The sequence below is a fragment of the Juglans microcarpa x Juglans regia genome, chromosome 1D (assembly GCF_004785595.1).
Source record: "Juglans microcarpa x Juglans regia isolate MS1-56 chromosome 1D, Jm3101_v1.0, whole genome shotgun sequence".
Lineage (NCBI taxonomy): Eukaryota > Viridiplantae > Streptophyta > Magnoliopsida > Fagales > Juglandaceae > Juglans > Juglans microcarpa x Juglans regia.
Window position 1 is genome coordinate 46,635,074 of NC_054594.1, and position 216,216 is coordinate 46,851,289.

The following is a 216,216-nucleotide window of genomic DNA, read 5'->3' on the forward strand; positions in this document are numbered from 1 at the left end:
CTGATGCCCAGGGATCCGTACATCTTCCCATATCGTAATTGATGTGCCATTCCCAACCCTCCATTGACATCCTTGAAATAACAAAGACTTGGCTTTCCAAATTCATCTCCATGTATATGATGGATTTGTACCCAAAGATGAGTAAAAAAAAAAACACTCATTTGGAAAGTATCTGGCTTTGTAAATCTGATGCAGTAAGGTGTCTTCATGTTGTAAAATCTTCCACCCTTATTTTGCCAAAAGAGCATCATTAAAAGTTCTCAAATCCCTAAAGCCCATTCTTACTTTAGATTTTGATTCACACATATGTTCATTTCTCAGTATCTTTCTGATCCCACTAGAATCTAGCCATCATACTTTCTAACTCAGCACATAGACATTTAGGTAATTTGAAACAACTCATTGGATAAGTTAGAATTGCTAATACCACTGCCTTGATAAGAATTTCTTTACCCCCTTAGACAAAAGCTTTTCTTTTTGAACCAGAGTGAAACTTATTATTAAAAAAATTAAATTTTGATATAAGATTAGTTTTTTTAAAATAAGTATGCGACACTTATGGACTTTATAACTGTAAATTTTTATTTTTATTTTTATTTTATTTTTCTATCTTCCACGTCTTCTTTGCAGAGTCCTTTATAGCGGAAAGATTGGGCCATTGGATTTTACGCATATAAAAGCTCTGTTATAGTGATAATAGCGTCTAATCGGCCCAAGGGACTACTCAAAATTAGTTTGTTTGTTATTTAATGAGTGGATCGATTGGTTACGGCGGAAATCGTGAAGACACTTAAATTTAATTTGTTACTTAATAAGTGGATCGATTAGTTATGGTAGAAGATACAACTTGTAAAAAAACCTTGATCATGTATTCTCGTGCATTTATTAGAGATCTCGATTCTTCACTTTACTATCCTTGCTTTCATTTAGAAAAATATGAAAGCAATGAAATAATTAAAGATGAAAAAAACCCAAACAATGAGCACAAATAAGGAATTAGGGGTGTAAATTGGTCTAGTCCGGGGATGATGGACCCATCATTTTTCCGGACCGGACCAATCACCTTTAATGGACCGGACCATTAGCTATTGGTCCATTCGGTCCGGTAGTTATTTTGTTATTTTATTTATTTTTGTTTTACATGCATGGATAATAAGAGTAATGCTACTCATTATCATTTTTATCATTATCCTCTTATCAGTGATATTAAATTATTGGAGATTGTTTATTATGTTTTACTCGTGAGCTTATTATTTAATATCAAATCAAGGGAGGTTGAGATGGCGATGATAAATAGATTTATCTCTAAAAATATTGTTGATGCCAAACGGGCCTTAGATTTTTTTTTTCTTTCTTCTTCTTCCTTTTTTTTTTCCCGGCAAAAGTAAGGGAATTCTATTCAAATCGGGATCTCATTTCTATATTAAGGGGTCGGTGCCGTATGGAGCATTAGTTTTTTTAAAAAGAAAGGGAAAAAAAAAACCAGGCAAAGATAGAGATAGAGACTGGACAATGCATTAAAGAAGCTCAAAACAGAAACATGGAAAAGATTTACATCTAATGTGATTCCAAGCAAGTGGTGCAAGCAACTACCAATACAAAGCAATTATCCGACTGAAAGATGCGTTCCATCATCAGAGACATCAAGGATATACTCAACAGTTTTGATGAATGACAAAAGATGAAAGTACATCGATCAAAAAAATTGATATGTATAATATTGCGTAATGGGCTGCTTCCAATCATCTATTTGGAAGCATATCCCCTATTAGTATTCTTCAATGTCTGTTAAATTTTCATAATGGGAGGAACCCTCCTTATCATCTACTTAATTTCCTTATGTAACTTTCTATAAGACTCGGTATGTATGTTCATATTTGAATGAATCGGAGAGAGAGAGAGAGAGAGAGGGCCACTTGAGTGCTTTTATTTTTATTTTTCTTAATGGGCTAAAAGTTTGTGACTTCAGTCCAATATATTACCGTTAATAACTTCATACCATCTTTCTTCGCTAGCTACCAAAGCCCACTTCGTCGCCTTAGAGTTAGGAACTTAGGTGATTTGCTGCCTTGGTGGATTTTTCTTTTTCCCTAGAAAGGCCATTCGTAATTTCGTTCGACTGGGCACTAGTTTCCCATGACAAAAACCACAGAAATTCTCTATTCGGGACGTTAAAAAAAAAAACAAATCATATATAAATGTGTTAAAAATATAATATAAATAATTAAATTTATCTTTTTTTATTAGTTTAAAAATTTGGACAAATGATTATTTTATATAGTATTAAAGTTGAGATTTTGAGTTCGAATCCTAACTTTATATTCTATTTCATTTAATTAAACATTTTATATGTTAAACTCATTCATTGAAAATGAGTCTAATCTACGCGTGAGGAAGAATGTTGAAAATATAATATCAATAATTAAATATACATCCTCTCACGAGTTTAACCTCTGTGACAAGTAAAGATCATACTTAATTTACATGGCAAGGACCAATTAGTTGTACTGAAAATAGCAAACATAATGAACCTTTAACCATCAGACGACTGAAAAGATGAAACAGCAGGCATAACTTTGCATGATTCGTGTCAGTTTATATTTTTTTACAAAACACTGGAGGTAGTTTTCACTCTATTTCGAAGAAAACAAGATGATGAAAATTGACAAGATTGACATGAACAGGATGCCAGATGTATGGAAGGCAGAAGAAATTGAAGAACCATCTGTTAAGACCGTGTAAATATAAGTTAGTAATTTATGTCTTAACTAAAATCTTAATAAGGTCGATTAATTCACCTGGTATTGAATTTACTTCGGAAGAGTTGGCTGCTTGAGTATTGTGGGTATTTAATTCTTGTATGCTCTGTGAAACTGAAGCTGATTTTCCCAGATAAGACCTTGTGACCATCTTGACCGCATCTAATCCTTGAGTGCTACAAAAAGGAAAAAAAAAATGATGAACTTAGCTTGCTTAGTTTGCAATATAAGTTTTCACACGACGCAGATTGATATGGGAATCTGGGAAAAAAATAAAACTCATGCCAGACAGCCTAATTTTATACCTCGGGCTAATTTGATGGCTGGCACTAGCTTTTCCTTCATTGGTAACGTTCGTTAATGCTTCCAGGACGAACAATTTCTTTTTGGTTGCGATGGAGTTACCTGCCATAATCATGTTTGCAGGAACACTTCCATATCTAATTGTGACAAACAAAACTATTTCAAAATTATCATCGAGCATAGAAAAAAGACCACAGATGTATACCAAGGCAAAGCAAAGTTGTAAGGATCTGTCTTTGGGGTATGCTTTCAGGTTTAAAGTTCGAATTTTTAGATTCCTATAAGCGAAGGGAGATAGACATAATATGTAGACCTCGTAATTTTTCGAAGTCTCTTTTCATCATAAAATAAAATAAAAAACCCGTTTATGAGGCCAAGGACAGGCTGTTCCTAATGTTGCTACGGACACTAAACCCTTAGGTGACTTAAACCATGAGAAATTGAGAATCACTGTAAAAAGATTAATAATAACATAGTATCAAGCTGAAAAAACTTACGAACAAGCTCCGGGATAACCGTTGATTTCTCTGCAGCCTCCTTGAGGACAGAGATACCTTGCATTGAAGGAAACAAAAGTAGCTTTAATGAGGGAATTAAAAGAAATTATCTTCAAAAAGTAAGCCAATGTTACCCACATGAAGTCTCTAATTGACTTGTTTGACCATGACTGGTTATGAGGTCCCTCCATAGAATAGAGCAAAGCAGTATCCGCTTTGAGAAATGCAATGTCTCCCATTTCCTCCACAAGGCACCTAAATGCTCCCGAGTCACCAAAATACAAACTCTTGGAAGGGCAAAAGCCATTTTCATCACCACATCCATTACAAACACCGGACACCTCAAGCTCAGAAGGAGCACAAACCTCGGAGAAAAAACTCTCCGCAATCTCCCTGTCGTTCAGTTTTTCATAAGCAAGCAATGTTTTGATATGAGTAATGGGGTAGTTCCAACCGGCTGCTGTGGAGTAACCTCCATGGCAAGACTTCTTGCCCTTGAAATCCAATAAGCTGATTCTCTCGTTGTTCTTGCAGGCTTGTCCGCTAACAACTGCAACCGCAAGGTAGCTTTTGGCTTGATCACAGTAAACTTCATTTGCAATGGCTTTCATGGAGTAGTTAAGGAATGCAATATAAGCCAATCCTGCTTCTAAGTTTATCAAATCTGCTTCTCCTCTCTTTATCGATTCCAGACAACCTTGAGTTGTGTCCCTTTTGACACTAAACAGAATAAATAAACAAATATATAAAATTAAGGAAATAAACAATAAATACGCCAATAAAAGCGAGAAGTGAATAAATAATGAATTGCTAATAAAAGGTAGAAATGCACCACATTTGATAATTATAAAATTAAAAAATAAAATAAACAAATTCTGAAGTGACGCAGTATTAGGATAGTATTTTAAAATTATAAAATGTAGTGTACCTCCTAATTTATACCATTCAGTTTTTCTCCACGACGCTCTTAAAAAAATTAAAAATATATATATTTAAAATAAAATAATGAACAAAAGAATAAAAAAATGAAGATTAAAAATTTTAAAATTTTAAATTTTTTAAATTTATATTTTTAGTTTTTTTAATAAATCACGTGACCGTGCATATAAAGATAAATTGAGTAGTATAAATTAGGAGGTTCACTTTTAAATATAAACTTACCATTTCCACGTATAACCTTCAGATTGCTTGAAAAGGCTCACGAAGTACTCGCAATCATCGAACTCGTCCCTCACAGTACACCACCTCACCGTATCTGATCCCGTATCTTCCGTCGGGGCACGACTCGGTGCAATCTCGCCGGAATGCTCACCTCTACTATCATCTCCTCCATGCTCCGGTGCTGGAGTCAGAGATCTATACAATGCGGGAGACGGAGGCAAGAATTCGTCAGAATCAGGTGATGGAGATCCTGTCAACGAGGGTGACAAAGATGGTGGCCAGAAAGCCACGTCGCTGGAATCAGGCACCGGCGATGGCTCCAAACCTGAAACGAAATGAAATTTTGAGAATTTCGAATCTGAAGTTCTTTAATTATATGGATATGCATATCAATGATCAGACTAGTGCACGTACCTTGAATCCGGAATAGTTTGAAGGAGGAGAAGAAGAAGAAGAAGAAGAAGAGTGTAAAAAGAAGAAAAGTTGAGATCTGCATCTGAGAAGGTGGTGTACTGTGATGTCAGTATGGTGAGGAAGAATGGAGAAGTGGGATGAGACGTAGAGGATCGAGTAAACACCGTGAACCATTGTTGGGTTCATTGTATGTCAAAACGGCTAGCGTTAACGCGAAGGAACAACTTTAGGCCAGTGTAATTAATGTAAAGCGACGTTTAAAAACAGAGAGAGAAGAAAAATTGGTGATTTTTTTTACTTTATCTATTTTTCTGTAACTTCATGTTTAGAGAGCTATAATTTCTCTCTCGTTGAAATGACTGATTTCTGCAAAATCAATTAATAATTAATAAAAATAAAATACACACAAATGATATATATATATATATATATATATTTATATAATTTTCATTAGAATTTGGATCAATAGGAACTTTCCATTCCGAATGATTCTAGAGGCCGGGCAATGCAATGCACTTTTTCTTTTGGGAAGATTATTTTAATGTGAACTGCTATATATATATATATATATATAGATTATACAAAATAAATTTATAAGTTAATATAATTTCATGAGATTCGTTAGATTTAATTTATAATAAAAATAACTTTATAATCTGACGTACTACATCAGTTTATAAATTTACTTTTATATAATCTATTTGTATATAAAATATTTCCCTTCCAATTATATTGACTTATTTCCTTCCATGCTCCAATATTATTTATAACCAGCTTGCATGCTGCATGCATCGTGCCACATATATTATATATATATATATATATATATATATTATATATATATATATATTATATAATGATCAGTACGTGCCGCAAACGTTGCCTTTTGTCCCCATTGACTAGCTAAATGATATCTCTTAAAGCATTCTGAACGAATTTTTTATCTTATCTTTTAAAATATATTATTAAAATTCACTTTTTCTATTTTACACATTAACTTTTACAATATATCATCTATCAGTTTATTTATTTATTTTTTATATCATTTAAATATTCCTTTTTTTATTCTTTTTAAATATTTTATTTCTACCAATAAATTTACAATATCTATATATTTTTATATTTACAATTTATTTTTATATACAATGTAAAATAATTCAGTCCTATACACGTAAAACAAAAATATATAAGCTAATAAAAATTAAAAATAAAATCAAATATGAAAAAATTGGTTTAAAAATAATTCCAAGATATTTTTTAGAAGAAAATGAAATATATGTGTTTTAAATGATGAACAATAAAAAGAATTTGCTTACATAATAAAAATCAAAATAAATAAAAATAAGAGAGTAAATGAAATATCAATAACAAAAAAATTTTTACAGGATGAACAGTACTCGCTACATGTAACGGAGTACTGTAGCTAATTGTATTTTATAATTCATTTTACATAATCGGATGAAGTTTCTTTTTAAAATAATTTTTTAAATTATTTACATTTTTTAGATAATACAAAAGCCATTAGGAGTGCTCTGTTTGGTTTGGAGGCAGGGATGCAAGATGGTACGTGTTTTATTTATTTTATAATCTGACTATCTGAGTTGTACACTCACCACTCAGCTAAAATCTAATTTCTTTAATTTTTAAAGTAACCTTCTTCATCTAACCAATGCAATACATTTTAAATAATTTTAATAAACCAAATGGAAATTTGCTTACATGAGTTTGAGATAATACAATTTGAGATGAAAAAAAAAAAACATTAATTTTTCACATATTTTAGAGAAGATTACCTCTCTTGAAGTTTGTTTGTTCAATGTTCAACCGCACACGAGCGATCAGATGATGATCTGTCCCGAGTTCTTGGTCATCGTCCTGAAAGAACAAACACGGTTGACGGCGATCAACGACTGCACCAAGCAGAAAAGCCCGAAGATGCACCACTGCAGCTTGAAGCCCTCAAAGCGTGCAACCGAATGAATCTGTGCATTTATGTCCTCTGCCACGGTTTTTCTCTTTTGGGTCTTCACCAAAACCCTAATTGAGGTAGAGGCCCATGAAAAAGAAGGCCCAGATATCCTCTAATCAGTTTACTTTTAAATAAAAAATAATAAACACGTCATTTTTCTTAACACTTTATACAATAATATTTTAAAATAAGAATATTACTCATAAAAGTATTGGTTTCTTTGGTCCATAAGAAACGTTTCAATCCAAATAACAGTATAGAAACTCTTGATAGGAAAATGATTTTCTTACAATATTTTGTACAATATATTATATAACAATGTGTTAAATAAATGATATTTTTTTAAAATTATAGTACTTTTATAAGATATTTTATAAAAATACTCTTCATTTAATATATTATTATATAATATATTATATAAAATATTATGAATATATCGTTACTCCTCTCGATAATGTACTTTCTACCTCTTGCAATAATAATGCATCAATGCAGACGAAATTACGGCTTCTCATGATGAAATTTGAGCGATCTTCAGTCAAACTACGTAAAAGTAGTGTTTTTCTCCCCTCGAGGAAAAGGAATTTATTTTTTCGAATAAGATAAAAAAGATTTATCATTCATGATCCCCCCACCAGTACGCTGGCAACCAAAGTGCACACTTTAATTTTCAGCATTCTCAGCCATTAGGGATCGAACCACTGTCGGCCGGCCCAATTTAATTTGAGAGATGTGAAATATATACGATTTTTCGTGTAAAATCTTGTACGTTCATCATGTAATCTTGTTTAAAATAAAGGTTACAACGCTTAAAAGAATACAACAATATTAATGTCGAAAACTGCCTAGCTACTGATCGAGGTAAAGTTACGTTAAATCTTTCTATTACCTCTTTTAATCGAAGGAAAATCTGCATTCTCTACGGATTTTTTCTAATTTCACAATCAATAATTGATCTATTCATCATTTTCACACCAAACATTTACTTTTATTTTTTTACTTCTTTTCTCTTAATAAATATGTAGTATAAGAATAAGAGTAGAATAACTCAATTAATTTAACTGAAAAAAAAAACACCAATAATATGCGGTGTACTAGACAAGTGAGTATCATTCCTATTTCACAATATCTGTATATGCATGTAAAGTTGCTCATTTATTTGTGCAATACTACCCCATGCACCCATAGGACATGCATGCATATATTGATACAGACATAATAGAGATTATTCTACAGACTAGTTTCAACAAATAATCAAAACTGAGAAGACGAGAGATTTGCCTTAAACATAGAGAAAACTCTGAATAATATTGATTAATAGTAAAATTCAAAATTAGTTTATGAACCCACAAGCCAGACTTAAATAGTTGCACGATTTAAAATTATGATTATTTTAAAGTGAAAAAATCTAAATTATTGTATGAGAAATAAGTACATAAATAAACAAGGATTCAACAAAAAATTTGGCCAAAATCGAAATCAGAATTACTTCCAAAACTTGAAACCAAATATTTACTAATGAGACAAAAATGAGTATAAATATATGATTTGAGAGAAAATAACTAATATATACAAAAAATATATTAAGCTTTTCCTTCTATATTTATACAGATTTATCTTTTTAAGATAATATTTAATTGCAACCAACGTAAAATTGAGACCTAAATACCCCATATCAATTTGGTTTTGCATCATAATCCAATAGTTAAACCGAAAACAGCTTGGGTTTATCAAAGAGTAAAATACCAAGTAGAAACTTGATTCCTTTGAATCTTTGAGAAAATGGGTTTGCATCTAACTGAAGTATTAATTGCAGGAACTGATCATCGACAACGACACATGAGGCAATCCGAGCCAGCTAGGAAGTGATCATCTCCATCCTAGAGACTGGAGAGCAAATGCATATATATTGTGCCACGACGTCCAAAAGCTCGATCTGGATCCCCAAGCTGATCACTAAGAGAAGCGGCGGACTATATAAATTTTATTGAAAGGGGGTGCAAATTAAAGAACGTGTATAGATGGGAGGCCGTAAAATTAACACTAAATGAAACTATATGCATGCGTGTTGCTTGGGTTAAATTCGAGATTGAAAAAAAGCACTCAATTGGTACGTAGATGTGGATTCATGTGCGCGCAGAGATAAAGATCAAAAAGAGTTTTTGCTGCGCAGCACATGCTCCTCTGTACCAGTTTCATCATCCTCAATTCTAATACCAATAGCTGCGTGCGCCTCTGTGCTTGCGTGCAGTTCGAGGCGTGTGGAAACAGACAAGGTTACAAACTAAGCCAGTCACTCCAGTAACATATATAGCTTGAGAGAGAGAGAGAGAGAGGGGTTGGAGTAGAATCTAACCGCGAGACACTTAGATACAAACACGAAGGGAGCTGGAGAGTGGGGACGCTGGGGGAACAGGACCAAGAGGGTCCAATAAGTCTGACACCAGGATTCCCACACTTGTTGCTTCCAACACTCTACACGATAAAGCATTTTCAATTTTTAAATAAATGGGGTTCGTTCACTTTTTTATTCCCTCTTTCCGATCACTCGACATTTTCTACATACAAGGAAAGGAAAGGTGGAATTTTTTTGCAGCCTTTTCTAGACATGAGAGATCGATCACTCTTTTCATCTCAGACCACCCCCTTCCACTAGTTCTCCCTTTTTTTGACCTGCCATACTACTCTCTCTCTCTCTCTCTCTCTCTCTCTCTCTCTCTCTCACATATGCTATGTTGCATCCCCAGTGGGCAAATGGTGTGCCCTACTAGCTTGAGGATCTTATTTTATATCTCGATCCTCTTACTTGTTTTTTCACTGATCAACATCCTTTTCTTTACTTATGATCTTAAGGAAGGTTAACACTTTTGAATCTATGTGTGTAGGAATTAGACTTTAATTTGCGGCTTTGCCACTTTGTACGTACTCCATTTTGAGTAGCTGCATGCATTCCTAAATATATAATTGTTTCAACTTCCACTATATAAGATGGGTAAGAAATTAATTAGAATGGTATGATCTTTAAAGCCACGATCGATATGCGAGTACTAGTACTGGTGAATGAATATTAATTGGAGTACTAATTATATGCATGCCCATTTGTTTTGATCTGGATTAATTTTTACCCTTTTCTCAGTTCTGGGTGTTCGAATACTAATTAATTAATTAATTAATGTCAAAATATAATTCTGACCAATCGAACTGATCGATCCATGCATTCTTCGGCGCGCGCATGCATGCATGCAGCTTCTTTCTTTTTTGTAGTTCACGTATAATATTGATGAAAAAAAATATTCTTCATTAATATTACACATAACCGCAAGATAATTAATGGTATTTTTAGTGCAAGCTGAATTGGAATATGTATATATACTGCTCGAGAATTCAAGATAAATACTAGTGCGTAGTCACGTGTGCGATCGAAGAGAACACTTGTATTATTAATGTCGCTATTTTGATGTTTTTTTTTTTTTTTTTTTTTCTGTTTTTTATATTTGGATTTCCCTATTTTGGGTAATCGGTACCTAAAGTTACCCCCCAATATTCGCTGTAATTGAAACATCAATTTATTGTCGACGCAGTAGCACCGCATGCAATTGGTCAAGTTGCCTTTTCATGATCATGAGGTAACTTGTCATTTACAACACTCAAAATATCCTGTTGCTAAATTTACCCATAAATGAAAATAACCCTACTTGATGAGTACTTTTACTTCATCTGGCCGTTTCACTAGCTAGCCTGCATGCTTTCCGGCCTTATCCGATCGAATTACAAACTATACTTGTAAGTGAATTTTGTCAAAATTTTGCAGTTTTTTTCAAGTAAAACTTCCAAGATTATTAGATATTTAGACCTAGTTAAAAATTCCTAATTCTTTACTCGTTTACTGCATGGCCCAGGTCAGAAACCATCCTTGCCGTTGTTTGGTTGGAACCGAGAAAAGGCTTTTAACAAAAAGAAATAAAGTCCTTTTAACCAATTAGCTAGAAGATCATAGATGTAGAGATATCGTAAAAGTAAATTTATAAATTGATTTGGTTTGATGTAATTTGTATGTTAGATTGTATATGTATTTTTATTATAAAATAGATTTAACGTATCATATGAAATCATATTAGTCTGTAGATATACTTTTATTTGATATTTTTGTGGTTATAACACTTATCCTCTTAATTATAATTTCGTTGCAAAACCCGTTTTCTAATCAATTCTATATATTTTATGTTTCGTGCATGCATCTTAATCATTAACAGCATGCTCCAGATTAATTAATTACTTTAGAGATACTTTAGCTGAAACTTCCTACTATTATTTTTTATGGGGCTAATTAAAGTACTCCGCCATTTTTGTGATCAATAGACAACCAACATGCAGCTAGCTGGGACAAGACCTGCGCGCTAGCAAGCACTAAGGAGCAATATTATTTTAATATTGTACAAAAGGGACAAGACATGAATAGCAAAAGAAACCCCCCATTACTGCTCTTCTTCTTCTACCCGGCCCCCATGCTTGATCGTTTTTTAAACTGAGAGTCATGTTTTAGCTAGTCTAAATATTAAGGCTGATATTTTAATAACATATATAATCTTGTCTTGATCATTGCCGTCCCCGGCCCCCCTTGCTGATAAAATGAAACGTGTATATATGTCTTTGATCATGATCATCATGTTCTTTTTCAAAAGTAGAACTTTAATGAGTTGAGCCGAGGAGCACTCACTTATTATAATTTCTTATGAAACGTACAACGTACGTACGTAATTAGAACAAACTGATATCAAGTTCAAGCTCCCTTTATATTTAATAGTCTCGTTTATTTTTACAATTTATTTCATCTCATCTATTTATTATATTTTTTTAAAATTTTTACATAAAATAAAATAAACAATTCAATTTTTTCAAATCTCAAGATAAAAATAATATTAAAAAAATATATTCTAATAATAGTTTATTCAATTTTTAATTTTAATTTCAATTCATTTCATCTTATCTACGAAAACAAACAATGCGGTTTGGGTAATGATCGGTTGATCTGCAGAAGGGACTCAAGCTTGTACGTCCATCTGTTCAGTTGAGTTGGTTAAATTAATTCAATACAATTGTTACTAAAACTCATTTTTGAACAACTGATCTTAATCGTTGCATGCACGTACACTCATGCAGAGACTGGTGTGTGTGTATATAGCTCAATAAAAATAATCCTCATCATGAGAGCGGGTCAAAGTCCGGATAAAAAACATATTAAGATAATTGATAAATATAGAAATATATCATTATCCATTCAATATTAACAAATTAAATGAATAAAGACACGACAAATTAAAGATTTTATCTCTCTATAATTTGAATTACATAAAAAAAAAAAAAAAAACTGACTTTGGGCTGTTCAGCCGTTTTACCACGTTTTATATATATGTATCATAGGTACTTAATTATCTTATTTTGATGAAAAATTATTGATTATGTGGCTGGTTAATCGATCTAAAATCATGTAGGGGCGGGGGGCATGCAGCCCGCTGCCCATATATACCTGCAGCTAGCCCTCCTCTGGGTCGGTCTCTGCTCCTAGCTGTCTCGGTATCCATGAAATATAAATATATGAACATCATGAGACCATAAATTACTCCACGAGATTCATTCCAATTGCAGATCATGGTCGTCACTGACTGGACTGAACATTTTTCGACATTAATTAATTAAAGGTGTCTGTTCTTGTGATCAAAATAGGTGCTAGCTAAACTAGCTATGTACATACATAAGCTTTTATATATTATATATATATATATTCCCGTTGCTGTGTCTGTATTTTTTTTTTTTTTTTTAAGGGATGATCTAATTGGGTTTTTTTTTTTTTTTTTTTTTTTAATAACGCATTCATGCCCCTAATTAATTTCACAGTTGCACTAATATATCATATCACGCGTGGAAACTGCCATATATAGTAGTAGAAGCTCTCTCCCACTTTAGGAGTAAGGATATTTTTGAGCATGCAAATTGATCAAGCACGCTCCAATATTTCAGCACTTTAATTATTAATTACTCCTACCACGTTCTCTCTCTATTCATGTCAAGAGGGCTCGTTTGGGTGTTAAAGTGATCTCACCTGAGATAGTTTCGTATGGATGGGTATACTCTCCATCCAAACACACACATACAATTTATTTCATCTAAAATAATCTCATTTTTTTCATCTTAACTAAGCATTGTTTATTGATAAGACTTTTATTATTATTCCATCATTAGATTCACTACAACAATAAATCAATCATTGATGGGCCTTACTACTTTTTCAAATTTTCGTTAAAAAGTTAAACACATCTCAATAAGACTCACAAAACCCACTCAAATATCTTAACTCACTACTATTCACAGATAAACTCATATAATCTAGGATACTCTTAACATCCACATGGAGCCAAAAAGTATATGAGGGTGAGTGATCATCTCATGCTTCGATATGCATGTGTACTTGCACACAAACTTTAACATACAATTACCTCATCTTGGTTAATTAATTTTAGAATAATGTTTTAGTAAAAGATAACTTTATAAAAGTAAACTCATAAGATGATGTGTCTTGATTTGATACATTAGATTATAAAGTAAATCTAACAAATAGAATGAAGTCATGTCAGTAATTTATGAATTTGTTTTTGTGAAATCTCTTTGTAACTATAACACTTATCTTAATTTTATAATGCTAACAATATGATAGAATATCTTGAGATCATTGTTAATTAGAAACTTACAAAAATCAGGCTTATTCCTATCTATGTACTATTTTTATTAGGGATTAAATTGACTGGATCAAATCATCTAGAAATTTATCACTAAGAGAAGAGATAAAGTCAAGATATAAGATAAAGAAGTTGGCTCAGACTCCTAAAAGGAAAATGTATCACAAGTCAAGTTGGACTCTATCACTCCAAAGAAATAACCTCTATATAAGAAGCAGCTCCCCAACAAATCATACAGGCTCACTTCATGCACTCTCAACCAATTCTCTAAAGGGACTCTCCTGAGACTAAATTATCTCATCATATTGAGTGATATGTGAACCAACGAGACATTGTAAAATCATCACCTGATATAATGGATTTTGTCCCCAACAATCCGTGGACATAAACTTTTATGCCGAGCCACGTAAATTCATGTATTTTCCTTTATTTACTTTTATTTATTTATTTATTATTTATTTCATGAATGAACACGAATAGCACCGTATCGAAACCCGAATCACCAATGTGGTTTGAGAATGACTCTTTCTTTCTTCCGGTCTGTTGTGTAATTTTTGACATTAACAATTTTAATAGCTAGGGTTTCTCCCGCTAGTACTGTAGAATTGCATCCAGAATTAGGACAAGCAAGAACTCAAATATGATAACTGTAGAATTTCATATTTTAACTAGCAAACTTGGTTAAATTAATGTAATACAGCCTTTTGTGCCTCGCGCATTTATGATCTCTTTTACGTCAATGGTTGGAGGCAACGATCGAACGCGGTTTTGAAGTACAGTTTCTTAATTACGTTTCTAGCTACTTTCTTTTGTATCCTTATGTTTTTGCACTGAGTTATTTTATTTTCTATATGGTTGAAAGAAAATAAAAATAATTATTTATATAAAGTTAATTATCGAGTAGAATTTTTCTTTTTTTAAAAAAAGGTCTGACAAATACTGTTGAATAAAAAGAGATGGGATCAGAGAGGACAAAGCCAGATCAATATCATCCGCTCATAATATTTTATTTTTCAATGAAATCAAATAATTAATTAGCAGTTATATATATACAACTCTCAATTACTTCTCCAGATTATAACAATTTTTTTCTTTCCAGGGAATTAATCATCAGTTGATTAAAGTCTCTCAATAATTAGCTTTGGATTATAATTTTTACAGATAAACAACTAATTTTTTTATTAATGATTTTTCTCTTAATTAATTATAGACTATGATCGATATATTTTCTTCTCTTTTTTCCCCGTGGGATAATAATAATTTATTTGCCCACTCGAGAATTAGATAAAAAAAAAGTATACATATAGTATTAAACAAAGAGTTTTGCAATTTACAAGCCTCACACACAATACATCATACTTTCATTTATTTTTTTAAAAATTTTTCTGATTTTATTCTTCTTAAAATAATTAAATTTTTATACTCATCATCCATATACCACACATTTGGTAAGAGAAAAAAATAACAAAAAAAATAATATATAATGTATGAGACTTATGAATAAAATTTTTCTTAAACAAATTAAAGAGAGGAAAAAAAGGCCGCATACCAGCAGCCTCTTATATATTACGATGTCAACACTGAATTTTATTATTTGGCGGTCACGTTTTGATTGATCACTACTATTTGTAGAACATTTCCATATGGAAAATGCTTTATCTAAATTCATAAATTGACGTGGTTTGATGTGATACGTTAGATTATAAAATTATTTTTATAATAAATAGATATAACGGATTCTATAAAGTGATTTGTTTTGTATAATCTCTTTGTATTAAGCAATTCTCTTCATATATACATAATATAAGAGCCTAAGGCCAAATCAGAAGGATCGATCATTGCATGCCTATATAATATATATACGAAAAAAAGAGGGAATTTTTAAAATTTTGGCTATAGTTTTTTTTTTTTTTTGAAAATAATTTTGGCTATAGTTGATCATGTGCAAATGAGATCATTCGCGTACGGTGTTAGCAATTAGTTATAAGAGGTCAATTTGATTGAAAATTTCTGCCAAGATGGAAACCAAGGAAGAGGAGAGAGAGAGAGAGAGCAAAACATTATGGGTTAATTTGGAATTCCAGTTTGCTTTATTGAAAGAAAATAATGATGCTGACTAAGCTGCGAACAGCAATAAAGATGAACAAGTTAGGTAGGAAAGTGGCATGGATTATTCTAAGTTCTTAACAAAAATGGTAGAGTACTACTGCTAATCCCCGTCCCAGCTTAAACAACATGGCACAATAAATATTATTATTTAGTATTTTTTTTTTTTTTTATGATAGTAGAAAAAAGAAAAGGGTTGATAAACAGGAAGTGACGGTGGAAAAGAAAAAGATGTTAAATTATGGTAGTATTTCTCCTTTTTCTTTCTTTAACTGATTTATTTATTTATTTAAAGTAAGAAGAGGGGTGAGGAATCCATGTCTTCCAAGCACTCCCAGACAAAATGAGCTTCAGAGGAGAAAAGTAACCACTGCTTTACGACCCAGAAAAGGAGATTTCAAACACCATAAGGTTACTTAGGAAATTGCGTGGTTATTAACCCAACCCATTCTCTCTCTCTCTCTCTCTCTCTCTCTCTCTCTCTCGGTCTCTATATTTAGTGGGGAGCTGGGGTGCAACTCCAACCCCACATCTTCCTTCTTTCCCTCAGAAAACCACACACAAACCCCACAAACATTAGCCAGACCTTAACTCCCCCAAGTTTAGGCGCCCGCTTTGCTTGTGTTTTGCCAATTTCAATAGGGTTTGTGGGGCTTTGAAACCCATTTGATTATGACCTAGTTCCCATCTGCCTCAATATTAATTCCTACATCCTCAATATATACCTCTCGCTTCACCTTCTACTGTCTCCTTAAATTCCTTCTCCGCCCTCACTCCCTCCCAAAACTGCTACATGATATTCATCTTCCTCCTCTTCATGGGGAAGATTAGATATGATTTGAACTCCAGGACTTATCCATAGATATACGGACTTCAAGTCCTCACATCTGTACATATTTCTACATACATGCATATGTATATACATGTTTTCTAAACCTTATATATAGTTCAAGTCGTATATGATGAGGTTGGAGAAAGTCTTGGTTAGAAACTTTTGTAATATAAGGGAATTTTTTTTCTTCTTGACATGATGGCATCACGCATACAAACATGCATATATGTGCCTGGCTCCCTGTATGCCATTTGCAGAGCTCACCGGACAATCGATGGCCTCCGTGGATGGCGTATGAGGAGCCATGCATATTCCATGTATATACATGAAATTAAAATTTCCAGTTCCTTCTCCTTTTTTTTTTCCTCTCTCTCTCTCTCTCTCTCCTCTCTCTCTTCAAGGAAGTGTTGTCATATTCGATCGAGACCTAATTCCACATGTGGTTGTAATTTTTTTTCCTCCGTGTACACGGGCAGCGTTGTAATTTTAGAAAGCTGCAGGCGTTTCTCTCATGTCTGAATAAAAGGTACTACTTCTTCTTCTTCTCCGTCGGGAGTAGTACTACTTAACGGGTTTAAGGGTTTTGATCATGATGGCTTGATGTCTATGTTTTTGCAGAGAATAATAGTAGCTTCCGTGAAGATGTTCGTCTCTCACCGACGGTCTCATGTGGCTTTGCAGGAGACCATAATCATTTTCACTACACATGTAACGAGGTTTCTGTGAAATCTTTAGCCCAAATTATGGTAAATTAGAAGTGTACCTGACAACATGGAAGTCACAACTACCATGTTGCCCTTCCATCTTGCTGAACGCTTGTCCGATGGATGGACATTTCATATGACCCCTATGCTGTCATATAATTAATGTCCTATAAAGAAGCAATTGTTTCACATACCTTTTTTTTTTTTTATCATGGAAAACAAAAACCCAAATCAATCTAGGCCTTTGGTTTGATGGATAGTCAGAATTGAAATTTGAAACCCAGTAGTACTTTTGGTTCTGTTTCTTCTAAGCTTCTACGGCCAGTAAGTTTTTGCCTCCCCAGTCCCTATCATTAATGTTTTGGTTTGACAAGCCTAGCTAGTACTGATGAACTGATTCGCTTTTTCTTCACTAATGCATTTTGGAATAGAGAATGCTTATTTTAATGCATTTGGGCTTGAAGAAAGCATATGTACCAACAACGGATCGATTCTAGACCTTCTGTTGACGGAACCAGCTCTCAGTCATGTGACCTATGTTTTCTATTATATGGGAGGGTAATGATCGAGTTAGTATAGCGGCATAGACATAAAGGACCCCTCAAAGTCCACTAAATGATCTAGCGAGCTGCTTTTAGCGTAAATAATATAGATATAGGGTGTACGTTGTTAATTAAATATTACGTACAAAGTTGGGGAAATAGTATATATTTCATACGTCTAGCTCATCAAAGAGCTGTTCCTACTTTCTGGCCAATGGATCGTATTTATTAATTAATGTTGTGGCCGAGTAGCTCACTGCTAGCTAGAAAGATCCCTGAATGCATGCTTAGGCTTATCTGCATTAAAACCTTATGTCCTTTGTTGGCAATGGACCTCGCCTCGGGATATCTAGCATGCATGCAGCTGTTCCTACTTCCTGGCCAATTGATTGTAATGATCTGAGTAGCTAGTAATTATGCTAGCTGAGCTACCCAACTAGAAAATAGTTCCCCGATTGGATATGCTTTTAGGCTAGCTTATCTGCATTAGAACGCGTACTCCTTAGCAAGGAACCTCCGCAAATATATATCGTGTTTGTAGCTCAGATCGATTTCCCCCCCACCACCCCCCCCCCCCCCCTCTCTCTCTCTCTCTCTCTCTCTCTCTCTCACACACACACACAACACACACACGCACTAGTACTACTACACAAGTCTGGCCAGGCCATCTATCGAGAAAAGAAAAGTATGGATTCTGGGGAAAGTAAAAGTGCTTTGCAGCAGCAGGAGGATTATCATTATGGCAACTGGCCTGGGAATCTCATACAAGCAGTGGACCACCCCCTCTCTCTCTCTCTCTCTCATTGGCTTGGAGGGAATATATTATACGGTCAAAGCAGGTCAAAAAGAAAGAAAGATTGGTCAGGCAAAGAGAGGGGGACCATCTTTGCGAGATCTACTGGGAAGATCAATTATATATATGTGGGGTTTTGGGTGCATATAGTAATATTTTTTAATTTTCGATTTCATAGATCGCTAACATTAATCTCCTGTACGTGTTGATGATCATCATGAGTCTCGTCAGGCCGAGGCTAGTAGCTAGCTAGCGTGGAAAGAAAAATAGTAGGAAAATAAAATCATGTACGGGCTCGCGCTGGGGTGGCTTGCCTGGGGGTCCACGTACTTCGTCAACAATTTGTTGTCCCCTAGTACGTATTTTAGTCCTATATGTCTACTTTCTTAGTAGATTCTGTCCCTTTTTTATTTCTATCTGCCGTCCTTTCTTACCAGTCTCGCACATATTTTCTTCGTCAAATGCTTATCTGGCTTCCATAGTTTACATTTTCTTGGATACCTTATGATTTCCTCTTCTTTTTTCTTTTTCTTTTTTTTTTTTTTTTTTTTTCTGCAGGATCGGTTACTTTATGATTTTGTTTACCTTTATACGATAATGAAATTATCAGACAGATTAATACCAAATATATATAAGTAATGATACAACTCATTTTATAATTATCTTTTAAATAAAATATATTTTTATAAATTGATATTATTTTTATAAGTTATTATTTATAAAAAAAAAATTAAAAAAAAAAAACTAGCCCACGTTCAATGGTTTTGATTGATATCATTCACACCGATCTAAATTAAACGCGATAGATGGCCGTTCTAACTGAATAATTAGGGGACTTGTTTTCTAATTCATTTGATGAACAAGAACTAAGTGATTCTACATGATATCGAGGAAAAAGATCGATGTTTCCGAAACTTCCATCAAGATGGAATTTGAATTACTAGTACTTGATCTGCCATGCTGCATTCACGTCTTTTAATTTTATTTTTTATTTTTTGTGTTTTTAGCCAGAAAAATGAAGATCAGAGCCCAGCTACTAAGGGCCTAGCAAGATATATACCGTTGGTCCGTTGGTAATGGATTGGAAATCCTTGCACGAGCAGAGTACTTAATGTGCAGTACTTTTTTTTTTTTTTTTTTTCCTAGCGAGTAGCGAGTCTGCGCTGCATGAACTAGGGTTTAAGTAGTGAGATGGAGAGGGCGGAGAGACAGTGCTGTCTGTGAGTTTCCTATTTAATCGAGTAGAACATCTGCACAATGTCACAGCTAGCTAAGCTTGCATGGTGTTTAGAAGAGTCGATCGGCACGTACATACATATATATAATATCTATTGATCTCCACCGCGTAAGGCCACGTACGTTTCGTTTTCCGTTCTCGATTGATTTTCTCCGGTCCTTTCAGTAGTACAGCGCTCAACAGTTCAGACTTGAGATCACATGCACCCACGGTACTATTTTCTCTCTTGAGGTTTTTGTTTTCTATTTTCTATTTTCGAGAACATGAATATGCACAGATATTTAGTTAAAATAAAATTTAAGAATATTTGTTACTACGATTGACCATATTTTTTCGGGGAAAAAAAGTAGGCCAATTTAGAACTTTTTTGTTTTCAAAAAACATTTTATCTTATCTTATTTAATTATTATAATTTTTTAACTTTTAATATAAAATATAATAAAAAATTTAACTTTTCAAATCTTAAAATAAAAATAATATTAAAAATATATTTTAATAATATTTTATTTAATTTTTTAATTTTAATTTTAATTCATCTTATTCTATATTTAAAGATAAACGAGACATTAGTATTGAATGACTGCAGTACTTTGTTGTCTGATGATAACTAAAGTTCGTTTCAAAGGCTGATTAGACTAATGAATTTCACGGGCAAATGTTTTGTCTCGTGTGAACTAGTCCTTTCATGAATGGACAGTGCTAGAGGGCCGCCTGGCGTACCACTAGTCTATTTTTTTATTTTTTATTTTTTTAACAGTTTTTTAATGTTCTTAATAATAAATAAATAAATAATTTTATTAATAATCACTTTTTTAATTATTAAGAAAAAATTTTAAAATTAAAAATAAATAAACAGTAATTTTGAAAAGCTCCACTAATATTTTCCTTCATGAATTGCATACATACGTTTTCCAAAATGTTTTTATCAGTACGTACGTTATATAAAGTGATTAACTTTCAAATATATATAGGAAAATGATAGTATGACTATTAAATATGCCCATCAAATATATTCATTCATATATTTTTATTTTTATTTTTTTAATAATTAAGGATGTTTAAAAAATGATTAAAGAAAAAAAAAACTTATTTATACTAGTGTGCACATTTAGTGGGCACATTTGGTAATCCTGCTATTAAGAAAATAACATTGAGCAAAAAATAATTAAAAGAAATGGTCTAATATAAGTTATATATCTCATTATACTTAAAAGTGTCGATCGCCAGATGAATAGTAACTTATTTTACGTTTTCTTCCTCCCCTCACGTCCCTCTGTACTTCACAGTAAAATTATCACTTTCCCTTCGTCCCTCTCTGCAAATTTACCACAAAATCATAACACAAATCACAAATCAACAGATCCGTGAAGAGAGAAGGCAGGAGCTGGGGCTTCGGCTGGAGGAAAGGAGGAAGAGGAGGGGTCGTCGGCAAAGGACGAGGTTGCTGGTGGTGGTGCGGTGGTGTAGGAGTCGCCAACTGCGGCGCTACGGGAAGAAACCCGTGCGTCGAGACCCATTTTGGGTTGGTCGCGTGCGGCTGACGGAGGACTTGCCAAGAGGCTTCGACGGTGGAGTTTGCTCGCCGGCGTGAAGGGAAGCCGATGAGGTGGTCGGTTACACCGCAGGGTGGCGCATGGCGACGTTGGGCTGCTTGAGAGAGGATATCAAGTGAGAGATAGGGAAGACGTGCGGGGGAAGGGAGGAGCTGCCAAGGGACTTTGATGGTGGGGTTTGGTCGTCGGCTTGAAGAGAAGCCGGTGACGTGGTCGGTGACACCACACGGTGGCGCACGCCTGCTTGAGGGAGGAGATCCCATGAGAGAGAGGGAGGACGCGACGCGACTGAGCGAAAAGGGAGAGAGGAAGAAAGTGAAAGTGAGGGAAAAATCAAGGTTTTTGGATTTAAATCCAGCCCTTCGTCATAATCTCCAAATTTGGTCCAATGGTAAAAATTTCAATATTGATTAAATTAATTTAAAATAGATAATTAACATATAAATATCATATCATAAATAAATTATCAAATTTAATTTAAAAAATATTAAAGTTTTTGAGATTTAAATCCAACCCTTTATCATAAGTCTCTAAATTTGATCCAATAATAAAAATTTAAATTAATTTAAAATAGATAATTAACATATAAATATCATATCATAAATAAATTATCAAATTTAATTTATAAAATATTAATCTTTCATCATTAAATAAATGATAAAATTTTGTTAAATAAAATTTAAAAAAATAAAACTATATAAATAATTAGAGTTTTAACATAATTTAAATATGATAATATTCTTAATTAACTAAATTAGGCAAACGTCCCTTGAACGTTACCCTACTTCTAATATATATATATATATATATATATATATATATATATATATATATACACACACACAAACCCTGGATATCCAAAGAACATTCATAACATGTACACAAGCAAAAACACTTTTACTTTACGAGTTTTGCTACACAATCTCCACCACACTCCACACTCCACACTCCATACTCTACATTTTTTTAAAAAATTTTAATATTTTTTTAAAATTTTTGTTGAGATTATTTTTTTAAAAGTATTTCAAATTTTCTATTCATTATTTATATAATAAATATTTGATAAAAGAAAAAAAATAATAAAAATTAAAAAATATATATAAAATGTGGAGTGTGAGGAGATTTTGAAGATTTTGCTTACTAAGACTAAGCATTTACAAAACCATATAGCTAGACATGACTTTGCGTAGGATGCAACATCGGCTTACCCTGTTCAAAAAATTAATAGAGATAGATATGGTACAGTCAAATGGCTCCTTCAAACCCATTATATAGGAGAACAACATACAACATCTATTTCAGCTTGATGCTCTTGTAAGCAACTTAAAATAAGCAACTTAAAAAGAAAGGAACTAAAATTATAGTTTAATCAATCCACACTAAAGTTAGTGAAAGAAGGGGAATAACCCCACAAATAATAAACTTCAACTTTATTCCTTGTAATGTATTCTTGTGCCAACCAGACATGATTAAAAAAAGTCATTCATCTGAAAATAAATGTGTGTGTAGTCAGCAAAATCAAAAAAAAGGAGGAGGACGTAGTAGACAAACTCTAGCTGGAATCTATGCTATCTTTAAACCATACCCTATCATATATTTATATAATAGACTGCAATTGAAACATCACACAAGGCAAAAACTTCGTTAGATAACCAGAGAGCATTTTTACAACATATAGATAGTCTACACATTATGAACCAAAACCTACTCAAGCTATAAACAGACACAAGTGCATGTAGAAGATACATATTCATGGCTTCTACTACCCTTTCCTGCAACCAGATAAAAATGCACTAAAATAAAATCACATCAGTCAAAACTTAAAAAAAAAAAAGGTTCAAAAACCTTCAAGGCTAACCCAATTAAATGGCACAAATAAATGCAATAATAGTTGGTTTTATTTATGTTTTGAACATGACCGAGTGCAAGAATCTCTATCTCTTAAACCACATGCCTATGTTATTGAACTAGAAGAAAAAAAGCAAGAGGAGAAATAATGGTTCACCTGCACAAAGTCAACCTACAAACATCATAATTGATACAAAGCCTGGAATGCAGCTCCAATAGCTGCCACAATCTACATATGCATCAATAGCTTTATCAGTATTTGTAAAGAGTATTATTGCTATAATATGCTACAAATTATCCATATTTCTATTTTTGTTTACACACTAATTACTAAATTCTCAATCACTTCACATGCAAGATCGATGACACCCATCAGTTTTTAAGCAAACATGTCAAAAGTATCATTAACCATCGTTAGCATGGAAAAGATAGTTGGGACATTTGGATCCTGGCAATTCAAAACTGTCTGACATAGATATAGTCTTTCACAATACAGTCGCAAGTAAAAGTTTTCTCACTTAGTTGAACTCCCAGCCTTCTGCACCCCCGATTTGAAGAATCTGAAACCAAAATGAATTGGAAACAAATCATGATCACTTGTTTGATTTCTTCACCTACTAACAGAGAATCATTAGGAAATGAAAAAGAGTCTCTCCAAACAAGAAGCAGGTAAAGTCTAGCAATGCATAGACGTATAAAAAAAACTGTTATTACATATAGATTAAATAAAAAAAGAGCAACCATGTGAAGAAAATATGCTTATTTATGAAAAGCACAATATATAACTCAACATACCTAAATAGTGTGCAAGCATATTAAGTTCTGAAAAATATAAACTATTTCAAACTGTGTAAAAACCAACATGAAAGATAGTAAAAATCTCTTGGTATTGTTGTCCGGTCGATTGTAAATGAAGCCAAACATACAAAAGTTTAACATTTATCGTTGACCTTTGGTGTGCATATATCTATTTAGATATTGACTTATTACTTGAACAAGAAGATGAGTCTTATGCAATTGTCAATTAAGTTTCAAATATGTTTTGTCTAGTCATGACTTTCTCTGGTAGTATTACTTTCTTTTCCTCTATATAATTAATTTTTTCTTAAAAGAAAGGCATAAGTTGAGATGGAGGTAGTGAATGTGAAAATGTGAATAAAAAATGGAGTGCATAAAAGAGTGGAGAAAATTTATAGGAACTCCAAACTGAAAATGGAGTGCAAGAATATTTTCTGGGCCAAAAGTCAACTGTGTTTAATTGGTAGCTCGTCTATGTAACCCTTGCTTGTTTGTTTAATCATCCTCTCATCATATGCTAGACTGATTATTTTATTTTTATTTTTTATTTTTATGAAAGAGTTGGAGCCGTATGTTCAAGAGTGATCACTTTTCATTTTTATTAAAAAAAAAACTCTCACTTATGGAGGAATACAGCGGAACAACCAAACACTTGGAGGTTAGAAGATGAGCATTAAAAACACCCAAAACCCAAGCGTAAAAAGGAAACTCGATTTTTTTTAATACTGGAGGACAGACGTCCTTTTTATTATTCATCCTCAGCCTTGGAGAACTTGTGATAACAAAATACTGGAGGACAGACGCCCTTTTTATTATTCATCCTCAGCCTTGCTGAGGAGAACCTGTGATAACAAATAAAGAATATGAAACCTACCAACCAATACCCGCAGAAAAGGAAAGGACAAAAACCCAAAATAAAACCACAAAGTCCTTAGGACCGAATGCAGAAACATCCCCCCCCCCCCCCCCCCCCCAACATCCAAACGAAACAGACCTCTGAGATTTGAAGGGAATTCCGAGCTGTCATGCCAAACCTTGCAGACCCCTGAAGCAATTTCTATTCTATTATATATGTGTGTCCCTCTTTTCTTCAACTATGATATCAAGGAATATAGAACTAATTTATATTATTATCTTTTATTATTATATTAGTTTTTTTTTTATCTTTTATTATTATATTAATTGAACCAATTTCTGAATTCATTCATTTAGTTTGCCCCTAAGAACTATAGCTATGTATAATAGGGTTGTGCATATTACCCGAAAACCTGTTGGACCTGTTTAAAATGACCCGACCCGACCTGGCTTTTATCGGTTTGTTATCTGATCGGTTTCCAACCCGACTACTTACGCGGGTTGTTTACATTAGTGTCAACCCGTCCGAATACAAATATAAACTTATCAAACCCTAGCCCCCCGCAACTCCAAGTCCCGAGCGTAAAACCCTTCCCTTATCTCTCGTGTCTGTGAGTGAATCACAGCAAAAATGAGTCACGGGGCAACATCGGTGGGACCGAAGGGGAAGAAGAAGCCGGTTGAGGAAAAAATCATGGATCTTGCCTCGCTTGAGAAGTTCCTCCAGGGATCAAGGTCGAAGGCAAGGCCGGCGCTCTCTGTGAATCCATCACCGTCATTCGCGAAAAGAGCAAAATCTCTATCACCTCTGACAACAACTTCTCTAAAAGGTATCTCAAGTACTTGAAGAGCACAATGTGAGGGACTGGCTTTGGGTGATTGCTTCCAACAAAGACAAGAATGTTTACTTCAACATTGTCAAGAATGAGGGTGAGGAGGAAGACTGAATATCTTCTATTCTTATTTGCTACTACCGCTTCTGCAAACGACTGCATCCGAATGACTTCTGCAAAGTCTTTTCATTTTTTGTTTTTTGGGATTTTTTCTTGAGATTGAGAAGAAGCTGAGATCGATGGAGATTGATATTTTTTTAGGCTTAAATCTGAGATAAATCGATGTACAGAAAGTTAGGTGTTTTTCTGTTCAATTCTTACGTTTGGTAAAGGTCGGGTCATACGGGTTCGACCCGAGTCTATTTTAATCGGGTTGGTTCGATTTGGTTTGGCGCCATAAATAGAGCGGGTTGGGTCGGATTGGGTGTAAACTTTGTTGTGACGGGTCGGGTTGCAGCCCTAATGTATAAAAAGAAACTTTAAACATATGAAGGAATATAGAAACTATAATGGTAAGTTGCAAGCATACAAAGAAAAATATACAAGAGAATTACGTGGTTCGATCTTAATGATCTACATCTATGGCAGGAATAACTATGAGCTTTTTTTTATTGCAGAAATCATTCAAGTACAGATCTAAGATATAACACCTCTCATGAAACCTTTATTGACAGAAAGTCTAATCACTTGTGTTTTCTCTCTTTTCCTTCTTTATCTCACTTGTTGCATTACATTGTTCATGAATGAATTATAGAGAACCTCTTATATAGACTTTACACATAATGACCATGCAGCCCTCCACCTCAGAGCAGTCTGTTTACTTGAATTTTACATTCGGTTGCAAGCTTCATTTCATTTGACATGTGTAAGGATCTAACTGGTTGACATCTCATTTAACATTTATATATATATATATATATATTAATGATTACTTGTGTTATTTAGGGTTTTGATTTTAAATATTATACAACTAGAAAACAAAATATTAATTTCATTTATATATTTTTCAAATATAAAACTTAGGTATTGCCCCAAAAAAATATGATCTGCTGTATATCGCCGTTTTTTAAAAGGATTATTGACTGGCTATTGCAAATTAAGTTCGTACGTACATATATATTTCTGGCAACATAGCAAATGTATTTACAATATCGCAATTACTACAAATATACATGAGCAGATGGTATTTAAAAAGTTCGTACATATATATATATATATTAATATGGAGTATAAAATAATATTATTTTTATAAAATATTTTATAAAAATATTTCTCATTTAAAATAAAATTATAAAAAGTACTGTTTATAAATCATTCCATTGGTGACGAGCCCTGCCTGCTTCCCCAATGTCATTAATGTACACTAAGCACAGCGTCTGTAAAGTGAGACTGCAGACTCGAATGACTTCCACCCTTGAGTAGTTCCTGTTAAGCACAGTACTCTTCCGTGCAGGCATGCCTAGATAAGTGTTTACAACTTACACCAGCAAGTATATTCTCTGAAATTAAATTCATAAATTAATATATTTTTATATGATACATTTTTTTTTACAGAACTTTATATTGATTTAATGTGTTTACAACTTTATATTGATATGTTTAGAACTTTATATTGATTTAATGTATCATAAATTTATATGATACATTAAATCATCTTTATAATAAAAATAATTTTATAATTTAACGTACATAACATATCAAATTAAACATGTCAATTTATAAACTCAACTTTGTAATAAAAATAATTTTATAATCTAACGTACGTAACACATCAAATTAAACATGTCAACTTATAAACTTATTTTTATAAGACTCTTTATAGCTAAAGTAAATCTCAATGAATTTATATTTTTTAAAAGAATATGATAACTTAATTTTATTTGTAACCTTATTTTTAACAAAGTATATCCATAATACACAAAAGGATTTCTTAAAGTTACAAAAAAAATAGCTATGGTATATTACGTACTATTTCACATGTTGAGTTCCGTTTGGATTTAAAAAGTGTTTCATCTCAATTTATCATTATAATATTTTTAAATTTTCATATAAAATATAATAAACAATTCAATTTATTTAAATATAAAAATAATAATAATATTAAAAAATAATATTCTAAGAATATTTTTTTTAACTTTAACTTTCATTTCAACTCATCTCATCTTAACTTATTATTCAAATAGCACCTAAATGCAAACTACAAATAAAATCATTTTAACACGTGTCATATAACAAGTACGATGAAGATCGATATTTCTCATCCAAGTTTGGCTACAAAAATGCATATTATTCCCGTTAAGAGCGGCAGGGGAAAAGAATATATAAGCGAGGTTCAAAACACGTACATGAGGGGTGCGCACGAGAAAAGATCGTTTAGATCCTCCCAGCATTCCCAGCTCCTTGGCAAACTTTGGACACTCGGAACCCGAACCAGCATTGATTTCAACGAGGCAGGCCTGTTTGCAATGCTGGGCCAGGCGGTCTGACACTAGTTATATGGATCAGAATCAGCCACCCATCGGAACCCACCAATATGACGTTGGATGCATTCTCTATTACTCGTATATACGAGATAGAGTAATATTAAGTATAGTTTTATAGAATGTATAAGTATTGTATAATTATTTAAAAAAATAAATTTTATTATTAAAATAATAAATTTTTATATAAATTTTATATTTATTTATTTTTAAAAAAAATAATACAATACTTACACACTTTACTACTATAAATATACATTCTATTTAAGCATGTCCCCCTTTATAACGTAGTGCAGCAGGTTGTGATGCAGGTAGCAGTAAATAATAAATTCTAGGGTGTCAGATAAATAATTTTAAAAAATTATGCAGGGCAGCATGGCTGTTTCTCAAAGAATTAATATAAGCGATACATATAACTCTCTTGCAACTATTTTATAATTTATTTTACGAGCAACTAATTAATATAAACATGTCAATTTATTAAAATTAATTTTCAATTTTATAAAACTATCCACTATTTTGTATAGAGTTGTAAAATAATTATAAATTAATTATTTCGTATTAAATTTTATTAGCAAACTAATTCGATCAAGCTTTAAGGGACAGTCAAATTTTATGCTTTCCTTTGTCGTCCTTAAGAATTAATTGATGAGTCGTACTACATAGAAGCTTTACATTCACCACACCACTTAAAAATATATAATTTTACCATTTTACTTTATATGGTCAATATTCTCATCCATCGATTTTAACCATGGGAAATCCCTAATCAAGCATATAAATGCCAAACATCGAAATAATAATCCAAATCATGCATCATGCCGATTGGATCTTAATTTGTTCACAGCATTCTTTAAAACCAACAAAAAAAGGCATTAAGTTACCATTGTCTAACGGTTAACTAGATATATAATAAATAATTTTCACAATAATTGTAGCCAGGTACTAAAATATTGGAAGTGGCAACTCAATTTATACTTCTAAACTTAATTACACAGACCAAAGATAGGAGATGGATCGAGATTCATTAATACAGGCTCATGTTACATGGACTTTTACAGTGAGAAGTATGATTAAAATTTCCATGCTTCAGGGGGAAACTGATCTGGGAATAAGGATATCCCCAATGTTGTTGTGCCATGGATCAGCCAAGTGGGTGGCCAGGTTCTCCAATGGTCCTGTGCCAGGGTAAGCTGATTGTTGAACGCAGAATCCCACAAAAGCCAACAGAGCAAGCCGGCCTGCGCGCACAATATCACTCATACAATCAATATCCCAGAGCCAAGACTAGGTAGATGGTTAATTATAAGAATGTAACAGTTGTTTACAATAAATGAACATGGAAATTATATATTAGGGAGCACGAGATCGATCGGGGCGCTAACCGTTTTTGATCTCCTTGACTTTGTATTCCTTGAACTTTTCGGGGTCCTTAGAGTAGCCCAAGGGATCAAAAGCACCGCCAGGATACTTCTTCTTCTCCGGATCTTTCTCCATGCTGCGTTGGTGCTCCACAAAGGCAATGGCGAGGAATTCAATGACCAAGATGGTAGGGAGAGTGCCCCATGGCACTGGGTATCCCAAGTAGGTGGCTTGACCTCCAGGAACGGCAGCCCACTCCTGAGCCTTCACCCAGTTCCCCAACCCCAATGCCTCTGGTACTAGGATTCCTGGCTACAATTTTGATCAAGAGATGGAAATTAATCACATTATCACATAACTATAAGGTTGTGTTTGGACGTTGAGCTGAATTGAGCTAGATTCTCTATGAATATTAGTGAGTTGAGTAGTCGAGAGAGTTATGTGAAGCCCATCTAAACTGAGTTTAAAGTATGTTTGGATGTTAAGATGAATTTACTACTTTTTATGAGAAATTAAAAAATATTATGGGTCTTATGTATAAAGATATTTTAAGTTGAAAAATATTGTGAGTCTCATGTGTAAGAATGTTTTGAGTTGGGATGAATTTAGTAATTTGAGAATTAGGTATTTGAATGTTAGACTCAACTTAAAGTTAGACTGAACTCAACTAAATTCAACTGAATTTGAGAACCAAACACAGTCTAAAACTTCGACCTGCTAGGAGACGAACAGTTTTGCCTATCATTTTTGCTAATTATGAGAATTAATTTGAAACAAACGTTTAAATAGTACACCTTGTTTAGATTTGAAAAGTATTTTATCTTATCTCATTTCATTTCATTTCATTATTATAATTTTTTTAAATTTCTACACAAAATATAATAAAATAATAATAATATTAAAAAATAATCAACATTCATATTTCATCTAAATGTATCTCATCTAATTCAAGCCAACCTTAGTCTGCTTTAAATTAAAGAAGACTTACAACGGCAAGCATGGCCCATCTACAGTGAATGAGTTCAGACTCCTTGAATCTTTCAAGGTTCTCTGGGACCGTACCGAGCCTGAGTGGGTCAAATCCGAAGTCACTGCATTCCATACAAAAAATATGCATATTCAGAGATGTTAATTATACGAAAGAACATAATAATATTCAGCTGCACTTTTCTCTTCATATATATATACTCTATAGTCCATTATGATTGCGTACCCAGGTGCTGAGCCGTCGAGGTGGGGAGGTCGAGGCTGGCCCGGCATCCACTCGGCCGTCATGGTGAAGCGCGACGAGGCATTGGCGGCCCCAACACCGGGAAGTGGGAGAGCGGTGGCAAATTTGGACTTGGACGAAGAAAGGACAGATGGGAAGGCGGTGGTGGCGATGCCATAGCTCATTGTCAATGTGTTGGAAGCCATGCTCTCGGACGTCTCGGAGTTGAACTGTTGGGGGGGGGGGGGGGGGGGGGGGGGGGGGGGGGGGGGGGGGGGGGGGGGGGGGGGGGGGGGAGAGAGAAATCGGTTGGATATGGCAGGTGGAGGAAGAAGCACTAGTACAAGTATGTGTTTAAGTGGAGATATAGGCGAATCCAGATGTGGATTGCCATTGGGTAATGATGCTTGGATTTTGTTATGTTATTGGACCACGTGTCATCTTTCAATCCATTGGTCTACGTGGCATATCCCGTCGATATCAGATATCCTTGCAATTTTTCCATGGTGGAGGTTTGAGTGCCGTCAGAAAAAATCAACCATGTTTTGGTGGCCTGTATTGAGTGCAAAGATTTTATAGAAATTGACACCTACTGCTGTGAAAGCTAGACAATCCATCTCCAATTAACCATATCCACTGAATTAACAGTTCTTGAATTTCGGGGGTTGTTGACAACAAAAATGGATCCTTGCTTTGGGTTGTGTGATATGGACTCATTTTCTTACCCACGAGGCAAATATCTAGAAAGACTATTTATCATTCTTAGAGATTTATTACACCACGTTAAATTATTGATAACTTATTAAAAATTAATACGTAATTTTTGAAGCATTTGACGCAATGATAATTAAAAAAAGAGCAGTGTTAAATATAATTATAAGTTGTACAAATGCTTTTATTTTTTTTTTAAAGAAAGTAGAGTCTATCATTAAAAATTTAATTTGTTAGTATAGGTCCTATATGTAATTTTTTTTTTTATAGAAAATTAACTTAATTCATTCATGAAAGCGAAGTTACAGCTATGACTTATACATATATGGAAAAACTCAGATTACAAGCCAACTGCTTACGGTTGGGGCTCCACCACTAGGACACAAATTCTTTTGTGACTGGTACGGTCTTAACTTTTAGAACTCTTTACAGATAAACCATCTGAGATACCACAATCTGCCTAAAGTAGAGATTTCAAACCCCACCCACTAAATAAGGATAAGACTTTCACTCTAGGGACAAAATATCCAAGAGATTAGTTTTATTATTATTATTAACCTAAAACAAAGCAAATAACAGAAAATATAAATGATTCATGGAAAAATAGCGAAATACATATTGGAAAGTTGTAGATCCGCATTTTCAACCTTAGAGGAATTAAAAAAAGCGAACACATGGACTGTGGTGGCGCGTGAGAGACATGCACCACCTTGAAAGTACAACGGATAGTCGAGTTTGAAAAAATTGATGGCCCTAGTCCTAGAAATACCGCTCGTGGCGACGGTAAAGCTCCTTGCAGTGGCGTGTGGATATCACACGAGCACTTTGGACCGCGCATGTGGCTAACACGCTGCTCCGTTCGACGAGATTCTTCGCTCATCTGAAGGATCGGTGCCTTGGGAATCTTGCGGTGGGTCACATGGTGGTTGCCGAGCTCCTGAGAACAACATATCAACATTTTGCCCTACTTTGAAAGAAAAACACACAAAACTAGAAAAAAATAAAAGAGAAAACTAGAGAGAAGAGGGAGGAGGGAGGAGCCGAAGCTCCAACCCCCTCCTCTAGTCTAGGTTTTTTGAGAGGGGTTACTCTAGAAAAAAAGGAGAGAGAAAGAGGTGTGCTAGGGTTTTCCCGTAATCACTCTTTTAAAAAAGAATGTATTGTTCTTGCACTTTCCATAACTATAAATATTATTTATCTTAAAAAAAAAAAAACAAAACAAAACACTTTTGTAAAGTATGGGCATCTTTAACTACCAAGTCTAAAAAGCAACGCCACCTTAATTACCTCGCATGAGACATATTCTGATGCTACACCCACCAAGAATGGGTCTCGAACTCTCGATAAGGCCATTTGGTATTTTCTATTTCTTATTTTTTTATTTATTTTTTTATATCTTTACATATATATATATATTAAATTACAAAATTATTAAAAAATATTTCCTTAATCACTAAGTTAAAATATATACATATATTTGTCTGGTGAGGTATAGTATAAATTGATAGAGTAAAAGAGGGGATTAGCTGAAGAGGAAACCTTCTGACCGGTTGGGCTTATAACCCATTAAAAACAACCCGCCAATAATATTATGCCACGTACACATTTCATCTTTGTGATGGTGTGACCTCACCTCACCCGATTAGAAGAACTAAAGCCTTCTGGCTTTTGAATTTCCCTTTCAAACAACAAAGGGAAAGGGATTTTTCCCTTTTTGGACTTTATCGCGGTATTTAATTATGGGTTTTTCCCTGCTCATTTGTGATATATACTGAAATTCTGACGTTGCTTTCGTTAACTTGGTGTTTGGTTGCCCATAAACATTTGCTAGAAACATTGTCGCATAAATAAGAATGGTCCTTTATTTCTCATCAGTTTCCTTTGAACAAAAAAAATAAAGGTCCGTTTAGACTCGGTTTCTATGATTTTTGTTTAAGTGTAGTGATTTCACCAAGTTCTCAAGTGTAGTGCTTTCACCAAGTTCGGTAAAGATTAGGCACGACAAGAACAGAGCAAAAACAAGCTTACTGAGGAGCTTAAGTGTTGCGCTCGGGATTGTATGGGTTTTTGGGTGGCAAAAACCAGACCGATAGCCGTGAGGGAAAATAGCTTCATCAAAGGGATTATTGCGGTTAGCAAATCTTCACCACTGGACTTCATATTATTTTGATAATCAAAGTTTCTCAAGGGCCTTAATCATCATAGATTATCGCTGAAATCCACTCTCCACACCATGCAAAAACCCAAAGCATTCACTCTCTCCAGGAGACACAAATGTGCAAGAGGAAACCACAGCCCAATCTCATCAAAATCAATTTGTGCATGTTTTGTTTTAGGAAATTGGGTACTTTCGCCCCAGAATATATGGGCAATTACTCATGTGGGCATTGTGGACGACAGACTAGTGGGGCGAAATCGGCCTGGGTTAGTGAACGACTGAGATGATGGGCAATTTCTGAGGTGGGTAATAGATACTCGGTGTTGAATTGGTGGTGGTGGACTGATTGAGAAGGACTACTGGCGGTGGAACTCTGCTCAGCGGTGAAATTGGAAGCACAACTCAGTTCCTATCGTGAAGCATAGATCAATTTCCTATCTCTTTTGTTTGCCTTCTTTTTTCCAACGTGAACAAGTGTAAGTTAAGTTTGGTGTAATTTCTGAGGTGACAGCATGTAAGTGGAAGGCTATTATGTGAGGAAAAATAGCCTCATCGCTTAGAAGCGGTTCGTTAACTGAACTAAAGGGTGGGCAATTTTTGTCGGGACAGTTAAAAGACAGATATGACAAATCCATTATGATGGTCACGCTAAACAATCAGAATTTTGTTTTGAGATTTTCCAAAATAATATATTTGATAAATCTTGATTGCATATAAAAACTTAAATAGTTAAAAATCAAATATGAATGATATCATTTACAAATAATGAATAGTTTAGATTTTGAGAATCTCATAGAAATCCACCTGTTTGAACATTGCCAATATATGTTTAGTCCGTTATTGATCAACCACCGAGCAAGCACCTTCATCTCTCACACACAAAACATTTTTATATATAAAAAGAGAAAATCTTCAAAGCGGTCAATCTGCTGAAGCTTAAATAACAGCCCTCCAATGACATGTTGCCACGCCGCTCCTCCATTTCTCATTCCATGGACCTGTCTACAGGTGATAAGTGTAAAATCTCCAAGCAAAAAACCCTTCCTCAAATCAAAGCCTCCTCGTCTCCCCCTTCCACCGAAATCTCTCTAAGTGAAAAATCTCTTCCTCTTCAATCTGCTCACCTTCTCTGGTGTGGCCTTTACGACCACCTTCTCCAAAACGTTTCTATATCGAATCTCGAGGGTGGAAACTCCAGTACACAATACGAAACACTTACCAATGAAAGTGAAGTATCTAGAAATGGATCTTTGGCTTCTTGAGTTTAGGGGGCATGACAGCTTGCAATATAATTACAAATCTATGTCAACAATATATTTTGATTATTGACTGCAATTAAATATTGAGAGTCATCACTCAATGGAAGAGGGAGAAACATAAGGAGAGTTAGCACTGGGTGAAGGGAGGTTTAAGTGATTACTTCCCTTTTTCCTAAGTGTCGAAGAGTTAACATTTTTTACAGAGGAGATGGATCATGAACTGAATATGATTTTGATGGAAGACCTGGAAATTGTTATGCAACAAGCACGATGATTTCCTCCTATATTCTATGTTTCTGATTCGAAAGTCGTTTTTTTCTCTCATTATGTTTCCTTTCTTTATTTATTACTAATAGTGTCGTGCAACGGTGGGCGACAGGGAGATGGTGTTCTTTGAGTGTTGAATGGGGGGCTTAAATCGATTTTTGAATGGGGTTCAAAATTACTGGTAGGTGATGGGCGACTGACTGGTGATGGTGTTGTGCGGCAGTAGGCGATTGGGAGATGGTGTTCTTCGATTTCTGGATGTGGGGGCTCAAATTGATTTATGAATGAGGTGATAGGGAGATGTGTTTCATTATCCAGTGTAATCAGCCTATTATAATTTTTGTGAAGTTGCTGGCGTAACAGAGTATTATTGAAAGTTGTTAAAGCCTTATCTTCAGATGGACCGCTGCAAAGCGACTTTCATATAAAAAAAGATAAATATATCACAAACAGGCGTAAAAGATGTACTTCTATACTGTTTACTTGATATGCTTTAATTAATAATAAAAGTTTGAAATTAAATTATGTTACAGCTCAAATCATGACGTTATCGATAGAGTATTTCTTACCAACTTGTAAGTAGCATGTGTAAGATATTTGGCAAAATTCTTCAAGAATTCGAGAAATTACTTAGGTAATTAACGGTTTTGACGTTATTTCGGTTTAATAGAGATATCATTGGGCCAATGCATAAGATAATGGGCTTGTGTCATTTCTCCTCCTAAATTAGGCTATTTGAAAAAAAGAAAAGAAAAAAAAGAAAAAACGTCATTCCTCTCAATATTTATTTATATAAATAAAAATATAAAGAAGCGACTCCATCAAATTTGTAGACGGTTGATTTTATAGCTAAAAAGAAAAGAAAAAAAAAGATTATTATGATAAAATAAAAGAAAAAAAATTTATACAAATTTTAAATAAATAAACTCCACGTAAATCCTGATAAAAGAGTAGACTACATTTAAAAAAAATGTAAAAAAAACTTTTTATTAGTTAAATCTGTTTTTTTATATAAAATTTATCTGTTTAAAACTTATATTTCAAAAAGAAAAGTGATAAAACGTCTAGTGAACCGGTCCAAATTATATCGGCAATCTCTCAATTTCCTCGCCCAACCCAAAACACCGACAAAACCCAACATCAGCCGCAACCTACTCTGCTTGTACCTCTCGCATGTTACTGTTGCTCCTTCGATCCGACTCCTTTGTCCTTTCTCAGAGAACAGAATCCCCCTTCCTCTTCCGCTTTCCCCACAGATCTCCGAGTCCAACACTCGGATCAACGGCGTTGAACTCCCAATTCCCACATCAACGGCCGCCGTTTGTTCTCTACGGCCATGAGCACTCCAGTCCTTTCAGGAGTAAGCACTATTAGATCTTCAACCCATAATCCACTCTCTCTCTCTCTCTCTCCTCCGCGTCTCTCTTCTCAGATCTCAGCTTTCGATTATTAGCTCCAAATTTCTAAGAATTTAAATTGATTAAAACTTGTAATTTAATTTAATTTTTTGTACGTGTGTATATGCCACTAGGGCACGAGCTTCTATTCTGGGTTTACTCGGCTATGCAAGGGCCTTGCCGTGGTTCTCCTAGGTGGGCACATTGTCGTCCAGCTCTTCCCTTCGGCTATTACTTATCTTGCTCTTATACCCGCCAGGTATCCCTTCTTCTGCACCTCCAATTCTGAAAGCGTTAACTGCACGATTGTTTCAATTTACAGACGCTGCATTTTAGATTTTAGATTTGCTAGCTTGCTTAATGAAAATGATATGCCAAAAGTTGGAGATGGTGGCAAAACGGTAGCGGTTGTGGACTTTGTCGTTGCCAGATATGAATACGACCAGGAGAAGATAGTTTAGACTCGTAGAATTAGTGATAACGTGACAGGGAATTCATGTGTTCCGGATCTTTTCAGATTAGATGACCGTTTCCGCTGTAAAAGCCCTACATTATTGCTATTTTATAGATGGATCTTCCAAAGTCAACTCAGGCCCCTTGTACTTGGTTGGTTATGCGTATTCATGGGCATACGAGCCTTACCTGTTCATAATCTCAGGCGTCCGAAAGAAAGTGATACTAGGGCTAGCTTGGATATGTAGTTTTTATTTCTAGCATTTGAAGGGTGTGGAATTCAATTTACTTAGCTTGCCTGTTATAAAATATCCATGGATGATGGAGGCTTGGCTCCGCCTGGTGACATTTGCAAGATTCAATTCTGCTTATAAGTTTTTCCTAAGAATGGATTTGGTCTAGGCTCAAATGATCAAATCTCTCAGCTTTTGTACATCCATGGATCGAAAAAATTACCTTAGAGATATTTTGCTGAAGGTGATCAATCTGTTGTTTGGCTGAATCTTTTTACTAACTTTGCGTCTTTTGCTGACTTACACAGAGGCATGCTGATTTTGTAAATAAGCTCAGTGCCGCATCCTTAAAAAAAAAAAAAAAAGGAAACATGTTATTAATCATGGTTTTTTGTGTCTAATTACTGTGCGTGTTTGTTATTGTTGCTTATTGGCATCCATTCATTACACAGAATTTGTTAAAGAGTCAGGCCTACCCATTTTTAGAGATGTGCAATTGTTGTTGCCTTGTTTGAAGAAAACATAAACTGGCAGGGAAACTCACTGCCTGTACAATTCAGGTAGTTTTCAGAGAAAAAGGTCTCTGAATGGGGGGGAATCTAATAATGTCTTTTTGATTGAAGGGAACCAAATAATGTCTATGGGGAAACATTCTCTAAAAGAACTTATAAACATTATAAATGGTTCAATGCAATGATTGCTTTGAATACAACCATATTTGATTTCACCATTGTGGATAGTAGCAAATTTAGGTCCCGCACTATAGCGTGTATTGTTTACTTGAATTTCTCGGAGTCTTTGTTCATGTCTGTACTTTTCTTTCACAGGACAATTCCTTTTGGTTGGAACCTCATAACAGCTGGTTACATTGAACAATCAGTGCATGGGGTATGCACTTTTGTTGCTATAAACAGTTTCTTCATGGTGTACTTATCACATTTCCTGAAATGTCTCCTATTACAGATAAAGTAAATAACTTGTTTTGTAGGTGGTTGCCAGCACAGTTGGTCTCCTTTTCATTGGAAAGCTGCTTGAGCCTGTATGGGGTTCTCGAGAATTCTTGAAGTTCATCTTTGTAGTTAACTTTCTGACTTCTGTATGCGTTTTCATTACGGCTATCGCCTTGTACTACATTACAACACAGGAAAATTACCTGTAAGTACTCAATCTTTATGCATCTGCCTGTCTTGACCCTCTTCTTGTTTGGACCACTTTCGCCACTTCTCAGTCCTCACCCTCAATCATTATATAGCACTCCATTTGGTTGATGAGGAATGAAGGAAAAATCATTGGAGATATCAATACCATCTTCTCCTTCCCTATTGACATATTGGCAGCTGAATTGTGATAGTGAATTGCCCTTAGGTTGAATCGGATCAGTTGTTAACTACTTCGATTCATCTATTGGATTTTGTATTATGCTTATCTACATTTTACACCTTTTGATCAATCTTGTCTCATCCTTAGCAATTTCTGATTTTTTATATTTTATTTTTTTTGTCAGTTACATGCCTGTTTCTGGCTTCCATGGAGTTCTTTCCGGGTTTTTGGTTGGCATCAAGCAGATAATACCCGACCAAGAGCTGCCTTTGTTGAAGATAAAAGCTAAGGTATGACCCTTTTTACAAATTTCTCCATTAAAAATACCATACCTTAAGAAATCATTCGATGTAACTTTCTTCCCATTGAGGAATTGTCTCTCAACCTCTATTTGGCGCTGATTCCAATTCTAATTATATGCAGTGGTTGCCATCTCTCACACTGTTGCTTTCTATTGCTGTAAGCTTATTCACTCTTGAGTCAGCAACATATCTTCCAACCTTAATATTTGGCACATATATGAGCTGGATTTACCTCAGATACTGGCAGAGAAAACCGGAAACAAAACTTAAGGGTGATCCAAGTGATGATTTTGCATTCTCTACATTCTTCCCTGAATTTTTAAGGTAGTCGACTGTGATCTCTACAAGTGATGTTTATCAACTTTTTATCCTGTACTACAAAGGTTCTTAAAAATGCTGCCATGACTCTCTCTCTCTCTCTCTCTCTCTCTTCTTGTTGATTGAAATGCAGACCAGTCATTGATCCCATCGCTTCTATATTTCATCGGATGCTCTGTGGGAGAACTGAAGCTTCTGCTGAAGCCCAGGGATACACACTGGGTGGTGCCCCATTGCCTGGTTCTGATCCCATTGAGGCTTCTCGAAGGAGGTAATTATCCTTGTTCTATGCTGCCACTAAAAATGTTTAGATTGCATGTACAAGTATTAAAAATGCTATATAATTTGGTTTGGAAAAAGGATATAAGATTTCTTGCAAAAAGGTTCAAGGCATCAACCACAGAAAACCATGTAAAAACTGGACATAAACAATTTAAGGGTTTTGAAATAACACCGTTTCCATTATATTTGAAGACAATATGCACGTTCTAGAATGGGCCTTTCACTGGATGAGAGGGATTGAATTGGAAGTCATTAATAAAATTGGTAATAGAAAAGTGTCCTTGCATTAAAAAAAAAAAAAAAACTGAACATGAATATCAATACACTCTTTGAAAGCAGTTTAATTGTTAGGTAGAAAGAAAGGATATGCAAGTCTCTGTGTAATCCTACCCTCTGCAGGGAAAGGGGAGCTCGAGCACTTGAAGAAAGATTAGCATCTGAGAGGTTGGCCACTGCAAAGAGCGGAGAAGAGGTGCTAAAAGATGCCGCAGAGAATGTTTGATTGCTTGGAAACGCTACTTTTGGATCCAGTGAACCGGCACAATTGTGTCTTTTCCGTTACATCTTAAAAAGGTTTTGCTGTATTTGGGGAGAAGCTTGGATTCTGGAGGAAAGTTGTATTGTACATTTTAGCCTTGGATTTTAATTCTCACGGTGCAAAAGATCATCCTCCTCTTGTATTTCCTTGGTATGATAATTCATCTGTGTTCGTGCTCAAGATGTAGAATTGGGATACAAAAGAATTGCCCCCATATGTTTTTCCCTTACGCATATGAAGTGGAACATCTTTTTCCAATTGTTTTGGACTGTTTCGCACATACATATACTTGTAAAACATATTTCTGGACAGCATGACAATTTTTCTTACAGAAAAGCTTTACATTCTATATGAGGTATCGGTCTTCATTGAATTCTATTTTTCCGCAGTCTCTGCCTTGAGTTTTCAGGGACTCGCAACAGCATATAGATGCTGATGCTGGTGTGTGTAGTCAGTCATCCAATGTGCAGTTCGAATGGACAGACGACGTAAACTATAGGAACACCCCAACTCCCAAGCTCAATCGATGTACTTTGGAATGCGTAGGGCGATCAACTTCATACACGAAATCGCAGTATGACCCAACTTTTATCGATATTCAATTTGGAGCCCACTTGTTGCGTACGTACCGGTACAGGCTAGCCACCTTTGTTCTTCTTTTCCGCCTTCACTATATCAGCTTTGACACGCCACTGTAGGCTGTAATTGTATTCCCCTACGTAACAATTTTTGGTTTTGGCATATTCCCATGAAAATTTCACAAATGTAATGAGTGGCACAAAATTCCTAAAGCAACTGAGAAAGGAAATATTATTATTACAAGGGTTCAAGTTTCTGTGAAAATATTTCTATTTTATTTATTATTTTAAATTACATCAACTCATTTTTATAATTATAAATAATGGAATATTTTCTAAGAAGTTTTCGGACATCGAAGCGGCGCCTTCAAGAGCTGCCAACGCACGAAAAGTACCTAACAGAACATACCAGCCTATTTTATTTTTTATGTTAATTCTACTATCTTTTAATTGCGTTTAGATGATGAGATATTTTATAAATATTAATAAAAAAATAATGATAAAATATTAAATAATAATAAATAGTAATAAAATGTAGATAAAAATAAGAATAAATTAATAAATAACTGTATTTTTGAGATATTCTGAATTGGTATATTGCGTGGGATTAACTGAGATTCTCTGAGCAATTTTTCCTACGTTTCTTTAGCAAAACTACAGAGCCGCTTGTAATAATAATGATATTCTCCCTCCCCCTCGCGCCGTTAGATTCCTTGACCAACCGGAGACAACCTTAAATCCAACGCATAAGGTATGCTCTCCGGCACACATTCACGGTTTTCCGATCCGGCCCTGCTTGAGAATTGAGATCAGCTTTACTAATTTTCCACACCATCTCGTATTTACTCTTCTTTAATAATTAATCCATCATCTGATGCGGTATCACTAAATTTGTTTAGGTCTTCCTTGTGCACTAATTTGTTCGAATCTTATTTTTCTTTTATATTCTTTGTGGACTAATTATGACGCAGGTCGAGGAGGTTGATTATGTTTTTTTTTTTTTTTAGTGAATTCTGATTTTGTTCTATCTGTCAGTAAGGCTTTTTATTTTTATTTTTGTTTGTGTTTTAAAAATTTGATGTTTGCTTTATGATAGCAACAGTAATAATAAATAGATTTTAAAGTAATTTCTTTATTTATCTATCCATTGCTCTCGTATTCTGTATTTATTAGAGTTATTACCATAACATTTTATCTGAGTTTTTATTTTGGGTTTATGTTCTGCTTGATGGCGGGCGTTTTGTTCTTCATACGACGGGCATGGATATTATAAGATATTTGGTTTAATCTGCTAGTAAGTGGAATTGAATTACATTGGGTGATAGAGGCTGTAGAAACATTTATAAATACTTTTATAGTGTTGTAGTGGATACATATATAATATCTTGTTGATGAAATCGTTCATTGCCAAGATCCTAGTTTGAGAAAATGCTTTTGATGCCATTGATTGTTCGGTATTTACTATCAGTAACTTTTATTGATAGTAAGTAGAGAATTGAAATTTGAAAGGAAAGCGAATCAGCTTCTAAAATTCAAAATTGGAAGGGGCTTAATGAACCAATCCCGCAAGCGGATGAGATTAAGAAATTTTTCGAAGGATTATCTCATTAGTTTGGGAAGGACAACACATTGTGATATCAAAGACCATATATATATGGTGGATAAAAACAAGTATTTGAGGTAAAGATATTAAAAGGATTACACATTTTGTAGTGGCTGATCCTTATCTTCTTTCTTTACAAGTTTTTTCTTGGGTGTTTTCTTTATTAACCTAAGACCTGTTGGAATTGGTGCTGTGTGGAAAAAAACAACAGCTTCGATTGTCTATATTCTACTTAGAAATGCAGGTTTGGTGACCTTTTCATAGTGGGACTTATAGGCATAGAGAGATCGAGGAGTAGAGGCATGATGGGACTTAGGATAAAGGGGATGCAGCAATTTTGATCAGATGATATTAGATCTTCCCAAGGCCTCTTCAGATACTTCCACAAGTTGACGTAAAGTTTTTTTTTTTCCCGAGAATTCTGGGATACCATATTCATTGTATTCTAAACTCTGCAGATGAATATTTTTTCTATATTTTGTGTTGTGGCAAATGGGGCACCGTATTTCTAGAATTCTATGTTGAAAAGCTTGTCCTTGCAGCTTGATGGGCATCCTTGTACAGTTGTACTTGCCTCTTTATCTCTTTTCTCAGGTTGTAGTGGGATTGATATTTTTTGTTCTCAAGGAGTTATACAAATTTTCTGTATTTGTACCCTTTTCTTCTAATAAAAAAATTGGGTTTCTTATAATCTTATTCCTTATAGACTAAATCCATTTACTAAATATCACTAGTTGTGTAAGGCACAAGGATTGTGAAACGTACATGGGATTGTACTAAACACGTCAATTAATAAAATCCCTGGTATCTACCTATCAAAAATGAAATAAAATCCCTGGTATCTAGAAAGGGCAGTTAGAAAACAGAAGAGGGGGGGGGGGGGGGGGGGGGGGGGGGGGGGGACCCCTTCAATAGGACCACAATTTACCATCAAAGTCTCGGAAATTTCGTGAAAGTTTCTCATTGAATTCAAATGCTATTGCCATTAAAGATCAAGCAAGTGCGACAACTTTTATATATATATATATATATGATATGATATCGAAGTATTAATCAAACTTATGGGATTAACTTATTGTGTTTAGCAAGCTATATTAATAGTCCCACTCCCTGGAAAAGGAATTGGGCATGTGAATTCAAGTAATGGCCTCCAAGGTCTACATATTCTACTGCAATTTGAATATGATGGTTTCACCTGTGATATAAACCTCAATACTATTGATAGTGAAACTGGCTTCCTTTCTAGCTTAGATTATGATCTTTTGCTTGTAGTTCCTTGCATAATGTGATACCATATGCATATGTATGGAAGAATCCATCGGGCCAGTTCAGTGATTCTGATGCTGTTCTTTGCTTGCATACGTATGTCTGAAACTGAAACAAAATCATTATTTGGTTGGTGAGTGAGAAGCTTATTTTAAATGCATTCCCTCTCTGCCTGTCTGTCTTTGTACATCCCAAATATTTTTCAGAGCATAATCTGTTCAATTTGAGATTTCTTGTTAGGGACACATTAAGTGGATACTACTTCCTATTTTTTAAGTACTTGATCCTTGACCATCGTGTAGCTTTCTTCATTTGCTTTAGAGGGCAAGTTTCTTAATGCTGCAACAGAGACTTGAAAAGAATCTCAGCCATTGATTTGTTAGTTGTTTTTTTGACAAGTAAGAAAATGAATCAATGGCTTAAAATTCACCAGTATTTTTTAGTATTTATCTGTATATGTTCTGGAGGAAACCAGTTAGTCTGTAGCCAATGAAAGGGAAGCCAAATCTGGTTTGTGCATTCATCTGATGTGTAATTGGTATTGCATTGCAGGCACTTTGGTCTCATTGAGCAACAGAGCTAGGGGCTTTCAATTTTGAGATTTTTGTTCATATCGGGATCTTTTACGCTAGGAGAGGCAATGTGCTATTGCGTGCTGGAGATCACCCTTTGTGCTAGGAGAGCCTTATGATCCTTAAAGATTATATTATTTTCATTTGCTGGAAAGTAATTATTTCTTGATGACATTGCAAAATCAATTGCAATTTAGCCTTGTTGCCGTTAGCTTGGATAACATGGCATTTATTAAAAAGGAAATGAAAGTGTGGTTCTTTCCAAGAAGTATGTTACTTTAGAACTAGTCTTTTTCTCAAGGGGGATTTCGCCGGGTACAAGACAGCATGTAGGATGTAGTATTCTTTTCTAAGAAGTGTATGGGTAAATTCTTGGTTTCAGTAACATGGATGGTAATGAATGGCAGAGATGATTATTCTTTTTGTAATGTAATGTATGTGGACAGCATGTAGGATGTAGTATTCTTTTCTAAAAAGTGTATGGGTAAATTCTTGGTTTCAGTACCATGGATGGTAATGAATGGTAGAGATGATTATTCTTTTTGTAATGTAATGTTTACATGGTCCTTTACCATTTCCTAGGGCAGTTGTCCATCTTCTATCCATAAGCATTTTTAATGGTTTACATTTATCATAATCAGCTTTCTTTTGCTCATTGTTCGTTGGTACTGGTGATGCCTCAAATTCTTGCTGCATTAAGTGGAGATTTTGAAGTCAGGTGTGACTGAATGAATAGGCTGACTGCATCCTTATGTGGCAGTTTAAATTTCCTATGGTTCTGTGTAACAAAAAACTGATTAGTACACCAGGTACACCTAACATGTGAGATGGGTGAAGGCTGTTTTGCTTGGCCTAGAATACAATCATGAAGTTGGAATTACCAGAATTTCATAGAGTTATAGTGTCAGAAACTCCCCAATGGTAATGAAGTTGCCTATTAGTTCTCCTCCATTAATATTGGCAGTATAGTTCGCAATTAGATGTATAGCTGTTACTCATTGGATATAGAGAATCGGCATGTCTTTTAATGTAAAGGGCAACAGTTTGATGCCAATGAGGGTGACGATGGCTAATCAGGATGAAGGGAATGCTGAAGTGTGTGAGATGAGACAGACGAAGAACCTAGGTTGCTTTTAGTGGTTGATTTTTCCTGAAAGCCTTTCATAAAAAACAAGGGACTTTGGTAGCAATGGGACATCTGTTGTTCTGCCGTAACCTCCTCCAGCGAACTACGACCTAAGCCTTTGCATTAGCCACCGTTACAAACTGTTTCAACGGACTCCGGCGACCACATTGTGGGCCTCCAACGTCGGTCATCCTCCGATGACTCTATTTCTCCGTTAACTCGGGTTAGGGGCATCTGTTTTCCCAGCCTCCTTCACGCATTGCTTTTTCTCGACAGAATGAAGACATGCAACTTGGGATGCCCCTGCATCTGAAGTCAAAGGTTTGATATTAGTATGGGTCAATTGGTGCGCTTTTGGGTGGAATCAAAGGCTTTTGAGCTTTTGCCAGAAACATGGAGGTCTTGCTTAAAAATTGTGAAGAGGAGTAGAAGGGTTTGGAGATTTGTAGTGATGGGTCGTAGTGGTATAGAATGGCTGATGGCTACGGTGGAAACAGTATTACATGTGGGGAGAAATTTGGATTTCACAAAACACTTGCGCGAAGGAAACAGAACATTCATGGCTTAACGATGCTCCAACGAGCATGGTAGGTTTCTAACGGTCACCGAATATGGAGGAGGCCAGCGGAGTGCTATAGTCATTCCTGAAGGGTATAAAGGTCTGGGTTGGGAGGAATTTGCTGCAGAATTACGCAGAGCTGCGGATATGCTTTTCGCTGATGGGTCAAAGAAGGAAAACCAAAAGAAGAATGAGAACATCAACTTGGAGGTGAATCATAAAGACCCAAGTACATCCACAGTGGCGAGGTGGTCATATGTGGTAGCTCTGAAGACAGGTCATGCTTCAAGGGTTCATAGTGAGGGGATTGGTGAAAGTGATTTGCAGATCACGCCTCAGAACCAGCTTGTCGCGATGCATAATTCTGTAAAGGAGATGGAAACCCAACTTGTCGAATTGAAGGCAGTGATAGCTTTTGTGTCTACGAAAATAGACCTACTTTCAGTTAGAGGCAATGGGGTTGTAAGAAACAAGACTAAGATAGGCCTGAATCCTTTAAACTCAGATAAAGGAAAACGGAAAATTGGATTCAGCATTGTTCCTATAACTAGATCCAGAAGAGTATGGTGGGTCAAAAGGAAGTCTGGGTTATTTGAAGTGGGTTCTACGTCGGGTATCGGCTTAGAGACATCTGTAATGGATTCGCCTGAGATGACTTTTGTACCCGAAGAAACTATGGCTCCCTCGTTGGAGTTGAAGGAAAATAGTGTCATACCATTGGTGAAGGGACCGGCTAAAGTTGCACATAAAGGGTCACCAGAGGTGAAGGGACTTGATGTCATAACATTGGAGAGAACCAATGGAGTTACTGAGGAGGTACGGGATTTGAATATGGATTTGGCGTTGGTGCCTTGTGTAAAGGAATGCCTAGAGTCCGGAGTGCAGTTGGATACTGTGTCTGGGGATATTGTGGCTCCCCTGGTCTCTTTTCCTTCAATAGCAGATTAGATTCTGCTTAAAGTTAACAAGATTCAGCAGTTCGTGAGAATTTCACATGGAGGATGTGAAGACCAATTTAAAGAACTAATTACTACGATCGAGGCAAGCCGCGCGCTTAAAACCAAATCAAGTTTCAAGAAAAGCAGGGAGTTACAAGTATTTTTTCAGCAATCAACTATGACGCTAAGGGTGGTAGTTCAACTAGAGAGAAGTCTAAAGGGAGGGCATTGTGAAGACGGGAAACAAGGGGTTGGGGTGGGGTTTTTGGGTAGAGTTTTAGTTCTATGGGAAGCAAGGGGTTGGGCTTGGGCTTGGTGTATTTTGGATTTTTTTTTTTCACGGGTTTTTTGGGTTATCATGGGTTTTCTATTATGGGCAAGGTATTCTCTTGTATACATTCAGTATACGTGGTTACTCCTTTTGATATATATATATATATATAATATTTTTACTTATAAAAAAAAAGAAGCAATGGGACATCTGAGAAATTTTTAAGAAGATGAATTAAAGTTTATCCTATTGGCGACTGCTTCACTTAGTTAAAAACAGTCCAGGGTTCGATTCCTAGATTATTTGATACACAACCTGGTAGATGGAGTTGTGCATCCGCATTTTACGCTGGGGTGAGTCTAAAAGACCCTGCCTTGACAAGGTTCCACCTCATAAAAAAATATATTATTTAGTTGAAGCCTTGTACTATTCGCTTTAGGGTGGTCATTGATGATCATGCCTACGTCGATTAGCATGGTCTATCAGATGATACGTCTAATCTATTACTAATCTATTGTGAGAATCCAAATATGTAAATAATTGTTGATCTTGGAAAATGATATATGCATCCATATACACACACCGAACATACATGAAATAATTTGTTTTTGTGAGTGTTTTTGTTTCTGACCCATTTTTTTGTTTATTGAACCTTCAGACTCCTTTTTACTTATATGCAAGTGGTGCTCTTCCCTCCTCTTACTCCATATTTTGATCATCTTGAAGTCTAAGGCGATATGGGACACAGGCCCTTGTCCAACTCAATGGAAATGTCTGAGATAGACCAAGATCTTTACCAAAGTCGTGGAACTGCTGAACAGTCTTACATTCATATGGGTACTCTCCTCTGAATGTTTTATATGCTCAATTAGCCAATCAATATTGCTTTTTTTTGGTGATCGTTTCGTTATTTGATTAAATGGTGCTGCTAGCATTTAATAAATACTCCAGACATGGAGAGTAAGAATTGGGACCGAAAGAAGGTAGCAGTGATGTTTTAACTCTCCTATTTTAGTATAAAAGTTATGATAGTACCTATAAAAAAATAAAAGTTATGATAAATATTACTTCCAGTTTGCAATGACTTTTCCAACATATTTCCCTTCTACTTGACTTTTCAGCTATTTCCTAGATCGAATGTCAAATAATATAACTTCTACCAGTTCTAGAATTCCCGAAGAGAAACTTAGGCACTGCAATGTTCTGCCGTGGAAATTGAAAACTCATACTGTGGATTAACCTTAAGTTTATCTCTTATATTGTAAATTGTATATTGCAGGAAGGGGTGCCACTCCAGAAAATGGTTCTGTTGTTTATCCAATGGAAAATACACTGAGTGGAATATACTGTTCCCCTTACCAGAACTTGGAATACAGGCCTGTTCAACATTCCTTATTAAGTGCAAGAATGGAAGGTCCACAATTTCGAGCGGCTGATTCAGGTGCATCTTATGATCCATTTCTACACTCTCCAGCTCCTGGAAGCTCTTATATGGTCCCAGAGAATAGTGCTGGCCATGCCCATATGAGTTACTATAATAGCCACACTACCCAGGAAGTAGAGAGTGCTTTACTAGATCCTACAATGGGAACTGGAAGAAACCCTTTCAAGAGAAAAAGCCCTGACCTTTCTTTAGGCTGTGAGACAGGCAGCACAAGCAGATTTTATGCCACTGGAAGTTCCTCCAGTTCTTCTGAATCTCAGCCTGAAAAATCAACTTCAGACTATAGACATTTCAGTTCAAGTTCCAATGGCTTACCCCCCTACAGGAGTGGCAATTTCCCATTTGGTAGTGAAGATGCTCTTAGGAATGTGAGAAGCCGATCTAGACTTGATGTGGATCCCATGGGGAGAAGTTATATGTCAAATCAATCTTTTCACCATTACCGTCCGATGACTCATTTGACCAGCCATTCTGGAACAGTGGACATTACTAATATAAATGCAGATATCAACGCTCATGATCAGAACCATGTCATTCCACCTACTGCTGCACATCGAAGGCTTCCGACTTCAGGTCAGTTGAAATATAATCTTTCTTGTTGCCTCTTCTGCCACTATTCTGAGAATTGATATATTCTTATTATAATTCCAGAAACCATTGGCATTAACCATGAGATGAATCAGTTTCTTGTTGGGGGAAGGACTTTAGATACCGATCGTCTCCATCGTGATTCCTTAGCAATTAGAAATCCTGTTTCACCACCACAATATCCTAGTGGTATTCATCCTCAGATCGTGAGTGAAGGTCGTGGAAATTATTCTCGAAGAGCTATGTCTTCATACAGAGCCAGTCCAAGTTGTTCCCAGTTGGGACATGAAGCAGCTCGCTCAGCAAATGGTCCGCTGTTTCTCTCAGAAACTCATTCTTCCAGATATTTAAGGCCATCATCTGCCAGAGGCTGGTGTAACAATCATTTGGATGGAAGGTCGAGGATATCTAGTGAGAGGTTTGAATCAATTTCTAATGCTGGGGAAGCACATGATAGGATGGGACCTGAGGTGCGTAATTTTCATTCTGTAATTTTACCTGTGGAAGCATGGTCCGGAGGTGCTTGATTTTCATTCTCTAGTTTTACCTGTGGAAGCATGGTCCGGTACAACCACTGGATATTGAAACCCATAGAACTGATAGGGCTTCAAGCTTCATTGTTTCTGCTATGGAGATTTCTGAGTCTGACTACTGATTTGATAATGTTCTTAATCCTATATCTACAAATATCATCATGGGGCTTTTTTCATGACCATAATTAAGCACAGATATGCTGATTGGATCAAAACCCATTAAAAAGGATATTTTTATGGGTATAATTTCATGAAAATACTGCAATTATGACCTTGCTAAAAGTGTATGTGCTGTGCCTCTTGATACCAATGCAATTGTGCCTGTGGATACCTGTCAAGATGACAGCACAAAGGGCATAAGGACAAGGGATGCACAGGGAAAGGATTGTAGGGGACTGGGTTTAGGGCTTACTTTTTCAGATTTTGTAATATCTTGATGGCATCTATCGTTGTGACTTCTTGGGTTGTCCTTTTGGTCTGTCTGACAGCTCCATGGATTTACTTTTTCTTTTCATTTGGTAAAGCATGCACTTCACTGATTGTGGGTGTAGCTAAACGTAATTGAGGAATCTTTAAGATGAATTGGAGATGTTTTCATTACCCAATTTTATTGTATCCCAACATTGAAGCAAGCCATTGTGGTTTAGTGAGCTTAGCCTTTTCTTTACCATTCTTGTCGGTGCCAAGCTTTAAAGGTGCTTTGAGACTGTGCCAGTTGCACATTCAATGGCCTTCACCTCTGAAGTCTGAACACATCTCTGCCAAGCGCCCAACTCTCTACAAACCAGATATTTGTTCTGCTTCTTAGTTTCATGCAAACCAGATATATAGTAGCTCTTATACTGAAAATATGATGTCAGAACATATAATTGTTTTATGTGCAGGCTCTAATGATGGTGGATCACCCGCCCATTTATGGCCCCAGAAATTTGTTTGATCAGTATAGGGACATGAGGCTCGACATTGACAACATGAGTTATGAGGTTATTACCATTATTACATCAATCCCCTTGTTGTCTTGGTTTTCCCAGCTCCTGTTGACATCAATTATTGGCTTTGGACAGGAACTACTTGCACTAGGAGAAAGAATAGGGAATGTAAGCACTGGCTTGTCTGAGAATTTCATTTCAAAGTGCTTAGTGGAGACAACATATTCTTCAAAACTTATCCTGGAGGAGGCACGCTGTGCTATTTGCCTTGTAAGTTTTTACTGACCCTGTCTCATTAGTAGTGGTATGCATCTGAGTTGTAGACCTAAAAGGAACGGCTACTCATCAGAGCGTTATGTTTATTTAGTGATGAACCTCATAATTAGAATGACCCATGAAAATTTCCCATGGTTAACAATTTTGAACCATCTTACTTTCTTGTAGTTTTGTTGGCCCTAATGAGGGAGACCAAGGCCCCGTTTGGAACTTGGACTAAATTCAGTCTAATTTTAAGCTGATTCTAACACCTAACTCTCAAATCAGTAAATTCATCTCAACTCAAAACCTTTTTACACATGGGATCCACAACTTTTTTCAACTCAATACCTCTTTACACGCAAGGCCCATAACATTTTTCAACTTCCCATAAATACATCTAAAGTCATCTTAACATCCAAAAACATCTAAACTCATCTTAAGTGGGTCCCACAAAACTTACTCTACCACCTCAACTCATTACTATTCATAAAGAACTCAACTCATCTCAACTCAGCTCAACATTCAAACGGGACCACAACTCGGAGTTGGACAGGATATGGGGCATCTGAGTATGCTTGCCCACAGCTTGGGTTGGTACAGGAAACTGGACATCTGAATATTTTCAATGTTTAGGGGATTGGCAAGAGGAAAGAGAGGGGGAGGGGGAGAGAGCATAGTTTTTAGTTTTAAGTTCAATGCTCTTAATATTGGAATGTGCATTCTCTGTGGTCCAAAATTTTCTAGTCTAGACATGCACTGAGTGAGATGCATACACGGTACATTTTTTTGTTATGCCAAGCGCATGAATCTATATACGTGTATATACGGCACAGTAGATAAAACATATTACTTTGTGTTCATGCTGACTTTTTTTTTCGCTCTAGATAGACGCATGATTTTTTATGGCTTAAGCTTGGGTGCAATTTATCAATATCAGGTCCTGATTTTCTACTAAAGTCACGTTTACAATTATAAAAGTGCTAATAGAGAGCTCATTTTTTCAGGTTCAATAAAATACTGAATAAAAGATATATGGGTTACATTTTCTTCTTGAAAAACAGTCTATATCTCCTCCTTCTGGAGAACCGCACGGGGCCAATTGTGTCACTTTTGTTAGCTAATTATTGTCTCTGTGAATGACTTTATCTTGAAGGCCACTTATCCTAAGAGGTCTAGGAGCATTCTCGTGTGAAAGTTTTAGGCAAAATAAGAAATTTATAATTGAAAATAAAACTGATGCTCTAATGTTTCGTGGGTTTCCAGCTGTTCCCTCCTTAGAGATATAAATATCTAATTTTTCTGCATTTTGTTCAATTGCGATTCACAGGAAGAGTACAAGAACAAGGAGGAAATTGGGACAGTGAACAATTGTGGCCATGACTACCATGCGGTCTGCATAAAGAAATGGCTATTGATGAAGAATGCCTGCCCCATCTGCAAAGTTCCTGCTCTCTCAGATAGTTTGAAGGAGTAATAATTGACATTTAGTTCTCTTATGATTTTTTCGTGTCTCATTCTTGTAAATATACAAAGGCAATTCATAAACGAGAGTTGGAGAAACCTCTCTCATGGTGTATGTACAGAAATCAGAATGCTTGAAAAAACTTAAATTAATATTACTCTACTTTTATCAGCTATAACCAAATCAGACATTGTAGATTGTAGAGATTCAGTCAACTGTGCCAAAAGCCTCTTTCTATATGGGGAAAGATGAAAGGAAACAGACTTTGCATTTCCACAAGTTCTCTTGTGGATTGGGGAATGTAATGATTTGAATTCATCAAAACAAAGCAAATGGCAAGAATCATCGGATGATGTTTTGATTCAAAAAATAAAAAAGTAATGCTAGAAAAAGTAAAGTTTATTATTAAAAAAATAATTTTTTCATGTGTCTCAAATTTACCTACTTTTTTGAAGGGAATGTGTCAGGCTTATATTCCTAAAAATGTGAATATCATTTCTAAAAAGAAAATGCTTAGGCTATCGACACTTTCTACCAAGAAATTATCCCGATTCTTTTTAGGATGTGTTTGTTTACATTTTAGTGTTGTGTTTTTTTATATATATATTTTTGTAAAAAAAATACATTAAAAAATACTTGAAAAAAAAAGTTTTACACAGATGGTAGAAATCCTCAGTAGCTCTAGCGGCTCCCTTCGAAAAAAACAAAACGAAAGATATATCACCTAATTCGCATTAGCACCGCCCATTTAGAGTCAAAACGATCGATGAATTACAATTTACAACCCAATCACTGGGACATGATTTTGACGTAAACCAGTAAGTCAAGCACTAATTATTTTGCAGCAAACCCTATTCTCTGGTGGGTTTACGACTTAACTCGTTCGGACCAATAAGCTGCCTAGTGGGATACGAAAGCAATCCTTCTAAATTTCTAAACGAAAAGGACAACTCGATATACTAATCCCACTCACCAGCCCACGAGAGTCGAGCACTTTTGATAGCGGACAGCATTAAAACGCACAACACCTCAAATACCAGACATATTTATGCGATGCTTATTGCTTAGCTAAGTTTATTGAATAAAAAAATATTATATTTCACTATATTGGCATACTTTGGACCATTATTCAATAAATAATACCTTGAAAATATTGTCAATATTAGCCCCTTGATTATTAAAAATTGGTTGGACATCTTTATCTTCTCTCTCCTTATCCTATGTTAGTAATGAAAAACTTCACATACTTTGTTTGACTAGGCTCCGTTTAGATTGAGAAGTAATCTCAACTCATCTCATCCCATCTCATCATTACAACTTTCTCAAATTTCTACATAAAAAATAATAAACATTTCAACATTTTCAAATCTCAAAATAATATTCTAACAATATTTTATTCAACTCGTTTAAAATTATCTCATCTCATCTCTCAATCCAAACAAGACCTATAAAAAGAGACCAAGAGTTCTTTATATGGTGGGTCAAAATAACCTTGACCATTCAGAGTAATATAACTTGCAGGCTTTTAAACTTCATTTAAGTTTAATGTCCTTTTATGAATTTATTAGTTACAAAATTAAAGATGATCAATGAGTTGAGAAAACAAAAATCTATAATTATTCATCTTATTGATTACTTAATTTTCATTTGAAGTCATGTGACGGGAGAGTGAATGATTTGGATAAACGCTTCCAGAATTTGTCCCAAAAGGAAAAAGTACAAGAAGGGCACACTTTACAAACATTGATGTCTTTGGACTTATTTTGCAACTACGGAATAAATACCAACTCCATTGATTACAGACTGACATAAATAATGATGCTAATTACTATATTAACACATCAATTTTCCATGATAACAAGTTACAAATCTAAATTTGGGAGTTTGAACTGAATCTAAAATTCCATCAGCTTTACAGATTGTGTGGAAACAATCATCGAAATTTGTGGTTTGCGACGAGAGAATTCTACGAATCAGCTTTCAAACGCCTCTCCAGAAAAGTACTGTTTGTGAACCATTTTTTGGTAATCTGCCAAAAGCATTCCATTTGATATTGATTAAAATTACATTATTAATAGTAAACATCGATTACAGACGTCTATACAAATTACATGAGGAATGTTTCGACAGAGAACAGAATATCGGTGGGCATTGCATAAAATTATGCAGGAAATACTATGTTCAGAAATCAAACCATATTTGGTAGTTTATGAGCAGTAGCAACAATCTCATGGAACTTAATACAGAGAAAGTACAAATTCACTGGCTTGAAGCAGTAGATTGGGTGGTTTAACACATACATAACCAGCAAGAAAAATATAGTATCTAAGCCAAAAATTGTAGAAAATACGGCAAGGAGACAATAAATGTATCTAACCTTCCTTATTGTTCCACAAAGCTGCAGCATAGCTGTTGAGAGGACTCTCTGGGTTAGGCTCTGCTTGTGGGAATTCAAAAGTTAGGTACTGAATGAAAGGATAGAGAAGCTTAAATACAGGTTATAGCAACCAGACCTCCCAATAGACTCTGAATGGACAAAAGAATTGTTCTGCAATCATAAGCTGAAGACCATTTATCCTAAAGCAACATACGGAGAGAATTGCATTAGTTCCAACCTCCGTATGAAATTATAAAAACTGAATGTCAGAAAACTGAATAATTGTATGCATAAACCATCAAATAGCTTGTCCAAACCCTTCAAGTATTTAGAAAACAGACCAACAGTGAAAATTTTGTTTCTCATGTTTCATTATTTCTGAGTTTAGTAGCATAAAAATTTGCCCAAAGTAATCAACTGATACCTGAAGTATGTCAAGACATATGTTTCCAAACTGATCAACATTTGGATGGAAGCACATTGTCTCAAACTTGACTTGGGGTGGTTTAAAAGGGTAGTCAAGGGGAAAACGCAAGGAGAGCTTGTAAGATAACCCCTCATACATTGTTTCTTTTCCACCCTCGATTGTGCCAATCCATGTAAAAATGCTCTCGCCTCGGGAAAAGCTGATACTCCAAGATCTCCTCCGCTCATCTGCACAAACAAACACTATTAGAGAACAAAGAACAAAGGCAAAGACAACTAAAGAAAAAGGTATAACATGAATGAGAAAAAGGCAGACAAAATTAATTACGTTTTCAATTAATATATGCTGGCGGAAAATTATACATATAACTATTGCACAACTTTCACAAAATAAATCCATATATTTCTTTTGAAATTCAAACATGTCAAAGTGAAACAAAATTTAAATGAATTAAAAAGAAAATGAATATTTTATTAGATAGTTGTACGCAAGTTGTGAAGAAAGGAACCTAAAGCTACATGTGTGCAACTATTCCCATAGGTTAAAGCTTTAGAGTAAGGTTGAACACCTAAACCCTCATAGCACCTCTAAATGTTTTATTCGCAAAAGTTTTATCACACTGGTTTGGAAAGTTAGAGAAAAATTCGATGCCTAATGAGTAACACACGAATTAATTTAATTTCTACGAGCATTCTCTTCAACCTTTCATGAAATTTTATTCAGCATCATAGAAGTTTCCCAAAAGAAAGAAAAACCTGATGCACTGTCTACACTTGGGCAGTGATATAAAATGCGGAAGAGAGTCGCGTATTTCTAAACAATCACGCATATACAAATATTAAATTATAGAAACACGAATTCTAACCTTAACCCCAATGGCCTTTCTACCAACCGAGCATGGAATAACGCTCTCTTTTTTCTTTTTTCTTTTTATAGGTAGTCAAGAAGTTTTAATCATAATAATAGGCAAAGCCAACTACTTTTCCGCTCTGCAAAAGTTACCAACTTTTACAGCTTCAGCTCCCGTGAGATAAAAATATTGACCCGAAAAAAATTCGAGATTCAAGAAAATTGAAATCAACAAACGGGAGAACAAGCATAGATTTAAAAAAAAAAATGGAAAAATACATACCATAAGAGACATCAATTCCTTTTGAAGCCTGCGAAAGTAATACAAAAATTCAATTTTAAGCCGTGGAAATCGCATTAATGAAGCTTGAAATGCCAAGCATATAATTCAACGACACAAGAAAACCCTATTGCTCCTCGTTGCAGCGAACCAACTGAGAGTAAATAGAACCGACAAGAGTTTGGAATTTCATTTCTTTCCCTCTTCACAAGTTATCGGCAACAAACAGAGTATTTCAAGAAAAATAATCGAGAAAAGAAAGAAACCAACAGAACCAAAGCGTTAATCTTTTGATTGGATGCCGAGCCAGTGTGAGAAAGAAGTCATAAGAAATTCAAATTGGCGAATTTACGTTTCTCCTTTCTTTTTTCCATTTTCCCGAGAACCAGACAGAAAATTCAGGATGAGAGTGAATGGTAACCTGTTACCTATGAGAGACAGAGGCGGTGTCGACAGAGACAGGCGAAGCAGCGGGTTGTTTGAGTGAAGCTGCTGCGGGTGCATGACGGTGGTGATGCTGCTGCGGGATGGAGGAGTTGTCGGCCGTCGGATTGGGGGGTCGGACCTCCATCAGGTCGATGGAGATCGACAGCCCTATACAAATTGGCACGGATGAACGGTCCTGATCCGATCAATCAGGCAAACAACGGAGACGTCGGATTCGCTTTGGTCTGAAACGGGAAGAGAGAGCAAATTAAGCAAATTAAGCTGGGGATAATGTATATAATATGAGTGGGCAATTAACTTTAAATTCTGCTTTTATAAAAAGATAAAATAATAATAATAATTAATTAATTAATTAACTTTAAATTTTGGTTGGTTTTCGGTTATTGACGTACTGTGCTCTGATTATTCTTTATTTAGTATTTATTTTACCACTAATTTCTGGGTGACAACAACTATATATATATATATATATATATATATATATTGGAACGTAGAAAGGATACAAATAAGTAGGTTCGGTCATTTTGTTAATTTCGATTAGAATTAAGAACTCAAGGTACAAATGTATATCTGATTCTTACTTGAAATTAAAATAATTATGAACGCTAATATTATGAACTATATATTAAAAATAAAAATAAAAATATTATAAATTGGTGTGTCATCACACTATTTTTGTGGGAATTATTCAGTTATAAGAAAATCAAAACATCAATAGTTTTGTATATATTCTAGTTAATGTGGAATATTTATAAATAAATAACGTATTAAGTGTGCCAACTATGAGCTTTAGAAAAACACTAAAAATGTTTTGTGGATGTTTAGTTTAATTTTCTCTCTCTCTCTCGTAAAAAAATCAAGAGCTTCAGATTTGATTTTCATTTGAGGGAGAGGAGGCATCGACTTCCTGCTTACCCTCCTCCATCTCATTCCTTTATTCTTCCATTCACCCATCTAATCTATCAATATTTCTTTTACTTAATTTTATTTTGCTTTCTTCAAGGTTAATAAAGACAGATATACAACTTTTCGACAACCCGAGAGATATGTGTGGCACAAACCGTTTACAGGTCGAAAATCGTTCGGAGGAAAGTGGTGTTTTTGCGAAAATCACCATGCGTGGTTCTCACCTTCCGGCAGCTCTTCTTGATACGCATGCCAAATCACTGGACTTGCCACCGCCATACATTTTAGACATGACCTTTGTGACTGAAAAGAAAGAAGTGTGTTGCCTTCACAGGCTATCACAAATTTCAAAATCTACTAGAGTTAGTCCAAACTGTAATCTGTTATTTTTCGTATCTATCTTACTGCTTTTCTTTTTTGTTTCCTTATTGTTAAGTAAAAAAAAAAATCGTCTCTCAGACGTTTTTCTGTAGAGGTTGAGTCCTCTATTTCTATGAAGAGTGATGTTGAATCTCTGTTTAGATAGAGAGTATTGTCTCTTAGACGTTTATCTGTAGAGAGTATCAGCAAATGTGAAGACCAAACCAGTCACAAAAAAGAAATAGTGTATTGGTGGAGCTCCAAATGCATTATTTTGGTTTATGATATCATGTTTGATATGGAAATATCCCAGAATGTATTTGGTCATGAATATAACTTTCTCCGATAAATGAATGATGACAGCTTTCTTTAAAAAAAAATGAGATTTAGAAATATATTTACTCTTTAAAAAATGAATAATTAGCCCCATATATGCCGTACAGCTTAATGGTGTTTATTTTATTTTATTTTTTTCTTCCTCAACACATTAGGTGTGTTGCGGCTACAGACAACAGTAAGCTGATATAAATAATTTTTCATATGTAGAACCTGGAAATAATAGAGATCGTATTATCATTTTAAATCATAAGCATTGCCTTGATAAAATAACAAATAAATTTTACAAAAAAATCATTCATCATCTAATTTGTAAGTAACATTCTTTATTTTTTTTATATCAAATAATTAATAAAGAAGTAAGAAATAATAAATAATTTTATATAATATTAAATCAACGAATTTTCTAGTTGGCAATTAGGGGTGCAACGGGTCTAGTCCGATCCGGTTTTGGATAAAATCTAGGACCGAACCGTTATGTACCGGTTTTTCATTTTTCAAAACCGATTACGTCCCGATTACCCTCCTAAACCGGTACATCCAGTTTTATCGGTTTCTGATCCGATCAGGTCCGATTTTCTGATTTTTTTAAAATATAAAAAATATATAATAAAATATTATTACTAATTTAATATATATATTATGTTTAAAGCATATGATCAATTAAATTTTTATCTTTAAGATTAAACTTTTATTTTATAAATTATAATAAAATTATCTTATATATAATTATATTAATAACATATGATAAAAAAAATTACAAATGTTCATATTTAAGATTAACATTTTATGTTATAATTTATAAATTATAATATGAAATTATTTCATATATGATATATAAAAATTTAATATGTAATTATATATTATATAGAAAACTTAATTTATATATATATATATATTTTCCAACTGGTCTGGTCTGGTTCTGCAAACTACGGAACCAAAACCGGATTGGTTCCGGCCGGTTTTCATAATATAGGAACCGGTTCCGGACCGGACCGGTTTCAAACCGAACAAACCGGTCCGGTCTGGTCCGATTTTCCAGTTTTTCGATTTAAATTTACACCCCTATTGGCAATGCTTCCTGAAAAGAAGTTATAGCATATTGCATGTTTGGGATGGTGGGTGAGAAATATAATTTATAGGTTTGGGGCTTATATTGCGTACTTATATATCAACAAAAAAGGTTCGGGGCTTATATCTTCTAACTTATGATTTAAGTAATAAGTTCTACTATTAAAAAATTATTTATTATTAACAATCTTTTTAAAATTTGAATTACATTCAGAATTATCCAAAAAAATAGAGTTCAGAAAAAACATTAAAATCCGTACTTTTTAACTTCTTTAAGATTAAAAAATACTTTAATATATAACATTCAAAAAATTTAATTTTTTCTTGACAAAATTTTAAGATTATTTAAACACTTTTTAAAACACATAAAAGGTCCATAAAAAAAAAAAAGAACAAAAAAGAAAAAAGAAAAAAAAGGATTTGGCTGCTACGAATTATAACCCTTTAGGACGAGGGGCGAAGTTAGTAAAATACCTTAAAGTTAATAATAGGTTGCATTTGGGACCGTCAATGGATGCTTTTGTTTGTATATATTAATTGGTCGGCCATTTGAATGTAAGATTCGCAGGGAGGGAGGGTTTCCACGTTAGAATTAAGTACTTCAAGAGATATGCATGAGCTGGTTGATTAAATGCCACGAAATGTTCCCCAGCAATATAACATTCAAATCATTGATGGGGTCACTAGAATCCACTAGTTTACTACTTACTCATCAAATGGAATATATAAATTCATCATTTCATATATATGATATTGTTCCAACGATCCTATATATGTAGCCATTAATTGTAGACCAGCTTGGCGCCTTGTACGTACGTGTTCTGGGTTTACAGCCATTATATATTAATCCTTTTCAGATCATGCTTATCCAAATTCATGCCTTAAAAGACCCATGTATGCTACCAAACAGCTAGCTAGCTAGGATATATTAAGATGGATAATAAAATAAGTTGAGATAGTTTTAGATAAAAATTAAATAAAATATTATTATAATATTATTTTTTAATATTATTATTGTTTTGAGATTTAAAAAAAAGTTGAATTGTTAATTTATTATATATATTTTATATAAAAATTTTAAAAAAATTATAATAATAAGATAATGTTAGATAAGATCTGAGATTTCAAAGGAGGTCATGTCCGGTGCTTTCTATTTTATCCTTTATGAGGCACTGTTCAAGGGCTGGCTGATGACAGGCCAAAAAATTATCATAGTTGAAAGCAATCACTAGAGTACTATATAGAGTAGTGTTTCGTATACTTATAATTTTTATTTTTATTTTTACTTACTAGATTTATCTTATCGATTTTGTTTTTAAATTTAAATTTTAAATTTTAAATTTCATAATTTTTAGTATATCAATAACTGACATATTGATAAGTAAATTTTTTATACATTTTTTTAAAGTACAAATAACATTTTTCATATGTATAATAGGCAAGAAGTTTGTTTTTTGTTTTTTGTTTTTTTTAATCTTTCGTGGGTGTGAACGAAAAATATCATACATGATGACTCAAAAAGCAACATTCAAAATAAAATCCTAAAATAGAAATGCTTGAATTAATCAACCTTTTGACATAATTATTGCTGCTCGCGATCATGTACACAAAAAATCATGTACACTTTGGTACAAACATATATAGGAATTATTAGATTCTCGTATGGGGTATTCAAGAATCTCCTTATTAATTTGGCTCATCCTGATTTGCGAAATGAGAAATCAGACAACCATGCCGATTTCATGTTGAGTACGAACGGCTGATTCCGGTGGCGGAGGCGATGATGAGCTTGGCTCCAGATCTGGACGATCATCATCAATTGGCCTGATCATGACATCTTGCTTAGAATGCCTAGTACTCAAGCTGAAATAATGATGAGAGTCACCGAGTACTCTCCTTCGGTTCCCTGGGGATATGGATGGTATTTCTCTCATGTCCCACTGATCGTTTTCATTAGGATCGGACTTTCTGGGAGATGTATGCAAGCTGTCAAGGCTTCTATTGTGATAGTTGTGCAAGAGGTGAACTGGGGACATTCCGTGTGTTGGAGACGCTGGTCTGCTTGAAAATGGTGAATTGCCCTCTGAATGATAATGATCGTGATGGCCATGCTTCTTCTTTTTTGCCGTGTGACTCCATTTTTTTAACCCCTTGGCCACTCGATCATTGAAGATGGTGGGTTTCATGGTAGAGCCCATCTGCAAAACCAGTCCAAACAATAATATTAAATTATTAATTAATACTTGATCGTCATCATTTATCTTAACATGCGGTGAATATATAACATGTAAAATTAATGTTCTTTTTAATTCTAACCTGAGTCACTAGAGCGTAGAGAGGCAAAGTCACATAACTGCACAGAAACTGTATGATGACCCTGATCAAGAAAATGACATTGCCGTTTAGAATACTAATTTATAAGTAGTCATTAATAATGGTTAAACCTAATGAAAATCATCAACATGATATAATCACTAGTAATTATATCATGATGATCCGAATCATGGAGGTATCAAGAATATTATATATAGATGGATGCATGGGCTTCCATGCGCGCATGTATATATACGTGTATTATTTATGGTGAAACGACTCACCCCAATGAGACTCTGATAGCGATACCTTCGGGGCGCTGATGGAAGCAATTAATCACGCCTTTAAATGCATACTGAAAGATTGGGAAATTAAAAAAACATGACACGCAAGTCAATCAACATGTTAAAAATTTGTAGATGATCAGTAATAATTAGCTCGATCGATCGATCGATCGTGAGTGTGAGTCGAAATTAAAGTCACTGGCCTGGAACTTTCGTTATAACTTGATGATGGAATTATAAGTTAATATTAGTGCAAGTGATCCAAGGCTTACCATACTCCACACAAAGAAGGCCAGTTGAAATGCATTCTGCAGTTTATAATTAAAACACATCAAAAAATTAGAGGGCAAAAGCAAAATTAGTTATTGTAAAATAGTTATTTTACAATAACTATTTACATAGTTCAATAGTGTGTGTGAGAGAGAGAGAGAGAGAGAGAGAGAGAGAGTACCTGAAAGAGAACAAGGTGAATGAGAAAGAGAATGAAGCGAGGATGTCCGAACCAGAAAAGGTCGTCACCTGGCTGCACCACAGGTGTGCCCTTAACCACATCCCCTCTCTCTTGTATTCTCAGTCCCATTTTTGTAATGATCATGTGTAGCTTCGCACCTACCAAGAGGATTATCTGTAAAATTCATAACAAATTTATCACCTCTTCCTTCAATTCAAAACGGCCGATCGATGACCCAAATGATGATGAGAATGCAAAAAGAGTAGCTAAAAAAATAAGAATATATATATATATATATATATATATATGTGGAATGTACGTATAAAGTTAATTTGTTTCTGGTTCTGTAACTTACAATCAACGGGATAAATGGCAGCCATAGATAAGAATACCATCCTGTCCATACATAGAAAGAAACATTTCTTAGTTGTATTCATCACTAAACGCGATAAATATGGACTCAAAAATGATAATGTACGTGGAACAACAAGAGTGGACCCTGTCCGTCTTTTAATTAGGGTTAGGCAAAAGTCAAGGTACTTTGCCAATTAAGCTCAAATTTGACTTAAACCCAAATTCGAAACAGGCAAATATATATATATAATATATATATGTTTTGCTTACCATATGTGTTGGACAGTAGGAATAACACCGCAAAGAACCATAGGATAGGACTGCGCATGAGAAGTAAAGGTACTTAATTATAAGGATTAATTCCAAGAAAATTGGATCAGATCATGAATCGAAGAAGAACGCATGAGCACCAACCTGATCCCTACCACAACTACAAAATCCTGTTCAAGTGCTTTGTTGATGTATTTTTGAAAATCAAATCTTGTTAATTCAGTGTCGGGCGCCAGATGTGCCTGAAGGTCAAATAATATAACATTAATTGCATTGTTGCATTGTAGCTCGATCGATCCAATTATCAAAGTGAATTTGGAATCCCTAATTTCCCGGCCTACTTGTTAGGTGTGCAAATTAATAGCAGGCACTTGGTGAATTTGGAATCCTTACCACGATAAATCCATGTCTCAGCGTAAGGTAATCAACCTTGGTAACTGATCCCAAGAATTGTCTGAAGAAACACACCTGATACGTACAAATTTAGGAGGGAAGCGACAAATAGCTTAATTAAACTATTGATCAATTGCATACCTCATATTTAAAAACAAAAAACAAAAACAAAAACAAAAGACGATCTTCCTTGATAAGATCAAAATGAAGTAGTTAGAAGTCCCTATCGGACTTAAAGACAAGGCACTGTCAAAGTTGAATTAGGAGACAAGCAGGCAGATGAGTCACTAGTCATGTGGCCACTGAATTAAATTCTGGGGCCCCTCATCGATATATATATTATTACAGTTGTTAATATATCATTGAAACACCACTAAGGTCTTTGCTAATTATGGCTGAAATTCACATAATGATCTTGATTATTAGACATTATATAATATATATATATATATATATATCATTTGGAAACCTAATGTTTCTGTACTTACTATCCAAAGCGAAATTGGTGATTGGCTCCAAGAGTTCAAATGTCTTCGTCCGAACGATGTATCCCTTGCAAACCTAAATCTATCTGGATCTGCATACGTTAAATTGGAGTTAACAAACAGTTACATGACTTGTCAAAATTAATATAGCTACATGATTTACCCAGTTTGTATAAGTTTAAAGTACTTACCATTGTGGTATTGATATTCAAGTGTCTGTGTTTCGTCCTCCCAAACCTTCCATTTTCTCATCTGCAATCCAAACAAAGCTTTGAGAGAGAGAGAGAGAGAGAGAGATTGCAGTTTTGATCAGTATGTTCAATTAGTACATATACGTACCTTGGTTCTGCCCAAAGCCAAGGTGATGATGCAGTAAAGCACATGAAAAAGGGCCAAGAAAAAGATGAATACATGGAGCTGGTGAATCGCATACGCAGACATAAAGGCAACTTTACCCTGCCAAAATATTCAACCAAAAATTTCTTCAGCCATAAATATTCAGATAAAATATCAGATTTTCAAAAACTATTTCCGTTAGATGAAATATTCAGCCATATATAAATGACGCTTTTAGTACTATTTCCGTTAGAATATTGATGATCAAGTGAGCTGTATAAACTTTATCATATCCTACAAATTTCAACTGACAAATAAGAAGTTATTATCTTCGGCTATATAATTTCTTTAAATTCCAGAATTCCAGTCTTTTTAAAGGAGCTAAACTAAAATATAATTTTTAAAAATAGAACAGAAAGAAAGAAAAAAACTATTCAACAAAGAAAGCGTTTCGATAGAGCTTACGTTTTCTGCGCATTTGTCATATCCTTTTGTCGCTAACCTTCGCCTCTCACCGAAGCCAGATTCCAAAAATTGGAGTAGTTTCCGACCTTTGTTCTCCTTGTTACCTTTCCCAGGTTCGCAAGGATGCCAAGTGTCTCCAACGCTCTTTGATATACATATGCCAGCAACGGGATCTTGCAACACCGTTAGGAGCAAGGATATGAATCCCAATAGCATAAGCTCTGAAAAAAAAAAAAAAACGAAAAATAATTAGCATCTATATGAACATGAGATTTGATATTTAATTTTGAGGATATATAAATGAACGATCAGAATGGTTCACTAGATTACCTGCTTTGATCTTTTCAAGCGCTTCGCCCAAGAGCTCGCTTATTTCTGTGTTCTAGCCACTACAAAGAATGAAAGAATTTCAGTAATCAAGAAAGTCATCTTCGAGAACTACCTATGGATAATTATATGAGGAAGTGAAATTAACGAGTAACATTTGGAATTGTGAGTACTAACTAGCACCTTGAAACTTGAAAGTTGAAACTCAACGTATTTTTCTATTTTTGTGGATTAATACTGAATAAATAAACCGATCGATGACGCTTACATGTTCAACAACATGAATAATATGCTCGATGAGGATTGAAATGACGATCAACACAACGCAAACCACCGCCACAGCCCATGTTGGCGTTTTCTCCATTGTTCGCTCGGGAACGTTGTCCATCGGAGAGTATCCCTAATTCTATGGATGCAAAACTCTGAGAAACTTGACAACAAACGTTGGAGAAACAATATTGGAGGAGATCGATTACAGATCAGATGATGATACAGATGCAGGGGCAGGCAGGCAACCTTTTGCAAAACTCTCCACAGAAAAGATTGCAGCTTCGCTTTTAGTTCATCTCCTGATGTACACGATCTGTGAGGCGATGAGCGTTTCTGCGTTTGCTTTTTTATAGTAGTAATGATGGAAGTCTGAGCTAGACATACCTAGGAGACCGAAGTGGTCAGTCAAGGATTAATATCGTCGTTAGAAGCTTTGACATATTCAACGAGCAGTGATTACTGGGTATATATGTGTGACAGAGAGCGCCTGCGTAAAGGAAATGAAAGAAAAAATGCATGAAGTCTCTCCAATAATAAAGGGCCATTCGTCCCACGCAATTTTGTTGACCAAGCTAAATCATAAATGGATAATTCACGCCCATTCCCAACAAAAAGAAAAAACGAAAAATAAAAAGATATAGAAAAAGCCTAAACGTGTGTAAAATATATAAATAGTGGGGAGTTTGATGTTTTTTTGTACGTTAAGATGAATATTTATAAAAAATGAAAAATGTATTTAAGAAAAATTTAAAAAAAAAAATTACTTCTCTACCAGTTATTGATATATTAAAAATTATAAAATTGAAAATTTATATTTCAAAAATAAATTAACAAAAAAAATTTTATAAATAAAAATAAAAATAAGACTATCATTATATATTACTCTACTCAATATTTATTCACCCTCGTCAAAAGACAAGTTGCAAAAAAAAATTTCTTTTTCTTTCCCTTTTTTGATGCAAGAGGTTGACCATTTTCGGCCTTTCAAAAAAAAAATATACTATTTCGGATTCAGTTAACTACTAACGCAACGTCCAGTCAATTGCTTGGGGGCAAGAAACATCTTCTATTCCGTGTCGTATTTTACCATAAGATATCAATATAATATATATTTAATTATATGCATGTTAAGTTATCTTCTTCGTCAATATTTTCAGTTTACAAAATGATATTTTACCAATACAAAAATCCCATGCATCGAAAAATCGTCGAGATCAGAAATAAATTAACAATATTTATGAGGTTAGATGACGGAAGAGATTCCGTGGCCGTTCCAAACTGTGAAATGGCGTGCCGCATTAATATCCACATATTACAGAAACAGAAAATATATTTGTAACAATTGTGCAAGAACTTGAAAATACTTTTGCTTGACCTAGACGATCACTATAAGAAAATTATTTATTTACGATCAGTTAATTTTAATAAAATAATTATTTACAATTAAAATTGATTGTAAATAATCTTTTAGTCGCAATAAATTAATCACAAAAATTCATTTTTTTTGTAGTAGATCTTCGTCCAAAAGAATGAGTAAGTATGAATTTTAGAAAATTTTTATTCATCATCATATATTATATTTTTTTTTATGTATATTATATGAATGATAAATAAAATAATGTAATTAATTTAAAATTAATAAAATTAATAAAAAAGAAAAAAATATAGTGTGTGAAAATGATGGGTAGCAAAATTCTTGAATTTAATATTATCTAAATCTATCTCAAATAAAATATTATTAATGAGATCTATTATTTTTTTAACTTTTTTTAAAAAAATTAAATTCATTTTAACTTAATTTATATATTCAAATATATATTTTAACCTACTTACATTCAAATTGACATCTCAAAAAATAGGGCTCGTAAAATAATATTATTTATAAATCAATTCACAGATCATATAAAATTATCTCATTATCCAAACTCAGCGTTAGGTATGCAGAATGCGGCATTCTTTCTGGCTATGGATGAATTCGTTGATTTTGGACTTCCATCTTCAAAATGTTAGAGATCAAAAAGGCATTTCAATTTGACTACATCAAGAATATTTAAGAAAATGTCGTACACGCGTATGCATGCAGCAGCTAATCTTTGCATCCAGAAATCTTGATGATCATCAGTTCTGGATACAAATTCATCGTTTGATGATAGAGTAGTACGTAGAGTACACTCCGAAACTTCGGTGCAGGTACGTTGGACCGTCGTTAATATTGCTGCTTTTTACTGATAATCATTTTCTCGGAAATAAAATTTCTGTAAAAACAACTTACAACATTGGAGCGAAAAATTCAAATATCCCGCTGTCAATCTTCCCGCACCCTTTTTTGTTTTGAAAAAACTCTAGAAGCTGAAAATCCAGGACCGCCATAAATATGGAACATCCTCCCAACTTAATGTTCGTAAATATTTATATCAATGATAAGCTGCATGCTTGATTAGATTGATTAAAAAAAACTCAAGGGCTTAACTTTTTATTTTTCTCTCTCCAGGCGCATCTTTTGTTTGCTATATTCTTATGTTTTTGCTTCTCTAACCAACGATCATAGAAAATAGGTTGTGAAAATCTCTTGTAGTTAATCCAAACCAACGAAATGCATCACAAATCATTTCACTGTGACTTCCAATCATGGTATTACAGTCTATTTTTCAGATTGTATCAAAACCGCTTCAAACGACTTTCCGTTGTGAGAAATGGGTCGAGTCAAGTCACTAGGCCCAAATCCCTCTTTTTTTATTTATTTATTGTGCTATATTTGTTAGTTTGAGATGAACAACGTTGGGGCCTCCCGCCTTATTAACTATTATATATATCATGTAACTATTAAATATATCTATAATATGCTTACTTAGAAAAAGAAAAAGCTCTAGAGTGAAAAAGATCAAACACGTGATATTTTTAATTTGAGTCTTTCAAATAGAGTATGTTATATACCACATTCTTAAAAAATTTACTTATTTCTTTCGCATTTGCTTCAAGAGTTATCTTAAAAAGAAATGTTATTTATCATCCTCACACCACACATCAACATGTAATTTATTATTTTTGTCATTCTATTTAAATACACATATTTACATATTAATATGTATATAATTAAATAAAATAATAAAAATAAAAAATTATATATTGGTATGTGGTGTACAAAATGATAAGTGGAATTTTTCTGTCTAAAAACTTTAGATATTAATCTACTGGCCAGATCAAGGTTATAAGGAGACCACATCCACAGAAGCAGCCAATTTGGACAAGATTTTCCACAAGCCTGATCAAATAGCGACTATATATCGACATCAAACCAACAATGCAGGTAGCAACCCGCTAGCTAGCTGCAGCCTGCAAGTTGGCCATCCGAATTTCAACAACAATATTTTACCATACTTGCTTTCGATGGGTAGGATATATAATATAGGCCTCCGCTATCGTAATTATGAATGAAACGTACCATTAATGTTTATCCTGATCTTTGAGTCTTGACGCAGTCAGTCTCACCCACTCCCATGTATGATTTTGGCAATTGGCATGACCCTCTCTCTCTATATATATTGCACTGCAAAGGATCGAGCCATGCATGACTCCACTTGAAATAATGGTATTAAATGTAATTGGTGGAAAGGACCACCAAATTTAAGAGGATAATTTCTATTAAAAAAATCAAATAGACTTGTATGAGAAGTTCTCATCATCTGGAGATTGTATGTAAATTAACTCATTTAAGACTATCAATTGAAAAATTTTATTTATCTTACTTTTTGCTTTCTATATAATAAACTGGATCTTTGAAAATTATACACCCATCATGATGCAATAATTAGCTCCTATTTCAAAGAAAAGACTTAGACTTGTTTGAACAGTGAGATGAGATGAAATAATTTTAGATAAAAGATGCGCTAGGAACCATATGAGTATGCGTGTAAATTCAAATCAAAAAACCGGTCCGGACCGGTTCTTAGAATATGAAAACCGGCCGGTTCCGGTCCGGTTCCGATTTTAGGATTTTTCAGACCGGACCGGTTGATAAAAAAAATATATATATATATATATAAAATAATATTTGTATTATTGTAAATATAAGTTTTATACAAAATATTATATATATTAATATATATTATGTATAATTATACATTTTTATGTGAAATTTTTATATATAATATATATAATTATATATATTCATATATGAAATAATTTCTTATTATAATTTATAAATTATTACATAAAATGTTAATACTAAATCACTAAAAGTTTATAACTAATACTAAGAGTCTAATATAGACAAATGACTATAGTTATACTTATAATTAATACTACAAGTTTTTACTAAAAGTTTATAACTAATACTAATATTAAATATATAGTTTATAACTAATACTAATATATAACTTATAACTATACCAATAGTCTAATATTAATACTATTATATAGTCTAATATATTAATAAAAGTATAAAACAAATTTTTTTAAATCAAATTTTTTTTTATAAACAAATTTTTAATAAAAAATTGTGAAACTTACATTTTAAAAAAACTGAAAAACCAGACCGGAAACTGGTAAAACCGAAAGTACCGGTTTAGGAAGGTAACCGGTGCGTAATCGATTTTGAAAAATACAAAATCGATACATATCGGTTCGGTCTTAGATTTTGTCCAAAACCAGACCGTACCGGACTGGTTACACCCCTACAAATGAGTGAGAATTCTTGTTTTACACCCACTAATAGACACATGACACATTGGGATTATAGCAATATGAGTAATAGAATTGAATGTAGGCTATTTCTCACACAATCATCTTCATCCCTCTCTCTCTCTCTCTCTTCTACCCACCACTCTCTCTCACTCTCTCCTTCGAAGGTGGGTATCTCAACCCCCTCTCTCTCTCTCTCTCTCCCAAAGAAAAAGAAAATAATCGTTGTCAAGTTACAGTCCTCTATTAAGCACAACAATTGAAGAAACATTTTTTTGGTATTATTCCATGTCCAAATTCGAAGCACAACATCCTACTAACTTTTTCCTTTCTCTTCTCAAATATAAAAATATTATCTCTAAAAGGGAGAGGAGAGTAAGAGGAGAAGAGAAAAGAAAGGAAAAAGAGAAATGAGAGAAAAGAGGGAAAGAGCTCGGGGGAGACAGGAAAAACTGAAATAGAAGAAAAGACCTCCTCAACTCACACCCACCATAACACATAAATCTTCTACGTATCTAAATTTTGTTGCAGGGTGTAAAATCTCAAAGGACACCTAATCTGGTATGAAACTTTTCCTATAAATAAAAGTTAAAAGTTAAATAAGATATTGTTAGAATATTATTTTTTAATATTATTATTATTTTAAAATTTGAAATAGTTAAATTATTTATTATATTTTATAGGAGAATTTAAAAAAGTTAATTAAAGCCCCTAAGTCGCAAGGGAAGTCAACTTTGAAAGCATATGCCTCGTCCATATATAAAGAGTAATATTAAGTACAAATTTCAAATATATAAATTTTATATAAATCATTTGTAAAAATTTAGGTCTCATTTAATAAAAAATAATTTTTTTTTTATTTTTTAACTAAAGTCTATTTTTATATAAAAATTTATACAAAATTTATCTATTTAAAATTTATATCAAACCATTCTACTGTATATAAATATCTGATAAATCTGGCGTAAAACGTACGGGGACCTTCGAACATGACTGCCACTGAGCTAGTCAAACTTTAGTCAAATTCTGATTTTTTTTTTTTTTTCTCTACCTGCTTTTCTACCTACAACATCATACTCGTCACTTATTATAAATATATTTGAAATATTTCTACTCCATGGTTTCAATATTGAACTTTCCAAAAATTATAACTAGTACAATAATATTAATTAATATTCTCTGATCTGTACTAGATCGACCAATATTATTGTGTTAATTTGGCGGATAATACGTACGTACCCTTATCAACCAATTAATAAACAGAAACTCAACGTACGTAGACATTTTACTCTAGCATCACTCATATCATTCAAATAAAAATAAAAATAAAAATATGAAAACTATGATCTTAATTTATAATTCAAGAAAAAGTCATAAAATCCAAAAAAAAAAATATATATATATATATATATATATACACATGCACTAAAAAAAGTGAAAATTTTTCATTTTCTTTTAGTTTTTATATATGGGTGCGAAAGGAAAGTACTATATATTAATTTATATCATGTCTCGAAATCAATCAAAATGTACGTCGCCCTAAAGAGAAACGATGCCATCATTGCTGCTTCCTAATCCACCAGGCACCAATTACGACGTATTTCATGCACAAACAAATGTACACTATATATGCTACAAGCTGCGTTGGCGACGTTCAGGCATTCAGCTCCTATATATGTTCCGTTCCAACCTGCTTTGCCTTATTCTTTGCGAAAATCCGACAACTTCATGTTGATTTCATGTTGAGAGAGATCAAGAGCTCCCGGTAGTGCTACTGGAGGCAATTGCGTCGAGTTTGGCTCTTGAACTGGCCTTATCCCCTCAGAATATTCATGATGATCAGCTCCAGTACTTGGGTAATTATTTGGGGATGGTAAGTACTCTTCTAGCTCTAGGTCGCAATCATAAGCTGCAATATTATTTTCAAGAATATTAGACTTTCTTGGAGATGCATGCAAGCTTTGGAGGCTGCTATGGCGATGGTTGCGCAAGAGGTGAACTGGGGACGTCCCGTGTGAGGGAGTCGCTGGCCTACTCGACAATGGTGAATTAGACTGCTGATCATGGGAATGATGGCTATGTTTAGTGTTCTTTTTTGCCGTGCGGTGCCAATTTTTTAACGCTGCTGCCACTCGATCATTGAAAATGGTGGATCTCATGTTAGTGCCCATCTGTACAATCAATAAAAACGGTAAATACAAATATATATATTTGTTAATAAATAACCTCTCATGCATTGGTGATGTTTCCCTCAAAAATTCTTTTTTTTTTTTTTTTTTTTTTTTTTTAAGTACTGCATGTGGCAATTAAGAAAGATAGACCTGAGTCACTAGAGCGTAGAGAGGCAAAGTCACATAGCTGCATAGAACTTGTACGATGACCCTGATCAAGAAAATGACATCCATGAGCGTGTCGTCATTAGACTTGATGAAAATCAATAATCATATATATATATATATATATATATATATAGGTGATCATGATTACTCTTAATCATCCAGTTAAACATGCTGCATGCCAACATGGGTACCAGTGTTAATGATCAATATCATGATGAAACTCACCCCATTGAGATTCTTACGACGATATCTTCGATGCGCTTATGGAAGCAATTACTCTTGCCAAATTCATACTGAATAGATGAAAATTAAAATATATATTAATATATGAGGAAAATTTGAGAAATTAATCATATATCATGTATTTGCTGATCCAGTACTATATATATAAGACAAGTAACAGAGTTACATATATAATGCATGTTTCAGTACTACTCAAAGCCGAATCAAGATTCCCGAAAAATTCTTATATATATATATATATATATGAAAAAGTGTCCAGAAACATTTTCTTTGATCTCACTTTAGGTCCCCTTTAGGAATGATTTTTTAGCACTATGAATGTCACACGAAGCTTTATAGAAAAATACTATTTATTATCTCCACATACCGACATATTATTTTTTTTTTCTTTGACTAAATGTATAGTGTATGGATGATGAGTAGATCAATAATTTAATTAGTTTAAAAAAAATAAAACTAAAAATAAATTAAAATAAATATGATATGGGGGATGATGAATAGTAAAACCCATCTTTCTATAGTACTAATGACACAGCTAGACATCATAATTAACTACTTTATACGTATAAGATGATTGAATAAGTACATGAGAAAAATAGAAGGCGTACCCAACTCCAAGCAAAGAATGCGAGTTGAAATGCATTCTGCAAATTACAAAGAGGCCAGAAGCAAAAGCCCAATGTTAGAATATTCTACAATATACATGGACTAGTGTCATGCATCATGCATGCATATATATATATATATATATATATATATTATATATATGAGGCATTCTATACATCAGCCTACAGCCGCAGCACACCTATGTGATTTTTTTTTTTTTTAACCCGTGTGCTGCGGCTATAGGCTGATGTTTATAGTTTTACTATATATATATATATATATATATATATATATATATATAGTATATATACGCGTTGATTTTTTTGGAGATACGGAAAATACCTGAAAGAGAACAATGTGGATAAGAAAGAGAATGAGCCGAGGGCGTCCAAACCAGAAAAGGTCATCACCTGGACGTACCACAGGCGTACCCTTGACCACATCACCTCTGTCTTGAATTCTTAGCCCCATTTTTGTAATGATCAGTTGTAGCTTTGCTCCCACCATCAGGATTATCTGTAAAATTCACCACAAGTTAAACCACATGACTTCCGGTCCACTGAACATTAAGCACCACAAAGATGAGAATCTAACAGAGAAAGCATGCAATAGGCGGATAGGAATGTAGAAAAGTAGTTTGTTTCTGGTTTTGATCTTACAATCAATGGGAGAAATGGTAGCCATAGATAAGAATACCAGCCTGTCCATACGTAGAAAGAAATATTACTCAGTTTGTAGTCAATATGGCGGCGATCCACGTACGATCATAAATTTCGACAAAAAATGAGAAGGGAACAAAAAGAATGGATCCTATATATAATGAAAAAATTTATTCATTATCCCAACTCCCATCATCCTCTCATCATCCTATTATGTGATATTAGATGATAGATTTATAAGTGAAATATAATAAATAATTTTCAATCACCTAATGTTACATCATAAAATGATAAAAAAATTATAGAAGTTGGGATGATGAGTAGCATTACTCGCATAATCCGTATTTGGGTCGGACAAAAGACAAACATTATGGTATTCATGTCAAGCTCAAATTTGACGAGACTCTAATTCCAAATATGTTAAAAACTGTCCAGATTTGTTGAGAAAAAGTAGTATTTAGCTTACCATATGTGTTCGACAGTAGGAATAGCACCGCAAAGAACCATATGATTGGACTGCGCATGATCAGGAGTAAGTTGAGGAGTTTTAAAGTGAATTTGAAAACGAATCAAAGAAGCATAAACCTGAAAATCATGTATGACCACCAACCTGATCCCAACCACAACTTTAAAATCCTCTTCAAGTGATCTGGTGATGTATTTTCGAAAATCAAATTTTGTTTGACTTTCGGGTGCCAAATGTGCCTGAAATCACCCAACGTAACATTGCATATATCGCGCAGCAGCTCCATTAATTATCAGTGTGAATTTGGATTTTCTCTTTTCAGACGAAGTTTTTTTAAAAAAAAAAACAAAAAACAAAAAACTGGCACTTACCATGATAAATCCGTGTCTCAGTGTGAGGTAATCAACTTTGGCAACTGACCTGAAGAACTGTCTGAAGAAACACACCTGATGAAAGGATCAAGGAAATTAGCTAGGGACTTAATTTAAACAATTGATCTGCATATATACTTGATCAGGACGTTCCATATTATAAAATCCATACATGCAGAGAAAGGTTCTATATACCGATTAACTTCTTTGTTCTTTACCAGTTAATTATGATTGTCAATTCACATAATTTACAATATCTCAGTAACTTACTAGCCAAAGGGAGATTGTTGACTCGCTCCAGAAGTTCAAATGCCTCCGCCCAAATGATGTATCCCTTGCAAATCTAAATCTCTCTGGATCTGCATTAATTATAGGATCAGACTGAAAAACTAAAAGCATTGAAAGAAGCATCTCCACCAATTAGATATATTTGTGGCGGGGAGAGGGAATAAAGATTATATATATCAAGTTATGTCAATTTATATATTTATTTTTATAAGATTTCTTTGTAATTAAATAATTTTTCATCTAAATATACTGTGATCGTGTTGTTTTTTTTAAAAAATTTTTATAATCTACTATGCTGAGCATTGTCAAAGGAAGAGAGAGAGAGGTCTCCCTGATCTTTAGAGCAACTGACCAAGTCCATACAGCTTTATTAATTTTATAAAATGAGAATATTTTTTTTATCATGTGTCAAACATAATTAATTAATTTTACTAGGCCAAGTGGTGTAGTAGGTTTCATTCAAAGATAATGTAAATTAGGCCCACAAATAATATATGGGAAACAATCAATGACCCATTGCGCATGCACTGATCTGAAAGTTGCATGGGACCTACCATTAGAGTATTTATATTCAAGTGTCGTTGTTTCATCCTCCCAGACCTTCCATTTTCTCATCTGCAATCCAAACAAGAATTTAGACATCCATACAATAGAGAGGGCAGAAAGAGGGTGAGGGTTGATATTGTAAATGCACGTTACTAAACTACCTTTGTTCTGCCCAAAGCCAAGGTGGCGATGCAGTTGAGCACATGAGAAACGGCTAAGACAAAGATGAATATATGGAGCTGGTGAATCGCATACGCAGACATAAAGGCAACTTTACCCTGCCAAAATACGAAACCAAAAGCACCTTAACCCCCCTAAATTCAGCTTCCAATTCATATGATCAAAGTCATATTTTTAGAAAGTCGAATCATGTTTTATGAGATCAGAGCATTAAACACCACGTAAAATATTAAATTAATTGGATAATATAGGACTAATATTCACAGCTATATTTTCGCCTACTAGTCTTCCTCCACAAAACCGAAAAATAAATAAATATTAATTGGTGATACGTACTATGTAAAGGAATGATAGAGCTGCATGCTTACCTTTTCTGCGCATTTGTCATATCCTTTTGTAGCTAACCTTCGCCTCTCACCGAAGCCAGATTCCAAAAATTGTAGTAGTTTCCGACCAGTACTGTTCTGATAATTTTTCTTTGTCTGACTCTTCAACTGTTCACAGGGATGCCAAGTGGCTCCAACACTCTTCGATATACATATTCCCGAAATAGGTTGTTGTAACACTGTTAGGAGCAAGGATATGAATCCCAGTAGCATCAGCTCTGACAAAAAACAACCAAAAAAAAAAGGGTTAGGCTATCTATGCATGATAACAGGCAACCATTTTTCAAAAACAGAAAAAAGAAAAGCGCCAATGAGCAGAATCATGTGAACTACCTGCTTTGATCTTTTCAAGTGCTTCGTAAAGAGCTCTCTTGTGTTTATCTTTTAGCCACTATAGAGATGCAACAACTTCAGTAATCAAGAAAGAATTTCAAACAAAAGGGAGGAAAAAAAATCAGGATCGAGGCAGTTCTAATGAGGAAGTTTGATATATAGCTCTGCCCCAAAAATGGGACAGGAATATCATGTTTTGGTTGTGGTTAAAGCTTGAAGTAGTTTAATCGATCCAACCAATTACAAAACTTCAATATCTAAGTCTGCTAGCTGTATGAAGAAAGTTTATTTCTTAAATTCCACCTAGAGCCAACTTATAAAGCTAAACTAAAGCGATCAATGCTAATTACTGGACAGATAGATAATGCTTACATGTCCAATAACATGAATAATATACTCAATGAAGATTGAAACAACAATCAACACGAAGCACACCACCGCAACAGCCCATGTTGGCGTGTCCTCCACTGTACGCTCATATTCCAGTTTGGAGGCCATCCGCTCGATGCAAAACCAATACTAATTAACGATGCTGAAAAAATTATAACGAAGGAGATTGCAGAGTCGATGACGGTGGAGGTAACCAATAGCAACCTCTTGCAAGTTCCCCACAGAATTAAAGATTAATTGCATGCAGTTCCTACATATATACAAGTATATATCGCTCTCTCCCTCTCTCTATATATATATATATATATATATAGTGTCTGTTGTTTATTATACGAAGAGTAATGTTGGAGTCTGATCAGAATAAAACATGGGACTGAAAAAGAAAGTCAACGGAATACAAAAGGACTTGTTGACAAATTCAAAGAGAGGAAGTTAGTCAGTCAGAGAGAGAGAGAGATTCCAATCATAAGACATAAACTATATACTTAAATCCCCCGAGCCTCCCCGAGGGGGGGCGAGTCTAGAAGAGAATTATCCCCAAGCTTTAAATAATTATTCTTCCTACCCAATTTTATTGACCTTTAATTTAATTAATTAATAAATGGATAATACACATTCCCAAAAGAAAACAAAACAAGAATAAAACTAATCATGATGTATACATGGAACAGGCTAGCTAGGGCGATATAAGTCAAATGCTCAAAACATTATAATAGACCTTGTTTAATTAGAAGAACAAGACGAAGTACGTACCTTTTGCCTTGACCGGCGCTAGTTTAGTTATCAGTTTTACCTGGGGGAAAAACTACTGGTACATTAATTGATCACTACCCGACCGATCATGATATGAGCTAGCTAGCTAGCTATACCCTTCCCTGGTTTTTTCTTTGATTAATTTCCTATCGCTAAAACCCGCTGACTAGGTCCCTTTTTCATTTTTAATTTCCAAAATATTACCATTATTAATTGAATATTGAATCACGTTTCTTCAATGACAAACAGTACTGTCAATATTGTTCTGTTCGACAGACATAGTATTCTAATTAATTTTTTAGGTAGGCTAAGAATTATATGCACTCAATAGAACGTGATCGATAGTATACTACTATCTACAAAACTGGCAAAAGACTACGTACTATGATGTTCTTAATTTATATATAATTTGGCATTTTCCATGAGGAAGGGCGAATGATATTCATGTATATGGCGACATCAAGCAGCTAGCCCTTCAAATTCAAACGGATCATGAATTAATGGTTGACTTTCGTATGCATGACGACGGACAAATTGATCCAGCAACTTGGATCGCTTGATGATCTGATTAGGTCAGTGGATCATGAAGATAGTCCAAGAATATGATGGTCATATATATTTCGACGTTATTGTTATAAAAACAGTCATCGTAATCGCGCGCTTGTGAAAGTTGCTTCCAGTGTTCCACGTACCTGACCGTAAACATATTATAATATGGAACTTGACGTACATGCATGCAACAGTTCCCGGCCTCAGAGTCCATGCACCCATCTAATTATATGGCACTTAACATGGGTGATGGGAGAGTACTTAGTTTGGATATACAGTGCGTTGAGATGAGATGAGATGAGATGAGATGAATTAATATTAAAGTTAAAAGTTAAATAAAATATTATTAGAATATTATTTTTTAATATTATTATTATTTTGATATTTGAAAATATTGAATTTTTTATTGTATTTTGTATAAAATTTTGAAAAAATTGTAATGATGAGATGAGATGAAATAAGATGAGTAAAAAGTCCCATAATAATTAGAGCCTTGACATTATATATGTGTAACGAATTGTTTACTATAGAAATGACTAATTTTAATATAAAATATTTATTTTCGTAATAAATAATTTACCACAAATAAGTTTTTTATTTTTTTTTGTAGTATATATGTATAATGAGCTTTAATATGAGCCTCTAGCTGGGATGAAAGTTACCTTTTTGCACAAAAAATTCTTAGAATAGTACTGTATTTATAAAATTTCTCAAATATGATCAACCATTGTTTCATACCAAATTATTAAGATTTTATGACATCAATATTTACAAATTTTAGAATATGGTAGAACCAGCAACCTACATTTATTCATCTGCATTCCACTATATGACATTAATCTGAAGCCGCCGATCTTCCACATATATTTTTTGGGAGACTCATTCAGAATTTAAGAGATAGGATAAGCCAAATATATAGTGAAGATATGAGTTGAAGAGTTTAGAATTATTGCATCATGTGTAGCAGTTAGGGGCATAAATTTCCAAAAAATGTGGGAGACTACTGATCACTCATCGGTTATCCTATCCCATGCATCTCTCTTTAACGCGTGCTGCATGCAAAACTTTAATTTATGCGGTGGTACTCCAAGAGCTTGTGGCTTTGACGTTACTTTTTTATTTTTATACACTACACTGATTTTAATGGTTTTTTTTTTTTTTTTTATCCTTACCGGCCCCTTCTCTTCTTTGGTTTAATTTTAATGCAGTGTTGAACAGGGAAAAAAGTTGCATATTCCAACAATTTTCTTAAGAAAATGAAAAACCAATTCCATGTGTTAAAACGGCCTCCACATCTTTCTTTTTCTTTTCTTTTTATCCTCAGCAAAACCTCCACCAATGTCAAAAGGCAAAGTGAAAGTAAAAAAAAAAAAAAAAAGCAACCGGTATGATCTTTGAAATAAAGGCAAATCCCATCTGGGTTCAAAAGCAGCAAAAGAAGTCTGTAAAAAGAGGACCTTGAGAGCTCTAATGCCCGTGCAGTGTAAAATAAACTGAACTGTCCCGTCTTAATTGCTAGAGCACCCAAGAACACAAACGTGGGAGATACTGAGAGATCAACACAAGATCAACTTCTTCAGCTAATAAAGCTGTTCTCTTTTGTCGTGAAACCATCTCCACCTGTAAAGTAAACCAAAAGCAACGCTTAGCACGGAGAGAGAGAGAGATCATAAAGCTTCGCCTGCAAATCTAAAAGTGAAAAGGGAAATTAAGCCTTTAGAGATACCCTGAACCGAGTTTTAGGGCCACCGGACCATTGCTCTGTTTGAACTTTGGAACTCGAAAAATGAAAAAACTAACGGACTAAGTGTCGTTTGTTTTTATTGATGAGATCAGATGTGATCAGTTGAAATTAAATTTAAAAATTAAATAAAATATTATTAAAATATATTTTTTTATTTTTTATTTTATTTTATGTGAGAATTTAATAAAATTGTAATGATTAGATCATGAGATAAGATAAATTGAGAGAAGTTGTGAAAACAAACAAAGTCAAGAGAGAGAGTGTGTGTGTTGGGGGGGGGGAGAGGGAACGCGTCCAAGTTTCTCGTAAACTATTTCAAATAAGCTTCAAAGTTGTACAACGTGTTAAGATATAAAATAAATAATAAAATATACATCTTCTCATCAGTTTAAATTTTTAGGATAAGTGATAATTCACAACGTTCCCTTTCATTTAGCCCCTAATTTTCTTTCTTTTACCCGACCAAAACAAATGCCATGTGAATTTGAGATTGAATGGTCCACGATTGTCGCTTACCAACGTATCAAAGCGGGAAAAAAAATAATAGAAGTATCTTACTCACCAGTAATAGTCCCATCTGGGTCGGACTTTGGTCATCCGGTTTTGACCGTAGGGGTAATCAGACTCGGCTCGTTTTGTGTTTTGGAAAGCACAGCACCCGACTGAATATATTCCAATGAGAAACACAAGCATGACAATGTTAAGAACAGAGAGCTTGTGCCAATCCCTTCTCACGTCCTCGAGCACCCCGGCCTTGCACGAATCGCACTCGTAGCACAGCAAGTTGGGCGCATTGTTCCACCGGTAGCAGTCAGAGTCTTGGGCAATCGTAGTTGCCATGTTGTAATTGCATGTTGTTGGTGGCTTACAACAACCAGACTGCACACAAAATCATGATCATTTGAATTACCGTAAACTAATTTATCACCAAGCACCCTGAAATTAATTTAAGCATAGATAGAATTATATATGTAGCTCTAATTATTAACCAGTAGGGGTTAATGCAAAAAAAAAAAAAAAAAAAATCAGTAGGGGCTAATTTTGTAATGGTATTTCTTTTCAGTATAGACTCATGAAAATTAGTGATTTGAAAATAATTATTTTTTTCAAAAGAGTAAAATAAGGCTGGAAAATGGAAATATATATATATAGTTACATACAAAAGGAGCCACATGGTAGAAATTTAAGGTTATAAGTACATGATAAAACGTAAATTAGGGCCCACAGATATCTCTAACCGCCAATAGATCAGGAGATCCGATTAATAAAGAAAAATCATTATCTTGAACTTATTTTGTCTTTAAAAAAAAAAAAAAAAAAACTCTTGAAAGAATAAGGATTCGTGTCTATAAAAAACTAATAAAATTTAGCCATTAATTAATCCAGAAAAAAAAAAAAGAAGTTCTTTCTTCTGAACAAAAAATGAACCAAAACAACTCAAATGAGAGAGATTATTTGTTAATGAATCAAATTTGACCCATACCCATGCAGAAATTTATCGGACAGAAAAAAAGAAATGTTGCCGTTAATTAACCGGCCAGCTGAAAACAAAGCGAAAAGATGAGAACTCGTTGAAATTTTTGCAATCAAAATGATGTCTCCCCAAAAAAATAAAAAAATAAATATCAAAGAAACTGCCACGTACGTACACATGAGTACATGTACAGCCATTTAGAAATTAAAAGCCTTGAAGAAAAAATTAGAACAAACTGATAATCGCGCGATCACCTGTATGGGAGACATGTCCCTCTCCAGATAATCAAGAGGTGTCCAAGAGGCAATCTTTTCACAAGCCTTGGAACCCAATATGCAACTCCTAATGGTCATCCAATACTGAGGATCTTTAATCCTATTCCTCAGCCACGGCGAGTAGTCTTCTAGACGATACTCCTTATAAACCCTACCTGGCACTGCAGTACCACCACCTTGGCTCGTCACCACGAACCCGAATACAGTGAAAGCCATTAGGGCTGCAATAATGAACAACATGACCACCAAGTAAACCCAAAGTGCCCATGCCACATGAAAGCATGCCCCAATGAATCCGGCTAGCGAAATAACGAGGACAACGAAACCTATGACAAGAAGTGGGGTCTGGAGGAAACTTTCACAGGTTTTGCTATTCCTCGCCATCCATAGTCCCGCCCCAATTATGGGTATCGACGCTAAGAGCGTAAAAAGGTTCAAGAAGCCGATCACCGTGTTGCTAAACCGATACATGATCTCTTTCAGCTCTCTTTCTCTGGTCTCTCTCTCTCTCTCTCTCTCTCTGGTCGCTTCCTTTTATTATCGTGTGGTACTGTGTTTTTCTTCAGCTTTCTCTCTCTTTAAATGGGTGGCATTGCTTTTGGTTTGTTTTGGATTCTGATCACATCTTGAGAATTCAAAATGTCTCTTACCTTTCCTCTATTTGCTTTCCGCGTATTAGGGTATTCATGAACTTTATTAATAGATCAGATACTTTAAAAGGGATATATGACTATATAATACTTAGTCACTAAGCAAATATATATGTTATAGTACTTAATGAGTTTGGGTACTAAGAATTAATCTTACTATTATTCATTATTTTATTATTACTTTTTACTACTATTCAATATTCTATCATTATTTTTTTATTATTTTTTCACTATTATTCACAAAACACTTGAGAATTATACCTCACTACCCAAATGCAGTCTAAAATAACATTCTTAACATTGTGCGAGCTGTGTCTCTAACTCGGACCATAATTAAGCTTGCATGCTCTCATGTATAGATGATCACTAGCTAGCATGCATCAAATAAATATTGGGATAAAAAAAAATATGAATTAGATCAAATCATGAACTAGCTAGCTCTCGGTGCAAGCCAAGCATATGCCGTTGAATGATGTTGATATTTCAGTTTAATTAAGATAGCTTCGAACCATGTACATGTAAGAATTTAGCTTACGATCGAAAGATGCTTCAATTCGCTGTGCATTCTACAAGGCAAGGAAAGAATATAAGAATAATTGGCTTTTTGGTAATTACAAGTTGGGTATTCATTGAGTTGCTTATGTAGCTATGGTTCATGGGCCCCATTTGGAATTCTTTTTGAAGAATAAACAGAACCAGATCATTCGATCGATCGGACTCTCTATGGGTGGTGGAGATGGAACATATAGAGGTCTTCTTATCCTAGCTCTCTCACATTCTTTGTTTAATATTGTCTTTATACGATTCTCTTTACGGCTCCACTAGACCTTGTTTTTTTTTATTTTAATGGGAAAATATTCCACTAGCTATATACAACTAAAAATAAATAGCAAGTGGTTAATCATGTTAATTGTCTATATATATTTCTTGTCCGTGTTGCTTTTCCTGTTTTTTCTAGTACTTCTGCTTTTCATCTGTACGTACTGCATGTAACTATAGATTTTCTTGCGTACATCTCGATCCATGCCTCTAGATGTTCATGATGTCTGAAACTCTAAAAAATGTTGCACAGAAGTAGTACTGTAAGCTAACATTAATTAGAATTCAAAAGACACTGTATATGTATATATATATATATATAGAGAGATATATCTTCACATATCATTCATTTTCTATGTAACTTTCTCACGTTGTGCTCATCAGGAAACTAACATTGACTAACGCCCTACCGAGACAACATGCATGCGTGTTCACACACGCAGAGTACCTTAAAAGTACAACTTGATGTCTCCAAACAGCTCCAAGGAATCAAACCATCGTTCCACCAATACTCTAATTATATACATACCAATTACATAATTATCATGATATATAATCATCGATACGTTGATGATCATGGCCCAACTGCTCCAAATTTATCCCAAGGAAAATACTTATTTAAAAACAAAAATCTAAAATTCATATTATAAAATAACTTAGGAGAGCAAGGTTAAGTAGTACTATATATCAAAGGCATAAATCATGACCATGCATGCATGCATGGGATTACGAATAGTACTATTTATCTTTCCTAATTAATATAAAATATTATATGTCAAAATTGCAAAAGGGATATATATAAAAGCTAAATAGGTAAAAGCATTTATTACTCTTTTTTTTTATTAAAGTTTGTGCTTTTTGACAAGGGACTGATTTTAAGATGCATCGGAGTAATTTTCATAGATCCGATAACCCTATGAAAATTTTGAAATTAACGACCGGATTCTAATTCCTTTATCATGGGATACTACTTTGTGAAAGCCCAGGAATGTAATGACCTGATGAGCATAGATCGATGTAAAGTTAAGGCAAACGTTCCACTTCAAAAAAAGTTTGAGATCGTGATAAGTCATGACGATGTGTCTGCTAAGGAACGTCCTGCATTGTCTTTCTCTGTACATTCTCTTTAATTTGGGTATTGGTGCTGTTTTGTTCAATTTCTTCATTGGTAGTTGCTGCCGATCAGATCCCGGGAGAGGAATAAACTTGAACTTTTTTTTTTCTCGATATTCTGGCTACATAACTGAGGAAACGCGAGCAGGGCAGAGGGCCCCTCGTCAAGGCCACTCGTTTTGTGACTCAATGGTGGGCCACGGTGCTCCTCCGTGGCTTATGGGGCCCACGAGGATGTGGGCCCTCTGTAAAAGGCCGGGCTGGAAAGAGTGCTCTTTCACAGCATCCCACCGAAGTCCCTACGCTTGGAAGACGGGCACATGTTTTGTACAGTAGTGATTGGTTAATCTTACTCGTCCACAATTTTCTTATGAACGGCCTCGATTGATCAATGAGGCTGTCCTTCAAGAAAAGTTGGACCCAAAACGTGATGGGGTAATGTGAGATGGGTCTTAATCTTGTAGTTAAATTGTTGTTTTGGGTCATTTACTCGTTGAAGGATGGTCTGAGATGGGGCGGGCCAGTATTGCATTTGTCCAGTGAATGGGGGAGCGGCATCTACTACACAAGGCAGGCTTTTGAGCCTAAGTTCCTTAGAGAGACTGCCAAGGTGTTATCAAATGGTTGCAGGAACTCATTCCTATTTTCAAACCCAAAAGGCCGCATCCAATTAGTATTCTCACTTCATTTCTTAAAAAAATAAATAAATAATTGGTATTCTCACTTTGAATTATGTTTCATATGAAATATTTAGGCATGTTTTGTTTTTCTATCTTATCTCATCTTATTTTATCTAATTATTATAATTTTTTAAAAATAAAATATAAAAAATAATTTAATTTTTTTAAATTTTAAAATAAAAATTATATTATAATAATATTTTATTTAACTTTTATCTCATATCATTTGCTTAACCAAATAAGACGATTAGAATATCTTTATTTTAGAGACGATTTACAAAAGAAACACGCCAATGAAACCTGGTGTGGTAAAATTTTTACAGGAGCTTCCCCCAATGAAACATTAAAGACGGTCTGGACTAATAGTTTAGAAATGTTATCATGCCCTCTTCGTTGATACCATTCATTTTACCTTATTGATGTGGCACTATAATATAGTGCCACGTAATTTATTAAAAAATTAAAAATAAGAATATAAAATGGTAGAAAAAATTTATAATTTTAATTTTTTTATATTTTTTAAATATTATTTTATTTAAATATATATTTTTATAATAAATCACGTCACATCACATTTAAAATATCGCGTCAATGAAATAAAGGGAATGACATAAAATAACTGAGAAGTGAGATAATTGCATTTTTTTTTTTTTTCAGTATCATCACTTTCAAAGACTCCCAAGGAATTTGACTAATGGGCATTGGAGAAGCCCACCTTTATCTTTAATTCTTTAATGACTACCGCTTTACTCTGCTTTCAAATTGCTACTGATTCAGGGCTTGGATATAAAACTTATGTCTCCTTATTTCTGGGATTAGCAATAGGCCTCGTTTGGTAAGTAAATTCATTTCAATTTATTATTATAAATTTTTTAAATTTTAATAAAAAATTTAATAAATAATTTAATTTTTTTAAATTTTAAAATAATAATAATATTAAAAAATTATATTTTAATTATATTTTATTATCTTAACTCAATTCAACATCTAAATGCAACTTAACATAATATTCACAGTCTAACACTTTTTTTAATTTCTGTCTAACAAATACTTCTAATTCCTGTTCACAAAAAGTCTGACAAATCAATCACCATTGTAACAAATATGTCAAATACAAAATACATGCTACATAAAATTAACAACACGTGACCAAGTTCATCATCATCACTGTTATTAAGCTTTGGCTTGCTTCCTACGAGTTTTTCGCTGGAGAATTTCTGTTACATGTTTAGATGGGTAAATTCATAAGATTGGAAAGCACAAGATGTACTCATTTTTAACTTCAAATAATATATTTGCAAGTGTTGATGCATTTTTCGATGATCAGTGAATTGCCAACAGTAAGATGACCATATCCTCTCAAGCGGTAGTTTTTTTATAGTGATGTGTTTGGAATGCTCATTTATGACTTATTTAATTATTAATTATTGAAATTACATGAGACAATGATTTACGTGATTTAGCACTAAAGTTGCATCTATCAATTTGGGTGTAAAATTTACTATAAATATAGTTTTCATCAATCTCACTAATGAATGAATTGAAGTTATGTGAAAATTTGTCTTGAACCTCTCTGATTCATTTCTCTCCAGAAGCCGATTACAGCCTAAAGGAAACAGATCATTCTTTTTGTTACCTCTTCCCCTTCTTAAAGTCCCTTATCTTTATTTATATCTTCTTGTTTAGCTTTATGATGTAAAATCAAATTGATATGGAATATCTAGATATAGATTCTACGTTAATTGTATTGAAATACTACTTTAAGAAAATGAATATGTACAAACATAGAATAAAAAACTTAATATCTTCTTTGGATTAAGGGCAATATTAATTATTTTCCCTCAAATCATATATTTATGCTTATTTTTTCATTGTTAGCAAATATTTGATTTCAAGTTTGGAAGTGATTCTGATTTTGATTCTGACCAAATTCTTAGTAGGATTCCTGTTTATTTATGTGTTAATTCTCATTCAATAATTTAGATTTTTTCATTTTTAGAAAAATCTTCATAAATTCAAATTTTGCATGTATTTCAGTCCGACTTGTGGGTTTAATAAAATAATTTCAAATTTTATTATTAATTAATAGGTTTTTAGAGTTTTCTCTATATTTTTAAGCGAATCTCGTATTTTCCATCTTGATCATATAGTAGGTAGTCTGTTTATTGGCATATATTTTTTGTTTATTGACACGCTAAATAGACAACTTAAGTATAAGTTTTTTACGTCAAATAATATGAAAAAATACTCCACTTTACCATAGGTAGAGTGTATACACGTTAACTTATAAATAGAATAATTTTTTACGGTTAACAATCCCAATATTAATGTTTAACAGTCAATATTTAGTTTTTTTTTTTAATATATATTTAAGCTTAGGCGACCCTACAGTGATGATGCAATATGATTGAGTGCAAAACTATAATGATGAAATATGATCAAGAAAAAACAAATTAAAAAAAAAAAAAATCTACAAAACTGGCACCCACTCTAATTATTTCACCAATTGACCCTGAAAATTTAGCGATTATTCATCTTAAAAAGCTCAGGGGTCACCGACTCACCAGTATAATATTGCAAACTTATGGAGTTGAATGTAAATTCCCAAGAAGGAAGGCCTGCAGTGGAAATACGTGAAACTATTATAAGGAAAGTTGGGAAGCGCATATTACGGACGGCGCCGGGGTAAGATTCGCCACGTCAGCCCTAGATTTATTTCACGCGCACATTCGGGCGTGAGGTGGAGTTGGCAGTTTCAAGCAAGGAACTTGAAACTTGAAAGGTGAGCTAGCACTCGGGCACGTGTTTGGTTGGTTGCGTCCCAAGGGGAACGACAAGGGAGTCATACGTGTGCGTCCGCACGTGTCGTGGTCGACGTAAGGCAATTTGTCGTTTCGCGGTTTGACTACTTGACTAGTACTAACGAGGCGGGAAAGTTTCGAGATTCCGAAAATGAGAATTAAAATCTACAATAATATAATATCATATTATTAAATAATAAAAAGATGATGAAAATTAAAATAATAAATAATATCACTCTAAAAATAAATATAATATACAGTATATAGAATAATAAATAACAAAACCTTTTATAAATTATTAATTATTATCAATATGTTCAGGAACTTTTTGAATTCCTATTCATCCTTTTTATCGTCTGTCACAATTAATTGTCTACTGACGCATGTGTGGATGGTCTTCGCCAATGACGTGCATTTATTTAATGCGTAAATAATAAGAAGAAATAAAAAGGAAAAATTAAAAACAATTTGCATCTGTTACTCTTGTATGCTTATCTCAACTTTTGGTATTTTAGCTTGGATTCATTTCACTTAGTTCATTCTTCTTAATTTAGAATTTCCGAATAATGGCTTGAGATAATTTATTAATTCTTGGAATACGTCTCCCTTCCAGATAAATACTCTACGAAGAAGAAGGATATTTATTTTTTCTTTTTTCTCTTATTTCCATGTCCAACAACCTATCTAACCTTTATTTTTAGTTTTTAAAAACTATTCTTTTTCGCAATTATTCCCAGCTCTCTACTTGGTATAAGATGTTAAATTTAGTGTTCGCCACATTCACCATTAACGTTATTTCATCTTACTTTATACAGAATATTTAATACAAGGAGAAAACTACTATGCCGCCCAAATGTTACCGTTCCATTTGACAGTTCAGTGAATTTTATTTTTTCTTTTTCTTTACTTAACGATTAAGAAATTAATTTTTAGTATATTGATGTATTTTTTATATATTTTTTAAAACATTTAAAAATAATAAAAAAATGTGAATAAAAAAAAATATTACTTTTATATTAGTGATCACTTTTAAGGATAAGCTGCAAGAGGCACAATAGTGCTGCTATTATTACAATAGCTTTTAATTTTAATATTATCATTTCACGATCTTTAATATTTTAATCATTGCATTCTTACCAAATACCCAACAATATCCATGATAGACTACTACTACTACTTATGTCAAATGCATCTAGAAGTTATGGATTTCACATGCGAGAATTATTGTTACACATGGTGCAAGCTCAATTTGTCAAGTGCTTCTTAAAATGGCCAAATTGGCACGTCGTGACCATATATGTAAGAAGGCTTTTCTCGCCTTGTCACGTCGTGTCGTTGCAAAGCTTGCGATTCGCCAACTAATATGCATAAAGTTGATTAGGTTATGTATTTAAATAGGAGATGTTTGAATAAAATATTATTATAATTTAATTTTTTAATATTATTTTTATTTTAAAATTTAAAAAAATTAAATTAATTATTATATTTTATCTGATAATTTAAGAAATATGTAATGATTATATGAGATAATATAGTTTAATTTTATATAACCAAATCGGCCATAAAATATTTTGTTAAGAGTATGAGACGTGTAATTTTTTTTAGAACAGTGGCTCTTACAAGTGTTTAATAGATCAATTTTATACAAATTTGTTGTAAAAAAGTAGGCTTTATTAATAAATAATAGTTTTTTCATGTATATTTTTTTATATGTGGTTCACTTTTTTACAAAGACTTACGAGATTTATATATTTGAGACTTATTCAAATCCTTTTTTTTTTTTATGCTCTTTTTCTTTTTGGCTATAAAACTCGAGCTTTCTTTCTACGTTGGGGGAAAAAGGCAACACATCCACCACATGTCCAAATGAATAATAAAGTTGGCAAGGAAGCAGCACACATCATTGTTGGCAATTCAAAATTCTGTAATCAATTTCATATTCTATCTTGCAAACATTTAGTGGAATAAATGTCTAAATATTTATGGTACGTCATTTTTCATTGTTTGGCACGATGATAGTCTATATATTCACAAACATTTAATTTTAATGCTAATAAAATGAAAAATACTGGCCTTTTGTTGAATTAAACTGTCATCCAAAATTGGTGCGACCTCAAAAAAATTACACAAGTTCACAAGAGAGTTGGTGATGGAAACAAAAACCATTTGATCTGAAATAGAAGACCATTTTTGCTATTTTTTTAATGAACAGGTACAAAAATTATTGTATATGTACTATTTTTCAAAAAATAATAGTAATTTATTGTTTACTCGTTATTCAAATTATTAGTAAAACTCAGGTTCAAATTTTAAAGAAAAATGGTAGAGCTATCGAAAAAGTGTACACCTGGTTTAAATCAAATCGGACCGATATATATTTATTAGTTTTTATATTATATTATATATATTATATGTTAAATTGTTAATTAATACAATATAAAATTATAATCTTATTATTCAAATCTATTAATCTTATAATATAAAATTAATATAACATAAAATTTATCTTACAATTCTAATATAACATTTGATATAAAATAAAAATAAAAATTTTATATTATATAGTATAAGATTTTAAATTTAAACATAAACATTAATATAAACTTATTGTTTATATATAAGAGGTAGAGAGTTTTAAATCCAAAATTTTCATTTGGAGAACTGGATCATATGCTATCAGGCCATTAGGCTCTTGACAATATTAACTTACTTTTGATATATAATATATATAAAATACATTTTTGACATGATAAATTATAATATATATTTTTTGTAAATATATTTTTACACATTTGATCATATATACTAATATAAAAAGTCTAGAACTTATATAGACTATGGTTAAATTCAATACTATATTAGTATGTGTTAATTATTATAAAATAATATATAAATACTATAATATAAATATAATAATATTATAGTATATATAAATATTATATTATTACAAACAAAGATAATATGTAAAATTGAAAAATCAGATCGGACCGAAATTGAAAGATCCGGTTTCGACAATGATTGGTCTGGTTTTGCTTCTTAAATTTTGAAAATCGATGTATACTAACTTCATTTTAAAAAATATATAAAACTAGATCAAATCGGATCAGTTATACCTCTAACTTCTAAATTTTAAATTAAAAAGAAAATAATCGTGGCTGGGAGTTGACACGAAGGTGTTGTCTTTTTGAGAAATATCCAAGGCTAAACCCGTCATTAAGAAAAAAAGGGCTGTGGGTGAGGGGTGCGCGTGCAGAACACCGCTACCCCCGAAATAGTCCCAAAAACCAGGGGCATTTTCCCGAGTCTGATTGGGAACACAGGGGGCCAAAGTAAAAAGGAAAAGTTGATTGGAACAATAACAAAAAAAAAAAAAAATTGACACACAACAAACTCAAACAAAAAACTAAATAAAAAAAAAAATTTAATTGCGGACGCGGAATTAGATTGAATATGGTTTAATATTACCGTTGAGATCCGGATGCCAATGCTCTGTCTTTCTCTCTCTGTGTCAAGGCTCGCTTTGTAGTCCGTCCCCTTATCGGCTCACGTTCTCACTCTTCTCGCTCCGAAGGCAGGCTTTCGTTCACCACCAACCAGCCAAGAAATAGAGAAAGGAAGCCGTAGAAAGAACATTATCGAGCGCTAGAGGAAGAATAACCGGAATCCATTAACTTGGACAGTGGGTCTAGATACCTTCTTCGATCGCGTTCTCAACCAAATCAAAACTCCGCGGTTTGGTCTGTTCTTGGGGGAGGTGCCGCATAGGGTTGGCGTTCGATCTGGAATCGACAGGATTCAGCTCTGTGTCTTTGTTTTCATTCTTGCGGTTCAAGCGCTAGATTTGGTGCTTGTAAGGGTGAATACCGTTCCTAGGTGGCTGCCCGTACGATCTGGTTTTAGCAGCCCCGGGTATTCCTTCCCTCGGTGGCTTATTCTTTTGTTTGGTTTTTGCTTTCGTGCGGTGACTTCGGTTTGGTGTTGCGACAGCCCATGCGATTGGGTTGGTTTTCATGCCGCCAGAACCATTGCCTTGGGATCGGAAGGACTTCTTCAAGGAGAGGAAGCACGACAGGTCTTCGGAGTCGCCAGGGTCCATAGCAAGATGGAGGGACTCGTCCATCACGGATCCCGCGAGTTCAATCGCTGGGGATCCGCCGATTATCGCAGGCCACCAGGTGAGTTATTTCGATTCGACTCGTCCTCTTCTTAGCCCTTTGTCTCTTTAAATTTGTTCCGATTTAGAATTGGGTTTCCCTTGATTATGATGATACTCGAGGAAACAAATATTAGTATTTCTATAACCTTGGGTTTTATCAATAAAAATGAGTTCATTCCGAAAGACCTTGTTTTTTGGATTGGTTTGTGTGGTGCCGTTTTTGATATTTCTGTAGGAATTTGTATTTATTTCATGATTATTGCATAGATCTATGATTAACGTACCTCTTTAGTTTATTGAATTTCCTGGGTTGTGATTCTCATCTGGAGAATAACTCACTCTTTTTTTTTTTTTTTTTTTAAATTTTTTTCTGGGAAAAATATATATTTTTTTTTTGCGAGAATATATACGTTACTTGTGTTGATATCTTTGGGTTTTCACTCCTTTTTTATTTGTTTCCCAAATATTCTCTGAAGGTCATGGTAAGCAGGGTGGTTGGCACCTATTTTCCGAAGAATCTGGTCATGGGTATGTGCCTTCTCGGGCTGGTGACAAGATGCTGGAAGATGACAGCTGCCGACCGTATGTTTCGCGTGGAGATGTGAAATATGGCAGGAGCAGTAGGGAAAATAGATTTAGTCAGAGAGGTTGGAAATTTCATTCCTGGGAAACAAGCAACGTGTCTCCAAATACGCCTGCGAGGCTGCTTGATGGGAGTAATAATGATCTGAGGTCAGTGGATGATACCATACCTTGCCCTTCTCATCCTAGTTCTGACTTTGTGAATACATGGGATCAGCTTCACTTGAAAGACCAGCATGATAAGATGGGTGGTGTCAATGGGTTGGGTACAGGCCAGAGATGTGACAGAGAAAACTCACTTGGCTCTACTGATTGGAAACCTCTCAAGTGGAGCCGTTCTGGAAGCTTGTCCTCGCGGGGTTCCAGTTTCAGCCATTCAAGTAGCTCCAAGAGCATGGGAGGTGTGGATTCCAATGAAACGAAGACTGATATACAGCTGAGAAATTCAACTCCTGTCCAGTCCCCTTCAGGGGATGCTGCTGCTTGTGTGACATCTGCTGCCCCATCAGATGAAACTACCTCCAAGAAGAAGCCCCGACTTGGATGGGGTGAGGGACTAGCAAAGTATGAGAAAAAGAAAGTTGAAGGCCCTGATATTAGCATGGAAAAAGATGGAGCTGTCTTTTCTACTAGTATTACAGAACCCATCCATTCTTTCATTTCAAACATGGCCGACAAAAGTCCCAGGGTTGCAGTTTTTTCAGATTGTGCATCCCCTGCAACTCCATCCTCAGTTGCTTGCAGCTCCTCTCCAGGTAGGATCCCTAGTCTTTTGCTTGGTTTTTGTTTTCAATTTTTTCATCTCTGCAAGTTACTCCCAAGTACTCACCTATCTATTTTACTGGTTATATTTGAGGAGGGCTCTACTTTCAGAACCCTTTTTTGATACACCAATCTGTTTACTATCCATTAGTCAAATGGTAGTAATTTGCAACTGGTAACGATTTGATTTTCTTCAGTTAGAATAGTTTTTGAAGTAAATAAATAAAATAAAATGGAGTAAATTTCTATTCAAGGAGCTCAACATTACTTATGACCTTTTGCAGTATCAAGTGAATGAGAATGTAAATAATAACTAGATCTATGAAGTTCAAATAAGCTGTAGCAGTCAGTTGGTGTTATCAGTATTGGTAAAAAGCATGCATAAAGTGCAAAGTGCAAATCGCCAAGCCTAAAGAGCTTTGCTTACAAGTTGGTTTTTTGTAATTTTTTTAACAATATAAAACATCAGTTTGAGACACTAAAATTCTTTAGTATATAGTTGAGATTGGAGATCATTTACGTTCCCTGGTGCCAAAAGTTTTCGTATGTGATGTATATGCTTCGAACCCAATATAATAGTTCAAGTTGGCTTTCTAGATGGATTGATAATTGATTGTTTATTTTAGTGAAGAAGCCAATACCATACAATTCATGAGCTTTTTTGTTATAAATCGATTCTCCATGTACTTCAATTTGGATATGGCTATTAAATCAAATATCATAGATGTGTATATTTAGTAAATCATGAGAATTATATAAAATGCTATGTTTAAATTTTATGTAATTAGATGATTACTTATTTGTCATGTTGCATGGTACTCTTCATAAATTGAGTTAATAGACGAAACATATTGCCATCTAACTTTTTAAAACTTATTTTTATTATATTTTATGAATTTTGTTTTGTTATTATAAGTAAATTTTTAATGAGTAATAAAGCAATAGAAGAGAGACACTAAGCACGATTGACAACCGATAATAGAAAATCATGGACACGTGGTCCATTAAAATTTATTTGCAATTGACCATTGAAAAAAGTGTTAAAGAAGAATGCTCTAAGCTCATCTCTTGTTCACTCGTGATCATTGAAGCTTCTATTATTTCTTTCCCTCCAAAGGCACCACAAAATGCAAATAGGGGCCATTTTTCTGTATTGCTGAAATTTGGGGATAGCCATGTTGGCCCCTCTGATTTTCTAGGGAGTCAACCAACCTTTAAGGACTGGATTTTATTTTGCACAAAAGTAAGATCATGTATCGCTAGGTACTGTGAGATGAGCTTCGTGGTTGAAGTCTTATTGGTCTGGGAACATACTAGCTCGTGGAGATGGTGGCAGATTAATGATCCAAGATGAAATGTTTTCTTATTTAAAAGAAATCTAATTATTATAAAAATTGAACTAATTCTAAAGGCATCATTTTATACTTTGTTTTTTGAAGAAGGTTGTCTCTCTTTCTAAGATTGCAAGATTATTTCTTCTCATTTAAGAATTGAAAAAAAAGAAAAAGAAAATAAAAATTGAATATCTAACGTGTTTGTCACCCAAAGGATCATTTAATGATGGCTTCTTGAAGACTTATTTTATACTTATCTAAACACTGGGGGGAGGGGAACTTATTGACTAGGTGGAGAGCAGTTGGTGACTCGGTGTGATTTTTCTGAGAGAAATGGCACCGTGTATGTGCCTGTTTCTATCTCTCTATGCACCCTCTCTTAATATCTTGCTAATTTGACTGGCTTAAAAATTATATTGCTCTATCTTCCATTTACAAAGAATCATCATGCATCTTGGCTTTTCTTACGTCGTTGAGTAAAAGTAATAGGAAACTTGACTCATGATGAGACTGTTATTCCTTGAGAATCTGAACTATTGTAATACACAATCATACTTGCATGTACAATATATGTGCCAGATAGCATGTATATGTGTACTACACGTGCATGTGTATCTATAAAGAGTAATGCTAGATACAGTCCTAGGGTGTGCAAGCTCTGTGCGTTCCCTTTGAAAAAGGTTGGAGTCCACCATTAAAAAAATAAAATTTTCAGGTGGGTCTCATATTTATTCACTTTTTTTCAAAAAGAGCGCGTGAGACTTGCACATCCTATGACTGCAAATATCATTTCATTTGTAAATAAAATAAAATTGTCCACAATATGTACTTTGAAAGCTATTTAAATATTTCTTTCCCTGTGATGTGGCTGCTATTTTCAGAGCCTTTTGATGGATTTTTTTTGGGTACTTTTCTTTGTATATGAAAAAAAGGGAGCAAATGGTCGGCCAAAGAATACTTGTTTTTTTTTTTTAATTATTATTTTATTATTATTTATCCTTCTTCTAATGAAAGTTCTGGCAATTGACGTAGCAGGTGTGGAAGAGAAGTCATTTGGAAAGGCAGTGAATATGGATATTGATATTAGTAATATATGTGTTTCACCTAGTGCTGGATCTATAAATCATCTTGAAGGATTTCCCTTTGATTTAGAGAAGGTAGATATGACCTTGATGGCTAATTTGGGCTCTTCATTGATTGAGTTGTTGCAATCCGATGACTCAAGCTCAGTGGATTCAAGTTTTGTGAGAGCAACTGCTATTAATAAGTTGCTGATATGTAAAAGTGAGATTTCAAAGCTGCTGGAGGTGACTGAGTCTGAAATTGATTCACTTGAAAATGAACTAAAGTTTTTGAAGTCTGAATCCGAAAGTGGCGATCCCTATCCAGCTGCATCCAGTTCTGTGCTAGCAGAGAAAACGGCAACACCTTGTGTAGAACAAGATATTGCCTTCAATTTGTTCCACAGACCTGAGCCATTGCAAATCGTTTCTTCTGGGGAGGCTGTTATGGAGAAAATGCCTTTCTCTAATGGTGATTTGGAAGATGTTCATGCAGCTATTAAGGATGAGGATATTGATAGTCCTGGAACTGCAACGTCCAAGTTTGTTGAGCCACTTTCTTTAGCGAAGATGGTTCCTTTATCTGATAAGGTGGAACATGGCGATTCTTCTGGTAATTGCAATGCAATTCAAATTAAGTCTCAAAACGAGTATGCGAAATGCTTGGTGCCTGGTTCAGTTGGGGAAAAGACTGTTGCACCTGTTTCCAGTGAGGTGAGTCTATCTACTGATGGACAATATATGTTGTGTGATTCAATAGTGGCTTCGAACAGAGAATGTGCCAACAGAGCATGTGAAGTTTTTGATAAGCTATTACCAAGAGAGCAACATATGACAGATGTCTCTCGCACCGTCAATTTCTCATCCTGTCGGAGTGCCTCTTCAGTCAAGGAAAAATTTGCAAAGAGGAAGCAGTTTTTAAGATTTAAGGGGAGAGTTATAACCCTTAAGTTTAAAGTTTTTCAGCACCTTTGGAAGGAAGATATGCGATTACTTTCTGTGAGAAAACACCGTCCAAAATCTCAGAAAAAATTTGACCTGAGCTTGCGGACAGCTCTTACTGGGAATCAGAAGCCTCGTTCATCCATTCGCTCTCGTTTTTCTACTCCAGGTAAGAAAAACTTGTCATCTACTTATTCATGCTAAGAATTTTTCTCTCTGAATTTGCTTCTCTGGCTGCTTCAGTGCTCAATTCTCTCTAGTCTTTAACTGCAGTTTTCGACATAACAAAATTTGTTATGTTTTGGTGGGATATTGGTGTGGATAGCCTTTGCTTATTTGCTTAAAATTCGCTTCATTTCTTTTCAAATTTTGCTCCTTTTGCTTTGCTTAATGAGTTGTGGTACTAAGGGGATTGCCATAAGAAACTGAGATAGAAGACCCAGAAATTATTCAATAAATTATTTGTGGCATGTTCACAGAAAGTTCTCAATGTCAAAATAGCTTTGTGCAGAAAACTCCTTACCGAGGACTTGTGCCCCCCAATAAAAAAAGGCTTTGTGCAGTTTCCTTTCGGTACAGTGAACAATATTATATTGGTTTAACAGAGCTTTGTGAAGTTTCCTCAATTTGTTGGCATGTTATAGATTTTTATTTGGTTTAGGCCTGGTTTGTTTTCACAGACCATCTCATCTCATCTAATCATTACAACTTTCCCAAACTTCCAAACAAAATACAAGAAACCAATTCAACTTTTTCAAATTTCAAAACAAAAATAATATTAAAAAATGCCTTAAGATTCACAGTTACACCATAGAAACAGGGTTCTAGATTATCAAAGTGTCGTGGTACCTGAGGGACTGCCTGCCTTATAATTGAAAAACAAAACCCAAATGGGCTATGTGAGTGCATTGTAGTACATTTTTGGAACACCATAGCTTGGCTAAGTATTTTTTAAGTTCTTATCTTATTGATCTGAGTGTGTTTTGTATATTGATATGTTAATCTATGCATTTTCTAATTTCCTGCATCTTACTTTGTTTGGAGAACTTCGGGATCATGAGCCTGATTTAGGCAAAGAAGATATCAATCTTAATACTTGGTTTTCCATTGATCAACAATCGATGTTCTGGAAGATTTATGTGCATTGTTGATGGAACATACAACATGGATTGTGCCTGTTTGAAGTAACTAAATTGGCCTACCACGTCTAATGTCAAGAATCTTCTTGAGGATGCAATGGGTTGGAAAGGGTGTAGCATGCTTTATGATGATGATGATGATGATGATAATGTAGTGGTACTTGTATTAGATACGGGATGAACTGGCTATTGTAAACCTGAAGTGATCTGTATATGTGGAAATGGCTATTTAGTATTTATTTTTTTAATATATGATTTGACTTACCATTAGGACATGCATACAAGCATGAACCATAGCAGAAGATACCGAATTGCGTTATTATTAATCACAATGAAAGTTTTACATTTGTGGGGCCGTGCAGAAGTTTATGGGATATGAAAGAGGAATATGGTAGAACTCTTGAAAGTATTTGCATCTCTGTGAGTGAGCTTGCCTGTCTGATATTTTGTATGCATCTTCTAGTGTTTTGCACATGCCTCGACATGGGCAGGCTGTATATAAAGGTGATTGAAACTCTACACCCCTTTTTTGCCCCAAGTACAGTGATTTATGGTTCAAGAGAGATCAGATGCAATCTCTCTCAGTTCTAGTAAGTTGGATCTGATATCAGGGAAGAGTAGAATATCATGATAATGATGTCAAGTGTGATGGTGACCACATCTGAGATCACTTAGATTGTGTTAGAACAGTATTGATTTGGTGCTACTTGGTTCTGGTCAGTCATCTCTGAAGTTGAAAAGGCCTTTTAAGTATGCGGGGTGTTTCTTCTGGCTGATTTGTTTGAATATGCAAGTGAAAAACATGTGATTATCCCTGCCCTGGAGTTACCTCAAAAATTTGTTTGAATGCTAAGTTGTTGGTGATGAAACCTTTAACATTAATCTAGTTATTTCTTGAACTACAATTTATGCTGACGTTCCAAATTTACCATCCCTCTCATCCCTTCAAAAAAAAAAAAAAAATAATAATAATAATAATAAAAACTTAAAAAAGAGCACCTGAAGATGGTTAGTTCCTGTTGCCAAGTATTTTTTTTTTTTTTGATCAGTTCCTGTTGCCAAGTATTTTTCTTTTTCAAAATAAATTTATAATCTGTTTTTGCAGCAGGAAATCTCAGCCTGGTCCCTACCGCAGAGATGATCAATTTCACAAGCAAACTGCTTTCAGATTCCCAAGTCAAGCTTTGCAGGAACGCTTTGAAGATGCCAGCCTTAATTTTGGACAAAAGGGAAAAATTGTTGTCAAGATTTATCTCAAGTAATGGATTAGTTGAAGATCCCTGTGCTGTTGAGAAAGAACGAGCTATGATCAATCCCTGGACGCCTGAAGAGAGAGAGACTTTCAAGGATAAGCTGGCCAAGTTGGGGAAAGATTTCAGGAAGATTGCTTCTTTTCTTGACCACAAGACAACAGCAGATTGTGTGGAGTTTTATTACAAAAATCACAAATCCGATTGTTTTGAAAGAACAAAAGAGAAGGAAGCAAAGGCCTTCTGTACTAATACCTATCTGGTGACTTCAGAGAAAAAGTGGAGTCGTGAGGTTAATGCTGCTTCACTTGATATATTAGGTACAGCTTCAATGATGGCAGCATGTGCTGATGACTGTGAGAGGAACCAGCATTCTAGTGCTGAACAAGTTGTTTTGGGTGGCTATGGTGATTCTAAAACATCATGGGGTGATGATGGTATTTTAGAAAGGTCTAATAATCTTGATATTATCAGGGATGAAAGAGAAACAGTTGCTGCTGATGTTTTAGCTGGTATATGTGGTTCCTTGTCATCAGAGGCTATGATTTCTTGCATCACAAGCTCTGTGGACCCGGGAGAGAGCTATCGGGAGTGGAAGTGCCAAAAATTGGACTCTGGCATAAAGTGGCCTTCGACACCTGATGTTATGCATAATTTTGATGATGAAACTTGTTCTGATGAGAGCTGTGGGGAAATGGATCCTTCTGACTGGACAGATGAGGAGAAATCTATGTTTATACAGGCAGTGTCGTCTTATGGCAAGGACTTTGTAATGATATCACGATGTGTGAGAACAAGATCACGGGACCAATGCAAGGTTTTCTTTAGTAAGGCTCGGAAGTGCCTTGGCCTAGATCTGATTCATCCTGGGGCTAGAAATGTAGGAACACCAGTGACTGATGATGCTAATGGAGGTGGAAGTGATGCAGAAGATGCTTGTGTTGTAGAGGCTGTTGAGACTGGCTCGGTTATCTGCAGCAATAAGTTGGGTTGTAAACTGGATGAGGATTTGCCTTTGATCACCATGAACACAAATGACGACGAATCTGATCCTGCTAAGATTGTGAACTTCGAATCTGACCGGAATAGGTCAGAGGAAAACAATGGGATGGGACATATGGACTATGAAGATTTTGAGGCTGTAGAAACTTTGGTGTCTGATGCATGCCAGGCGGAGAATATACCTGAGCGTATTGTTCATGGTGACAGCAATATTATGAATAGTGTTGAAAAACACTCTGATTCAGTGCATTCTCGGAGAAGCACAGTTGTCTTGGCTGCTACAGAAACTGGAGGAGATCAAGTGATTGAACAGAGTACTTCAATTGCAGAAATGGCATCTGTTAGAGAAGGAATTAAACCTGTTTCATCGAGTCCAGAAGCATTGATGGAGAATAAAGGGCTTGCTTCTGTGGGGTTTGAAAATGAATTAAGGGGGCAAGAATTGCTGTTGCCAAAATGTAGTTTGATTCGTACACATGAAAAATGTGGCCCAAGTGGCTTGCAAAGCTCAGTACAAGATTCAAATACAATAGGAAATTGTTCTCAACCGGCTGCTGAGAGTTCTTGTTCTGGTTTACATCTCAACCCTGAATACCAGCACAAAGTTTCCTTGGAGTTGGATTCTATGGAGAAACCTTGTGTAATCTCCTTGCCACTGCAGAATTCCCCTCCTACTGCAACTTCTCCATCTCAAGATACTGCTTCCATTTTGTGTGATAAAACACTTAATCAAGATAGATTGTCATCAACACTTGATTTTCGTGGGAATGGGCCTAAGCAGTCTCCTAAATCTATTAGTAGAGATGATTTTCACCAGAATTTGTGTAGCCATTCTGTCTTGAGTCACGATGAATCTTCCCAGATTCTCAGGGGCTATCCATTACAGATATCAAACAAGAAAGAGATGAATGGGATGTTAGTAGCAGAAAGCTTTCTGAAGTTCAAACCCTTTCACAATCAGAGAGTAATGTCTCCACTCGATCTGTGGCACAGGATTGCTATCTTCAGAAATGCAACAGTTCAAAGCCTCACAGCTCAGTGGCTGAACTTCCTCTTCTCTCTGAAAAGATAGAGAAAACTATTCTTCATTCAAGAGCTCATTCACGGAGTTTGTCAGATACTGATAAACCATGCAGGAATGGTGATGTGAAGCTTTTTGGCCAGATACTCAGTCATCCATCCTCTACGCAGAAGTCAAATTCTAATACCCATGGGAATGAGGAAAAGGGGATCCATAATTCAAATTTAAGCAGCAAATTATCTAATCTAAAATTTTCTGGCTATCATGATGTGGATGGGAATTCAGCTCTCCTGAAGTTTGACCGTAACAATTACCTGGGCCTTGAAAATGTTGCAATGAGGAGTTATGGCTTCTGGGATGGGAATCGAATACAAACTGGGTTTTCTTCTTTGCCTGATTCTGCTATCTTGCTGGCTAAATATCCTGCTGCTTTTGGCAATTATCCTACACCGTCTTCCAAGATAGAGCCACTGCCATTGCAGACAGTTGTGAAGAGTAATGAACGAAATTTGAATGGTGCATCGGGTTTTCCCAGGGAAATGAGTAGCAGCAATGGCATGGTTGATTGTCAGTTATATAGGAACCGAGAGGGCTCCAAAGTGCAGCCATTCACAGTAGATATGAAACAGAGGCCAGACATATTTTCTGAGATACAAAGGCGAAACCGGTTTGAAGCAGTCTCAAGTTTACAGCCGCAGGGAAGGGGGATGGTTGGAATGAATGTAGTGGGAAGAAAAGTTATTGTTGGGGGACCCTGCACTGTTGTTTCCGATCCTGTGGCTGCCATTAAGATGCACTATGCCAAAAGTGACCAGTATGGTGGGCAGACTGGGAGCATCATTGGAGAGGAGGAATCTTGGAGAGGTAAGGGGGACATAGGCAGGTAGCAGATGTGCTCGGAGGGCCTAGAGGCCCTCGGCGGCAAATTTTCTTTGCCGCTCTGTATAATAGTTTTTGTATTGTTCAATCAAATGATAGGGCAATGGACAGTTCTCAAAGTCCGTCTTTTTGGTAAAGTATTTTAGGTGTTGTAATGTTGTAGCAGCTTTAATTTGTTGTATTTCATGGAAATACAGAAATAATCTGTGAAAGTTGGAGAAGGAAAGTTGGAGAAGGCAGTTCCGATTTCTTATCCAATTCTTTCTCGTGCCATGACCTATCGTGCAATTGACCTTCAATTCTTTATTGGGTGCTGGTTATTTGTTTTTTTTTTGTTTTCTAGGGCTTTTGTGATTCCTTTACAGGTGCTCGCTTTTGGAGAAATTCCTAAAGTCAATACTGTTCCAAGTGCTGGAAATTGCTCTTCCCGTTGTTTTCAATTAGCACTGCAATGAGGTGTTTCTTGATCTTTTGCTCTCATTTCTTTTGGGTTTTTTGCCCTGCCTTAGGCGGTCTGATATAGAAGGTATACTGCTGTGCTCGACTTGAATTTCACTGAGGCGGCATGGCCAATTCAGAGAGTTTATTCTGCTTAAATGCAGGCCTGAGTGATAATTGGACTTTTCTTTGGTTTTGGAATTTGTATTTCAGCTGGTTGGCCACTGGAAGCCGAATTCATTTCTGGTGGGAAGTAGGCTGTCATTTTTTACTCTCTTTAGCAGTGTTGGGGAGTAATATTCTATTTTAACGAGTAGCAGCTAAAAAGTTATGGTGGAGATGTACCATTCGTGTGAGAGGGATCATTTCTCCTTGAATCTTTGGTGCATTGGGACAGTTCTTGTAAACCTAGAAATGGTTTTATATGAATAAAATTAGAACATCAAAGAACTAAGTGATTTACAGTTTACAATCCAGAGCATCCATGCATTCACACAACCTCATGAAATAACTTTCATCCCCAAAAATTTTCCATTAAAGGTGTCTGCTAGCACATGCACCAATGCTGTTCTATTCTGGAAGTATTTACATAACCAATAGCTATGAAAATATGGCCATGTCTTAATACATTAGTCATGATGACGTTATGGCCATTTGAATGGTGCAAGGTCTCTACTTCTGTCACTTAAGTATAAATAAATAAGTAATTCTCCAACCTTTGATAGCAAGGCTGTAAGGTATGCTGTCCTTTGCTCTCAAACTTTGTGCAGTCGCATGTTGAATGGTGTTGCTGCTAATGAATGCTGTTCACTTTGGCCTCCTCCTGCGTAAGGAGTACAGATGGAAGAGGTGCGGTAATTTTGGTTTCCTGCAATGGCAGCAGTTGTAACTGACTTTAATGGATATAGATCAGATTTAAGTAGCAGTTGGATTATGCTGTGCATAGCATCGTGATTCTGATATTGATAACCAGTGAGCCTAAAACCACGAACCATGATATATACACTAGTCAAGTAAAATTTTGAAGGTCCTGTGAGGAAGAAAGAAAAAAGATCCCTCTTCTGAAACCATTTTATGTTTGCGCATAAAATGGCTAATGATGTAGGTCGAGAGGGCGAGAAAATTCCACATGCCTTGCTAGAATAACAAAATTAAGATCACCAAATGGTGAATTGCAAAGTTAGGCACTAATTTCAGATGCAAGACATGAAAGTGAGTTGGCATTTACTTTGTTGTATGAAGAAGCAAAGATGATGTTTCTTCATTTATTCTGTTTTTAACGTTTCGAGATCATGTGACAATTACAGCACAATAGGCAGAAGATCATCGACATTAATGGTTAGTTATATTTAATCTAGCCTTTGACGATATTCAGGATTATAATAAAAACAGGAGTCCTCTACAGGAACTTGTATATTTAAAACATCGAGACCCATGGCCTGATTTTCAACACAATATATTGAGTGGATTAACACCATGCGGATACTTATGTTACTGGAGCGAGGAAAAACAAATCTTTTTACTAACAAAGAGTTCTAAAATGCGTATTCCCTGAATTGACAATTATAAGTTCCCTTCTGAATCCGTAAGCAGCAACTAATTTTGACACACATTCCTAGAATCACCTGATTGGTAGTTGGGTGAGAGAGAACCACTTGATGTGCATGCAAGTAGTAGCCACAGTCTCCTGGAACAGGTTTTGTTGGCCTCTGGTAACCCCTATAAATCAAGAAACGAATAGTCACTTGTGAGTCATTTTTATGAAACTTCTTGTTATACACCCTTTTCTGTTCTCCTCCAATTTCAGTGGCAGCATTCATATTGTCAAACAAAGGAGATCTTTATAGCTGTTTTATGATATGGATTTGACAGAAGGTGAAGAGTTATTGCTATATAGTCGATCCACAATGATCAGAGTAGATCAACAAGACAATACACAACAGGCATCACACCAATCCTTTCCTCACCAAAATCAAAACTTCGAATGGATCACTAATTGCCTTGATAACTCAAACTATTCATATAGTCTCCCAAAATTTAGTGTTGGTGCTAAGAAATTTTCACTAAGGAATGGGACAGGCAATTTTTGCAAACATAACACCAATTATGAGATAGGGCATAGTTAATAACCAATGTAAAAGACGTCATCTTCTGGTAAAATAATGTGCTGAACGAGGCCTAATTAGATCAGGCCACCATCTGATAAGTGACCTAAAAGTTGTGTCCAACTTGTGTAAGCTCTCATCTAAGAAAGTAAAATGTAGTTATGAGAAAAAAAATACAGCAGAAAACAGGTAGTGGGATACATACATCTGCTCAGCGATCTAGCTTCCTACCTGTATGTTTTCTAGTAATTTATCTACTAGCTAGTACGAAAAGATACGATGGAAAAATAGAAAGAAAATTGACCTTGTAGATAAAACATTTGCGTACCCGTCTTTTGCAAAATTCTCATCAATAATTTCAGGATCAAAGCACTTTGGTTGTCCTCCACCAACATAAAGAGGATCACCTGGTAGAGGCAAAATCTCAAGCTCTATACCAACACAATTAATCCGGATTTTGCACTTCATAACCAGGTAAAGCACTTTGGCAGCCAAACAAAAAAATATTATATTATAAATGTACTGGATGTGAGAGATCCAAAACGCTTTTACAAGGGCAATAGTTTGTCTTCTAGATAAAGTGAGGCTTTCTCATGGGAAAGTGCACGAGATCTGCAGTAAAATCTGCTCATGACCTCCCATCGTGTTGGGCATGCAGAAGCTTCATGGTTTACATGTTGACAAAAGGTATGTTCCGGTGTTTCAAAGTCAAAGGCAATATTCATGTTCTTACTAGAAAGTGCCCCACTCTTTAAACCAATGACGCAAAAGTAGAGAGCAGAGCTAAAAAGCAAGACACAATGATGTTGCTACCCAAACTGTCTTCATGCACCATAGAGAGAGAACTTGTGCAAGAAAATGGGATAACTTGGGATGTAAAGCTGAAGATTGAATATACCATCTCCTGAATGGGAAATAGGTCTCAAGTCTTGATCTTTTGGCCCTCACAACAATGCCCTATCTAGGCAATAGTCTCAGCTTCTCTGTAGGTATGACTAGGCTCCCACAAATTAAAATTCACTAAAACAGATTTTTCTGAACAGTGGCAGGGCTAGGAAGTGAACTTCCCGCCCCTGTTCAGAGGGGAAGGGGGAGGGAGTTTGAAAAGTAGTTAGAAAATATTATATGTTTTGAAAAGCTTTACTTTTTTGATAGGTATGATTAAAAGTACATATAGCCGACAATTACAAAAAGCTTAATTCACAAACGAGCATATTGATTGATAACTACACATTAATTGCTTACTACAATATTAAAGAACTGAAATTTTCCTCAAGTCCAATCTTAAGAATTTATACATCCCATATTTACTGAATCTTAGGCAAGTACTATGATAACAAGCAGCAGTTGGAAGGATGAATGTATTGCATAGACAAACTACTTAGTTGCGAGGAGTATTACTTAATGATTATATACTAACGGGAGAAATCAATGCAATAGTCAAAACGTTTTTTAATGTTTTTTGTTGATATAACATAATGCTTTACTATTTTGATCTTTATCGAACTATTGGAGGTTTCTTTCTTTCTTTTTTCAGTAGCTCGCATTTTATATAAGTATGATCACAACATAACAATGAAATGCAAGGGGTTAAAAAGGGAAAAAAGAATTCTACTACATTTTTTTTCTCAAACTTCAAAATGTACCTAGACAATCTCACTCTTATTTTATTGATCCTGATAAGGTCTGAAGGTAGTCTCTTTAAAAAAATGTAATTTTTGTGAGGTTGGAAAATTAAAAAGGAGTTCTTTGTGAAGGTTGAGAGGGGCTTTTGTAAAAGGAAAATGATACTTGGCCCCATGATTTTGCCCCTTCAAAATTATTGCTCGGGTATTTTAATTTTTTTTTTCTTAATGGTTAAAAAAATGACTATTATTGAAGTGATGTATTTTTTTTTAAAATGTTTAAAGATGTTTAAAAAATGTTTGACAGAAAAAAAAAAAAAGGTGCAATTGCACTACTGGTAAGTTTGAGGGGGGCAAAATCATGGGGCTGAGCAGCGGCACCCTTTGTAAAAACTGGTACATATATGTTAAGTTACTGGCCTCTGCAGTGCCCTATAAGGTCATAAGGAAATAAAAGGAAAAAATATGCACCTATCTGGAAACCAAAACACATCATCTCCATGAATTTAATATATTTTTCTGCACCAGGGTGGCACTTGGGAAGAATACGTGCTCAAAATTAATTAAAATATCACAAAGATATTAGCACTTCAGACTTTACCTAACAGAGGATGCCCAATGAAAGAAAGATGGATACGGATTTGATGGGGCCTTCCAGACTGAATCTCGACCTGTTAAATATTGTCAGATTATAGAATGTTATTTGTGCTATAAAAGAAAAGGAAAAGAACATAAATTCTTTTTTTTTTTTAATAGGTGGGAAGGAATATAAATTCTTTCATCAAATAATTGTGTTCCCTATTTTCCTTATCATGAATTCACCAAGTAATTCCTACATACGCAGGTCATCTCCTTATCAGTGCTTGCCAACATTTGAAAATTGGCTTGAAGTTTCCCAGATGGGCCATTGCCTTACATGTGCCAGTGAAGATGATGCAAATTAATGACACCTCATTCAGCTACCTTCTAGAACTTGCTGACATTTGAAACTCAGGTCCATCATTTTACTTGCACAAAGATTACTTCTTCTTTTTTTGTTTTGTTTCTCAATGATTATAGAATTCCCCTTGCACAATAATGTAATTTCTTTCAATAATATCTTGTCACAAATGGAATCAAGATTCTTGTTATGAACCCTAATTTGTTGGGTAAAGTACATTTTTGGTCCTCCAAATTTCTTCCTGTTTTGATCTCCTTCCTGTCTTTCCACTTGCAAAAATTAACCAGAAGACTTTTATCATTGTTTCTATTGTGTTCCTCTGTCCAAATATGTTTGTTGGGTAAAGTAACACCTTTGGTACCCCAACTGTGAGAAAGTTCAGTTCTCCTATCTACCGTTGGTGTTAAAGGGGAAACTGCAAGGAGCCAACCAAGTGGATTAGAACCCCTAATAAGGTTGGAGCCTTGGAGGACCAGGATTCTTTATCTGTTGCTGTTTTAGGAGTCCCTTGATTCTTTTCTTTTTTTTTGGGATACGCCCAAGTTTCACAGAAATGCTTTACTGATAATGTAAGTTTGAATTAGTGAAACAGTATATGATCAGTCAAGATATAACGAATTAAAGCCGGTGATGCATCACCATGCAAATATAAATCATAAACAGGGAGAACCTGCACCAATGTGTTGTTCCCTTGCACATCCCTCTCAACAACAGCAACTTTACTCAGAGCTGGTTTCCCTGTTCAAAATAGAAAGGAAAAGGTTGAATATGATAAGAAAGATGTACGCGATCGAAAAAAAGAACTGATCTGCCAGCAAAAGATGATAGCGAGTACTCTATCAGTATTTTGATAAGCAATACTCTATCAAAAAGATATGGGAAAAACCAAGAATCACTTTTGACATAATACAAACATACATGATATTTGCTTAATAGCAAGCAGATGTTTACTTATTAAAAAAAAAAAAAAAAAAAAGCAACCAGATGTTACATCCAAGAAATTCATTCTTTATGACGTCACATAATAAATGATATTAACCTGAGGCAGAAGCAACATACAGCCCCTTGGCAACACCAGGATACTGCACCATTCCAATGGGCTGTTTTATAATTACCTGTAATACAAAAATAACTTTCAGCTCATAAAACTGCTAAAGCCGAATTATAGCTGAATATAACACTCTCTCTCACTCCCTCTCTCTGTATCCATAATTTACAAATAAACCCAGTCCCCATTGACCTCATTCTTCACCTTATTATTAGAGGGGAGGACATGGCATTTGAGTTGGGTCTCATTGGCAGTGTTCGGAGTTACAAGGGACAATGTTTCCATAAAAAAACAAAAGCCTAAACAGGAAGACCTTCAGAACTCCTCTCCACAAAAAAAAAAAAAAAAATGACAAAGTAAATAAGATGACTGGCAAGAGAAGAAAAGATGCATCAAGTGAGAACATTCATTAAAAATTATGTTAAGCACCAACAAAGGAGAAACTTGATAAAGATGACTCAGTAAGCTAGCACCAACAAGAAGTCAAACAGTTACGCAGAGGATTCAATAGTACACACTCCCACACATAGATGCATAGATAGGATAAATAGGATATATATATATATATATTTGATTGGTAAACAAGAATTTTATTGATATATAAGATATGTACATACAATATTTTTTTTGGAGGGGAGTGGCGGAGCAAAATAGAAATCATTACAATACAGTCCATCATATGTAGAATTCTTTGCGTGAACTGCAGTAAAAAAGAATATATGGTTTTAACAACCATATGTGGAATTCTTTAAAGTTAACTGTGCGGCACTGCCTCAAAAAACAGTGAACATTAATGGCTCTTTGAGTCATTGGTCTTATTCGCTTGTAAACATAACCTAGACATAAGAGATTAAAAGCTGGCAATATTATTGTCAGCAAAGACAGATACATACACTTGCACACAAGAGAAGGAAGAGACAATGTCGTGATAGGGTTTACCTTATCATCACTAAGTATACCAGTTACTAGCGCCCGGTATATCTTCGTAATTTTTCTTACTTCACAGATCTCCAAATTGGCATTTCTGTGTTTGTGAAATTGCATATTTCATCAGCGACACATGGTGTGACAAAAAATGAAAGCCATCCCTAATGCTTAATACATGACAATATAAAACACAATTGGCCTATTTATACTATACTAGGCATTGAAAAAAAAGGTTGAATTCTTTTAATAGCTGTTCCATTCATGAGTTGTGGGTCTTTCAAGTTGTTGAACGCAAGGCAAAGTTAGATACTTGTGCCCATATAGTTCCGACTCAAATGAAGGTAATGACTTTTCAAGTATCTACACAAGCATCATTGATTTAATTTAGACTATATTTACGGTGTTTTTCAAACCAGAGATTCTTGACCTTGTAGTGGGACCAAATATCTGTTCTGCCAAATTAGGTCAACTGCCTATCATTATCAACAGCTCAATTTATTATAAAAATGGTTGTCCTTGGCAGCTTTATCAGCATCCTGGAAGCACATACACAAAGCATATACGAGAATCTTCAATTGCATCCTTTTCAAGAATTTTTGTGCCACCTAAGGATACATTCTAGTTAACATATTGTGATGCGTGCCTTTGTGTTGTATTCTGAATTTTTTCTTTTTCAATGGTGCCCCTCCTCCTCACTTCTTACTTCTTCCTTCTTTTCTTTAACCAAAGGATATTTTAAATATTTTGCCAATGGTGAGGTACTTAGCAGCCAAACTTGAGTTCCATGGCCTTTTATTTTCCTTTGGAAATCTCCATAGCCACTAAATATGTTGGGCTGGCTTGGTTGAAGTTCACCTCCTCTGTTAAGGTGATTGAAAAAATCCATACCGTAAGATAGATTCCATTTTTTGTATGTGACGATCTTAGAAAGGATGAACATGACAAGGTATTATTAAATTAATGTTTTTTTAATAAAAAATTCAAACATATTTATCCATGCTAGGAATTCGGATTATGGTGGGGTCATAAGAAATGGCAGTGCCTACATAGTACACGCGCACGTGCACGTGCACGTGCACGCGCACGCGCACACGCACACACAGAAACAGTCATCGTTAATGGAAAAATGAACTATCAGTCAGTAGATAAAAGATAACAAGATCTCTAATGGAAAAAAAAAACTATCAATAGAAAGAAGATTATGATCATGATTGGCCAACACAGAAACTATAAGTGGGCAAAAGCAGAATGAAAATGGTGATTTCTTCAAACCTATTGCCTTCAATACTAGATGTCCCATCAGCAAAGTATGCTGCAAGGTGTGTTTTGGCAAGCTTCGTCTTGGCACAAAGCAATATTCCTATAACAAAATCAAACCAGCAAACGAGAATATAAAGGCAGTTTCATCAGCAGTTGCTTCGTCACCATGAAAGCAAATATGTTTACTGGAACATTATCGGAGATAGAGGAGAAAGAAATATCTACAAAAGATAAAATATATCAATAGAACCTGTATAAGGACATGGCAGATTTTTAAGGAAGATGGATAAGTGGAATGGGCCTGTCAGATCAATTGCTAAAGAATCACGGGCCCGGCAAGGGCCAGCGTACGCTAGGTCATCTTGCGTGAAGTTGGTCCAAAGGGGAAAACAAAAACAAGCAGGCAGACCGGGGAGATTATGAAAAAGGCAGAGGTGGGCCAACGAAAGCCCAATTGCTAAAGAATCACGGGCCTGACAAGGGGCAGGGTAGGCTGGGTCATCCTGCATGAAGTTGGTCCAAAGGGGAAAGCAAAAACAAGCAGGTAGACGTGGAAGATTATGAAAAATGCAGAGGTGTTAAGTTTTTCTCTCTCCGTACACTTGAGAAAAAACATGGTGTCTCTCCTTCGGTTTGCCAACGGTGGTTGGAGATTAGTGTTGCTTAGCTAGTGGTAGATTAGCTTAGTTTATTCAGTTTCATTATGAGTAGTTGTGCTGTGATGGGGTCTAGTAGGAATGTTATTATTGATAAAAAAATGTTTTGAGTTTAAGAAGATGAATGTAAGGTGGTGGAGAATCACTGAGAGCAGTTGTCGTGCTGTGAATCATATATTCATTGATCAGGCCTCGCTGGGATGGCTGAATGTCATGGTGAAGGAAGGTATTGCCTTTGAGGGGACCTCTGGTTTTCTCAGAACCCGAAGAAATGGTGCTCAGGTATTGGTGGTGCAACGGCAGAGTAACTCCTATGGGAGCTTTTTAACCCTATCGGAATTTGGTCAAGAGAAAACGCGGCCTACTAATGATACCAGAAGAGAGGAAATGGGTAGGTTGGAGAAATTTTGGAGAGCTGTTAAAAGAAATTTCTGCAACTTCCTCTGTTTTGGGAGGGAAGAACAGAGGGAGCTGTCCATGGATGGCTCCTCCTCCGCCGCTGGGGCGACAAGTTGTTACTTCGTATAGTGAGGCCGTGTCTCAACCTGCAAAGGGGACAGGCGTTACTTCCATGTTGGTGAAGGCACAGTTCTGTGAAGATGCAAGTCTGGGCAGGCACTTGTCGGGGCCAAGTATGGTAACTGTACTACAAGCTTTGGCTGAGATGGAGACGCATGTGGGGCATTTAAACCTGAATATGGAAATTTTAAAATGCTGCATTGAGGGAGGCTTGCAGATGGAGAAGGAACCCGTAATGGGCCAGGGAGAAGACTCTCTATTTGGGCTCAAAGCTGTTTCTGCAAAATGTGGCTTTAAGGGAAAGAATGTAGCTTTTGGTGGGCCTCAACCGCAGGCCCAACCCCTCTCTGAGGCCTAGAAGGTTGCTTCGAGACGTAGTGTTTCTGAAATCCCGACGTCGTCCAATGGGCCGCAACTTCCACCATTGGCGGTGGGTCAAGGGTCGACGCCGATGGTGGTGGTTTCGTCGGAGGCGGTGGTGAGTTCACCGGCGAGGGCTGGGGTGCCGGAGTTGTCGTCGGTACGGATTGAGCTGAAATTTTGTTTTTCGTCGCCGGAATCTTCACAGACTTAGCCGTGTGATAAAGGGTTGATGGGAATGGGTCTATAGGCGAGGTTTGGGTGTGTTGGGAGTGCGTCGACAGCCTCTATAGAGAATTTCGACAACGTTGAGAAGTGCATTTCAGCACCGATAACTGTCTTGCAGGACCCCACTTTGACACATAATGGTTCGTCGGCAGTACTTGACCATTACGGTGAGCAGCTACAGCCACCTTGACGTGAGGATGTTGAGGATAGCGTGTTGGTAGAGGATGGGTTGTTGTGTGTTGATTTCCCATCGCCATTGTGTGGGTTGTCGCTGTCGCCATCGTGCGTGGTGGTCGGAGACCTAGATGAGCTTCTTGTGCAATTAGAGGGAGCTTCGTTAGTCACTTTACCACTGGAGATGGGTTTGGTTGATGTGCGTAAGTCTGGAGATGGGTTTGAAGTCATGAAAATTTCTGAAAATGTGGTGGTATCTAGTGGTGAACCTGATTTAGCAGGTGGATCGGAACTGGCCTTATTAGCTCCTGTTAGTTTTGGGGAGGAAAGGGCCGTTCTGACTCCTCTATGTACATTGCCTCCCAGCTCTAAATTTGGGAGTTGTCCATCAAATTGGGTTTTTAAGATGGTAGACGAGATCCAAGATGTTATTGGGATTTCTTTTGGAGGATATGAAGAACAATTTAAGGCTATTCTCGTAGCTCTTGAAGTTAGTCATTCAAAATCAGCCACAAAGCAAGATAGGGAACTTAGAAGGCTAATTTGCTCCATTAATTATGATGTAAAGGAAGGGAGTGCTGGAAGGGATAGATCGAAAGGGAGGGGTAACACTTGTTCTTACGAAGCCTATGATTTTATCATGGAATGTTCAGGGGCTCGATCGCAATAAATGCTTTCATATCAAATCATTATTGCGGATGTGGAAGAGTGATGTGGTATGTTTCCAAGAAACAAAGTTGCAATTCATTGATAGAAGAATGGTGCGAAGTTTGTGGGGGTGCTCGCACATGGGTTAGATTTATTTGGCTTCTTTGGGAGCCTCAGGTGGAGTCTTACTAATGTGGGATAAAATAGTGGTTGAGGCGATTGAGGAGTGTATTGGAGATTACTCGGTTACGACTTTATTTAAAAATGTGGATGATGGATGGGAATGGGCATTTGCAGGTTCCTATGGTCCTAACGTAGATAGGGATAGGAGAAGGTTGTGGGAGGAGTTGGCAGGTCTATACTCCTTATGTGACGCGCCGTGGTGTATTGGGGGTGATTATAACATTACTCGCTTTCCTAGTGAACATTCAGGGCATTATAGAAATTCTGTGGCCATGGAGGAATTCTCCGAGTTCATTTTTGAACTGGACCTCATGGATCTTTCCCTGGTAGGGGCGAGTACACTTGGTCAAACGGACAAGCTTGGTTGAGATTGGATAGATTTCTTGTTTCTCCTTCGTGGGAAGCACATTATCCGGAAGTAAGTCAGAAACGGTTAGCTCGAGTCAGTTCAGACTATTTTCCTATCCTTTTAGATTGTGGGGGTATTCACAGGGGTTGTCGGTACTTTAAGTTTGAAAATATGTGGCTAACAGCGGACAGGTTTGTAGAGATGGTGAGTGCCTAGTGGTCATCATATCAGTTTAATGGTACTCCAAGTTTCATTCTTGCAAGCAAATTGAAGGCTCTGAAACAGGATCTGAAGAAGTGGAACTTGGAAGTATTTGGTCACATTGACAATCAGAAGTCTACATTGTTGGAGGAACTGCAGGAGTTAGAGGGTAAATAATTATTGGGGGATACTTCGGAGGAGGTGTTATGGAGGAAGGGCACGGTTATGGCAAACTTAGAGAGGGTTCTGTTTTCAGAGGAGATTTCATGGCGTAAAAAATCTAGGGCACTTTGGTTGAAAGAAGGGGATAGGTGCACAAAGTTCTTTCACAAAGTGACTAATTCACATCGGCGTAACAATGCTATTGAGTCGCTCCAATTCGGCTCTCAGGTGTTGTCTTCTTCTCCAGAGCTAGAAAACCATATTGTACATTACTATGAGACCCTTCTCACAGAATCGGATTATTGGAGGCCGAAGCTTGACACATTGCCCTTTGAGGCAATTGACTCGCAGAGAGTAAGTGTCTTGGAGAGACCTTTCGTTGAAGAAGAAATTTACAAGGTCATTTCTGGTATGGCTAAGGATAAAGCACCGGGTCCAGATGGTTTCTCAATAGGGTTCTTTCAAACTTGTTACGACATAGTCAAAGGTGATGTTTTGCATGTTTTTAATGAATTTCATTCTTGTCAAAAGTTTCAAAAATCCCTTAATGCGACCTTCATTGCTCTCATTCCCAAGAAACAAGGGGCTTCAACTATTGAGGACTTTCATCCAATAAGTCTCATTAGTAGCGTTTATAAGATCATTTCAAAGGTTCTTGCCAACCGGCTTAGTCCGGTGTTGGAACCCATTATTTCCAAGTCTCAAAACGCATTTATTCGTGGGAGACAAATTCTTGATTCGGTACTCATTGCAAATGAATATTTGGATCATAGACTACGGGAGGGAGGTTCAGGTGTTCTTTGCAAGCTTGACATGGAAAAGGCATATGATCATGTGAACTGGGAATTCTTTTTATATCTACTTAAGAGGTGTGACTTTGGGGATAGACGGATTTCATGGATGAGGCATTGTATTTCAACTGCCCGGTTTTTAGTTCTAGTTAACGGCACACTTGATGGTTTTTTTGATAGTTCGCGGGAATTGCGGCAGGGAGATCCTCTATCTCCCATTTTATTTGTTATAGTTATGGAGGCTTTAAGCAGGATGGTGCAGGCTGCTGTTGGGGGAGGATACTTATCTGGTTTTCAGGTGGGTAATGGCTCTGTTATTATCTCACATCTTCTTTTCGTAGATGACACTTTAGTCTTCTGTGAAGTGGATAATAGCCAGATCCAAACTTTGCGAGCACTGTTACTTTGTTTTGAAGCAGTGTCAGGGCTTAAGGTGAACCTTAGCAAGTCTGAGATAGTTCCTGTGTGTGCGGTTTCTAACATCCATAGTTTAGCAAGCCTTCTGGATTGTAAGGTGTCCTCTTTCCCAATAAAATATTTGGGGCTTCCGCTGGGTGCAACTTTCAAGAATAGAGCTATATGGGACGGAGTGGTGGAGAAGGTAGAGAAAAGGTTGGCTGGTTGGAAACGGGTGTATTTATCAAAAGGGGGCTCGCCTCACTCTTATTAAGAGTATTCTCACTAACCTCCCCACATATTTTTTATCTTTGTTTCCTATGCCTGTAGGGGTGATGAACAGAATGGAAAAACTCTTTAGGGCGTTTTTATAGGGAGGCTTGGGGGAGGAAAAGAAACTTCATCTGGTTAGATGGAGAATAGTTTGTGCCTCAGTTGTGAATGAGGGGTTGGGATTGTGTAACTTGAGAACTTTTAATAGAGCTCTTTTGGGGAAATGGCTTTGGAGATATCACTTAGAGGGGGATCATTGTGGAAGGAAATTATTGACGCTAGATATGGTGTCGCTGGGGGTGGTTGGTGTTCCAACGAAGTGAGAGGGGGCTATGGTGTGGGTTTATGGAAGTTTATAAGGAAAGGGTGGCCATGCTTTGCAAATCACATACGCTTTGTAGTTGGTGAGGGCAATCGAATCAGAGCATACTCCATTCCCTTGGAAGAAGATTTGGAGGTCCCGTGTGCCTTCTAAAGTAGCTTTTTTAGTTTGGACTGCCGCTCTTGGGAAGATATTGACTACGAACAACTTGAGGAAGAGAGGATGTATAGTGATGGATTGGTGTTACATGTGTAAAAAGAATGGAGAATCTGTGGACCATCTCTTACTACACTGTGAGGTAACAAGGGTGTTGTGGGATGAGATCTTTCAAAGGGTTGATGTTGCTTGGGTTATGCCTATGAGGGTGGTGGATTTGTTGGGTTGTTGGAGAAAGTTGCAAGGCTGTCATCAAGTGGCAGCGCTATGGAAGATGATTCCGTTGTGCATTATGTGGTGCATTTGGACGGAAAGGAATGTGCCTTTGAAGACAAGGAACGCACAATGGCCGAGATGAAGAATTTTTTGTTACACACTTTAATGCGCTGGTTTTCTGCTATTGTATTGCATGGGGATAATGTTCATGATTTTTTGTCTTTAATTTATTGCTCTTAGAATGTATTTAGGTGTTCTTTTGTATACTTCCCGTGTACATAGGCTATGCCTCTTTCATTCATATATATAATATTGATCTCTTACTTATAAAAAAAAAAACGCAGAGGTGGGCCAACGAAAGCCCACGAATTCCCCACGCAAAGGTTGGCCAATGAAAAATGCTTTGTTTGCAATGAAAACACAGAGCAGGCAGACTGGCATTTCAAGGCCAATTTGATTTGGGAAGGCATCCTTGAAAAGGTGGAAAAGGGGTTTATTTATCTCAGTGAAAGAGGATTACTTTGATTAAGATTTTTCAAATTCACCCACCTGTTTTAGGTCTTTAGTCCCTTTCCCTGCCAGTGTAACCAATCACATTGACAAGTTACAAATAGATTTTCATGGGGCAGAATGGGAGAGGAGCTGAAATTCTACCTAGTAAATAGGCCTAAGGTCTGCTCCCCAATTTCTAAGCGTGGTTTGGGTAATAGGAAATTGTTCACATTCAACCAAACCATCCTAGAGAAGTGGCTACGGCGGGATGCCCATGAAATATATATCATGTGGAGAGAAGTGATTGACATGAAGTATGGCAGTGTTTTTGGGTGATTGGAGCTCTATGAATGAGACTATGAGGTTGGACTATGGAAAAACATCAAAACAGGTTGGAGGTTTTCAGGACATATCATATATATGAGTTGAGCAATGGTTCTGAGATAATGTTTTTGCATGATGGTGTAAAGATCAGCCTCTAAAAGAAGCATATTCAAATCAGTTCCACACTGTTCAGGCTAAGGATGCATCAGAAGCAGATTATTTACAATCCCCAAACATGTCTCCTCAATTGCAGTGGACTTTATCAGAACAACACAAGATTGGGAGATGAATCTCTTCGACTCATTCTATGCTCTACTATATCTCTCTCGGTTGATACAGGATGGGAAAGAAGAAATGTGTTAGACTGTATCTAAGAGAGCCAGGGAGGGGTGTTCAAAGTCAAGTTGTTCTATAATGCATGGATCCCTAACGATAGTAGTGGCTTTCCTGAAAGTCCAATGACTGCTCTAGGGATGATGAATCCGTGGATCACTTCATAATGGCAGATTTACCAGCGTGCTAATAAGGAAAAGTTGAAAATGATCACAACCGACTCTTGTGGAGAATGATTATGATATGTTTAATGTAGTGCATATGGCAAGAAAGAAACGGTTGGAGCTTCAAAACAACACAAGGACAATGGAGGAACTCAAAACTTTCGTTTTTTATGCACTATACAATTAGATTTTTTTGTTATAAGTAATAAATTATTTCATTGATAAAGAAAATAGGCATAGCCCAGGTACACTATACAATTAGATGATTGCCCACTTATGTTTATCTAGATTTAGCTTCCAAAATTTTCTTGACCTCTTTACTTCCACAAAGGAGTATCTGATGTATACTCCTTGTGTAATTGCATATTGCCTCCTAATCATTAATAAAATTTATTTTACTTGCCAAGAAATAGTAAGTACCATTTCCTTATGAATTGTACCCCTACTGTGATATTTAGCAACATGAAATCCATTAGTAATGACAATCTATCATGAGTCAAGTTTTGAGTTGAAGTGTGAGACTTCAACCACATACCCTAAAAATCAATAGATTTATGTCCATCATTTGAAATCTCTCTTGTGTTATTCTGATTCTGCATTGATAACTACCTTTGTTAAGTGAAATGCCCTCAATCAACATCCACCCCTCTTATTGGTAGCTTGAATCATAGAGTTGACGAATTAGATTTTAATTATACTCATTTACGCAGATCTGCCTAAACAAACTACGCCAAGGTGATGGAAATTTCAATTTTGGTTATGTTATTCAGCAATACGATTCATGGTCTAACCTGAAGTGCCCCTTCCCAGGCGATGAACAGGAACAGGATGTGGTTCTTGGCGCGCAAGAGAAGAGCCCTGCTTGCTTGCCCACCATTGAAGCTGTGTTAAAGCTGTCCGTTGCTGGAAAAGGCCACCGGGTAAAACTTGTAGGCCAGAAGGCTTATTAAGGGCAACCTGAGAAGGTAAGAATGAAAGAATTAAAATGATCCGTAATACGGTAATAGTAAAAAGAAAGGATCTCATACTACTTAACGCAGAAACTCCGCTGTTTCAACTAGTTAAAAAATTGTGTTCTTAAAAACTATTAAAATAAAAGTCTAAATAGCAGCCGGGAAAAAGAAAATTTAAAATGTAAACAATTCCACATTCAAAAAACCCGAACGTGAAGGAAAATTATAAGTCCTTGACCTGGAACCAAAAATATAATATATACACACGTGCATACCATATCATCATCTTCATATAAAACTTCAAGCAAGTATGGCGCCTCAGGCTCTCTCCAAGGAAGTCTGTGGTAGACAAGCTCCGAACCAACTCTAGTAATTGGATGACATAGAATTCAACAAAGAAAAAGCAACGTTAGGAATTTCTCGAGCACAAAGTTTGTCGATTATTCAGAGTCATATTTTCGATAAAAGAACCTGAGGATTGTGTTGGGATCGGTATCAACTTGACCATCGACTGTTATCTGTGCAAACCAGCAAACGCAAGGATTTCGAGAGTAACCATATTTGCAGAAATCATTCTCAGAAACAGTACTTTTTCGGAGTTGGATAATCGAACCTGTCCACTCTCAATTCGCTGCACCCAACTGCTCAATAAATTTTCGTTGTTAATGATCATCTGGTTGTTTCTCGACTAAACAGCAGGGAGAGAGAGAGAGAGAGAGAGAGAGAGAGAGAGAGAGAGAGAGATATTGATTGAATTTTATGTATTTATTTAGTTATCATTTTCCTTCATTGCCTAAGCAACCAAACCGCATCTACTTGTAATTTGGAAAAAGAAAAAAAGAAGAAGCAAATAATGCCCCGAAATTGGATTCGATAGAATATCAAAATTATCAATAGGCATACGGCTTACCCTAGCCGAGGGGCTGAATTCTTGTATTTACTAGAGTAGAACTCTATCAGCGTCAATTCTGTGAATCAAACGCACATTCAAGGTCAAAATCAGAAAAGAGAGTGAGAAAAAAGATCATCTTCGATCCTAAGACTTTCTAATAGTTACGGATCTCAGAAAATTTGAAATATTTAAACGAGCTTAAGAGAAAAAGGAAAAAATAAAGGAAAAAAAAAATAATTTTGTAATTTTCTTTTTCTTTCACTTGGTCTTCTCAGCAATCTAGCGTGTCATTGATTCTAATACAGTATATGTCCATAGGAAATGAGGGGACCGGAATCGGAGGGCCGAACGACGTCGTTGTAGAACAAGCCATCGTTGAGATCGGGCCAGGGCAATCCGAATGTCTGAGGCTGAGGAGGGTTTGTCATGGCACTGTAATGGACCCGATGGACTTCGTTTGGTTAGTTGAAAAGAGATGGAAAATGGAAAGAAAAAAAGGGAAATTCAAGAAGATACAACTGCCTTTCCGGTAACGCCAAACTCCAAGTTTTTTCTCAAAATTATTCTTCAACGAGTATAAATGAAGGCTTCAGCCCTTTTTCTTACAATTCTGTGAACCTCAAGCAACTCCTAACCAATCAGCTCACAATCCGGACGGTGAGGGACGAGCTTGAGCTTGACGCCGTTGACGGTGACTATGGTTTTTCGTCAGAGTTCGCTTCGAAGGAGAATGTCAATTGTCAAAGCGCCTGGTTATTAGATCGGACGGTGATGGTCTATCACTGATAGACTTGAAAGAGTCCAAAGTTTCTACCTTCTAATCTTTGGGCCCATTTTGAGTTTCTGGCCTGGATCCGTTTGATTTATAGCTCAGCCTAATCCATAAGGTGTTGGGCTGAAGGTGTGACCTTCAAACTAGCTAGGCCCGGTAATCATTATATGAGAATTATTAGCTTTGCTTTGTTTTTGTTTTTTCTTTCCTGGTCTGAATTGTTGGGGAAAAAAAAAAAAAAATACAAATCGGCTGTCAACGCCAGACCATGTAAAATGTCAAATATACACGATGGATGAAGTATTAGTTTAATATAAATTCAAGTGAAATGGGCTGTCAAAGAATCATGTAGGCTGGCCAGCTTTGTTGAAATTTCCATGGAGATTGACGTTATACCTACTGCACCACACATCATTTGCAGCAAACCTGATCAGTTCCAGTCATGAAAACAGTACAGAAATAAGTAAACCATTTTCATGGTATTTCATTTATTCCATTATTTGCCGACAAGTAACCTCAATAAGAACGTAGCAAAGAGCCAAAACAATATGAAACAGGCACGCATAATTTGTTGAACACAGAATTACACCTTGTAATAAACAAGGATATAACATACGATGACATAACTAGTGAAAAAAAAAAATTAGCAATAAACATCTGCTGGAGAAGAAGACCCAGACAGGTCAAGGGAAACTGGATTCCAGTTCACAATTTCACCACAATGTCCGCCTTTTGATTTAACCACACTTGGCGGATTTGACCCAGCAGGTGCTCCTGCAAGAACCAATTTCTTTGCAGCTACTGCCTTCATTCGGTGACGTTCTGCTCTAGATCCAATGACCTGTCCTAACACTGATGCTGCAATGGTAAAAGCCATAGCTGCTTTGGGCATCAACACGGACTTCCTCAGCATACCTATGAATGGAACAGCCGCATGAACTGCAGCGAACCAGGCTGGTGAGAATTTCTCAGTGTGTTCTCTCCATATCCCTAAAGGAACATTTGCTGCCATCCCCAGTAATCCAATCACAAGTACTTTTGCAGGCAGGGGTTGTGGCCGGAGGTTCTTTGCAAAAGCAGTTTGTGCTATAGCTGCTCGGGCTGCAACTATTGCAGGCGGGCACTTGAATTTCATACCTGGAGGGGGCTGAAATGCCTTAGCAACTAGGGGAAGAACATTGCTAACTGCTCGATAAGACTTTGCAATGGGGCAATTTCCAGTTTGAAGCCACTCGTTGCTCAATGCCTCATGCTTTGAATTTCCTCCCTGAAAGAGGATCGTACAAATCATCAAGAGATAAGTAAATGACAAACATGAATAATGATGGAAGTTCAATCAAAAGTGATGGGCAGCTTTGGTAAGCGATATGAAGTATACTACACATTCTAAGAACTTCAGAGAACTTAAATTTCACCGTGCCTTGTAGCATGAATAAAATAGTTCCCCAGTAATAACTTAGACCTTGCTTTGAATTTTATATAACAGAATCAAATGTGAAAATCATAATTTGAATAGATCTATTTTTTTCATATAGGTATATATATAGTTTGAGTTTGAACTAAAGGGACAATAAATTACCTGTGAAGAAGAATCTTTCTTGGATGAGTTGGATTTTCTTTTCTGACTCTTAAACTTCTCAGAAAATGAATCAAAACTGAAAGGTCCTCCAGGTCCAAAGGATGACAGGCTGATAGTGGCTGCCTTAGCCGCTAAAGGATTGAACTGGGCTGGAACTTGCTCAGGCACTACTTTCTCAGAACTCACAAATGATTTTGCAGAAAGGGGGACTACTCCGTCGCACCCATGAAAAAGCCTAAATGCCATATCAAAGTTGGGGCCATCTTCAAAAATGGGACCTTTGGCTCCACGTACCTGAGCAGGAAAAAGTTAAAGAACACATAAGAATTCAAAGTTGAACAAGCATGGAAAAGCCGAATCGAAGCATAGTATGCCAGCCCAAGACATGCAGGCATAGGTTTGAAATTAATAGCTGGGTCTGCGTCACGAAGAGACAACTCAAGAAGACATCAGTTTCAAGCTAAATATTAAGTCAATAAAATTGTGCACAGAAAGATGAGATGGGAATACCTTTCAATCTAATACTAAGAGACACCCATATTACAGATGTATTAAATGAAAGAGCAAGCCATTGAAAATGGGTAACTCACAGGCATTGGGAAAGCCAGGGACGATGAGAAGGAGAAGTTAGTCGGTTCATTGATGTTCCTTAAGAATGGACATCTAAGCATGTCCAGCTGAGGCGTAGACTCTTCATTTAGGTTTCTAAAGAAAAATTCCATATCTATTAAACAACGAAGTGTCCTGCACATTAATAAAGGAAAATAAAGATTTGTTAAGGGAAAGAGCATAAAAAAATTCAAATCAAGTGCTACAGTAAGAAATGCAACTGACTGAGGGTGACATCAACTAAAGAAATTAATGCCTATTATGACTTTTAATCTAAAATTTGTTATACGGCCACAAGCTCGAGCTCAAGGGTGTGTGAAATTAAAAAAGAACTAGCGTCAGAAGCATAAATTATCTTAAGGAAACAAAGAGAGAGAGAGAGAGAGAGAGAGAGGGAAGAATCAACTGCAGTGACTAACCCAGACAAAATGAAATCCCAAGGACCCAACTAAATATCGTGAAATCCCTTTCGTAACCACCAAAAGTACGCATGCAAGACAGTTTCTGAAACCCAATTCAAAACCCATCTAGCAATCCCAAAGTCATCATGCCTTACGTATTTAAAAAAATATCGAATTACATGTCACACCCAAATCTCCTTATTATCAATCTCCTGCCGAAATCCTTTAATTCAGAATAGAGTAAACCTCAAGGCGACAGGCCCACTGCAGATATGCAAGAGAGAGAATTTTCCATCTTACTCTACAGAAAAACCCAATAATATTTAAAAAAATAAATAAATCAGGAGCGTGTATTACGAGAGAATCGATTTTGAACGAAAAAAATCCGTAGCCAAAAATCTAGTACCAATATTAAACATATCACGCAAACTGAATGTACAGCTCTCAGAGATAAAAGTAAAGTCACTAGAAATACAATAAAAATGGGAAAAATAAGACCTGGAAGCTAATAATAATAATCTAAAACAAAACAAAAAATGAATTGCGCGTTGAAATGGAAACGGTCCGCAATATCACGAACCCAGAAAGAATTGAGGATTAGAGGAAGATTATAGACGTATTTACCTCGAGAGGCTTGGAAGGGCAAAGAGGAACAGCGCCGGCCGATTACTGGAACAAAAGCAGGAGAAGCGAGAGAAGCCAAGAAGGAACAAAGAAAGGAATCGGAGAGTGGTAGGTGTGAACAATGAAAGATGGTTAGACGATAATAGAATGCTTTTTCTTTATTTGGTGAGAGAGTGGGAGAGAGAGAGACGCCGTGGTATGCACACGCCCTTTATCACGCCGTGGTACACACACGCCCTTTGGCTTTGTTGAGAGGTCGCCTAGAGAGAGAGAGAGAGAGAGAGAGAGAGAGAGAGAGCAGAGCTTACCAAGTTGGAGAGGGTCAGCGACTCAGCGCATAGCACACGCTTCGTCAAGATTTGCTGGTTGTTTATTCAGGAGACAGGTTGAGCTCTAACAAGTTGCATAGAAATTTGAAACTTTCTTCTTCTATATATATTTTTCCATTTTTTTGGGATCACAGAAAATTGAGGAACGAGTCAGGTACTCGCTGGCCCGCCTGTCTGAAAGTATCCTTGTTGCCCACCTCAGAGTTGGTATTGATCGACAATAAATAAAAATATATATAGAAAAAAAAAAATGGCGTGGCCATGTGTGTTGGGCTTTGGATTTAGGGTCATGCTTTTAGTTTTAGGATGAGTATGGTGATAACTAGGATTCGTTCCCTTGCCATCCAAAGCGAGTGATTGAATAGAATAATATTTAGGATAATAGTTTTTACATAATGGATGTGCATGTGTCATTGTGCTCATCGCCTAACCACTAGATGATAGAAATCCAAAACTTACTGTCTAGACTTGGTATGGTTAGGTGTGTACAAAGTAGTACTTTTCCCGATTCTGAAGATGGTAATTCGAGAGACTTCGGGGCAACATTGGGCCAAATAACACACTCAAAACGTTCCAGTTTCTCTCTCTTATGGCATCGACTTGACTAGTCTATGCTTAGGCCCCACACAGCTACAGTACAGCTTTAGAATTGCACCGCGTTGATTAGAATGTAGTATTATTATGCCCATGATAATCATGCAATTTGCTTTGCACATAAAACTCGAGAGAATGGAGTAAGAGTAGCCCATCATCTTTTCATGTTTGCATTGACGAAAACATTATAATTCTCTATAAAATTGAAGGCATTGTCTTCTGAAAGGAAGGGGAAAAAAAAAAAAAAAGATAGTGCTGGTTATCAACTTATATAATTCAGTACCAAAATTCTCCATATGGAGTAAATCTATAATCTGTGACCTATTTGGGAGTTGGCTCCTCATTTGTTCTCCTGTATTCCGGCTTCAGCTCATAAGATCCTTGGTTAGCTCCCTTGTTATTGTAGACACACAGGTCTTTGAGTATGTCTTTCATAAATTGCTGCAGAAAGACAAAATCAGTTCTACAATCATATGGGAGATAACACAGATAAGAACAATAAATACAAGGAAGAAAATCAAAAACTAATTATCAACGTTGGCCCATAAAAATCCAGTTGGTTTCCTATCAACCACTCTCTTTGCCGAGAATAAAGTTTTCCTCCAAAATGGATTACAGGAAAATCATCCAACTAAATTTTATTGTATTTTCATGTGCTTGATAATGTGAGAAGCACATGCTCTATTAAACCTATTAAAAAAGCATGTGAGAAAGCTCAAGGAACACATGGAAGTTCAAAAGACTGGGTTGGAGGAAGTTTGGAGGAAAACTGTCTTGTTACTAAATAATCATTCTGCAAACTATATCCCTAGATCCTGACGCAATAAATCCTTTTCGTTACTTAAAGATTGTATCAGTTAGCACATGCTCTATTAAGAAAAAACTAAGTTTTGATCCTTGTAAAGTTCGTAGCATCCATCAAACATGGATCAAGAATGTATCAGTTAGCATAAGAGGGCATGGTGCAAGATGAAATATAGTTTTATTTGTATATCAAACTAATTTCATGGCATGTTACTAAGTGACAGGAGGAGTCATACTCTAGCAATTCCGTGTCACAGAAGAGGAGGAGAAGGAAATAAAGTAGTCAGGTGCCATACATATGGTGAACATAAGTGGTGAAAAGGCTCTTAGAGATATCTGAAGATGTTACTTCCCTCCACAGAGCTAGAACATATGTAGATATAATAGAAAGTATCAAAATGAGAACATCTGAAATTAAAAAACCTACTTCAGGTTGGTCTGTCTCCTGGATAAGCTGTCTTAAAGTCCAATTTGGTTGCCTTTCAAATAGCTTAAACATAATTTCTTCCATTTCACCGCGATCCCTTCTTGTTCTTTTCACGTCTGAGCCCTTAGCTGGCATTTTCTTCTTATCCTATTCCAAACAAAGCAGCTCTCCTTATACATCATGATTAAAATCAAGACGAGAAATATATTCTAACATGCATATACAGTGGCAGAATAAATTATGTACCCAAAATAATTTTAGAGAAGAATATACAGACAAAAAGAAAGTAGCAGTAATTACACTCGGTCCAGAAGCCACACTAATCATCCCTGGCATAGGCCTCATATGAGCCCCATTATCATTGTCGATCACCTGGCATGGGAATTTGGAGGAAGTCAACAAACTTAAAAAAAATGATTAAATTATTGATGTCAAGTTGCATATGCATATGAAGTAAAAAGGGAAACCTGTATCTGTCTACTCTTAGTCATATATTTATTTGTTCTTTCACGGCAGAGTTTCCCATAGTTCTCAATATCCTGGTTATGGGGCTTCATGTCAAATTTGTTCAGTATTTTTCCCTCCACAGAACACTTCCCTACAAATAAAAGGAAATTTAATCAATTGAGCCTGCCAAACCGACAGGCCTAAAGAAGAATTAGAAATGTTTTAAGAGCAATCCAAAATACAGCACGAAATAATCAAATTAAGAGAACAAGTAACTTATGGTTCTCTCTATAAATATTCAAGTTAGGGAAACTCCTTGCCGAGGGCCTATGCACCTCCGGGATTAGTCGGGACACTGTTTCCGGACACCCGGTGCCAATAAATAAATAAATATTCAGGTTAATCCTAAGCATTCAATCCTCACTGGTATACGTTAACATTATAAGCAGCATACATAAAGATAACTAAAAGAAATTAGATGCATGAACATTTGAAAGGTAAACTTTTTCCCGGGCAGAGTGAATTCTAATGTAGATACATGTTGAATCAAGAAGTCTAACCCAGGAACTTCCATATATATTATATTCTCTTCCTCTGAATGTTTAGCCTGAACTCCATATTTAACTTTGGAGGTCAGGAATCTAGTTCTCACTTTTTCTGCAACAATATGACGGTTGAGTTTTCTCTCACCTCAAATAGGTTGGTTAATACAATAGTGTATTCTGATACCTTTTTTTTTTTTTTTTTTTTTTATAAGCAATAGTGTATTCTGATACTCCTACTATTTGTTCTAGCAAATCATTGCTGAACAAGTGTTTCTAAATTAAAGACTGGACTGGTGATCAAATCATGCATACTGTTAATTCACGAGAAAGGCTCATAAAATAAATTAGTTTCGATGATAGTTCCTGAGTATTTAGAACTCATGTTCAAGACTTTGAAGTATTAAACAGTTGGAGCCCTTGGAAGTTCATTAGAAAGGGGTGGGAGAGTTTTGTTAAACATGTTAGCTATGACATTGGGAAGGGTTCTAGGATCCGTTTTTGGTTTGATGTTTGGTGTGGAGATCTGTAATGTCCCAATGGAAGGTCCAAGCCACACAACCTATACTCCAAAAGGACTAGTCAATTATACAATTGGAGCCCCATTGGAACATTATAAAAAGCAAGAACTTCTCATTTCCAAGCAATTGTAAATCTTATACACCACCTACCCTTATCCCTATCATATGAGGTATCACAATCTACCCCCCTTAAATTCCCAACATCCTTCTCCGGCCAGTCCATCGTAGATGGCATAGCTCAAGTTTCACATTTCTGGTTGGGATAGGCTCTGATACCATTTGTTACGCCTCAATGGAAGGCCCAAATCACATGGCCTATACTCCAAAAGGACTAGTCAGTGATACAATTAGAACCTCATTGGAATATTATAAAGAGCAAGAAATTTTCCTTCCCAAGCAATGTGGGATCCCATACACCACCTACCCTTATCCTTATCATATGGAGTATCACAAGATTGGGCCCTTAATACGGTGTTTCCGGCTATTTTCCATATGGTTTCTGATCGACATGCTTTTGTTTCTGATTTGTTAGTTTGTTCTAATGGTTCTTTGCATGGGATGTTTGTTTTATTAGAAATGCACAGGATTGGGAACTTGAAGATGTTTCTGATTTTTTCAGCTTCTTATATTCCCTGGGGATAGGGGGTAATGAGAGAAATAAGATGTTGTGGAAGCCTATGGGCAGTAAAAAGTTCACAGTTCGTTCATATTATAAGGTGTTGACTATTCAACATTGCCCCCTTTTTCCTTGGAAGCGTATTTGGAAGTCTCACGTGCCTTCCACAATCATTTTTTTATATGGACAGCCTCACTTGGGAACATTTTGTCTATGGATAATTTGAGGAAGCATGACCTTATTGTTATGGAGTGGTGCTTCATGTGCAAGAAGCAAGAGGAATCTGTGGATCATTACTTTTGCATTGTGAGGTCGCAAAGGCTTTGTGGGATGGAGTTTTTAGTAGAGTTGGGTTGGCTTGGGTGATGCCTTTGAGAGTGGTGGATCTTCTTGCGTGTTGGAACAAGATATATGGTTGCTCTCAAGTAGTTGTTGTGCGGAAGATGGTTCATTTGTGTCTTATGTGGTGTATTTGGTTGGAAAGGAATGAGTGGTATTTTAAAGATAAGGAGCACACTTTGGAGGAAACTCGGAATTTTTTTTGTGTACTCTTTATTGCAATGGTTTTTGGCTTTAGCGATTAATGAAGCTTCCGCTCAACTTTTTGTTGTCATTTTCTGCTTCCTAGAAATTTAGGTGTTTTCTTTTGTACACGTCCTTTGTACATGGGCTTTGCCTTTTTTGTTCTTATTAATAAAATTGTCTTCTTCTATAAAAATAAATAAAATAAAAACAGTTGGAGTCCTGATTTGTACAAAAGGTTTGAGATACTATGAGCTCCTCGACTTTAACAGTGACATATGTGGTCAAACCCGTTCTAGTATTGGCATATATGACAAATTACCATACATAGCTGATCGCTGCTCCTTCAAATCGGCACATAAAAATACATTTATATTATACACCTACATGCATTCTCTCACTCTAATAGACTTTAGAAATGAATTCTATTTTACCTATAAAAAAAAGAAATGAAGTCTACTTCAAAGGAACCAATAGCTTCATTCAACTCCAATTGTTGATCCATTTATGAACTTGCACTTTGGCAACTACAGTACCAAATAATCTCAAGTTCCATATAAAGAATAGGGCCAAAAATCAAGAGCAGAAGTTCTGTAAATAGATCTCAGCATCATCATGTTAGAGCAAAGTGAACATTAACTATAACTAAGCAATCTATTCTCGCAAATGGAATTTCAGAACAAGAAGACCATAGATAAATGGATGCTTACCTTGTGATGACTCAGAAAACACAGACATTGGAATGAAGTCTTTAGACATATCCATAGAGTAACACTTGGGTATATGTCCAGATTCAGTGCCAGCCAATTCCATGGTGAACTGAGCATCATTTAAGCAATACATGTAAAGACGAAGGCAACAAGAGGATGGACATGGAAAGAACAGATTCCAATGCTTCTCCTTGAGCTTGAATATTTAATATTAAATTCTGAATAAGGACATTTTATCCTCAAAGAAATATAGGCATACTCACAAAGAAACAAAGATTCATATTTACATACATGCACAGAAAAAAAAGTATTTATTTTTTCTAGTAAGTGGAAAAAATATTAAGGCATTATAAGAGGAGATCATACCCACAGGATATGATCAAAAGGCTTAAAGTCCAAAAAAAAAAAAACAAAATTAACGCATTTCATTAAGAGTGTAGAGGGGTTTTACATATGAAGTTCAAAAGGAAACACCCAACTAACATGATGAAGGACAAGGGTAAAAGAATTTAGTGCATAAGATTCAAGAATTTTTTTTTTTTTTTTTTTTTTATTATTCTTGGCATCAGGTGTTTGGGAACAATGTCCCGACTAATCCCGGGGGTGCACAGGCCCTCGGCCAGGAATCTCCTGCAAGTGCACCTCGGGTAATTCAAGGAAAAAATCCCCTAGTCCGATGGCTCTTAGAGATTGTTTGCACCCAAGGGCATTTGAACCTTAGATCTGGGGGTGTATACCCCAAGCCCAAGGCCTTTACCACTTGAGCCAACCCCTAGGGGTTCAAGAAAGATAGTACCATAACATCATCCAATCTGAAATTCCATAGCCACAAAGATGACAAGAATAAATCTTTCAGCTAGTGGACTAAATGCACAAACCCTCAATAGTATTTTTTCTCTACTTTTGACGTTAAAAAGGTGTGACCTGAGAGACGAATGGTCGTTGTTTCGACAATAGAGAATGTTCGTCGGGAGGGGTTAGAGATTTTTTCTTCCATACGTTGTTACTTTGGGCTTCGGCCATTGTATTGGATGGGATTAGTTTTAATGATTTTTATGCTACTTTTTCCAGCTCTTAGCTTGTAATTAGATGTTTTCTCTTACATACTTCTTGTATACTTAGGCTATGCCTAATTATGTGAATTAAAAAAATTTCTTACGTCAAAAAAAAAAAAAAAAAAAAAAGTGTGACCTGAGGGAGCCCTTGTTAAAGGATTGAGAAGAGTTTTCAAGCTAGTTAAAGCACATTTAAAAAAAAAAATTATTACGGCACATAGGGGTGCAATCCTATGCACACAAGATGACGTATACAGAAGAAAGCACTCACGTAAGGAGAAGAAGTAAAGCAATAACAAACAGCTAATTCTAGTGGTTTCAAATGAATGAAATGAGCCTCATCCACTCTAAGTGCCTTCATTAAATACATGGCAAAACAAGAGATGCTAAGAAGTGAAATAGTTGTGGTACACTAGGTTTTCTAAGTAAAACAAAATTATTAATAGGGATAGGCATAGCCCAAGTACACAAGATGATATACACGAGATAAGGCCAATCTAGGACGAAGTAGTGGAAACAAGAAAATCATGAAAATTTAGACCATTAAAATCTAAAGATATGGCCCATAGAACTAAAGTACAGAAAAATAAAGAATGAAGTTCTCTGGTGACCGCTCCTTGTTTTCGAAAGTCCAATCGTTATGCTCTTGCCATATGCACCACATAATGCATATCATGATCATCTTCCGCATGGCCTTGATTTGTGGGACACCTCTCAGGAGTGACCAACTAGCTAGTAGCTCAACGACTATGGCGGGCATAAGGAAAGTTAACTCTACACGACTGAACACTTCAATCCACAAGGCTCTAGTTGTCTCACCTGATTTCTTGCACATACAACACCAATCTAAAATAACCACCTGGAGCTTCCTTAGATTATCGGTTGTCAAAATCTTCCTCAGGGTTGTTGTCCAAGTGAAGAAAGCTGCTTTAGGAGACGCCTTATTCCTCCAAATTTTCCTCCATGGGAATTGACTATTTGGTAAATGTGTGAGGGACTTATAGTAGGATCTAAACCGAGAAAGCACCCTTACCCGCAGGTGTTCACCACAGCTGATCGACTTGCTGTCCATTCGGCTTCACAGAATATAGAAGGCTGAAAAAAAGCCTCAAAGCTATCTACTTCCCAATCTTGCGCCGCTTTACTGAAAATGACATTCCATTGAACCTGGTCCCCTGATCTTAGCATGACATCTGCTACTGAAGCTCCTTGATTCACGTGCCACTCGGAAAACAGAAGGAAAAAAATCCTTTAGAGCCTCATCCCCACACCATATGTCTTTCCAAAACTTTATTTGGGAACCTTTACCTAGCACTAATTTAGAGTGGCAATTAAACTCTTCCCACCCATGCCTTATGTGCTTCCAAACCCCCACTCCATGAGCCTCATTTACCTCTCTAGTACACCAATCACCCCATAAACTTCCATATTTGCAATCAACCACTAGTTTCCATAGAGCTTCTGGTTCCAAATTATACCTCCATAGCCACTTCCCAAGTAGGGTCCGATTGAATGTTCTCAACTTTTTTATGCCCAACCCACCTAACGAGATTGACCTGCACACCTTATCCCAGTTGACTAGATGGAATTTGAATTCATCTCCCACCCCGCTCCATAAGAAATCACGATATAGTTTTTCAATTCGAGCCGCCATACTAGCTGGAATAGGAAACAGAGACAAAAAATATGTTGGTAAGTTTGAGAGAGTACTCTTGATGAGAGTCAACCGGCCACCCTTCAATAAGTACAATCTCTTCCACCCTGCCAATCTTCTTCCTATCTTCTCAACAACTGTGTCCCAAATGGATAGAGCCCATGAGGCAACCCCCAAAGTCAGTCCCAAATATGTCATGGGAAGAAAGGCTACCTTACACCCAAGTATGTTGGCTAACTGTCGAGTGTTACTGACGTTCCCTATTGGCACTAATTTTGATTTATCGAAGTTCACTTTCAATCTTGATGCTGCTTCAAAGCATAGTAATAGTGCCTTCAATGCCCTCAATTAGTTTTGATCTACCTCACAGAATAGTAGCGTGTCATCTGCAAATAATAAGTGAGATAAAGTAATAAAGCCCCGATTGGGGTCACCAACCGGGAATCCAGCCACAAACCCATTCATGACCACAGCCGATAGCATCCTACTGAGGGCCTCCATGATGATAACAAAGAGAAGTGGGGACAATGGGTCTCCTTGCCTTAAGCCTCTAGAGTTGTTGAAGAAACCAATAGAGCTGCCATTAATCAAGACTAAGAACCTTACTGTTGAGATGCGCCACTTGATCCACTTCGCCATCTAGCCCTAAAACCACATCTCCCCAGCAAATATAGAAGGAATTCTCAGTTTGCATGGTCGTATGCCTTCTCTATATCTAATTTACAAATAATCCCTCTGGTACCAGACTTTAGTTTGCTATCCAGGCCTTCATTCGCTATAAGGACTGAATCTAGGATTTGTCGACCCCGAACAAACGCATTTTGTGGCTTCAAAATTATTTTACCCAAAACCTCCCCTAATCTGTTTGCGAGCACCTTAGAGATAATTTTGTATACCCCATTAACGAGGCTAATGGGCCTAAAATCCTTAACCTCAGATGCTCACATCTTCTTCGGGATCAACACGATAAAAGTAGCATTTAAGCTTTTCTCAAACTTCCCAACCGAGAACAATTCTTGGAACATATTCATGATGTCCTCTTTCACTACTTCCCAGCATGTTTGGAAAAAGCCCATCGAGAAGCCATCTGGACCTGGTGCTTTATCTTTAACCATGCTTCTCACTACATCATTTACCTCCACTTCCTCAAAAGGTCGCTCCGACCAAGACGTTGTATGTGGCTCAATAGAGTCAAAACCAAGTCCATCCAGCTTTGGCCTCCACCCCTCCCGTTTTGTAAGCAGTTGTTCAAAGAAATCCACCACGTGATCCCAAATCACAAGAGCATCCCTGCAATCTGTACCATTGATATTCAACATCTCAATGGAATTATTTCTTCTATGAGAGTTAGCAACTCGGTGAAACTTCATTGCCTATACATTCGTTTCTAATAAAATTTCTTCCTGCTTATAAAAAAAACTAATGGTGAAACTTTTCTATCATTATTATCACTTCATTATTACCCTACTTTCCAAACTATATATTCAAAATAGGTTCAATGTCATATGGAAATGACAAGGCCTAGCCTACAGAGTACTTTTTCCTACGTTTGAGCAATAAGATATGGTCTAGACATGGGCTTTTATTTTGTACATGTCATTACACCACGTTTTGCTCCACTCAAGAAGCAACTCTCTTTAAGGATTTGAAAACCTCTTTTGTTAGTCTCTGAGGATTGTAAGTCCCACTTTTTTATTGGTAAGATAACTTTACTAATGAGCAAAAAGGCGCTATATAAGTACACGGAGGGGTATACAATAGATACGCCAAGTTATAAAGACCACGAAGATTAGTAAAGTTCTAAAAGCTAAAGTTGGAGGAACATATGTGTGCTGACATCCACCAATAAAGTGTTCTAAAAAATGAATTCTTTAGCTCCTTCTCAGTCTTCTCACAATCCTTGAAGCTTTGATCATTCTTCTCCTCCATGTGCAATACATTTCCCACAAGACTTCACTCTGTTGACTAACTGGCCTTTTCAACACAAGAAAAGGTTCATGGGCATCACTCATTGTGGTATTTACCCAGTTCAACATAAAGAGGCTAAAGACAACTTGCCACAAAGCACAAGCAATGTCACAATCTCATAACACATGCGCCACACTAAGAATTTCTTGTAAATATATCGTTCGTAAGTTTTTCAAGATGAAATGGAGTAAAAAATGTTTTTGGTAAGTACACAACACTAAAAAACTTGTGAGTATGGAGCCAAAGGTTCGAGCTAAAGCATTTGGAAATGCAGTAAAATCTAAAATGGGTAGTGAAAAATAGAGCGCTACAAAATCCAAAAAAAAAAAATCATATGAAAATGAAACAAAAAAAAAAAATCATTAAACTCATCCAAACAGAGCATAAACAGCTAAGAAATTCCACATAGCCCAAACAAATTAAAGTTCTGATTGAGAAGCAAATGTGTGCGAACAATCTGCAAAATCAGTGGACAAGCTCAAAGTTTATTTCCTCCAAACCCTTCATCTTTCACGGCCACTCATATTTTCGTACTGATCTTCCCTATCAGGAGTTTCTGTTCTGTTTTTTCTTCTAATATTTAGGTCCATCTACTGTATTCTCCCTGTGCACTTGGATTTCTCTCTACTGAGAAAACCCAATAAACACCCCGTTTGGAAGAAAACGAGCGGCAAGGTTCGCAATTGCTGACCATCAGTGAAAATCTCCAAATGATGAGAAACGAGAAGGGCGAAATGGACTAACCCAACCGCGATGAGTATTAAGAAACTGAACAACTTAAATTAAAGGGAAAGTGTTCCATACAAATATAAAACATATTTTTTCAAGATCCCTGACCATGTCAAACCCAACAAAAAAAAAGGAGAAGAAAATTCTCAATTCAAAAACCAAATGCATGGCCAGAGACAAGCACAAAACCCTAAAATTCACATAATGCAAGGGAAAACAAATATTCAAATTCAAAAAAGAAATGCATGCACGGAGATAAACCATAGAACCCTATAAATCCACACAGACATGCATATTGCATGCATACAGACACATTTATATGCGTTTTTGTGGAATACCTGAGGAGAGGAGTCATCGTTGGAGCGGAGTGGGTCGATGGAGAGGACGACTTTGGCGACAGGGCGAGCAGGGTCGGGCGCATCCGGAGGAGACTGGAGAGAGCGAGAGACGAGGGGAGGGCATTTCATGAGCCACATTGCTCTCTCCGCTTTGCTCGTGTCCAAGAACTCGTCGATAATATTGTTGCCGTTGCCATTTTTCTGGCCGCTTCTGGTGCTGCCTCCTTGCTCGTCCATGGCGCCACCGAGAGAGAGAGAGAGAGAGAGAGAAGGGGCCTTGAAGAAATGAAACGGATTTTCAAGATTTTGCTATTGTAGAGTAACAGTCCCAACCATTATCAGCAAGCACGGGCACAGCTTGGAGTGTTAGCGTTATTCTTAATATTAATATACTCGAGGCCAATGGAAACGGAAGCCCCGCCAATTAACAGCAACGGATCATCCACATATATAGTATAATTTTATTTTATCTTCACAATTTCAAAAAATTGTCGATGATAATATATCTTTACAATTTCAAAATTTTTTCTATCCACATTTTTTTTATACGTATAATTTGTCATCGGTATATTATAAAAATTTTTTATAAAAATAAACTCAGAATAACATGACGTTATGTGATATAGTATATGCCTTATAATAAAAACAAATTTACTATCTAATGCACAACATCAAGTCACATCAGTTTATAAATTTACTTTTGTAAAATTACTTTATGATTAAAGTATTTATCTTATATTTATAAATATAGATTATAGAATTTATTTTATCATGAATTTAGTATGTAAATTATGTTAACAATTTTTTTTTTTTTTTATATAGATAATCAATAAGTTTTATTCATAAAAGAAAAAGGCATAGCCCAAATTCACCTAATTGGGGTTTACAACCGAAAGTAGAAAATACATAGTCCATTAAAATTGACCCCCCGCTCAAACAAAATTATGTAGATCTTACAGTCTATTTATCGTCTTTATGCAGTCCACTCTGTTCTAAATCTCTTCTTCCCAATCTCCCTGATTTTGGCTACCAAATATTCTCTGAAGAACGAATTACACATCCATATTCTTTTCCTTTTAACAAAGAGGACAGTACTCAGAATTTAATTAAAAATACTTTAGTAGACCCAAGCGTTTTCTGTACAGGTATAAATATAAGTGAGAGCTTCTTGCAAGAAACCAGCCATCATGACTCATAATAGTTCTACAGAATACAAGATACCACAGCAAGGGTTCCACATTTCTAACCCTTACCATTGAACAATTAAACTTTGCTATGCCTCTGAGATTACTAATGACAGACAGATGGCGGTTGGGAGGGGTAGAACAATGTTCGGTGCCTCCAACATCAAGTACATGAGAATTTCCTATTTATGGAAGAATCTTGGTATGCTAAAACATTTCCAGATCATTTTGACTAGTAGGTCAAATGGGACAAATAAAAATGAGCCCCAATAGCAGAGTTAAGGCTTCCCACAATATCCATTGATTGACTCTCTGGGAAGTATGCAATCAATCTGCCTCCTTTCCCATTTGCAGTTATGGATTGTTGCATCTGGACAAAGCCAAACCTGAAAATATTCGAGACATCACCAAGTATGAGAAGGAAAAAGAATGTCTGGTACCAGTCGGAAAAAGAAGAATCTTCATTTCGTACACTGTCGGGATTTTTTTTTCTTGTGAGGGGTGGAGGGTGGGCTTTTCTATCTCTTTAAATAATTATAACAGTTGATGCATAACAACTACTTAATCGATCATTATACTAGTTCTATTGTAATAACTTGCAGAATAAACACTAGGCATATTACATAGCAATTTGTATGGTTTACATGGGTTCAAATCCAAGCACAGTTTGTTCATTAAATCACATCATTACAGAATATCACTATATGTAGTTCTGGGCTCAGTTTCCCGCCGGTTCAATTTCCTCCCAATCCTCCCATTCACAGTCTAAGATTTGCCAAGTTATTTTCCACTCATCTTACAGCTAAAAATAAGCCAAGTCATTCAAGACAAGTAAACGTGCCTTATATATATATATATATATATATATATATATATATATATATATTACATAGAAGAAACATTATGGAATTGGGGTTTTCTTTCTGAACAAGTGTACTGTTGTAGTGACATAGGGTGTTGCAGCGACACTAGAATTATGGTCTGGATTTTTTCCGTCTTGATTTCTCCTATGTAATCCACATTGGTTCCAATTTCAAAAATAGTATTTAATATTGAGATGAGAAGGATTGAGGCCAATTTCAGTTTTTTTGAGGAAAATGAAGGGACTTCGAAGTTTTGGAACATTGTTAGTAAGATCATCCGGATGTATAAAGGTTAGAATGATCTGAGCTAGAGATAACCCAAGTAAATGATACAAAAGGCAGATGAATCAAGCAATAAAGTTGATTTGTTGTTCTTGATCAATCCAGGGTTTGAGTTTAGTTCAACTTATGGCACTGAGAATGTTAAAAATATATATTTATCATGATGAATGACGCAGCTTACTTTTAAGTTTTAAAGACTGGATTAGTTCTGAACAACATGGCAAATCTTAGACCATGAACAAGACAGAACAAGAGGAAATAGAACTGGAGAGCTGATGCCGAAAGTTTTTATTTTTGTACAATATGCATAGGGGTGATTTAGGTTTTAATAAGGAAATTTCAATCTTCACATAGATCGCTAACTTCGTTCTTTTTTATTCTACCCCAATACTGATCTTGAACTATCAACAAAGCTGAAACTAAGAACCAAGTTTGTATATTAGGGCTCACCTTTACACAGATCAATTCCTGAATTGCCAGTGCCACGATGCAGATGAGAAGATCAATCCAATTGCCATCAAGACTGCTAAGCTTTGAGCATCACAGAGATGTTGAATATCTTAGAAGGATTATGTTTGCTTTTCCTTTGTAATAAAGCAAGAGATGGAACAAAATGCATATAACTGGCACCACCCCAAGCAAATACTGTTAATAAAACTTCAAGCAAGGTCCTGCTTATCTACTCAGTCTGACTCTATTGAAAAACACACGTCCGTTGTCTCACGGACCGTGGCTGGCGAGGAAAGGAGAAAGGGCCACCTGACAATTTCCTACTATTTGTCCTGTTAGACCTAGCTTCATCATTCATATCTGTATTTGTAGTAACTGCAAAGGACAAAAACAACTTCATGAAAATCAAAATACATAAATTAGAAAGGAAAGCTGAAAAATCTACCAAGACATGAAAAAGTTGTATCCCAAGATTTCAACCATTTAAGAAATAAATAAGGTTAGCCTCACTATTACCCTTCCTTTCCCAACTAGATGAGGTTTCAACAACATTGCCTTGTCCTCGAATTAAACAAAAGGCTATATCAGGTGAACATGGTCTAATCAATAGGTGACAATTTAAAATTGAGAACTTGATAACGTTTTAGAAAAACTTTAGTAGAAATTTCTGCCCTTCATTTTTACACACATGAAAAGCTGACCTGTTATGCTACCCAAGCAAGGAGCTGAAACCATGCCTTGTTTGGTTACGCAGTTAAGATGAGATGAGATGAGATAAAATATTTTGTTGAGAATTGAATAAAATGTTGTTATAATATAATTTTTGTTTCGAGATTTGAAAAAATTGAATTGTTTATTATATTTTGTGTGGAAGTTTGGGAAAGTTGTAATGATTATATGAGATGAGATGAGATAAGATGAGATAGTTTGGTTTTGTGTAACCAAACCAAACCTAAGATAGAAGGTAGATTTCACCCCAATGTCCTCCACCAAAAAGAAAAATATTACAAGCACCCTATTTCCACCTGATCGGCTCTGGAAGCAGTGAAACATATTGATTTGCGGACATACATTAAAGAACATGAATCCCATGTCAAGTCATAACACTTTTGCATGCACACAGGCAAGAGAGTGACATCCTTTAATAAGACAGTATGATATTTTTATTTAATTTAATGACCTGCTCTTTACACCCTCTATGATGTAGCACAAGTAAACATAACCTGAGAACTCAGGTTTGAGGGCAGTTCAGGCCCCTAAAGAACTCAAAATAAAGTTTTTGACTGAAACTGCATCATGAATAGTACAATCTTCAAATTGCCAAGAGGTGATAATTGTTAAAATATAATAATGTTGTATATTCAGAGGAGGAATGAAATCAGATCAAACATAAATAATAAAACTTTTAAGGTCCATTAAAGTATAAAATATTGTTTTCTAGTGTACAACATTTATTAGACAAAGTTTTCTACCTTCGTTTGATCCATTAGGATTTCTCAAACCTAGCCCATTTGCAGCTGCAGACACTGCATGAGCCCCAATATCAGTGTCAACAATTCCACCTTTGCTTCCAACCCTAAGAGAAATCCAATCCTCAAAACCACTCAATACAGGATGTGGGTGTTCAACATTAGACTGCTCCAACATCTCAGCCGACTGAATCGGAAGGAAATTTTGCAGTGAGGGGTCCTCACTAATAAATGCCATGGGATTATCAACCATGCCATCATCTATTTCATTACTGGTATAGCAAACAGAAGAACTTAGGATATGTCCACCAGAATTTACAGTTGATCTTGAAGCTTCTATGTTACCATTCATAGGCACTGAACAAGGAACTGAAGTACAATCCAAATCGACAAAAGCATCTGAGACATCTGAATCTGTGCCAAATAGTTGGAAAGCAGAGCCTGCTTGAGTACCCATAGAATATGGCCAGGGAGACAATCCAATCTCACTGCCATTACCACTCTCACTGACATTAAAGAGACCCAAACAAGAGCTCACACCAATATTCAATACTGGATCTTCCACATATGGGTCTGGAACACTTGGAAGAGCAGACAAAGAACGCACAAGATTATTCTCTTCTTCTGAATCACTAAGAACTATGATGTCTGCATCCTCCCTTAGTGCAGAACTCCCATTTTGAATTCCAAAAGTAGGGCCAGAATGGGACATTGAAGTGATCTCATTTCCATCATTGGTAGAGATTCGGATTCCAATAAGGCCCCTGAGTCCTGATTAATACTTGGGTTTTCATCATCTCCGCCACTTCTATTAGTGGCACTGCTGGACATTGTTATGACATTTTGGCCACTATTCTCATTATTTGCCTCTAGTCGATTCCTGGAGGAGAGGACAACATGCTGATGTTCGCTGACCGTAAACCCACATTGATTTCTTATACCTATATTTAGATCACTGTGTTCTTTTATATCATCTTCCTCCTTAATCTGCCTTGGGAATTCAAAACTCGATGCAGCTTTATCATTAACAATGCAAAAGGAACCGTCAGGGAAATGCCATTGCGCAAGATCACTAAATGCACCACTGGTTTTTGCACTCCAAGAACCATCAGCTTTCACATTAATCTCCATAATGTCTTCTCCACAGTGCCTCATCTGTCCCAAAAGATAAACAGTAACAAATGCTTTTATTCCACATCATAAAACAACATAAGCTAAGATAAATTCCAGATATCAACTGTGAGGCTACCATAGTTGTGATGCGATTGAAATAAGGGTCAATGATGATGTCCTCCAAGGAGTAGTTCTTGAGACAAATGGGACATTGCCACTGCAACCACATTAAATTACAAACTCATAACTACAAAATTATTTAATAAAACAAAAAAAAATGGTCAAAGAAAACGGGAAATCAGCATACCTTCCTAGAGCGTTGGTTTAGCTCCACAAAAACTTCAAGATCAAAGCAGCCCATGTGGGCACAAGATTTGAATCTACCAGCAACCTTCATTCTAGAGCCACTCATCTACCAATCAAAAGTAAACATAGATCAAGAACCAAACTAACTACTGAGTTCTAACTTACCAACCTAGCTGCATAAATCACTTCATGGATATCGTAATAAGCCAGTTAGAACAAAAACAGTCCATACAGTTGCCATTAAATGTATTATTGATTCTGCAACAATTAGGGCCTTTTATTAGGGGGTGGCAATATGTAGCACGACCCGTTAACCAACACGAACACGACACGATAAAAGCAATTTAGGGTTTAGCCTTAATGCGTTCGGGTCAAAACGAGTTGACCCGTTAAGACACGATTGCTTAACAGATTGATAACGGGTTAACCTGTTTTGAACCGTTAAGAAAGCTAAAATTACAATTATACCCTTATACCTAAAAATAAAATTGTTGGGATTTTAGCTTCGATATTTTTATTATTTGGATTGTAATTTTGGACTTGTAGTTAGTTTTATATATATATATATTTTTTTAGATGTTGTAATTTTAATATTTATATAAAATTATGCTAAACTTAACTAGATAAAACGGGTTAATATCTGGTCTGTTGAACTCATTTACATAAACGGGTCAAAACGGGTTGACCTAACCCAACCCGACCCATTATGTTAATGGCATAATGGGTCGTGTTAGGGTTTGAGATTTTGACACGATAAGCTTAATGGGTCGGGTTAGGGTTGACCCATCTATTTAATTATATAAAAGCCAAGTTTTAACATCTGACTTGGCATTTAGACTGCATTAATCGGTAGTTCTCCCACTCCCAAACGTCAACCGTAGTGAAAGTAGACCACCAAAATCGTTTATTTGCACTTACAGATAAGCATTCCAACTGTACAATTGTCTATTGTTTCCGTCAAAAACTATGTTGATTTCCTTACAATGTTTCGGCAAAAACTTGAAGCATCGCAACGACATTTCGACCAAAACTCAAAGCATCGCAACGTTTCCTCCCTTGCAATCTTTCATGCTTCACTGATATAAAATGGACTCAATTTCTGGATTTTCAAACAACCCACGGCAAAACTATTCGGAAGCCATGCCAACAACATTGTGAAATCAAAACTAATAAAATACATAACTATCCAGAAACTCAAAAACTCAAAAGGCATTGAAACAAAACCCACTCACGAAGGCCATCGACTCCCACCATCGCAACCACACGGAACACCATCGACTCCCCGTCGCAACCACACGAAACGCCATCAACTCCCATTTGCAACAGCGGAACGCCATCGTCTCCCACAGTCACCACCATAAGCCACGCGAACTCCCTTTGTTTTTTCTTTTTTCTTTTTTCCTGGGATGCCAATAACTTGATTTCTGGATTCTTCTAGCCAAATGATTTCTGGATTATAGGAGATTGCTATCTTCCCTAGCGATTGGCCTTCCAGGTTCTTGATAAGAACACGTCGATTCCTCTCTCTTTTCTCCACCGTTCTTGAGCCTAACGAATCCTAAATTATTTCCTGCTACACAAAAGCCTTTGTTGTGGTAGCCTCAGTACAACCACCAATTTCGTCGCATTCTCTCCTTCCTCTCGATGAGTCTATCGCATGGCTTTTCGCTGAATCTGTTTTTACCTCTCGGTGAGATATGCAGATAAAAGCATCCCTCTTCTTCGTGATATAAAAGCAACACTCTGTAAAGCATAAAAGCAAGTCAGATTTGCTTTTACTTCTTTATGCTAAATTGCGTTCCAACCCTTTTTTTGTTTTTTTCAAAAGTGAATACTTTATTCTTTTGAAGACCTTAGTATTTATTGCTATTGAATTCAAAATCATGACAAAATAGTGATTGCTTACACGATTTGAGCTTGATTTCACCTGAATTTGTTTTAGTTTGGATTACTGTAGAAAATTGTATAGGATTTGATTTAAGCATTCTGCTACTTATTTTAATAGATTTAGATAAAATATAACTATTCACTAAGTTATAATTCGAAAATAAGATATATTAAGAATATTTAAATAATATTATTATTAGTTCTCAAAAATTTTTAAATTATTTTCTATAATATACTCAGTTAGTGACACGTCTTTTTACAAATTTAGTGACATAAAGATCATGTTTAAATACTTATTTTTTGGGATCTCGAGCTAAGTTGGGTTCTTCGTGAATTAGTGCGGGATTACGGATCTCGGACTTTGGAAAGTTCTTATAGCTATCCATTTCAAGTTAATAGTTCATAGTTTTATTCGCTTCTCTTGACGCTTCCGATTTGAGAGATGGGTAGAATACATTTCATGGTATCATTGTCATCATGTATTTATTTCTGAGTTGAATAATTTGCATATATTAAGTTAAACTAATCGTCACATCTTCTATTTATACACTGTGTTTTTTAGATATGCATTTGAATTTTAAGATATATCCAGTATATGTATTCTTCGCAGGCTATGGGAAAGCGAAAAAAAAAATCCAATTTAGAAGACATTGGGAAAACTTCAAAGAGACAGATTCTGAGTTTATCAACAATGGTTGCACTATACAATTATCACCGATCCCTTCAACATCCCAATGATAAACCACTGAAAGCTACTGTGGGTGGAATCCACTATACTAGAAATGTGAAAAGTCTGATAAAGATTTTTGAACATGAAGAAAGATACTGAGGAAAGTATTCTAAGAGACAAAATTGTTCATGCTATGCAATCTCAGAGGAAAATTCGGATGAAGGCAGTAACGACATAGACAATCAAAATACCCCTCTACCAATGATCGAAAAGGTTGGTCATACAAAAAAAAGTGGTCAAAATGGTGGCATCTACAAAAACATTACGTTGACTATGATGGGTGTGACACTAAACGATGTAAAGTTTTTCTAATGCCTTTAAATAACCATTGAAGTGGTACTGCATTTACATCATCATGAGAATCAAATGAACATAAATGGGATGATTGCGTATTAGATAATGGTTCACGGAAGCATGGTTTTATAATGAATGATGTTGCAGCAAATGAATCAAGGAATCCTCAATATGGTACCGCACCTCACTCTACACGGTTTAATTATGCATCAAGACCAAAGCAAGAATGCGTGTTATACCACCTACCCAGCGTTTTGATTTTGACATACCCAATGATGATAGTCCAACTCCAAAAAGAAAAGCAATGGTTAACCTTGGTCCAAGCTACTGATCCAGGTTAGTGAGCAATACACAATGATTTTTCCATGCTCAATATAAAGTCTGAAGGCCGCCAATCAGATCCAATATATCAAGACCCTTTTAATGATCCAGAACCTTATATTCCAATTATTCCAAACTATTCACCTTCGTTACAAGGTCAATACAAATCTGAAATGGCATCGAACAAGGCAATTGACAAGAATTGGATTAGTTGGGATAATTTTGAGGTTTAGAATGATTTTGAGGAATGGAGTCGTGATTAGCAGATTAGTGAAGGCATATGATATTTATTTTTTGATTAAAACTATGCATTTTTTAATTTTATGTTTGTTAGCAAGCAATTGACAAGAATTGGATTAGTTGGGATAATTTTGAGGGTTAGAATGATTTTGAGGAATGGAGTCGTGATTAGCAGATTAGTGAAGGCATATGATATTTATTTTTTGATTAAAACTATGCATTTTTTAATTTTATGTTTGTTAGCAATTTCCTGACAATAGTTTATTTGATGAATATGTAATTTATCAATGTATTACTATTTTATTATAATTACTAGCAAGGACACTACTATGCTCGGTTGAAATGTGTAGTGTAAGTGAAGACATTTAATGAAAAGTTGGTGCGATTTTGTTTTTCCATCCCATGAATTTTTTTTCAAAAAAAATACATGTCATGATTTCTGGTCGCTTCGCCACCGTCTCAATTTTCATTCTTTTCTATTTGTCAAGCATGTGGGTTATGGAGGCTCACATGTAAAAAAACAAACCAATAAAGTCCCATGCATTTAATTCAGAAAAACATATCCAGCTAGATCACGGTGAAAATTAATATTTTGTGATAGTTTTAATAGTTTTAAGTTTGTGACTATTTCTATTCTTCAGTAAAATAAAAAATGAAAATGTTAGACTAGCATGTCGTCGAAGATGAATGATTATAAATGATATAAGAAGTTGAGGAAGAATGTGTCGTGAACAAAGTAGTGACAGTATAAGTGATGACATAGTTGTGCGACGTAGAAGACGAACGATAATGGATGATATAGGAAATGCAGCAAGAATGTGCATTGATGGTGAACAAAGCAAAGATAATACAACAGACGAATATCTAAATATATATCTATAAAATCCAGAATAAATAGCGGTCCGCGCATTGCGCGGGTTATAGGCTCGTATAGTATAGTATACATGTTTTGACACGACACGAATAAGACCCGTTAACACGATTTGACACCCCTATCTTTTATGCGTACAGACATGCAGTGCTAAATTGATACTTGAAGGCATGACAAATTTGGCATCTAGCTGATGAGCATGTGAAATATCAGAAACCAAAGTTCACAAAGGGCAATCTGAACAAACTAATCAATGGCATTTGGACCACTAAGGCCACGTTTGGTTGTTGGATTGAACTGAAATCAACTCAGTTCAGTCTAATTTTAAACTTAGTCTAACATCAAAATACCTAACTCTCAAAACACTAAACTCATCTCAACTCAAAACCTCTTTCCACGTGGTGCCCACAACTTTTTTCAACTCAACACCTCTTTACACGCAAGACCCACAACATTTTCCAAATTTCCATAAATATATCTAAACTCATTTTAACATCCAAACACATCTTAAGTGGACCACACAAAACTTACTCCACCATCTCAACTCACTACTATTCATAAAGAACTCAACTCATCTCAACTCAGTTCAACACCTAAATACAACCTAAATCAGAGGAACTAATCAATAGGCAGTGAAAGGTGCCGGAGCTTTTCCGGGTTTTGACCTCACATTTCTGCAGGTCCAAGTTTAGTATGTTTGTTTACAAAATGTACAACCAACAAGGAAAAAAGTAGCATGTATCAAGTCAAATGTTCATATTTCCACAGAACAATTAAATTAGCAAAAGGTAGTAATGAGCATAGTGCAAGGGGAACAAGTCTTCCACAGAATGGAAATAAGATACAGTAGTTTCAGCAAATCATGATTACATTAAAGGAGTAAACTTCTTGACCATAAAAATATCGAACGAAAATCAATGATTACTTACAGGGCAGCGAAGACTAACTGTAATTGAATCAGCAATGAGTTCCACATCACTATCACTGTCTTCATTTGTTCCAGCATCCCCACCACGAATGCAACGACGAACACGGGCAAGTGCATCCTCAAAAGCCTCACCATCTGCTTCCCCAGGTATCAAGTTGAGAACCTTCTCATTGATTGGGCAAAAAGCAGCAAAAAGAAGAAGATAATGAGAAGCCACTGAAACCAAGCATGAGAAAAAGCAGCAAATAGGGGATTGACTATAGAACATATGTTAAGTACTTGCAAGTATATTCAGTGAACAGATACAGTTTCTGTAAATTGACCATAATAATGAAAATAACAATTAGGCTGATGTCAATTATTTATCGAACAAAAAACAATGATGATGATCAGAATAATGAATACATATCCAGCTAGTTAGGGAACTACTAACAGTCATATAATAAACAACTTTGACATTATAAATGCTATCTAAGGTAACAGACATAAGGTTCTCCATGAATGCACAAGCCATGTAACTTTTTGATAATGATAAGCAGTTTCCCTCGACATCAGAAGTTCCAGGACGATGTTATCTTCTCAAGTATCATCACATGGGAAAAACAAGTTCAAGTACCTGTTGAACGGTACGCCGCCTTACAAGTCTGATGCCAAAGCAGAAAACACGAGCATCACGTCCTGACAAGGAAATCTTGTTAATTCCCTCCCCGATGTATAATTTGATCTGATAAGAAAAAACAAGAGATTAAATTAAACTCTATTACCAGAGAAAGTAAGAATCTAATTGGTATAACCAAGGATTTTTTTTTTTTTTGGGGGGGGGGGGGGGGGGGGGGGGGGGACCTACATGAGCATCTTCATGGACCATAATATCAACAAACACATCAGTATATGAAAAAAAATGAAGGTTACTCACAAATGCACCATCATCACGACCATTAGCACCTAACAACTGAGATCCATGTCTATTAACTGTTCTAACTTGCATACCTACAAAATCATGTGCAAGAACCACCAAGGGAAAGTTCAGTCAGGAATAACAATTTTTTACTTTATTCTAACCCAAACCAGTGTGTGTGGGCAAAAATAGCTTGTTACAGCAACAAAATTAATTAGTGTGGGGGCAAGATGCCCACAAGGTCAGGATGAACTTAGTACCATGACCCAAATACTGAAGCGTCCAATTAACCTAATTGATTACGATTTACACGAGTGAACTCGGAGGAGTTATACAAGTTTAACCGAATTGAATATGAGTTTGAGCAAGATGGTTCATGGAGAGGTCCAATTATAGAGCCAGAGAAATTGACCAAAAACCAAATGTGACAATATATGACACAACCCGTTAACCCAACACGAACACGACACGAAATTAGTGGGTTTGGGTTTGATGTTAACGGGTTTGGATCAAAACCGGTTGACCCGTTAAGACACTATTCATTAACGGGTCAACCCGCTTAACCCGTTAGTGACCCGTTAAATCTTACTCAAAATTACAATTATATCTTTTTTAACCTAGAAACAAAAATACCCTAACCCTATTTCGTATTTCCAAACTCTCTCTCAAACCCTCACTCTCTCTCAGTTCTCAGTTGAATCAATTCTCACGAGTCACAACTGCCTCCCACACTGCCTTTGGATTGTAATTTTGGTATTTTTATTGTTTGGATTGTAATTTTCGTATTTTTATTGTTTGGATTGTAATTTTAGACTTATATAGTTAGTTTTATCTTTTTTGGAGATATTGTGATTTTGACTTTTATGTAAAATTATATTAATCAAGTCAAATGGCTTATTTGGGTCAATTCAACCCATTTACATAAACGGGTCGGTCGGGTCGGGTCGATGTATTTTTTATTAATTCATAATGGGTCGAAACAGATCATGTCGTGTCAACCTGTTATTTTAATGGGTCGTGTTAGGGTTTGGAAATTTGACCCATTAAACTTAACGGGTCGTGTTCGGGTTGACCCATATCGTATAAGATACACGACCTGACACAACACAAACACGACCCATTAACACGATTTGCCTCCCCTACCAAAAACCATGGTTAGTTGATGCCCTAGTTTCCAACCACTTATGTTTCAATGTCCCAATGCCAAATTTCAAAAGAAGTCAAATCATTTTCAGATTACTTGTGGGATACACATATTTTACACCTCATGAGCAAGCCACACATAAGGACTTGTTTGGAAAAAATTTTCATCCCAAAATTCTCATCTCCTTCCCAAACATTACTCAAACACAAATATTTTCAAACTAATCATTACAACTTTCTCAAACTTTCAAACAAAAAATAAAAACCAATTCAACGTTTTCAAATCCCCAAACAAAAATAATATTAAAAAACTATATCCTAACAACAATTTCACTACTATCCACAAACTATCATACTACTATTCACAAAATTCTCATCTCGTCTCACTAAGCATGCCTTAAGTCCATCATACCTTGAAGTTTGTCATAATAGCGGGCCTCAAGGACCGTCTATAAGTTTATTCCTGTATAATCACTAGCATATTGCGAAAACCTTTTAACCACTAGTCAGAGATTGTAGTTTTCAGAAAACAGATGTGCCCCCTCCCCCAATTGAGAGAGAGAGAGAGAGAGAGATGGAGTGATGGTAATGAGGTAAACCATTACATTGTGGATGCAAGTGATATATCACCTAATTACTGGGGAAAGATCTCCATACCATTAATCTGTAAATCTACATGCAGTGGCCACTGCATCCTAAATGAAACGCTATCATTGAGAAGTATGCACCAAGCCTGTGTGACAAGAATGTATTAAATAAAAATAAACCCATCCACCAGAGAACACAACACAAGACCACAATCAATCAGTAAACATAAATATCACTTGACAACTACTGAAGTGAAACAAACCTGAACATCATATTCAGTATTCTGTAGCAAATCTCTATCATCTTTTGTCAGCTGAAATGTTTTTTCCACATTCTGTAGTGGATTTGTACTAAAAAATCATCAGAAAAAAAGGTTAAATAGAACACATCAAAAGGACAAATGACATCAGTAATATGTCAATAAAATACAGTAATTAAATTCTCGATCCAAATAAAAAGCTAAAACAAAGTTGAAAAGTAAAATATGCATGAACTACTCCACATTGTCTTGGTCTTTGAGTCTGATTACTCAAGGTATCTCCGCCACTTTCTTTCCAACCAAGTAAAAGATTTTTTCTTCTTCCTTTATGATAAATGGATATGAAAATGCATTTAACTTTTATACATCAATCAAGTAAAAAGTTTCTTGACCAAAGACCCTTCGCTGCTGTTGAAGAGATGCAGCATTGGATAGTGAGTTGTAATGTGTTGCAAAGCTCATATTGTCATATAGATGTGATACCCCATATGGTAAGAATAAGGGTAGGTGGTGTATGGGATTCCACATTACTTGGGAATGAGAAGTTCTTGCTCTTTATAATGCTTCAATGGGGCTCTAATTGTATCATTGACTACCTTTTAGAGTATAGGCCATGTGGTTTAAGTCTTCCATTGGAACGTTACAATAGAACTGTTTGAAACCCATTTAATTGGGTTAGTTGATCTTTCAGTTGTCCAGTTTGCATTACAGTGATAACTCTGAGCGCTAACAGAGTAGATTAGTCTAAATTATGATCCTGTTAAGTAAAATATTTTATTCATAATGAAAAGGTAGGCATAGCCCAAGTACATGGGGCATATTACATGGTGCAGGGTAGGGGGAAGAAGTAACAAATTGAAAGCTACATCCATCAGTTTGAAAAAAAAAGGTTTGGTGGAGAGAATGAAGGCATGAGGATTTTTTTTTCTGTATTGGCACCGGGTGTCTAAGAACAGTGTCCCGACTAATCCCGGAGGTGCACAGGCCCTTAGCAAAGAGTTTCCAACAGTACATGACTCAAGGCAAACTCAACTTCTGAAAATTGGAAGAAAAAGACCAAGCCTGTGAGTAACAAAGTTTTGTCCTTCAAATTTTAAACCTTTGAAATTCTTATAAAATAAATTAAACTGTTGGAAGTCTATGGCAATGTGCACAAGTTTTGATGCAAATATTAATACATAGATTTTGGAGAGCAGCGAGAATATGAAGACCAATTTAAAGAATTACTCACCGCAATCGAGGCCAGCCACACCCTTGAAACCAAATCTAAGTTTAAGAAAAGCAGGGAGTTAAAGAATCTTTCTTGGGTAATCAACTACGATACTAAGGGAGCTAGCTCAAGTCGAGGGAAGGCTAAAGGGAGGGCTTTGTGAAGACGTTCCCGTAGTGGGATGTAGGCGATGGGGTCGGGGAGGTGTATCGATAGTTTTCCAATTCGGGCTTCGTGTATTTTGGGTTTTCATGGGCTTTTGGGTCATTAGGAGTTTTCTTGTATGGGCTAGGTGCTTTTTCTTGTATACGTGTAGTGTACTTGGTTACTCCTATTGATATATATATATATATAATATTATTACTTATCAAAAAAAAAATATATTAATGCATAGATTTAGAAAGCAAAACTCTAATTTGATAAAATCAGCAGCAAATTCAATCATATTAGATCCAGAGAGGATGCTTAAGAAAGCTGAACTCACTCATCAGTGGGAATAGTTGAAGCAACTAACTTCACAGGAGATAGAATATCTACAACAGTCACCCAGAAACTGCATAAGGACAGACATATTTGTAAGAATAAAAAAGAACTAACCTATTTCTTTGGGAGGGAGTGGGAGAGAGAGAGAGCAGAGAAACTCTACATCTAGAACCAAAAAACTTCTTCTAAAAATACATTTAGAACCAGAATGTATACTTAGAAGCAAACAGAACCAAACAACTGGGGGGGGGGGGGGGGGGGGGAGGGAGAAGATATGAGAATAGGTTGAAGGATCAGAATGACAACTGCCAACTCCAGCAAAGAGAGTGATTAGAAGTTCACCAATTTTCACCGAGAAATAAGTATTGAAGAATGATTTCTGCTGGAAAAGCTTGCTTAACAAGGAAATACAACTAAAAAATAGTAGTAAAAAATTGCATAAGATGAAGGGCTCGTAATTTTGCTTCCAAATTATGTAAAATTGAAGACTAGTACAGGAAAGAGAATACAATATTTAAACCACACAAAAGACTAGCATTTTGCGACTCATACAAATGAAAAAATATTTATTGTTCAACATCTCCAAGTTATTGGGGCCCTTGTGACCTTGGCAGTAGTCTTCTTGGGACATGCCAACCTGAAATTGACTCTTCAATCGAGATCAAAGAATACATTCTAAAATGCCAGGGATCTTTCAAAATTTTTTGAGTGATGAGGGTCTATTAAAATCTCAGGCTTCCTAAATATATTAACACAAACGCACATGCGTGCACGCGCATGCGTGCACGCACAAAGAGTTATTTATGGGTACAGAATGAATATGCAAACACAAATACATAATCGTGTCCTCACTTCTTGGTAATGGGATGTTGGTATACATCTAGGTCAAACTATCTTAAAAAACACCCATTACAAGGCGAAATGAACATAGGCTGCATGGTTGGACATAGTTAAATAACTGAACTACACATAGCTAAATCATTCATGGAAAATGTACTATACATACGGATCTGCTCGTTTGATTCGGCACATTTCACAATAGAATAGAGGAACTGGTGGGATGCCCTCCAACGGCTTCTCAGGAACAATAACACAGCCAATATGTTGCTGCACTTGACAACTTGGATCTACACACTGCAGGTAGAGCGTCTCAGTTAGACATCATAACTCAAGACTCCACAAATAAGTGAAATGAGGATCTATATGGCCTATGCAATACATACAAACTCTAAGGAGCGCCAAAAATATATGGTTTATGATTTGCAAAGAAAACAATACACAAAAGAAAAATGAAAATGTAAACAACTGCTTCCACTCTCAAGTAGAATCACTCCTTGTTTCATGAGGGTTGCGGTTGCAGTCACGAAAAAACAAACTAAAAAAAAAAGTTAAAGGATGTACCAAAATAAGCTGGTAAGCAAAGAAGGGGGCAAAATCGAGCCAACTACTAAATTATTCAAAATCAGCCTCATTCAAAAGAAATTAACAACCAAAACCAAGCTCAACTATAATTGTCACATCTCACTTTAATAAGTCACTAGCGCTGAAGGGAGAGAGGAAGGGGATTACCGAAAGTTGAAACCAAACACCTAAAACAGTCAGTGATGCAAACTACTAATTATAGTATCCTCTAAAAGATATAGACTCTTCAAAGTAAGAATGGTCAATGACTTCGCAATCTTTAATGACTTGTCTTTTGAAGTGTTTTCAAAATAGTGATCTCCTGAAGAATCAACATAAATACCCCTAATTCAAGCTTGTAAGAACTTATTGGGATAGGTTTGTCTGATACCCCATATGATATTGATAAGGATAGGTGGTGTATGGGATCCCACATTGCTTGAGAATGAGAAGTTCTTGTTCTTTATAAGATTTCAATGGGGCTCCAATTGTATCATTGACTAGTCCTTTTGGAGTATAGGTCATGTGGTTTGAGCCTTTCATTGAGGCATTACAAATGGTATCAGAGCCTATCCCAACTAGAAATGTGGGACTTGAGCCATGCCACCTACAATGGACGGGCCAGAAGAGGACGTCGAAAATTTAAGGGGGTAGATTGTAATACCCCATATGATATGAATAAGGGTAGGTGGTGTATGGGATCCCACATTGCTTGGAAATGAGAAGTTCTTGTTCTTTATAAGATTTCAATGGGGCTCTAATTGTATCATTGACTAGTCCTTTTGGAGTATAGGCCATGTGGTTTGGACCTTTCATTGAGGCATTACAAATTGTAACATACGGGTTCAAATTTAGGGCTTAAAACTATATTTCTTTTATTATTTTTTATTTTATTTTATTTTTATTTATTTTACTTTTATTATCATCTTAGGAAATATGCTAACGGTAAATTAGTGATTTCCTTCCCTATCAAAACCTTTGTATAGTTATCCATTAGTTTCCATATTAGATTAGTTTTCTAGTTTGAAACCACAACTCGACTCTTCAAAATCCTCTCAGAATCCGTATCCTCGTAGGAATAATTTTCGAAGTGTAGCCAACTTCAAACCCTAGCATATCTACTGAGAACTCACGTCGCTCACCTCCCCATTGTCTATAAACCCCACGAAAATCCTTTGTTTTTAAACACACTGAAATACCTGGAAGAAGAACACTTTCGCATAAGCCTTATTTTCTGCCAGCCACCGCCGACCATTCTAGGACGTCGGAGCACCAACCACGGTGCCAGAAACTGCTGGAGAACCTAGCCCCGTCGCACCCACTCCCTTCTGGTAAGCCCATCGCTGTCGGACACCATTTTCTCTCCCTAGTGTTTTTGGTTTGATAGTTCTCTCTCTAAACTCTCTAAACTCACTCTCTCTCTTGCGTCGCACAACTGCCCAGAGGACCCAATCGCGTTGCCGGTTGCTTCCAGCCACCCGAGAGCCGTCGTCGCCTCAGCCTTCTTCCCTCGGTGAGTTCCATGTTATCGCTCGACATCTTCCCTCTCACAAACTCCTCTCAGACTTGTGTTTTTGCCTTTGATGTTAAAGTGGGCCTTGGGCTCTGAGGCCCATTCAGCCTGGTAATTTTATTCTTGTAAGGGCTGAACTATCATATGGGCTTTGTCCTATACTAGGCCCAATCCTTATTCCTTTCAACACCTTGTGTTAGTAGGCCAAAATCCCTTATATTACGTAGACAATACTTAGGAGTTAATTAGATTATTGTTTTAATTTATATATTTTACAAGATAAAACCTTAAATTTCAGATTTAGTTCTACACTATTTATCTAGCAGATTTATATTAAACCCAATTATACTACTAAGTATTCTTGATTAAATTCCAATTTTGTATTTAATCACGTAAAGACACGTCTATCTAGAAAATTAGTAACATCAAGTACCTTGTATAGGTAACGCACTACAAGTTGGAAATCAGGAAACAACGCTAAAAAGTAAATAGTATGATCATATAAATGCATGCATACTGTGAATAATATTGTTATCTATGAAAATATGATGTGCTTATGATGGTTAACTATGCTACGCTAAGAGGCAAGTCAAGGTTAGATTTCTTTTACGATCTTTGATGAAATATGAGATTATGCTTAAATGAATGAATCTGTTGTTCGATTGATTGAATGTTACTAAAATCATATAAAAGCCATGAGATGTTCATGTAGTAATTCAAGTCAAGTATGCCATGTAATGGAATAGTCCGAATATGCAAGCCATGTCCATGTAATACATAGATTATGTATGCCATGTTCATATAGTACTTAGATCGTGTATGCCATGTTCATGTAGTACTTAGATCATGTATGCCATAGAATGTCATAAATGTTCAGAGCATGTTATGTCATGTCATGTTATGCTATGCCATGTATAAGAAAATGCCATGTTATGCTATGTCATGCTATACCATGTAAAAGAATAAGATATGCTATGCTATGCCATGTACAAGAATATGCCATATTATGTCATATTATGCTATGCCATGTTATGCTATGCCATGTACAAGAATATGCCATGTTAGAAATGTTCATGAAGCCTAATAAATTCTCATGCATTAAGAAAGATAAGAAACGTTACGGTGCCACGGACTCAAGCGTAGTTAACCACAAGTAAAATGAAACACGGACTCAAGCGTGTTTCACTCCATGTTACTCAGTTAAGTGAGACACGGACTCAAGTGTGTTTCATTCAATGTATTTCAGTTAAGTGAAACACGAACTCAATGTTACTCAGTTAAGTGAAACACGGACTCAAGCGTGTTTCACTCCATGTATTTCAGTTAAGAGAAACATGAACTCAAGCGTGTTTCACTCCATGTTACTCAGTTAAGTGAAACACAGACTCGAGCGTGTTTCACTCCATGTTATTCAGTTAAGTGGAATACGGACCCAAGCGTGTTTCACTTCATGTTATATCAGCTAAATGAAACACGGACTCAAACATGTTTCACTCCATGTTATGACAAGATAAACAAGTTATTATGCATTCACGTTACATGTTTGTCATGATTATGTATGCTTCCGCTCATGTTAATGATAAATATATATATGCTATGTGAATATGTGATGATATATGTATATATGTGAAGTTTTTCAGAAAGTTATATTACGAGTATGATTGGGAATATGTGATGCTACATGTATGTTGTTAAGAGTCTTCAAATAAATTAAACCCATGCTAGGCCAGATTATATTTTACAATATGATGTGATATTTACTGAGTATTCGACTCATTTTTGTTTGTCTTCTTGTTCTCTTTCATGTCTAATTTTACAGATGGTATTTACGATGACGCAGAGTTGGATGACCAGGAGTAGATCTAGTATAAAGACTTAGAAAGAAATAAGGGATTTTTACACAAGAACTATAATCCTTTTTTATCATTCGTAGGATGGGTTTATGTCTTTCCACTTTACGTTCAGTTTTGAAACAATTATGTTCATTTTAGTTTTTGATGCTTTTCAATAAACGAGGTAATTTAGGATATGAATCTCTTTACCGGGCTTTATGTTATAAATGTTAATAACATCTCTATCCTATGGGAACGGGGTGTTACAGTTTGTTTCTTATTACTAGGAAGGCCATACGAAATGTAACGGGGCAACTTATATCATGGACCTTATGTTCAAGTATGCATATCTTAACAGATCCTTCTAAGCTAACCTTGCTATAAATCCAAACAATCGTCCACAGAAACTTTTGCAAATAATACACAAGGAAATAAGAATAGAAAGTGCCAAGATGATCCGTTTGCTTTAAATCCACACATTACCGGTGGATGCAACCCCATTTTGTTGGGGTGTATGTAGACAAGGACAAAGTCACAGAATATTTTTCCAGAATTCTTTTTATTATATCCTAATTAATTTATGGGGACAATATTTTTTTTAAATAAGTGATTATGGGTACAATTGCCCGATTTCCAGATTGCTTGTTTCTTTAGGGCATGTTTGGGTAACAACACCCCATCTGAATGTAGAGGGGATTTTTTATTAGATTTTTTATTCCCAAACATAAAACATCTACAGTGTAAAAAGTAAAAACTCCTTAGAATCTTCAAAAACTCAAATAACCATCTTTTTAATTATTTTCTACTCCTCTAAAACTCCAAACATCTAAACATTCCCTTAGTCTTTAGAAGCACCATTGAGACAATTGTGTTTTCTAAGGCCCCGTTTGGACGTTGAGATGGTCTCAACCCATCTCATCCCATCAACATCCAAACACCACTCAAACACAAAGACTTTTCAATTTCAAATTTTTAAATTTTTAAATTTTTCATTTAATCATTATCTAATCATTACAACTTTCCCAAACTTTCAAACAAAACACAAAAAATAATTCAAATTTTTCAAATCCAAAAACAAAAATTATATTCTAACAATATTTTTTTATTCATTTTTTTCTCTCATTTCCCAAAATCCCATAAAACATCTTAACTCAAACCATTTCACTACTATTCACAAATTATTTCACTACTATTCATAAATTATTTCACTACTATTCACAGATGTTTCATCTTATCTCATCTCATCTCAAAATCCAAATCAGGCCTAAGCTTTTCATACGACGCGATTGAGCATGAAAACTAAATTTGATTTTGACTTAGCTTGTTTGGCTAGAAAATTCAGAATACGCTCTTTTGATATCGTTCACTAACTTGTTTGGCAGAAAATCCTCGATGGTACTTTACAATCAGCAGAGCTCAAGTTGTCCACAAGCAACCACTTAAACAGCCTGCGTTGTATATCACCATCATACAACTCAAAGGCCACCCAACTAAATGATTAGACTCTTTAGCCGTATTTATTTATTTTTTGATTAGTATTAGACGTATTTCTCAATGAAATGGTTGTTGATTTCACATAAGTACCTTTTCATCTTAGTGATTTCACATATGTACCTTAAGTCCTCACTATATTCAGTCCCATGATAATCAAACATTTGTCTTCATACAAATTGAGGCTTAGGACATTGAATAATTTTCTTGAGAGTATACCATATCCTAGATAGAATTCTTCTCGTCTTTATAAACTGCTTACGAATATTATTGAATAAGGATTAGAAATAGAAAAATGAAAGTGATTTTGGACTCCAATGATAACAAAAATTAACTATTACAGAACCTGAATCATGGACTCAGTAGGCAATGAACTTCTACATGGGCAGTAAATCTTCACATCCGAATTGATAGAATTTTCAAATTCTCCTTCAGGCTTCAGACTGATGGTTTCCAACGCACTCTGTCCCTTGGTTGGCAAATCAGCCGATTCCATGTTCTGAATTTTCCTGGAGCAAGACAATCAATATTTCAGAACAAAGACCACGAGATGATAAAAAAACAATTACCGAGCAATTGGAGAAGCAAACAAAGAAGACTTAGAAGGGAAAAAAAAAAGTTTATGAATCATACAAAAACCACACATCTGATCACAAATAGTCAAATAAAAATGAACTTTTAAAAAAGCCAAAAAAAATGACAAGTCCAAGATACAAATCAAGGCATAATATATACACAAGACCGTTGAATTCTTCACCTGCAAGCATCAGCAATTATTTTCACCGCTCCATTCTTCCCAATTATGTTTTTCTTAGCTGAACCACGTGCAGTGGAAACTGCACAGAATGTTACACTCACATATGAGATGCTTGATCTGAGGGATCATGAACAATTTGGAGCCAAAACGAATAGAGACGATCACCAAGAGCAATACTCTAAACTTGTAACGGAAAAAATTCCAGTCAACTTAAGTATGAAAATGATGGAACAAACAAGTAACAAAGCATAGCAAGATGACAACAACACAATGGAAGGGATAGTGATGGATTTCAACAAATTACCCTCCTCATCTGAAAGCACCAACAAGATTCTGTCCACAAGATCCTGCACAGTACATAAAAACACAAGTACATGTGTATAAATAAACATTATTCAGGGAAAGCCAATGGAAACAAAACGCACTTATGCATACAGAACAGTTCTGAAATTATCACATTTCTGATGTTCTAGATGAAGAACTCCCAGTATAAATTCAAGCATACATAAAAGCTCCAAATTTATAATATGAGGGTTGCAGACAAACATTAGATGAAGAAATAGAGAAGAATTTAAATTACAGGAATAACTGCTTGATTATTCCACCAAATGATGCACGCCATATTGTCTGAACAAGTTGAATATAAGCTGCTGCATCACAAGATGATGCAAGCATCCTCCAAACACAAGGCACCATCTCACAGACACGTGTTTAAATATTCACATGGTTGAATGTTTGTCTGGATAGCATTCAAATTCATAGCCCTGAACACTTAAAAAAGAGTATACCTGTGCAAAACTAATCAGGAACCCAATCAACCATCACCTGCTAATTTGTTGAGGCTTAAGACGACTATACCAAAGGCCAAAAACTACCTACTGGTGAGAGTTTTTTTTTGGTAGAGGGTGGAGGGATTGATCGGATAATATTGTTCAAGTTCACCGCAAGGAATTTAAATTGTTCATGCTTGTAATTTCATAATCAGGAGCAACAAGCAGTAGATTTGTGGCCTAAGAAACAGCAACCAATAAGCAATATATCGTTAAATAAATACCTGCTTCCTCCCCTGCTTTGAAAGACCGAGCTGGGCGAGAACATCCTTAAGCTCTTTGATTCGGAAACTTGCCAACTTTCCCTACAAATTTAAGTGCATGAGTAATAGACCATAAAACAAAAAAAAAACAATAGAAAAACAAATATACTAGCAATGCGAATCTTATACTGCCCTTAAACTTCTTAAACCAGAACACACAATAAAAATTCCGTAGAATCCATTCAAATTCTACCTCAAGAAGACAACTAACAACTGGACTACGACATCCAATCGATGTATGTACCTGGCAATCCGACACTAAATCCATTTCTTTTTGCATGTACGCCCCCAAAACAATAAAATAAACTCCTGATCATCAACACCAAGTATATTAAAACAATTCAAACATCGGGAAAAAAGAAATTCTCCTCAAACTGGTGCGAAAGAAACAACATGTACTAGTCAAATTCCAGACCATGAAATTGGGAAAAGTATACATCAAATTCAAAATATTAGTAACGGTAATAATGAACAAGATAAAATAAAATGATCATATTGAAGTACGAGGTACCTGTAGAAAATGTAGAGAAGGAGTTTACGTAATTACACCGAGTCAATGAGACGAGTGAATTAGAGAATCGTCCACCGAGTTAAGGGTTGCAGGAAATTTTGCTGCTAAGCAATAGCACTATCAGTACTGGCGGCTGGTGCCTGGTGTCATCCAAGACATTTTCAGCATTGCGACGGGGCGGACATGAAGGCGGCTACGAGATATGATTTTGGGTTTTCCAGTCACGTCCGGGTTACGCTACCGTGCTTCAGGAGTTCTTGGTCAGGTTTCTGAGCGGCCTTTGATTGGGTGGTGCGGGTTCCTTAGTAGGACGTGGACCAATGGCTCGTTGAAGGTGGTCTAGACCGGTGGGGTCTGGGGTCGGCGCGCGCTTCAGACATTATTGGTACCGATGCACCGAATGCGCGTACAGCGGGGCTGAATTTTAAGGCCTATGCCACGCTCATATTAAGAAATAAATACATAAATAGTTATGCCACGTGGGGTCTTTCTTTTAAGGTTTGTTAAATCAACACGTTTTAATTGTTCATTTATATTAAAAAATATATATTTAAGATTTCACATTAATCAGTGTAATTAAAAATGATAATATTTTTTTTTTGTTGTTCGAATGTTTAGGCTTGAATTTAAGAATTGATATAAGATGTGTTAGACAACATAAGATCTCCAGAGTGACGGACGCACTTCATCTATATGAATATTATGAACCAACATGCATCATATGAATACATTTTTCTAACGAAAGGGAAACGAAATTCTTAAAACTGGCAAAAAGATGAAGACATTATTTATAAAGATCATTGAAGTGTAAATGTTACAGTTTAGGAGGGATCATAAAGCAGCCTACGACTACACGCTATAGACATGGTTATATTTCTCGGAAATACTATAACACCTAAAAATGAGTTGGTCGCAAACAAATTCATGATACGGAAATATCTCTGATGAAGACAACATCAAGTTCCTCGGACTCTCCATGTTCTCGTTAGAACCGTCGCATCCATTCTCCAACTCTTGAGAATTAGAAATACACCCCGAGACCGAGATTGCCTTCAAAGAGGTTCACAATCCAACTGCTAGACATTATCATGAAGATGGCTTTTTACTCTTTTTCTTGACAGTTTTGGCAATAGCATCACAAATCTCTCTTTTCCGTTTATTGTTACTGTTATTGTCATTGCCATTGTTGTTGTTTAGACCACCTGCAACGGCTGAACTCTTGCCTTGAGCTTCCAGAGCATCCTTCACAAAAAACTTCAACCTCCATAGGGTAGATTCCCTCTGCATACGAACCACAATGCACTCGTTTACTCATTTTGTTACCAAGCAATTGTAATGAGAATCTATAAGATGGGAAATACTGGCCAGCACCCATCAGGAAATCTAAATGATGACCTGAGCATCAATGTCAAGGTCCACCTCTTCAGCAGTTGATTGGAAGCATGGATTACTTTGAGCAACAATCTCCAAGGCCTTGGTTAGATCTTCAGGAGACAATTTGGTAAGTGCTGCCCCAAGTTTTCTCTTCTCTTCGGTAGTAATTTTTCTGAAAATAACGTTCTCAGCATAAGTTTTAATTGCTTCGGTAGTGATGCAAAAGTAATGAGGCATCCAAAACACTAACCCAATCATGTTATTGAAGACAGAACAACAACAAATGAAGGAAAACTGGATTTTGAAAGTTTTAACTACTCTTTCAAGTTAATTCTAAGTATACCTACCACCAGTCAAAATGTTGATACAAACCATTTTCCAAATTTTTGCAGTGCATTTATGCATTAAACAACATAGAAAATTAAGGTTCTTTAGGCCATTCACAAGCTAATGATAGAATAATACAATAAATCACTTCTATATATGTTGCCCAGTGGTTCAGAAATTTTTTTTTTTTTTTTTTGATACGTAAGAGATAAATTTTATTAATATGAATGAAACAGGCCTAAACCATGTACACAGGAAGTATACCACAGGACACCTAAATACATTCTAAGAGCGATGAACTAAAGACAAGAAGTCATGAATATTAAACCAAAGCAATAAGGTATTTAGAAAGAAATTCTTCAGCTCCACCACTGTGCGTTCCTTGTCTTCAAAACAACGCGCATTTCTTTCCATCCAAATGCACCACATGATACACAACAGAATCATCTTCCAAACTGCTACCACTTGATGACAGCCCTGCAATTTGCTCCAACAGCCCATCAAATCCACCACCCTTAAAGGCATTACCCAAGCGACGCCAACCCTCCGAAATATCTCATCCCACAACACCCTTGCTACTTCACAATGTAATAATAGGTGATCCACCGATTCTCCATGCTTTTTGCACATGTAGCACCAATCCATCATTACACATCCTCTCTTCCTCAAATTGTCTGTGGTCAAGATCTTTCCAAGAGCGGCATTCCAAATAAAGAAAGCAACTTTGGAAGGCACACGAGACCTCCAACTGTTCTTCCAAGGGAATGGAGTATGGTCCCGTGTTATCAAAAATTTATAATACACCTTAACAGTACATAACTTATGCTCCCTAGACCTCCACTTCAAGCTATCGTGTTGTGCCCTAGTAGTCCCCGAGAAATGTAATAGGCTGAAAAAGTCAGTAACCATATCTAGTTTCCAATCGTGAAAATCCCTATTAAACAGAATATTCCACTGATACAAACCATGAGAGAATATCCGCACATCAGCTACTGAAACCTTCCTATTAGCTGCAATACGATATAAAGCCGGAAAAACCATTTCCAATGCATGGTCTCCACACCACATATCCCGCCAAAAACTAATTCGGTTGCCCTCACCGGCTACAAAGCGAATATGATTTTCAAAACATATCCACCCCTTCCTTATGTACTTCCATAACCCCACTCCATAACCCCCTATCACTTCATTGGAACACCATCCGCCCCAAGCAACACCATATCTCGCATCTATAGTTTCCTTCCACAATGCTCCCCCCTCCCGATGATATCTCCAAAGCCATTTCCCCAATAGTGCTTTATTAAAGGTTCTCAAATTACAAACACCCAAACCACCATTCACAATCGGGGCACATACCGTCTTCCAACTAACCAGGTGAAATTTCTTCTCCTCCCCTATGCCTCGCCATAAGAATGCCCTAAAAAGTTTCTCAATCTTATTCACCACCCCTGCAGGCATAGCAAAAAGATATAAGAAATACGTGGGAAGGTTAGTGAGTGTACTCTTGATAAGAGTGAGACACCCCCCTTTTGATAAATACACCATTTTCCATCCCACCAACCTTTTCTCTATCTTCTCCACCACCCCATCCCATATAGCCCTACTCTTGAAAGATGCACCTAACAGAAGACCCAAATATTTCAATGGTAGTGAGGACACCCTGCAATCCAAAAGGCTTGCTAGACTGCGGATATTAGGAACCTCACCCACAGGTACCATCTCAGATTTGCTAAGGTTCACCTTAAGCCCTAACACTGCTTCGAAACAAAGTAACAATGCTCGTAGAGTTTGGACCTGACTGCTATCCGCTTCACAAAATATCAGAGTGTCATCTGCAAAAAGAAGATGTGAGATGAAAAATGGGCCACCAGAGCCATTTCCCACCTTAAACCCTGATAAAAAACCTCCTTCAACAGTAGCCTGCACCATCCTACTCAATGCCTCCATAACAATAACAAACATAAGAGGAGATAACGGATCTCCCTATCGCAAACCCCTCGAGCTATCAAAAAAACTAGCAGGGGTACCATTAACTAGAACTGAAAATTGGGCAGTTGAAATACAATGACTCATCCAAGAAATCCACCTATTTCCAAAGCCACACCTCTCAAGCATGTACAAGAGGAATTCCCAATTCACATGATCATAAGCCTCCATGTCCAACTTGCAGAGAATCCCTGGGCTTCCCTCCCTCAATCTACCATCGAGGCTCTCATTTGCTATGAGCACCGAATCAAGAATATGTCTCCCACGAATAAAAGCATTCTGAGGCTTGGATATAATATTTTCCAACACTAGACTTAGCTGGTTAGCAAGAACTTTCGAAATAATCTTATAAACACTACTAACCAAACTTATAGGACGAAAATCCTCAATACTTGAGGCCCCATGTTTCTTGGGGATGAGAGCAATAAATGTCGCATTTAAGGATTTTTCAAACTTCTGAAAAGCGTGGAATTCACTGAACACCTGCAAGACATCACCTTTCACTACATCCCAACAAGTTTGCAAAAAACCCATTGAGAAACCATCCGGGCCTGGCGCTTTGTCCTTAGCTATACCAGAGATGACCTTGAAAATCTCTTCTTCATCAAACGGTCTCTCCAAAACACTCACAAATTGCGGATCAATTGCCTCAAAAGACAAAGCATCAAGTTTCGGCCTCCAATTTGCCAATTCGGTGAGAAGAGTCTCATAATAATGTGCAACATGATTTTCTAATTCCTGAGGAGAGGATAACATCTGAGTACCAAAATGAAGTGATTCAATAGCATTGTTACGACGATGTGAATTAGCCACTTTGTAAAAAAACTTTGTACACCTATCACCCTCTTTCAACCATAGAGCCCTAGATTTTTGCCGCCACGATATCTCCTCTGACAATAATACCCTCTCCAACTCTACCACAACCGTGCTCTTCCTCAATAATACCTCCTCCGCGACATCTCCCAATAATTCCCTACCCTCTATATCCTGCAATTCCACCAACAAAGTGGACTTCTGATTGTCTGTGTGACCAAAAACTTCCAAATTCCATTTTTCAGATCTAGTTTTAAAGCCTTAAGCTTACCTGCTAAAATGAAACTTGGAGTGCCACTAAACTGATACGATGCCCACCATTCAAGCACCGTCTCTACAAACCCATTCGCTGTCAGCCACATGTTCTCAAACTTAAAGTACTGGCGGCCCCTGTGAATGCCCCCACAATCTAAAAGAATGGGAAAATGACCTGAACTGACTCGAGGTAACCTTTTTTGACTTACTTCTGGATAGTGAGCTTCCCATGACGGAGAGACAAGGAATCTATCCAACTTCGACCAAGCCCGGCCATTAGACCATGTGTACTCACCCCCCACCAAGGGAAGGTCCATAAGGTCCAGATCAAAAATGAACTCAGAGAATTCTTCCATAGCCCTAGTATGCCGATGATGACCTGAACGTTCACTAGGAAAACGAGTACAGTTGAAATCACCACCCATACACCACGGAACATCCCATAAAGAGTAAATACCCGCCAATTCCTCCCACAACCTTCGCCTTTCACTGTCCATATTTGGACCATAACACCTTACAAAAGCCCATTCACATCCATCATTCACATCTTTGAATAAAATCAAAACTGAGAACTCACCAACACACTCCTCGATCGCCTCAACCACTCTTTTATCCCATATTAATAACACTCCACCTGAGGCTCCCAGTGAGGCCAAATAAGACCAACCCACATGTGAGCATCCCCATAAACTACGCACAATGTTTCTATCAATGAGGCTCAACTTTGTTTCTTGTAAACATACCACATCACCCTTCCACATCCTCAATAAAGATTTGATACGAAGACGTTTATTACTATCATTGAGTCCCCGTATATTCCAAGATAAAATCTTAGGCTTCATAAAAAACTTAACTTGCCCCTCCCTTTCGGTCTATCCCTACCACTACTCCCTTCCTTGACATCATAATTAATGGAACACGTTAAACGTTTAAGTTCCCTATCCTGTTTTGTTGCTGATTTTGAACGGCTAGCTTCAATAGCCGCTACAAGGGCCATAAATTGCTCTTCATAACCTCCAAAAGAAACCCCAAAAATATCTGGAAGCTCCTCTACCTTCTTGAAAATCCAATTAGACGAGCAACTCCCATAATTAGAACTGGGAGGAAGTGTACAAAGAGGAGTCGCTGCCCCCTCCTCGCCTACACTGTCCTTGGAAAACAAAGACAGTTTCGAGCCCCCAACTGAAATCACTGAAATTGGTTCATCACTTGAAACCAACTTTTCAATGACAATATCTTCCCCAGCTTTATTCCCTTTACAAACATCCATTTCCAATGTTGTAGCCCCAGAGTCATCTCTCGATAACCCAAGATCCGTCATCACAGGTAGCACCTGCACGGCATCTTGGCCTTCACTCTCCAAGAACGACTCCGTCTGCCCACCCCCCAGCTCCACCTCAAGAGACGACGACGTTACAACCTCACTCACAGTCTCCATCGCTCCCGGCTCCATCTCTAGCTCACCATCCTCCATCCCCTCCCGTCAGAATAACTCAACCGGCCCACCCAAGTGATCGACAGAGGCCGGCGAAAATTTCTGTGCCGGTGGAGGTGCCGACAAGCCACATATCGGCACCCCAGGAAGCAGACTCGGTTCCTGACCCAATATTTCGGAGGGAGCCCGAGTTATAACCCTCCAAGCCTTCGTTTGGCCTGTAACCCGGCCCATCCCAACGCCCCTCATTCCCGAATTACACTGCCCACTCTTAGGGCCCGTTACTAAGCCCATATCAAACTTCATCTCTACCTTACCCTTGACGCATCGTTTCATATAACTGATTTCCTCTAACACTTTTCCCATTTTTTCCTCTAAGCCAACCAGAATCCTTAGAAAAGTTTCCTCATTAAGCCCCAACACGTCTCTGCACAGCTTCTGGTATGGGCGCGACTGACTACGCACGTCTTCTCCCTCGCGTCTCTGCACAGCTTCTGGGATGGGCGCGTCTGACTCCGCAGCACTAACAGCTCGATTCACTGCCTGCTTCTGAAGCACCTCACTGTAAGACCTTGCACCTCCTGTCGTCGACGATGGAGCAACACCACCATCTCCTCTGATCATCTTCAAGTTACCTGCCTGAGCAACAGGAACTACTCTAGTCCTGCACGAAACAGAGGATGCATGGAGCTCCATTAATGTCTCTCCAAAGTTTTTCCACCCCTCCCCCTTCCTCCCTTCCGGCACAACAATCAAACCTCTCCTCTTATCCCGACCAAACTCCGACAGAGACAGGAAACTACCATTATGATTATGTCCCTTCCGCATCATTAACATCGTGTCTCCTTTTCTACGAGTTCTTAAAAACTCATGAGCACCCCTAAACACTGCACATTCCCTCACCATAGAACCCAGCCACCCCATAGCATCATTATCTAAAGCTATGTATTTCACTACACGGTGACTACTTTCTATGATTTTCCACCACCTATCATTTTCCCTCCTGAACTCAAAAGTTTCTGGTCAATGAAAACCTCATTGCATCTCCCCATCTAATCCAACCCACAACGAAAACCCAAAGCTTCACACGATACGTTAAGTTTAACACAGAGCAAAAGCCATTAATGAATCCCCAACAAGCAGCAAGAAAAACCAAAAGAAAAAGAGAAAACGGAAAAATTGTACAAAGAGAAAATATTTAGGAGAGAGAAAATAAAATCCTGGCCTTTGTACTTTAACATGTATTCCATCTATATGCTATGGATCCTGAACCTGTGTGTTTGGCAATGTCTTCTGTTAATAAAAGCTCGTGCATTTTAAAGTCCCCCCTCCCCCCCCCCAAAAAAAAATAAATAAATAAATCTAATCTAGAGCACATCAAACTCAAAAGAGTCATTGGCCCGGTAGATAAAGCATGGGAAAATATGATTCCAGTTTGATCCATTACCTTCATTGGATGACATAACTTTCAGAATTACGGCAAAAACAGAATTAAACTTGTAGGGAAAAGGCAAATCCACATCAACATGCACATGTTCACAATCATAATCAACAAACAAATCCCAAGTTAATGCTGCTTTTGTTGGTCCCAATGGTTAGATTAAAAGGAAAATTTTATATAATATAAGTTAGCCTATAAAGCCATATTTTGCAGTATTAGATGATGCCATGGAACAAACCTGCACTTTTGAATAACCAATTCCCGGAGATCTTCTAAATGCATATCAAGCTCATCCAGCTGAAACAAATTCATCGTGGTGCATTGGAACAAAGTCCTCATCAGATTCCCAATGTATGATGATTTTTTTTTTTTTTTTGAAGGATAATACAATGAGAATTAATCAGACTAGAATGAGATAAAAAAAAAAAAAAAAAAAAAGGCACCTTCAACATGCTTGAAGAAGCTTAGATCTATGAATTATATCAAAAGGCTTGTTTAGTTTCAAACATATCCTAATAAGAAGCATGTGAAATTTTAACATACCTCATTACTCAAATCTCTCGCCATTTTGGCATGAGCAGCCTCCTGAGCAAGCTGCATATCAAACTGTGCCTCTGCTTCCTCCACTTCTCGTCTTTTTTCCTGCAAGCACATTACTACTAACATTATAGATCATAAACTAAGATTATTTACCATACCTTTAATCCAAGAATGAGCCGCTCATGTTGGGAAAGAAGTTACCTCTTCAGTAACTTTAGGCAGAAGTTGCAGCCACTTCTCCTCAAATTTTTCCAGCAAAGTTTTGGCCATAACATGAACATCACTTCTCTCATCATTATATTTCATGGCATTTTTGAAAACCAACCTCACATCAGCACATATTTCCCGAACATTCTTATATCCGGTACCATCCTTGGCCTCCATTTGATTTTTAATTGTACTGAAATCCATGGGCTTATCAATTACCTATTATTCATCATCTAGAGTGAATTAATTAAATGCACATACAGAAGAAATTTAGGAACAAGAATGACAAGGCAATCAGGGACAGACTGTCAAATGTGAACCAATGGAATATCCAACGATAAAGCTTAAGACCTTTTTTTTTATGACAGGGGAACCACCCCACAGGTGGAGCCCTTAGGACTCACCCATGGAACCTAAACCCCCTAGCACAGCAACCCACCGCCATGGCCTCCCACTTAAATCGCAATTTGATCCCAGGTGGAATCGAACCTGTGACATGGGACTCATGCACACAAGTTCGCCCTTACCACTTGGGCTACCCACGGTGGGTCTTAAGACCTTCTACTGACATACTTAAGCTTAACGCTATCAAATGTGTATAGGAATGCAACATCACAAAATTACTTTTATGATTACTGACGTACTTTGAAAATTAAAAAAAACGAACTTTACCTCATAGTAGTCATGCAGCTTAAGACCTTCTACATCTACAGGTTCCATAAAAGGCCATGCCCACTTGTGTTGCATAATCTGGAAGCCAAGGCAAATGCATGTCAGGAAAGATGAAACAAAATGCACCTATCATTTTGAATCTTACAGCATCTAGTTGATGGTCCTTGGCATTGGTGCAATTTATAGCCAAGACAGTCCATGTGTTTGACTTCTAGAATATAAGAAAGAATAAAAGTACAGCATTTATATATGCCTCTCCTAGATGCGAGAGGAAACTTGATTAGTAGAAAATCAACTTGAAGAGAAATACCACGAAAAAATTTATGGATAATAAGGTGCATCATTTTTGTTAATGTTCTAATATACAGCCCACAAAAACTAAAACTGCAACATAATTGCCCAGCAGATCTTTTTGATGACGGGGGAACCACCCCACGGGAAAGTCTTTAGGACTCATCTATGGAACCCAAAACCCCAGGGAGACTAGCACAGCAACCCACTGCCAAGGCCTCCCACTTAAGTCGCAGTTTGATCATAGGGAAATCAAACCTGTGACATGGGCTCATGCACACAAGTTCGCCCTTACCACTTGGGCTACCCATGGGTGGGTAATTGCCCAGCAGATCTTGTTAATCTAATAAGTGAATTTCAAACAGAGGGCATATATAAAGATTGTTATCCAACTAAATTAAAAGAGAAAAAGTTGACATCCCTTAAGTTCCCAAAATGGATGGTAAATAGACTTCTGCATGGACACAAACAAACACAACAGAGACGCACACATGCACATACACATCTACAGATACAAGAGAAATCATATATCTAGATATATATGAGATCGCGAAAAATGCCTTAGCATAAATATATGACAGAATCTTTTACCTGGCGCAATATTGTGCCAAATTGGCGCATGAGCTCTTGCATTCTCTTTGCAGCAGCTGCTTCTCGACGTGATGCATCTTGCTGCTGCTTCTTGATGCTTGGAATATGTTTCTCCTTATCTTTATCCTTCACTATTGAGCTACCTTTGGATGTGCTAAGTTGCTTTTTACTCGTACTCGAGTAGAACTGTTCTATCTCATTCGCTCTCTGCTCAAGCTGCAAGGAAAAATGACATACTAACAATCTTTATAAATGTAAAAGAATAGACTTAAAAATGACCCAACATGATTAAAATAAACAGCAACGCATTATTATATATGATTCTACGCTAAACTCAATACGCAAAATTATAGCAGCATTCTCTGGATATGAAAAAGCACATGCTTATCGTACATCCATCAGATACCTACAGGCTACAGCCTTATTTGTTTTACTTTTTAGGAATTGTTCTTTCTCCTTTTTTTTTTATGAGCAAGGAATTGTTCTTTCATCTGTACCATAAAATCTTGATTATGGAAAATTATCTACCATAAAAAATCTTATTCAGGGGTAAAAAACACAAACAAGCAACCCCCCCCCCCCCGGCGGAAGAAGAGATGTTATGACGGGTTTTTAAGTGAATAAGTAAATAATCAAACGTAGAATGAACTTTTTTTTCTATGCTGTAGATAGTTACATTTTTTTTTTATAAGTAAACTGTAGATAGGTTAATTTATAAACCAAAAGAGGTGTAAACAGGAGACCACCTAGAGCAAAACAAAGGAAAGGAAAAACAAAAAATAAGTCTTCACCTCTATATTGCAGGGTAGATAAGGGCAACCTACACACCAACTCCCCTTAAAAACTCTACTCCCACATAAAAGGGCCAAATACAGTCTCAAAAACCCCGGCACATTTGTGTTCCGCGTAGATTTGACAATAAAAAACAGCAATCAATCAAGACACAAATGTTATAAGCCAATAAACAGTGAGAAAACCAATGCAAAAAACCATTAACATGTTTAAAGTGGTATTCTATGTTTTTTTTTTATTTGGCACCGGGTGTCCAAGAACAACGTCCCGACTAACTGTGATATTCTATGTTATTATTTCGCAGCAAATACTTATAAAAAAATCAGTACATATCAGCATCATAAGATCCTTACAACTGGCTATAAAGTGAAGAATGGGTTTAGATCTCTTGAAAATTAGAATATTGTATATCCATGTAAAGAACTTCAACAGTGTTCTAAGGCACCCATCGTCCAAGTCAACAATATTGATCCTCCATTTTTCTGTTCAATACGCCAATTATCATGACATGGAGGAAAATTTTATTTATGAAGGACACAAAGGCATTTGTGTACAGATTGACCAGCAACCAAATTGTAGATGTCGCACTAACCATCTTTTAAGGAACTGATACGGTAGTGAATTACAAGTTTGAGTTGGCAAGACAATAATCATAGAAAGCATACTATTGAAACGTGCTGATTGATTATTGCTTGCTGAACGTGACATAAACCAAATAAAAAGCCTAAGACAATTTATTCCATTGTTTAAACCTGAGAAGAAAGTAACGACTTTGAAAAAAAAAAAAAAGATAACATATGGAAAGACGCCTAGTATTAATTGCGCTACATGTATTTTTACCTTGTCAACCTTCCCAAAAATTTCGTCAACGTGATGTCTGACGCCCTCACTCCCTGCAGCAGTATCATTAGCAATATTTCCTATTTCAACATTCCTGACATCTGGAATTGGTACTTCCATGGACATATCTGATAACAATTACAGGATCATTATGTATTAGTCGCTTAATGGGAATCTTCTATGATGGTAGATGCATTGAGACAAAATTAGAGAAAAGAAATTCAAACCCAATACTCACATGTTCATTATTACAGACAAGAGGAAACAAAAACCTCCGCTGAAATTAGCTGAGTACCACTATTTGGTTCAATTGAGTTCAATCCCCCCCTTCCCGGGCGGGAAACTACTTATCAAAAGGGGGAAAATAAAGAAACCTTGACGGCAAAAAAGATAGAAATCAAAATTTCTTTTCTATTATTTTCCTTAAGCAATAAACAGAGATTTTCATCTAGTGAAAATCCAAGAGATCTCGCTGTCGAAACTAGTACATAGTAATTTAAAAAAAAAAAAACATTTGAAGGGGAAAAAATGATGGTTGAGGACCTGAGGTCCCCGTCTAGTTGGAAAAAATAAATAAGATTATCATGAAGCTTTCTTAATCAATCTTTGAACTTCTACAGACAGAGAACATAAGGAAATCGATTCCAAATAGCTAGAGATTAAATCGTTTGCAAGCCCGAGCATGCATTCTACTTATATTTTGGATGCGCATACATATAAATATATACATACAGTACAGCACATATTCGTCAGCGTATACATAAATACATACAGAGATACAGAGAGATTGATAACAGGAAGAAGGACCCTAAATGTGATGCGCAGACGATATCTATTTACTGTAGCGAAGTTTGGGTTTTCGGCAGCGACTGTGTGTGTGAGGTTACTCTGCTGGCGAAACTGAAGTGCTGATCCCAGCGACGTCGGCTTTTTCCTGGTTTTTGTTTAGGATTACTAAAACGCAGTCGTTCTCTTCCCCCTTGCTTCTTCTTCTTTTCGGTTTGTTTTTCCTCAGTTAACAACCTAACAATGGCCGCTCGGTTAAAAAAATTTAAAATAAAAAAATGGCCCCTTGCACTCGATAGTCGATAGTCGTACAGATAATACGACTGTCGTGGACGTGGTTAAATTGTGCGGGTAATGAAAAAAAGAAAGATAGAATCATAAAAATACAAAATGAGCTCTGTAGTATATACGGTTACACGAATGAAGTAATTCTAGAGATCTAAATCCTTTAAAAAGAACAATCAACAATTATTATTTCATCATTTTTTTCTATATTCAATTTTGAAATGTGCAACCTCTACATTTTATCTTTAAGATAAATAGAGGTCATTATAAAAAAAATAATTTTTTCACATGAATATCATATTTATTTAATTTTTTCAATTATCGCACACTGACTGCAAATATCATTCTTGTTATTTATCATCCCTTTTTTGTTTTTGAAAGGATATTATTTACCTTCTGTTATAATATTAAACCAAATGATCTATAAATTATCTATTAATTTTCACTTATTTGATGTTATATTAATAGATAGTGAAAATATAATTATTTAAAAAAATGTTAAAATAATAATAAATAGTGTTTCTCAGTTAATCGATCAAGGCAGTGAACAAACTTGAAATCATGATGTCGTTTCATAGACAAAGTATATTCTTTCTTTTGGGAGTTTTTTTTTTTAAATTATATTAATTAAGTTGATGTAGTTTAAGTTATTGGGTTTGAATTTGGAGGTTCAAAAAAATGCTTTTAACAGTCTAAAAGGTCTTTTGGAGAAAAAATAGTATCTTCGGTAAATTTATAAAAATTGCTCTAAATATTTAAAAAACTACAAATCCACTTTTTAAAAAATTACCAAATTTAAATTTTTGTTAAAATGTTTTTGCATGTAATGTTTTTTAAAACCCGCTTTGACTAATTTTAAAAACTTTTAGGTACATATTTACTAAACAGTCAATAATTTTTAATAATAGAGCTTTTTAGTAAAGCTCTATAGTTAAAAGCGCTATGGTGTAAAGCTATATATCTTGCCATAATCTTAAACAGCCGTTTTAGTGATCAATTCTGGAAGGTACTTAAAAATAAGTAATATTACGTATAGTCTTTATTTTGGAGATTGTAATACAAGTCTAGATAATTTTATTTTTAAATTTTTTTAAAATTATAAAAATATCTATCTTAAAATTTTTTTCATTTAATAAAGGGCATGCACGTACAATTTTTAAATAGGAACTACAAATAGAATTTATCTTTAAAAATACTTTATATTAACCTGTATTAGACTTTGTTATTATTATCCAAATCATTCTACTTACAAATTCATGTGAACGATATACTCTCCATGTTGCTCTGGAGTATAACTGAATCAAATTTTATTAGGTTACTAGCATGATAGGTAGTCGTCCATATCGATTTAAAAATATAATTTTTTTAAAATTATATAAACGGGACTTTGTATATCAATTCAATTTTACAATTTATTGTTTGGTCTCTTGTTTTCGAAAATAGGCTCTCCTCTCTATCCAATCGAAATGAATAACGTTCATTGAGGTATAGAGCATGCGATTTTATTTCATTCATATTTTTCAAACTTAAAAATGACGATAGAAGGAAAATGATTTATATAGTTATACAGTGTGTAAATTTTATATACTCAATTAAAGAATAAATTTGAATTAATGGTGTGTAACTGTGTCGGATTTATTTCGGATTCGGATCCGGATAAGTCTGGGTAGTTATCCACTCGGATTGGACCCGGGTGGGTAAAATGAACCCAGATCCTGTATGTAACTGGTTATCTATAATCGGGTCTTATTTTAAAAAAACATAAAAAATAATTCAATTTTTTTAACTTTCAAAATAAAAAAAAAAAATTATATATAAAAATTATATTCTAATAATATTTTAAATTTATAATATTTTTATTCAATTTTTTATCTCGCATCTCTCAAAACTGCATAAAAACATTTTTAAAATAATGTAGGTTTGTAGGCATCACAATATTATTTATTTTCTGTATTAATCTAATTAGTTATGATTTATTATTATTTATTTTATTCTGTATTTTTACATTATGATGTAACAACAATATTATTTAATTTACATTTTTATTTATTTTATTTAAAAATCTTTTAAAAAATGTTTAAATTATTATTTTTTTTAATCTAGGCAATTTAAACATGATATTATAATTTTTTCTAAAAAAAAATATTTTTTAAAATTTAAACAGAATTTTTTTTTTAAGTATTAATAAATCCGGTTACAATCCGGATATTCGGATTTATATGCCAAAAAAGGAAAAAAAATCCGGATATATCCGGATTGAATGCAGTTATCCGCCCGGATTATTCAGATTAATCCAGGCGGATTAGAATCTGAATTCGGTTGCACATCCCTAATATGAACCTATGTGAAAAGTTTAACATTTTTATATTGAGTACTATTAAAAAAATACAAAATTTGTACATCCTAAGATTAAATTTAATATTACTCTTTATATTTTATAAATTGAAACAAATAGAACATCAAAAGTCAAAAGTTAGATATTTTATTATTTTTATTGAAGCTAAGGCCTAAAGTAAGAAAGAGATAAAAATACAAAAGAGTTCTACAATGGTTATAACTACATGTATGAAGTAACTATAGAGGTCTAAATAATTAAAAGGACAACCAAAATTTGAATAATTTACATATCATCATCTAATAATTTACATGTATGAAGTAACCATAGAGCTAAGGTCTCGTTTGGATAGTCATATGAGATAAAATTATCCGTGAATAGAAAAGTAAAATGATTTATGAATAGTAATCAAATGATTTGAGTTAAAACGTTTTATGAGATTTTGAGATAGGAGAGAAACAAATTTGAATAAAAATCTTATAAAATTAAAATATTATTAGAATATAATTTTTATTTTGAGATTTGACAAATTTTAATTATTTTTTCTGTTTTGTTTGGAAGTTTGAAAAAATTAGAATGATTAAATGAAAAGTTGAAAATTTAAAATTGAAAAATATTTATGTTTGTACTATTTAAATGTTGAGATAAAATGAGATAAGAGCAACTTGGAATCCAAACAGGGCCTTAGACTAACTTGGTTATACGTCAATTTTCCCAATTTGGTATTGAAAGTAAGATTTTGGACCCACACCATATGTAGGATAATGTTTTCTAATTAACTATACCAAAATACTCCAATAAATTTATTGAAGTGCAGAGAAAATTGATTCGACGATCAAGAAATTTGTTTTAAAAATTTTTGAAATACTATATTTCCATGAGTAAATCTTAGAAATGATCGGGTTGTTTTACTCCAAACAGCAGCCCTCCAATGGGTGGTCTCCACATAGGCTAAACACTTTATCTATCATGTGCCCCATTGCAGAAGAAACTAAAAACAAACCCAACTCCTAATCATGATTTCTCTCCCACTGCAGGATAGATGAAAAACAAACCTAGCGATCTCCATGACTTGTTCTCTCCCTCTTCGTCACGATCGACGACAACCCATCTCTTTGTCTTTGCACAAGGAACGCGAGCCCTTCCTCTCCACCATGAGCAACTCTCCCCTTCCTTGATTCATCCAGAAATCTCCCTCACTGTCAGCCCTAATCATGACTCTCCCAGTGCAGTCGACGACGTCTTTCTGGCATCAACCCAGTGCCACTGACGACGAAAAGAGGCAACATTGAAGTAAGACCATATTGACTTTGACCCATTAACCATCCTTGCAAAAAAAGGTAGCTCTCAACCACTTGGGTTTCTACAAGGTAAAAGTTGAGGAAATTGCCCATACCCAAAAAGATCCAAGCGGCTTGAAATATGCCCCTAGCTAACTAAACCCTCATAGGTGGTAAGGCAACAAAGAGAAATAAGCTCCCACCCAAGAAGGTTAGCATGAACAACAAGTGCAAGTTGCCATTCCTTAAAATTGTAAGTTTGTGTAAGAAGTCTAGAGGGAGACCCAAATTCACAAGTCTCCAAAGCTCACTATACATTCGATTGTAAGAGGGAGAAAAATCAACTTTTGGTTTCAATGATTTTTTTTTTTTTTCAAAGAGAAGCATGTGTTAAAGTATAGTTTGTTTCAAATAAAAAGAGATGCTTTTGAACAAAAAAAGGACAAGATTTTAGAGTCCAGGCACTACAATGTTGCGCATGCGGCAAGATTTTCTAATTTTTCCTTACACAAAAAACTTCTCCAAGAGCAAGTTGGAGATGAAGATGGATTTGCCGCATGCTCAACTAGGCCTCTATCTTAGAATAAATACCACAACCTAACAAATCAAAATTAAAATGAAATATAAGGCAAAATACACTTCAGGGAATGTAATTACAGATGATACCTCTAGAAAATATGCAATCCTAAGGCCACAAAACTGCAATAGAAACTTCTCCAAGAGTAAATTGGATATGGAAGAAGGGCTTTATGCTATCAGTAAAAACTATTCCAAGAGCAAGTTCAAAAACTTACTATCAGAAAATTAACCCAACAAACGATAGCAAGAGGGCAACGTCGACGATGGTGGGCGACGACAGCAAGAGAAGAAGAAAGCAACGAACATGAGGGGTCAGGCTTAGTGGTCATGCAGATAAATAATCCAGTGTGATGCACTTTTTTAACTTAATATGGAATAACCCATGTGTCAAAATATGATTGGTGTCTACTATTGGTTGAAAAACAACCAGACTGCTCCCAAGCGGCTCTGTATTTCCATACATATGAATAAATCAGGTAAAATATAAATAAAAAATAACATACAAAGTAATGAGCTAATTACTAAAAGCCTAGGAGAAAAACAAGAGAAAATTAAAATAATGTACTCGAGCTCAGCGTCACTTAAATAATTCAAATAAACAAAAATCCATGGACAATGATTCCATCCGTGAGCAGACCGGATCCATCTAAAACCCAACACGTGCGAGGACCGGATCCACCTTCATATCACACGTGTGGGAAAACATCCAAAGGACGCCCGAGCCAGCAAGTTCGCAAGGTGGGACCTACACCTCAACGGCCGTAGCAGCCCCCAATGACTCCTTCCACCTCCGCTCTTACCACCGACTATCACCGATTCATCTCCACCGACGACCGGGAACATCGGTACCGGGGCCCGCCGACCCTGCCTCTTTCTAATCTCACTTAGCTCCATCTCCGGCCGAATCTTTACTGGCCCAATAAAAACCTTGTGCTTCCTAGAACAACTGTTCGTATAACGGTAACTTCCGGTTACCGGAGCCGTATCAGGCTTCGGACCTGGAACCCGGAGCGAGTTGGAACGAATGGCGTTGGTGAATCCAGCTGAGTGCATGATATGGGCTTTGTCGAGAGACTCTGATCTCCACTTTGACTTGGTTTGGAGATTATAAGCGGATAATTCTTTCTGGTGCATGATTCTGCCGCAGAAAATTATGGCGTCGATCGCGGGTTTCATTTCTGCGTTCGGGTTGGTGGAGAACTCGAACAAATCCGGTCGTGACGGAGAGCATGAATATATGGGAGAAAAAGGGTCGGATTCGGTACTTTCTTGGTCGTGAATGGAAAGGTCGCAGAGAGAGAGCACGTCTTCCTCCAGTTCTTCGAGGTCTTGGAGATATGTTTTCCCTTCCATTTTCTGTAGGGCTTCTTTCTGTTCAGGAATGGTTGGAGCAGAGGATCAATGAGATAGGAGGGAGATTGATGGGGAGTAAAGAACTCGTTAGTTGGTGTTTGATGGAGTGGAAGAGCCAAGTTATATAAAAGGAAGAGGAAAGGGATGGGAGAGAGGATCCACAGAGAAGCCCGGCTTCTAGAACAGAGGAAGAAGATTTCTGGGCTTCTAGAGGAGAGAGAGAGAGGGAGAGAGGACGCGTCATTGAATGAGTGCTTCTGGAAGATAAATATTGTTTCTTTCTTTGTAGCTTAGGAGTGAAGTTGGTGGTGGTTGAAGAGAGTAGATATATGAAGTGGGAGAAAAGAAGGAGAAGACCGAAGCACGAGATAATCCGTTACTACTTACTAGAAGGAGAAGACAAGACAAGAACGGAGCAGGAAGATCTGACCGATACTTGAGGAACGAGGCAGGCAGGTAATCCCCTTTCATTTTCAACGATGGAATATGGATTGGTCTTCTAGAGAGAATAAATAATTAGGAAGAATTATTTACTGGTTTAATACGTCTCCACTCTGCGTGTCGAAAAAAAAAATATTATTAATAAATCATTCTAATATTATGTATTGCCGAAATAAAATTGCGTTTTGCTAAAAGGCCTAATAGGGCCGGTCCATCCATGATTAATCCACTACAAAAAATAGAGGGCCGATCCAGCGCCAGGCCCAAAAAAAATTGATTAGGGGCATTCCGAGAATTGAACTCGGGACCTCTCGCACCCTAAGCGAGAATCATACCACTAGACCAAATGCCCTTTTGTCTAGATGTCATTGATTTTTTTCTTTTATATCAAAGATCCTTTTTCAGTATAGCCTTGATCCTCTGAATCAAAATAAAAAGCTCGAGCAATGACCAGGACGGCTCTCCTTCTGTTCCGTTCGCAATCCAAGCAATTGATCTTGTCCAGAAACTACTTCGCTTCAGGTTCTTCTCCGTACTCCTTCTCTCTGCCATGTCCTTTTTCGATTCTATTTTTCACTTTCGTTTCAACCTAAAGATGGAATTCCTGATTGCTTTGGTTTGAAGTAGTTGCCGTCCTCGGAAAGTTCGTCGGTTTCCTCTCTCTCTATATATGATTGAAAAAACTTTTGGAACTCAGTGTGATCTTAGTGATACAGTGTGATCTCATCTCACTTATCTCATGTTTAAATTCTCATCTTTCTCATCATTACAACCTTTCATCATTACAACTTTTGGAACTCTGTCCAAAAGACTCATCTTACGGTGTTACTCTACTCACCACTGCAACCTCTCTTCGTACTGCTTCAACCTCTTGTACCGCTTAATTAACACATTATTCAATTGATGATTCGTCAGTGATCATGAAGCAGGCTTCTATCCATTGCATGGGATTCTCACCCATGTATATTGGAGCAATTTGAGAGTGTAAACTTAATAACCAATTAATTATGGTTTAAAAACCAGATGCCATTTAAAAAAATCAACTGGTGACATAATAGTAGTTAGTTGAAGTGCCACAATCTTGATGACCAATCATTTCTCCTCCTAAATCAGTGAGTCAATTGGTTGGCCCAAAGTAGTATGCAAAGGCTTTCTTCAAGTCAGATTAAAAAAACTGAGTTCTTTATTTGTTTCCCTGTTTCAGACAAGAAAAAACCTGAGTTCAGTATGGTTAACGACTCAATTCACTTTTACATGTTTTCTATATATCTATGTATATGAGAGAGAGAGAGAGAGAGAGAGAGAGGAAAGGACACTTTCGATGACCCATATATGATTGCGTTAGAGCTTTAAAACTTCTTTGCACATGCCTGTCAACAACTAGTATAGTATATTTGTCAGCTATACCGTCTTATATTTTTTCTTACTTACAAATCCTCATCCCCAAAGTCTCCCTCTTACCCCACCACTCTTATGAATTCGATGAACTTCATGATCTTACCGTTAGGTTGCTCGCTGTTATAAGAGATACATAATTTTGACATGTACTGTTCACCAGCAATAAGTTTCTACGTTCTTCAGTTATCATCCATCTAGGTCTGGAGCATGGGCTCATGGCCTGAAGCCTGTGTTGGGGAAATCAACACAGCGGAAGGGATAAAAGCGGTAATAAAAGAGTACACTCTACGCACTCAGTGACACCAAGAATTTAACGTGGTTCGGCAACTGCCTACATCCACAGAAAAGAGCTTCACTATTAAATAGTGGTATACAAGAAAATATTACAGAGGAGGAGGATCATACTCCACTCAACTCAACTCTCTTCTTTTCTCTCAGAGCTCTCCAGGCTCTCTCTCTTTTCTCTTCTCTTCCTTGGGTGTGAATTGAAGCTCTCGCATGGAGCTTCAATTTATAGGCGACGATTGTGTATGAATGCATTTAATTTTGCATTCATTTGCTGGACGTTGGGGCGTTGAGCGTTGGGGAGATGAGTGCTGAGCAGTCAACAATGACTGCTCAGGGCATGGACTTCAACAAATTCTCCCCCTCCATGCCCATTTACCTAGATGCTATCCATTCCAGCTATGTCTCTACATAGTTCAAGCTTCTCACTTGTAATCACCTTCGTCAGCATGTCTGCTGGATTCTCTTTCGTATGGATCTTCACAAGCTTCAATAGCTGTTGTTCCATCGCTTCGCGTATCCAATGATAGCAGATATCAATATGCTTGGTGCGGGAGTGGTACATTGAATTCTTGCTCAAATCTAGAGCACTTTGACTATCACAATGTACCGTATAGTCTTCTTGACTAACCCCTAGTTCTTGGAGGAAACGCTTCATCCACAACATCTCTTTTCCAGCTTCCGCTGCAGCAATGTACTCTGCCTCAGTTGTAGATAAAGCAACACACTTTTGCAATTTAGACTGCCAAGAGACAGCTCCTCCTGCAAAAGTGAAGAGAAATCCTGAAGTAGATTTCCTGCTATCCAGATCTCCTGTCATATCTGAATCTGTATAGCCTTCCAAAACTGGTTTAGCTCCCCAAAACACAAGCACATTTTTGATGTACCTTTTAGGTACCTGAGAATCCACTTGACTGCTTCCCAATGATCCTTTCCTGGATTTGAAAGGAATCTGCTCACCATGCCTACAGCATGAGCAATATCTGGTCTGGTACAAACCATTGCATACATCAGGCTTCCTACTGCTGAAGAGTAGGGAATTACTTTCATTTCTTCAATCTCTTTCTTTGAAGAAGGACACGAGCTCTTGCTCAACTTGAAGTGGTTAGCAAGTGGAGTATTGACTGGCTTAGCATCTCCCATGTTGAAACGTCTGATAACCCGTTCAACATATTTTTGTTGTGATAGCCACACCCTTTTGACATTCCTATCACGAACAATCTTCATGCCCAAAAGTTGTTGTGCTGGGCCTAAGTCCTTCATGTCAAAGGACTTGGATAGCTCCTTCTTTAGTTTGTTAATCTTGGACCTATCCTCACCAACGATTAACATATCATCAACATAAAGAAGGAGTATGACAAACTTGGCATCCTGGAACCTTCGAACATAGACACACTAATCTGCAACAAGTCTCTTGTAACCATGACTCATTATGAATGAGTCGAACTTCTTGTACCATTGCCTCGGCGCTTGCTTGAGGCCATAGAGACTCTTCTTTAGCTTGCAGACTAAGTGATATTTCCTTGGAACTTCAAACCCTTCTGGTTGCTCTATATAGATTTCCTCCTCCAAATCTCCATGGAGAAAGGCTGTCTTCACATCCATCTGTTCGAGTTCCAAATTCAAGCTGGCTACCAATCCGAGTATGACTCGGATTGACATCATTTTCACCACCGGGGAAAATATCTCGTCAAAGTCAATTCCCTTCTTCTGTTGGAATCCTTTGACAACCAATCTGGCCTTGTGTTTTATCAGCTTTCCTTGGCCATCTTTCTTTAGCTTGAACACCCATTTGCTCTTTAGGGCTTTCTTTCCTTCAGGAAGTTTCACCAACTCATAAGTCTGATTTTTCTGCAAAGAACTCATCTCTTCTTGCATTGCCTACACCCATAGGCTTCTATCAGCATGAGTTTGAACTTCCTGGAAGCTCTCCGGCTCCCCCTCATCAGTAAGCAGAATATAGTCTGATTCCGGATATCTCATCGACGGAATCAATAGGCGGCCTCTTGCCGATCTTCTTGGTTGAGCTTCATCAACCAAAGGAGGTTCATCACCATCTAACCCTTGTGGTGGTACACCAGCTGCTGGTGGAGAGGGTTCTTGCTCCCCTGCTCGACACCCTGAACTTCTTCTTCTGCTTCTGGATCTCGATCCTGCATATCCTCATTATCTGTGGCGAACTGTAATGGTGCAGGATGTGTATAGGAACTAAGCTCTACTGACATCGAGGAAGCTTCAGTTCCTATATGCTGGTTTTCATGGAACACAACGTCCCTACATCTGACAATTCTCTGTCACTGGATCCCATAATTTCTATCCGAATTCTTCATCTCCATATTCAACAAAGATACATGGAGTTGACTTGACATCGAGCTTCTGTCTCAGCTCCTTGGATACGTGTGCAAAGGCTTTGCACCCAAACACTCTCATGTGAGAGTAAGAGACATCTTTTCCAGACCAAACCTTCTCAGGAACTTCAAATTCTAGTGGTGCGGAAGGTGATCTGTTGATCAAGTAACAGGCAGCACGAACAGCTTCACCCCAGAATGGCTTTGTTAACTTAGCCATACTGAGCATGCATCTTGTTCTTTCAATGATGGTCCGATTCATTCTTTCGGCTACACCATTGTGCTGAGGGGTATATGGGACCGTCTTCTCATGTCGAATACCGCGATCAGGGCAGTATGCAGCGAACCTTTTGGAAACATATTCTCCTCCATTGTCCATTCGCAGGCACTTCAACTTCTTTCCCGTCTCTCTTTCCACTAGGGTGTGGAAATTCTTGAAGTGCTCGAAGACCTGATCCTTTGACTTCAAAACATATACCCAGACCTTTTGTGAAGCATCATCAATGAATGTCACGAAATATCTGTTACCTCCCAATGACTCTTCTTCCATGGGACCACATACATCAGAGTGTACCAGACTCAACAACTCTGATCTTCTCGTAGAGGAATTGAACGAGACTCTGCGTTGTTTGCCAAACAAACAGTACTCACAAGGGTTTAATGCTATTCCTTTGGCAACCTTGATGAGTGCCTTTTTCGCAAGCGTATCCAACCCTTTCTCACCCATGTGTCCGAGTCTCTTGTGCCACAGATTTGGTGATGCCTCGTCTTCCGCTGCATTGAGGCTATCAGCATCAATCTTCACATGGGTCTTGTACAACGTACCGCAAATATGTCCTCGGGCGACGACCATGGCACCTTGTGACAACTTCCAAGTGCCATTGCTGAAGTAGCTGTCATAGCCCTGTCGATCAAGGGCTGTTCCCGAAATCAGGTTGAGCCGAAGGTCAGGAATGTGTCGAACATTTTTCAACACCATGGTACAACCAACGTTGGTTTTTATCTGCACTTCGCCAACTCCCACGATCTTCGAGGAACTGGCGTTTCCCATCCTTACCGTACCAAAGTCTCCTGCTTTGTACGTAGTGAAAAATTCACTATGGGAAGTGGCATGGTATGATGCTGCTGTGTCTACTACCCACTCAACATCATGGCTTGCAACGTGCAGACACGTCTCGTCACTGGTGGAGAGTATTGCCACATCTCCCGAAAGAGTGACAAGGGTTTCACCATCTTCTTTCTTCAGCTTACTGCTTTGACCTTGCTCCCTTAAAAACTTGTGGCAGTTTTTCCTTATGTGGCCTTCTTTGCCACAATGGTAACATTTCATGTTACCCGTCTGCTGATTCCTGCTACTGCTGGACCTTCCACGTGGTTGAGACTTCCCTCTGTTTCTGCCTCCACTTCTCCCTCTATCATCACCTCGAGGCCTTTCTCTACTCTTGGTGACAAGGACATGAGTTTGATTCATGCTTGTCTCTTTTCGTCTGGCCTCCTCATTAAACAGGGCATCCTTAACCATCGCCATGGTAAGTTTGCCATCTGGAGTAGAGTTACTGAGGGAGACCACCAGCGTCTCCCAACTATCTGGTAATGAACTGAGAAGTAGCAGGGCTTGTTCTTCATCGCCAAGATTCAGGTTGACGGATCCGAGCTAGTTAACTAGGTTTTGAAACTCGCTAGTGTGCTCGGCAACAGAGGTGTCGCTCTTCAACTTCAAGTTAACAAGCCGTCTCATCAAGAGGGCCTTGTTTCGAGCAGTCTTAGCTTGATACATATCCTCTAACTTTTTCCAGAGGCTATATGCATCTGTCTCCTGGGCCACGTGGTGAAAAACACTATGGTCAATCCATTGTCTGATCTGACCGATAGTCTTCTTGTGCATCTTTCTCCACACTTGATCTGTTACTTCATCTGGCTTCTTTCCTTCATCTTCCAAAGGGTCAGACAGATCTTTACAGTTCAATAGATCCTCCATCCGAGACCTCCAAAGACTGTAGTTTGAGGCAGTCAGCTTTATCATGGCGCCTGATGCTGAATCCTCCATGGATTTAGACTGATTCTAAAGATAAAATGCAAGTACAGGATCTTTGAAGTGGAATATCGCAAAACGGACAGCACCGTTGTGTCCGGAACGATTGATTTTGTTGGAAACGAGTCTTGTTTCGTCAAAATCGGACTCAGATAGCACAAGGAATGAGCAAAAGAACCAAAACAGGAACACAGTCGCGCGTGCAGCACGTGGCGCGACTAACAGCGCGTTGGCTCGTGTTATTCACGCGCCAGAACCTCACTGGAGCGCGTGTAACTAACGCGCTTACTGGGTCAATAGAAACGTCAGGCGTGTGAACTTCACGCGCAAGGGAGTCTCTGTAGCGCGTGCGGCGCGTTCCGAGAGTGGGTATCACGCGCTCGTACCTCACCTTGGCGCGTGCGGCGCGTGTCGAGAGTGGACTCACTCTCCGATCTTCAGACGGCGCGTGGACGAGCGTGCGGCGTCCGTCCGGCCTCTGGTTTTCACTGCTTTTATTGTCTCGATGAGACAAACACAGTGGTCTGCTCAAATTTGAAAACTGAGCTACACACTAAAAACGAGTTTTCTGAAAAAAAAAAACTCTTCCCAACAACCGCTCTGATACCACTTGTTGGGGAAATCAACACAGCGGAAGGGATAAAAGCGGTAATAAAAGAGTACACTCTACGCACTCAGTGACACCAAGAATTTAACGTGATTCGGCAACTGCCTACATCCACAGAAAAGAGCTTCACTATTAAATAGTGGTATACAAGAAAATATTACAGAGGAGGAGGATCACACTCCACTCAACTCAACTCTCTTCTTTTCTCTCAGAGCTCTCCAGGCTCTCTCTCTTTTCTCTTCTCTTCCTTGGGTGTGAATTGAAGCTCTCGCATGGAGCTTCAATTTATAGGCGACGATTGTGTATGAATGCATTTAATTTTGCATTCATTTGCTGGACGTTGGGGCGTTGAGCGTTGGGGAGATGAGTGCTGAGCAGTCAACAATGACTGCTCAGGGCATGGACTTCAACAACCTGAATGCCAAACCCAACTTCAGTTTTGCCATTCTAGGTGCTGCCGCTCAAAAAAGATGGGCATCTCAAGCCACCAAAGAAGATGACAGCAAGATCAGTATTGGTCCTCGTAAAAAGGGGGAGAAGCCAGGCAAGATGAAATAGATACTGGTGTTGTTTATTATGGTCCGATCTCATCCACTATCAAGAAAGTAAACCTCCTTTCTCTTACAACCTGCTGCCTGTCAGTATCACTGGGCCCAGTGCCCCAGTCATAACCTTCATGACATCTCCTGACATGAATGTGATCCTCAAGAGTGCAATTGCATCATCAATGATATTTTTAAGTGATCCTTTATTTTTCCTCGTTCTGTTTGATTGCATGCTCTTCTTCCTTTTGCTTGTTATGTTCGCATTTCTTCACGACAATACGAAAGAAAGAAAGTAAACCTCCTTTCTCTTACAACCTGCTGCCTGTCAGTATCACTGGGCCCAGTGCCCCAGTCATAACCTTCATGACATCTCCTGACATGAATGTGATCCTCAAGAGTGTAATTGCATCATCAGTGATATTTTTAAGTGATCTTTTATTTTTCCTCGTTCTGTTTGATTGCATGCTCTTCTTCCTTTTGCTTGTTCTGTCCGCATTTCTTCACGACAATACGAAAGAAAGAAAGTAAACCTCCTTTCTCTTACAACCTGCTGCCTGTCAGTATCACTGGGCCCAGTGCCCCAGTCATAACCTTCATGACATCTCCATGATCCTCAAGAGTGCAATTGCATCATCAGTGATATTTTTAAGTGATCCTTTATTTTTCCTCGTTCTGTTTGATTGCATGCTCTTCTTCCTTCTGCTTGTTCTGTTCGCATTTCTTCACGACAATACGAAAGAAGGAGGCTTCCCAAAAAGTTAAGAAGGATACAAAAAATGGATGATGAACACAAGTGGCCGATACCATCAGCTGATCCAACACGAGACCGAGCATACAAGTAGGGGAGGCAATGTGTGACACGACCCGTTAACTCAATACGAACACGACACGATAAAAGCGGGTTAGGATTTAGCCTTAACGGATTCGAGTCAAAACGGATTGATCTGTTAAGACACGATTGCTTAACGGGTTACTAACGGGTCAATCCGTTATGACCCGTTAAGAAAATTAAATTTACCTTTATACTCTTAGACCTAAAGGGCAAGGAGAACGTTTCACTTCCTTCTTCAAGTTCTAAATTTGTTTAGATCTGTATTTTTTATTATATTTGAGATTGTCACATTAATATATTTACATTGTATGTTTTGTTTATTATATTTGGAATGTAATTTTAATAATGAATATTATTACAAATTGTGTAAATCATATTTATTTGGATTGTAATGTTAGATTTGTAGTTAGTTTTTTATTTTTTATAGATATTATTTATATTTAAATATTTATATAAAATCAATTAAGTCAAACGGATCGTGTCGTGTCTATTTAACTCATTAACGTAAACGGGTTGAAACGGAACGGAACGGGTCGTGTCGTATTATATTATGTCAATTTATTTCTTATTCATTAACGGGTCATAACGGATCGTGTCGTGTCAATCCGTTATCTTACCGTGTCTTGTTCGGGTTTAAAATTTTGACACGAAATCCTTAACGGGTCATGTTCGTGTTAACTAATGTAATGTACATATCTTGACACAGATACAAACACGACTTGTTAACACGATTTGACAACACTACCAACAAGCAGCATTTGGTACCAACGTCTGATTATATTTCAGAAAACTACAAATGAATTCATTGGGCGCTCTATGTCTACTTCACAGTTCAGACACTGACAACCTAACCTAACGCTGTGTATGGGTTCCAGCCGGCATAGGAGACTAACTAACTACGCCCGCAATGAACAGATTTAATAGCCAATTAGGTCGTAGCATCTAAATGTAATGTCAACTTGGATACAAAATTTTCATAAAACACCCACCCGCTGATCAATCTACAATGAAGCTGGTAAAAAGCACGCAGTCTACAAAAAAACTAACCAGCAGCCGCATGCAGCAAAATTAACAAAGCAGAGCGAGGTAGCTTCAAATACCACAGGCAAAAATTTGATATATTATGAATGTAAATGGAAAGCATCCCGGCAGCCAAGGAACAGACCTAAAAAACCCCATTGCTGCTTAAGAAATAAATGTCTCACAAGACAGTACCAACGACAAAAGATATATTATCACAAGGACGGCAGTCCTGCCACCGCCGGTCAAGCACCCAGTTCTGTGACCAGTACCTAAATGACTGCGGACTTGAAGCTATAGCCAACAAAACGAACACTTACTTCTAATGGATAGATTACTGGCAAGAACCCAATCCTTACTGTGACAACTTTGATAATGGCCTTCATTTGCAGAAACCCCAAACCGCACAAGTCACTTGACACCCTTTTTAGCTGCAGACTTGGTGACCTTGGCTCCGGAAGGATCCTTCTTCTCTACGCTCTTGATGACACCGACAGCCACAGTTTGACGCATATCCCTGACAGCAAAACGACCAAGTGGAGGATACTCGGAGAAAGTTTCGACCACCATTGGCTTTGTGGGAATCATCTTAACAAATCCGGCATCGCCATTCTTCAAGAACTTGGGCTCCTTCTCAAGCTCCTTACCAGAACGCCTGTCAATCTTGGTGATGATCTCGGCAAATTTGACAGCAATGTGGCAGGTGTGGCAATCAAGGACAGGGGCATAGCCATTTCCAATCTGGCCAGGGTGGTTCATGATGATAACTTGGGAGGTGAAGTTGGCTGCCTCCTTGGCAGGGTCATCCTTGGAGTTTGAGGCAACAAACCCACGCTTGAGATCCTTGACTGCAACATTCTTCACATTGAAGCCAACATTATCTCCAGGAAGAGCCTCTTGGAGAGCCTCATGGTGCATCTCAACAGACTTAACTTCAGTGGTCAATCCTGTGGGACCAAAAGTCACAAGCATACCAGGCTTGATAATACCAGTCTCGACACGACCCACAGGCACGGTTCCAATGCCTCCAATCTTGTAGACATCCTGAAGTGGAAGACGCAAGGGCTTGTCTGTAGGTCTCTTGGGCTCCTGGATCATATCAAGGGCATCAAGAAGGGTTGGGCCCTTATACCAGTCAAGGTTGGTGGACCTCTCAATCATATTGTCACCCTCAAATCCAGAGATGGGGACGAAAGGAATCTTGTCAGGATTGTATCCAACCTTCTTCAGGTAGGAAGAGACTTCCTTCACGATTTCATCATACCTTGCCTTTGAGTATTTTGGAGTTGTAGCATCCATCTGTCCAAACGAAGTGTAAAAATGCAATAATCACAGCCACAAAAACATCTGGATGCTTAGATTAGATAGCAATAACAGCCATACCACTGTCAATAAAGAATAAATACGATGTGAAATAGGCTGGGATCATCATACCTTGTTGCAGCAGCAAATCATTTGCTTGACACCAAGGGTGAAGGCAAGGAGAGCATGCTCACGGGTTTGTCCATCCTTGGAAATACCAGCTTCGAAACCACCAGTGGTAGAGTCAATGATAAGAACAGCACAATCAGCCTGGGAGGTTCCAGTGATCATGTTCTTAATAAAGTCACGGTGTCCAGGGGCGTCAATGACTGTGCAGTAATACTTGGTGGTCTCGAATTTCCACAAGGCAATATCAATGGTGATACCACGCTCACGCTCTGCCTTGAGCTTGTCGAGCACCCAAGCATACTTGAATGATCGCTTGTTCATCTCAGCAGCTTCTTTCTCAAACCTCTCAATAACACGTTTGTCAATACCCCAAGCTTGTAGATCAAGTGGCCAGTGGTGGTCGACTTGCCTGAGTCGACATGACCAATGACCACAATGTTGATGTGAACCTTTTCCTTGCCCATTATGAAATCTTCGCTTGAAAATGTTAAAACTGTGCAAAACAAAGGGTTAGACCGTGAGAAAGCTACATCTTTTCATTAACTTGAGAGAAAATTGCAAAAACAATACGGCCATAAATTAACAGATAAAATGTTCAAAACTCAAAATGCGCATTGACAAAAAATAAAATGTCCCAATGAAATTAATTCTAGCAAGTTGACAAAGGATTCAAAAGGAATTAATTTTAGGCAAGAACTCATTAACATAGTGGTTCGATTATACATGATAGACTATGGCCATGCATTCTTTATCCGTGTTGGCATTTGGTTATAATCTATATATGCCAATTAATGTGCACTAAACTACCGGTTCACATTAGTATTCTCATTTTCATTCACTCACATAAATCTTTATAAAAAGATAGCAGCAGCAGACAATCTTAAAATGCTCAAAACCAAAAATAAGGATAAAATATAGTAAAGCGAAAATTCAGAAATCTACACAAAAGATAAAAAAAAATGTTTTTAGATTACGAAACTATTTATATAATTTTCAGACTTCTAAAAGAAATTCAAATATATCACCAAGAAATTCCTGAAAATATTCACAGCAGCACGAGGTCACAGCCTAACCTAACACCACAAATGACTTCGAAATCGCAGAGCTACTCACAAATATCACAACCTTCCCAATTGGAAAAATAGGAGTACCGAATGGAGATTCACAACACGCATTTATTCACAGATGCCAAACAAGAGCAGTCTGAATCAAACAGATAGAGAGCTATACATCGATGAGAAATTGGACCTGAATATAGAACCCAGCCGCGACACACACAGGGAGCAAAGCGTAAAGTAGGGTTTGCCGAAACTAAATTTATACAACATCTACATCCGTTAAGTTTACGTAAATACCCTCAGTTGCTTTTTTTTTTCTCGGCAAAAAAAAAACCCACAGTTTACGTAAATACCCTCAGTTGCTTATTTGCGAGGTGATTACGCATTTTTCAATTTTTTTTTGGCGAGCTCGCTACTCAGCCATGGAGCCATGGCAGTGTTGGTATGTGGACTGCGTACACGCGCTCTTGAAGAGCGTGTAATTTAGTCTCGCTTGTCGAAGAAGTCGTAGAAACAAGGAAACGCTGGCGGACAACGTCATCAAAGAAATTTTCAGTTTCTCGGTCGATTATTGACCGCCTCTGCTTCCTCAGTCCTCACCGTCGAGTCGGCGCCAAGGAAATTGGTCTCGGATTCGCTCCAGCTCAAGTGGATCCAAATTGAGATATTTTCAAATTTCCATCGTCCTTGCCCTCAAGCGCCTTTTCTCTGCTTGCGTGCCTTCGCCACTTCCGCTCTTTCCTCTTGGGCCACCATCCCTACCGACGGTATGAACAATGCCTCTTACAATCTCATGGCCTTTCTTTTGTGTTTTACTTTCGTTCTTTTTCTGGGGGTGTTCTCAAAAATTAATTTTTGGTAAGCGAGGTTTCGATTGCCTCACCTTCGTATCTGACATATATAGATTATATGTAAAAGATGCGCGTCACTTTCATACCAAAAATTTGTGCCACTCTGAAAACTCTTCTTACAATGGGGTTAGGAATGAAACTCCTTCCAATTAAACTTTCGCCGACTCTAGATCAGGTTCGTACCCCTTTGTTCGTAATTACCTTCTATGCTCTCTCTCCATCTCTCCTTTTTTTTCTCGGTTCCCTTGCATGTACTTCCCTAATAGCATTAATATTGAATTCATTAAATGCATCTTTAAATTTTGTTAAAAAGTACATATTTTTCATATATCTAAAACTTACTTATCCATAATTTCATATTGAATTAGCCATTAATTTTATTAAAATAATAATATAATATTATTTTTTAATAATAATATTTTTTTATTTTTTCTTTCATATTTTACAATTACACTAATCATATGTTAATTAATAATTTAATTTGATACTTAAAGTATTGTTTCTTAATTATTTTTTTCCTCAACTTAATTATCCAACAAACACATTCATATTAATATTTCACAATATGCTCCAATTTCAAAATGTTGTCATCTAATCTTTGCACGTTCAAAATGGTCCAAGTTCAAAATTCAAATTTAACTAATGCACATTCAGATTAATAACATGATTCTTGAACATGTAAATAACAAGCGACTAAAACTCAAAAATTGGTTTTTTGTCTTGCTCGAAATCATGTAAATAACAAGTATCTAAAACTCAGATTACATCAACGAAATAATTCACAATTCTCCTTCCAAAATGAAGTCACAACTCCACAAAACATCAACTATACAATTCAAATTACAAGCCACAATTCTCCTTCCAAAATCAAGTCGTAATTCCACAAAACATCAATTACACAATTCAGATTACAAGTCACAATTCTCCTTCCAAAATCATATCACAATTCCACAAAACATCAACTATAGAATTCAGATATCAAGTCACAATTCCCCTTCCAAAATTAGATACAAGATAATATAAGAAAATAGATACAAGGCAACACATTTATAAAAAATTCAAACCACTGTTGCATGTTGCTTCCCCATTGTTCATTTAGATTAAACTGTTAAGTACTAACAGTTTTCTTCAAAAGATTATGACAACTTGGGCAATATCTAGAATAAATTTATACAATAAATACATAGAGTATGAAAAAAAATACCAACAAAATTAGAGACGGTCAATAACTTAAAGGAATTTAGTTAAAACAATCAAATTTATATTGTAAAGAGAAGAATCAGCCCATCATATTGACATATGGATGGCTGTGCATGAACATATATCATATCTCTAGAGATCAAGTCATCACATTGACAATAAGTTTTCAGTATCCTGACTTCATTTTTATACGTGTTCATGTGAAGAGAATAATCTCCAAAAATAAGTTTTTCCTTCGTAACATGAAATTTCCCCAAAAATATATATGACTGAAATGGCAGGAAGTTTCTACCTCCTTCCATTTCAGTCAATATATATATATATATATTGGTATGTATCCTACTAGTAAAAGTTACACTAATCATCATACTGTGAGGAAGCTCAGTACATGACGTTAAAGACAAATGAAAGTTTGCAATTGAAATTTTAACTTGAAACAAAATGATGGCTTATTCTGGACAGTCATCCACAACAAAAGGTATTGGAATTTAGATTAATCTAACTCAACAACAAAAGGAATTGTAAACCCATAATGACATTTATTGAAAATGCTCGTGAAGAAACAGAGATGAATGTAATGCTATTGACTGAAGAGAAAGCTTTAAGAAAATGAAATTAATTGAAAATGCTCGTGAAGAAACAACAGAATGCTTGAAAAAAAAGATTGAAAAAACAACATTTTGTTTCAAACGACTCAAACAACATAAGGATTGAAATATATACATGGAGTGCAAAATGTCTTCACGGGCAAAAATATATACATAGGCATACAAATCTCTTTTATTAAAATTTCTTATACATGCATATAACTCTCTTATCAAAATTTTTCATAGATGCATATAGGATTAATATATAAAGACGGGGGAGAGAGTGAACTCACGTAGGCAGATCACATTCGGAGCGGAGAAACACAAAAATTCGAAGAAGATAAGGGAGTTGTAACAGCTTGCTTGGAGGTGATGGAGGTTCGTGCTCGTACAAGAGCGGAGAGTCGAAGAATCGAAGAAGAGAAGGGACCCCATACACGTACGAACTTGAACTTCAATAGAGGTTTAATTTCAAATGGATGAAGATGAAGTGCTTCAGATCAAAGGGAATGGATAGCCTGGCGAACAAAAAAAAAAGAAAAAGGAGAGGAAACAGAGGGAATAAACAGAGAGGAAGAAAGGGATTAAGGATTTCTGGAAATCGGGAAGAAAGAGAGAGGAAGTGAAAAGCGATTGGGCTTTTCGCGGGGAGATGAAGAAAGACAGAGGAAGTGAGGGATTTGGGGATTTTTGGGGAGACGAAGAAAGGTAGTGAGATTTGGGGATTTTCAAGGGGAGAGGAAGAAAGGCAGTAATGAAAAGTAGATTTCGGGGGGAAGAGGAAGAAAGCAGAGGGAAAGAAAGGAAAATAACGACATCATGGGTGAAACGAAATATTTTTTCCAATAAAATAATGCGTCTTTCCAATAAAATAATGCGTTTAGCTATGAACAGGAACTCTTCAAATTTGAAGATGAAGAGAAGCACACTGTAGCTAAAAGCTTGACAATTGAATATATGATGAATCCAATGCCAGGCTTTTAAAGTTAAAATCATCAAAATTTGAAGATTGGACTCATTTGATGATCTTTCATAGGTTTCTTTATTCCAAAAGAAACAAGTGAAGAATCCAAGCTAGAGTTCTCCGTAGACGAGGAAAACGAGTTACAATATGCGTCACTTTCATTATGCAAAAATGCGCGTTACAATATCCTTTTTTTTTTAAGATAATATTTGCTCTAACCATTAACTGTATGCATACGAGTTACAAGTGAATTTATTTTCAAGATATAATAAAGTTCATAACAAATCTGCTTATTTAATTACTTTATGCAAATACGAAATTAGATCCGAATACTAATAAATTGTTTTGAAGAAATGAAAACTTTTAAGAGAGAGAATTTCGAAATTGTCTTTTTAGATTGTTCTATTAATAGGTCAATGAATCTACTTATAGATGACCAAAGGATGAATTTTCCAAAAATTTGATCGAAACAGGTACATTTATTTTGTCTGTTATCAAGTGACACAAAGAGACTTTGTCCAATGGTCACCTCGCTTCCCTGCCAAACAACTAGTCTGGTTGAGCGGGCCACACGCCCATAGGCCTGTGCGGACTGGGGTTGCAAACTGGGCATGTTGTATGAGGATTTGACCATCCTCTCAACGAGGGGTGAAAACTTACAGATGCGGTTTAGTTTTGATCCAAAATCGAAATCGAATTGACTAATTTTATACATGCTTAAAACCGGCCAGTTAATGGGGAGAAAACCAACGATGTCGGTCTCAATGTGATTTCGATTGGTTCGCTAGTTTCCAGTCAATTATGCAAACACAAACACAAAGTTACAATCCTAGAAAACGACCAAGGTCCAAAACTATCGGCAACGTACCAAGATCCCTGATTGGTAACGAAAGCAACAAATATGGAAATTTTCAAAAATATACTACAATATTCATTGATTTATATTGTAAGATTTCATAATAAACAAACTCAAAAAATAAAATTCACACTGACATACGAACATAGAGATTCGTCGAGAGAGAGAGAGAGAGAGAGAGAGAGAGAGAGGATGCAAGCTACAAAGATGACATTGGGGTGAGGTTGTAACACCCAGACCCAACATCGCGCTCAGGCCAAGCCCACATATGATCCAATATTCTTTTGTTTTTTGAAAGCCCAAGATTTTACACTAAGGAGTCCAAACCCATCTATTATATCCCTCATGCATGTTCTCTCTCTTCTTCTCATTTAGGATTTTTGCTTTCTATATTTATACACAACCTTCTTCCATCTTTAGAGCATTAACAACCCAAGCCCTCCCACGTATAGAATATTGTTTTTTTCAACTTCCTATCACTCTCTCAAACCGTTCTCAGCTAGCAACCACCCTGCAAACTTCTCCCCACACTCGACGATTTCTCCCCTTCACTTTCTTTTTTGATTTTTAGTTTTTCCGGCACCCATGATTCTCTTCCACAATCCCAGCGTTTTCCTCTTTACATTGCAGTTTATTTATTTTTTCTTTTGCTCACTTTCGAACTCACAGTAGACACCTCTCTCTCTCTCTCTCTCTCTCTCTCTCTCTCTCTCTCTCTATATTCTTCTTGTGATTTTGGTTGAATCTGTTGTTCCCCACTAGTGTCGTCTTCAAGCTCGACGACGAGCATTCCTCCCACACCGTCCACAAAAAATGCCTAGCAACCATGGGAAGTTTCTTCATGTACGCTGCCGCATCGCTCCACCTCCGCGGACCAGACAACAACTTTCCTCCTTTACTTAACCCTTGGTGGCATCAAGGACCAACCAACCTCCATCTCGCGAAAATATATGCACCACACTCACGACGTCAGCCAAGGCAGGGCTCAGCACCACTAAACGATGGCCAAAACAATCGATCCTCACGGCCCAAATAGTGGCAAACCAAAAGCATTGAGAAATAGACTACCAGCGTTGGTTTTTCCTCACCATGCATGGAACTCTCCCTCTTCCACTGCATGCTCCTCCATGCCAACCCAACACCAAAAATCACTACAAGTAGCACTCTTTTTTGCACCACCCAGCCACTGCCTCGTACACACCACCACCATGCAAGCTTCTCCCACGTTCCCTCAGTTCTAGCAACCACTTCACGACAAGAGCTCCACATTGCCACCACCCTTCGCTGTGAAACCCAAGCCACCATCGCACGCTAAGAGGCCTCTGTTTTCACTTGCCAAAAACAGAGCATGCTTTCCTTTAAACACTGCCTCCATGCAAGCCGTCCAGTCACTTGCCGTCTGTGCAACGTAGCCCAACCGTAAACCCGCAAGAGGAAAGAGATTGTGGAGAAAGAGACAAAAGGTTGTGATCATGATGATCATGCCAAAGATAAATCATTTTTCTTTTCTAGCCAAATTAATATTTTTAATGTGAGAAGCAAAAGAAAAATCCTCCAAAATAGCCTAATGTGAGAGAGAGCGTGCTAGGCCCCACCTATAATGTTCATTTTCCCCTTAAGTTCACATAAAATTTATCAGAATATTTATTTTATAACCAATCCTTATTTTAAAATTAAATTTTAACATGAGATGGGAATACAATTTTAACATATTTGTGAATTTTCATTTGTAATGCATAGAACTTGGTTGCATGTTCATTGTTTGACATGTTTACTATAATTTCAGATTTCTTATCATTGTTGAATTCATGGAATATCCGACAGATTCTAGTGCGAGTTCCTCTACCTCTACCCCAACACCTTGCCCTGCCCCAAGCCTACCAAGAAACTCGTTTCCGTAGTTTGGTATTTCACTAAATTAGAGAGTGGTGACCCCAATAACTCCCAAGTAAAGTGTAATCACTGTGATAAACTTTATGGATGCTACTATAAGAAACATGGTACCACATAGTTAAAGATGCACTTAAAAGAACAATGCAAAAAAAAAAAAAAAATCCAATATTAAGATCATTACAATAGAAGAGTCAATTTAAACTAGAGATTGAATTTAAAAAAATAGCGGATAAGAGTAGTGGGGGTGCAACGTTGAAGGGGTATATTAAGCATGATCCCGATGAGTGTAGGAGACATCTAGATCGTATGGTCATCATGGACAAGCTACATTTTCAAATTGTTGATGAGAAAGAGTTCCAAGCGTATTCTCACTACGTGGAACTAATGTTTAATCTTCATTCTCGCCACAAGGTGGCAAATGATGTAAAAAAATCATTATTGGTCAGAAAAAGAAAAGTTGAGGGGTCAATTCGCGGGTTAATTTGTTTGCATCACTACTGACACTTGAACATTGGTCCAAAATTATAATTATGTCTTTTGACTGTACATTTTGTTGATTGTTATTGAACATTGTATAAGAAAATTATAAATTTTTTTTAAATCATCGATCACAAGAGTAAGACGATTGGAAGGGCCTTGGAGGTCGCAATAAATGAGTGGAGGTTGACACGAGTTGTTACAATCACAATTGATAATATTTCGTCTAACGATATCGCATTGACACATCTTAAGACATATCTTAGAGAGACAAATAAGACAATCATGAGTGGTGAGTGTTTGCATGTGAGATATGCGGCACATATTTTGAATCTTATTGTCACTGATGGTTTGAGAGATATTCATGACTCGATTGCTCGGGTTAGGACTGTTGTGAGATGGGTGAGATATTCTCCTTCGAGATTGGAGAAATTTAAGGTTCTGCGAAGTCTGTGGGCCTAACATCCAAGAAAGGCTTTTGTACTGAAATGTCTATACGATGAAACTCAATATTTTTTTATGTTGGATGCGGCTCAAGAATATAAGTTGGCATCTGCATTGTTCGGTGATCAAGACATCTAATATATAAAATATTTTGATGATCACAGGAGATTGGGGAAGCTTATGGATAATGATTGAGAAGTTGTATCTATTTTTGTAAATTTTTTTAGGATTTTCTATGAAGTCACCACGACGCTATCTGTTTATTTGTACCCTACATTCTATAATTTCTGTGAGCAGATATGTAGGATAAAAGAAGAATTCGATAACATGGTCGCAGGTGGTCAAATTAGACTGTGAGAGATGACATTGATCATGAGGATGAAGTACGACAAGTATTGAGGAGATTTCATTAGGGCTAATATTTTGTTATGTGCAGATGTTGTTGTTGACCCTTGGTTTAAGGTAGATGACACGGTATATGGATTGAGAATTGCGTATAGGCAAGCATGGGCAGAGCATATTGCAACAATGGTTAGGAAAATTCTTGGTAGATTATTTGATGAGTTTATCGTCTTGCAAGGTGGAAATATTGCTGCACCTACACCTACCCTTACCAGTTTCAGAAGTTGGGGTTGAAAAAAGACGTATATTGGACTGGGGTGAGAGGTTGGAGCAGAACCCCTTAGTTCGAAATTGTACAGAGACTTAGCTAGAGATGGACAGATATTTAGTAGCGGAGTTTCAATCATTTGCACTAGACTTTGATATATTAAGTTGGTGGAAGGTGAATGCCGTGAAAGATCTCGTCCTTTGAGAGATAGCCCGTAATATTTTTGTCATCCCTATTAGTACCGCAGCCTTAGAGACGACCTTTAACACCGGAAGGCGCGTATTGGATTCATTCCAAAATTCATTAGTTCCTACATCTGTGGAGGTTTTGATTTGCATGCATAATTGGATTACGGGGATTCCAATTCATGCTCTGGATGTTCTTAAATATGACGAGGCTGACGTCGAGGAGCCTCGGAGGAGGAGAGTGGTGATCAGTCTGGACCTGGTAATCATGAAACTTGAATTTCTTTTTCTTTTTCTGATTTATTTATTTTCATTTACTCAATATTAATTTTAAATTTAATTGTTGTAATAATACATGAGACGGCGTCTACGGTTACCTCCGATGCAGTATGGCTTTGTGTGTATTGGACCCACCATTGCCAATTTGTCATGGTTTGCACAATTTGTCTCTTAATTATTTTTTGCATTTCTAATTTTATATAATATTTTAGTATCTAATTATTTTGCTTGTATATTGTTTAACTTTTATATTCTCAATATATATATGCCAAATCTTAATACTAAGGACCCAATGATCTATGCTTATCTTCATCGCAATGAGTCAATGACCCAATCTCATCTTTATTAGTACTTTTAATATTTTGTATTTTGTATTTTAAATTTTTGTTTAATGTTTATAAATTTATAAGTCTAATTTGTTTTATTTTTAACTTATTAATATTGCAGGTTTTATCTTCTCGTTTCTCACAGTCTCACAATAGTCGACACAACTCAATGAACTCACCGTTACCCCAAATTGATCAAATTTGAAATGTTATAATTTTGTTAATTTACAATTAATTGTAATGTTACTACAATAGTTAATAATACAATTTGTAATATTTACTAGTTTTAAATGAGTTTGTAATATTGTAATAGTATATTAGTTCTCTTAATTTGTATAATTGTAAGAACTCAATGCCTTAGTGATGATTATTAGTTAATACTTAATAGTATTAGTTGAAACTTAGTATATAGTTAATAGTTTATATCCATATAATTTATTTTTTTGTTTTTAGTTTTTAAATCTATTTATTTTTGTAGTTAAATTATGGGCCCAAAACGGCCCAGAAGTAGGTTTGAATGTGTTTATGGGTCATTTTGGGCCCAGATAACTGAACTGGGAGAAAGGCCCATTAGGGGGCGGACGGATGGAGGTCCACTCCTACACTCTGTGCAGCGGACGGGGTACCCCGCCCCCTCATGAATGGGGGTGCAAGGGCGGATTGCGGGAAAAAAATCTCCACCCCTATCCTTATGAGGAAAGAGTGGCCCCACCTCGTAAGGGGTGGGTAGCACCCTTAGTTTAGAATATTTATGGCTGATTTGGATTCAAAGATGAGATGAGATGGTTTTAGTCTTCCAGATAAAAGATAAAAGTTAAATAAAATATTGTTATAATATTACTTTTTAATATTATTATTATTTTAAGATTTAAAAAAATTGAATTGAGATTTGAAAAAGTTGAATTGTTTATTATATTTTGTGTGAGAATTTGAAAAATTTGTAATGAAGAGATGAAATAAAATAATTTCTGAATCCAAACAGGGTCTAATTATTTTCATCAATTACTATTCACTGCACACACCCCACACTCTAAAAAATAAAATTATCAAGTGTAGGGTATGGAGATGAACAACAGCTTATACATAGCAAAACCTGGATTCCGTGGAGATGAACAGTAGGCCGCCTAGACAAAGGAGACTGAGGTCTATTTAGAATATTCAATATATATACATGAATAGTAACTATATTTTATTGAATTTTTAAAAATAAGAAAAAAAATTATAAAGTTAAAAAATTATTTAAATATAATTTTTTTAAATTTGAAAAAATAGTATATTATTTTTTTGTTTAGTTTAATTTGAAAAAATTGTAATAATTAGATAATGATTATATAAAAAAATTGATAATTTGAAATTAAAAATACTTTGTATTTGAAAAGAAAATATGTGAAATTATCTGAAAATATCTGATAACAATTAAGAACAGGACCGTGACTCTGTGATCTAACAAAACAGAAACTGACATTTTTTTCAAATGTGTTTCATTCAATTGACTCGACAAGTTAGGCATTCGGGCAGATTATTTACGTTTTCAAACTTTTGGTATTATATTTGATGGATTTGGACTTTGAAAACAAGTCGTAGATGATGCACAAAAGGCTCGAAAATGTAATGATTGTACATTGAAAAGAAGAAAAGCATTTTCTCGGAGAATATTTGTAACAAGTCATTGGTTGAAAACGAGCATCCAAGTTCTAGAGACAAGAAAAATATGGCAGAAATTAGCAAAAAGGCAAAACTCAATAGGGTAAAAGAGCTAAAAGTAAAAACACGTTGAACGGCTTGTGAAGTGTTTCTAATGAGCTTGATATAAATTTCAAAGTTTTAACATGTAACCTCACATGCGTTTTTCTCTGTAAAAAATTATGGTCCTAAACGATAAATCAATGCAAGCAGAGGAGCAGCTGTGTCCAAATGTCTTATTTGGAGACTCTTCAGGAGTTGTACCATCAAAGTCAATGATGCTATTATTGTCAATGATTTAGTCTCAAATTTAAAATTTGAATAAAAGTTGATATTTTGATTAAGTCAAAATTATTTGAGAGATTAATCTATATTAAACTATTCATTCAAAAATTAAAATTATATTAGATATTTTAATAATAAATTTTTTAATTTTTATATTTTGAAAACACACTCTATATATTAATTAATAATTTAATTTTTACTTAAAATTATTATTTCTCAATTATTTTTTTCCTCAACCTAATTATCCAATAATAGTCATTGAGAATATTTTTAGAGTAAAATATTATTTTAGAGATGAATAGTAGCTGAACAAATTTGGAGAAATTAATAAATTTATTGTAGCTCAAAAGCAGAGCCTTTGAGTTTTGACTACTTCAATGCATACTACTTTTGAGATTAAATTTATTAATTATTTTAGATTATTTTAGAGATTAATTCATGTTACACTATTCATTCAAAAATTAAAATAATATTACATATTTTAATAATAATTTTTTTTAATTTATATTTTAAAAATATACTCTATATATTAATTAATAATTTAATTTTTACTTAAAATTATTAGTTCCCAATTACTTTTTTTCTCAACCTAATTATTCAATAATAGTCATTGAGAATATTTTTAGAGTAAAATATTATTTTATAGATAAATAATGGCTGAACAAATTTGAAGAAATTGATGAATTTATTGTAGCTCAAAAGCGGAACTTTAAAGTTTTGATTACTTCAATGCAGACCACTTTTGAGTTACTTAGTCAAATTTTGATTAAGCACTTACATTTAGTTAGACCAATGTCAATGCTCTAATAATTACATAGAAATAATATTTATAATTTTAGGATATATAAATCTCTTGCACACCCTTAAAAAAAAAATCTAAAACTTATGCAAAAATTTTATTTTTGTAATAATAGATAAAATGATTGTTGAATGCCAATATTTATTATTAAAAATCTCCTTGATAATTGTAATAAACTTGTAAACTGATGTGTAATCACAAAGCACATCTCCTAATCATTAAAAATTTAATACTTTATGCTCTAATAATGCAGCAAAGCCTGACATTAAAATCTGCCGAAACTGAAGGACACGATTGCGATGCCATTGACATTAGTTGCTAACCAAATGGCAACGTCAAAATTGAGGGTAGATTTCTACGCCAATGAAGCAGGAATTAAGAGAAGTCCTATGCGAAAGCGGAATTACAGGTATCCACGGACGTATGGCCCGTATCTCTCAGCAATTAACATTGCTGAGATTTCTGTGAGATTATAAAAATCAAGACCGAGTATAACACGACAAACTGCTCCGACACAACGTACACGACTCGGAGACAAAAACAAAATAATGCAGTCATCCCCCCCCCCCCCCCCCCCCCCCAACATCCGGGCCCGACCGGAAATTAAATGCTCCATTTTCAAGAAAAATAAAAATTAATAATAGACTTTAGGGTAGCCGTTAGGTTTGATAATTTTTTTTTTGTTTTAAATGAAAATTTAAATATTATTATTATTTTAAGATTTAAAAATTTTGAATTGAATTTAAAAAATTTAAATTTTTTATTATATTTTATGTAAGAGTTTAAAAAATTGTAATGATTAAATGAGATGATAATTTTATGTCTCATTCTATGTCCTAAACATACCTGTTACTTCTACCTATATAAAAAAGAGTAATGATATTTATATAATATATTTTACAATACTTATTTAAAAATAAAAATATTTTTATAAATTTTAGTAATTTATTCTTTATTTTAAAATATAGTTATGTAATTATTGAAAAAAAATATATAAAAACCCTATCTAGAAAGACAATTTGTCTCTATGCGTTCCAGCTTTGACAAATACTACTTGATGCATTTGTTTTCTCAGCCTTTCAGAGCCTGCTTTTCCAGAAGCCCAAGCACAGTCTGAGAGCACTCTCAGTGACTTTTGTTTTATATAAAAAATATAAATAATTTAAAGAATGGTTTAAAAAGAAGTTTTATTTAATTATATAAAATAAATTATAAAATATATTTAACTACAGTATCTCACTATATATAGTGGATACTATTCATTCTATAAAAATTTTTTTATTATTGATATTTCATTTACTCCCTCATTTTTATTTATTTTGATTTTTATCATATAAGCAAATTCTTTTTATTATTCATCATTTAAAACACATATATTTCATTTTCTTCTAAAAAAATATCTTGAAATTATTTTTAAACTAATTTTTTCATATTTGATTTTATTTTAAATTTTTATTTGGCTTATATATTTTTGTTTTATGACTAAATTATTTTACATTTTATATAAAAATAAAGTGTAAATATAAAAAAAATATATGAATATTATAAATTTATTAGTAGAAATGAAATATTTAAAAAGAATAAAAAAATAATATTTAAATAATATAAAGAAAAAATAGATAAATTGATAGATGATATATTATAAAAGTTAATATATAAAATAAAAAAAATAAATTTTAATAATATATTTTAAAAAATAAGATAAAAAATGGAGTGCTCTAAGAATACAGTTTTATAGCTGATTTTTTTTTTTTTTCAATCTTTTGTTTCTTTTTCCTCTAGAAGCCATCCCCATCAACCGCCCTGGGATCTTTTATTTATAGCTCTTGTGCTCCATAGATTTATATGCACGTGTAGTTCTTCGGGTCCGTCGAATCGCCAAACCTCTTGGCTCTTATGCTCCCGAAATTTATATATATGGGTAGTTCTTCGGGTCCCTCAATCACCAAACTAGAAAGGAATATTTCAGATTTTTTCCTCTCATCCATTTGCTTCTCCTGCCACCCTTTCAGTTCCACGATGATAGCTAAAGAACCTTACCATGACCCAGTAGAAGAAAACACTGACCTGCAAGATCCATATGAGGCAGAAGAAACCCTCTCTCTCTGTGATCTTCCCATCTACAGCGATCCATCCGACCGGGATGACTACTCAAAAGATCAAGACCAAAGCTTGCCCCAAGACGACGATTTCTTTGAGTTCTTAAGCGAGGACTTCACAGCCTCCACTTTTGCAGCAACAGCGAATAAAAACATCATCTTCTGCGGCAAACTCATCCCCTACAAAGAACTACCCGGCCCCGAAAAAACCCGGAATCAGGAAAGCACAGATACAAAAGATTTCACACGAAGAAAGACTTTCTTTGATGGAAATCACTCTGTCGATTTCAACAAGAAAAAAAGTTCCTCAAAATACTCGAAGCTGCAATCGGATAAAGATTCGAACACCTTGTCATTGGCTTCGCCAAAAAGCCACGCTTATGAAACAAGGAAGTGCGATTTTGCAGTAGGGAAAGTATCATTAATAACGTCTTCGGCGAAGTCACGGTCGTGTTTGTTTATGTTTGGGATGACGAGATTTCCCACAGAGATGGAGCTGAGAGATCTCAGGACGAGACAGAGCCGAATGAGCAGTCAATCATCGATGTTTCGCTCGATTGATTTTGATGGAATGGTCAAGGCCAATGCCAATGGCGAGAGGAGGGGAGAGAAGGGATTGTGGAGGCGGCTAAGAAGAACTTTGGGATTGGGGTCCAAGCAGGGCGGAACTAGGAAATCTAATTTTGGTATAAAGTTATAAATTAATTATTTTTTATTAATTTTATCTTATATAAAAAAGGAATATTTAAAAATTAGATGTTCAGAGGGTTTTGGAATTTTGGGAGGGTTGTCCAAGAAACTTGATGGTTTTGATTATAACAAATGATCTGTTCATAAATTTTAAAAATATATTATTTTATGAGAACTATTACATATATAAAAAAAATTACGTAAAATAAACTTATAAATTGACGTGACTTCATAGAATCTGTTAGATTTATTTTATAATAAAAATAATTTTATAATCTAACGTACTACATCAGTTTGTGAACTTACTTTTGTATTAACGAATTTTCTTTATTTTATTAATAAGGTGTAAATAAATTGTAGTTGGGTTATCGTTCTATCAATGCCATTATAAAAACGTGCTTTAGTTGTATGTTTGAGATGTGTTGGTACTCGTTCGAATGTCTGCGAAGATTGATCACGTTCGTGACATCAATTCAAATGCATCGGTTCTGTAGCAGATTCTATTTATTTTTATCTGTACTTAATATACCATTGGATTTAATAACCTCATAGATGATTTCATATAACAAAAAAAAAACCCGCATAGATGGAGCATGCTGTGGCCACCGTTAAAAAACTAAAGGTCCTTTCTAATATTAATGGGAAGTTGACCAGAAACCCAGCAAGATATTCATCTTAGGTTGTGACCCCTTAGGATTTAATATCACAAAACAGAATCCAGAAGAGATTTCAGCAAACCTTACCTCTGCAAATATTAACATTGGAATTTGCATTTTAGTTTTACAATTAGAATTTCTAAATGCCTAAATTAGGCGTGTATCCAAAAATTTGTGAAAGATTGTCTTCTTGAGTCTCTCGTATAGAATCAAAAAGGAGGTCCCGGCTCGGAGATCAATTAATCCTCAAACTTTTAGTTTCTTCCCATTCTTTCCATCTCCCTGGCCATCAATATGCCGATCTATTTTACTTTTCTTTCTTTTCTCTGAATTTCGGTTGCGATTAATGCCCACATCGACCAAGCCATCTCTGGATGCTTTTGTATGTTCTTTTTTCACTTTTGCCGCTCCAGGAAACTGCAGCAAGTATTGTTGCCAAGCACAGTAACATCAGGGTGCATCAAAGAACAGTAATGGGATTTAACTAAGATTCTGTGTTTTCTTCCCAACTTTTCGAGAGTTTGTAACATGTAAATTGTGAATAAGTGAGAAAGTAGTTAATCACTAGAGAGGAAAACAGTCTCGCAGGTTTTGTGATGTAGAAGCAACACAAACAAAATGGAGCCATATTATGGCAGCGATTAAAACCCATTGCTAGAAAGAATAGCATACACAATCATCTGATTCTAGTCACCCAAAAACCATGCATGTTATTCGCCTAGAGTTCACCTCTATTTCCTGCCTCTAGCCCTAATGCCTATACAAACACTCAACCACTATATCATATGAGAAGTTTTTTTTTTTTTTTTTTTTTCTTTTAAACCCAACATCCCATTCAGTAAAATGAATGAACAAGGAGAAAAAAAAGCGAGAATTAAGAGGGCAAAGGGGAATACAAAAAAAGGTGAGGCTTATCACACCTTTTCACTCAAAAACAGATTTCTGGAAGCAGCGTTGTCCATGATGCTTCTGTAATATTGTGTAAAGGGGAAGTTGCCATTATACTTCTCCAGCTGCACATCAACCATTTAATATTTATTGAAGTAATTTGTACTAATCCAATTCACAAAAACAAATTTGGCAGTGTAAGGAAACCTGGAGGAACGATTCAACAGATTGTTGATCTTTTGGTGAAAAAGCCACCTCATCTCTTTTCTTCTGCACAAACTCTACGTTCAGCTCAACCTACAGTACCAGAAAAGAGAGATACACAACTGCTTTTATTCGGTAGTTGGTAAACCACAAATCAAACACCAAAATTATCCAATCATTAGGTAATTGCCAAGGGCTACATGCATGGCAGCAACTCGATCCAAAAAGTGGGTGGGGCCTGGGAGAGAACTGCTACACCCGTAGTTAAATTTCTTTGTCAATTATAGACACCATAAAAACTAAATTCTAATATCATAACTTGTACCTGATCAATAAAACGCTTCACCACACGCCTGAACCTCTCAATAGTAGTTATCTCATGAAACTTCCTAAGGTGGATGAGAGGAATAGTTGCCACTTCAGGAAAAGATATGTGGTAGCTCCATTGAGCAAAGTGCACTGAAAGCAGTTCAATGGCTGATGAAACGCATGCCTCTTGGAAGTTTTGTGATTTTAACCAATATTTTGGCAACTGTACAGATAACATCTTGTAATTATAACCAACATAAAGTAGTTTCTATTCTAGATGAGGATGTCAGAGACCGTATTAAACTACATGACGAAAAATGTATCATTGAAACCAAATCAGGAAGAATTGAGGGATAGAACTACATCAGTATTAATTCTTAACCTTGACAGCAGACGAAAATTTGAAGGCCTTCCCACTTTTTCCACCCTCCTTGCCAACTTTATATTCTAAAACATCCAACACCAAAGATGCAACAGGAATGAAAACCCCACTAGAACTGGAGAGATTATTCAGCCATTGGATGCATTTAATTCTCAAAGGTAGATATCTTGGTCCAGGAAACAGGAGAGCCACGCCATTTATGATTTGAATGAGCGTAAAAAGCAATGGCTGAAGATCGTAATCATGTATGCAGGCTGCAATAAACATCACCCAGAGATCAATACAATTAGTGTATTGCCAACTGCATATTTTCTTGAGTGCTTCCTGACAATCAACAACAAAAAGCAAAGCATCAGAAAAGCTACCCCCACATCATGATATCATAACTCATGATAAAATTCAGACACTCATGAACAAGAGAAACAAGCTAATATGTCTGTATCCAACAAGGCACTGAAGAAAAAACATGCTCATTGCATACCTTCTTCTTTGTTTGCAGACCCTGCTGCAGTATTTTAGCAAGTTGCTTAATGCAAATCATTGCTCTACTAGATGATTTCTGTACATCTAGGGAGCACAGCTCAACCAAGGAGTTTCTCAGAAACTGAAAATGTTTAAGCAGGACTGAATCCACAAATTGACAGTGACCAATAAATGCTTTGTATGTTTTAACCAAACAAGTGTCAAAGCAACTGGAGCTAAAAGCAGAAGCCACATCTTTTATGATGAGAAAGGAGTGTGAGGAGAGAGACCCTCCACCAGTTGCCCATAAATGAACTGAGATCTACATCAATTTTTCAAAAAGATAGTGAGTGAAACTTTACCATAGTATGAGACTTGCAAATAACAAAAAAGGCATAAACCAATAATACAATAACGTGGATATAACTACCCATCATAAGGATATTCAGATTTGCAGGACCCCATAAGTTCAAGGTATGGTTTAATTCTCTTTGTGTGAGTCCCTGTGGTATATTCAAACCATGTGCGGCAATACAATGATCACAATAATTTAATAGCCATCCCATCATAATGTCCACTGATGAACATTCATATTTATGCTATGTAACACACACCCACACCCCAAGCGTTTTAAGAAATAACAGTATCTTATCATTTAAACCGAAGTACCTTAACCAATCTGTGCAGTAAAGAAGGAAAAGCAGCAAAATATATTATCGACGCTCTGAGCCGGGCTACAGAGAAGGCCAAAATCTCATGGTCTGTAACTTGATTCAAGAGATACAGTGTACTCCTCAAATAAGATTTGATTAGTGGCTTCAGAGCTTTCCATTTTGACGTATTCTTCAACTCCAAAATTGTCTCCTTCCTGCAATTGGAGCTTGATATTCCAAGTAGCCCCCGAAATATATTATCACCCTCATGAAGCATGAACATCAACATCTCGCAGAAAGTTTCACTGTTCTGAATTATATGATATGAATTGGCACTGAAAACATCAGTTGATTTGGTTCCGTAGTGGCACACAGTCCGATATCCATTTATAAGACTAGTTAGTGCAGGCAAACTCTTCTGCTCTTTAACAAGTTGACACCAAAATCTAAGGGCAGAGACAGTCAAAAACTTGCTCTCATTTGACTGCATGCTTTTGTTACTTGTCTCACCCTCATCAGAAAACTGTTACAAGCAGAAACATACTGAAAAGTTCTTTAAATAGAAAAAACAAATTACATTAGTGGAATGATCAGTGTGAGTTTGAAGACTTTCATTTCTAATAGACACATTCTCGTTTGATCATTTTTTTTTATAAGACACATTCTCATTTAATCATTCAGCTACATCAATAATTTTTTCAGGCCAATTGGGATCCACTAAATTCTAAACATTTTCTTTTCACCATTCACATTGTCTTAAGACTGTAATGTCTTTTCTTCATTAATTTTATTAATGAATACCCTCATCATAACTATGTAAATAACTTTTTCAGCATTATGAATGACTTACAGTCTCTTCATTTCTGAAAGGTTGAAGACCCTTATCATAGCTTTCCAGTAGCTTAGCAAAATCCGGATCCTAGGGAATTTTCAAGTGAAATGCTTCATTAAGCAACTTAATAAACAATTAATTATTATCAATTAACATATAAAAACAGAAAAATTTAACATTAAAGGAATAACGAAATAACAAAGGAATATGGTTAAAGAGTCCAAGATTTATCGCATATTTCACAAACTCTGATTTCAGAACAAAAGGAAAACACACAACATATAAGATATCGAGGTAAGAATATTGTGTTGATTCAACATCCCCGTAAATCCTATGATTCTCAAAATAACCAGGCATATATTTCCCACTTTCTGAAAATCTCATGATACAAAAAATAATTAAAAAATATTTTTTGTTTAGAAATTGTTATTAAATTAAAGGAAAGATCACACGTATGCCTGAAGCCAGAAATTTCCCAGTCTGCAATTTTTCTATTTTGGGGTAGGGAAGGAAAGGGGGGATTCAATTAATCCCTTGGACATAACGGTAGTGGAACCAACCAATCATGGAATTTCTCATTATGATACTTGAATATATCCAACCAATATAACAATCATAAACCAAAAGGAACAAAATTATCCAGCAATTATAAAAAATGTCTAAAAGAAAAAAAGTCAATACATCAATACCTTTTCCTTCAACCTGTTCAATTTTTTTGCCTTCTGTGCAAGATCTAAATTAATTTCCCCGTTTTGCATTGATAAAGCACTACCTCTGTTGCCTGCATATAAATTCCGTCAAAACACAAACCAAGAGGCAAAGGGAAGAAAGACAAAATGATACAGGATTTCTGTAACATCATGTAACACTGTCCTCACCTTCAAGATAATCCTTACTTCCACTTTCAATAACATATGTGCACTTTGAGTCCTGATTGTCCCATTTCAAAATTCAACAAAAATAAGCCCAATAAAAAGCCAAATCAATACTTCAACAAAAATCTAAGCGATTAAAATACATTCTACAACCTCTGAGAGATATCCATCGCTCTCTGAATCATCTCCACTCACATCACTGTCATCTTCACTAAATATTGCATCCAGGGATGTATCTTCAAGATCTCCACCTTCGGGCTTTCTGAGGAGAAAATGAATGGAAATTTCAACAACAGTTTCAAGATCAATTCGTGTGAACTTCTCATAATAGTTCTCTAAAGGATTTAAATGCCATGACATAAAAAAATTAACAAGAAGAGAATAATGGAAAAGTTACAAACCGCATTAAGTCTTCAGAGGAAAATTTGAGCATGTTAATTTCGAAAGAAAAAATATATATATTCGATGGCTGAAAATGAGAAAGTTGCATCAATTTCACTTTTTTTTCACCTTCCATTAGACAGCTCTATAGCGTCCCCTTCTTGGTCTTCAGCAGCATCGTGCCCATCTCCTACAGCAAGAACAGCACGAAAATCAATATAAAAAGCCCGCATAAATTAAATTTGATTGAGAAAACAGTCTCCATTAGTGGAAGAAATGGAAGTAAACGGATAATAGTAACACGTAATGAATCAATTAATATACCCAAGTTCGAATTAGTTGGTAATTGTTAAATAGTAAGGTCACCCACGGCGTTATTCATTCTAAGACCACAGGGTTTAATATGCCCTATACACTCTACATGTCAACCATTGATTTTAAGCATACATGCAGGCATATATTAGACACTTAAAACGTAGCATGAACTGAAGATGAAACACATCTTTTAGAGAATAGAACCCGTACTTTTAGAAGTTCTCTTTTTGAACACAGACTTCAGCTTCCTCTTTCTTTTGAGCACAGACTGAAGATTTTTCTTGGCGAACTTCCTTGCCTTCTTGCCCAGTTTCCCCATTGCGTATAAATATCGAAAATATTCTCAACACCCACAACGGACTCAGATTTATAAGTATGTAGGAAAAAGACCTAGGAAAATTCAAGTGCTGCGTGGTCGAAGCGTACATATGAGAGAATGGATTGAGCTTTGTCGGAGTAAAGGATTGAGCCGTTGCCTCGCACTCGTCTCTGCTACCGGTCACGTAACTGAACAAAACCCTAATTGGAGATTGAATTGGGCCTGCGGATCCAATTAAAATTAATGCTTTGTAGCCCTTCTTCTTGGGGCCCATTTCGGTATAATTCGAAATCTTAAATGGTTTTTTTGGTTTGTAATGCCTTTAAATGCGCGTAAGGGCTAGTTTGGACGCTATAAATATCACAGTTATTTTCATATATTCTTATATATATATATATATATATATATATATATATTCTTATCAAATATCACCCAAATACAGTATATTTTTTTAATTTTTAATTTTTAATTTTTAATTTTTTCATATAATCATTACAACTTTTCAAAATTTCTAAATAAAATATAAAAAATGATAGTTACAGTCGTGAGTGCGCAAATACCGTGCAATCACTTAAAAAAATGAATAAATACGGGATCTACATGAAAAAATAATAATTTTTCAATAGCGAACCTCACTCTTTTTCAAAACGACTACACGATACTTGAGCATTCCATGACTGCATGTAGCATTACTAAAAAAATAATTCAAATTTTTCAAATTTTAAAATAAAAATTATATTAAAATATTTTATTTAAACAATTTTTTAAATTTTATAATATTTTTATTTTAAAATTTCTCACTCATTTTTTAAAACTCAAAAAATCATTTTAACTAAAATCATTTATTACTATTTACATATATTTTGAAATATTATAAGTGTACAAATGAACCCTTAGTTTATCTTTCATATGATTTACTAGTTAAAATGGGTAGAACATAATAAGCAAAGGTATAAAAAAAGATGAATAATTCTGTATTTAGTCGCTCGGGTAGACGCCGCGTAAGCGGCTGCTGATGTGGAATTTTCGAAACACACCGTCTTAGTCGCCCGAAATTTGATTAAAAATTTTGGTCTTCATCGAAACGCACCATTTACTATCGAGTCCCTCCCTTTGTGTTTTTTCCTTCCTCATTCCCTCCCTCTACAATTCCATCCCTCGAAGTGCCTCCGTCGAAGACTGCACGTCCCTCCCCTCGAAGCCGCCGCCCTCCCTCCCTCAGTGCCTTGATGGTTCTCTGAGACCCACACTGGTAAGCCCTAAGTTTTGTCGCACCTTAATTTCTCTTTGCCACAACATGCTGTCGTCTTTAGAGAGGGAGGGAACACGGAACGACGCCAATTCCGAATCGATCCTAACCCTAGCCCGCCCCCAATCCCATTCTTCCTGCAACCCCCTACCCTAGCCCCTTCCCCTTTAACCTGAAGGTAAGCATTTATGAGAACTCTTGCAATATATATATTTTTTGAATTTGAGGACTTATACAATTTTATATATTAATTTTGCACATGCAATTTCATGTCAATTAGTTCTGGATTTGGTGTCTCAGTTTGTGTTACTGTTCGGATATTGATTATGCTTTTGGTGTGTTTTTGACAATGGAGGAGTTAGATATAATCTCTTGGAACTCTTTGATAATGGGTTGTTAGAGGTTTGGGTATAGAGAATTAGCACTAGATCAGTTATATTTGATGACAACCATAGAGTATTTGCCCGATCAATATACTATATCCACATACTTTATTCGAACTTGACAGATTTGGAAAAGGGTAAGCAGATTTTTTCTCTTTGTATTAAGGTGAGATTTAATCCTAATAGCATTGTTATTGATATGTTTTCTAAATGCAATCGATTGGGGGATTCATTTCAATCGTTTGAAGAACTAGATCAGTGGGATTTTGCAATTAGTAATTCCATGATTTCAAGCTATGCAGCACATGGTTGTGCGGAGGATGCTTTGCAACTCTTTATGTGGAGCTTCAAGGAGAATTTCAGGCCTACTGAGTTCACACTCAGCAGTGTTCTAAGTACTATTTGTAGACTCCCCCCAGTAGAGAAGGATAGTCAAATTCATGCTTTGGTTGTTAAATCAGGTTTTGAGTCAGATCCAATTGTTGCTAATTCACTTATGGAAATGTATGCTACATTTGAGTCAATTAATTATGCCATGAAGATCTTTGCTTATTTGGGTGTATGAGATCCGAAACAAAATGATGTCGTTGCATTTATTACATTTAAGTTGAACTTACAGTCTGAATTTCATGGAATGAATTTTTTATGCATACATGTTTGATGAGTTTCCTTGTAACACTACAGAGAAACGATTTGATGGATGGATGGCTACATGCAAACCTATGTGTAAGTCCTCTATTATCACTCTAAAATCCCATGAAGCACTTATGTGGATACCATGCAAATCCACAGAAGTAGTTTTAAGCAAATGTTAATTTGACATACATAGAAAATTGAAAGCTTGAATTTCCTAAGTTTAGCTTTACAAAACATTGGATCCCATACATTAAGCATGCAGTGAGTGCACTCTTAGTCGAGCTACAAATGGTGATGAATTTATTTTCTTAGTTAATGGCAAAGATACATATAAATGAATCTATTATCTTAGTTAATGAATTTATTTTCTTGAATATGTGTCTTTTGATATGTGTGCTTTTTTATTGTGCTTCTGGTTCATGTTAGAATGTTGTCATCAACTCTGTCTTCTTCATCCTCCAGTATACTTTGGCTGAACCATTATGTTTTTGTGAGCTTCAAGCTACATTAAGATACTCAAATACTACAATAAATCCAAGACGACCATTCTTTAGGTGTCCAAAGTACAATACAGATATACTTTTTGAGCAAGAAGATGGAGTAAGATGTTCACGCACGCTTCTCCTGACGTATTCGACTTTTGTATTTGTTGTTTGTTGTTAGTGAGTTCAATGTAATAGTTGGTTTTATGTTATAGTCTAGGCTGTTTAGTGAGTGCAATGTAATAGTTTGAGACTTTTTTTTTTTTTTTTTTTTTGCATTTTGCCTCTTATGCTTGTGGCATGACAAACACTAAATTGATTGTAAAATAACTGTATTATAATCAATGGAAGCAATGGTTTTGTGCATTCCTTTCCAAAATCATATTTCTAGCATAAGTAAATGCTATATTGCATATTCCTTTACAAAATTAGATTTGTAGCATAAAGTAACATTCATTTCCAGAATCATATTTGTAGCATAAAATAACAAATTATATTGCAAATTCCTTTCCAAAATCATATTTATAGCATAAATAAGTGTTACATATATCTTGGCCATACAAAATCACATGACTCTTAACAACTTATCTTAGTGTCAAGCGGCACAAACTATAATAGCATAATCATTATAATAGCTCTGTAAATCTTTAAAAGAATTGAACTCTATTTCTGACTTCGGCTCCTCAATTATATCATCACCATCTGTTTGTACTAAGTGTGGTGACCCGATTGTGCCATCGTTGGTTTCCTGTGAATATGGTCTATCATATTTACTTTCTTCATCAACTCTAGAGGAAGTACATGGCACTTCAGTTTCCCTACAATCGGATCTATCATTTGTACCAACTCTTGCGCTCGTTGCGAAACTTGTAGTGATGTGAGGAGTCGGAGGAAGTCTCATCCCATATTGAAATGGGTAACCAACATTTTGTTTTAAAAAAAAAATGAGAGCAATTAAACTCCAAAAAATCTCAAACTTAGACATAAAAGACAAGAACGAAGTTGAAAACTACCTGAATGTTGTTAGGATATTGGCTGCCATCTGGATATGGCAGAAAAGCTGATGACTATGCAAGCACTGATCCATAATAACTGTGCATATAATTTGGAAAGTTTGCTAGACCAATTTGAGGAATGTCCTAACATAAAAATAATAATGATAATTAAGATGAGAAACATTGAGCATACCTATTCCAATCAGTTTTTGTAATATGAAATAACATACTAAGTTTGGACGATTTGAGCTAGATGGTGTTAGCGGAGATGAGTGTTATTCACCTTTTCCAATTTCCTGTACACGTTGTTCAATATCCAAAATCAGTCATTGGGAAGAATATAATATTAGAAATAGTGAAAGTTGCATTCGTCCAAAATGGTTTGGTCTCTGAGTCTAGTATTACTCCACAGTTGTTTATGCGCAACTTACACACTCTAAATATGTATATAATATTACTTTTTATTTAATTATTTAAGTGCCTGACACTCATTTCTACCAAGTTTTTAAATGGTTTGAGGCTTCATGAAAGTAAATTTTAAAGTTATGGATAAAAAAAATTATAGATTCAAGTTTTTGTGGATGTCAAATTAAGAATATGAAATTAATGTCTACTAAATACAAATGCGAAAGTGCATTTGTATACTGAATACAAATGCAAAAGTGTATTAACAAGAAACATAAGTCTTTCACTCTAAAACATTTATTGATACCTGAAAGAATTTTTCGAGCAACATTAAATATTCAATAAACCAAAAAGACAGGAAGAAGTCGCACAACTTCTGAACTAACTTGTAAAATTATTATGGTCTATAATGAGAGTTTTTCCTCCACAAACTATGTCAGGTTTTGACATAGAAACGTGAATTTCATTCACACATGAATCTGCATTTCTACGACATAAACACCTTGCCTTGTAGCTGTTTCCAAATACACATAAAACATATGCATTTCTGAGCAATAAACTCAACCAATGTGCAATATTGTTCCTACCAACAGATTTTGTCAACATTGTTCCTTAAACAACAACTCCCAAAAAATCATGAAACAAGAGCAAATAAAAAACAGAACTTCACCATTGTACACAAGCTTCAATTTTTTTATTGAGAGTATTTGAATAAAATACCCGCACAACTCCACTTGAAGATTTGAAGATGACAAAATGAATTGAAAACTACGGCAAACTCAAGGAACAAATAACCGCACTTATTCGAGACCTTTCATGGAACTTTGCACTGATACGAAGTCAAAGATCCACACGAGGAAGATGACCCACGCAGATAGGTAAGCATAAATCCACTTGAAGACCACAACGATGTGTAAATCCAGGAGCTTTATAGAAATAGTCGACTCACCGTTTTGTTGGACATCTTGATGTGATGAAGCCGAGGACCCACACGGAAGATGACCCAAGCAACACTCGAAGACCACAACAAAACGCAACTAATTTGAGAGAACAACACCACGACAACTTTTGACCAGAGCACCACGCAAGCTCGATGGAAGCTATCTCGAAAACCAGAGCATCCAACCAAAACGGAATGTTATGTTTTTCGTTTTTGTGTTTTTTTAATAATAAATAAAAATTGACGTGACATAATTATATTAGCCATTTACGCTTCGTTTGCAAGCAGCGATTGTATGTAGAAATTCTGCAAAAAGATAAGTCGAGCTGAATATGCCAATTTATGGTCCATTAATAAGATCATGTGTCTCGTTGAATCTATTAATTTATTAAACTTGTCATTAAATTACAATCAGAAGCCTTACATTACATACATATTGAAGAAAAAAATAAAAATAAGTATATGGTATAAGACTGCTAAATATAATTTTTCTTTAAATTACTGCTCCTTCTCCACTCTCTAGCACTCGAGTTTATATTTACTATTTGGCTGGACAACAAGATAGCACCTCGCCTTTTGACATTTATTTGTAGGTCCTTCTATAGGGATTGAAGAAATGGTGCATTTCGTCACTTTGTTTATTCGGTTCACTTAACATTTTCCTTATTTGTATCCTAAAACATGGTTAATTTGATGAACAAACGTAAAACAAAATTGATACCCAACATATGAAAGAATATTGTAAGAAATAAATAAAAAGACTCACAAAGAGAAGTAGCTATTTTTTTTTAACATTTTATATCCTTTTTAATTGAGTGATCAACCATCAAAGATCAACATTTAAAAACTATAGCAACTGCCAACAGCTTAATCTGGGTCATTTAGGTATTATTTGAGTAGTGAGGTGATCTCAGATATTTTATAATTAATGATAAAAAATAATAAAAGAATATTAAATAATAATAAAAATAAATAAAAAATAATAATAAAATAAAAAATAAAAATAAATATTTTAAAAATATTTTACTATCCAAATTAGCCCTTAACTGGATGGAACTAATCTATTGCTTGCGGGAGCAATGTCACTCTTTAATTTTATTGATGAGCCCATGGAACATACCAACCCATTAAACGGACCTTTCTTGCGAGAATGTAAATTAAGAGTAAAAAATATATTTAAAGGAAAAAAAATAAAATAATTAATACGTGTCTCAATTTTCGAGATGGTCACGTGAGAGTACCCTAAAAGAATAGTTTTTGTTTTTAGTTTTTTTTTTTAAAAGGAGCTAACATGTGATGTAATAAATGCAACCACCAAACACATGCCCTGCTCTTTTTTTTAATGTCAGGAAATATTGTTGTTGTACTTTAGGGGTTGCCTAAAACGAGGTGGAGAAGGAGAACGGTATTCTGCCACTTGACTCTTTGAGACAGAGATTTAGTTTGTATTTTCAATTCATCTTAATTTATAATTATAATTTTTTTAAATTTTAATATAAAATATAATAAATAATTTAATTTTTTTAAATTTTAAAATAATAATAATATTAAAAAATAATATTTTAACAATATTTTATCATCTTAATTCAATTCAACTCAACTCACTTTAAAGAAGACTCTTTGTTTGTAATATAGGTTTTTGAATCGAGAATTAAGTAACAACTATTGCCAAGGACAAAAAAAAAAACTCACTTACTATTAGAAGAGAATGATTTTATTTAATGAAAAATGATAGTTGTAGTTATAAGTATGTAAAGGTCGTGTAATTATTTTTTAAAAAATAAATAAATATAGATTTATATGAAAAAATATTAATTTTTTAATAATAAATTCTATTATTTTTTAAAATTATTATATAATATTTATGTAGTTTAACTATATATATAATATTACTGGATTGATAATTGATGAAATTTTTTTTCGTCATTTTTGTTACTCTTTTGCAAGAAAGTTTGAGAGTTCTTGTATTTTTAGCCTCTAGGTCAGTCGGAGCCACCTGTGGGCCCTGAAATCATCCCTCTGTTCGGAGCAAAGCCTTATCGATGGGGCCCTCCGGCCCTCCTCATAGTCAGACCAGATGTTTAAAGAAGACTTTGAAAACACAGGATTAATAGACGCCAA

The 216,216-nt window shown here is 35.9% G+C and overlaps 16 protein-coding genes, 2 long non-coding RNA genes, 1 other non-coding gene and 1 pseudogene across 28 annotated transcripts; 5 read left to right on the forward strand and 15 right to left on the reverse strand.

Moving 5' to 3' along the window:
- Positions 1 to 2,549: 2,549 nt before the first annotated feature.
- Positions 2,550 to 5,344, reverse strand: LOC121264313 (inhibitor of carbonic anhydrase-like). Of its 2 annotated transcripts, none has more exons than XM_041167451.1 (7): positions 5,135 to 5,344; positions 4,721 to 5,045; positions 3,698 to 4,270; positions 3,560 to 3,616; positions 3,065 to 3,199; positions 2,799 to 2,935; positions 2,550 to 2,725 (listed from the first exon to the last, which is right to left on the reverse strand). In XM_041167451.1, exons 1-7 carry the CDS (start codon positions 5,214 to 5,216, stop codon positions 2,634 to 2,636), a joined length of 1,401 nt encoding a protein of 466 aa, XP_041023385.1. In that variant the 5' UTR covers positions 5,217 to 5,344; the 3' UTR covers positions 2,550 to 2,633. The 2 variants fall into 2 exon arrangements, with proteins under 2 accessions (XP_041023385.1, XP_041023376.1); XM_041167442.1 differs by having other exon boundaries at positions 3,698 to 4,279; positions 5,135 to 5,342.
- An 11,035-nt stretch (positions 5,345 to 16,379) lies between these two features.
- On the forward strand, positions 16,380 to 17,768 carry LOC121264327. Its single transcript, XR_005940481.1, has 2 exons — positions 16,380 to 17,301; positions 17,394 to 17,768. It is a non-coding gene; the product is annotated as an uncharacterized LOC121264327 (long non-coding RNA).
- An 11,601-nt stretch (positions 17,769 to 29,369) lies between these two features.
- On the reverse strand, positions 29,370 to 31,257 carry LOC121264334 (chlorophyll a-b binding protein 6A, chloroplastic-like). Its single transcript, XM_041167468.1, has 4 exons — positions 30,994 to 31,257; positions 30,769 to 30,871; positions 29,804 to 30,092; positions 29,370 to 29,659 (listed from the first exon to the last, which is right to left on the reverse strand). Exons 1-4 carry the CDS (start codon positions 31,194 to 31,196, stop codon positions 29,508 to 29,510), a joined length of 747 nt encoding a protein of 248 aa, XP_041023402.1. The 5' UTR covers positions 31,197 to 31,257; the 3' UTR covers positions 29,370 to 29,507.
- Positions 31,258 to 36,462: 5,205 nt separating this feature from the next.
- LOC121264343 (rhomboid-like protein 19) lies at positions 36,463 to 40,486 on the forward strand. The gene is made up of 8 exons (XM_041167479.1): positions 36,463 to 36,745; positions 36,917 to 37,041; positions 38,296 to 38,356; positions 38,457 to 38,623; positions 38,973 to 39,078; positions 39,212 to 39,414; positions 39,542 to 39,679; positions 40,090 to 40,486. Exons 1-8 carry the CDS (start codon positions 36,722 to 36,724, stop codon positions 40,190 to 40,192), a joined length of 927 nt encoding a protein of 308 aa, XP_041023413.1. The 5' UTR covers positions 36,463 to 36,721; the 3' UTR covers positions 40,193 to 40,486.
- Positions 40,487 to 41,398: 912 nt separating this feature from the next.
- LOC121264368 (probable E3 ubiquitin-protein ligase HIP1) lies at positions 41,399 to 52,538 on the forward strand. Of its 5 annotated transcripts, XM_041167523.1 has the most exons (9): positions 41,399 to 41,557; positions 43,682 to 43,808; positions 44,228 to 44,401; positions 47,800 to 47,978; positions 48,421 to 49,158; positions 49,237 to 49,643; positions 50,591 to 50,689; positions 50,771 to 50,905; positions 52,221 to 52,538. In XM_041167523.1, exons 4-9 carry the CDS (start codon positions 47,879 to 47,881, stop codon positions 52,365 to 52,367), a joined length of 1,626 nt encoding a protein of 541 aa, XP_041023457.1. In that variant the 5' UTR covers positions 41,399 to 41,557; positions 43,682 to 43,808; positions 44,228 to 44,401; positions 47,800 to 47,878; the 3' UTR covers positions 52,368 to 52,538. The 5 variants fall into 5 exon arrangements, with proteins under 5 accessions (XP_041023457.1, XP_041023465.1, XP_041023474.1 ...); XM_041167531.1 differs by lacking the exon at positions 44,228 to 44,401; XM_041167540.1 differs by lacking the exon at positions 43,682 to 43,808.
- A 1,621-nt stretch (positions 52,539 to 54,159) lies between these two features.
- Positions 54,160 to 57,011, reverse strand: LOC121264405 (probable ubiquitin-conjugating enzyme E2 C). Its single transcript, XM_041167569.1, is given in 7 exon segments — positions 54,160 to 54,384; positions 54,733 to 54,792; positions 54,869 to 54,932; positions 55,157 to 55,347; positions 55,350 to 55,386; positions 56,292 to 56,319; positions 56,717 to 57,011. Coding segments are annotated over 7 exon segments (579 nt in total). The 5' UTR covers positions 56,860 to 57,011; the 3' UTR covers positions 54,160 to 54,328.
- Positions 57,012 to 60,942: 3,931 nt separating this feature from the next.
- LOC121264360 lies at positions 60,943 to 65,675 on the reverse strand (annotated as a pseudogene).
- Positions 65,676 to 71,497: 5,822 nt separating this feature from the next.
- LOC121264352 (MLO-like protein 12) lies at positions 71,498 to 78,060 on the reverse strand. Its single transcript, XM_041167491.1, has 15 exons — positions 76,826 to 78,060; positions 76,454 to 76,511; positions 76,103 to 76,338; positions 75,716 to 75,832; positions 75,563 to 75,623; positions 74,991 to 75,079; positions 74,721 to 74,795; positions 74,494 to 74,588; positions 74,350 to 74,399; positions 73,884 to 73,924; positions 73,567 to 73,740; positions 73,227 to 73,262; positions 72,601 to 72,668; positions 72,358 to 72,418; positions 71,498 to 72,207 (listed from the first exon to the last, which is right to left on the reverse strand). Exons 1-15 carry the CDS (start codon positions 76,949 to 76,951, stop codon positions 71,737 to 71,739), a joined length of 1,758 nt encoding a protein of 585 aa, XP_041023425.1. The 5' UTR covers positions 76,952 to 78,060; the 3' UTR covers positions 71,498 to 71,736.
- A 1,360-nt stretch (positions 78,061 to 79,420) lies between these two features.
- LOC121264396 (tetraspanin-6) lies at positions 79,421 to 82,280 on the reverse strand. The gene is made up of 3 exons (XM_041167557.1): positions 81,618 to 82,280; positions 80,452 to 80,768; positions 79,421 to 79,765 (listed from the first exon to the last, which is right to left on the reverse strand). Exons 1-3 carry the CDS (start codon positions 82,107 to 82,109, stop codon positions 79,726 to 79,728), a joined length of 849 nt encoding a protein of 282 aa, XP_041023491.1. The 5' UTR covers positions 82,110 to 82,280; the 3' UTR covers positions 79,421 to 79,725.
- An 8,909-nt stretch (positions 82,281 to 91,189) lies between these two features.
- On the forward strand, positions 91,190 to 102,082 carry LOC121264416. Its single transcript, XM_041167577.1, is given in 6 exon segments — positions 91,190 to 91,811; positions 91,814 to 91,876; positions 92,334 to 93,194; positions 95,571 to 96,707; positions 98,783 to 100,837; positions 100,840 to 102,082. Coding segments are annotated over 6 exon segments (5,214 nt in total). The 5' UTR covers positions 91,190 to 91,711; the 3' UTR covers positions 101,838 to 102,082.
- A 675-nt stretch (positions 102,083 to 102,757) lies between these two features.
- LOC121264425 (RNA pseudouridine synthase 5) lies at positions 102,758 to 119,756 on the reverse strand. 3 transcript variants are annotated; one of them, XM_041167596.1, is made up of 15 exons: positions 119,583 to 119,756; positions 119,296 to 119,396; positions 118,983 to 119,040; positions 118,686 to 118,713; positions 118,544 to 118,590; positions 118,348 to 118,438; positions 117,911 to 118,076; positions 110,185 to 110,272; positions 108,925 to 109,009; positions 107,977 to 108,052; positions 107,608 to 107,675; positions 106,599 to 106,668; positions 104,677 to 104,779; positions 103,893 to 103,986; positions 102,758 to 103,135 (listed from the first exon to the last, which is right to left on the reverse strand). In XM_041167596.1, the coding sequence occupies exons 2-15, from the start codon at positions 119,390 to 119,392 to the stop codon at positions 103,061 to 103,063; spliced, it is 1,146 nt and encodes a 381-aa protein (XP_041023530.1). In that variant the 5' UTR covers positions 119,393 to 119,396; positions 119,583 to 119,756; the 3' UTR covers positions 102,758 to 103,060. The 3 variants fall into 3 exon arrangements, with proteins under 3 accessions (XP_041023530.1, XP_041023522.1, XP_041023537.1); XM_041167588.1 differs by having other exon boundaries at positions 119,487 to 119,756; XM_041167603.1 differs by having other exon boundaries at positions 104,701 to 104,779; positions 119,487 to 119,754.
- A 440-nt stretch (positions 119,757 to 120,196) lies between these two features.
- Positions 120,197 to 123,299, reverse strand: LOC121264444. The gene is made up of 4 exons (XM_041167615.1): positions 122,950 to 123,299; positions 121,906 to 122,059; positions 121,316 to 121,609; positions 120,197 to 121,003 (listed from the first exon to the last, which is right to left on the reverse strand). Exons 2-4 carry the CDS (start codon positions 122,035 to 122,037, stop codon positions 120,380 to 120,382), a joined length of 1,050 nt encoding a protein of 349 aa, XP_041023549.1. The 5' UTR covers positions 122,038 to 122,059; positions 122,950 to 123,299; the 3' UTR covers positions 120,197 to 120,379.
- Positions 123,300 to 124,137: 838 nt separating this feature from the next.
- On the reverse strand, positions 124,138 to 134,617 carry LOC121264455 (general transcription factor IIF subunit 2). The gene is made up of 6 exons (XM_041167626.1): positions 134,206 to 134,617; positions 128,462 to 128,570; positions 125,571 to 125,701; positions 125,404 to 125,475; positions 125,104 to 125,250; positions 124,138 to 124,313 (listed from the first exon to the last, which is right to left on the reverse strand). The coding sequence occupies exons 1-6, from the start codon at positions 134,440 to 134,442 to the stop codon at positions 124,194 to 124,196; spliced, it is 816 nt and encodes a 271-aa protein (XP_041023560.1). The 5' UTR covers positions 134,443 to 134,617; the 3' UTR covers positions 124,138 to 124,193.
- A 689-nt stretch (positions 134,618 to 135,306) lies between these two features.
- Positions 135,307 to 158,714, reverse strand: LOC121264461 (E3 SUMO-protein ligase SIZ1-like). Its single transcript, XM_041167640.1, is given in 19 exon segments — positions 135,307 to 135,775; positions 136,985 to 137,359; positions 138,457 to 139,195; positions 139,198 to 139,608; positions 139,703 to 139,783; positions 139,874 to 139,978; positions 145,145 to 145,306; positions 145,760 to 145,867; positions 146,060 to 146,133; positions 147,842 to 147,917; positions 148,035 to 148,122; positions 149,726 to 149,794; positions 150,731 to 150,858; positions 156,308 to 156,470; positions 156,719 to 156,797; positions 157,023 to 157,065; positions 157,773 to 157,853; positions 158,056 to 158,120; positions 158,323 to 158,714. Coding segments are annotated over 17 exon segments (2,574 nt in total). The 5' UTR covers positions 158,092 to 158,120; positions 158,323 to 158,714; the 3' UTR covers positions 135,307 to 135,775; positions 136,985 to 137,228.
- Positions 158,715 to 159,087: 373 nt separating this feature from the next.
- Positions 159,088 to 170,939, reverse strand: LOC121264469 (transcription factor GTE6-like). Of its 2 annotated transcripts, none has more exons than XM_041167651.1 (9): positions 170,760 to 170,939; positions 169,887 to 170,013; positions 168,255 to 168,470; positions 167,373 to 167,450; positions 166,695 to 166,919; positions 166,497 to 166,595; positions 166,192 to 166,250; positions 159,718 to 159,868; positions 159,088 to 159,603 (listed from the first exon to the last, which is right to left on the reverse strand). In XM_041167651.1, the coding sequence occupies exons 2-9, from the start codon at positions 170,010 to 170,012 to the stop codon at positions 159,409 to 159,411; spliced, it is 1,149 nt and encodes a 382-aa protein (XP_041023585.1). In that variant the 5' UTR covers position 170,013; positions 170,760 to 170,939; the 3' UTR covers positions 159,088 to 159,408. The 2 variants fall into 2 exon arrangements, with proteins under 2 accessions (XP_041023585.1, XP_041023594.1); XM_041167660.1 differs by having other exon boundaries at positions 169,887 to 170,012; positions 170,659 to 170,939.
- A 6,286-nt stretch (positions 170,940 to 177,225) lies between these two features.
- Positions 177,226 to 177,297, reverse strand: TRNAP-AGG. Its single transcript has one exon. It is a non-coding gene; the product is annotated as a tRNA-Pro (tRNA).
- Positions 177,298 to 178,252: 955 nt separating this feature from the next.
- On the reverse strand, positions 178,253 to 184,136 carry LOC121264480. The gene is made up of 2 exons (XR_005940504.1): positions 184,030 to 184,136; positions 178,253 to 178,570 (listed from the first exon to the last, which is right to left on the reverse strand). It is a non-coding gene; the product is annotated as an uncharacterized LOC121264480 (long non-coding RNA).
- Positions 184,137 to 184,151: 15 nt separating this feature from the next.
- On the forward strand, positions 184,152 to 184,688 carry LOC121248278 (the record flags this gene model as incomplete). The annotated part of the gene is made up of 2 exons (XM_041146689.1): positions 184,152 to 184,279; positions 184,505 to 184,688. Coding segments are annotated over 2 exons (312 nt in total), but the record flags the coding sequence as incomplete, so codon positions are not given.
- A 1,391-nt stretch (positions 184,689 to 186,079) lies between these two features.
- Positions 186,080 to 187,936, reverse strand: LOC121264485 (elongation factor 1-alpha-like). The gene is given in 3 exon segments (XM_041167677.1): positions 186,080 to 187,311; positions 187,447 to 187,814; positions 187,817 to 187,936. Coding segments are annotated over 3 exon segments (1,347 nt in total). The 5' UTR covers positions 187,908 to 187,936; the 3' UTR covers positions 186,080 to 186,423.
- A 15,520-nt stretch (positions 187,937 to 203,456) lies between these two features.
- Positions 203,457 to 209,224, reverse strand: LOC121264494 (nucleolar complex protein 2 homolog). 2 transcript variants are annotated; one of them, XM_041167690.1, is made up of 13 exons: positions 208,897 to 209,224; positions 208,501 to 208,561; positions 208,144 to 208,252; positions 207,994 to 208,045; positions 207,805 to 207,896; positions 207,134 to 207,202; positions 206,300 to 206,806; positions 205,650 to 205,952; positions 205,169 to 205,492; positions 204,803 to 205,009; positions 204,481 to 204,570; positions 204,306 to 204,398; positions 203,457 to 203,802 (listed from the first exon to the last, which is right to left on the reverse strand). In XM_041167690.1, exons 1-13 carry the CDS (start codon positions 209,003 to 209,005, stop codon positions 203,632 to 203,634), a joined length of 2,187 nt encoding a protein of 728 aa, XP_041023624.1. In that variant the 5' UTR covers positions 209,006 to 209,224; the 3' UTR covers positions 203,457 to 203,631. The 2 variants fall into 2 exon arrangements, with proteins under 2 accessions (XP_041023624.1, XP_041023634.1); XM_041167700.1 differs by having other exon boundaries at positions 209,077 to 209,214.
- Between the last annotated feature and the right edge of the window lie 6,992 nt (positions 209,225 to 216,216).

What these genes read in the sequence shown, in the direction of transcription:
- LOC121264313 (XM_041167442.1), bottom strand. Translation starts at nt 5,216, where the DNA reads ATGCAGATCTCAACTTTTCTTCTTTTTACACTCTTCTTCTTCTTCTTC. An exon ending in AAGTCAATTAGAGACTTCAT is followed by an intron (nt 3,617 to 3,697) that starts GTGGGTAACATT and finishes CTTCAATGCAAG; the next exon opens with GTATCTCTGTCCTCAAGGAG. An exon ending in GGTTATCCCGGAGCTTGTTC is followed by an intron (nt 3,200 to 3,559) that starts GTAAGTTTTTTC and finishes TGTCACAATTAG; the next exon opens with ATATGGAAGTGTTCCTGCAA.
- LOC121264334 (XM_041167468.1), bottom strand. Translation starts at nt 31,196, where the DNA reads ATGGCTTCCAACACATTGACAATGAGCTATGGCATCGCCACCACCGCC. An exon ending in GATGGGCCATGCTTGCCGTT is followed by an intron (nt 30,093 to 30,768) that starts GTAAGTCTTCTT and finishes TCAAAATTGTAG; the next exon opens with CCAGGAATCCTAGTACCAGA. An exon ending in AGTCAAGGAGATCAAAAACG is followed by an intron (nt 29,660 to 29,803) that starts GTTAGCGCCCCG and finishes TTGTGCGCGCAG; the next exon opens with GCCGGCTTGCTCTGTTGGCT.
- LOC121264343 (XM_041167479.1), top strand. Translation starts at nt 36,722, where the DNA reads ATGAGCACTCCAGTCCTTTCAGGA. An exon ending in ACAACACAGGAAAATTACCT is followed by an intron (nt 38,624 to 38,972) that starts GTAAGTACTCAA and finishes TTTTTTTGTCAG; the next exon opens with TTACATGCCTGTTTCTGGCT. An exon ending in ATTGAGGCTTCTCGAAGGAG is followed by an intron (nt 39,680 to 40,089) that starts GTAATTATCCTT and finishes TACCCTCTGCAG; the next exon opens with GGAAAGGGGAGCTCGAGCAC.
- LOC121264368 (XM_041167523.1), top strand. Translation starts at nt 47,879, where the DNA reads ATGGGACACAGGCCCTTGTCCAACTCAATGGAAATGTCTGAGATAGAC. An exon ending in ATGATAGGATGGGACCTGAG is followed by an intron (nt 49,644 to 50,590) that starts GTGCGTAATTTT and finishes TTTTATGTGCAG; the next exon opens with GCTCTAATGATGGTGGATCA. An exon ending in CACGCTGTGCTATTTGCCTT is followed by an intron (nt 50,906 to 52,220) that starts GTAAGTTTTTAC and finishes TGCGATTCACAG; the next exon opens with GAAGAGTACAAGAACAAGGA.
- LOC121264352 (XM_041167491.1), bottom strand. Translation starts at nt 76,951, where the DNA reads ATGGCCTCCAAACTGGAATATGAGCGTACAGTGGAGGACACGCCAACA. An exon ending in TGAATATAAATACTCTAATG is followed by an intron (nt 75,080 to 75,562) that starts GTAGGTCCCATG and finishes TAATTAATGCAG; the next exon opens with ATCCAGAGAGATTTAGATTT. An exon ending in AAAGTTGTGGTTGGGATCAG is followed by an intron (nt 74,400 to 74,493) that starts GTTGGTGGTCAT and finishes GATCATGCGCAG; the next exon opens with TCCAATCATATGGTTCTTTG.
- LOC121264396 (XM_041167557.1), bottom strand. Translation starts at nt 82,109, where the DNA reads ATGTATCGGTTTAGCAACACGGTGATCGGCTTCTTGAACCTTTTTACG. An exon ending in GGGACATGTCTCCCATACAG is followed by an intron (nt 80,769 to 81,617) that starts GTGATCGCGCGA and finishes TTTTGTGTGCAG; the next exon opens with TCTGGTTGTTGTAAGCCACC. An exon ending in CCCAGATGGGACTATTACTG is followed by an intron (nt 79,766 to 80,451) that starts GTGAGTAAGATA and finishes TTTACTTTACAG; the next exon opens with GTGGAGATGGTTTCACGACA.
- LOC121264425 (XM_041167596.1), bottom strand. Translation starts at nt 119,392, where the DNA reads ATGACAAACCCTCCTCAGCCTCAGACATTCGGATTGCCCTGGCCCGAT. An exon ending in AATTCAGCCCCTCGGCTAGG is followed by an intron (nt 118,714 to 118,982) that starts GTAAGCCGTATG and finishes TTTATTGAGCAG; the next exon opens with TTGGGTGCAGCGAATTGAGA. An exon ending in TATATGAAGATGATGATATG is followed by an intron (nt 118,077 to 118,347) that starts GTATGCACGTGT and finishes TTACCTTCTCAG; the next exon opens with GTTGCCCTTAATAAGCCTTC.
- LOC121264444 (XM_041167615.1), bottom strand. Translation starts at nt 122,037, where the DNA reads ATGGAATTTTTCTTTAGAAACCTAAATGAAGAGTCTACGCCTCAGCTG. An exon ending in CCCTGGCTTTCCCAATGCCT is followed by an intron (nt 121,610 to 121,905) that starts GTGAGTTACCCA and finishes TTTCCTGCTCAG; the next exon opens with GTACGTGGAGCCAAAGGTCC. An exon ending in AGAAAGATTCTTCTTCACAG is followed by an intron (nt 121,004 to 121,315) that starts GTAATTTATTGT and finishes ATCCTCTTTCAG; the next exon opens with GGAGGAAATTCAAAGCATGA.
- LOC121264455 (XM_041167626.1), bottom strand. Translation starts at nt 134,442, where the DNA reads ATGGACGAGCAAGGAGGCAGCACCAGAAGCGGCCAGAAAAATGGCAAC. An exon ending in GTTTTCTGAGTCATCACAAG is followed by an intron (nt 125,702 to 128,461) that starts GTAAGCATCCAT and finishes TTTTATTTGTAG; the next exon opens with GGAAGTGTTCTGTGGAGGGA. An exon ending in GTGTGGCTTCTGGACCGAGT is followed by an intron (nt 125,251 to 125,403) that starts GTAATTACTGCT and finishes TGTTTGGAATAG; the next exon opens with GATAAGAAGAAAATGCCAGC.
- LOC121264469 (XM_041167651.1), bottom strand. Translation starts at nt 170,012, where the DNA reads ATGTCCATGGAAGTACCAATTCCAGATGTCAGGAATGTTGAAATAGGA. An exon ending in CGAGAGATTTGAGTAATGAG is followed by an intron (nt 166,251 to 166,496) that starts GTATGTTAAAAT and finishes AATTTGTTTCAG; the next exon opens with CTGGATGAGCTTGATATGCA. An exon ending in TTGGTTATTCAAAAGTGCAG is followed by an intron (nt 159,869 to 166,191) that starts GTTTGTTCCATG and finishes CGTTATTTTCAG; the next exon opens with AAAAATTACTACCGAAGAGA.
- LOC121264494 (XM_041167690.1), bottom strand. Translation starts at nt 209,005, where the DNA reads ATGGGGAAACTGGGCAAGAAGGCAAGGAAGTTCGCCAAGAAAAATCTT. An exon ending in GCGATGGATATCTCTCAGAG is followed by an intron (nt 208,046 to 208,143) that starts GTTGTAGAATGT and finishes TGGGACAATCAG; the next exon opens with GACTCAAAGTGCACATATGT. An exon ending in ATCTGTTTTTGAGTGAAAAG is followed by an intron (nt 203,803 to 204,305) that starts GTGTGATAAGCC and finishes TACTTGCTGCAG; the next exon opens with TTTCCTGGAGCGGCAAAAGT.